We start from the raw sequence: 264854 nt of genomic DNA on the forward strand, positions 1-264854 counted from the left end.
TCTTGGATTTCAATCTGGCTTCTCATCCGTGGATCTCCAGATTTTCTAAGGGAATGTGTAGACTTCGCCCTAGGATCCGGCCGTCGGTCCCTCCTTGGGACCTTAATCTCGTATTGCATCAACTCACCTTGTCTCCATTTGAGCCTCTAGTAGATACCTCTCTTAAGCTGCTCACCTACAAGGTTGTCCTCCTCGTAGCCCTCACTTCCGCTAGGAGGGTGAGCGAACTCCAGGCTCTCTCCAGAGTTGAACCTTTTCTCAGGATTCTGCCGGACTGCATTATCCTTCGTTTGCCTCCAGAGTTTCTCCCTAAAGTGGTCTCCCCTTTCCATGCGGATCAGGAGATCGTCCTACCTACACTCTGTCCGGATCCCAAGAATCCCAAAGAACTGGAACTCCATTCGCTAGACCTGCGGAGATGTATCCTGTCATATCTCTCACGTACGTCGGCCTGGAAGAAATCCGATTCTCTCTTTCTGTCCTTTGCGGGGTCCCGCAAGGGCAGATCAGTATCCAGGGCTTCCGTGAGCCGCTGGCTTAAGGACGCTATCGCTTTCTGTTACGTCTCCGCGGGAAGAGTACCTCCCTCCGGCCTGAAGGCTCACTCGACCAGATCCGTCTCAACTTCCTGGGCCGAACTCTCCGGGGTGTCTCCGTCTCTCATTTGCAAGGCAGCGACCTGGAGGTCGATTCATACGTTCGTAAGGCACTACAGGCTGAACCTTCATCTCTCAGACGAGTCTCAATTTGGTCGTCGTGTCCTTCAGACTGGAATCCTTCCCTCCCTATCTTGCTAATTCTTCTCATGTGCCACCTGGAATGGCAAGGGAAAGAGAGAATTCTTACCTGGGAATTCCTTTTCCTTGTCCATTTCCAGGTGGCACACTTTTTCCCCGCCCATTAAAATTTATTGGTTTTGCTATTATTTGTCTGAGTCTTTCTTTTTAACCACACTGGGGAGGAAGGGGGAGGTGTCCTTTTTTTTATAGTGTTTCCTGCCCTACCTGGTAGGCGGAGCCTTCTTCTCATGTGCCACCTGGAAATGGACAAGGAAAAGGAATTCCCAGGTAAGAATTCTCTCTTTTTTTAGTGTGAAAAAGCAGCGTACACGCGATGCACACGGTACACGCCATACACACGCATGCATTATGGATGATACGCGTTACTCATGATTAGAATCCGTTTTCTCTATAAATAGCTTCTTTTCATTCTTTATATTGGCCCGGTATCATCTGTAAATATTGCGGTTGTCATGGCAACGCCACACTTATGGCGTCCCCAGATATATGCTGTAGGATGAGAAGACGTATTGATCTATACCTGGGGAGAAATAACGCGAAGGTAATGTGATGTATAAATTAACCCCTCGTACGCGGCAGCTCTAGATTGAATCAGTTCCGCGATCACGGTGGTATTGAAGTTGTCATGGCGACCGTGTGTTTATGCTGCCACCTTGTATGCTTTTCACCTTTTTCCTCGCGTTCCGTTCTTTTCTTTCACGTCCCGCTGTTTATCATCAAACACGAGATGTTTTGTTTCCAAACCTCATTAATCACGGAGCTTCGTCGTAAAAAATACTTCATCCCTGAACGACAGGACTGCTTCCCAGAACCGAGACATTTATCTGAGTTAACGGTGGGGGCTGCGATATGGGGGGGTATAATGGGAATGTGGGGCCAGCGCATAATGGTTGGGGCAGTTTTGGCATTTATTTGGAATAAATCTCTGCTCCCCAGGTCCAGACTCTGCATAAAACCCCCGTATCTTCTGCGCATGGTCCCTCCGTAGCGTGAAATGCAGACACGTCACACGTGTGTTGCCCGGCGGCCCCGTGTGATGGTCTGTCAGGGGCGCGTAATGTCGGGTTTAAAGGGACGCTTTTGAGTCCCCGCGAGCCCTTGAGCACATAATGCAGATAAGTACTTAGTAAGTGCTTTCACTTCCCCGAGACTGGGGTAAAAACCCTGAGAATCTGCCCCTTCACCCCGAGACTGGGGTAAAAACCCTGAGAATCTGCCCATTGGCCCCGAGACTGGGGTAAAATCCCTGAGAATCTGCCCATTGGCCCCGAGACTGGGGTAAAACCCTTCTGTAATCTGGGCGGCTGCCCGTTAGGGATTGCGCAGGGAACGTCTCCGGTTCTGGGCACCCACCTGATTCCAGCTTCTTGGCTTTGCCCCATCATACGGTTAATGTGTGACATCATATTGCAGCAGGATGACATAAGCGCTTTTTTCAGGGCCACGTGTAAAATGAAGCAGGGCAGAGACGATTCTTTTCTTTTTTTCCCGTTATTTATGGTTTCTTCTGTATTTTAACCCCCAGAGATCCGATCCTCAGCCGCGACTGGCCCTTCCGACCGGCGCTGTCCGGCGGGGTTTGCTAATGAATTGCACGCGTTTAATCTGTTTTCATTTAAATCTCCCCGATCGGCCAGCGATATTATCATTTAATACCGGTATCCATGGCGATAGTTTGACTCTGTGATTCTAGAACATAATTAACAGGGATTGGGGGGGGGGTGTAGCATGAGCCGTGCCCCTGGGTCCTGTAACAGGTGGCGGGAGATCCTTCAAGCTGCCAGCTCCTAATCACCGCTAATCTATTACGGTGAATAATTAATGGCCGGAGAGCGCCGGGACGCGCCGCGGGATGTCCCCGCGCTCCACACGGAACACTGAATAATACATGAAAGGGTTTGGGGTTTTATAGGCAGATCCGTTTGCTTTTACCGACCCTCCGGGGTGCTGGCATCCAGGCAAACGGACCAGGGTTTTCAGAGTTTGCTGCTTGAGCACAGGTGAGTCAGCCAAGTTTAATCCGTTTGCTTGACCCCCCTGTGCTCTAGAAGGCACATCCAGATATAACCCATCCTAGGTTAAAGGATACATACATGTACCTCCCACCAGTCCTGGTTTTCGCTGGACAGTCCTGATTTTCCTGATGCAGGCAGTGGGGATCATGGGCCGGTTAGGGCGATCCTCAGACCCCCCCCTGACTGGTCCAAGGAGGTGAAAAAGCCACAGAGCCCCGCTGCAGCTCCCACATGGCCACCTGAAGCCGAGTGCCGCCAGGTGGCTCGTCCGGTAACACATGCCACACCCCCTCCCTGCCTCTTGCCACACCCCCAAAACAGGTATCCCGATTCGCACACCCAAAATGTAGTGCGGGGGGGGGGGTTATGCACACGATTAGTGTCATTAATGGGTTCAGTAGTTATATAAAGGGCTGTATGGTGGTTAATGGGTTAAAACATCAATCTATAGTTTATTTAGAAAAAGCCACAAATGCATAAAAATGATCGACCTTCAGACCTGTCCGCTCCGGATGCGATTCCCCCTGGGGGGGGGATCCAAACACGTTTATTTTTCTCAACACGACCGTCAGATAAAAAAAAAAAGTCATCGTTGGCTCAATCCTGCGTTTTCTAACGAATTCTCCTATTCTTCTTCCCGCATCTGCCTATAAATCACTTCCAGCGATACCGGCGACAGCAAAAGAGGAACAATCACGGAAAAAGCGCGAATAAAGCCAACGGGATAAAATGTATAGAAAAAACATGCGCGATAAATAATAAAATAACATTAAAGGAGTTTTTTGGACCTTTTTCTAGGCAAAGTTCCTCATGTTGCTGTTTTAGGCTATTTTCAGTTCCTTGATGATTAAATGGTGTTTTAGGCTATTTTTCCCCAATGATTCGCCTCGTTTTAGGAGATTCCCTGATCTTTTTAATTCTATTTTTTGGTCCATTTAGTATTTTTTCCTGATATCGGGCTCTGAGCGCGTGACCTCAATGGCTTTTTAGCTCGGAATAATAAGCGTTAGGGTTTTGCTGACGGCCGGATCCTTCGCTTTCTCTGACATTCAGCATTAGGACCCGGTTCCTACTTTCCTAATATATTGATCGAAAACTAATGGGTTGTTTCTATGGAAACCGAGTTTTTTAAAAGTTTCTGTGTTTTTAATGGAAGAAATAAAATGATGGATCTGCTTAACAAGAGTACGATTAATGCTCGTCTAAGTGGAACTGCAGCTTCAAATGACATTTTGCAGAATATTTTCCTTTAGGATGGTAAAAACTGATTAAAGTTTGCATATTTTGAATTTTAATGCTAATTTTCCCTCCCCTCTTGTAAGAGCTCTCGGAATCTGCCAAGCTCTGTTAATACATGTGATGTAATCTCTGACATCACAGAAGGGGCGTTACCTCTAAGCTCTTCTAATCACTCTCATCACACCTATCACACAGAACGTCTCGCTCAGTCACTCACCGGCCGCCGCTGTGTAAATGCGGATCTGTAAAGCTTTGCGGTTTCACGGTTTAATGGCGCGCGGGAATGGCTGCTGTGATCTGTGATGTCATACGTAGGGGACGGCTATGGAGGAATGACATGACTGTGTTGCTAGGCAACTGTAGTATTTAAATAAACTTTTAAATACAGTTTTCAAGAGACGTGAGCTTTAAAGAGAGAAGCAGAATGACAGACAGGTTTCTTTTACTTCTCTCTACATTAGCAGAATGTATCTGGGGGTATTTTAAGAGACCCCCAATAGGGAACAGCTCTTTTAACCCCTTAATGACAAAGCCCGTACATGTACGGGCTCAAAATGCATTGTTTTCAATGGGTTTAGGGACCGCCCATTGTCCTTAAGGGGTTAAGTATCATTCGATCCATGCATTTACTTGCTACAATGTATCTGCTGTTCTCTAGAAAGAGTTTTTGGAGATGGGGATGAGTCTCCTGTATGGAGTGGAGGCTGAAATCTTCGAGTGGCCGTCTGTCCTTCCGTTGCGTCTGGGATTTAATCACCAAAGACGGCCCTGAATGTGTAGAAAATATTTTGTGTAAAAAACCCCCAAAATTCTTCAAATAGCAAAATTGTTCAAAATCTTTCCAAACTGTACCATTCTTGAGGGGTGGGCGGCTTCGGCCTCCCCTCTCTTGCCTGGCCTCGCCCTCCTCTCTCGTGCCCGGCCTCTGCCTCCCCTCCTCTCTCCTGCCCGCCCTCCCCTCTCCTGCCTGTTCTTGGCCTCCTCTCTCCTGCCCGGCCTCTGCCTCCCCTCCTCTCTCCTGCCCGTCCTCCCCTCTCCTGCCCGGCCTCCCCTCCTCTCTCCTGCCCGTCCCGGGCCTCCTCTCTCCTGCTTTTATCCGCTAACGATTTCATTCCCCGTGAAGCTGCTCTGCTGTCCTCATCCGGTTAGGAGAAGGATTATCGAGGCGCTGCGGGCAGATCGGGATCCGGGTGATGATCGGACGCCGGCCGGATTGTCAGAAATTATTAGTTATTTATTCCGATTACGGCTTCCGGTTTACAAATCAGCAAAAAGGGCAGATATCAGTGAAAATACCCCTAAAAAATGGCAGGTAATCGGAAAGCTCCCCGCGCTGGGGTATAAAACCCCTCCAGACGGATTTCTATCTCTCAGGGACAGAAGAACGAGAACTTTACTTTTTGAACATTTCCCCCAAAATTCCTCTAGACCATAATTTAGTTTTTTTGCATTGAGCCCTCCATGCCAACCGCGTCTTTAACCCATTTAGATTGTAAGCTTATTGGAGCGAGGCCCTCCTCCTTTTTGTTTCTGTACAGCGCTGCAGAATATGATGGTGCTATACAAATCAAAATGGGAAAGAAATGATAAAAATACATTTTCTTATATTGAGGGAGTGGTAGATAAATGCAACGGCCTCCCAGCAGAAGTGGAATGTAAACACACATATGGCTCCTGAATCTAAGACGAGACCAACGACTGATTAAGGTTTGAGTCTTTACAGCAGGAGAAACGGGTGACTAGACGGGGGCCGGATGGGGCCGATCTGCCGGCGGGTTCTGGGTTGCATCGCCTGCAGTTCTCCGCATGGCCCGGAGGTGGCAGCAGCGAGCAGCGCAGGCCGTCCGCGTTGACGCATTGATTTTGTGTACAGTACTGATTGTAAATTCTGCTTGTGGCACCTTTTGAAGGACGGCTAGAGGTCGGGTCATGTGACCAGCGCTGCAAATCTACCCCGGGCAAGAGGGAGACGCAGCCGCGCAGTCATCCTGCAACATCCACGCGGCCCCCGGGACGTCTCTTCCGATAATAAAGCCCCCGATAGGAAATAGAATTAAAAGACGAGACAGACAGACAGGGACCCCCGGGGGCCCTGAGCTTTCCTTCATGGCCGCCGTTCCTGGCCCCCAGGGTGATGTGAATGTTGCAGCCCGGCATCTCCTGCATCACACGGCGGGCATCACGGGCAAAATCCAACCCAGGAGCGACAGGCGATGCGTGTAGTAACCTGTGTACCCCGGCACATAAAGGGTTAACAAACCCTACGCAGCACTATATGGGGTAATGCTATATCTCTATATACAGTCCTGTCACCCCGGGGACTGCCGGGGAATATCTCCAAGGGATAATATATTTATACGGAGTCAGTTCTGAGCGCCATTTACCGCCAAGGCCCCAAATCTGGTCAGCTCGTTCTGCGCGTGTCCGTCTGTCGCGCGTGTCCGTCTGTCTCGCGTTGTGACTCGGCAGTCTGTCCGTCACGCCACCTCCTTCCCAACGTTTTACAGCAGGGGCAGGAAACGGCACAGAGCGCTTTAATAATTAATCATCTCCCCGACAGAAAGGGAGTCGGAGGAAACGCTTCGCCATTCAACGAGATCCTTAATTAAAACGCGGCTTTTATTTATCACCGGGGGGGGGCACCGGATCGCGCATGGACGGGATCGTCTCTTTGGGGTGGGGACCCGAGGGTTTTCTTAATTACTGGGAAAATTAACCTTTACTGCTTCTACCCCCCAAACAAAGATGGCTGCCAGATAGAAACCCAGAACCCGCCGGCAGATCGGCCCCATCCGGCCCCCGTTTCTCCTGCTGTAAAGACTCAAACCTTAATCAGTCGTTGTTCTCGTCTTAGATTCAGGAGCCGTATGTCTATCCCATGCATGTTTAATACCCTCACTGTATTACCCTCTACCACCTCTGCTGGGAGCCTGTTCCACGTATCTACCACTCTGTCAGTTAAGTAAAGCTTCCTTACATGGCATTTAAGCCTCTGACCCTCTATTTTTACTTGCTGGTCGTTGGTGATCGGCTCCTAAAGTTAAATAAAACGTTCTTCGCTGAAAGCTGCAGCAGTAATACGGAGGTTCGTTTGTTTCTGTCAGTAGATCCAGGCAGCGGGAGCCGCGTAACGTCTCGCAGTGTCTCTGACGCTCTCCCCCCGTCCCTGGCGGTCTCTTCTTTGGTTTGGATGAAGCAGGGTGGTCTCGTGTCTCTATTCATTGCGCTGTCCAGAGGTCTCTATTATGACATCATATAACCAGCGTCTGCCGTCCGCCGAGTTACCCTGACTGTAAACTCACAAGCCGGACCCTCAGAAGCCCCCCAGTGTTGTCAGGGGCTTGGTATGTAAAGTGCCATAAATGTAGATTGTAAGCTCACGGGCCGGGCCCTCAGCTCCCGTTGTATCCGTATGAGTAAATGTATATTTGTCAACGTCCTCCGGTCTCCGGTACGGACTGTAGAGCGGGGGCCGCATTCTGCTGAGGAGTTCAGTAATTTGTGGCCCCTGAGGTTCCTGGTGGTCCGCTGGCTTGTGGGTACCTTTTTTTCGGAGGGGGCGCAGAGACTTGGAAAGGCTGGGTTATAATAACCATAACGACCACCAGAAACAGGACGTGATGAGCCACATCTTCTCTCTCGAGCCCCCCGCGCTCTCCAGCCTCTCTCTTTATTACATAGCGTTGGGTTATTTACCTGCTCGGGGCATTTTTGTGAGGCGGCAGAGAGGCAGCCGGTCGCCGTCCTCGCCCCGCGTCTTCTTATCGGCCGTTTGTGTTATTGTGACGCCGTGGAAGGTCTCAGCACCATGGAGAGCGTCCCCCGGGCGTCTCGTCTGCAAAGAGACCTCCCTGATCTCGGAAGCTGAGCAGAGTCACCTCTGTCGGCACCGCCAGCTCCTTCCGGTAAATATGGCATCCGGTTAACTAACGACGGGAAAGACCCTCCGGTAATACACGAGACCCCTAAACTCCATCCAAGGCGGGGATTTAACCCACGAGACGGGCAGCGAGATGGCAGAGAAGAGGGGATTTTATATAAAAACGTTGTTAATGAATCTATTCCGGTGCCGAGGATGATGGGAATTCCACGCCGGCCCTTTAAATGATTCGTTGCCGATGGGTAAAAAGTAACAGGCTCCTTATCATACTGCCTGTGGGGAACAATAGAATGGCTCAGTCTTATCACCCAGCCAGACTCTCTGACTAATGAAAGCCTATGGGGTTTCTTAGGTACCAATGAGTGCAGATTTCATGCATGCGCGATGATGTTAAGCTGTTTCTATGCATGGAGAGGGGACCCCGCAGCGAGTGCCGTATTTACCCCGGAGGGGGCAGGTCTTTGCCGGGCAGGATGTCCCCTCCATGGCTGCCGCCCTCAGTATGTTCAGGGTGATGAGTGCGTGACGGGCGAGTGGAGATTATGTGGCCCTTAACCAACAAACTGAGGTATTTATTTACCCCGAAACGAGGCTTTAACCCCCGAGGCCATCTGTCCGGGGCGGGAGATGAAAGCCAAATGCACTCCCTGTTATCAAAAGGCAAACAGGTTTAATGTCTCTGGACGACACGCAATGATCTCACGGCAAACATTACACGCAACCACATACTTCCCAACAGGCCCTGTCTTTGTGGTACAGTCCTGATTTCAATGACATCTCTTCCATATCCACTCTCTCTTCTCTCGCTGTCTCTCTCTCATCTCCTCCCTCTATTTTCTCCCCGTCTCTCTCTCTTCTCTCCGAACCTCTCTCCGAACCTCTCTCCCTTGTCTCTCCCATCTCCATTCTCTCCCTGTCTCTCTCTCCCATCCCCACTCTCTTTCTTCTCTCCCCATCTCTCTCTCTCTCTCTAATCCCCTCTCTTTTTTCTCCCCACCTCTCTCCATCTTTCTTCTCTCGTCTGTCTCTCCTCTCTCTCCCCCCTCTCTCTCCCCCACGCTGTACATATGGAGATCCTGTAACAGGCGTGTTGGTGGTTTGCGTGGACTTTGTGTCGTTATATAAATGAAGCTGGCAATTCCATGATTTTAAGTTGAATTAAGACTTTTTTGTCGATATTTATACGTCGCTGAATTATTATTATTATGGCTCTTCCGGGAAACAAATCCATTTAATGGCGGAATAAAAAAGCCTTTTTATTGTTTTAAGGGGAGAACGAAGTTAATTACAACGAAAAGAAAAATATTTCAAATTATATTAAAAATCTGCTGCTTAAAATTAGGAAGAAATGAAAACGTTGTTTATGTTCCAAAATCTGCTGAAAACGCAGATATAGAAAATCGGATGATTAATAGTGAAATAAAACATGGCCGGGGGGCAGATACCTGTCTGGGGGTCTGCATCTAAGGGTTAATAAATTCATTTAACCCCTTTTATTGTATTGTTTTCTTTGCATTACATTATTTTATTTCGTTTTATGTCACCGTTATTTAAAGCTTTTGAACCCCGATGATTATTTTTCTTTTCTTGTTATTTTTTTTCTATTAATTGCATTTTATCCTTATGTGGTTATTATTGGTCTGCCAAGGTTGCAATGGTAAATAAGCCAAGCAGCCTCCCAGCAGAGGTGGTAGAGGGTAATACAGTGAGGGGATTAAACATGCATGGGATAGACATACGGCTCCTGAATCTAAGACGAGACCGACGACTGATTAAGGTTTGAGTCGTTACAGCAGGAGAGACGGGCGACTAGACGGGGGCCGGATGGGGCCGATGCGCCGGCGGGTCCTATGGTTCAGTGACTGTAGGTCCCGGCAGTGAGAGGGTTAAGTGACTTGTTCCTGTGAGAGGAAACAGGTCTGGGGAGGGAGACATCTGCGGACTGTTACTGGAAGGAGATTATTCGCTAAACGGGTTAGAGCGCTTGGCACGCGATGCTTCGCTGCAACGACCACGCAGCCTGATGCGATACAAAGTTACACGCAGGCGACGGGGAGGAATCAGCGACATCTTATTAAAGAACATTAAACGGACAGACTGTCATTACGGGCGGGGGATCCATGTTGGATATTGGAGCGGGGCTGTCCAGCCGGGGGTCTCGGGGGTCCCATTACCTGTCTGTGAACGCTGTTACCCTCACTGTAGGGCATTATTGGGTAGAAGCCGGTCTGGCTGCCCCAGTAGAGCTGTTAATGGTCTATATCCCGTGATTTTGGGGGGGGATGGGGTAAGTAACGGGGGGCTATTAATGCCCCCCGGAATAAGAGATGGCAGGTTGGTGGAGAGAAGGTTTACGAGATTCCGCAGGCAGCGCCGCAGAGCGTTTCCCGGGGAAGGCGGTTATGATGAAGGGACAGCTGGGGTCTCATTGATGCCACTTGGCTGTTTCACGAGCCGCACGCCGCGCTTATCAGGAGGATGGAGGGATCTCAATATGTCCGACTCGGGGGAGAGAAGAGAGACGGGGAGAGAAGAGGGAGAGCGGATGGGAGAGAGAGACGGGGAAAGAAGAGAGAGAGCGGATGGGAGAGAGAGAGAGAGACGGGGAGAGAAGAGAGAGAGCGGATGGGAGAGAGAGAGAGACGGGGAGAGAAGAGAGAGAGCGGATGGGAGAGAGAGAGACGGGGAGAGAAGAGAGAGAGCGGATGGGAGAGAGAGAGACGGGGAGAGAAGAGAGAGCAAGCGGATGGGAGAGAGAGAGAGAGACGGGGAGAGAAGAGAGAGAGCGGATGGGAGAGAGAGAGAGACGGGAAGAGAAGAGAGAGAGCGGATGGGAGAGAGAGAGACGGGGAGAGAAGAGAGAGCAAGCGGATGGGAGAGAGAGAGAGAGACGGGGAGAGAAGAGAGAGAGCGGATGGGAGAGAGAGAGAGAGAGAGAGAGAGAGACGGGGAGAGAAGAGAGGGGAATGGGAGAGAGACATTTAAATACATCAAGAGATTTAATAAAGGACGGGAGGGAATTTATTTCAAAGGAGGAGAAAAGAGAGCGGAATCTAACACTAGAGAGTCAGAGACTGAGATGGAGCGGAAGGAAATTTTACTTTACTGAGAGGGTGGTAGATAAGAGGAGCAGCCTCCCAGCAGAGGTGGTAGAGGGTAATACAGTGAGGGGATTAAACACGCATGGGATAGACATACGGCTCCTGATGATACTGATGACTGATTGGGGGAACTTGGTCGGAATCATGAAGTTTGGAAGATGCTTTGGTTTGATCAGCGGATGGAAAGCGATGGTTCAGTTGCAATAAGCAGATATTTTATTATGAAGCTGCGCAGGTTCGTAACAAACAGCTTGTCGAGGACATGAGTAGGAGGCTCGGAGACGGCGCGGCGCTCTATGCCATTCTTCAAATGTTTTTCCTTAAGTAACAAAAGAGTTTTTGGGTGATTCGGGGGAGCGTTTACTGATCCAGACCTCAGTGCTGCGGGGGACGTGCATCGCAGGGGGTCCGCAAACAGACCCCCCTCTAGATATTTGGCTCAGAGTGCCCACTCCAAACTAAGCCATGGTATAGATTGCGGGTCACGTTATCTCCCGCGTGTGACTTCGCACCTGGTGACATCACACCCACTTCTGTCCAAACCACACCCACTTTGGGCCATTTTTTGTCTGCCCCCCTTCAGGTGTTTCCTGTAAGGTTCTCTCTCCGGAGGGCGCCGTGTTACTAAACCAGACGGTATTCATTCCGGGGCATTTCTGGGGTGAAACGATCAGATGGCAGCCGGCAGCCGAATGACCTGCAGATGGATGGGGGGGGGCATTGGGGGTTATATATAAAGTCTGGGGCAAAACGGGCTCTGGTGTAGGACCCTGTGACGCTAGAGGGGCCCCAAGGGACCCCTAAAGACTTCTTGTTACTAACGACGTCCGCTGCCAGACATCGAGGGGCTTCTTATCATGATGTAAGTGGCCCCGGGGTCTATTATCTCCGTAATATAACTGCAATGACACGATTAGAGGGAGGGCCCTAAAAAGAGCTCGCTGGGGGCCCCGGCATTCTGTGTTATGACTCTGGAATCAATCAGTGGGGGCATTATATTGGTTACTATGGTGATTGCACTGCTTTTACCCCACGTAGCCCGTGCTGATGGTCCTCTGTTTATCACACGGCACTTCACACCACAAACACAGACGAGGGGTCCGACCGGTTCTGGGGAGATCTGCAGAGGTGAAAGGGTTAAAGCCCCCGTTAATCGCGTCGTTTGGCTTTATGCAGATTTTTCTCGTTTGCAGATTTGTTGAATCGAAGCCATCGCTGCCGCCGCGTTCAGCCGATCCCAGATAATTGGATTTGTGAGGCTGGGAAATCTGCCCAGCGTGAGGGGAGCGAGAATCACCGAGTCCCCCGGGCCTGAGAGAGGGCCGGTGCCCGCATGGTACAGCCGGGCACACCTGGCACATGGTACAGCCGGGCACAATATGCACACGGTACAGCCGGGCACACCTGGCACACGGTACAGCCGGGCACACCTGGCACATGGTACAGCCGGGCACAATATGCACATGGTACAGCCGGGCACACTTCACACGCTGAGCAGCCGTTCAGTTTGTTGCCCGTACACTGAGGGATGCGCTCGCCCATCAATCCCCCCAATTTCGTCTCTCCTTCTATCCCTTTAACCCCCGCGTCGCTCCGTTTTGTGCATCAATCCGCCGTTATTCTTTCAGCAGGGAAGTGATGGCGCTCACAGCGCACCCAACAGCTTTATATAGGACTTTCCCGGCAGATCGGCCCCATCCGGCCCCCGTCTAGTCGCCCGTTTCTCCTGCTGTAAAGACTGAAACCTTAATCAGTCGTTGGTCTCGTCTTAGATTCAGGAGCCTTTTTGTCTCTCCTGGTCCCAGCAGCAGCGCTACGGACTCTGCTGGCGCTATATAAATAAGTGTAATGTATTCCGGAAGCAACACATGGCGGGAAAGGAAATTCTCTTCCCGGATCCCATGATTTATGCGCGTTCACCAAGAGACACAAGGAAAGTGATAGGAAGAATCCTCTGTTCCTGCCATGGCCTCGGCGGTCTCCTGCACGGAGTATTTCACCAACATACGACCAGCTGCGAGAGCACTTCCCATGATGCTGATCCAGCCAAAGGCTTAATGACCGGCAGAGACAGTTATTTACGGACGTGAGCAGAGCCGACGCGTCCTTGGAACGCAGAGAGACCAGGAGAAAAATATTATAACAAAGACGCAAATGGAGAAAACGGAGAAAAAAGAAACATTTCATGGAAAACGACATAAAAAAATCAACTGGAAATGTGAGCGGAGTCAAATGGGCTGGGATATTAAACATGCACGGGATAGACATGAATCTAGATAAGTGGAACGGCCTCCCAGCAGAGATGGTAGAGGGTAATAAAGTGAGGGGATTAAACATGCATGGGATAGACATACGGTTCCTGAATCTAAGACGAGACCAACGACTGATTAACGTTTGAGTCGTTACAGCAGGAGAAACGGGCGACTAGACGGGGGCCGGATGGGGCCGATCTGCAGGCGGGTTCTGTATAAAGACTATTGTGAGAGCCGTTGCTACAATGTATCCGGTATAGTCTGTGTAACCTGCTAGCTCCCGGGTTCTGGAATCATTAGACAGCTCCCGGGTTCTGGAATCATTAGACAGCTGCCGGGGTCTGGAATCATTAGACAGCTGCCGGGGTCTGGAATCATTAGACAGCTCCCGGGGTCTGGAATCATTAGACAGGTCCCGGGTTCTGGAATCATTAGACAGCTCCCGGGTTCTGGAATCATTAGACAGCTCCCGGGTTCTGGAATCATTAGACAGCTCCCGGGTTCTGGAATCATTAGACAGCTCCCGGGTTCTGGAATCATTAGACAGCTCCCGGGTTGTGGAATCATTAGACAGCTCCAGGGTTCTGGAGTCATTAGACAGCTCCCGGGTTCTGGAATCATTGGACAGCTCCCGGGTTCTGGAATCATTAGACAGCTCCCGGGGTCTGGAATCATTAGACAGGTCCCGGGTTCTGGAATCATTAGACAGCTCCCGGGTTCTGGAGTCATTAGACAGATCCCGGGTTCTGGAATCATTAGACAGCTCCCGGGGTCTGGAATCATTAGACAGCTCCCGGGTTCTCGAATCATTAGACAGCTCCCGGGTTCTGGAATCATTAGACAGCTCCCGGGTTCTGGAGTCATTAGACAGCTCCCGGGTTCTGGAATCATTAGACAGCTCCCGGGGTTCTGGAATCATTAGACAGCTCCCGGGTTCTGGAATCATTAGACAGCTCCCGGGTTCTGGAATCATTAGACAGCTCCCGGGTTCTGGAGTCATTAGACAGCTCCCGGGTTCTGGAGTCATTAGACAGCTCCCGGGTTCTGGAATCATTAGACAGCTCCCGGGTTCTGGAATCATTAGACAGCTGCCGGGTTCTGGAATCATTAGACAGCTCCCGGGTTCTGGAGTCATTAGACAGCTCCCGGGTTCTGGAATCATTAGACAGCTCCCGGGTTCTGGAGTCATTAGACAGCTCCCGGGTTCTGGAATCATTAGACAGCTCCCGGGGTCTGGAGTCATTAGACAGCTGCCGGGTTCTGGAATCATTAGACAGCTCCCGGGTTCTGGAGTCATTAGACAGCTCCCGGGTTCTGGAATCATTAGACAGCTCCCGGGTTCTGGAATCATTAGACAGCTCCCGGGGTCTGGAGTCATTAGACAGCTCCCGGGTTCTGGAATCATTAGACAGCTCCCGGGTTCTGGAGTCATTAGACAGCTCCCGGGGTCTGGAGTCATTAGACAGCTCCCGGGTTCTGGAGTCATTAGACAGCTCCCGGGGTCTGGAGTCATTAGACAGCTCCCGGCAGTCAGTAATGGGGATCTCAGTGTGGTTTGCAGAGATCTGCTGTGTTATTGATCTGCAGGGTCACCCGGCTCGCCCCGTCGGGCGTACGGCCCGCATACAGCTCTCTTTGCTTTACCTCCTTGCTATAAATAGAGAGACAAATAACGCAGCAGCTGCTCGCAGCACCTGACATACATGTAACAGCTGCCAACATCCCCGTGGTCCGGAGGGAATGAGTGGCGCAGGCTTGTCACCGGTCAGTGACAGCAGCTCAGTCTCTTACCCCGGTGCCCACCGTGATGCCCCAAACGCACTCATTAACCCTCTGATTGCTAGAAGAGAGTGCAACGCCTTCCTAGCCTACACAGCATTGAAGGAGAAATGGGGAGCTCTTCCCAATCGAATGCTGGATACAATGTAACAAAAAAAGTTAGAACCTTCCAGAGGTTACAGCCGGGGGCCACAACGGGCCGTCTAGTCGCCCGTCTTAACCAGTCGTTGGTCTCATCTTAGATTCAGGAGCCGTATATCTATCCTATGCATGTTTAATACCCTCACTGTATTACCCTCTACCACCTCTGCTGGGAGGCTGTTCCACTTATCTTCCACTCTCTCTGGAAAGTAAAACTTCCTTCCATTCCATCTCAGCCTCTGCCCCTCTAGTGTTAGATTCCGGTCTCCTGTGCTTTGTTAAATCTCTTTATGTAGTTAAATGTCTCTCTCCCATCCCCCACTCTCTCTTTTTCCCTCCAAGCCGGACTTATTGAGATCCCTTACTATACATTGAGGTCTCAGTAAAGGGTTAACGTGCTGGCTAATTCCACGCCAAGAGGGGCAGTAAAGCGCGTGTGCGCCAGCGGATTCCACGCCGGCAGCGGCAGTACAGGGTTAATTTGCCGGTGATAAAGGGTTAATGTGCCGGTTAATCCCGTGCCTGCGGGCTGTGCATGCACGCTGACAGGATCATTTTCCATGCCTATCATTTCAAATGCAAAACTCGCGTGAGTCATCCCGCCCTCCCACCGCTACTGACTCACTCCTCTCATCGGCCCACTCACTCGCAGCCCGCACTCACATCCCCGCCACCCCCCGGCCGGTGCCCCGGCGCCCAAAATATGTGCCGAGCAAATTCTCAAACTTTTTTTTGGTGTTGTGCGTTTTTTGATCATTTAATTCCATCGTTTCGTCCTCAGAAAAGTATTTATCGCCGAGAAACGTTCTTTCCGCTGTAATATTCCACGACGACAGAAAAACATCAATATACACATACGGCTCGTAATCGGGCTACTCTGGGCAAGCGGAGTGAGATTAGATGTTTTGCCCCATGCTGAAGCAGACTGGGGGCCGCCCTTAGTATTTTCCGAAGATCGTAAGCTCATGGGCCGAGACGGCTCGTCTTAGTCTGTCGGTTCTAGCTTTGTCAGACCCTTGGGATGTAGGGACTGTAGGAAGCGCTGCGGGAATTGTTGGCGCTATATAAATAAAATAGAATAATAGAAAGCGGGAATTATCCGATTGGTGACTTCCAACTTGCTGAAAATATCTGGAAGCCAATCAGAATTCAGCTTTCATGGCAAAAGTTTCTTGCAGTAATAAAGACACAGTAACTACTCCTATTACCCTTCACTACTGGGGATGCAGATAACTGGCTGTGCCACAGGCTGCCACCGACCTCGGTTTCCCTTTGACAGGTATTTATAGGCATGGCTGAGAGTTATTAACGCAGAGAGTTATGATCTTGTTTATCGAGCTGCCCGTCTCGGCCGCTTCTCAGGGGGTCGCAGAAACAACGCCTTTCACCGCCGACCGTGGCAGCCGCCGGTGATGGAAAGCAGTCCGCCGGCTGCAAACGCAGGTTTGGGGTGTTTTAAAAAAAAGTTTGTTCCTCCGGAGCGAACGCGCCGCAAACCGTTTACTCGCGGAAATCTATAAAAATAAAGGGAGACCGATGGGGTAAGTTAACCCCTTCCGGTCCTTCCTTGTTTATTATACATATTAACAGAAATTACACTTTTTTATTTTATTTCTTATTACCGACCTATACATTTTTTTTACAATTTGGGTAAAAATTGAAAGAAAAGAATACATTACAATCTCGCTTTGTATTCTTCCACGGCATAGAAGCCACTAATAAAACTAAGTTTATAGTAAGCAAGACCTCCAAAACACTCCCTTTTTAAACGTTTTGTTTGTTTTTTCTTTGTTTTTGTAAGTATGGGGTGCAGGGACTTGGGGCTCTTGGATTTTCGGCTTCTCTCCCTGCTCTCCCGCCGTCCATGATGAAGTTTCACACAATTACCAAGACAGACAACCACTGCAGGACCTGACTCCCATAGTGCCGGCTGAGTGTCATGGAGTGGTAGTCCGTAGCAGCGAGCGATCCGGTGATTGCCTGTCCACTCTGAGAAGAGAGTCCTTATTAATAAAGTATTGATTTTATCCAAAAAATCATTTTTGATTGTTTTGTGGCGTATGTTTTTGCCCCATAGTCTTCTTGTCACCAATCTCCCAGCAGTGAACATCCCCGTAGAAATTGCCCCCGATGTATAAGCGGAAGGGCAGACGGAGGGTCCGGGTTCTAGTAAACTTTTTGGAACCCCGAATACTCTTCCTGCGCAGATTCTAGAATCCTGTGCTTCACCTCATCCATCCGGAGAGCGAATAAACTATTATTGTGTATAATCTATATATACCGTATATATACCGTATATATATATATGGGTTAAGCTTTATACTGGGCACGTTGCGGCTGAGAATGCTGAGACTACGTATCTGTCCCTCACAGACCGTAACGATTCAGATGACAGGCGAGGCTGGAAGGATTAGTCGGATCGGCCGGGTCTTCCGCCAATAACTAACGCTGCGTTTATCAAGGCGCCTGAGAATCCGGTGATTGAATGATTTGGGCAACTAAATGCGCTGAAGGATTCTTATCAGCAACGTTAGAGAGAAGAGGAGACGGCTATCGGCCAAGAGCATGGGTAGCCAGTCCACGATTAGCCGGGTCAGAGGGTGACAGGAGGCAGCAGAAGGAATATAAAGAGACAATTCACCTGAAGGCATATTATTAACATCAGTACCTTTAATTTTACACGATGTCCCCCTAACCAATTCATGCAGAATTCTCCCGAATGCCAGGTATACGATGACAGTATGTTTGAGGGGCCGCACAGTCGGTGGGCCCTGCCAGGCACGACACACATCGCCCCGAGAGGTAGAAGCACAGAGAGGACGCAGTGAGGGTGTAACGGCTGCCTGAGGTTCTTGTTATCGCCAGTGGCTATTTGTGCAAGTAAACTACACCAGAAACCCCCACAGCGCCTCGAAATATTACAATAAGAGCAGTCAATGGGGTCATTTCCTGTTATTTCCTCCCACCCCTCGATAACCCTCGAGCTAGGAAATGATATGTGCTAACTGCCCTGGACCGGGAGGCACACACTCACAACTCCATAAACTTACACAAACATCCACAGATTCTACCTCCATCACACTACTAACGCTAGGCTCACCCCTGACATTCTAACGCCATAAGCTGACACACATTCATTCTAACACCATACAATAACATAATATATATATATATATATATATATATATAGGCGCTCATTCTAACACCATACAATAACACTCTAAAGTCATACAGAAATGCACACACTCACACTTACACCATACATGAACACACTCTGCCACCATGAAGAACCAGCACTTGCACAACTTCACAACGTCAGGGACACGGCAATGATCCCTTTAAATGTTTTGTGGTGTCCCTATTAAATAAAGGATTGGGGGGGATTCTGCAGCATCCCCCATCCATGCGCATGTGCCCCTTTCGCCATCTGCAGCAAGTACATTAAAATGCATTCTTTTCCTGGGCTGTCTGGGACATTAAACCATTTAATGGTTTGGGCAGTATGCCAGTATGAGTGACGGCCCAGCCTGATGGGATGCTTCGCTTCAGAACTGCAACTCGCGCAATATCCTATTCTGCGACATCTTCCCCTCGCACTTCCAACACCTCCAAATTTAACTCTAACGACCAAAGCCGTGGCCTCCCCTAAGTCTGCAATGGTGGACACAAAACTACTACTTAAGGCTTGTGAAAACATACATACACACACACACACATATATATATATATATATATTCGGATCCGTATGAAACTAGGCTAGGACCGGGCTGGAGCTGGGCTGGAGCTAGGCTAGGACCGGTCTGGAGCTGGGCTGGAGCTAGGCTAGGACCGGTCTGGAGCTGGCTTAGCTCTGCCTGGTACATCGATGACTTATAAACAGTTCTCTGGTCCTAAACAGCCCCAGCCAGTCTTACAAATAAAATTGAAATCTATAGAATCAAATTAGTTGTGGTAACAGCCGCCAAACGACATTCTAATCCACCAAGGAATGAACATAAAGTGCATTCACTTTCTTTTTAGTTCCATATTCTGTGAAATTAATGCAAAGCAGCCATAAGAAAACATTTTTATTTGACTTTAATCACATTTAAACTGTAAAACTAGCTATATTTACAGTCAATGCCATATTATTGCATTTTTTGGAGATATATCGTTGACTGGTCCCCTGGCAGCTGTAACAAACCTCCGCAACAAGATCGCTTACACAGATATTGATTGGGTTGAATTACTCAGGAATAAAAGACACAGCTATTTATTCCGACATTTTTATAATATTTTGAGGTTGTAAAACACTCACCTTATTCCGGAGACACCTGTGACAGTGCAGATTATGACATAAAGCAGGAATTTGCAGGTTCCCTGTATAAAGTATAGTAAAATCAGTGAGACGGCCATGTATAATGTATAATGTATAGGCAAGGTCCTGTATAATGTATAGTTAAATCAGTAACCCTGCCCTGAATAATTTCTAGTTAAATTGTTAAGCCAGCCTTGTATAATGTATAGTTATATCAGAGAACCGGCCCCTGTATAGTGTATAGTTAAATGAGTGTGTCGGCCCCTTTTATAATGTATAGTTAAATCATTGACTGGCCCCCTGTATAATGTATAGTTAAATCAGTGACTGGCCCCCTGTATAATGTATAGTTAAATTAGTGACATGCCTTGTGTAATGTGTAGTTTAATCAGTGAGCCAGTCCTGTATAATGTATAGTTAAATCAGTGACGTGCCCGGTATAATGTATAGTTAAATCAGCGACGTGCCCGGTACAATGTATAGTTGAATCAGTGACGTGCCCGGTACAATGTATAGTTGAATCAGTGACGTGCCCGGTATAATGTATAGTTGAATCAGTGACGTGCCCGGTATAATGTATAGTTGAATCAGCGACGTGCCCGGTATAATGTATAGTTGAATCAGTGACGTGCCCGGTATAATGTATAGTTGAATCAGTGACGTGCCCGGTATAATGTATAGTTGAATCAGCGACGTGCCCGGTATAATGTATAGTTGAATCAGTGACGTGCCCGGTATAATGTATAGTTGAATCAGCGACGTGCCCGGTATAATGTATAGTTGAATCAGCGACGTGCCCGGTATAATGTATAGTTGAATCAGTGACGTGCCCGGTATAATGTATAGTTGAATCAGTGACGTGCCCGGTATAATGTATAGTTGAATCAGCGACGTGCCCGGTATAATGTATAGTTGAATCAGTGACATGCCCGGTACAATGTATAGTTGAATCGGTGACTGGCCCCCTGTATAATGTATAGTTGAATCAGCGACGTGCCCGGTATAATGTATAGTTGAATCAGTGACATGCCCGGTACAATGTATAGTTGAATCGGTGACTGGCCCCCTGTATAATGTATAGTTGAATCAGCGACGTGCCCGGTATAATGTATAGTTGAATCAGCGACGTGCCCGGTATAATGTGTAGTTGAATCAGTGACGTGCCCGGTATAATGTATAGTTAAATCAGTGACGTGCCCGGTATAATGTATAGTTGAATCAGCGACGTGCCCGGTATAATGTATAGTTGAATCAGTGACGTGCCCGGTATAATGTATAGTTGAATCAGTGACGTGCCCGGTATAATGTATAGTTGAATCAGTGACGTGCCCGGTATAATGTATAGTTGAATCAGTGACGTGCCCGGTATAATGTATAGTTGAATCAGTGACGTGCCCGGTATAATGTATAGTTGAATCAGTGACGTGCCCGGTATAATGTATAGTTGAATCAGCGACGTGCCCGGTATAATGTGTAGTTGAATCAGTGACGTGCCCGGTATAATGTATAGTTAAATCAGTGACGTGCCCGGTATAATGTATAGTTGAATCAGCGACGTGCCCGGTATAATGTATAGTTGAATCAGTGACGTGCCCGGTATAATGTATAGTTGAATCAGTGACGTGCCCGGTATAATGTATAGTTGAATCAGTGACGTGCCCTGTATAATGTATAGTTGAATCAGTGACGTGCCCGGTATAATGTATAGTTGAATCAGTGACGTGCCCGGTATAATGTATAGTTGAATCAGTGACGTGCCCGGTATAATGTATAGTTGAATCAGTGACGTGCCCGGTATAATGTATAGTTGAATCAGCGACGTGCCCGGTATAATGTATAGTTGAATCAGCGACGTGCCCGGTATAATGTATAGTTGAATCAGTGACGTGCCCGGTATAATGTATAGTTGAATCAGTGACGTGCCCGGTATAATGTATAGTTGAATCAGCGACGTGCCCGGTATAATGTATAGTTGAATCAGTGACGTGCCCGGTATAATGTATAGTTGAATCAGTGACGTGCCCGGTATAATGTATAGTTGAATCAGTGACGTGCCCGGTATAATGTATAGTTGAATCAGTGACGTGCCCGGTATAATGTATAGTTGAATCAGCGACGTGCCCGGTATAATGTATAGTTGAATCAGTGACGTGCCCGGTATAATGTGTAGTTGAATCAGTGACGTGCCCGGTATAATGTATAGTTGAATCAGTGACGTGCCCGGTATAATGTATAGTTGAATCAGTGACGTGCCCGGTATAATGTATAGTTGAATCAGTGACGTGCCCGGTATAATGTATAGTTGAATCAGTGACGTGCCCGGTATAATGTATAGTTGAATCGGTGACATGCCTTGTATAATGTGTAGTTGTGGGCACATGGCAGGAGACATTACGGGGTCTCCCTGACCTCCCACCGAGCTGAAATCTACTGACCGTTGCAGACATTGACAGGCGGTTGGATGTATGAAGCAGGCCGATGGTCTCGCGCCCTGTTGCGGGGCATTTCCCGGCTCGTACCCTCCGTGCTTTCTCGCCTCCGTAGAATATCTTCTCTTTTTGCACTTTGCCTCTCTGTCGGCAATAATTCTCAGGTATAAATTCGCAGGGTTAATAGCTGCATAAAGAATAATAATCAAGATGCTTCAGACTGTATAAATTAACAGAGACGTTCAATTTGCAAATTGGCTAATAGTCTGTCTCCTATTCTAAGTCAGAGGGTCAGAAACAAAAGCGTTACAACGTCAGCAATCGCCATATCAGAGAGGATTTCAACTCGAGCCGGTAAAACGAACGCCCGGCTTTCTGCTTCATCCCGGAAAGGTCACTCCGTGAGATATGTTACCCTTAGAGTTACGGGGGGGGGGATATGGAAGTTAAAGGGTTAACAACAACATAGCAGCTAAAAGAGTGAAATCATCAGTTAGTTGGTAGATTCACGAAATGCAAAAGCGAAGCCTTAACGGGTTTATTTGTGCACATTGTTAGAAACGTAGTCTACCCAAACCACATAGAAACAGACTCTGCCGGCCCCCGTCTAGTCACCCCTCTCCCGCTGTAAAGACTCAAACCGTATGTCTATCCCATGCATGTTTAAATCCCCTCACTGTATTACCCTCTACCACTTCTGCTGGGGGCTGTTCCACTTATCTACCACCCTCTCAGTAAAGAAAAACTTCCCTGCGTTCCATCTCAGTCTCTGACCCCCCTCTCAGCAATCTGTCTACCCGGTCCGCAACATGCAGAACCCAAGCGCTCGGGAGACAACACACTGTTTAGGATTGGGGGTCCTGGCGATAGAGAGGGGTCCTGGCGATAGAGAGGGGTCCTGGCGATAGAGAGGGGTCCTGGCGATAGAGAGGGGTCCTGGCGATAGAGAGGGGTCCTGGCCATAGAGAGGGGTCCTGGCCATAGAGAGGGGTCCTCTCTCCCTTCCTTATAATTGAATCTCCTACCACCAGCACCCAGTACCCAGTACACGTCTCGCCGTCCTAGCCTTATATTTCCCCACCATTTATACACAGCGATGATTTCTGGCGTCGTTTGAACTCCCATGATCCTTAGCTGTGGAGCTGGGCTCGGTCCCTGACTGCGATATTCTCCATTTAACACATACGGACATTATTTATAATATTCCACAGAACGCTGCCGTGTGTCTCTCAGGGGGGGGTAATTTGTTCCCTTCTGCTGCTGTGAAAGCCTCGGCAGTTCATTAGATGTTCCACATTAAATGCTTTCATTCATATGAAAGGACTTAATAAACAGGTCACCACAGCAAATGTCCGAGTCAACTGGCAATTAATGAGGTATGATGACATTAGTAATTACCGGTATTAAGTGCTAAGGTGGGCACATGCGCGGTGGAGCCTGTCTGGCGGGAGGCTTCTTTGCCACCATCCCTCCTCACTGCCACTACCCATCCCTCCTCACTGCCACTACCCATCCCTCCTCACTGCCACTACCCATCCCTCCTCCCTGCCATTACCCATCCCTCCTCCCTGCCATTACCCATCCCTCCTCACTGCCATTACCCATCCATCCTCACTGCCACTACCCATCCCTCCTCACTGCCACTACCCATCCCTCCTCACTGCCACTACCCATCCCTCCTCACTGCCACTACCCATCCTTCCTCACTGCCACTACCCATCCCTCCTCACTGCCACTACCCATCCCTCCTCACTGCCATTACCCATCCCTCCTCACTGCCATTACCCACCCCTCCTCACTGCCACTACCCACCCCTCCTCACTGCCACTACCCATCCCTCCTCACTGCCACTACCCATCCCTCCTCACTGCCATTACCCATCCTTCCTCACTGCCACTACCCATCCCTCCTCACTGCCACTACCCATCCCTCCTCACTGCCACTACCCATCCCTCCTCACTGCCATTACCCATCCCTCCTCACTGCCACTACCCATCCTTCCTCACTGCCACTACCCATCCCTCCTCACTGCCACTACCCATCCCTCCTCACTGCCACTACCCATCCTTCCTCACTGCCATTACCCATCCTTCCTCACTGCCATTACCCATCCCTCCTCACTGCCATTACCCATCCCTCCTCACTGCCATTACCCATCCCTCCTCACTGCCACTACCCATCCCTCCTCACTGCCATTACCCATCCCTCCTCACTGCCACTACCCATCCCTCCTCGCTGCCACTACCCATCCCTCCTCACTGCCATTACCCATCCCTCCTCACTGCCATTACCCATCCCTCCTCACTGCCATTACCCATCCCTCCTCGCTGCCACTACCCATCCCTCCTCGCTGCCACTACCCATCCCTCCTCACTGCCATTACCCATCCCTCCTCCCTGCCATTACCCATCCCTCCTCACTGCCATTACCCATCCCTCCTCACTGCCACTACCCATCCCTCCTCACTGCCACTACCCATCCCTCCTCACTGCCACTACCCATCCCTCCTCACTGCCATTACCCATCCCTCCTCACTGCCACTACCCATCCCTCCTCACTGCCACTACCCATCCCTCCTCACTGCCATTACCCATCCCTCCTCCCTGCCATTACCCATCCCTCCTCACTGCCACTACCCATCCCTCCTCGCTGCCACTACCCATCCCTCCTCACTGCCACTACCCATCCCTCCTCACTGCCACTACCCATCCTTCCTCACTGCCACTACCCATCCCTCCTCACTGCCACTACCCATCCTTCCTCACTGCCATTACCCATCCTTCCTCACTGCCATTACCCATCCCTCCTCACTGCCATTACCCATCCTTCCTCACTGCCACTACCCATCCCTCCTCCCTGCCACTACCCATCCCTCCTCACTGCCATTACCCATCCCTCCTCACTGCCACTACCCATCCCTCCTCACTGCCACTACCCATCCCTCCTCACTGCCATTACCCATCCCTCCTCACTGCCATTACCCATCCCTCCTCACTGCCATTACCCATCCCTCCTCGCTGCCACTACCCATCCCTCCTCGCTGCCACTACCCATCCCTCCTCACTGCCATTACCCATCCCTCCTCCCTGCCATTACCCATCCCTCCTCACTGCCATTACCCATCCCTCCTCACTGCCACTACCCATCCCTCCTCCCTGCCATTACCCATCCCTCCTCCCTGCCATTACCCATCCCTCCTCACTGCCACTACCCATCCCTCCTCACTGCCACTACCCATCCCTCCTCACTGCCATTACCCATCCCTCCTCACTGCCACTACCCATCCCTCCTCACTGCCATTACCCATCCCTCCTCACTGCCACTACCCATCCCTCCTCACTGCCACTACCCATCCCTCCTCACTGCCACTACCCATCCCTCCTCACTGCCATTACCCATCCCTCCTCACTGCCATTACCCACCCCTCCTCACTGCCACTACCCACCCCTCCTCACTGCCACTACCCATCCCTCCTCACTGCCACTACCCATCCCTCCTCACTGCCACTACCCATCCTTCCTCACTGCCACTACCCATCCCTCCTCACTGCCACTACCCATCCCTCCTCACTGCCACTACCCATCCCTCCTCACTGCCACTACCCATCCTTCCTCACTGCCACTACCCATCCCTCCTCACTGCCACTACCCATCCCTCCTCACTGCCACTACCCATCCCTCCTCACTGCCATTACCCATCCCTCCTCACTGCCACTACCCATCCCTCCTCCCTGCCATTACCCATCCCTCCTCCCTGCCATTACCCATCCCTCCTCACTGCCACTACCCATCCCTCCTCACTGCCACTACCCATCCCTCCTCACTGCCATTACCCATCCCTCCTCCCTGCCATTACCCATCCCTCCTCACTGCCACTACCCATCCCTCCTCACTGCCAGGGCACACTCTTCCTCCATCTGGCTGCACGTCCATTCCAGTCCGAGACTGCAGGAGATAAATCCAATTTGAGAAATTGATGTGATTTGACTAATGTCTGTGAACTTGCGCAGCCCCAGCCCGAGGAATAAAAGGCCCAATCATGGCGTTTCAGGCCTTTCTACTGTTTGTCCTGATTAAATTCCTGCAATTGCTCTGATTCCGAGAGCTGGACGCACTTCTATTGATGTTTTCATTTCTCCTTTCTTTTTTCTAAATCAATATTCTGTTGGTATCTGCTATATTGTTTGCCGCTTGTCTGTTTATTACGCGTAATATACAGGAGACCCCCTCCATGTTGCGGTGTCCCCCTGAATATTAAGCGGCTCGAAAGATGTTCTTGAAGGCTCTCCGGCTATTTCCTATAATCAGCGCCGGCCCGATCGGTACCTGTTACAAATCCGCAGTAACATGAAAACACTTTAAGATAAAGCCCGGGCTAATCTTCCCACAGGTAATAGAATTCAGAGCCAAGTGCGTTCCGCCGATAATTCCGATTCACACCGAGAATTGCTATCAGCAGTCAGAGGAAGATGGCACCTCGGGGGATCCGGAGTCATCAGTGTCCTTCTCAGCCCAACCATGTACGGTTTTCCCATTTCCTTGTAAAAAAAAAAAAGAGAAAAAATAAATAAAAAATGTCTTATCTGACTTGAAACAATGTAGCCAGACCTCCTGCAGGAATAAGCCCTCGGGCCGCTGCGGCTGTCAGCAAATGATTACGGATTCTCGTGGATTTCACGGAGGCCAGGAGCTGGAGCGTGGATGTTTAAAGTGGCGTTTTAATGAAATTAAATATAATATGCCCCCGGGGGGGATTTTTTTTAACTAAAATGGCAAAATAGTTTCAGGAAAAGTACGCTCCCCGAAGATTCGTTGGTTTGTATACACAGGAGAAAAAAAAAGACAAATATTAAGCATTTTTTTCACGACGCCGGCATGAAAAATGTTGGTCGGTGCGTAAAATTAAAAGCGGTTCGCACGTGATGGGGACGCAGCGTTTATGAACCGATATTATCAGTAAATAGCGGCGGAATGTTGATTGAAGTGCAAATGTCAGTATGCGGGGGTTCTAGACATCGTTCTGCGCATGTTGAGAAGTACATTGTCTTGTGGTTTTCATCTCTTTTTTCTTTGAATGTCTCATCTTGACATTTCTGTTCAAAAAAGCAATTATTTTACCCAACGCCATATTTGATTTACGGTATTAAGGATTTAAAGTATTTATTCATAAGAAAGTAGAGGAGGAATCGTTCACGCCAAGACATCAGCTATGATGTCATATGCTGGCATTTTTAGACAATGAAGCAAGAATAAGGCAGATCTGAAGAGGCAGAAATTTCCAGTTCTGCCATGGAGGATCCATCCCGACAAGGTGAATTCTCAGGAAGGAGGTTAAAGATGGAGGTGAAAGACTGGGGGTGATAGGAATGATAGGGGTTATAATGATAATAGGGGTGAAGAGAGTTATGAAGCCATCACCCAGCACACAAAGCCAAAACTTGATTGCCATGTTTTTCGCAAAGTGTGTCCTCGTGCTAATCGCTGGCATATAATAAGATCAATGGAACATGGAACTGACATTTAGCACGTGTCTTTGCCACAGCAGAAGCTCATTACAGTCAATGTGATGCAGTCATTATTTATGTTGGTTGATGTGCCGTTTTAAGCGTGTATACCTCTGTGTTAAATGAACATATTTGTTTTGTTTTTGAAGTTAATACAACAGATAAAGATTTTATGGGGCTTATTCACTAAGGAGTCGAGTTGAGACTGACCATGCCCTAGCAATCTAACGCTCGTATAACTTTAACATTCATTAACACACGAGTTGTTTGAGAATGCGTGAGAATGTAAATCTTGCGATTTTCAGGTGCAGGCATGGGAGCTGAATGACAACGTGCATGTCCTCGCCTGAAACACGCAAGATAATTACAAGCAAACACCATATCTAGTAAAACACTCAGGGCCCCTTATTCACTAAGAAGGTCATATAATTGTCCCCTTTCTCCCCCCAGCATGGAGGGTAATAAATAATTTCGGGGGGGGGGCAGGGTCCAACCTCACCCCTCTCCTCATCATGTGACCCAAGAGGTCTAATGCCAATTGGATAAAATTTAGCGTAGAAATAACGTAATGGTTTCTTTTTGATGCCGTCACCGTCTTACGGTGTCTTTGCCTCTCTGCGCATGCACTCTTTGGGAATTAGAGATTTGAACTGCAAAGAAAAACAATTAAACAGATGACCGGTAAGCACAATGGCTCCAATGAATGATACGGCGCTGCGGAACATGATGGCGCTATATAAATAAAGTAATAAAAAGGACACTGTCACTTTAAAAATAAACTGACTAAACTAACACTCACCGCTGTGAAGCCTCCGCGCTCCGCCCCGCGCATTTACTTACCTCAGAGACCTGTCAGGCAGGAAATATATATGTATGAGCATAGGGCGTGGCAGCCCGCCCGTCCTCCTATTCGCCTGCTCAGATATCAATCATCTAGCAGACACTATCTGCCGTAGCGCGCGGTATGATGATCATAACCCCCTCCCAGTAAAGTTTTGATTGACATCTTCCCACTCCCGCCCACACCATCAGAGGACACAAAATTGGGAGGCGGCGAAGACCAACGAGAGGAGCGGAGCTGGTGGTAAGAATCCCTTAGTGGGCACGCGTGTGTTTTGATTGGCTACAGGTTTGAGGTGGGCGTGTATCACTTTACACTCTAAAAGATTAGGCGGGAATGAAGAGTTGGAGGATGGGTTTTCTGATCACATGATAGGGCGTGTCCCAAGCATGGGAGGCGGGCTCGCCTGTCACTCTGTGAATTATTTATGGAATTGCAGCGGTACACCCCGCCCACCCCGCGCTCTAGGTTCCGCCCCTTTCTCCTCAGCACCTCGGACAGCAGCTTCGCGCTCGTGCCGATCAGAGCAGGGAGAGGCGCTGACGGCCAAGCCGGGCAGGGAGCGAGGCAGCCGGGCAAGGAGGAAAGAGAGAGCCAGGGGGGCAGCCGGAGCACCTGGAGTGCGACAGCCGGCCGGGACACTGCACCGCATATCACTCACCTCATGTCCCTTGCTGAGGTTGCACACCTGCCGACTTAGTGCTCATCCACATCCCCTCCTGATCCAGGGCTCGTACCGGAGTAGGAGTTCGCTGAGGGGCTTGGAGCGGCCCGCCACGTCCCAAGCTGCTGGCTCAATCCGTGCCACCGGCTTCCTGAGAGGGAGCTGCAGGGCAGGGGGCAGCCAGGCGGCTGGACTGGGGTATACTGGGCTGTACCGGGGCAGGCGCAGGCCCTCAGTGCTGCAACATCAGCCTGGGTGGGAGAGCTGCCTCATAGAGACAGGGCTGGGGTGTGTGGGGGCAGGAGGAAGGGGTATGTTGGGGCTCAGGGTCAAGGACTGCAGCAGGAATTTGATTATTTAGCTGCTGGGGTCTGGGGGTATATCTGGGATAGATAGAGGGGGTCTGCACCGGGGTCTGTCAGGGGGTCTGGGGTATATCTGGGATAGACAGAGGGGGTCTGTACCAGGGTCTGTCAGGGGGTCTGGGGTATATCTGGGATAGATAGAGGGGGTCTGCACCAGGGTCTGTAAGGGGGTCTGGGGTATATCTGGGATAGATAGAGGGGGTCTGCACCAGGGTCTGTCAGGGGGTCTGGGATAGATAGAGGGGGTCTGCACCAGGGTCTGTCAGAGGGTCTGGGGTATATCTGGGATAGATAGAAGGGATCTGCCCCGGGGTCTGTGATTTCAGGCGGAGAGGGGTTATTTGGATAGCTGGAGAGAAGCTGGAATAAGGACTGCATTATGCAGCAGGGATTGGCTCATTTAGGATCTGAAGAAAGGACAGCTGGTATAGAGTCTGTGCACTGAAGAAGGAAGGGGTTTTTATGATATAGAGGTATAGCTGGTATAGGATCTATATGTTGAAGAAGAAGGGGCTTTTATGATATAGAGGTATAGCTGGTATAGGATCTATATGTTGAAGAAGGAAGAGGCTTTTATGATATAGAGGTATAGCTGGTATAGGATCTATATGTTGAAGAAGGAAGAGGCTTTTATGATATAGAGGTATAGCTGGTATAGGATCTATATGTTGAAGAAGGAAGAGGCTTTTATGATATAGAGGTATAGCTGGTATAGGATCTATATGTTGAAGAAGGTAGAGGCTTTTATGATATAGAGGTATAGCTGGTATAGGATCTATATGTTGAAGAAGAAGGGGCTTTTATGATATAGAGGTATAGCTGGTATAGGATCTTTATTGTGCAGCAGTTTAATGTCTATGAGGAGGCAAGAGCTTGTGTAGAGTCTGCACGCTGGACGGCATCGGATTCGGGGCATCTCGTTGCCCCAGCCGGGGTAGATTCTGCAGCTTTACGGCTTCCAGGAGTCTCGCCGCTGGGTTAATGTAAACGCTTTGCTGTCTGCATCCGGAGTCTGGACTGGAAAGTTCTATCAGCGGCGGCTCCTATAGGAGTCAGTATAGATGAGCCGGGATATACGGCGTCGTACGGGGGCCGGTATTGTGTAGGATCTTTATTTTCGCGCCGGAGCTCATGTCGTATCTTAATGTTATTTTCACGGATGGTGGAAACTTCTAGTTGCCGGGGATTTTATCTGGGAAGCCCCCCGGAGTGTCTCCCCTGTAGGGTGTAATTAAGTTGGGGAGAAGTCTTAGGGTTTTGTGTTATATTAAGTCTAGAAGCTCCTCATTTATACCCAAATATTTTTTTTTTACTAAGTTCTACTTTTCTGGAAGTTCTACATTAAAAGGCTCCATTAATGGCGGGTCCCGCTCAAACCTAAGGCGCTCCTTTATTCACTGAATTCCTTAATTTGGTCACTTTTTCCTCCTCTGGGGGATGAACGTTGTGGTCTTGCTCGCCCCCTTGACCTCCTAGTGGGCCATCAAGGATGAAGAAGATCAGCTTCCGTAAAGTCCTGCTGGACGGATTGTCGTCTTTGTCCCCGGTTGGCGGCGGCGGAGGACCTGGAGGAGCCGGGGGAGCCGGGGGTGGCTGCTCGCTTTATCCGTCTGGGCCCTCGGGAGCCGCCGTGTCCCCCCGAGACACCGAAATCCAGGAGAACCTAACCTCGGAACATTTCCACATCTGCAAGGTAACCAGAGGGCCGGGCGGGGGTTGGCGTGTTCCTCGTGTGTTATATATAAAATATATATAATGTATATATAATGTATAGTTATTATTACACAGCGAATCGGCTGAGGAGGTGACGCTCGGCCCCGGGGCCACCGAGGGAAATGATTTTTAACACAATAAGACAGGCTTTTATGATCAGTGTTTGGCACATTAGAGGTTAATGAACCGCATTAAGAAACAGAGTGAAGTAACCCGGCGCACGCGTGAAAAGTGCGGGCACGGCGCCCATTTATACACGTTTTAACTCTTTCCACAGCCGAAAGAAGTGCTACATATCCTGGGACGCGAGGGGTTAAGGTTACCTGGGAGTTATTGAGATGAGCGCAAAGCTGTTGTTATAGCGAGGACGGTGTAACACGCAACACGTATGCACGGAGGGGATGCAATTCATTAGACGTCACGTGTTACAGAGAATTAGTGTTTTATTTATTAACATGACACGGATAATGTGGCAGTGAAAGGGTGGAAGAAGACATACCCCCCCCCCCAGCATGGAAGAAAGGGGAGTAAGTATCCCCCGTGGGCAGGAGAAGGTCACCGGGGTGGGCACCGTGCCGGCCGGGATGTGCCGGGAGTCGCAGTAAATGGAAGTCCTGTCTGCACTTGCACAGTTAACAGGATTTAATGGGCCCTCGTTGGGGGGGGGCGACCTGCGCGACCCAAGCCGATGGAATTAACTGAGCGCCGACTCCCAGCTGTGTAACGACTCGAACCTTAGTAAGTCTTTGGTCACGTCTTAGATTCAGGAGCCGTATGTCTATCCCATGCGTGTTTAATCCCCTCACTGTATTACCCTCTACCGCCTCAGCTGGGAGGCTGTTCCATTTATCTACCACCCTCACAGTAAAGTAAAACTGCCTTCCATTCCATCTCAGTCTCTGACTCTCTAGTGTTGGATTCCGGTCTCTTGTTGTAATTTTTCTCCTCCTTTGAAATAAATTTCGCTCCCCTCCTTTATTAAATCGCTTTATGGATTTATATGTCTCTCCCCCCATCAGTCGCCTCCTCTGACCTCTCTCCATATATAGGTCAGGCTTATACCTTTTATTGTATATGTGTGCAGACAGATACCCTCCGGAACACATTTTGGGGTGATTTTTATAAGGGTGATCGATGTATTAAATGAAAAGTGGGGGGGCGTGTCCGGCCGCCGAGGAAGATGGCTGCTTGACTTGCCTGCTCCGCCGCCGCTCGCACTCTCTTCAGCCTTTATCCCTCCTGCTGCAGCATGGGTCGCTCCAGACGGTCAGCCACGGATCCCTCTACCCCGGGGGAACGTCCGCGCTCCTCTACTAATTCCCTCCGGGAATATTTCCGGACCCCGGCGGACCTGGCCTCCCAGGCCCCTGGAGACCATGAGGCCTGCTCCCCGGCTAGTTCTTCCTCCGTGGAGGAGCCCGCCTTGGCGGCGCACTTACCTTCCACATCTCATCCCCCGGAGGTGCTTCAACTTTTCTCTTCCGCACCGTGGAAATCGGACTTTTCGCTGCTCGTCTCAGAGCTCAAGCAAGTGGTCCGCGATGAGGTTTCTGCGCTTCGCGCGGATCTGTCCACGCTGGAGGCACGTGTCCTGACCCTCGAAGGATCAGCAGCTCAACAGCAGCATACCAACACGCGAGCACAGCTGGTAAGCGATCACCACACCCAATATCTTCGGGAACTCCGTCGCCGGGTGGAGGATCTAGATAATAGGGGCCGCCGGCAGAATATACGTATCCGCGGGATCCCTGAACCTGATGGCCCAGAGGACGTGGTAGCTCTCCTGTCCGGGTTCTTTAATGGCCTCTTGGGTCGCCCTGCGGATTCCCCTGTGCCCATAGATAGGGCGCACCGTGCTCTCCGGCCAAGGGGGAACCCGGGATCTCCCCCTAGAGACATCATTTGTCACCTCACGGACTTTCGGGTCAAAGAGGATATAATGGCCCGGGCGAGAGAGGTTGGCACTTGGCCGCTTAATGGCCACCAGATCTCTCTCTTCCACGACCTATCTGATTTGACTCTGCAAGCTCGGCGTGCCCTGCGGCCTCTCACTGCGGAATTGCAGAGGCTCCGCATTCCCTATCGCTGGGGGCACCCCTTTGCGCTGCACATACGCCATGATAACAGGTTCCTCACACTCAGGCATTTTCACGACGTCCGGGACGTGGTCCACCGTTTGGGTCTCTCCGACATCCACATTGCGGACTGGACCTCCATGGAAGCGATCTCCGGTCCGGGCCGTGGTCCACCGTCCTCTCCTCCTCCTCGGAGACATCGACGCCTTGCCTCTGTGAGGCCTACCTCTCCAGGTCGACAAGCGCTGCCTCCCTCACACATCCTGGCTTCCCGCCGCCTGGGTCCCATCGAAGAATAGGTGGCTGTGAGTACTGCTCCCTGCTGATGTCGCCACCTGCCACCTGCCATCTCATGTTCCTTTCACGCACACTAACATAATCACTATATTTTTTTTTTTTTTTTTTTTTTTTTTTTTTTTTTTTTTTTTTTTTTTCTTCTCTCTCACACTGTGTACGCCACTTACCAGATGTGGCCCTCGATGATGCCCCGGTGCCATGACCTTTAATGTGACCTTTCTGTTGTTTCTTGGCTGCCAGCACTGTGTTTTGTTCATATGTATGCCATGCATTCATTGTGTATATCTCTGTATATCTGTATAGCGGGTTTTTTTTTTTTTTTTTTTTTTTTTTTTTTTTTTTCCTCACACTGTGCGCGCCGCTTACCAGATGTGGCCTTCGATGATGCCCCGGTATCATGACCTTCAATGTGTCCTTTCTGTTGTTTCTTTGCCGCCGGCACTGTGTTTTGTTCATATATCTGCCATGCATTCAATGTGTATATCTCTGTATATATGTATTAGGGAACTCCCTAGGCAATAGGTTTGGAGGCATCTGTACACTATGGGTGCGACTCTGACATATATAGCAGGTTTTTTTTTTTTTTTTTTTTTTTTTTTTTTTTTTTTTTTCTCTCACACTGTGTGCGCCACTTACCAGATGTGGCCCTCGATGATGCCCCGGTACCATGACCTTTAATGTGACCTTTCTGTTGTTTCTTTGCTGCCAGCACTGTGTTTTGTTCATATGTATGCCATGCATTCATTGTGTATATCTCTGTATATATGTATAGCGGGGTTTTTTTTTTTTTTTTTTTTTTTTTTTTTTTTTTTTTTTCTTTTTTTTTTTTTTTTTTTTCCCTCACACTGTGCGCGCCGCTTTCCAGATGTGGCCCTCGATGATGCCCCGGTATCATGACCTTCACTGTGTTTTGTTCATATATCTGCCATGCATTCACTGTGTATATCTCTGTATATATGTATTAGGGAACTCCCTAGGCAATAGGTTTGGAGGCATCTGTACACTATGGGTGCGACTCTGACGTATATAGCAGGGTTTTTTTTTTTTTTTTTTTTTTTTTTTTTTTTTTTCTTTCTTATATATTATTTCGCCTCTTGGTGTATTCCCGTGTCCTTGGATTGCCCGTGCAGGCTGCTTTCTGCTCACATCTGCAGTTTCTACCATGTGTTCTTTATGACATGCTTTACGATTGTATGCCATGTGGTTTTTTCTATGTAACTATGGTCTTCACGACGCATCTTACCTTTCTGACCTGATACGTGTTGTTTCATTGTAGGCACTTTTCGGTGCGTTTTCCTGTTTCAATACATTATGCTGTTTTTCTCATGTTGCACTTTGTGTATCCTTACTGGTTGCGAGCGGCGGCTCGCGTTCGGTTTTGTTACCTGGTTGTTCGACCTTCTCTTCCTCTTTGGTCGGTCCTTCCCTCGCACGGTGCCGCCCTAGTGACACCGGGTTTGCGTTCTCCCGGTGGGCGTGCTTTGTGCCTTTCCTATTGTGTGAGCACTTTGCTCATCTCTCTACCTCCCCTTCTCTTTCTTCCTTTCGTGTGTGTCCCGCCCTCTATCTTCTTCTACCCCCCCCCTCCGATTTATTAATTTATTGGTTTTTAATTTATTTATTTATTTATTTTTTTTTTTTTTTTTTTTTTTTTTTTTTTTTTTTTTTTTTCTTTTCTTCCCTCCCTTCCCTTGCGTGTGTGTGTGTCCGCCATGTCTACGCTCAATTTGCTCTCCATCAACGCTCGCGGTCTAAACACCCCAGAAAAACGCGCGTCTCTGCTCCGTGATCTGAAACGCGGGCGGATCGATGTTGCGTACGTGCAAGAGACGCACTTCACTGGGACCCGCGCCCCTAAATTGTCCAACAGATCCTACCCCACGGGGTTTTTTAGCAATAATGTGGCGGCTAAGTCTAAGGGGGTGGCCTTGCTACTCTCCCGTCGGGTCCCTTTCCAGTTGATTGCTACTCGTACTGACCCAGAGGGTCGGTTCCTCTTGGTGAAGGGGAGGATCCTTCAGCAGCTCTACACCTTCGCGAATGTCTATTTGCCTAATCGGGGACAACATGTCGCCCTGCGCACCATTCTCCAGGAGCTCTCGAGCTTTCAGGAGGGGATTTTAGTACTGGGAGGGGATTTTAATGTGGCCTTGCACCCTGCTCTTGACGCCTCAGTGGGCACTACGTGTACACCCAGACATGTGCTGGGGAAGATCTCTTGCCTCCTCTCTGACCACAAACTGATTGACTGCTGGAGGGCCTTGCATCCCGCCGATAAAGACTTTACCTTTTATTCTGCGCCGCATAACTCCTACTCCCGTATTGATTATTTTTTCCTCCCATGCCGCCATGCCTCCCTTTTGTGCAGCTCTTCTATTGGGGTTACCACCTGGTCGGATCATGCTCCGCTTTCTCTGTCTCTAGCCTCCCCTCTCGCCCGGCCCCCTGAACGCTCCTGGCGTCTTAATGAGTCGATCCTGTCTGAGCCCGAGATCACGGCGGAAGCCTCTGAGCTTCTTAAATGTTATTTTGCTGAAAATTCCCTTTTAGAGACTCCTGGGCTAACTGTATGGGAGGCTCATAAATGTGTGCTCAGGGGCCACTTTATTAGTGTCTGTTCCCGCCGGAAGCGTCAGGAGATGGAGAGGGTTGAGGAGCTTTATTCCCAAATAGCTAGGGCTGAACAGGCTCACAGGGCCTCCATGTCGGGGGGTGACCTGCAGCTCTTACTGACTCTGAGGGGTGATCTCGCTTCTATTCTCAACCGAAAAATGCATAGGTCCTTCCTGCGCACGAGGGCATTGTTTTATGAACATGGCGATAAGACGGGCAAATACTTGGCTAGGGCTCTCCGTGCTACTCGGAAGCCTACATTTATTTCTAGGGTTCGCTCCCCTACTGGGCGTGCCCGGTCCCTCCCCTCAGACGTCTCTGCCTGTTTTAAAAATTACTACGAACAGCTTTATAACCTCAGATCCGGCGGTCCCTGTCCGGCGCCTCCTAGTGAGATTGGAGAGGTCCGGTCTTACTTGGAGCGGACCATTCGCAGGAAAATCACTACAGATGAGGCGGCCTCCCTTGATTCCCCGCTTACCTTGCTGGAATTTATGCAAGCCCTCAAGTCCTCACCACCTGGAAAGTGCCCTGGTCCCGACGGTCTCCCGCTGAAGTACTATTCGGTGTTTCGGGAACTTTTAGGCCCCCACTTTGTGGGCGCTTTTAACTCGATCCTGGACGGTGGCCAGATACATGACCACACTCTGCTGGCCTCCATCTCGCTGATCCCCAAGGAAGGGAAAGATCCCGAGCAGTGCGGTAGCTATCGCCCTATTTCCCTTCTCAATGTTGACCTGAAGCTGTTTGCCAAAATCCTGGCCAACCGCATTAAGCCTCTGATGTCATCCCTGGTCCATCCCGACCAGACGGGGTTTGTCCCCGGCCGTGAGGCTCGGGATAGCACTATCCGGGCTCTGTCTCTGATGCACTACGCGAAAATTTCCCGCACCCCGGCCATTCTGCTGTCTACAGACGCCGAAAAGGCCTTTGACAGAGTAGATTGGACCTTTATGCTGTCCACCCTAGTGCATATGGGCTTTGGCCCGGGTTTACTCACCTGGATCCGCTCTCTGTATTCTGCCCCCATGGCCCGGGTCCGTGTTAATGGCTTTCACTCTGACCCCTTCCACATTCGGAATGGAACGCGCCAGGGCTGTCCGCTGTCCCCCTTGTTGTTTGTGCTCTCCCTGGAGCCACTCCTCCAGGCCGTGCGGATGAACCCGGACATCAGTGGTCTCCAGGTTGGTGGTACTCAGCATAAGGTTTTAGGCTACGCGGACGACCTCTTGTTTGTTGTCACTCGCCCCAGGGTGTCTCTCCCAAACATCCTCAGGGAATTCTCACTCTATGGCGCCCTCACGAACTTCAAAATTAATGCCTCCAAGTCAGAAATTCTCAATGTGACTTTACCTGGTGGCGAGGCTAACTCTCTCAAGTCTTCCTTTTCATTTACCTGGTGCTGTCCTAGACTTAAGTATTTGGGGATCTGGCTCTCCCCCGATTTTTCACAGCTATTCCATTTTAATTTCTTGCCTCTGCTGTCTAAGCTGCGGGCGGACCTATTGTCGTGGCGGAATTTGATGATTTCCTGGGTGGGCAGGATTAATGCCATTAAAATGACGATTATGCCTCGTGTTCTCTACCTCTTTCAGACCCTCCCCATTTCCATTCCTCCCTCTTTCTTCTCGTCTCTGCGGACTATCTTTTCACGCTTCGTATGGGGCTCCCGAGCGCCTCGCATCCGCTTTGCGACGTTGATTCTCCCCAAGGCCAAGGGCGGTTTGGCGCTGCCTTGCCCCCGCTCTTATTATAGGGCATGCCATCTCCTTCGAATCCTGGAATGGGCTCACCGACCTCAACATAAGCTGTGGGTGGGAGTCGAGTCTGCGCTGTTGGGTTTACCTGCGGGGGTTCTGCCCTGGTTGTCGATTCCGACGGCTAGGAGCTTGGCTGCTCCGCATCCTTTTATTCGTGCGACTCTCGCCACCTGGCTGTCAGTTGTTCGGAAGACCCGGCTGTCCACTATACCTTCCCCCTTGACCTCAGTTGGGGACAATCCGGATTTTCCCCCTGGTCTGGGAGCTGCCCCTTTCTCTAACTCCCCCGCGGTCCGTACTGCGTCTATCCGCTCCTATGTCTCCCCAACGGGTCTCCGTTCCTTGGCCCAACTTTCGCCTAACTCTCCCCCCACCCTCTCGGATACCTTCCGGTATGGCCAGTTGCGCAGCTTTTACCGGTCTCTGCCCCAGAAGCACAACCTGTCCCGCGACCTCACGGCGTTTGAGTGCCTTTGCGACGCGCCCTCTCTACCGGCTCATGGCATCTCCCGTCTTTACGGACTTCTCATCGAGGCCCTCAACCCTTCGCCCCCGGGTTTTATGGGGGGGTGGGAGTCCGAGCTGCAGGTCACTTTCACGCAGGGGCAATGGGACAAGATCTGCCTCTTCAATCGTCACTGCTCTCGGAGTGCTAGGGATCAGGAGATGTCCTATAAACTCTTGGCCCGCTGGTACCGCCCCCCCGCAGCCATCTCTGTGTATCGGGCTGATGTGCCTAACAGATGTTGGCGTTGTGGGGCCACCCCGGGTTCTTTGCTCCACTTGTGGTGGCACTGTCCTTCCATCGCCTCTTATTGGAAAGCTATACATTCCCAATTGCACCATTTTACTGATGAGATCCTCCCCTTCACCCCGGAGTTCTTTCTACTCCACCACACATCCCACTCCATCAAGTGGTTTCGGAAATCGGTGCTCCGCCATCTCCTGGTGGCGGCCAAAGCTTTGATCCCCCTGCATTGGGGTGACCCAGCCCCCCCCACTCTTAAGGAATGGATCCTTAGAGTCGAACAGATTCGTGTGCTGGACGAATTATGCCTCTCAGCTGACAAGGGGGAGGAACGGTACTTATCCATGTGGTTCTATTGGCTCTCCTATGTGCATGACCCTCTTGTCCGCCCTCTGCTTGAGTGATTGTTTGTCTTCCCCCCTTGTCTTTGTATGCGTGCGGTTTCCCGAGTTTGCATACCCCCCCTCCCCCTTTTTTTTTTTTTTTTTTTTTTTTTTTTTTCTCCCATCCTCTTTCTCTTCTCTTCCCTTGGTCTCCCCACCCTGTCCGCTCGTGCCGCCCCTCCTTTTCCTCTTTTGCCCTTCCCTCCTTACTGCAGCCTGCGTTTCCGGTACTCCGGTGGGCTCCGCGCCCCAGGTCCTGTGTGGTTCCTGTCGGGCTGTGCTTCCGCAGCACAATATGTATATCTATATAATTTTTTTTTTTTTTTTTTTTTTTTTTGTACCGGACGCTGCTATGTGATTCTCTGTCTCTGTATTATTGTAATTGTTTTGTTCCCCCTCCTTTTCTTTTTCTGTATCCCCCCCTACTTTACAAAACAGAAAACATTAATAAAGTTTGATTTACCCTAAATGAAAAGTGCTGCTTCTCCCGTTCATGCGCAGCAATATACAAAGAGCCCCCGCAGCCTCCATGGTAGAAGGAAGACCAAAGGCTGGTAACTGTAGACTGTAAGCTCTTGGGGCCGGAGCCTCCTTACCTTTTGTTTCTGTCGATTTAGATAAGCAGGGACTGACAAAGCCCCTTGGACCCGGGGGCCGTGGCTCCTCCAGGAGCTGAGGACCCGGCCCGTGAGCTTACAATCTAGCCTCGTGGAACGCTTAGCCGGCTCTCTATAAATGGATACCTCGTAGGGCTTTTCTTGTTCATGTAAGTGCAGCGGGTCGGTGAGCGAGTGGCAGCTTAAGACACCCGGCCCCCGGATGCCGTGGTTGGACAGGGATCGGACACTGGTGCTTCCTGTAGAGCGCAGCCTCGGATTTTTGGTGCAAGACGCTTGTTTATGGAGCTTATGATTATTTTGCGTGTGACCGTCCCCCAATCCTGCTCGAGCACCCCCACCCCGCGGCCGCGGTCCCCCCTTACACCCTCTTACTCCCTGACCTCACATTCACTGCCTTTTTACAACACGACATCACGTATTTTTTCTCTCTCCTGAAAATCAACTGGCCCTTCCTCCACTCGTAGTTTACTGAGAGGGTGGGAGATAAGTGGAACAGCCTCCCAGCAGAAGTGGTAGAGGGTAATACAGTGAGGGTATTAAACATGCGCGGGATAGACATACGGCTCCTGAATCTAAGACGAGACCAACGACTGATTAAGGTTTGAGTCGTTACAGCAGGAGAGACGGGCGACTAGACGGGGGCCGGATGGGGCCGATCTGCCGGCGGGTTCTATTTCCTGTTTGCAGCTCCTCTGATATTCCTTCTGCAATAAATCATTCATTTAATGCACGTTTACTTTTTTCTGACATATAACCCCCCAAAAAACTTTTTTTTAATAATTTTTGTAGCATTTAAAATAGGGATTGTTGTTTTCTGTCTTTGAATGAAGCGTCTTTCGGCTCCGCGGAGATAAAATGTATGTAACTCATCGTGTGAGAATTCCCGCTCTGCGTACCCGCCGGGACACCCCGTCCGTCAGGGGCCGATAATCACCTCGACCCCGACAGGCTGCAGGGATGAGGAATAATTGAGCAGTAGTCATACCGTACACAGATGCTAAGCCCTGCTGGTAGCGGATGCCCCGTCCATCTGATTTGCAGCCAGGTGGGACTGCAGTTTTACCCAGATGCCTCCCAGTGACCCCGCAGAAGGGACCCCATTACCCCCGTAACAGCGAATTGGCTGAAGTCCTGGACTGGGATTTGTCCTTTCAGCTCACGGTGGGCTGCGAAAGACGCAGAAATGTTTGCAAACCAGATCTGTAAGGGTTAAATGCGAAGTGATAAAGGTGACAGATACACAACCTGCGCGGCTCCTAATACCGCAAATCCGCCCCCCTGTCTGATATTATTAGTATTAATGTGCCGCCATCAATACTCTTACATTATTATTATTATTATTTGTAGTATTATTAGTATTATTAGTATTATTATTAGTATTATTAGTATTATTATTAGTATTATTAGTATTATTAATGTGCCGCCATCAATACTCTTACATTATTATTATTATTAGTAGTAGTATTATTAGCATTATTATTATTAGTATTAATGTGCCGCCATCAATACTGTTACATTATTATTATTTTCTCATTCATTCGCTGCCATAGTGTTACTTTATTGGTATTATTTGTATTATTAGCATTTATTTAATTTCCTGCTATAAATATTGTTACATTATTTGTATTATTATTAGTATTATTAGTATTCATTTCCTTTGCCGCCATGCCGGTTGTTACATTATTTGTATTATTATTAGTATTATTAGCATTAATTTGATTCGCTGCCGGGACCGTTGTGATTATCCGTGTCGCTGAATCCGCCGAACAGAATCCAAGCAGCTGGAGAAAGCGGATTTTCCGTTATTTCTTATTAATTGCCGTTTTCTGTAGAATCCACAGAACTCTGTATTCTGTTCTCGTAAACAGCCCCGACTGACTAACTGCCTTCCGGGAGCGCAGCGATCACAAGCGAGTGTGCGGTGAGCTCATACAGCGAGCAGCCAAGCCGCAGGGGAGGAAAAAATACACCCCCCCCAAAAAAAACACTTAACCCCTTCCAACCATAGCATCAGGGTCTCTGCACCTGGGGTATTCTGAAATCCAGATCGGCCCCCATCCGGCCCCCGTCTAGTCGCCCGTTTCTCCTGCTGTAAAGACTCAAACCTTAATCAGTCGTTGGTCTCGTCTTAGATTCAGGAGCCGTATGTCTATCCCGCGCATGTTTAATACCCTCACACTATCAGCCCCTACCGCTTCTGCTGGGAGGCTGTTCCACTTGTCCACCACCCTCTCCGTAAAGTAAAAGTCCCTCCCATTCCAGCTATACCTCTGGACCCCCTGGTTTTAGGCCGTGTACTTCCGTCTGTTGACGACGCACCTCGGGGGGGGGGTATAATGTGGAGCTTCGATATCCTCGGCAGTCTCCTTTTACTACCCTTTGGGAGGTTAAATATTTACTATTTCGCTGGTAACTTTGCAGCGGAATCCTTTTTTTGGCATTTTCTTGCATCATGTGACACGCGGTGACGTATCCGTCACGTTACTCCGGTTGCCGCGCCATTAACTCCGCGAGGCTTATTTGCTTTTCCGCGATTCTTTAAACGAGGGCTGCAGCGATTATTCCGGAAGCCGCCTATTATTATTATTATTTCGATTATTTCGGGGTCCGTCGGGGGTTACACTGTTGTGGTTATTGAGTCATAAGTTATAAAAGATGTCATCACAAGGGAAGTGGGGGGGTAAGAAAAGGGATTCTAAAATTGGTCTTATCACCATAGCGACTACACCATGTTCCTCCGGACCGTTCCACGGCTGATATAAGACCCTTGCCTCTTAGGGTCTGCGATTCATTCCCTCGATCGGCTTTTAAAGACTCCAGGACCGGGAGACAAAGCCCCCCTGACAGCTTTCATGGCGTGGACGGTGGGATATTCACCTTTGGGACCACCCTAGAGCAGAGATCCCAGTCACCTCCGGTACATTAAAAGGAATGGAGCGGCGGGATGTGACGCAGACCCTTTTAAACCGGGACAGGTTTGGGGAGACCTCTCATAAGACACCCCCAATATATATATATACAGTATTTATACGGTATACACAGTATATATATATAGCACAGGGACTATTGAGCTGATTGTAACTTATTGTAATTGGGTAACAGCGTGAGATGATTGCATCCAGCCCTGTATGCTGTTTTGATTATATATTTATATATACAATGAATCGAAAGCTTACTTTACACAGAGGATGGTAGATAAGAGGAACGGCTAACCAGCAGAAGCGGTAGAGGCTAATCCAGTGAGAGAATGTAAGCATGCATGGGATAGGCGAGACGAGAAACGGGCGGCTGGACGGGGGCCGGATGGGCCGATCAGGTTCTGGGTTTATATATATATACAGGTTTAGAAGTGTAACGTTTGTTTGCATGAAGGGTCTTTTTATTGGAATCTCTTTAGTGATCTCGTGGATCTCTCGCTATAGATTTCCCTGCCGCTGAGATCCGGCACGGATTGTTTTGCTCGCTTATTTCTCCCCGTGATGCTTTTATTTGGCGAATGCCTCTCAGCCCCGGTTTGCGTTAAAATCTGTGGGAGTAGAAAGTGAAATTGTTCGTAATTATAGTCTGAAGCCAGAGATTGTTTAGGATTGAAATTGTTGGATGATTTAGAGGTAATTGCAGGGTTTGCTTTGTGAATCGGGGGTGGGGGGGGGGTTACCTGCGTATGAATGTTTGGGATGGAAATTTGAAATGAATTCCAGAAAGTCAGAGGAGGATTGTGTTCCTGATTCTTTTCTTTGAGTCCTGCCGCATTACCTTTTTTGCCCAGGCACCCGTGAGCATATTATTCCGGGAAAGGAACGCCTGTCTACCCGGAGCTGTTTGGATTTCTCAAATATTCAAGTAAATAAATAGTAACAGTAAATATTAAACAAATAGTAAAAACAAAGAGTAAATTAACAGTAAAAATAAATGGTACATAAATAATAAAAATAAATAGTAAAAATAATAAAAAGTAAAAATAAATAATAAACAAATTAACAGTAAAAATAAATGGTACATAAATAATAAAAAATAAGTAATAATAAAAAGTCAATAAATAGTAAAAATAAATAATAAATAGTAAAAGATAAATGGTACATAAATAATAAAAAATAAGTAATAATAAAAAGTAAATAAATAGTAAAAATAAATAATAAATAGTAAAAGATAAATGGTACATAAATAATAAAAATAAGTTGTAAAAATAAATAGTAAAAATAATAAATAGTAAAAAAAAAAATCCATGGTAAAAATAAATGGTACATAAAAAATAAATAGTAAAAATAAAAAGTAAATAATAGTAAAAATAAATAGTAAATTAATAGTAACAATAAATGGTACATGCATAATAAAAATAGTAAAAATGATAAACAGTAAATTAATGGTAACAATAAACAATAAATAGTACATAAGTAGTAAAAAAATAAATAGTACATTAATGGTAAAAATAAATGGTTCATAAATAGTAAAAATAATAAATAGTAATAATAAAAGAAATAGTAAATAAATAGTCACCCCTCCCCCCAGTTATTTTCTTATTGGTTCAAATGAACAGCTGAGAGTAAAGGTGAGAATGATCGCCTATGAGAAGTCTCCGGCACGAACTGATTACTGATAATACTTCAGTCTTTAATGAAAGGATTTCCGCCCAGCAGCTTTTAGCGCAGACATTTAACGCTTCCCAGATCTCCGTTCAAATAAAACAAACCCAGAATCGTTCACAAATTACACAGAAAATCCGAAAACGGGACCGGGAACGACGAGAGATCGCATGGCGCGTGTCTGGAGAGCGTTCAGAGGAGGGACGATTATTTCAAAGGAGGAGAAAAGAGAGCGGAATCTAACACTAGAGCGTCACAGACTGAGATGGAACGGAAGGAAGTTTTACTTTACTGAGAGGGTGGTGGATAAGTGGGACAGTCTCCCAGCAGAGGTGGTAGAGGGTAATACAGTGAGGGGGTTAAACATGCATGGGATAGACATACGGCTCCTGAATCTAAGACGAGACCAACGACTGATTAAGGTTTGAGTCGTTACAGCAGGAGAGACGGCGAGTAGCCGGGGGCCGGATGGGGCTTTTCTCGTTTGTTGGCTGAGGATAACATGGAGGCGAAGCTCGTTTTGATGAAAGAAAACTATAATTTAGAGAAAGCGTGAAGGTTTAGTGAGTTATTAATGCTGTTGATTTAATATCAGGAGATTCTGGCCTCCCGGCCACCTGTGCCGACCGGCCGCTCTCCGTGTGCGTAGCGTGTTAGAGAGAGTCATGGGCTGTCATTGCGCATGCAGAACACTGGCTCTTACTACATATAATTATATTATGGAGCAAAGAAATGCAAAAGGGGCCATTTTTACTCTCCCCAAAAAGCCAGTTCCAGCTTCAAAAGTCCCAACTGTGACCTGGGGGTCCGTAACACGGCAGAGGCTGCGGGGTTTATCGCATGCCCCTCTATTATTCTACGGGGTTTATCTCTATTATTCTGCGGGGTTTATCTCTATTATTCTGCGGGGTTTATCTCTATTATTCTGCGGGGTTTATCTCTATTATTCCGCGGGTTTATCTCTATTATTCTGCGGGTTTATCTCTATTATTCTGCGGGGTTTATCTCTATTATTCTGCGGGGTTTATCTCTATTATTCTGTGGGTTTATCTCTATTATTCTGCGGGGTTTATCTCTATTATTCTGCGGGGTTTATCTCTATTATTCCGCGGGTTTATCTCTATTATTCTGCGGGGTTTATCTCTATTATTCTGCGGGGTTTATCTCTATTATTCTGCGGGGTTTATCTCTATTATTCTGCGGGGTTTATCTCTATTATTCTGCGGGGTTTATCTCTATTATTCTGCGGGGTTTATCTCTATTATTCTGCGGGGTTTATCTCTATTATTCTGCGGGGTTTATCTCTATTATTCTGCGGGGTTTATCTCTATTATTCTGCGGGGTTTATCTCTATTATTCTGCGGGGTTTATCTCTATTATTCTGCGGGGTTTATCTCTATTATTCTGCGGGGTTTATCTCTATTATTCTGCGGGGTTTATCTCTATTATTCTGCGGGGTTTATCTCTATTATTCTGCGGGGTTTATCGCATGCCCCTCTATTATTCTGCGGGGTTTATCTCTATTATTCTGCGGGGTTTATCTCTATTATTCTGCGGGGACACCCTCTCCCCTCTCCCCTCTCTATTCCACAATGGACAAAAGCATTGGGACCCCTGACCATTACATCAGCAGGGACTTTGATGACATCACATCACAGATTTTGGGGAGTTTCTGTGGGAATTTTTGCCCGTTCATCCAGTAGAGCGTCTGTGAGGGCCGGCGATGATCTTGGTCTTTATGGGGCTCGCTTTGTGCTCCGGGGGCCGCAGTCACGCTGGGGTAGAAAAGGGTCTCCCCCCAGACTGGGGCCGCGAAGCTGGAAGCCGAGCGTCGTCCGCTGGCAGTAATGGGGGCGCAAACCCTGATTTCAGTAATTAGGAGGCGTCCCAATACTTTAGTCCATATGGTGTATGTTAACGGCACCCACTATTAAGGGGTTAATAATCTGGTAGAAGGTGATTGGATAGAGATAAAGATTCCGGGAGGATTTGCATTAATCGTAGGAAACGTCTCGTAGCGGCTGGAGCAGCAGCAAGATCCGGCCGTGGTCCGTCGCCACCGCGCGCTGATCACCGAGGCCGGGTGATAGGACCCGGGGCGAGCGCTCAGGGCCCCGCCGGGCGGCCGCGGAGATAAAATGAATATGGATTTTATTTCGATTTGCAGCTCGTGTGAAAAGAGGCCCCGTAGGACCTCATTGTGCAAATAAATAGCCTCGGCGATAACGTGGCCGATAAACGGAGCGGCGGCTGTCAGCGAGGAGGAAAGCGGATTTATTACCGGGAAGAACTGCCGGGGGGCGAAGGGAAGTCGTTACCTCGTCTTTGGCGGAAGAGAAGTCACGTTACGGTTAGGGAGGTCGAGTTGGCACCTGTACTGGATCCATGTGAGGGTTCCCGGGGGAGATCCATTAACAGAGATAATCTTTTATTCTTACAAATAAGTCATGTGATAGACGGGGAGGAGAGGAAGACAGAGTAATAAACGTTACGCGTTTCACGCCATCGGCACCCAATCATACGCACCGTAGCAGCCAGCGGCACGAACCCCCCCCCCCGCGGTAAAGCTCAGAGCCGTCTCCGGCCACACGGAACCTGCCTGCCCACGCTTACTGTCCGCGCTTACTGTCCACGCTTACTCTACATGCTTACTGTCCACGCTTACTCTACATGCTTACTGTCCACGCTTACTGTCCACGCTTACTGTCCCCGCTTACTCTACGCGCTTACTCTACACGCTTACTGTCCGCGCTTACTGTCCGCGCTTACTGTCCGCGCTTAATCTACACGCTTACTGTCCGCGCTTACTGTCCACGCTTACTGTCCGCGCTTACTGTCCGTGCTTACTGTACACGCTTACTGTCCGCGCTTACTGTACACGCTTACTGTCCGCGCTTACTGTACACGCTTACTGTCCGTGCTTACTGTACACGCTTACTGTCCGCGCTTACTGTACACGCTTACTGTCCACGCTTACTCTACACGCTTACTGTCCCCTCTTACTCTACACGCTTACTGTCCGCGCTTACTGTACACGCTTACTGCCCGCGTGATTCCTGACGGGTTGGGGGGGCTCTATTAATGTCTGTTTTTTTATGAAACCGAGTAAATTCACCAAAAACGCCCCGGCCTGACCCGCTGCTTCTATAAATAAAAGTATTTCTGTGCGTTACATTGAGGGCATCGGGGCCGTGACTTCCATGGGGCAAGAGGGGCAGCTTTAGCCACCCAGCAACAATACCCCAGCACCGGGGGGGGGGGCTGCCTCATGTGCCAAGCGGCCTTGTAGTGCTTCTAAAGGGTTAAACCCATACCTGGAGCTCTGTGGGTTTTTGCCCCAATCTCAGGGTGAAGGGGCAGATTCTCCGGGTCACGCAGTCTGACTCCTTCCTACCCCCCCCCCGGCTCTGATCATATAGAAGACTCCCAGTCGGTGCTTTTGCTCCCAGTGTGTAATGGTTGATCTCCCTGCTTGAATGCAGGTGACTCCGTTAAGTGTGTCTTTAAGTAATGACATGTTGAGGTTTCTTTGCATGTGCAGAGGATTGAGACCGCTGACGCTCTGTCGCTGCTTTGTCTTCCAGACCGTCCGGCATGGCTTCCCTTTTCAGCCGACCGCGTTGGCCTTCGATCCTGTTCAGAAAATACTCGCCATCGGCACGAAGACCGGAGCGGTGCGCATGTATCCTTTTCACTGCCGCAGCCATTCCTGCGCTGCCCGGGCCTCGGGAATTCGGGGTAAGAACGTTTACTTTTAGACCCTCTTTGCATGTTGTGGCCCCGGTGGAGGAGAACGCGGACGAGGAAACGGTCCCGACGGCTTTCAGCGCATTTAAAGCTGCAGTTCCATTCATTGCGCTCTCTGTGTTCAGCAGCTAAACCTTAGAGCAGCCAATCAGCAGCTGCCTTTGTGTCACACGGCCAGCGTTATCAGAAAAAAGGCAAACATTATTAAATTATTATTATTACTGAGACGCTTTTGGGGACCGATTTTGTGACATTCAGTGATATATATATATATATACGGTATATAGGGTTTGTGGCATTAGATTAGGATATGGTGTTTCCTCCCCCATGGGATCAGCAGTTCCTACCTCACCGGATCTGATGGGTCTGTTCACTAAATCCTTGGTTGGTTATTTAATGGTGGAAATTAGAGGGTGGAACAGCCTCCCAGCAGAGGTGGTAGAGGGTAATACAGTGAGGGGATTAAACATGCATGGGATAGACATACGGCTCCTGAATCTAAGACGAGACCAACGACTGATTAAGGTTTGAGTCTTTACAGCAGGAGAAACGGCGACTAGACGGGGGCCGGATGGGGCCGATCTGCTGGCAGGTTCTGGGTTTCAGAGAAATCTGGTGTTTGTAGAGGGATCTCTCTGATGAGCATGAAGGTGAGGGGTCCAGCGGAACTCATCACGTCTGGTACCCAACTCTGATTTCTGCTGAGTTCCCCCAAACCGCCTAATGCCGCCTCTGAGGCTCCGTGTTTCCTGAGAACAGGAAGTAAAGATGCGGTCTTAGAGCGGCTGCGTGCGCTTCCAGTACATTCCCGTTCCTGTCAGGGATCGGAGAAGTGAGCCGAGATTCATGCTTTTTGGTGATAATGGAGTTATTGCATGCGCAGTCCCAGCATTACCCTGTCTGATTAGCATAAGTCAGGGGCTTAGCCAGAAAGCGTCGCTGCGCTGTGGTAAAGAGAGCTTTCATGTTGTATTCAATATATATGTTAATTCGTATATTAACCGATCTGCTGCTGGAGAGGACTTGCGAAGTTATAAGATGAGATCGTAGGGCTTTGAATGTATCGTGCAGGAATGAAGCGAACGCCCCGGGACAGTTGGTAGCTTTGTGTAGTTTACAGACGCGCGTCGGACTTACATCGCCCTCCCTAATAATTCCATGTCATTTGGCTGTGGATGGCGTGGAGCGCTGCAGCCCTGCTTCCTTCCTTCCTCTGTCGCCGGCAGCGTTAGTAGTCGCATCACGTGCCGGGTGCGCTGCAGACCGAGCGTTTCTCCTACCTAATCCAGCGATAACCATTCCTTTCCTGTATCCACCTCTCCGCCGCCGCCGCCGCCATCGCCACCGCGCGAACGCAGCGTCCTATTCCACTGATTTATTTCCTGCTCGTTTGACTTGTATGTAGTAACATTTTCACGGGTTAAACGTTCCGTGTAATAGCCGTGTAATAGCCGCCGATGCTCTCATTAAATACCTGCCGTTACTCAAGTGCCCTCTTTATCGTTACTAAAAATGGATTTTTCTGCTCTAAAGAGTTGTCGGTAATAAAACATTTTGAATAAATTTTAAGGTGACCCCCCCATGGTAAGAGCAGGACGGAGGCCTTTAACACCTAATAATAATAATAATAATAATAATACAAATAATAATGAAATAATAATAATAATAATAATAATGAAATAATGAAATAATAATAATACAAATAATAATAATAATAATAATAATGAAATAATAATAATAATGAAATAAAAATAATAATGAAATAATAATAATAATAATAATAATGAAATAATAATAATAATGAAATAATAATAATAATAATGAAATAATACAAATAATAATGAAATAATAATAATAATAATGAAATAATACAAATAATAATGAAATAATAATAATTATAATGAAATAATAATAATAATGAAATAATAATAATAATAATAATAATGAAATAATAATAATAATGAAATAATACAAATAATAATGAAATAATAATAATGAAATAATAATAATAATGAAATAAAAATAATAATGAAATAAAAATAATAATAATAATGAAATAATACAAATAATAATGAAATAATAATAATAATAATAATGAAATAATAATAATAATAATAATAATAATAATGAAATAATAATAATAATAGCCCCGGTTCACTCGTTTTAATGGAGGTTGGAATTCAGCAGAATAAGTGGAACAGCGGCTTTAACACGCGGATATTTGCCCCACGCGGACGCTCTTCCTTTCCTGAAGTTTGTTAAGTCCTGTAATGTATTAAATACTCTTTCTCTGATGCGTCTCCGGTTTAGTAATATCCCCCCGACGGCGTTACCGGCAGACCTGCGCGCGGCGCTCCAGCTGCGGTTACAGACTTTAAAAGGGAATCAATATACGTTGGAGAGCTCTTATAGCAGGTAGCGTTATTTGGCGACGCGCCCACGGCCGGCTGGCATTACCTTAAACTTATTTCGATAAATGGTACTTTGGGCAAATACCTCCCGGGTTCATGCGAGGATTATCTGACATTGATCAGGCCGGGACAACGCCGCGCACGTTCTCTTCATTCTAACTCCGCGATGTCAGACATCGTCAGGCAGCCAGCGCAGAGCAGCGCAGATAAAGACGCCGCGCTGAAAGACTTCCAGCAAGAGACTACAGAAAAAAGGACATTATTAAAAAAACAGTTTATTTAACCCATGTGCAGGGGGAGGACATCATATTAGAAGGGTTTAGGAAAGAACGTCTAGGGGGACAGCACCTTTAACCTGGGAGTTTTAGGCACAGAAATATCAGAAGTGAAATCCGTAAAGCCCTCACTGCTATTCCCGTCAGCCGCTCCTCGCCTTCACGTCGCTGGCTGAGCACCCGGGGGTTTCGTTTGCCGATAAGAGCCATGCGCCCGAGCTCGGCGGATTCAAGGAAACGGCTGAACGAGCTTTCCCCTCACAGGCATCCCAGGGTCCGGATTTCTCCCCCAGAAGGATATAACCCCCCCAGCCGTTACGGTGACAGGAATGGGGTTTCTAACTACACGGCGTTCCGCTTATTTCTCTTTTGTGAGATTTTTCTTTATGTTTTCTCGTTACGAGGATCGTTTTTTTTGTATTTCGTGGACTTTTGCTATTTTTTGTTTTATTTGTAAACAGATCTCTCTCTCTCTCTCTCTCTCTGCGTTCTTAATTATAAATAAAAAATACTTGTAAGCCATAAAAGAGCAAGCGGCGACATGCCCGGCGCATCATTTACATAAAACTATAACGAGCAGCCTGTAATTACTCGCCCGGTCCCTGACCCGCCGCGCTGGTTATTTATACCTCGGTGTCTGACGAAGGATCTCCGCGGGGTTACGAGCTACTCGTGTGTTCTGTGAACCCGGAACTTTCGGGGATAAATAATGCAGATACATTGCGCTCCGAGTAAACATGCGCGCTGCCCGTGCTATTGCGTTTCATTAGGAAACACCACAGAGATGCCTGTTATGTACCGGCCACGGCGCAGAGATCATGAGAAAGACCCAACGCGTTTCTCCCCGTCTCTAGAAGAGATTCTGGAGAGAGTTCAGAGGAGGCGACGGGAATGGGGAATGGCTTACAGGATAAAACATGATCAGGAAAGACTGAGGGGTCTCATAATGTCCGGCTTTAGGGGAAGAGAGAGAGAGGGGATGGGAGAGAGAGGGGGGCATACAGAGACAGTATGGGAGAGAGAGTTATGGGGAAAGAAGAGAGAGAGGGGTAGAGAATACAGAGACGGTAAGGGGAGAGAAGAGAGGGAATGGGAGAGAGAGAGAGAGAGGGGGGGGGAGAGAATACAGAGACTGGATGGGAGAGAGAGAAGGTGGAGAGAAGAGACTGTTACAGATGTACGATTGTTAATAAGATATTCCTCCCAAGTGCCCTTGTTTAGTTTGACCATTCCCTCTCTCAAACATCTGTTCCTTACCTGATGTCCCTCTATTTCTCGTTGATGCCCCTCTCTCCTCCCCTGATGCCCCTCTCTCCTCCCCTGATGCCCCTCTCTCCTCCCCTGATGCCCCTCTTTTCTAGGAGGTCAGAGTGTTTGCTGGGTATGAGGGGATCGCAGGGTTCTACGGCCCTAAAAGCCCCGATAATGTGTATAGAAACAGCAGGAAAAGCAATTAAGGACTGAAGGGAATTTATTTTAAGAAGAGCCCGGAGTCTAACACTAGAGAATCAGAGACTGAGGTGGAACGGAAGGAAGTTTAATTTACGGACAGGCTGGGTGACATCAGAATCTAAAGAGGCCGGGGATGTCGGCTGCGATCGGGATAATCCCGGACAGGATTTTGTGTCGCATTAAATAACACGAAGGACTGACGGCGGTGATAGGAAAGGAGACGCCGCAGTAATTGCTTCCCAGGAGTCCGTGAAACATCACATGAAGCAGGAGCTGCGACGGCTGGCAGTGTGACACGCGAGCGATGACATCATGCTCCAAAGATAGAGCTTCACGGGAAGAGTGTGCCGGATCCAGCCTGCGATCACGCGGCGCACGAAACATTCGTATGCGAGAGCTTCATATAAACGATTTCCAGGAACGTTGTTACAGGACGGGTCACTCCTGTGATATTGTCATTTCATTCGTCTCTCCCGCTATTCCCGGGTATATATTATATACTATACATATAATATATATTATACAGATTGCCGTTATGCACGGCCATACAGGTCAATAGAAAACAGCACAGAAAGTTAGGAGCCAGAGCTAACAATCTAGGAGCCATGGCCGTCGCTATTATTATGGCCGTCGCTATTATTATGTATGGCTGCTGTCCAGCCTGTGGTTGTTATAATTGCCCCAGGGGTTTGCATTAGGTTTATATATATATATATATATATATGGGGCCAGCAGGTTCCATAACTCCGTTACAGTAACAGGAACATAAACACGCTTTAAAGATATACTGATACAGGAGGAGAGGGCCCTGGTCTTATGAGCTTACAATCTATTAGATGGTTGGGGGGGAGGCGAGACGGTAGGGGGGTCTGCTTCGGCAGTAGCGTTTAGCATTAAATTTGTGCGTTAGAACTGCCCGTCGCGCGTGCGTTTTGTTTGTCAGTGGAGTCGTTTTGGAGAGGTTTCATTCATTCGCATTTCAGCGGATTTCTTCACCTCAAGCCTCTGTAAGCCGCCATCTTGCCGCAAGTTCCGCTCTCTTTTATTTAAAGATTCTGTTTTACACCCTGCAGCCGCTTACCCCCCCCTAACTACTGCCTCAGATTTACCTATAGAATTTCTTTTAGATTGTAAGCTCACGAGCAGAGCCCTCACGAGCCCATAAGGAACTTTGTATGAAAGTGCTAGATTGTAAGCTCACGGGCCGGGTCCCAGACTCCTGTAATTACATGTATCTTTGTGGTGTGTTTAACGGCAAGTCCCTTCCTGTGGCCGGGATTACCGGCGGTGTCACCGCACGCCGGAGAGATTTATGGAGGGCAGCTTAGCAGATAAGAATAGCGTCGGCACGGCGACGAAGGCAATTTCTATTCCAGGAATAATGGAGTCAATAATTGAGTTTTATGCAAATTGGAAATGTTATGGAACGGGGATCACTGGAGCTTAGTGTATTATACAGGGCTTTAGATATCAGTCAGCGCTCGTTGGAACACGGCCACACTTACCTTGTGCCGGCGTGCTGCTTGTTTTGTGCTGTTTGTACAGCGCCGCGGTATAGGGTGGAACTATAAATCAATAAAATAATACTAATAACTAAATTACAGGATGAACAGCTCTGCATTGTTACATTAGATTTTAGTGACAGAGCCCCGGCAGCTCGCTTACATATCAGTAAAGGCCCCCGTCGGCCCTTTTATCAGATTCAATGCATTTTACTGCATGCATGTCGCTGCCGGCGTTATTTAGTTATTGGAGTCGGAACGTTATACTTCCTGTGTCCTGTGACTCCTCCCCCTCCTGCCTCTACTGCAGGCAGGAAGCGTTCGTCAGTACACATCCCGCACATGCTCAGTGGCAGGCTAGTAAGCGGGAGCCCGACGGGGCATGTGCAGGGAGAATGCGTAACGGATCGGGTGTTTTATCTTCTCCTCACCTGCTTCTGTGTCACGGAAATCTAGTCTTCCCAACAAAGATCGATGATTTTACAGAATTGCAGCTGATTAAAGGATTGTTTCTGGAAAAGCGTTTGGGGCGTCCTGCAGGATTAGGGAATGATTGCCTTCATTCATTGCCGAAAAAGTAGACTTTTTGATTTGGTAAGCAATTTGGCTCCCGGTGCTAGGATCCAGTATCTGACAATCGCAGCCCGTCGGGCGCTGTTTCCAAACCACCGGTCCGCGTTCCAAAGAAACACAGAATGTGCCGACAGCTAAGAACCATTCGGCCCGTCCGGTCTGCCCAATTTCTGAATGCTTTCCTTAGCCCCTGGCTTTCTATCTAATATAGCCTTATACCTATCCCATGCATGCCTTAACTCCTCCACTGTACTACCATCTACCGCCTCTGCTGGAAGGCTGTTTTATGCATCCACTACCCTCACGGTAATGTAATGTAATGTTTTACTTTTAAACCTTTACCCCTTGCATTTGTTGTCCTCTTGTTGTGGTAGGATTTCTTCTTTGAAATATACTCTTTATCGTGTTAATTCGTTGTTTCTATCCCCCCGTCACATCTTTCTTCCAAGCTTTACACGGTGAGATCATTTTTTATCCTGTAATCCATGAAGCGTTTTAGTCGCCCATCATTTCTATATCCTTCTGGAGAGCCGCTCTCCGGTGCTGCACGCAATACTCCAAGTGAGGCCTCAGCGGTCCTCCGTACAACAGCAAGAGCTCTTCCCTCTCCCTATACAGCCCGGCATTCTGCTTGCATCTCCTGCCGCTCTGTGGCATTGTCTGCCTGCCTTTAAATCCTCAGAAATAACCCCCCCCCCAAATCGATATATTTCTGGACCTGTATAGTAAAAGGTGTCCCATTTTGGAATAAAGGAGAAGAAATCTGACTGTGGAGGGGGCCGTGGATCCGCAGGGACTCCTGATCCGGGGCTGGGGGGGGTTAGCAGGGATTATTTAACATTCTGTAATTATTGATTCTAGATGCAGGTTTTCCTCGGCGGTCGGCAGCCTGCGTTTGGAAACGTAATCCGTTCGAGTGGCTGTGGAATTGTGAAGTAGTGGAACGGCACCTTTAAGACCGGAACGCAGCGGTAATAAAGGGGGGTCTTATCGTAAACGAAGGCTTCCTGCGCGGCTCCGCGAGGCCGTCTGACCTTCAGATGACCTTTAATTCTCTCCTCTCCTGAATAATGTCATGTTTGGTGGAGAGAACGTGGCCGCTGTCTGGCTGCTCTTAATGATCTGCAATCAGATTACGGAACTTGCTGGAAATTCTCCCGGGGATAGGTGTGCGCGTCAGGGATATGTGTAAGACCCCCACGCGGGGGTAAAGCATCCGACCTGCCATGTATCCCGCGCTCAATGCATGTTCCTGACGGCCTCTGTGACTTAGGGGCAATAGAACCACCCCGGGGGGTATCGACCAATTACCGGTCCCTTCTGGAACTAGTATTAAGGGTGGTTTTAAAAAAAAATAAAAAAATTCTTCATTTTTTTCATAAATAATATCTTATTGCCGTTTTTTCTTCGTTCTTAACCCCTTGAAAACGAATGCAATTTGAGCCCGTACATGTACGGGCTTTGTCATTAAGGGGTTAATTTTCGTGGAATCAGATAAAACACACGATCCGTATTTGCGCAGAAGACCATATGCAATCCCCCAAACTGTATCGCATTTTAAAATGATGTCATACGATGATGTCATGCACTGAACGCAGACCGTTTTAATGTATTTTCATTATTATTATGGAAATCGCTTTCAATAAAAGCTTTGAACGTTAACGAGGAAGAATAACGGGGGGGGTGACAGAAGACCCCGGCGCTGACAGTGCGTATGGAAAGCGCCTGTCCGTGTGAGGTTTGGGCCGAATTCGGCACTCGGATGAAGCCCAAGCCTTCTAATTGATGCAAAGAGAGCTGCCTTGGAAATGCTCTGCGGACAGATTGTTTCCGGGAACAGCCATCGAGCCATCTGGAGGAGCCGGCTCCACATCTAACGCAGAAACATGAGTATTCGGCCCCGGCCCGGCCCTCCTCCAGCACAGACTAATTCTAAACATTCATTTTATCAATTTAAAGTAAAAAAAAAGCCAAAAAAACAGCGCGTATCGCAATCCCATTTTTAAGTATTTTATCTGGAAGCCGAACCGTTTTCATTTGCTTATTTTTGGTTTTATTAGTAAAAATTCATGATTTTTTTACAAATACAATGTGTCGGCAGAAGACATTTAGGATCAGATCGTCACTGAATAACGAAATAGTCTTTAAACGCCAACCGATCGTATTTTAACCCTTTACTATCCGGGATATGGAATAGGGTGAGGTTTATCAGGGTGTTCGGGCCGTATAGAATAGACCGTATAGAATGCATAGAGCGACGATTCACAGCGAGAACCCCTTCCAAAGAGAATAGAGATACCCTCGTACCCAGCAAACCCTCAGAGCCCCCAGAAAAGAGGGGCATCGGGGGGGCCAAAGAGGGACTGGACAAACTAAACAGGGAAACATAGGTGGTACTACTGTACATCTCATTGTACTGAGCCGCAGAATGTGATATAAATCAATAAATAATATCATCCTATTATTATTATTATAATTATTATATCTCACTGATTCATCGCGTTATCAGGCTGGACCTGTTTGGTTTCTGCCCCCAAGGCTCTGATATCTCATGAGGGTGAGACGGGGCTCGGGCTGCCGTACGGCGCTCGCTCGCGGGAATCCTTCAAACCGAGTAAAGATGTGGGGGGAGATGAGAAAAGAAGATTTATGTTTCAAATGCACTGGGTAGGATTTGTACTGATTCCAGGGCCGACTGGGAATAAAAACCAGCCCTGGAAATAATTCATTATCAGCCCCGTATTTCATGGCGTCGTTCACGCAGCAATCAGGACAGAATAGGGACCCCTATTAATATAACCCCCAGCGCTATATACAGTAATATAACCCCCCAGCGCTGTATACAGTAATATAACCCCCAGCGCTATATACAGTAATATAACCCCCAGCGCTGTATACAGTAATATAACCCCCAGTGCTGTACACAGTAATATAACCCCCCAGCGCTGTATACAGTAATATAACCCCCAGCGCTGTATACAGTAATATAACCCCCAGCGCTGTATACAATAATATAACCCCCCAGCGCTGTATACAGTAATATAACCCCCAGCGCTGTATACAGTAATATAACCCCCAGCGCTGTATACAGTAATAACCCCCCAGTGCTGTATACAGTAATATAACCCCCAGCGCTATATACAGTAATATAACCCCCCAGCGCTATATACAGTAATATACCCCCCCAGCACTGTATACAGTAATATAACCCCCCAGCGCTGTATACAGTTATATAACCCCCAGTGCTGTATACAGTAATATAACCCCCAGCGCTGTATACAGTAATATAACCCCCCAGCGCTGTATACAGTAATATAACCCCCAGCTCTGTATACAGTAATATAACCCCCCAGCACTGTATACAGTATATAACCCCCAGCGCTGTATACAGTAATATAACCCCCAGCGCTGTATACAGTAATATAACCCCCAGCGCTGTATACAGTAATATAACCCCCCAGCGCTGTATACAGTAATATAACCCCCAGCGCTGTATACAGTAATATAACCCCCAGCGCTGTATACAGTAATATAACCCCCAGCGCTGTATACAGTAATATAACCCCCAGCACTGTATACAGTAATATAACCCCCAGCGCTGTATACAGTAATATAACCCCCCAGCGCTGTATACAGTAATGTAACCCCCAGCGCTGTATACAGTAATATAACCCCCCAGCGCTATATACAGTAATATAACCCCCAGCGCTGTATACAGTAATATAACCCCAGCGCTGTATACAGTAATATAACCCCCAGCGCTGTATACAGTAATATAACCCCCAGCGCTGTATACAGTAATATAACCCCCAGCGCTGTATACAGTAATATAACCCCCCAGCGCTGTATACAGTAATATAACCCCCAGCGCTGTATACAGTAATATAACCCCCCAGCGCTGTATACAGTAATATAACCCCCAGCGCTGTATACAGTAATATAACCCCAGCGCTGTATACAGTAATATAACCCCCAGCGCTGTATACAGTAATATAACCCCCAGCGCTGTATACAGTAATATAACCCCCAGCGCTGTATACAGTAATATAACCCCCCAGCGCTGTATACAGTAATATAACCCCCAGCGCTGTATACAGTAATATAACCCCCAGCGCTGTATACAGTAATATAACCCCCCAGTGCTGTATACAGTAATATAACCCCCAGCGCTGTATACAGTAATATAACCCCCAGCGCTGTATACAGTAATATAACCCCCAGCACTGTATACAGTAATATAACCCCCCAGCGCTGTATACAGTAATATAACCCCCCAGCACTGTATACAATAATATAACCCCCAGCGCTGTATACAGTAATATAACCCCCAGCGCTGTATACAGTAATATCTCATTTTGCCCCTGCAGATCTGGAGCCGCCGTTGCTGTCGGTCATGTGATATTTTGGGTGACTTTCCCGGCTCAAACACCGCACTGAGCTGATGCTTTATGGCGATGCTAATGAAGTCCGTTCCTCCATAGACCTTAATTAGTCAGTAAGTCCAGTTTAGTGATTAAGACTGAGCCATTCTACTGTTCCCCACAGGCAGTATGATAAGGAGTCGGGGGTTTAGTAGATCAGGGATCAGATAACAGAGCGAGAATCATACAAACGGCTGATATGCAGCTGCCTGAAAACTTTATATTATGGGGGCAAAAACAACAACTGGGGTAAAAAAGAAAACAACATGGCGCTCTGGTGGATCCCCCCCCCTTTAACCCGGATGTTATGCCCCCCACAATACTCCTCTGTCTATTGCAGAGTAAAAGTTCCCCCCAACAGGTATCTACTAAATGCAGCTAAAGAGGTAATTCATCTGCATCAGAGGAGGTCCTCGGTGGCTTCACACTGCGGCCGGATTGATATAATTATAGTTATTTTATATATATATATACAGCCGTACATTGTGAACGTTCTATGATTAATAATGCGGAGATTCCAGAATTCCGGGAATGAGATTATTCGCCGCGGGGTGATCCTCTGGAAGAGGTTTGTGGAGGAGGTTATTGCGCAGGTCGTGCTGCGGTTTATTATATAGATATCAAGAAAAACAAGCCATGAAATATATACGTCCTCACCAGGGAGCCGGCGCCAGCCACAATCACTATTTATATACGTTACCAATGCGTTATGCGTCACGTGGTCGCCGTAGGTAAGATTGGGTCATTTATGTATTGTGCCTGATGATGGTTAATAAGAAGCTCCCGTTTCCGTTTCCAGCGCGCATGTTCTGCATCAGAGGAGGCGTTAAAAACATTCTCAGGGTAAAGATGTGCAGGGATCGGGTTACTTTTATAATCTTACCGGTATCGTACCATTATCTTACCGGTATCGTACCGTTATCTTACCGGTATCGTACCGGTATCGTACCGTTATCTTAGCGTTATCTTACCGTTCTGTGGCTTGACAGGTGGCGGGAAGTTTTTGTAATCAGTTTACTGATTTTGCAAAGGAAGGAAAATGTATGAAGGGGGATCCAGCGGTCGGCCATAGTAATTAACGGCATAGCGTTCCTCCATATTTATTAACGGGAATGAAGGGGCATAGCGTTCCTCCATATCTATTAACGGGAATGAAGGGGCATAGCGTTCCTCCATATTTGTTAACGGGAATGAAGGGGCATAGCGTTCCTCCATATTTATTATTGTGAATGAAGGGGCATAGCGTTCCTCCATATTTATTAACGGGAATGAAGAGGCATAGCGTTCCTCCATAATAATTAACGGGAATGAAGAGGCATAGCGTTCCTCCATATTTGTTAACGGGAATGAAGGGGCATAGCGTTCCTCCATAATAATTAACGGGAATGAAGGGGCATAGCGTTCCTCCATATCTATTAACGGGAATGAAGGGGCATAGCGTTCCTCCATATTTGTTAACGGGAATGAAGGGGCATAGCGTTCCTCCATATTTATTATTGTGAATGAAGGGGCATAGCGTTCCTCCATATTTATTAACGGGAATGAAGAGGCATAGCGTTCCTCCATAATAATTAACGGGAATGAAGAGGCATAGCGTTCCTCCATATTTATTAACGAGAATGAAGAGGCATAGCGTTCCTCCATATTTATTAACGGGAATGAAGAGGCATAGCGTTCCTCCATATTTATTAACGGGAATGAAGGGGCATAGCGTTCCTCCATATTGATTAACGAGAATGAAGAAGCATAGCGTTCCTCCATAATAATTAACGGGAATGAAGGGGCATAGCGTTCCTCCATAATAATTAACGGGAATGAAGAGGCATAGCGTTCCTCCATATTTATTAACGAGAATGAAGGGGCATAGCGTTCCTCCATATTTATTAACGGGAATGAAGGGGCATAGCGTTCCTCCATATTTATTAACGAGAATGAAGGGGCATAGCGTTCCTCCATATTTATTAACGGGAATGACGAGGCATAGCGTTCCTCCATATTTATTATCGTGAATGAAGGGGCATAGCGTTCCTCCATATTTATTAACGGGAATGAAGGGGCATAGCGTTCCTCCATATTTATTAACGGGAATGAAGGGGCATAGCGTTCCTCCATATTTATTATCGTGAATGAAGGGGCATAGCGTTCCTCCATATTTATTAACGAGAATGAAGGGGCATAGCGTTCCTCCATATTTATTAGCGGGAATGAAGAGGCATAGCGTTCCTCCATATTTATTAACGAGAATGAAGGGGCATAGCGTTCCTCCATATTTATTAACGGGAATGAAGGGGCATAGCGTTCCTCCATATTTATTAGCGGGAATGAAGAGGCATAGCGTTCCTCCATATTTATTAGCGGGAATGAAGAGGCATAGCGTTCCTCCATATTTATTAACGGGAATGAAGGGGCATAGCGTTCCTCCATATTAATTAACGGGAATGATGGGGGATCCAGCGATCCGTTATAATAATTCAGGAATACAACAACATGAATGCATTATATTTATTATTCTGTAACCTGACATCAGTAGGGGACGGACAGCGGCCATAGGCGGTGGGGGGCTGGGGATTGAAATGGAGGGTTTAAGGACAGGTAGTGGGTGGAGCTATGCAGGATAGGGTGGAGCTACGCAGGAGAGGGTGGGGCTAAGCACCACTTCTTTACCTGGTTTATATACTGTGCGGTCCATCATCCAGCTGTGTCCCCTGCTGCCGGCGTCCCCGGGTTTAACCCGTTGGCTTCTTACAAAACAAACCACGAGCGCAGCGGGGGGAGATTTATAAAAAGAAAACAGAATTTGCATTGGTTTCTATGGTGACAAGGCCACTTTTAACACTTTGCATTGTAATTGTCCTTTACAAATAACCCCCATTGTGTTCTGGCGAGGATAAAGGCAGGGTCACATGATGCTGCGCCTATCTCCCAGAGAGAGAGAGAGAGGGGAGAGAGAAGAGAAAAAGAGACAGGGGGGAGAGAAGAGAGAGAGAGAGAGAGAGAGAGAGAGAGAGAGAGAGAGAGAAGAGAGAAAGGAGAATGAGAGAGAGAGGAGAGAGAGAAGAGAAAAGGGAAAAAGAGACAGGGGAGAGAGAAAGAGACAGGGGAGAGAGAAGAGAGAAAGAGGAGAAAGAGAGAGAGAAGAGAAAAGGGAAGAGACAAAAAGATAAAGGGATGTAACAAAAGACAGGAGGGAATTTAATTCAAAGGAGGAGAAAAGTTACAACAAGAGACCGGAATCTAACACTAGAGGATCAGAGGCTGAGATGGAACGGAAGGATGTTTTACTTTACTGAGAGGGTGGTGGATAAGTGGAACAGCCTCCCAGCAGAAGTGGTAGAGGGTAATACAGTGAGGGTATTAAACATGCGCGGGACAGATATACGGCTCCTGAATCTAAGACGAGACCAACGACTGATTAAGGTTTGAGTCTTTACAGCAGGAGGGACGGGGGCCGGATGGGGCCGATCTGCCGGCGGGTTCTGTGGGGAAGATGAGGGAGCGGTGGAGACGTCTCTGTGTAAAAGGCAGTTTTGAAGAAGATTAATACTGAGAATTCTTGATCCTATATCTTAAAATGGATCAAGGGCTTTGGCATCTCTTATCCTGCGCGGCCGCCTCTGAGCGTCACGGAGAGGATTCCGAGCCGGGGGATTAGAAGACGTTTCTTTCTCTTATCATCGCCTGACGCGTGGCAGTTTTATCTGACTTATTCCGGGAGATATTGTTCGCTGTGGATATAACTTTCGGCTTCCTCTGATCACCGCGGGCGGCTGTCTAATATCTGACAGGAGAAAAAGCCGCCATCTTGGAAACTGCAACATGAACCGGAGACCGCTGGAAACATTAACTCCTATTATATGGAGCCACCCACCTTGGGGTTCTGGGAGGGTGGTTAGATAACATAGATGGAAGAGCCTCCCAGCAGAGGTGGTAGAGGGTAATACAGCGAGGGTATTAAACATGCATGGGATAGACATACGGCTCCTGAATCTAAGACGAGACCAACGACTGATTAAGGTTTGAGTCGTTACAGCAGGACAAGCGGGCGACCAGACGGGGGGCCGGATGGGGCCGATCTGCCGGTGGGTTCTGGGTTTCTGTCTTTCTGGTTGTTAGTTGTGATATTTTTAAATTAATAACATAAAATGAGTTATAATATTAAATAGCTTAATAACATTTTTGTAGAATTGGACATTCCTCGCAGTCCAGCGGACAGACGGCGGCCGCTAGCAGAGAGTTTCTCATACTGATGAGGAAATCGGGAGGCTTCAGCGAGAGTTTGGCCGGCAGATCTGCTCTAGAGGCTCGCAGCTGCCTTCGGGATTATAGACACGGCCCCCCGCAGACGCAGCCGGCGCTCAGAATCACCACATTTATATTTCCAAGATAAAATTAATCATTTCCCAAGAACATGTCCTGAAATGTGATACTTTCAGGGAGACCATTTCTGCCTCATGCTGCAGAGGAGTTTATTGGAACTGGCTGTATACAGTAATACCCCCCAGCGCTGTATACAATAATATTACCCCCCGCGCTGTATACAGTAATATAACCCCCAGCGCTGTATACAGTAATATAACCCCCAGCGCTGTATACAATAATATTACCCCCCGCGCTGTATACAGTAATATAACCCCCAGCGCTGGATACAGTAATATAACCCCCAGCGCTGTATACAGTAATATAACCCCCAGCGCTGTATACAGTAATATAACCCCCCAGCGCTGTATACAGTAATATAACCCCCAGCGCTGTATACAGTAATATAACCCCCAGCTCTGTATACAGTAATATAACCCCCAGCACTGTATACAGTAATATAACCCCCAGCGCTGTATACAGTAATATAACCCCCAGCACTGTATACAGTAATATAACCCCCCAGCGCTGTATACAGTAATATAACCCCCAGCGCTGGATACAGTAATATAACCCCCCAGCGCTGTATACAGTAATACCCCCCAGTGCTGTATACAGTAATATAACCCCCAGCGCTGTATACAGTAATATAACCCCCAGCGCTGTATACAGTAATATAACCCCCAGCACTGTATACAGTAATATATCCCCCAGCGCTGTATACAGTAATATAACCCCCCCAGCGCTGTATACAGTAATATAACCCCCAGCACTGTATACAGTAATATAACCCCCAGCACTGTATACAGTAATATAACCCCCAGCACTGTATACAGTAATATAACCCCCAGCGCTGTATACAGTAATATAACCCCCAGCACTGTATACAGTAATATAACCCCCAGCACTGTATACAGTAATATAACCCCCCAGCGCTGTATACAGTAATATAACCCCCAGCGCTGTATACAGTAATATAACCCCCCCAGCGCTGTATACGGTAATATAACCCCCCAGCGCTGTATACAGTAATATAACCCCCAGCGCTGTATACAGTAATATAACCCCCAGCACTGTATACAGTAATATAACCCCCAGCGCTGTATACAGTAATATAACCCCCCAGCGCTGTATACAGTAATATAACCCCCAGCGCTGTATATAGTAATATACCCCCCAGCGCTGTATACAGTAATATAACCCCCAGCGCTGTATATAGTAATATACCCCCCAGCGCTGTATACAGTAATATAACCCCCAGCGCTGTATACATTAATATAACCCCCCAGCGCTGAATACAGTAATATAACCCCCCAGCACTGTATACAGTAATATAACCCACAGCGCTGTATACAGTAATATAACCCCCCAGCGCTGTATACAGTAATATAACCCCCAGCGCTGTATACAGTAATATAACCCCCAGCGCTGTATACAGTAATATAACCCCCCAGCGCTGTATACAGTAATATAACCCCCCAGCGCTGTATACAGTAATATAACCCCCAGCGCTGTATACAGTAATATAACCCCCAGCGCTGTATACAGTAATATAACCCCCAGCACTGTATACAGTAATATAACCCCCAGCGCTGTATACAGTAATATAACCCCCCAGCGCTGTATACAGTAATATAACCCCAGCGCTGTATACAGTAATATACCCCCCCAGCGCTGTATACAGTAATATAACCCCCCAGCGCTGTATACAGTAATATAACCCCCAGCCCTGTATACAGTAATATACCCCCCCAGCGCTGTATACAGTAATATAACCCCCCAGCACTGTATACAGTAATATAACCCCCAGCGCTGTATACAGTAATATAACCCCCAGCGCTGTATACAGTAATATAACCCCAGCGCTGTATACAGTAATATAACCCCAGCGCTGTATACAGTAATATAACCCCCCAGCGCTGTATACAGTAATATAACCCCCAGCGCTGTATACAGTAATATAACCCCCAGTGCTGTATACAGTAATATAACCCCCAGCGCTGTATACAGTAATATAACCCCAGCCGTTTATCTGTAGACCTGGAGCCGCCATTGTTGTTGATCATGTGATATTTTGGGTGAGTTTCCCGCCTCTCTGTGCTGTTTGGGGATTCTGTTCTCTTCAGTCTTTTGCTTCAAGAATTTATTGTTAAACACCAATGAGAAATGGCTGTGTTTTTCCGCGAGGAGGAGGGATAAATGGGATCGATGTTTCTGTGTCTCGGCCGTGCGTTTCTCTGACATTTATTCAGGAATAACCTCCAGGGGAATAAAGGAACTTCCACGCTAATTATCTGTCATAGCGCGGGGTATCTGCTGCGACGTACGGGGGGCACGGGCCCTGGGGGTGGTATTTAGGTAATGGTCGTGGTGACCTCAGGCATCCCCGGCACCGAGATAAACGCGCATGTACCGTAGCTGGTGTCACCGCTTATGTCATCGGGTAATTGCTTAATAATTGTTTTCTCGTTAAATCCTTGACTATCGATAACAGATTAGGCCGGCCGGGGGTCGATTGCCACTGCCAGCATGACAGCGGAGCGGCGGTCCATCATCTCCAGTTCCTAATCAACGAGGTGAGCGTCCCCCTGAATAACGCCCCCCGCTCCCGGGGCAGCCAGTCCTGCGTTACAAAACGAGAAGCCCCGGGGGCCAAGCGGTTACCCCCTGTGTGCTGCATCTCCATTATTGGCATGTGAACCTTGACGGCCCTTTGCTCAGCCAATGGGTTATTACCCCAATATGGCGGCTCTGCTTGACCCCTTTGTGCTTTTGCCAATGATACCCCCAGCTGGGGCATCCGCCAGGTTTGCACCTATATTAAGAGAGCAGTTTGATTTTGAGTTATTGGGGCTCCTGCGTTGTTCTTTGTAAAGATAATAAATGGCAGGTAATTCTCTTAGGTTTCCTTCTGTTCTGGAAATCAGTAAGAATCTAAGCGTCTCCAGCGTTCCGAGAGGTTAAACGCGCCGGGGTCATAGGGCCGGCGTGTCACGTGATTCTTCTCTTCCTATCGCGAAGAGACATATAGAGCAGCCGTGTGCTCGATGTGCACACGGAGAACGGCAGAGGAAAAGACTGTAAGCTCCTCGGTATACACCTCGCCGTCAGCCATGAAGAGATCTCATACCGGAAAAGGAGAGCACCATCCCAGTATCAGTGATAGAATCCCAGTATCAGTGATAGAATCCCAGTATCAGTGATAGAATCCCAGTATCAGTGATAGAATCCCAGTATCAGTGATAGAATCCCAGTATCATAGTAATCGGTTCCCATACCAGAACCACCCCAGCCGGTTCCTGTACCATAACCACGCCATACAGAACCCATACCAGAATCCTGCCATACAGAACCCATACCAGAACCACGCCATACAGAACCCATACCAGAACCACGCCATACAGAACCCATACCAGAATCACGCCATACAGAACCCATACCATAACCACGCCATACAGAACCCATACCAGAACCACGCCATACAGAACCCATACCAGAATCCTGCCATACAGAACCCATACCAGAACCACGCCATACAGAACCCATACCAGAACCACGCCATACAGAACCCATACCAGAATCACGCCATACAGAACCCATACCAGAACCACGCCATACAGAACCCATACCAGAACCACGCCATACAGAACCCATACCAGAATCACGCCATACAGAACCCATACCAGAATCACGCCATACAGAACCCATACCAGAACCACGCCATACAGAACCCATACCAGAATCACGCCATACAGAACTCATCCCAGAACCACCCCACAGAGTACCCATACCAGAACCACCCCAATGGGTTCCTGTAACAGATTCCCCTCAGTGGGTTCCCATACCAGAAGCCCCAGTTGGTTCCTATATGAGAATCGCCCCAGCAGGTTCCCGTACCACAATCGCCCCAAAGGGTTGCTATACCAGAAACGCCCCATGAAGGTTCCGTACCAGAATCTCCTCAGTGGGTTCCTGATCCCCAATCAGCCCAATGAATTCCCCTTCCAGAATCATCCAATGGGGCTCCTGTACCCCAATTACCCCAATGGGTTAATGCGCCAGCCCTTCAGTAACTGTTGTCTTGCATTGTATGGAATGGGTTTAATGCTTTTGTTTCATATGTTCCTGTGATTCCGCTTGTTCAGGGGGGATTAGTTACTGCATGCGCAGATGGGACTCTTCATCTATGGAACCTGAGACAGAAAAGACCGGCTCTGCTGCACTCCCTGAAATTCCACAAAGAACGGTACGAAAACGCTTCATATTTACATGAAAAATGAACTACAAAAGATGATGCATCTCATCATTTATTTAAATTCACAATTAACCAATGAATGGGCAGAAATATACATTTATAGAAAATGTCAGATCGGCCCAAAATAACTTATTTTTAAAGATGTTTGTGTTAAAATAAACAGCTAAAAATCCCCCGTCCTACAGTGCCCAGCAGAGAGTTTCAAAGAGTTAATGTGTGCGTTCGTGAGTGCGTGCGCATGTGTGCGTGTGCATGAGTGCGTGTGCATGAGTGTGTGGTGCATGTGTGTGTGTGGTGCACATGTGTGTGTGTGGTGCGTGTGAGTGCATATGCATAAGTGTGTGGTGCGTGTGTGCATGAGTGTGTGTGTGCCTGCATGAGTGTGTGTGTGTGAGTGTGTGTATGTGTGTACATGAGTGTGTGTGCATGAGTGTGTGGTGAGTATGTGAGTGTGTGTGGGGGGCGTGTGTGTGAGAGCATGTGTGCATGAGTGTGTGTGTGAGTGCGTGTGCATGAGTGCGTGTGCATGAGTGTGTGGTGCATGTGTGTGTGTGAGTGCACATGTATGTGTGGTGCGTGTGAGTGCATGTGCATAAGTGTGTGGTGCGTGTGTGCATGAGTGTGTGTGTGCCTGCATGAGTGTGTGTGAGTGTGTGTATGTATGTACATGAGTGTGTGTGGTGAGTATGTAAGTGTGTGTGTGGTGCGTGTGTGAGAGCATGTGTGCATGAGTGCATGTGCATAAGTGTGTGTGGTGCATGTGTGCATGAGTGTGTGTGTGTGTATGAGTGTGTGTGTGAGTGTGAGTGTGAGTGTGTGTGTGTTTGTGAGTGTGTGTGTGAGTGTGTGTATGAGTGTGTGAGTGAGTGTGTGTGCACACGACAGGTGAAAGTTACCCCCTACAGAGTGACACTAGTTAACTTTGCAATATTGTAACAGGTTGAGCAATAAAATACTTTTCACCAACAAATGACAGGATTTGATTAATAACCCTTCGAACGCTGGCACCTATTTCATTTAATCTGTCGGGAAATTGTTAAATGTCAGTGTTAAAGTGTGTTCAGCCTCCTGTGCGCATGCGCTGAGCATTAAGTGAGTGTGTTAAGTGAGTTAATGCATGCCATGGTTGTTGATCCTCATCAAAAAAAAAAATATATATTAATTGCAGATGGTTTTAGAGGCTGAATTGCAGCAGTTTAAGGAGTGAAGGTTTAGAGCGGTCATTTTAAATGTTTATTTATAGAGTAATCACGATGACCTCATAAATATCGCATTCAATAAAGAATGAAAATATATCCCGCCAGAGAACGCTGATGAATATTCACCCGGCTTTTACCTGTAATTTTACCGTCCGCGGGAGGCGGCTTGAGCGGGGTTAATTACCCGGTCATGTTATGATTGCGTGTTCCTCAGGGAAGGCCGGGCAGCACACGTTACAAAAATATATCAAAAGCGGCTTTTCACGGGAGGAACGGCGGCTCCGGAGCTGTCAGACATCGGCTTATCCAACCCGCAGAGCCAAAAACCGATTCCCGTAACGCTACCGAGAACGGGCAACAACACACATCAGAGCGGGGGCCACTTCTATCAGCCGGCAGGAGACCCCCGGGGCCCGCCGTGTCCGGGGCAGCTGGGAGGGGGCAGATTGATGAGCTTAGTCCCTCGGTAAGGAAGGGTCAGTCCAAGACCCACTCACTCTGACAGCGTACACTAACACCCACTCACACTAACAGCATACACTAACACCCACTCACACTAACAGCATACACTAACACCCACTCACTCTAACAGCATACACTAACACCCACTCACTCTAACAGCGTACACTAACACCCACTCACTCTAACAGCATACACTAACACCCACTCACTCTAACAGCGTACACTAACACTCACTCGCTCTAACAGCATACACTAACACCCACTCACTCTAACAGCGTACACTAACACCCACTCACACTAACAGCATACACTAACACCCACTCACTCTAACAGCGTACACTAACACCCACTCACTCTAACAGCATACACTAACACCCACTCACACTAACAGCGTACACTAACACCCACTCACTCTGACAGCGTACACTAACACTCACTCGCTCTAACATCTCCATTTCCCCCTTCCTCTTACCCCTGGCAGAGCCCGGTCTCCTGCGCAGCTCACACTCTTTGTACTACCGGTTTTGTGACCCCGCTGGGCTCCTCTGTTACCCCGGCAGGGGCAGCCCGAAGACTTCAGTCCCCATTTGGGCTGCTGGGATTCACCCCTCGGGATGCCCGCCGCGCACAGCACCGTTTACCGGGGGTAATAATATAGCACAGGGTGTTTTGGATTTGCTGGAGGGTTTTGTGATTAATCAGTTAATGCGCTGGAGACGACAAAGGAAAGGATTCTGTACAGTGAGGGCAATAAAGGTACAGAATCCACTGCAGAGAGGGGGGGGTCTATCCGATGCACCGGGCGCCTCCAACAAGAGCAAAAGCAGCACCTGCAGGGTATAAATAATTGTAAAAACAGCAATATTTAGGAACTTTTTCATCCAAGGAGAAATCCGATCACCTTTCGGAGTCAAGAAGGAAAAATAGCTTAATTGGTGGTTTTCTGCTGTCTTTTGGATCAAAAACTGGAAGGATCAGTAGCTGCCACAATAGATTTTTTTTCTTTTTGAGGCTAATAATTTAAGAAAAGAAAAAGTGTCGGTGCGCTAAGCTAGTCTCAGGCTTTCTTGTAATAATTTAAGAATCCTCTAAAGAATTAAAAAAAATGAATAATACCGTATTACTAAAATGATTTTTTTAAATAATTGGAATGACGAAAGGTGAGCATTTTGTAAGAAGCAGCTCATTTTTTTCCCTAAGTGTCTTCTGGGAAGATCTAAAGGGAAAGCGATGATATCAGCTGGCTGCGCACAGGTTAACCGGTCCAGGAAATCACAGATCTGTCAGGGACGACCTTGTGAAAAATGGCCGCATCGGGGAAGGACGTTTTAGGCGGCTGAGAGTTTCCGTCTCTCACGATCGCCGAGAATGAAGCCCTTGAAATAGACATCACCGTCTGCCTTCAAAGCTTACACAACTACTGAGTCCAAGACAACACGTTCAATTATCCTTACCACCTATAGAAGTGCTAGATAAGTGGAGCAGCCTCCCAGCAGATGTGGTAGAGGGTAATACAGTGAGGGTATTAAACATGCATGGGATAGGCATACGGCTCCTGAATCTAAGACGAGACCGACGACTGATTAAGGTTTGAGTCGTTACAGCGGGAGAGACGGCGAGTAGCCGGGGGCCGGACGGGTCTCCCCTGAACGTATATATATATGTATGTTTCTAATACAGCCGGTTTTTGCAGTTTCCGCCTTTTCTCAATCCTTCTGCTTTAGTTTGTTTTTTGTTTTTTGCAGAATTACGTGCTGCCACCTGCCTTTCCAGAGTAAGTGGCTGTACGTCGGGACGGAGCGAGGGAATACGCACGTCGTGAATATCGAGTCCTTTGTCCTCTCCGGATACGTGGTTATGTGGAACAAGGCGATTGAGCTGTAAGTTTCCCTGTCGCGTTCCGTCCCGTTCCGTCGCGTGTTCCGGTGAGCTGTTAGTGTTTGTAGACGGTGGCTGATGCCGCGCAGGGAGCGTCAGAATATCTTATATATTATGTGTTTTCTGATGGTCTATGGATAAAAATCCACGGTGAGAAAGAACTAATAATAAGAATGTTCTCTGTGTTTCTAAGGGTCTGTAGTGGTCTTTTTCGGTGATTCGGCTTGAAAGAAGTGCAGGCATCTGAACCGGCAGGCACACAAATGGCGTTTATAGAATGAATTAAGACGCTGAGCTGTTAGCTGGGTTGAGGGTTTGCTCAGTTCATTAATCAGCATGTTTATTGTGACTTTACATTTTGCGCGTTACAGGTGAGGGCATGTGAATTCAATGTGAACTCGCGTGTCCTCACCTGAAACACGCAAAAACTACATCCAGCTACAACATACAATAACAAATAAAAAAAAAACAAGGTGAGGGTCCCAGGACCACCTATTAACCAAGGTGAAGGGGGCTTCTCTCCCCCAACTCTGCGGGCAGTGGTGGTGAAGGGTAATGAAAGAACTCTGGGGGTATATTACCATATATACCATAAATTACCCATATACCCTGTCCATATACCCTGCCCATATACCCTGCCCATATACCCCGTCCATATACCCTGCCCATATACCCTGCCCATATACCCTGTCCATATACCTGTCCATATACCCTGTCCATATACCTGTCCATATACCCTGCCCATATACCCTGTCCATATACCTGTCCATATACCCTGTCCATATACCTGTCCATATACCCTGTCCATATACCCTGTCCATATACCCTGTCCATATACCTGTCCATATACCCTGTCCATATACCTGTCCATATACCCTGTCCATATACCCTGCCCATATACCTGTCCATATACCCTGTCCATATACCCTGTCCATATACCCTGTCCATACACCCTGTCCATACACCCTGTCCATACACCCTGTCCATATACCTGTCCATATACCCTGTCCATATACCCTGTCCATATACCCTGTCCATATACCCTGTCCATATACCCTGTCCATACACCCTGTCCATATACCTGTCCATATACCCTGTCCATATACCCTGTCCATACACCCTGTCCATATACCCTGTCCATATACCCTGTCCATATACCCTGTCCATATACCCTGTCCATATACCCTGTCCATACACCCTGTCCATATACCCTGTCCATATACCTGTCCAAATACCCTGTCCATATACCCTGTCCATACACCCTGTCCATACACCCTGTCCATATACCCTGTCCATATACCCTGTCCATACACCCTGTCCATATACCCTGTCCATATACCCTGTCCATATACCCTGTCCATATACCCTGTCCATATACCCTGCCCATATACCTGTCCATATACCCTGTCCATATACCCTGTCCATATACCCTGTCCATATACCCTGTCCATATACCTGTCCATATACCCTGTCTATATACCTGTCTATATACCCTGTCCATATACCCTGTCCATATACCCTGTCCATATACCCTGCCCATATACCTGTCCATATACCCTGTCCATATACCCTGTCCATATACCCTGTCCATATACCCTGTCCACGTGGATCTCTGTTTTTTGTTTATGTTATTTTCATGTAGCCAGGAGTGGGGAGGACCAGCAAGTCATCTCTCAATCCTTTTAACCCCTTCTTTCTCTCTCCCCTTTGCATCCACCCCTCCTCTATATATTTTTTCTCCTCTATGTCTTATTTTTATCTTCCACACATATCACATATTCATCTATTTTAACTCTTTAGAGACTGATAGCAATGTATGCGATCTCAGTAGTTGTGGAACTGGACTTAGCTCCTTCTCCCTGATTGGATACACGCTCTCACCCCCTCGCCCTGATTGGATACACACTTTTACATCCTCTCCCTAATTCCATGCACAATCACTCCCCTCCCCCCGATTACATGCGCGCTCACCCCATCTCTCTGATTGGATACACACTCATTCTCCTTACCTTGATTAAATACATACTCTCCCTGATTGAATCCACACTCACCCCTCTCCTTGATTGGATGCACACTTTTCCCCCACTCCCTGATTGGATGCACACTCACCCCTCTCCCTGATTGGATGCACATTTCCCCCCGCTCCCTGATTGGATGCACACTCACCCCTTCTCCCTGATTGGATGGAGTAATCCGCTGTTAATGCTGCTCTGGAGACGGTGAAGATGAAACGCGTTTGCCGAGATGTTTTATTCTCTGGCATTTAGAAAATGAAAGCCCTGGTCCCCGGCTCGCGGTTATCCGAGTCGTTTATCGCCTCTCGCTGTGGGTTTTATTCGACATAAATCAAAGTTTGCACTAAAAACCGTTATCTTCCTAATAACACGATATGTAAAGCGCTTCTAACTGCTTGTCTTAACGACCTTAATTGATCGGATCTAGTTAACCAAATATAAAAAACATTTATTTATGATTTTCACCTTTATCAAGAAAATATCCTAAATTTATATAGAAGGGGAGACATTTCAGATTCTGCTCGGATCGTTATATTCCGGGTGAAGCAATAAGAATGATTCAGAGAACGCTTCCTAAATATTATAAAAAAATTAGACATTCTTCCCAAGTGTCCGTGTTTAGTTTGGGCATTCCCTCTCCCAAATCCCTGATGCCCCTCTCTCCTCCCCTGATCCCCCCTCTCTCCTCCCCTGATCCCCCTCTTTCCTCCTCTGATGCCCCTCTCTCTTCCCCTGATGTCCCTCTCTCCCCCCCTGATGCCCCTCTCTCCTCCCCTGATGCCCCTCTCTCCTCCCCTGATGCCCCTCTCTCCTCCCCCCGATGCCCCTCTCTCCTCCCCTGATTCCCCTCTCTCCTCCCCTGATGCCCCTCTCTCCTCCCTGCGCGCCCCTCTCTCCTCCCCTGATGCCCCTCTTTTCTAGGAGGTCAGAATGTTTGCTGGGTATGAGGGGATCGCAGGGTTCTACGGCCCTAAAAGCCCCGATAATGTGTATAGAAACAGCAGGAAAGGCAATTAATAAGGACAGGAGGGAATTTATTTCAAAGGAGGTTATCTCCAGAAACCAGAATGTAACACTAGAGGGTCAGAGACCGAGATGGAATGGAATGAAGTTCTACTTTACTGAGCAGGTGGTAGGTAAGCGGAATAGCCTCCCAGTAGAAGTGGTAGAGGCTAATTATTTCCTTCATTCCATCCTTCTTTCCCTCCTCTCTTTATCCCTTCCTTCCTTCTGTTTCTTCCAATTTCTCTCTTTCCTCCGTCCCTTACTTTCTTCGTTCCCTCTCTTCCTTCGTCCACCCATCGCTGTCTTTTACAGACATAGAGTTACAAAGTAAAACGCGTAAAGCACGAGTGAAACGGCAGCATTGGAAGTGCAGCGCCGTATACATTGTACAGCTTAGTGCGTTGTGATTGGCTGTCTCCGCCTGTTACTGACGCGCTCAGCGGGCCTTTTTTCCTTTCTTTTTTTGCAGATCTACAAAGGCTCACCCCGGCCCCGTCGTGCACCTGAGTGACACCCCTAGGGATGAAGGGAAGGTAAGGGGGCCAAGTGTTTACACTTAAGATTCACAGAGGAAACTGCAGGGGTTAATCAGTACAGACATGAGTTATAGGGGTAAACGAGTGAAACCGGGTGCAGTCACCATGGCAACTAACAGAAAGTTCCTGCTGACTGCTTTAACCCTTAACCATTTAACCCAAATCCAGAGGGAACTGTATGGGTTAACCAGCGCCGCATTATGTCCCGGTACGGGGGAGGGGGCTTGTAATGGTCCGGTTCCCCCGTAGAAGGTCCCGGAATAAACCATTCGCTGCCGGGGAATGTTCCTCTGTCTCGCCTGCTGTTGAAAGCTTTGCCGCCGCCGAGCTCTGACCTCGTTTCCGGATTCCGTCTGATTGGTAAATTGGATTTCTCTCGCACTCCGGCTGATTGCTTTTCTCTTCAAATTACTCCTCGTACAGCGCTGAGTACCCAGAGGCAGCAGCCTGCGCTCCGTGCAGTCCGACTCACGCCGTCTCGGTTACCCCGTGAGTGCCCAGGTATCGCGGTATAGAGAGGGTTAATCCAGACATGGGCATCTCGGGATTAACCCTTCCTATACTGTTCTTCCTGGGCACCCAGAGGGTATTGCAGCGGATGAAGCCTCTCTATATCAGGATAATAACAGCCCCCACATCCCGCGTCAGCCCGTCAGGAACGGAAGGTGAAGAACGCGGGGTATTAACCCCTAACGGCACGGATTCCGCACATAATATTCCAGGATTTACTACGCATTTATAATGAGTATTAAAGGGTCATCCTCACTACCTGCATCGGTCAACCTGTCCGTTCCTTTAACCCACGTCTGTCCGGGTCTGTCTGCCCCCCTGTCTGTACAGCAGGATGACTTTTGCCAATTTAACCCATTACACGTCGGCCAAACCTGACTTTTTTGGTTTTGTTTTAATTGGGTTAAATCTCAAGGGCCCCCTGTGCTCCCGATCCACCCCTTCCACCCCACCGCTTTTGTACGGTGACAATAAGAGTGTAGAAGTTCCAATTTACCCCTGCTCCAGGTTGGTGGTTACAGAGAGGCCACTGAACCAAGCAACCCAGAACCCGCCGGCAGATTGGCCCCATCCGGCCCCCGTCTAGTCGCCCGTTTCTCCTGCTGTAAAGACTCAAACCTTAATCAGTCGTTGGTCTACCACCTCTGCTGGGAGGCTGTTCCACTTACCTAGATCCAGGAGCCATATACCTACTCTGTGCATGTTTAAATTCCCTCACTATATTAGCCTCTACCACTTCTGCTGGGAGGCTGTTCCGCTTACCTCGATCCGGGAGCCATATACCTACTCCGTGCATGTTTAAATTCCCTCACTATATTAGCCTCTACCACTTCTCCTGGGAGGCTGTGACCTCCATCTATCCACGGCCTCCGCCAGTTTTTATTTGTCTTGAAAGTAGAAACGAGCACCAGTTATTTTCGCACGGAGCGTTTTTTTTGGAAAGTGTTAAATAAAAGATGCTTGGAGTTTTTAGATTATTTAAGAAGCAGTAAATGCACCGCGTGTGCGCACGTTTATTCCGGGCCCGCACATAATGTGCTAAAAGGATCGGCGACATTAATGGTGACCGCATTCCCGTCCGTCCTGCGAAGAGCAAAGTATAGATTGTTTCCCCTTCAATTTGTCGCCGTCTTTAACCCATTAATTAAAATAAAACTCTTACCGCGGAATTTATTTCTCACTCTATGATCAGCCGATCAGTGGCAGGAGAGTGCTAACATTGAAGCCGACGGGAAGAGTGCATACACGAGTCCCGCGCGCATGTATAAAGTTTTTGGACAGCGATGATCGTTTCCTGCCGTGGATGAATTTCCGAGGGCTTTTCGCCATTCGGAACCTAAATTTGTTCTCATTCACCCTCAGTAACTCTTTCATCATGCTCTCACTTCACTCTCCCTCACGCTCTCTCACACTATCATTCACTCTCCCTCACGCTATCTCACACTATCATTCGCTCTCCCTCACACTATCTTACACTATCATTCACTCTCCCTCACACTATCATTCACTCTCCCTCACACTATCTCACACTATCATTCACTCTCCCTCACACTATCTTACACTATCATTCACTCTCCCTCACACTATCTCACACTATCATTCACTCTCCCTCACACTATCTTACACTATCATTCACTCTCCCTCACACTATCTTACACTATCATTCACTCTCCCTCACGCTATTTTACACTATCATTCACTCTCCCTCACGCTATTTTACACTATCATTCACTCTCCCTCACGCTATTTTACACTATCATTCACTCTCCCTCACACTATCTTACACTATCATTCACTCTCCCTCACACTTTCTTACACTATCATTCACTCTCCCTCACGCTATTTTACACTATCATTCACTCTCCCTCACGCTATTTTACACTATCATTCACTCTCCCTCACGCTATTTTACACTATCATTCACTCTCCCTCACACTATCTTACACTATCATTCACTCTCCCTCACACTTTCTTACACTATCATTCACTCTCCCACAGAAGTAGAAGCGTTCCGTGACTTTCATTCAAACTCTGAAAATGATTCTTTTTAGTTTTTTGTTACTTTGTTGGTTTTTACACCCAGATTTGCGCGTTGAGAGACTGTTATGTGTATTCGCTGCTTGTGTATAAATGCTATAAATATCCCGAACCATTTCCCTGTAGATTGGTACAAAGCACGACGTCAGGTCGGGCAGAGCCTCTCGGGTATTCGGGTAAATGCCGTGTTTATAGCCGTTACCCTGTAACTAGCATAACAGCAGAACGTGCACTTCATGCCTTCCACCCGTCTGCTTTATCTCTGCGCTCCAACCGACATGTTTTATCGGGTTAAAAAATAAAAGTAACCAAAGTAACTGTTTTTATTTGCAGCTTCTGATAGGATATGAAACGGGAACGATAGTCCTTTGGGATTTAAGATGTAAGCGGGCCGACATGAGATTTTATTACGACGAGGTAAGACCTTCCCAAATATGCGATCGGCACATTCTGCATGCACCTCAATCCTAAACCACACCCCATATCTAAACCCCTCCCAATCCTAAACCGCACCCCAATCCTAAACCGCACCCCAATCCTAAACCGCATCCCAATCCTAAACCACTCCCCAATCCTAAACCGCACCCCAATCCTTAACCACTCCCCAATCCTAAACCGCACCCCAATCCTAAACCGCACCCCAATCCTTAACCACTCCCCAATCCTAAACCGCACCCCAATCCTAAACCGCATCCCAATCCTAAACCACTCCCCAATCCTAAACCGCACCCCAATCCTTAACCACTCCCCAATCCTAAACCGCACCCCAATCCTAAACCGCACCCCAATCCTTAACCACTCCCCAATCCTAAACCGCACCCCAATCCTAAACCACAACCCGATCCTAAACCACACCCCAATCCTAAACCGCACCCCAATCCTAAACCACTCCCCAATCCTTAACCGCACCCCAATCCTAATCCACGCCCCAATCCTAAACCATGGTGCTTTTCACATAGAGTATAATAGAAGGACTGTCGCTATATGTGTGCTGCATACAGGAGCCGCTGTCTCGCTGCCCCGCCATGTTTTAACTTGTTGAGTACAAACCAAGCCCAAGAGTGTTGGGGTTTATTTGCTAATGAAGGAGTTTGCAGGAGGGCTGCAGTTTCATCTGATTTATCTATACATTATACAGGGGCCGGCTCGCTGATTTATCTATGCATTATACAGGGGCCGGCTCGCTGATTTAAATATACATTATACAGGGGCTGGGTCACTGATTTAAATATACAGGGGGCCGGTCGCTGATTTATCTATACATTATACAGGGGCCGGTAACTGATTTATCTATACATTATACAGGGGCCGGTCACTGATTTATCTATACATTATACAGGGGCCGGCTCGCTGATTTATCTATACATTATACAGGGGCCGGTCACTGATTTATCTATAGATTATACAGGGGCCGGTCACTGATTTATCTATACATTATACAGGGGGCCAGTCACTGATTTATCTATACATTATACGGGGCCGGCTCGCTGATTTATCTATACATTATACAGGGGCCGGTCACTGATTTAACTATACATTATACAGGGGGCCGGTCACTGATTTATCTATACATTATACAGGGGTGGGGGTGCCTCGCTGATTTATCTATACATTATACAGGGGCATTATGCTCAGCCCTTCCTGCGATAGAAGCCCCCTGGGGTCAGCCGTGCATAATGCGCAGTGAAGTCGGTGAAATTAAATGCAAGCGTAAGTAAATTGAGGGCTTGCTGAGAATGGCGAGGAAGCCGGTAGGAGTGACGAGGATCAGGAGACAGGGAAGTGACATCCGCGCAGGTGAGGAGTAAGGGACTCGCTGATTGATTAATAGATTCTGCCGTCGGCTTAGAAATAACCAAAGCCTGTTACGGGGCCGGCAGCTGCTTGCCGGCGGAAGGCGTTGATGCGACAGAATGAACTAAATGGATTATTCCTAGAGGTTCTTGCGATTCCCTCATCTCAGGAAACAGCAGCCAGACGGAGCGATCACCCCCAGCTCGTGGGAGCAGAGAAGCCGCGCCCGCCGCATACGCTTTAATATTATTATTATCTTTTATTTGGATAGCGCCAATCATTCCCCAGCTGCTCGCAGCGCGATCGAGGCGGATAAAGGCGCTTGCGATGTAATAACTTCCAGCCTTTAATCAAACGGACCGCTTAGAATGCGGAGGTTAATTTAGTCTGAAAAAGCCAATTATTTATCCAGGTTTTATTGCGGGATTTGGTTCCTCTTCGGACCCAGTCTTTGGTGGCCGTGCCGTAACGCACCTTTGTGCTTTATAAGTTATTATTCATTTGTTATTATGTGTTTAAATTCTTTGCGTGTTCAGCTGTCCCTGCAGGAGACAAGCACTGATGATGACATTAGATGTATCCAGGGTGAGCCTAGGGTTAGTGGCACCAGGGTACAGCATTTCCACTCACTCACTCACTCACCCTAACACCATACTCTCACACACTCTCACTCCCACTTTCCCTCGCACCTCTAACACCTTTCCATTATAGGCTCACACACACGCTAACACCATTCACTGACACACACACACACGCTAACACCATTCACTGACATACACGCACGCTAACACCATTAACTCACACGTGCTAACACCATACACTGACACACGCACTAACACCATACACTGACACACACGCTAACACCATACACTGACACACACGCACGCTAACACCATACACACACGCACGCTAACACCATGCACTGACACACACGCACGCTAACACCATACACTGACACACACTTACACTCCCTATCCCAACATCAGTGCAACTGCAAGCTCTCCCTCCCCATCTCCTTTTCCCTCTTAGCTTGCATAGAGTCCTGTGGGAGCCGCCATCCTACTATCATGGGGGCAAATAACGCGTTTTCCCGGCGCCTCGGTTACCAGCTGCCGCGGCCCCCGCTTTGTCTTTTGCGTCACGGGGATGACTAGAATGTTCTGCTTCTGTTGGTACAGCTGCAGAGTTATTCTTATGAAATATATTTTCAGTGATTATTTGTATTATTTAGGTGATCAGAGTCTGTCTGCCGTATCGTGGGGGCTGTAATACCGCCCCCCCCAAGGTTTGCGCATGGACTCGGCGCGGATAATTCCTATCTGACCCCGTTTGTTCCAGAATAACCTTTTGTGGCGGTTCTGTGACGCACGGCGAGGAGATGAATGATTTATATCATAATTGTACGCATTTATTGTCATTTCACTTAAAAGCCTCGCAGTGATTCGCGCGTTAAATTATTTACCGGAAAATGAAGATTAAAAAACAAAAAAAGTAACGAGTTCCGCTAAATTCCGCTTTCCAGCCGGTCCAGCCGGTCCGTAACGGGTTATTTGGGTAGCGATGCGTTCGATGTCCGGGTATTTATATTGTTACATAGTTACCCGGTTGGGAAAAAGACATTAACATGCTTCGGGTTTAACCCTTCCACGATCCCAGAGGAAAGAAAAAAACGAATGAGATTCATATTCAATATCGGTGAGCAAATTCCTCCCGACCCCGAAGGCAGTCCGATTTCCCCCGGGGCCGGCGTTACTTCTGATTACGTTAAATTATTAGACCTGCCTGTAGGCATCAGGCTTATTTTGATAGTATGGACTAAATCTGACAAGACCACCTCAACTGGCAGCGCATTCCACGTCTCCACTTCCCTGACTGTAAAAAAACTTGACTTTAACTTCTCCAGAAACACAGGAGATTTTATTGGAGCTTTATAACGATTTAGTAGATGAACGAGTAAAACGCAGCACAAATCCGCGATGCCCCTCTTGTATCCCCTGATTACCTCCTTTCCTCCCCTGATGCCCCTCTCTATTCCCCAGTGCCCCTCTCTCCTCCCCCGATGCCCCTCTTTCCTCCCTGATTCCCCTCTCTCCTCCCCCCGATGCCCCTCTCTCCTCCCCTGATGTCCCTCTTTTCTAGGAGGTCAGAATGTTTGCTGGGTATGAGGGGATCGCAGGGTTCTACGGCCCTAAAAGCCCTGATATGTGCTGTGTATAGAAACAGCAGGAAATAGTTTATAAATTAAACTCAGTTTACACAAATAGCCCCGCCCCAGCCACGCCTCCAACCACACCCACTAAGACAGAAGTGCCCCCTTTTCTTCCTGGAAATGGGGTGTTTAGAAGGACGGATGGGCTTTTGGCACATGGGCTACTCTTCAGAAAACACTAAAATGAGATAAACCCTGTTTGTCGCCCCCCCCCGAGGGACCTTCTATGTCCTGGATACCGGCGGCCTGCCCCGTGGATGGGGCCCAGTCCCTACTTACCGTCTCCACTTCAATAAAGGGGATCATACACCCGCCCTGCGCCTGCCGTGCCGAGCTCTGTGACCCTTATGATATATACAGACAGCAGGTACCGGGGCCCGTCACCGGACCATTTATTAATAGATTTCTGTGTTGTTCCTTAACCTTATTTTGTATTTTTTAATAAAATCTCGTTTCCGAGCTGTAATTAGAAGCGATGCACTTTTTATTCTTTAATCCCCCGGCGGCTGATACTCACAACGTCTCTCCTCACTCGGATTTAATATTTTCTCCTTTGAGTGAATTTTTTAAAATCAATTTAACTTTTACGATTCTGTGCCTTCCGATAATAACACCGAGCAGCACAGGTTCTTAACGGCAGAAAATCAGAACGCTAAGTCAGCCATCGGCGACCCAACCCCTCTATCCGCTCTGTTATGTATCGCGAGTCATGAACTTGTTACAATTTAACATAGAAACCTAGATCGGCCCCATCCGGCCCCCGTCTAGTCACCCGCTTCTCCTGCTGTAACGACTCAAACCTTAATCAGTCGTTGGTCTCGTCTTAGATTCAGGAGCCGTATGTCTATCCCATGCATGTTTAATACCCTCGCTGTATTACCCTCTACCACCTCTGCTGGGAGGCTGTTCCACTTATCTACCACCCTCTCAGTAACGTATGACTTCCTTAAGTTACATCTAAGCCTCGCATTGTGACTCAAACATTGTTAACTCAAACGTGGTGAGTCTGCAGTGTTCTGCTTGCTCGTGAGATACACGTATGTGTTCATGTGACAGGTATCTCACCGTGTTCTGATGTATAAGTGACAGAGCCACTTCTCACTCCCTGTTTGCTTCCTCAATTACATACTGTCAGCACTCTGAGAGTTGAGTGCACTCACCCGCGCCTTTGGGATATCGGTCAGAAACAAACCATTCTACCAAAGCTTTGCCTTGATGTCTTTTAACCCTCTGATGGCTCGCACTCGGCTGAGATTGCGTGCTTACTCACCACTTCTCCGTTTTGCAGGCTATTCACTCCATCGGCTGGCACCACGAGGGGAGGCAGTTCATGTGCAGTCACTCAGATGGCAGTCTGACCGTGTGGAACGTAAAGAACCCCAGCCGGCCGTTCCAGGTCACTATTCCCCATGGTAAGGACATCATCAGTCGATCCGCTGTGGATTGGACAACTAAATCATTTTTAGGTCTATTCACTAAGTCGAGTGATGAGTCAGGCCCTGATTTGACCTCAGTCATACCTGCGCATGCTAACCCCAGCAAACCAACTTCCAGATTCAATAATTTGTGAGTTGTTGGCGAGGGTATCCGAGTGGCTGTAACTTAAATTTTCCCAAGTTATAGGCGAGGGCATGCAAGTTTAATGTGAACACTCATGCCCTCACCTGTAACCTGAAAAATCTGCCCCCAATTAATTAAAGAAATACATTATTTAAAAAAATAAATGGGGAGTCGTCAGGATCCCCCAGGAACCAAGGAGGGACCCGCGATCCCCCACCCCATGCGCATGAATGTTAATGAACCCCCTCCCCCATCCCCTGCTAATCGGAAGGTAGGGGTATCTTAAAACCCTAGCAAGAACTCGCACTCTGGTGAATAGACCCCTTTGGCTTCTGTAAGAGATGGGAACTTAACTCTTTAAGTTGCTGATGGTTGCTGATTGGTTAAGGCAGCTTTTGTAAGGGTGGAGGGAGGAGAAGACGAGAGAGCCACAGGACAGGGAGTTGATCGGATAATGCTGGTTCTGCCACAGGCTGCCACCGATCTCAGAAAGCTTAACTTTAAAACCAAATATCTCCGAATCGATTCAGCAAACGCCGCAGGCGGTTTTAATAAACAGATTTAGTTATGGAGAGAGCCGTGATGGTGACGGATCCCCGCGAAGTCCGGCCGAACGCTCCCGCTGACACTGACGGATCGTCAAACAGGCTTCCCGGCCGTGTATTTCTCTTGTAATTCTGAGACGTTATCGCTGGATGATCGAGCAGCACTCGCTGCAGCCACCTCATCAATCGTACGAGGAGCTTCATCCATCTCCCGTTACATCTCCGTCTCCCGTTACATCTCCGTCTCCCGTTACATCTCCGTCTCCCGTTACATCTCTCTCTCAGGGTCTCTTTGGTCTCCGCCAACGCGTTTCGCCGTAATGTCATCTCATGACAAGGACAGCTTTCCCTTCTGACGTTTATTTTTCTTGCTTCGGAGAATTTGGTTTCTCGCCGGAGAGTTTATCATCCGTCTCACGGAGTAGAAACAGAACGCCGTTGTCTCTCCTCTTTCTTCACAAAGTGGAGGGATCTGTTCTCTCTGACTCCCGATCTTTCTGTTCCTTTCCTTCAGTGTCCGATCCTCCTTCCCTCTGGTTTTACTCCATATTATATGAGTACAGCCCCTGTGTCACAATGTAAGGGTAAGCAGGTAGTGGTAGAACTACCCTCTGCTCTATGGGTCTATTCACTAAGAAGGGCCTGCAATATTACATTGTGTGAGTTACAGGCGAGGGCAGGCAAACCCAATGTGATCTCTCATATCCTCCCCCGTTTCTCCTGCTGTAACGACTCAAACCTTAATCAGTCGTTGGTCTCGTCTTAGATTCAGGAGCTGTATGTCTATCCCGCGCATGTTTATTACCCTCACTGCACTAAACTGTACCACTTCTGCTGGGAGGCTGTTCCACTTACCCACCACCCTCTCAGTAAAGTAAAACTCCCTTCCGTTCCATCTCAGTCTCTGACTCTCTAGTGTTAGATTCCGCTCTCTTGTTGTAACTTTTCTCCTCCTTTGAAATAAATTCCCCCTTTTCTTTATTAAACCTCTTTATGTATTTATATTTCTCTCCCACCCCCCATCTCTCTTCTCTCCCCCAAGCCGGACGCGCTGAGATCTCTCAGTTTTTCCTGATAATGTTTCGCGGCTTTGTTTTTGCCGCAGTAAATCACATCCAGTGGCTGCTCTTTGCTGTCTATTCTCTTATATGAATATGGTTCGGTTGGATGGTGTCGGCAGCCATGTTGTGCGTTCATCCCTCGCGGGCTCGCCCGGTGATAACGGATTCCACCTTTCATGGCGTTTCATTAACTTAAAACATATTTATATTTCTTTCAGGGAAAAGTCAGAGAGACGGGAGGAAGCCGGAGCCGTGCAAACCCATCCTAAAAGTAGAATACAGAACGTGTAAAAACAGGTGAGTCTCCGCTCGTAATTTACCCCCTTTAGCCCACGTTAGGCATGAATTTGCTGCACTTTCTATATTATATGGGCGGTATTAATAGTTGATACACAGCATTAATACTTCGTCATTTGCCCCACAGCTCATGTTTGGGGTATTAGTGGGAATTTGCCGCAGACAGGGCATGAGGAATGTTCTCAGATTGCAGGGGTATTTATCTATGAGGTGCTGCGCGGGCGTTGAAGGGTTAATTATTCCTCTGTGAGCGCTGAGTACCTACAGGCACATCGAGTGGATTAACCCCCTCTTTGCCATCAAGCAAGGCATCGAACGATCTCCTATTGTAAGAGGGGCGAAGGCTATAGGTACCGCCGGCACTGATATGCGGCCCCCATCGCTGACTCTATGTGCCAGCAATAAGAGCCAAGCGTGGCATCAGGGCCAGCGGGCATCCTCTATACGAGAAAACACGTCTGTGCATGCGTACACGTATATCCTGAGCATGGACTCCCCGAGATATTCCGGAGAATGAGTGCTCGGATGTCTCGACCCGCTGACGCCGTTATCAGAGAAGCCATCACTCATCACGCATTATTTCTCATTTCACTCGGATTTCCCCCCGATTTCCGACGTCCCTTTAAATGAATGCAGACGGCAGCTACGAGCCGGACCCGCGGCAGAATGTGGGGGGGTTTTTTTAGTTGTGGATTTTTATTAATATGAAGTAGGAAGAGGCAGCGAGTGATTTATGCGGAGCTCTCCAGAAACAACCAGATGACCTCTTCTTGGAGAAATCAAAAGGATCGGGAGCCGCTTCCCCGCGTCATTCACACAGAAGGCTTTGTTCTCAGGAGACGCCTCTCTCCCTCTCGCTCTCTTCCTCTCCCTCTCTCCCTCTCTCTCCCCCTCTCTCTCTCGCTCTCTATCTATTAGAGCTCTTGTATAGGAGAGTGACGTCAGACCTCTCGCACCTCTCATCATTGAAAAGAGACGCGTCTCTAAGTGAAAGCTCCGCTCCAGGTGCGAGGAGCTCGATCGATCAGAATGCGTTTGTTCCACTTCATGTGTTTCGAAAAACAAGCCGGCCCTGAAGGTTTGGCCCCATCTTCCGTTATACACGTCTAGAAATATATAATATATATAATAAATATATATATACGGGTCCCAAGAAACGGAATGAATAACGCGAGGAACGCAGCGCGCTGGCGGATAATTTATCACCGGATGAACGCCTCGCTCGCCCCGTCTGATAGCGGCCTGGCGGCGGATCGTAAAATGTTTCCCCCGGAGATACGATGTCTTGTGCTGACTTGTTAAAGATATAAATAACGTATCGCGGCCCAAAGAGCATTTTAAAACATGGCTATGATCTTCGCCCCGTTAGGCAGCGGGCGGGTGAATGTCACCAGATGACACAGGCAATTGGGGCAGGAACCCCTGATACAAACAGCGTGTAAGCGAATCACACGTGTCCCTAAATACAAGATCTCCGTGCTTAGGGTGTAAACATAAACATTCAAGCATAAGCTGATAGAAGCCCCATCCGGCCCCCGTCTAGTCTATGTCTATCCCGTGCATGTTTAATCCCCTCACTGTATTACCCTCTACCACCACTGCTCGGAGGCTGTTCCACTTATCTACCACTCTCTCAGTAAAGTAATACTTCCTTCCCCTCCATGTAAGCCTCTGACCCTCTAGTAGGGGATACAGGATAAAATTCTTTAATGTCCCAAGGTTCAAATAGATCATATTAATAAACCATTTATCCCAGACAGGGCATGTAGGGTAAAAGCCTGTATTGCTAAGTGGGGTTCTAAACAAGCCCCTAAATCGGGGATCCCCCTGGACCGGGGCAATACGGCGCGGTGATAGTGATGAGTCCAGCGCGGGTGCCGCTTTATCCCGAGCGGGGGATCGTCGCAGTAATTCTCACTCAAACTACCAATTTGCGAGATGAATGAGTGGCTTCTCTTCTTTGTTCCTTCTGTGCGTTGAAATCACACAATGCGTAGGAATGAATAACCCGTCCTCAGTCACGTCATGTAACCTCTAACGTGTGAAAAGAATCCTAAACACGTAACAGCGCCCATATATCCAACCGGTTAGCGGTATATCTCCGTGTTATTAACCGGACCACCGGGGTCAGTCTGTCGCTTCCACTTCCGTCAGACCCTCTACGTGTAAGGAATGTAAGAAGCGCTGCGGAAATTGTATATGAATGAAAGATAATAATAGTGACATCATAGAAATTTACAATGACTTGTTAAAGCTGGAGGTGATGTCAGACATTAACTAGAATGCAATTTTGGGGACAGGCGGATCACACCCTAACACACGCATTTACACATACACACCCTAACACACACATTTACACATACACACTCTAACACACGCATTTACACATACACACCCTAACACACGCATTTACACATACACACCCTAACACACACATTTACACATACACACTCTAACACACGCATTTACACATACACACCCTAACACACGCATTTACACATACACACCCTAACACACGCATTTACACATACACACCCTAACACACACATTTACACATACACAGCCTAACACACGCATTTACACATACACACCCTAACACACACATTTACACATACACACTCTAACACACATACACACCCTAACACACACATTTACACATACACACCCTAACACACACATTTACACATACACACTCTAACACACGCATTTACACATACACATTCTAACACACGCATTTACACATACACACCCTAACACACGCATTTACACATACACACCCTAACACACACATTTACACATACACAGCCTAACACACGCATTTACACATACACACCCTAACACACACATTTACACATACACACTCTAACACACATACACACCCTAACACACACATTTACACATACATACTCTAACACACACATTTACACATACACACCCTAACACACACATTTACACATACACATTCTAACACACGCATTTACACATACACACCCTAACACACACATTTACACATACATACTCTAACACACACATTTACACATACACACCCTAACACACACATTTACACATACACACCCTAACACACACATTTACACATACACATTCTAACACACGCATTTACACATACACACTCTAACACACACATTTACACATACACACTCTAACACACGCATTTACACATACACACCCTAACACACGCATTTACACATACATACCCTAACACACACATTTACACACGCTAGCACACATACACACTCTAACACGCATTTACACATACACACCCTAACATCACACCCTAACACACGCATTTACACATACACACCCTAACACACACATTTACACATACACACCCTAACACACACATTTACACATACATACTCTAACACACACATTTACACATACACAACCTAACACACACATTTACACATACACACTCTAACACACGCATTTACACATACACACTCTAACACACGCATTTACACATACACACCCTAACACACACATTTACACATACACACCCTAACACACACATTTACACATACACACTCTAACACACGCATTTACACATACACACCCTAACACACACATTTACACATACACACCCACACACGCATTTACACACGCTAGCACACATACACACTCTAACACGCATTTACACATACACACCCTAACATCACACCCTAACACACACATTTACACATACACACCCTAACACACGCATTTACACATACACACCCTAACACACACATTTACACATACACACCCTAACACACGCATTTACACATACACACCCTAACACACGCATTTACACATACACACCCTAACACACACATTTACACATACACACTCTAACACACGCATTTACACATACACACCCTAACACACACATTTGCACATACACACCCTAACACACACATTTACACACGCCAGCACACATACACACTCTAATACACATACACACCCTAACACACGCATTTACACATACACACTCTAACACACATACACACTCTAAAACGTACACATTTACACACACACACGCATTCTAACACACACGCATTCTAACACACACTAACACTTAACAGTTCCTGCTTTTGCAATTGCCTGAAGAATTTCGGCCCCGGGGGCTTTTTGCCTGCCCCTGGTGTGTGATCTGCTCGTTGAATGGATTGTATATCTGTTTTATGACGTACCTTTTGATGCATATGTTTCGTTTTAACAATATTTATAAAGGCGCCTAAAATAGCAGCGCTAAAAAGAGAGTCAATGAAACAAAAGGTCAGGAGACACGAGAATAAAACTCAAAACCCAAAGCAACAGCAGCCGGGGATTAAAACAGAAAAAGGGCACCGACTGGGGGCAGCTACAAAACTATCCTATCCAGGAACCGACAGATACGTTCTGGGGGCTTTTAGACATACAATAATATATACATGTATTTATTATATTAGTCATATTATGTTTTGTGGGTTTTTTCTCTGTGTTACATTTGTTATTTCTTCTTTTAACTCTTGACGGCTTACAAGAAAGGGGTCATACTCTGATCATACTCACACTCACATCGACCCCATGCAGACTCCAAATACTAACGCACACATACATTAACACACTAACACACTGTGCAGCACCACACGCTAACAAACCCCAGATACACAGCTTAGTTTTACGAGTAACAATGTTGCAGACCATATCTCTCCCTGTATCCTGCAGCATATTGGTTTGGCCCAGACCATTTATTCATATAAGTTATGGGAGGGACTCCTTCCACGCGCCAAAGTTTTGTTAAATGATGACATCATTGTTAGATATTTTCTATATCAATCGTTCTGCGTAATTGGCTGGAGTTCTAAGAACCCCGAGCTGGCCCTGTTGTCCTGTCCGTTAGCCCAAGCGTTCTATTTAAGGTTTAAATGAATTCCTTTAGTAATAAAGGTGTTTGCTGCGTCTGTCATACGTCTGTCTGTCCAGGCACAAGTAACTTAGTCCATGTCTCGTGTGTTCCTCCAGCGAACCCTTCGTTATCTTCTCTGGCGGCCTGTCGTATGATAAAGCCTGCAGGAGGCCAAGTCTGACCATCATGCACGGCAAAGCCATCACTGTGCTGGAGATGGACCATCCCATCGTGGACTTCATAACGCTCTGCGAAACCCCGTACCCCAACGGTAAGTGCTGAAAGAATAAAAGCGTCCTACCTGACCCTGGCCAGGCTCGATCCTGTTTGCTCGCAGGGTCGTTGAAACCGCTGAGGCCTACAAGGAGGGCAAGCAGGCAAGCAGAGCAGCATGAAGCCAGTAGGGGGCGCAGTCTCCGTCCTTCTGTCCCAATTTACTGGTTTGGGGGATACAGACCCCCGCTACCCGTATCTCCAGTGTTAATTATGATCATTATCTCATATTGGGCCTCTTTAGTTTCATCAGAGAAATGGAAGTGAATGACGGTAAGAGGCGGCGGGGGGGGGGGGCGAGTGATTGGCACGGGGGATGTGAAATTATCAGTGACGGCCTGAATGAGCGAGTCCGTATCACCCGTTAGCCGCCATTCACGCTCACTAACGCCACGTCCAGGGATTCGGGAAACACGTCTCCACCGGATCATTGCTTTCTCCTTTTTAGTTATAAATCCACGCATTTTAGCCCCACTTTTGGGAGCCGGTTTGGAAGATGGTGGCCTCGGCCCCACTGCTGATTTCACCGAAAGCCTAAGAATTGCGTTCCTTGTTTTTTGCTTTCAGAATTCCAGGAACCGTACGCCGTGGCGGTGCTTCTGGAGAAGGACCTCATCGTGGTCGACCTGACACAAAGCAAGTAAGACACTCGAGTGGCCGAGCGCCCGGCGCCGTTTGACTTTACCGATCGCATGTAAGCACTGCGTTATCGTCCGGGGGGATTCATTGTATCGGTGTAAATGGCCAGAAATAGGCGTTAGGGCATCAGGAGGTTGTTAGGAAGCGGGAAGATTCCATGTCCTGCGTCCTGATTAATTTCTCCCTTTTTGCCGCGGTGCCGGGTGGGTTGCTGCACCCCCTGGGAATCCCTGGATGCGAGCGGACGGAGATAGCGGACGGAGATAGCGGAGACACCTCCAGCACACGGTGTACGCCGTGATCATACCCAGCTGGGGCTGTTTTAAAGGGACAGTAACATCCGGAAGTTTCTTTTGACATAGCTCAGGGGTGTCCAACCTGCGGCCCTCCAGCTGCTGCAGGACTACATCTCCCATAATCCTCAGCCAGCTCCTTAGCATTATGGGAGATGTAGTCCTGCAGCAGCTGGAGGGCCGCAGGTTGGACACCCCTGACACAGCTATTCGGTTTAATGTTACATTGAAGCTCCTGGGTATAACCCAGTCAGCGCCTGGCCAACATAGTAACGGACAGTGGAGAAAGCACTGGGTGTGTGTGATCATGCGCGGCTACGTGCCTGTGCTTGTTTAGTGGTCAGACAAGGATCACAGTTTGCTTCACTGAACAATTGGGGTTTTTTAGCATTAGCTGAGAAAGCGGTGCTACCTGGAACTACGCGCTGTCGGCATGACGGGGCAAACGACGAACAGTGCTGCTCCACAGCAGGGACACGGAGACCATGCCCCCAAAATACCCGCCTATAGCACTCCGGCGAGCGGGACTGGAGCGGCGTATACCCAGGGGCAGGTGTGACGTCTGTGACTGTTATAAGTTACAGGAAAGGGCATGCGAGGCTCTGGGACTTCGGGGTCATCACCTGGTTATTTATTTTTTGCTTTTTCAATGTTAGTTTATTTAACCCCCTTCATCCCACAGTTGTGCTGAATGAGATGTATGGGGGGAGAATAATAAAAGCATGCGCAGGACCTTAGTGAATTCAGATAAAATGCAGTGAAGGGGCGTTACTCAAATCAACAATTCCCTTTAAAGAAGCCTGCGGAGAGCGGATTATACCCCGGGGGTCCGAGGCATCGCAGCACATCGCGGCCTGCTGATCAGCCTGTTCTGTGGATTCATACAGATCTGCAGCACATAAATCCCTAAATCCTGACATCTGCCCTGTGACATGTATACTGTGTCATGGGACCCCAGAAACATGCGCATCCACCACTTCTAATGACTATGAAAAACAGAGGGTCAGAGGCTGAGATGGAATGGAAGGAAGTTTCACTTTACTGAGAGGGTAGTAGATAAGTGGAACAGCCTCCCAGCAGAAGTGGTAGAGGGTAATACAGTGAGGGGGTTAAACATGCATGGGATAGACATACGGCTCCTGAATCTAAGACGAGACCAACGACTGATTAAGGTTAGAGGAGAAACGGGCGACTAGACGGGGGCCGGATGGGGCCGATCTGCCGGTGGACGGATCAGAGCTGAGTGTCCTGTGTCTGGCAGATCGGGTAGTTGAGTGTTCTGCGGGTTTCATTGGGGTGGATGATTGTTACTAACGGTAACCGAACTTTCCTCTGCAGCTTCCCCATCTTTGAAAACCCGTATTCTATGGACATCCACGAGTCGCCCGTCACTTGCACCGAGTATTTCGCCGACTGCCCCCCGGAGCTGATCCCGGTGCTTTATTCTGTGGGAGCCAAGCACAAAAAGCAAGGCTACAGTAACAAGGTACCGATTCCCGCCTGCACTGGGCGGCCATGCCGGGCCTATCCACCGGGGGTCCGCCATCATCGCTGAACATACATCATCGCCAGCATTCTGGGCTCAGATAGACGTGGCTGCCCGCCGGGGGGGGTAAATACCCCGGAGCGAGATCATGCCACAAAATGCCTCGCTTATAACATAGAATATTATGTTGTGGAGGCGCCATTTTGGATGTGGCGGTTAAACGTATTAGGCGTGAAACAGGGTACTTTATTAGGCTTGTTTGGGCGATTTTGGTTCATTCTGGGACGCGAATGATCTTAGTATCGTCTTCCATCTCGATGCCCTGTATAGACTACTTCACACAGCATGCGGATCTATGACCCTGTGGCCGCGGGTTGGCGAGCTGCGTGATTAATGAGACGCGGAGCTCGTTAGTAATGATTATTATCACAGCTGCAAAGACGGCGGCGGAAGGGAAACCGGATTCCGCTTCTCTGCTTATTTAAATCTCACGCGCCGGGAACCCAGCAGCCGGGAGAGATCTCAGAGCGATCGGGACGGAGCCCGCAGAGGCTTCTGGGATTACTCAGGAAGCAGAATGACAACCAAACCCCTCCGCACGGCTACTGAACGATCACCAAACCCCCGGCACGGCTACCGACCGATAACCAAACCCCCGGCACGGCTACCGACCGATAACCAAACCCCCCGCACGGCTACCGACCGATAACCAAACCCCCCGCACGGCTACCGACCGATAACCAAACCCCCCGGCACGGCTACCGACCGATAACCAAACCCCCCGCACGGCTACCGACCGATAACCAACCCCCCCGCACGGCTACCGACCGATAACCAAACCCCCCGCACGGCTACCGACCGATAACCAACCCCCCCGCACGGCTACCGACCGATAACCAACCCCCCCGCACGGCTACCGACCGGTAACCAACCCCCCCGCACGGCTACCGACCGATAACCAACCCCTTCGCACGGCTACCGACCGATAACCAAACCCCCGCACGGCTACCGACCGATAACCAACCCCCCCGCACGGCTACCGACCGATAACCAAACCCCCCGCACGGCTACCGACCGATAACCAACCCCCCCGCACGGCTACCGACCGATAACCAACCCCCCCGCACGGCTACCGACCGATAACCAACCCCCCCGCACGGCTACCGACCGGTAACCAACCCCCCCGCACGGCTACCGACCGATAACCAAACCCCCCGCACGGCTACCGACCGATAACCAACCCCCCCGCACGGCTACCGACCGATAACCAAACCCCCCGCACGGCTACCGACCGATAACCAACCCCCCCGCACGGCTACCGACCGATAACCAACCCCCCCGCACGGCTACCGACCGATAACCAAACCCCCGGCACGGCTACCGACCGATAACCAAACCCCCGGCACGGCTACCGACCGATAACCCCTAATCCTTTCAGCGGCTCTGGTAAACGAGTCCGGTCTCAGTATAGATCCAGGAGGACTCGGCGAGCTGTCTGTGAATGTCCACGGCCCCCGGGACACTTCCAGCCCGGCTGTCACGGCCACTCACACTCAGGTTTCGTCACGGCCGGACTGTCATACATGTCACCCTTTGTATGAGGTCATGGCTGTCATTCATACCAAAGGTGCGAGTGACGGCAGCCAATCACGTCAGAGAAACATGGCTCGCCGCCATTAACCGGCATCAGCGGCGTCGGCAAATAACTCAACGGAGCAGAACATACGCATGTCTGTAATCCCGCGTAATAACTCCCAGCATTCTCTGACCTCACGACTCTTTCACTCCACGCAGGAATGGCCCCTAACAGGAGGAGCGTGGAACATCGGGACGCAAACCTACCCCGAAATTATCGTGACCGGGTAAGAACGTAAATATACATACGCAGCATATACACACTATATATATATATACACAGTATATACACAGTATATAGATACACACACAGTATATACACAGTATATATATACACATACACAGTATATACCCAGTATATATATATACATACACAGTATATACACAGTATATATATATACATACGCAGTATATACACAGTATATATATATATATACACACTATATATATATACATACAGTACATGCACAGTATATACACACTATATATATATACACACACAGTATATACACAGTATATATATACACATACACAGTATATACCCAGTATATATATATATATACACAGTATATACACAGTATATATATATATACACACACAGTATATACACAGTATATATATATATACACACTATATATATATACACACACACAGTATATACACAGTATATATATATACACACACAGTATATACCCAGTATATATATATACACACAGTATATACACAGTATATATATATATACACACACAGTATATACACAGTATATATATATATACACACACAGTATATACACAGTATATATATATATACACACTATATATATATATATATACATACAGTACATGCACAGTATATACACACTATATATATATACACACACACAGTATATACACAGTATATATATATACACACACAGTATATACCCAGTATATATATATACACACAGTATATACACAGTATATATATATATACACACACAGTATATACACAGTATATATATATATACACACTATATATATATATACATACAGTACATGCACAGTATATACACACTATATATATATACACACACACAGTATATACACAGTATATATATACACATACACAGTATATACCCAGTATATATATATACACACAGTATATACACAGTATATATATATATACACACACAGTATATACACAGTATATATATATATACACACACAGTATATACACAGTATATATATATACATACGCAGTATATATATACACACACAGTATATACACAGTATATATATACACATACACAGTATATACCCAGTATATATATACACACACAGTATATACACAGTATATATATATATACACACACAGTATATACACGGTATATATATATATACACACTATATATATACATACAGTACATGCACAGTATATACACACTATATATATATACACACACACAGTATATACACAGTATATATATACACATACACAGTATATACCCAGTATATATATATACATACACAGTATATACACAGTATATATATATATACACACTATATATATATATACATACAGTACATGCACAGTATATATATATACATACACACAGTATATACACAGTATATATATATACATACACAGTATATATATACACACACAGTACATACACAGTATATATATATACACACGCAGTACACACACAGTATATACATGTTTCTGAGCCGCGCGCTCCATCACTAACCCGTGCATTCTGCTTTCAGACACGCCGACGGCTCCATCAAGTTCTGGGACGCATCTGCCAGTAAGTCTCACTGTTTGTGACGAGCGAGCGGCGCATGTTGTGTTGGGGGCAGCATCGCTGCTTCTTAGGTGGGCCTTACGCTACCACTAACACGGGGTTAACCTGCTATACGTTAGGGGTGCTTTCTGTGTCTCTGTCGCTGATAAATAGTAAGAGTGAATATGGAGCGCTGGCCGTGTCTCCGCGAATCCCCCCCCCTGTAGGCTGTTAAATGTCGTATTATTATTATTTATCGATTTATATAGCGCCATCATATTCCACAGCGCTGTATAAATAAACAGGACATAAAAAGAAGGTAAGCAGGCCCTGCTCAGAGGAGCTTACAATCTAGGAGTGATAGACTAGCTTATACCGCTGTATGGACCCAGAAAGCCGTCACCAAATATCCGCTTTATAAATGAAATCGGTGCCCTGCTCCGCTGTAACGGCTCAGGGGCGATGCTCAGGGGCGATGCTCAGGGGCGATGCTCGAGTGCGATGCTCGGGGTGATGCTCAGGCGCGATGCTCAGGGGCGATGCTCGGGTGCGATGCTCAGGGGCGATGCTCAGGCGCGATGCTCGGGCGCGATGCTCAGGCGCGATGCTCGGGCGCGATGCTCGGGCGCGGTGCTCAGGTGCGATGCTCGGGCGCGGTGCTCAGGTGCGATGCTCGGGCGCGATGCTCAGGTGCGATGCTCGGGCGCGATGCTCAGGTGCGATGCTCGGGCGCGGTGCTCAGGTGCGATGCTCGGGCGCGATGCTCAGGTGCGATGCTCGGGCGCGGTGCTCAGGTGCGAGGCAGCCGCGCCGGCACCGTTCATTTGGCAATTAAAGCCCATCTGTGGCGTTTTATGGAGTCAGGAATCCCTTCCGCACAATGAAGCCGCCGCTGATCCGGAAACTTCCCGGCCAGACGTGACGGCCGCCAGCGAATGCTTAACTCTCCCCTTCCCACGCCGGAATGAAACGCAGCGCATCGCACGGCGCCCGTAGGGTTAAAAACCTGGCAATTACATAAATCTCTTTGTCATCCCCGGGGTGGTTTTTAATTCGTGGCGCGTCCCGGGGTGCGATTCCAACACACGGATAGGCGGAGAAGGCTGATGGGGTTTTAGGGCTGTAGCTATTAACGGTCGGTCCCTGGGGCGCAGCGCGGGAAGCTGCAGCTTCTGTTGCTGCCTGAATGCAATTACCAGCCCGACCCCGAGCTCTGTCCCGTGTCACGAGCCCTCCGTGTACCCGGCAACGGACGCGTAATCACGCCGCCTCCGACAAATCTCTACCTATCAACGGGACCGAAATACCACATTATACATGCCAACACCAAATACTAACACACACGCTAACTGCATACAATAACACATATACTAACACACGCTAACACACATGCAAACTGCATACAATAACACATATACTAACACACACGCTAACTGCATACAATAGCACATATACTAACACCCACGCTAACTGCATACAATAACACATATACTAACACACACGCTAACTGCATACAATAACACATATACTAACACCAAATACTAACACACACGCTAACTGCATACAATAACACATATACTAACACCAAATACTAACACACACGCTAACTGCATACAATAACATATATACTAACACCAAATACTAACACACACTCACGCTAATACTAACATACACTCTCTAACTGCATACAGTAACACACACACATGCTAACACCATAAGCTCTCACACTCACGCTAATACCGTTCACTCACACCAGGGGAGGGCTGACACCTTCAGGTAAAGGAAAGGTAAAGCCAAGTTGCCACCATCCCCTTTGCCCCCCCCGGTAGCTAACGTAAAAGATCCTCACTCCCATCACACATCACACCTCACACCATCACACCCGTCACACATCACACCTATCACACATCACTTCCATCACACCCTTCACACATCACACCTATCACACCTATCACACCATCACACCCGTCACACATCACACCTATCACACCCATCGCACATCACACTTATCACACCATCACACCCGTCACACATCACACACATCACACCTATCACACCCGTCACACATCACACCTATCACACCCATCACACATCACACCTATCACACCCGTCACACATCACACCTATCACACCCATCGCACATCACACTTATCACACCATCACACCCGTCACACATCACACACATCACACCTATCACACCCGTCACACATCACACCTATCACACCCATCACACATCACACCTATCACACCCGTCACACATCACACCTATCACACCCATCGCACATCACACCCGTGATGCCAGCTGTGGCATCGCAGTGAGAGACGCTCAGAGATCATTGGGTTCAGAATGTGTGGCCCTGAGACACTCTCGCCCTAAGATCCTGAAGGTAGAGTACCCGCTCTTCATGCTCCTCGCCCGTTCTGTCCTTCCAGGCACCCTCCAGATGTTATACAAACTAAAAACCTCCAAGGCTTTTGAGAAGGCGAAGGTCGGGGACGGGAGGCAGACGGCGGAGATCGTGGAGGAGGATCCCTTCGCCGTGCAGATGATGGCGTGGTGCCCGGAGAGCCGGGTGTTCTGCGTGGCCGGCGTCTCCGCTTATGTCATAGTCTATAGATTCAGCCGGCACGAGGCCGTCGCCGAGATAGCGGTAAGTGTCTGGGGGGTCATGGCTGGGGGGTCAGGCTTACCGGTTCCAAGCCGCAGAGACCCGTGGGCCGAGATCGTGTTCATCAAATCAGCAGCCATGACCAGTGATACTGAGTATCCTAACTGCAGATCCCTGGGGCGAGAAACGCCGGGCGTAACACCACACAATGATCATACCGGAAATGGGGGGCTCGTTAATGTAGGGGTCCTGACAGTCATTATAAATACCTGAAACCAAGCCTGAAGGGTCTTTGCGGACGCGCCAATGCAGATGGGGGCCGCATTTATGCCATTAAGCGGCCATGGCCTTAAAGTGCCAGCCCCCCCCCCCACCGGTGCGGCCCCGAGGGGAAGTCGTTTATTTCATTAACATCCTCGCCTTATCACATGGAGATCCGGCAGCAGCCGCCATAATGCAGCGAGAGACGAGATCCTGGGTAATCAGCAAAACAGGACGGGCGACGGGAAGAGCCGGGGGTCCCGCGGTGTCCGATAATCAATCAATCAATTAATCCAATAGAAGTAATACGTCGGAATCGGTAAATATTATTTCTCTGTATATTTATAGATTTATTACGCGTTGCACGGCAGCACACGGGTTTAGGGAATATTTATTGATATTCATTGATTTCTGGGTATGAGGAACGGCTCTTCCTGACTTATTTATTTCTTATTGATTGATTGATTAATATAAAGCAGGACCCCCCCCCTTCCACAAACTAATGGGGGATATTTCTAATCATTATGATAGTTATGGAAGAAGTAAAACCGGACCGGGGGGGTTCAGTTACGGACCCCGGCGGGGGCAGGCGGGTCTCCATGCGCGGTGGCGGCCGGCGGCTTGTTGCAATACGATGATTCCGCTTGTTTTGTTTCCTGCAAGTCTTTAGAAGTTCGCCTGAAGTATGAGGTCGATGACATCATCACTCCGGACCCCGACGCCGTCCCGCCGTTCCCCGAACCCGGCTCTCAGCCTCTGACCCTGAAGAGCAGGAACCTTTCGGGGAGCGCCAACATCGTGACGTGCGAGGGGCCCCTGAAAGACAGCATACCCTGCTTAACGTAAGACGGAGGGGAGAGCCGGCACCCATCGCCCACCAACGACATCGCCCTAAAAACAGATCAGCCCCATCCGGCCCCCGTCTAGTCGCCCGTTTCTCAAACCTTCAGTCGTTGGTCTTGTCTTATGCCTATCCCATGCGTGTTTAAATACCCTCACTGTATTACCCTCTACCCCTTCTGCTGGGAGGCTGTTCTTGGTAATGTAAGAATAGTTCTGCTGGGTATGAGGAGATCGCAGGGTTCTACGGCCCTAAAAGCCCCGATAATGTGTATAGAAACAGCAGGGAACGGCTTTATAAATTAAACGGTTAAATAAACCCCATTATTCTTCTTCTAAATGCCCCACTCTGGTATATAAACATGCAGTAATAGTGCATGAAGCCACGCCTCTAACCACACCCCCTTAAGTGCCCCTTTCGGGCCATTTAAATTGCTCGCGGCGTGGCATGCGTTGGAAAGTATTGGGTTAATTGTTGTAGATGAGATCGTTGAGTCCTTCGCCCGGCATTGAGTGCTGTTTATTCGGTGTTTAGAGCGAATTACCCCCCCGCCGCGTCAGATTATAGTGATTATCCGCCGAGGGCCGGCCAGCGAGTCCTCCGACCTCAGAGCCGCCGAACGCCGGGGTTTCGCTGTAATTACTCGATTATCCCGGCCTTTGTTTGCGGAACGCGGCGGATTCGTAATCGTCGGGGCGCCGGCGCTTCGCGCTTTGTTGTGGAAACAGCTCGTTTTCTATAATTTGAGGTTAGAGTTGATGTCTTGTTTTCCGGCGTTGGCTGTGCCTGCGCGGCGGTTACTGCATCCGAGCACTTGAGCGATAATGTGACGGCGCATTAAGGGGGCTTCAGCCCGAGGGGGGGGATAATGGGGAGGAATTAAATCCATAAAGGGGTTAATAAAGGACAGGAGGGAATTTATTTCAAAGGAGGAGAAAAATGACAACAAGAGAGCGGAATCTAACACTAGAGAGTCAGAGACTGAGATGGAACGGAAGGAAGTTTTACTTTACTGAGAGGGTGGTAGAGGAGTGGAACAGCCTCCCAGCAGAGGTGGTAGAGGGTAATACAGTGAGGGTATTAAACATGCGCGGGATAGACTTACGGCTCCTGAATCTAAGACGAGACCAACGACTGATTCATGTCCTGTAACATCGCTGAGATTAGGACCCCAGACAATAATTTCTCCCCGATTTGGCGGAGATGTAAAATAAGTCATTTTCTGTCTGATTTCTCTCGCCCCGTTTAGTGTGAAGAGTCGCCCGGTGAGGATGCCCCCAGGGTACCAAGCGGAGCTTGTCATTCAGCTGGTGTGGGTGGACGGGGAGCCCCCTCAGCAGATTACCAGCCTGGCCGTGAGCTCTGCCTATGGGCTGTAAGTACCGTCTGCGCATGGCTCGCTCCTCCCGCGCTCTGAAGCCGCAAGTAACACAGAACTAATATTAAACCTGACGTGGAAAGGACACACACCCTACCGATCAAAAGTTTGGGGTCACCTGAAAACCTCGTTTGTGAAAGAAAATCTCATTTTGTCCATTAAAATAACATGAAGTGGATGAGAAATCCAGCGCAGACGGGGTTAATGCTGTAAATGACTATTGTAGCTGGAAATGATTGATTTTTAGTGGAATCTCTTCATAGACGCACAGAGGCCTTTATCACTCCCATCACTCCTGTGTTCCAATGGCCCTTTATCACTCCCATCACTCCTGTGTCCCAATGGCCCTTTATCACTCCCATCACTCCTGCGTTCCAATGGCCCTTTATCACTCCCATCACTCCTGTGTCCCAATGGCCCTTTATCACTCCCATCACTCCTGCGTTCCAATGGCCCTTTATCACTCCCATCACTCCTGTGTTCCAATGGCCCTTTATCACTCCCATCACTCCTGTGTTCCAGTGGCCCTTTATCACTCCCATCACTCCTGTGTCCCAATGGCCCTTTATCACTCCCATCACTCCTGTGTTCCAATGGCCCTTTATCACTCCCATCACTCCTGTGTTCCAATGGCCCTTTATCACTCCCATCACTCCTGTGTTCCAATGGCCCTTTATCACTCCCATCACTCCTGTGTCCCAATGGCCCTTTATCACTCCCATCACTCCTGTGTTCCAATGGCCCTTTATCACTCCCATCACTCCTGTGTCCCAATGGCCCTTTATCACTCCCATCACTCCTGTGTCCCAATGGCCCTTTATCACTCCCATCACTCCTGTGCTCCAATGGCCCTTTATCACTCCCATCACTCCTGTGTCCCAATGGCCCTTTATCACTCCCATCACTCCTGTGTTCCAGTGGCCCTTTATCACTCCCATCACTCCTGGGCTCCAATGGTCCTTTATCACTCCCATCACTTTTTTCTTGAGTGTCAGCTCTTGTGGTTGCGCATGGACCGGTGTGACTATTTGTCTTGTAGCGTGGCCTTCGGGAACTGTCACGGGCTGTCCGTGGTGGATTACATCCAGAAGAGCGTTTTGCTCAGCATGGGAACGATGGATCTGTACGGCTCGAGTGACCCGTATCAGCGGCAGCCGAGGTCTCCGCGCAAGAACAAGCAGCTGGCGTCAGGTACGCGGCGTCTCCGTGACTTTATCCTGCACGCATGTCAGCCGTTAGCGTGTGCTCACCCTTCATGTGCATACACGTGCATGATCCATGGGACACCCTGTAGCGGTCACCCAAGAGAATATAAAGACACAGATCATATCTTTAACCCCCGCAGACCCGGGTCTCTCTCTGAAATCACAACAATAGCTTCTTTTATAGATAATGAAAAGCCTGAATATGACGCAGCGGCCCCATCCGGCCCCCGTCTAGTCGCCCGTTTCTCCCGCTGTAAAGACTCAAACCTTAATCAGTCGTTGGTCTCGTCTTAGATTCAGGAGCCGTATGTCTATCCCATGCATGTTTAATCCCCTCACTGTATTACCCTCTACCACCTCTGCTGGGAGGCTGTTTATTTATCCGCCACTCCCTCAGTTAGATTTTGGCCTCTTGTAACATTTATCCCTCCTGTCTACCTACGAAGCCTCCCATCCAGTATCCCGGAGCCCCCGGGTAACCTTTGGGACCGGAGCGGTGCCAGGACATGCAGGGAAGGATCCGGAATCGCGTGCCCCGGAACCAGCTTCTGCCTCAACGCCTCAAAACAGACGACCCGTTTATAAACCCAGCCCGTTAACTCATTCAGAGCCCTGGACAGCCCCTCATACACTAAGGGTTAAAGTAGCGATGCTTCTATCCCGTGCCCTCGTTTACAGTCACAGTAATGCGCAGGGACCACAACTCCCAGGATCCTCAGCTGTCCTGTATAATGCCACGTGTAAGCAGGGAGTCTTGGGAGTTGTAGTTCCCGGGCATCTTGGGACCAAGGAATGAAATATTAATAGGAACGGTCGGAAAGGGAGGGGAGATGAAAGAGAGAAGAAAGAGAGGGAGAGAGAAGAGGGAGACGAAGAAAGGGGAGAGAACGAAGAAAGGAGGGAAATAGAAAGAGGTAGAAAGATATGAAAGAAGGGATAGAGAGATAATTAGGTGGGAGGAGAGAAAGAGGAGAACGGCTTCTCCGCTCTCCCCACAAACTCAGAGTAAACACTCGCTCCCGCAGGCTCTGAGGGGCCGTTCCTTGGGTGACCGCGGCCAGGACACGAATACATATACCGAGCGGCGCATGTTCAGCGCTGACCCCGCACAGGAGGGAATACACTGCAGGGGGCAGCACTTCACGCGTGCTCCTCAGTAACACGGGAAATGCATACGTGTCCTGGAAAAACTGGGATTCCAGCCCTCGCTACATGTCTGTGCGTCACACGCTTGTCTGCCTCTGTATTTACTGCATCTGTAATAGGGCTGTCCATTGGAGCCCTCCATGGGCCGAGCCACAGTCACACGCTCACACACGTGTGTCTCTTATCAGGTGACTGGAGGGTCTGCAAGGGCTTACGTGGACATCCCTGTGCCATGTGTACCGTGTGTCGTGTGTGCCGTGTCCTCCGTGTGCTCGGTTCGGGTCACTCTGTGCCTGCGCCACCTGTGTTGCTGTTCAACTTTCTGCTTTGGTGAAATGTTTATGGATTTTAGCAGCGAAAGAAACGCAACGATTATTATCACACGCATGACACGGACTCATCAAACACGCAGGGGCCCCGCAAACCCTCCCAGACCCACCCGCAAAGGCCAGCAAGTACTATACATTATACAGGGTCCGGTCACTGATTTATCTATACATTATACAGGGGCCGGTCACTGATTTATCTATACATTATACAGGGGCCAGTCACTGATTTATCTATACATTATACAGGGTCCGGCTCGCTGATTTATCTATACATTATACAGGGGGCCGGTCACTGATTTATCTATACATTATACAGGGGGCCGGTCACTGATTTATCTATACATTATACAGGGGGCGGCTCGCTGATTTATCTATACATTATACGGGGGGCCGTCACTGATTTCTCTATACATTATACAGGGGGCCGGCTCACTGATTTATCTATACATTATACAGGGGCCGGTCACTGATTTATGTATACATTATACAGGGGCCAGTCACTGATTTATCTATACATTATACAGGGGGGCCGGTCACTGATTTATCTATACATTATACAGGGGGCCGGCTCACTGATTTATCTATACATTATACAGGGGCCGGCTCACTGATTTATATATACATTATACAGGGGCCAGTCACTGATTTATGTATACATTATACAGGGGCCAGTCACTGATTTATCTATACATTATACAGGGGGGCCGGTCACTGATTTATCTATACATTATACAGGGGGCCGGCTCACTGATTTATCTATACATTATACAGGGGCCGGCTCACTGATTTATATATACATTATACAGGGGCCAGTCACTGATTTATCTATACATTATACAGGGGGCCGGTCACTGATTTATCTATACATTATACAGGGGCCGGTCACTGATTTATCTATACATTATACAGGGGCCGGTCACTGATTTATCTATACATTATACAGGGGCCGGTCACTGATTTATCTATACATTATACAGGGGCCGGTCACTGATTTATCTATACATTATACAGGGCCGGTCACTGATTTATCTATACATTATACAGGGCCGGTCACTGATTTATCTATACATTATACAGGGGGCCGGTCATTGATTTATCTATACATTATACAGGGGCCGTTCACTGATTTATCTATACATTATACAGGGGCCGTTCACTGATTTATCTATACATTATACAGGGGCCGGTCGCTGATTTATCTATACATTATACAGGGGCCGGTCACTGATTTATCTATACATTATACAGGGGCCGGTCACTGATTTATCTATACATTATACAGGGGCCGGTCACTGATTTATCTATACATTATACAGGGGGCCGGTCACTGATTTATCTATACATTATACAGGGGGCCGGTCACTGATTTATCTATACATTATACAGGGGGCCGGGTCACTGATTTATCTATACATTATACAGGGAGCCGGCTCACTGATTTATCTATACATTATACAGGGGGCCGGTCACTGATTTATCTATACATTATACAGGGGCCGGTCACTGATTTATCTATACATTATACAGGGGCCGGTCACTGATTTATCTATACATTATACAGGGGGCCGGTCACTGATTTATCTATACATTATACAGGAGGCCAGTCACTGATTTATCTATACATTATACAGGGGCCGGTCACTGATTTATCTATACATTATACAGGGGCCGGTCACTGATTTATCTATACATTATACAGGGGTCCAGCTCACTGATTTATCTATACATTATACAGGGGTCCAGCTCACTGATTTATCTATACATTATACAGGGGCCGGTCACTGATTTATCTATACATTATACAGGGTAAATGGTGTATTTTAACCCTCCGATGCAGATCCACACACTTTTCTCCCGGTGGATACCAATGTGCCGGTACCGGGGCCGGTGGGGGGCGCGTTGGCTGGCCGGGGGTGTCGCGTTCTTTCACTGCAGTCTGTTTTTCTTTCTTTCCTCCGCGTTCTGCCGCCGCTGCCGCTGCTGCTGATGTTCTGGCATGTTCCACAGACAACTTTTGCATGCGTGGCCTGTCTAATTTTTACCCCGATTTAACGAAACGGATCCGTACGTCGTATCAGAGTAAGTTGGCCGCGCCGCCTCCCGTCACGGGAGCAATGTGCCTGCGCGATGTCTGTGCAGCTTAACGGAAAGCTCTGAACGCCCTGGATATTGGGACAGTATATAATATATATAATATATAATGTTATAATATAAATATAATATATACTCAGACAGTTCATATCCCTAAATCAGAAAGCCGTGCGGCCTCAACCCAAAAAGCACAAGAGAAAGAAAAAGACAGCGAGTTCCGAAATCAGTCCAGAGAACCAAGTACTGGCGTAAAAAATGCAAAAATCAATAGTAATATCAATAATATTATTATCAATAATAATAATAATATAAAAAAAAGAAATAGTAATAATAATATCAAAAATAATAATAATAATAATATCGAAAATAGCAATAATAATAATAATGATATTATTTTTACCTCACTGCAATAATTGATAGAAGGGTAGATCGTACCGTTTTAGCCGCAGTAAGAATGATACCTTTATTGGAAACTGCTGATAAAAGATTGCAAGCTTCTGAAGCCACCTCGGTCTCTTCTACAGCACTTTCCCAAATTGGCTCTTTATCTTCTATTATTAGGCAGAAACGTAATATTAAAAAATAATGCATTTCAACGTTTGTAGAGCTTTTTATCCCAGACCTCCCTGTTTTGCGCACGGAGTGAGTAGCCGTCCTTGCGCATGTTCTAAGCATCGCGTTCCGCATTTGTCACCCAAATCGCAGTTTTTAGCAAACAGGCGATATAATTAATGTAATCTCTCCGCTGCACCTGAAATGTTTGCTGCGCACGTCGCGGCCGCTCGAGACCTTATCGGAACAGGCTCTGGAACGCCAAACCTCGAGAGGAATGCTGATGAGTTCCGCTCTGTGTCCCCCACGGCTACCCGCTGCCCCCCCGACATTGATTTGCATTTTTAACAACATTTGGAAAGCAAAAAGTGATTTTCTGCATTTGTGAGAACAATAAATGTAAGAGATGGATTCTGAGAAGCTTTTCCGGGGAAGGCTTAGAACGCGCGGAACGTGCGCGGGTTCCGGTTCTCGATGTTCCTTCTCACGTTTCTTTCTGTTATCTGTAGGTCTCACGGAGCTCACAGACAGCCCGGTGTCTCTGGAACTGGAGCGCTGCAAGTCCCCCACCTCAGGTAAAGGGGAAAGTACGATGCCCTCCTCTCTCTAACCAGTCCGTGCCGCGCTCTGCGCCCCCCCACGGCTCCAGAGCCCGGGGAGTAGAAAGTCCCCCATAACGCGGGTCCCCAAAATGCTTCATACTTTGCCATCAAAACCACGATAACCGTGATGTTCCTGTGCGATCCGACACAAAAGCTTTACTTATATCCGTTACAAAGGAACCGGCATGGACTGTAATGCCTGGCCCTGCCGCTATAACCCCTGGCGCTGCCGCTATAATGCCTGACGCCGCTGTTATAATGCTTGGTGCCACCGTTATAACCCCTGGCCCTGCCGCTATAATGCCTGGCGCCGCTGTTATAATGCTTGGTGCCACCGTTATAACCCCCGGCCCTGCCGCTATAATGCCTGGCGCCGCTGTAATAATGCTTGGTGCCACCGTTATAACCCCTGGCCCTGCCGCTATAATGCCTGGCGCCGCTGTTATAATGCTTGGTGCTGCCGCTATAACCCCTGGCGCTGCCGTTATAAGGCCTGGCCCTGCCGCTATAACCCCTGGCCCTGCCGCTATAATGCCTGGCGCCGCTGTTATAATGCTTGGTGCTGCCGCTATAACCCCTGGCGCTGCCGTTATAACCCCTGGCCCTGCCGTTATAACGCCTGGCCCTGCCGCCATAACCCCTGGCCCTGCCGTTATAACGCTTGGTGCTGCCGCTATAACCCCTGGCCCTGCCGCTATAACCCCTGGCGCTGCTGTTATAACGCCTGGCCCTGCCGCTATAACCCCTGGCCCTGCCGCTATAACCCCTGGCCCTGCCGCTATAACCCCTGGCCCTGCCGCTATAACCCCTGGCCCTGCCGCTATAACGCCTGGCGCTGCCGTTATAACCCCTGGCCCTGCCGTTATAAAGCTTGGTGCTGCCGTTATAACGCTTGGCGCTGCCGCTATAACCCCTGGCGCTGCCGCTATAACCCCTGGCGCTGCCGCTATAATGCTTGGCGGCGCTGCGTCATCCTGTCCTTCGGCTGCTTCCAGCGTCCGTTCGGCGGATCCTCGTATATCTTTGTAGTTGTGCCTCCGCCGTGTGTTATCCCGCCATCTCCCTGCGTTCATTCATTTGAGTGGCGCGTACCGATTTGTACGCATTAACATTACGTTTCGGTTCTAGAGCGCCAGCAGGTTCTAGAGCGTCCTTTAAAAAAAAAAGGAGACGGTGAAAATGAATAATGACAATTTAACACGAAGATTCACAGAGGGGGGGGAAGAGCTTACAGTCTATTTATAATAATAATAACATATTACATATTATTCACCAACCTTTCTACTGCGCGCTTTGGGGCAAACGTCGCACTATTGGGTCGCACGCAGACGGTGCATGAACACAGGTGGTTATGAAGGATTCGTATAAGGTGGTTACGTGTAAGTTGGATGCAGTATAAGGATGCAGCGTGGAGGCTGCAGACTGACCCTGCGGTGTTAGCATAGGTGTGTGTCAACATATGGTGTTAAGAGTGTCAGCTTAGTGTCAGTCAGACAGTGAGAGAGAGGAGGGGAATATTGTGTGTTTATGTAAGTGTTCCGAGGGTATTCCTTAGGGAAAAAATGCCTGCATGATTCAAGCTGTGGTAGATCCAAAGCAGTGGTAGATAAGTGGAACAGCCTCCCAGCAGAGGTGGTAGAGGGTAATACAGCGAGGGTATTAAACATGCATGGGATAGACATACGGCTCCTGAATCTAAGACGAAGAGAGACTTCATGGGCCGAATGGGTCTGAACCCGCCACACATGTAGGTATTATTCGCTAGTTATTACACTGGGCTGTAGGTGGCGTCGCTCCGGTGATAACGCGGACCCTTGTCATAGCATATTGGACACTTTTACTGTCAAGACAATCATGAAACTTGTTGTTTGCCGTCACCACGCGTGGAATTATTTATCACCGGGAAACCTCCTATAGAAACAGATACGCTTGTAATTGATTAGGAATGCAGGTCGGGGGCTGGGTGAGAGTATCTAATTATATACGTTTGGCTCTATAAGTCTATTAGTCTATAGGTCTCTATAAGTCTATTAGTCTATAAGTCTCTATTAGTCTATTAGTTCGTGAGCTGCCTGCAAGTTTATATTTTAGGAGTTAGAGGCGAGGGCTGGCGAGTTCTAGGTGACCTCGCATGTCCTCGTCTGTAACTCGCAAAATGAATTCCAAGCAACAGGGCTTTGGGGGCCATAACTGGAAAGGTTCCTAAAAGGTAAGTGACCATTGTAAGTGATAGATGGTGTCCTCTGGGTAACCATGGCAACCTAGTTGACTTAAACCCCTCCATTCCTGTCCTGTGGGCACGCAATGTTTTTTTTGGTCTATTTTAACCCCCTTTTTCAGTTTGTGAATGGGATAGGGGGGATATGGCTGGTGGCCGATGCCCCCTTATGGTTTTCTATATATGTTTTTTTAACCCCCCAATCCCCTGTTGCACTCGCTCTATTTGACGGGCTGTGTTGTGTACAGGGAACGACGGTGACTGTAGTGTGTTTGGTGTCGTTGCGTTTATTTATTGTGTTATTATTTATTACAGTTGTGTTTATAATCAGGGTATTGCCGCTCCATCGGCTCTGTTCTGGGCTCCTTCGTAGATTTATGTGTTAAAATTCCTCCGTTACACGAACGTCCTGCAGCCCAGCGGCCGAACGGCTTTATATCTGATTTCATGTTTTATTTCCGTGCCTGCGGCCGCGCAGGTAATCTGCGTCTCGGCTCCGTGCCGCCGGGTCATGTCTTGTACCTGCATGGTGTAGCGCAGGGGTAGACAACTTTCCGCACTCCAGATGTTGTGAACTACATTTCCCTTGATGCTTTGCCAGCATTATGACTGTAAGAGCATTATGGGAGATGTAGTCCACAACATCAGGAGTGCCGAAGGTTGCCGACCCGTGTTGTAGCGGATCGGGGCCTGCGATGTGTGCCCAGAGACGCGTTTATTATTTGTAGCTCTGTTAGATGCACGTTTGGCAGTGCACGGGTTAATATAATCCATATTTACATACGGCTTATTTACAACCCGCCTGGGCGCTCTCTGGGGTTGACCCGGAGTCTCTGGGTCAGTTACTTCTTTCTCTGGGTAGCGGCCATGCCCACTTCCCGCCCACTCCCTGCCCCCATGCATGGCTAGTCCTGCCCCTTCACTAAGCCACACCCCTAGAGGGTAGGAAGTTCCCAGGTATGCTTATGTTGTCAATAGCATAGGAACAGCCATATTAACTTCCTGTCCCCATGTTCTGCGTGATTATTCCTCCCCAGTAGTCGATTTGGTTCGGTGTTTCCACACAACGTAACATATATATACACAGGTGGTGTGCTGCAGTGTTGGTGTGCACAGGAAGCCATCAGGATCTACTCTCGATGTTAGTGGAAGAGCCATCCGTATATTTAGGTCTCTGGTCTGGCGGTTCATGCTGTTCATGGCAGCGCTGGCGGTGAATCCCAACGCTCTAAATGTGACAGTATTTATGGGATCGCCCCCCCTCTGTGTCTGGAGAGAATATCCGGTGTATTCACTAATCTGAGCTCTCCTTGCGCATGATGAAGGGATGACCCCTGGAGAAGCTGTCAGCCTCGAGCCTCTCTCCATCGTTTCGATTTAGAGAGCTCATGAATGAGACCGCTCGGCCGCAGTCATACGTGTTCAACAAAGTCCAGATAAAGGGGTGAGAGAGCGTCACGTGTTCCCCCCACATCGCTTTCTCCAAACGCTCCACCTGCTGATGCGTGTTGTCAGGGAGACCTTCGGTTGGAAGCTGTCAATGCAGCCGCACATGTCACACGCGTGTCACACGCACAATGCGATGGAACGCCTTCCAACAGAAACATATTAACTTAATAAAATAAATTGCCGAGTGCCCCCCTGGCGTGTGTCTCTGGGCCAATCAGGAAGTCTGCCCGATGCGTTGCCGTCCTCCCTGGCGACCCGGTTCTTAGAACCTTTCGTATGGTTTATTCGCTTTCTGTAAATATTATATCCGATGATCTCTCCGGGACTTGATACCCTCCACTTCCCATCCATTTCCCCTTTAAATGGGGGCGTTTCCTACCATGTCAGCAGGACCGCCCACCAACATCACTGGGCAGTCCTGGCCACACCCCGCAAGGGTAGGCTCCGGGTAGCCAGGCCCACAAGTTCCCAGGTATGCTCCAAATCCCCGATGCCCCTCTCTCCTCCCCCGATACCCCTCTCTCCTCCCCCGATACCCCTCTCTCCTCCTCAGATGCCCCTCTCTCCTCCTCTGATCCCCCTCTCTCCTCCCCCGATACCCCTCTCTCCTCCCCCGATACCCCTCTCTCCTCCTCTGATCCCCCTCTCTCCTCCCCTGATGCCCCTCTCTCCTCCCCTGATACCCCTCACGTATTTAGATGAATAGATTAAATAAAAGTCATTCACAGCTATCAAAAGATTCTAAAGTTACATTAAATTGTCTTGTCGAAGCCCCACCCTCAGCCACGCCTTTAGCCACGCCCCATGCAGAATAATCCCATCGGTTACTTATTATTATTATTATTTTTATTATTATTATTGTGATTCCTGTATTCTGCTGCTTTTGTTGATTGGATTATTTCGCTGTAAACTTTGAAACTTTCTTTTAAGTGTAAAACAACCCTTACGAAAAATTACTGCAGTTTTTTGGACATGAAAAAAACTGCAATACTGCACTTTTACTGCACTTATACTGCATTACATTGCAAACCTACAGTTGTAATTCAATGTACTGCAGCTTTATTGCATTTGTACTTCTGTACAAAAATAACTGCAGTAAAACTGCCGTACAGTGAAGTACAAATGCAGTAAAAGTGCAGTATTTTCAGTTTTTTATGTCCAAAAAACTGCAGTAATTTTTCGTAAGGGAAGTAAAAAAATTCATGGAATGTCCCGGTCTGATAATTCTCTCCGCGTGACGGAGCGTAAGCTTCTCCTCCAGACCTCACTCTGCTTTCAGGAACGTTTTTATGTTATAATGTAACTCGCTCGGGGGCTGCTTCACCGGAATGTTCTTTCTGTAACCTTTTGGGGGGGGGGGGTTAAAAAGAAAAGCTGTAAATGCATACGTTTCCAAGAAAAGGCTTAGGCGGCGATCGCCTGCTGACTCCAGATCCATCTGTGATCCAGATCCAGCAGCACAGAGGGGCAACTGATCCACGGCAGCCATTGGCGCCCCTCGGTGGTCCTTGAGTCACCTAAACTGCCCCCCATACGACCCCCTGCCTCGGTGGCCCCTCTGGCGTGCTCTGCAGGATCTTTCCGTTCTCATGATGTCATTTCTGCTCTTTAATAACTGCCCCCATACGACCCCCTGCCTCGGTGGCCCCTCTCGCGTTCTCATGATGTCATTTCTGCTCTTTAATAACCGCCTTTCTCCTTTTTCTGTTGTTTCAGTTAAAGGATCGAGAAAGTTAAGTCTGCCAACAGATCTTAAGACTGATCTTGGTACGGTAGGCGAAAGCCTTTAAGCTTCCTCACCTTCATGCCAGCCATTAATACCCGGGGGTCTCCCCCCCCCCCCGAGGCTTCTCCAACCGACTCATTCAGTACTGTTGGCAGCATTCAACATTTCTTTATTTATTTGCTTCTTTAACCCTTCATTTCCCGCGGCGGCATTTTATCAACCATTTCCGGGCAGTCACGCATCAAGCAGGAGAACATACATGATAAAAATGTTTTATTATTCTTCTTATTATTATTTTTGTTATTATGTATCATTGTTATTATTATTATTATTACTATTGGTATTATTTATTATTTTATTATTATTATTATTATTATTTTTATTACTTATTATTTTATTTGTATTATTATTATTATTTTTATTACTTATTATTTTATTTGTATTATTATTATTATTTTTATTACTTATTATTTTATTTGTATTATTATTATTATTTTTATTACTATTATTATTATTCGTATTATTATTGTTATTTTTACTTTTATTATTTTCATTATTATTATTACTACTATTGCTATTATTATTTATTTTATCATTTTTATTATTTTCATTATTATTGTTATTATTATTACTATTATTTTTATTTGTATTATTTTCATTATTATTATTATTATTACTATTGTTATTATTATTTATTTTATAATTTTTATTATTTTCATTATTATTGTTATTATTATTACTATTATTTTTATTTGTATTATTTTCATTATTATAGTTATTATTATTATTACTATTGTTATTATTATTTTTTTTAAAAGCATGTTTTCTCAAGCTGTAGGTCAGCATTTTGGGGTCATCAGTAAATCCTCTCCATCGACTCAGCAACCAGCCCAAAAAACATTCAAAGAACTAAAAAAAAAAAGGCATTTTTTGATTTCCTCATTCGCGCTTTTTTGGAATGACGCATCGCGCTGACATCCGTTTTGCTTCCCTCTCGAAATCGATATTTATCTCCAGACTGTAACATGAAAAGGTTTATGTGTCGCTTGAATCCACGGGGGCCGGACACGTCCTTCATTCATAAATATATAGCGTAGGAGGTGGGGGGTAAATGATGGATTTTAGGGGCAAAAAAGCGGGGTACGTTGGGCTGTGTCTGGGGATAAACCCAGAATTAGAATTCGAATCAACGAGAGTCTTAGAACGTTGGGAACCATCTTTGGGTGAAAAGCCGGAAAATGGACATTTTGGGTGGAAACCCCATGGAGGGGCAGTTTTAGAGGACTTGGGGGGTCATGGAGACGCGGTAATGAGAGAGGGCCGAGTTCCCGCATTACACGGTGTACACTGCGTATGGGAACAATCCCCGGGGGGCAGTCCTGGATGCTAGGCATGGCAGTCCTGCATGGCGGGGGGCGAGGAACCGGCGGGCAGAACGCATCATTACGTGGATTCCGGATACTTTGGGTTTTGTGTATAAATGCGGATAATTAATAATTAGCAGCGGCGTCGGCAACTGTCAGAGACGAGAGACGCCGCGCCGTGTAACCGCCGGCCCCCGCCGGCCCCCGCGCTCGCTAAAGGCTCTTACAGTCCATCGAGCCCCCGTCGAGCAGCCGGCACCTTCAATAAGGAACGGGTGAACTCCATATAGAGCTCCTTCCATACCAGGGGCTTTAAACGGGGCGGACTGGAGACCCCTTAAAAATATTAACCTTTCGATAGCCGGAGGCGATGATTCTGCGATGATCGCCGTAACCAAATGGTTAATTCTTGGGATAAAGCTAAAATCGAGAAAGATTTATATTTATGCGACAATACCCCCCCTCTCCTCTCCTGAGCGTCAGCCAATCAGAAGCCTGCGTGTGAGCTTTTTATAGGTTGTTGCTGTTTTTTTAGGTGTAAGTAGAAAAAGGGTAGGGGGGTCATAATGAGAAGAAGACCCCCAGCGATGCCGTCCAGCAATAGAAAATATAATTTTCTCGTCACGCCGCGGGCTGTTTGCGTAGATCCCCCTGTTGGCATCATTCGGGGGGGGGGGCTTTATGGCTTAGATTAAGATAAAGCCCTCGGTGTGAATGGATCTCGTTTTGCCCCAATGCAGGCGACTCAGAGGTCATAGAGAGGGATTCGGGTATGGTGTTTGGTGGATAAATAGAGGGGTATTTATGCAGGTGGGGTATTTACAGGGGTGTATGTATACAGTCATATATATAGCTATATATACAGGGATATATATACAGCAACATACACAGGGATATATACAACGACATAAACAGTGATATATATACAGGGATGTATACACCAATTTATATACAGCGATATATATAGGGCTATAGATACAATCATATATACAGGCACATATCAGCCATATGCTAAACATTACCTGTCCGGCGGGGGCCGTGCCGGGGATGTGCCCGTCTGACAGTATTCTCTGCCCTTCGGCACGCGTGACGATGTCTCCAGGTTTACGTGTTCTCTGTGTTACAGATCATGTTAACGGACACTGCACGAGCCCCACGTCCCAGACCGGCGGCTCAGGGAAACGCATCTCCAACACGGAGGGGTCCAAAGCCAACAGGAGGGGGCCGGGGAGACCACCGTTTAGGAAAGCACAGTCTGCGGCATGCATGGAGATCTCGCTGCCGGTCACGTCAGAAGGTGAGCCTTACCGTGTTACCAGCAATGAGTATACTGCCGGCCCGGGTCTTCTGTATTACAGACAGTAGCAGAGTATACTGCCGGCCCGGGTCTTCTGTATTACAGATAATAGCAGAGTATACTGCCGGCCCGGGTCTTCTGTATTACAGACAGTAGCAGAGTATACTGCCGGCCCGGGTCTTCTGTATTACAGACAGTAGCAGAGTATACTGCCGGCCCGGGACTTCTGTATTACAGACAGTAGCAGAGTATACTGCCGGCCCGGGACTTCTGTATTACAGATAATAGCAGAGTATACTGCCGGTCCGGGTCTTCTGTATTACAGATAATAGCAGAGTATACTGCCGGCCCGGGTCTTCTGTATTACAGACAGTAGCAGAGTATACTGCCGGCCCGGGACTTCTGTATTACAGATAATAGTTATTTATAATGTTAATTCCATTAATCCTCCTCGTGTCCGAATCTTACCCCGCGTGTAGGTGCCGTGTATCTGCGTGTAGGTGCCGTGTATCTGCGTGTAGGTGCCGTGTATCTGCGTGTAGGCGCCGTGTATCTGCGTGTAGACGCCGTGTATCTGCGTGTAAGTGCCGTGTATCCGCCTGACCCCCCCTCCCATTCATATTGTTTGTTTTGTGCGCCCCCCCAAATGGCCAATGAAGGGCAGTTTTATTTTAGGGGGTCTTATTAGTAACCCTTTGCTGGGGTATGGCGCCCACCCCGGCCCCCCGTTCCCCATCCTTTATGTTGTGGGACCGGAGGTTAAACGATAGAATTAAGGTTCTGGGGGGGGGGGTCGCCCACCCGTTCCCTGCGCATGGGGTGGGGGTTAAAATAAATAAAATACATAATGCACCCCCCTTAGTTTATCACCACTCAGTATCTCACAGTAAGGAGGGAAAGGGGTCCATCCGGCACCCACCGTGGCAGTGTCGGGGGGGCAGTCGCAGGGCCACAGCAGGCTCCCGCTCACCGGGCGAGTTCCGGATATCGATGGATTTTATAATCTAGAAAAAAAGGGAATTCCTCTCACTGTAAATCTCCTTCTATGACATCATCCGACCCCCCCCGCTACAGACATCGCACCAAAGCCCCCGTATGTCTCCCCATTTGCTGAAGCATTGCCCCCCGTGGCCTTGTGACAACGTTCACGTCTCTCTCTCCCCGAGTCCCGTCTGTCTCTCTCTCCCCCGAGTCCCGTCTGTCTCTCTCTCCCCGAGTCCCGTCTGTCTGTCTCTCTCTCCCCGAGTCTCGTCTGTCTCTGTCTCCCCCGAGTCCAGTCTGTCTCTCTCTCCCCGAGTCCCGTCTGTCTCTGTCTCCCCCGAGTCCCGTCTGTCTCTCTCTCCCCGAGTCCCGTCTGTCTCTGTCTCCCCCGAGTCCCGTCTGTCTCTCTCTCCCCGAGTCCCGTCTGTCTCTCTCTCCCCGAGTCCCGTCTGTCTCTCTCTCCCCCGAGTCCCGTCTGTCTCTCTCTCCCCGAGTCCCGTGTGTCTCTGTCTCCCCCGAGTCCCGTCTGTCTCTCTCTCCCCGAGTCCCGTCTGTCTCTCTCTCCCCGAGTCCCGTCTGTCTGTCTCTCTCTCCCCGAGTCTCGTCTGTCTCTGTCTCCCCCGAGTCCCGTCTGTCTCTCTCTCCCCGAGTCCCGTCTGTCTCTGTCTCCCCCGAGTCCCGTCTGTCTCTCTCTCCCCGAGTCCCGTCTGTCTCCCCCGAGTCCCGTCTGTCTGTCTCTCCCCGAGTCCCGTCTGTCTCTCTCTCCCCGAGTCCCGTCTGTCTCTCTCCCCGAGTCCCGTCTGTCTGTCTCTCTCTCCCCGAGTCCCGTCTGTCTCTCTCCCCGAGTCCCGTCTGTCTGTCTCTCTCTCCCCGAGTCTCGTCTGTCTCTCTCTCCCAGTCCGCATGATTGTGAGACACCAAACGGGACTGCCTGAATGACAGCGGGAGAGCAGCTCCTTTTGGAAGCCTTAGTTCTGAGACGTCTCGATGTATGATCCCCGTCGGCCCCACGCGGCATCCTCAGAGCCCATAGTCCTTGCCGGTCCCCGGCCGCTGCACGACGTGATCTTAAGCCGCGCTCGCTGGAATCTCGTATGATGAGCGGATCGCGTTTAGTTGATACTTTTTATGGAGCCAACAAAGAAAACTTTTTGGGACTTCCTCTGAAGAAGAGACCTCCGAGGTCCAATACAAAGTATCCCCTCCGCCCGAAGGCTGCGTTTTCTCTTTGGGGTAATTCGGCTCTGTCCAGTTTTCCAGTGCATGCATAGGGGCCCCTGGCAGCGTTCCCGGTTCGGGGGCCGGGGGTCTCGCTGGCTGTCGGGATGTGAGAAATGTTTTTTTATCGCTGTCCAAGTAATTGTTGCTTCCGTTGTCCCTTCGGCCCCCGTGGCTCCTGTAGCAATGAGCCACATTTCCAGACGGGCAATGCTTCAGCAATTACACGGAGTCAGTACTTTCTCTAACGACGAGGGCCACTATTCCAGCCCGTGGGCCGAGAAAGGTAAGAGCCGCCGCGGCCGTCTGTCTGTCCTCGTAGCCGTGCGTCTTGTGTTTTATTAGTAGTCCCGTAGAAATTGGTGTCAAAATAGCGTTTAGAGTTTAATCCAATTTAATCCAGAATCGAGACCCTCTGAAGACCCCCCGGCAGCGCAGATCTCACACCGCGGGTGGTCCCGGCAAAAAAAAAGGTCAGGCCTGCCTTCCTTCACGCGAGGAGATCATGAAATCCTGGATTAAATTTCAATTCGCTGCAATCGATGTGACGCAATCTGTATTAATACCCACAGAGTATGGATTAACCCCTTAATGACATCAATGTATCCAGTAATACCCCCGCGCTGTATACAGTAATATAACCCCCCGCACTGTATACAGTAATATAACCCCCCCACGCTGTATACAGTAATATAACCCCCCCACGCTGTATACAGTAATATAACCCCCAGCACTGTATACAGTAATATAACCCCCACGCTGTATACAGTAATATAACCCCCAGCGCTGTATACAGTAATATAACCCCCAGCGCTGTATACAGTAATATAACCCCCCAGCACTGTATACAGTAATATAACCCCCAGCACTGTATACAGTAATATAACCCCCAGCACTGTATACAGTAATATAACCCCCCAGCGCTGTATACAGTAATATAACCCCCCCAGCGCTGTATACAGTAACATAACCCCCCCAGCGCTGTATACAGTAATATAACCCCCAGTGCTGTATACAGTAATATAACCCCCAGCGCTGTATACAGTAATAACCCCTCAGCACTGTATACAGTAATATAACCCCCCCACGCTGTATACAGTAATAACCCCCCGCACTGTATACAGTAATATAACCCCCCACGCTGTATACAGTAATAACCCCCCAGCGCTGTATACAGTAATATAACCCCCAGCGCTGTATACAGTAATATAACCCCCCGCGCTGTATACAGTAATATACCCCCCAGCACTGTATACAGTAATATAACCCCCAGCGCTGTATACAGTAATATATCCCCCAGCGCTGTATACAGTAATATAACCCCCAGCACTGTATACAGTAATATAACCCCCAGCGCTGTATACAGTAATATAACCCCCAGCGCTGTATACAGTAATATAACCCCCAGCACTGTATACAGTAATATAACCCCCAGCGCTGTATACAGTAATATAACCCCAGCGCTGTATACAGTAATATAACCCCCAGCGCTGTATACAGTAATATAACCCCCAGCACTGTATACAGTAATATAACCCCCAGCGCTGTATACAGTAATATAACCCCCAGCGCTGTATACAGTAATAATATACCCCCCCGCGCTATATACAGTAATATAACCCCCAGCGCTGTATACAGTAATATAACCCCCCAGCGCTGTATACAGTAATATAACCCCCAGCGCTGTATACAGTAATATAACCCCCAGCGCTGTATACAGTAATAATATACCCCCCCGCGCTATATACAGTAATATAACCCCCAGCGCTGTATACAGTAATAACCCCTGGAGCTGCCGTTGCTGTCAGTCATGTGATATTTTGGGTGAATTTCCCGGCTCAAACACCACACTGAGCTGATGCTTTATGGCGATGCTAATGAAGTCCGTTCCTCCATAGACTTTTATTAGTGAGAGAGTCTGCTGGGGTGATTAAGACTGAGGCATTCTATTGTTCCCCACAGGCAGTATGATAAGGAGTCGGGGTGTTTAGTAGATCGGGGGTCAGATAACAGAGCGAGAATCATACAAACGGCTGATATGCAGCTGCCTGAAAATTTTATATTATGGGGCAAAAACTACAACTGGGGTAAAAAGGAAACAGCAGAATATTTATGGAACTGATAAAAGTGATAAAAAATGGCGGGAGATCCCTGTAAATGGATCAGATAGAAACATAAAGCTTCCCCTCGCGTGGAATATTTCCTCCCCACTGTAATAATACGCAGAATGCGTGGGCTGCTAGAACGACGGTGGCGGCGGGGCGGCGGCGTAAGCCCGATCATTTCTCATTAACAATTTATCGATAAGGTTAAGAAACCGGACAGAATAGGGGGCTCCACGCGGTGAGTATTTGTAGACCTTCCATAACATTAAATGGTTAATAATTGGCGGGTTACAGACTCTCCATGTAACGTGTAAACGTTTAGGCGACATCACCTAATGATGTCACGGCCGATCTGAAAGGAGGCCGCACTGTGACATCACCACGATGACATCAGAGGCAGTGTGGGGGGGTGACCGCAGAGAGCTGATGATTATTACCCATCCCCCCCTGTGTGTTTCCAGAGAGCAGGGAAAGCTCGTTCAGCCGCTCGCGCAGCTCCAGCGTGTCCAGCATTGACAAGGAGTCCAAGGAGGCCATCACCGCCCTGTACTTCATGGAGTCGTTCGCCCGGAGGAACGAGCAGACGCCCGCGCCGTGTCTCTGGGTCGGCACCAGCCTGGGGATGGTCCTGCTGGTAACGCTTAACATGCCGCCGACCGACGAGCAGAGGCTGACCGAGCCGGTCATGGCGTCTCCTAGTGGTGAGCAGCGAGCGCCGCGTCCTGAAATCCCACCAAACGTACAAAAAAACCGAATCCCCCCCCCCTTCATTTTCCAGAACCTTCCATATATCGTTATTAAAAGAAATCGGCATCTTAGGAATACGTTAATAATAAAAAACACATAAAGGGGGCGGTTTTCTGGGACATACGTTCCCTGCCCCCCCCCATTTTGGGCATCACATGACATTGCGCCGGCTGCTCTTCCCAGCATGCACCAGGATATCCCATAGGCGCCAATGTCTGATAACGAGGAGCGCAGCTCACCTAATGCCCCCCACTGAATTAAAATGAAACACACATGCGCGATGCTCAGGCTCCGATGTTCACTTTGCAGGAACGATGTTAATCCTGAAGGGGGCGATCCTCACCTTTTCCTGCCTGGACTGCACGGGGACTTTCATGCGCCCCCCGTACGAGGTCTGGAGGGACCCCAACAGCTCGGAGGATAACGACAAAACGCGGAAGAGGAAACTGGTGGCGTTCTCGCCTTCGTCCTCGCAGGAGATGGGAGATCACCAGTTCGCCGTCATCTGCTCGGAGAAACAGGCCAAGGTGTTCTCGCTGCCGTCCCAGACGTGTCTCTACGTCCACAACATCACGGAGACGTCGTTCCTGCTGCGGGCGGACGTGGTCACAATGTGCAGCAATGTCTTACTGGCGTGCTTCTGCGCCAACGGACATATCATGACCATAAGGTACGTCGCCAACTGGCACCAAACCGGCACATGTGCCATCCGTGTGACCGGGATCCACTATATGGTATATAATATATATAATATAATATAGTATATAATATATGGTAAGTAATATATACAGTATAAAATATGGTATATAATATATGATATGTGTAATATATGGTATATGATATATATATAATATATGATATGTATAATATATGGCATATAATATATATATAATATATGATATATATAAAATATGGTATATAATATATAATATGTATTATATAATTTATGGTATATAATATATATAATATATTATATGTATAATATATGGTATATGATATATATATAATATATGATATATATAATATATGGTATATAATATATATATATATGGTAAGTAATATATACAGTATAAAATATGGTATATAATATATATAATATATGATATGTATAATATATGGTATATGATATATATATAATATATGATATGTATAATATATGGCATATAATATATATATAATATATGATATAAATAAAATATGGTATATAATATATAATATGTATTATATAATTTATGGTATATAATATATATATAATATATGATATGTATAATATATGGTATATGATATATATATAATATATGACATATATAATATATGGTATATAATATATATATATATATATATGGTAAGTAATATATACAGTATAAAATTTGGTATATAATATATATAATATATGATATGTATAATATATGGTATATGATATATATATAATATACGATATGTATAATATATGGCATATAATATATATATAATATATGATATATATAAAATATGGTATATAATATATAATATGTATTATATAATTTATGGTATATAATATATATAATATATGATATGTATAATATAGGGTATATGATATATAAATTATAGAATATATGGTATATAATATAAATTATGGAATATAAATAATATGTGATTGGATGTTTCAGCCTCCCGAGCTTGCGGCCTCTGCTGGATGTAAACTACCTGCCTCTGACGGATATGAGAATCGCGCGGACGTTCTGCTTCACCAACGGCGGGCAAGCGCTCTACCTGACGTCGCCCACCGAGATCCAGCGGATAACGTACAGCCAGGAGATGTGCGACAGTCTGCAGGTGAGAGCCGGGAATATTAGAAATGAGACGTTGTATTCGCCGGTCTCTGATATATTTGGCCGTCTCTCTCTCTCTCTCTCCCTCTCTCTCTCCCCCCCTCTCTCTCTCTCCCTCTCTCTCTCTCTCCCTCTCTCTCTCTCCCTCTCTGTCCCTCTCTCTCTCTCTCTCTCTTCCTCTCTCTCTCTCCCCCTCTCTCTCTCTCCCTCTCTCTCTCCCTCTCTCTCTCTCTCTCTCTCTGGGCTCCCGGAGCGCCGTACGTTCTGGGTGCGATACGGACGCTTCTCTGTGCGTTCGGAGATCCTTGGTTACTTGCACAGCACAGAGTATGATGTTCTGTGATATAGGGATCGGAGCTGGTGATGCGTGTGAGGGATGTCCGTCCGCCCAGCGGTCTCGCAGTGGTGGAGCAGGTGTCTCTTCGCATGAAAAGATGTAATCGATGCCATTTTACACGGCTGCGCGGACCGGAAAATACATGTCATGGACGCCGAGGATTGATGATGTGTTTTGTGCTGCGCATGGGAGGCTTCGGGATCTGCTGCAGATTTATAAAAAAATTGATTTTTGGAGAAATCACTGCGTTTAAAACGTGTATTTTATGATTGATGTCAGTAAAGTACGCGTTAATACGAGGTTCCAATGTGTAATATGCCTGGAGACCGTCACAAAAGCTTGCACTCTAATTCAGTTGTTTAGCTGACGTTATCTTCGCTTGTTAAGCGCGCGCCGTAGATCCGCGGATCTCAGACACTGAAGGGATCTCTTCTCTCGCAGGATGTGCTGGGAGATCTCTTCTGTCCGGTGGAAACTCCGGAAGCACAGAATAGAGGCTTCCTGAAAGGGCTGTTCGGGGGAAGCGGACAAACCTTCGACAGAGAAGAACTCTGTAAGTTCCTCCAACGTATTAATGATCCAGGGAAAGAGTGGAGATGATGACATCACAGCTCGAGAGTGTGGTGTCATACATACCTGCCAATCAATGTGCTGAATGAGCACCTGACAGGCCTGGGAACTAGTCTGTGGGCTGAGAGCTCGGCAGTCTCTTCAGTCTGTGGGATGATAGCTCGGCAGTCTCTACAGTCTGTGGGCTGAGAGCTCGGCAGTCATCTTCAGTCTGTGGGACGAGAGCTCGGCAGTCTCTTCAGTCTGTGGGCTGAGAGCTCGGCAGTCATCTTCAGTCTGTGGGATGAGAGCTCGGCAGTCTCTTCAGTCTGTGGGCTGAGAGCTCGGCAGTCTCTTCAGTCTGTGGGCTGAGAGCTCGGCAGTCTCTTCAGTCTGTGGGCTGAGAGCTCGGCAGTCTCTTCAGTCTGTGGGCTGAGAGCTCGGCAGTCTCTTCAGTCTGTGGGCTGAGAGCTCGGCAGTCTCTTCAGTCTGTGGGCTGAGAGCTCGGCAGTCTCTTCAGTCTGTGGGATGAGAGCTCGGCAGTTTCTTCAGTCTGTGGGATGAGAGCTCGGCAGTCTCTTCAGTCTGTGGGCTGAGAGCTCGGCAGTCTCTTCAGTCTGTGGGCTGAGAGCTCGGCAGTCTCTTTGGTCTGTGGGGATTAATCCTTTTAGTTAGGGTGTGGGGATCAGCGTGGAAATGTGTGTCTGCTCTGGGAGTCCGCGCACGGTACAGACACATCTCACCGTTACCCTCAGAATGAATCTTTGTTCTGTTACCAGTTGGTGAAGCTGCCGCCGGCAAAGCGTCGAGGAGCCTCGCGCAGCATATCCCAGGACAGGGAGGACTCGAGGGGGTGAAAGGAGCAGCGACCGGGGTGACCGCGGATCTCTACCGAGCCCGCGTCGCTCTGGATGAGAGAGGTCAGCGGCTGGGAGAGCTGGAGGAGAGGACGGCGGGGATGATGTCCAGCGCCGAGGCTTTCTCTAAACATGCGCACGAGGTCAGCCGCTCATCCCACCCTCACACGGAAATAAAGAGAATGGTCGGGGGGCAGGGGTGGGGGATGGGAGGCAGTGATGGGGTATTAGAATTCTTTGTCTCATTATCTCTCCCGCAGCTGATGCTGAAATACAAGGATAAGAAGTGGTACCAGTTTTAGGGTCCGGCACCCGTCGCGTTTTCTGCCAATCAGGGACTTTGTGCTCTCGGCACACGTCTGATCTCCAGCGTCAAACACGTCACGAGGGGTCCGCGAGAGACGATACTCACCCCGGAAAACGAGGCCCGGCCTTCGCTCCCGAGAACCATTTCTGAACACGCAGGACTGTCTGGCCGGGCCGCTCCGGGGGGCCGCGGCAACCTTTTCTTTTTTTTTTAGAGTGTTTTCTGAATACAAACTGTTTATGTACAAAACAGACCGTTTATCGCACTTACAAAACCAACGGAAATACGAAAAATTCTTTGCATGATAAATCGAAATCCGAGCGGAGACGAGACGCATGCTGCGGAGGGCGAAGCGCGTCGGGCGCAGGGAGGGCGTCCGCGGGAAGCGCAGGGTTTCGATTTGTGCGGCTGCTCCTCGCTGTTTAATGTAGAGCTTCGTTCTGTCTGCACTCCGGCCCCCGACGCAATCTTTATTAGGAAAAGTCGCTGTTTTGCGGAACGCGGCTCCCTTCTCGAGGATCTGTACAGATGTATAGAGAGAGTGCCGGGGGGGCAGCGAGATATCGGATACCCCGCGGCGGCTGCTGCTGTCTCCATGACGGACGGGCGAATAAATTATTAATTAAAAACGAATCGGTCAGAAGAGCTTACGCTTTAGGAACGTGCTGCCGGAGATTTACGCCGCGCAGGTCCGACGCGCCCCGTTCTTTCGATAGATTAGTTATAAATACTTAATACCGATTGTACGTGTTTGACATTAAAGTGTAACGTGATTTCCCGAGAAGAGACGTGTCGGCGTGTTATTTGGGGGCACGAAGGAGCCGTCCGTGTCTGGGTTTATAAAAAACATTCGCTAACAAAAACCCAAAATGATCAAAAAGTAAAAGGGAAGGAATTGTGTCGTTTTGGCAGCTTCGTCACGGCGGTGAGAACATATCGTGGCTCAGAGATCATGCATGTGATTGGCTGTTGCTGCTCTAATTAAGTGGAAGCTCAGAGCCCATTCGCTAGAAGGGAGTTCTACTGAGCATGTGCGAGACGTGTACCGACACATGCTTCCTGTTATCAGTAGGGCCGGCTGGGGGAGGAGTCACAGGACAGGAAGTCTCATTTTCTGACTCTAATAACCGGCTGCACCATGCAGTAAACGCGCCGGCATCCGTGCGGAACGCCCCCGGATCCCCGTTACGGTGGGAAGCGGAGAGTTTCCTCTCTGGGCCGTTCTCACTGAAATTCATTCAGGATTTTAAAAGCTGGCAGGAAGCCGAGGGACGTTTTAGGAATTTGGGGTTCTAATCATCCTTTTTTAACATATTTTATAATAGATTTTTCTTTGCTGTATTTCTTCCCGACGGTTGGTTATTAGGGGCTTATTGTCCCGCCCACCATGGTGAGCCGACCAATGAGAGCAACGCACCCGTATCCAATGAACAAACGTGGCCCTACGAACAGGTCGCATCTTCAGCCCGTCCAAAACTAAACGTGATTTAATGAATATATCGAGACGCTCAGTACCAGACATGGGGGGGGGATAGGGTCGCCAACAGGGGCCACATTTCACTTGATCCCCCGGGGAAAGTTTTGCTCCATGCAGGACGCAAGATCAGACACCAGCGGCAAAATCACTGTGGCCCCGGGACCCCAGCGCGGGGTTAACGCGTTTGGGGGCAGCTGGGAGTAAGAGCAGGGGGGTGCTATCTGTGTCTGCAAATATTTTGCGGTATTTTGTGACACCCATCCGGTTTAATCACAAAGGAAATCTCTCTGCATGAAGCTCCGGACCCCCGAGGAACGCCAAACTCTCTGCGCCTCGCCCCCTCGCCGAGATGCCACATCATGTTAGCAAACCCTCCGCGCGTCATTCTGCCCATCGCTGGGGCCGGCAGGTCCCGGCAGAGATCCTGGATTATCAGACGATGGCCCCCCGGCCCCTGAGTGACACAGAGCAGGGAGGTTTTGGGGTCTCTTTACAAGCCAAGTCTACATCAGTCAGGATGTCAGGCGTCACAAATCCACAACGGCGACACACCCCCCAAAAAAAACATGCTTTTTACCCAACAATTTTTTTTAAACAAATTCAATTTACATATTGAATCATATCTGTAAAAAAATCAAAGAAAAAGGGGCGCATGTACAAAGGGCATAATCCAGGGGTGTCCAAGTTTTTTCTGCAGTGGGCCACTTCATCAGAATTGTATACGTGCGCGGGCCGCACTCATTTTTCACTGTGACAAAAAATATGGCCTTTAATAAAATATGCAGATTAAAATAAAGTAAAATGACAAAAAACCTTTACTCTTCCTCTCACTGATTTCTGGGCCTAGAAAGTTTTGCGACTACAAATTCAGGATTCCCTAGATTTATTCTAGGGATGAACTAAAATGAAAATTCTGGACCAAAACATTCAGGGTTCACTTAGCCAAAACCGAAAATGACCCCCACCTTTAAAATTAATAATAAAAACTCACATTTTTAATAAAAGTAGGTAACACACAATTGGACAAAATTAGCAATATGACTTGGCATGATAGGAGTGTGATTGCTAACAGCAATCACACTCCTATCATACCCAGGCAAGCAGTAAATGCTGGTACCTAGGCATGATGGGACTGTGCTCGCTGTTAGCAATCACACTCCTATCATGCCAAGTCAGCCAGTACATGCTGGTACAGGGTGGCTGTAAGTGATGTGCAGACCCCATACTGCTGGCAGCATCACTACACAAGGGGGGCAGCTAGCTAGGTTTCAGCATGTACTGGCTGACTTGGCATGATAGGAGTGTGATTGCTAACAGTAGTCACAGTCCCATCATGCCTAGGTTCCAGCACTTACACATCCATCCAGTAAATGCTGGAACCTAGGCATGATGGGACTGTGATTGCTGTTAGCAATCACACTCCTATCATGCCAAGTCAGCCAATACACGCTGGTACAGGGTGGCTGTAAGTGATGTGGAGACCCCATACTGCTGGCAGCCTCAATACACAAGGGGGGCAGCTAGCCAGGTTTCAGCATGTACTGGCTGACTTCGCATGATAGGAGTGTGATTGCTAACAGCAATCACAGTCCCATCATGCCTAGGTTCCAGCACTTACACATCCATTTTATCACACACACACTCATTTATTCATATAATCATTCATTCACAGATTCATTCCCTCAATCACAGACTTCAGCAGGGGGCGCGGCGTCCCTCTGCCTTCTCTGCTAAACACAGAGGAAGTAGGATGTCACGTGAACTCCGCTTCCTCTGTGCAGTCCAGAAGACCCTCCCACAAGTAAGTAGCAGGGCTTAAGGTGTGGCTCGCGTAAGATCGGTTGCCCTGGCTGCCGATTTTACGCGGGCCGCACCTCGAGGTCTGGCGGGCCGCATGTTGGACGCCCCTGCCCGATTTCGGGCGGCCACTTGGCTTGGGCCCCCCGCCGCCGGGGCCCGGTCGCAGTCGCGACCCCTGTGACACCGGTAGTTCCGCCACTGAATGTAACACACACGCACACGCTTACATGTACATTATATAATTATATACACATGCTTACATAAATACATTACATAATTAGCATATTCCGACTAGGTAAAGTCGGAATATGATGAGTCAGAAGGCGGGGAGGAATAATTCATGAATTGATGCTTTAATTTAAGAAAATATTAATATTTAAATTCATTTATCGCACGTATCGCCTGCTATACAAAAAGGATCAGATATTAAAATATCATCGGAATATTCAAACCGCGCCGGGGAATAAATTAAAAGGGGCCGTTAAAAAGAAATGGCGCCGACTTTCCAACGCGCAGGAGAGGATTCTTCCCGTCTTCTCCGTACAGCCGGGGTTTGCGGGGCCCCTCTCACAGGTCGAAGTCCTGCAGGGACCCCCAGCTGGGGCCGATTTTCACTTTTGCTTTTAGTTTCACCGATAGTTTGATGGCGTTTTCCATCTCGCGCTTTATGATCTGAGCCACCTGCGGAGAGAAAGAACGGCGCAGGGTTGGATCAAACCATTTTCCCGTGGGGGACACAGACAGCGGGGCGGGAGGGGGGACACAGACAGTGGGGCGGGGGGGTATACACTGTCTGTCTGTCTGTCTGCACATAAGATGGTAACAGAAGTCCTCTTCAGTCTGGTTGTTATTAATGGTTTTAAGCATCTTAAAGATAAACGAGAGTCTCTCTAACATCCCGAGGGGCTTGTGGCGCAACCCCGATGTCGGACTATAATCCGAGCGATGCGGTGGACAAACAGAAGGGCGGCTCGGCGTCACGGGCTCCAGGTGCATGTCGCGGGTTCACGTGTAACACAAATGCTGAACACGCAATAAAAGCTTCATGTGAACGGGAGCCACCTGCGCCCGGCGTCCGCCCAGCTCCCCATAACATCTGCCCCAGGATTCCCAAGATACGCCGCCCCCCCTCCCCTGGGTGTCACGGGGGGGGTATAAAGTAAATACCGCTTGCTACTTGTATCTCAGTGTTAAGTTTGGCCGGGCCCTCTTTGGGCATCAAGCCCATTTGTCCCTCTTCTACCCTCTGATGCCCCTCTCTCCTCCCCTGATGCCCCTCTTTTCTAGGAGGTCAGAATGTTTGCTGGGTATGAGGGGATCGCAGGGTTCTACGGCCCTAAAAGCCCCGATAATGTGTATAGAAACAGCAGGAAACGGCTTTATAAATTAAACGGGGTAAATAAACCCCATTCTTCTTCTAAATAATAATGTATGAATAAAGCGCGGACCTCCGGGGGGCGGACGGCGAGTCTGCCGGGGGGAGGGGGGGGTTCTGCGGGTCTCACCTGGATGGCGTTATCCTCCGCAGCCTCGTACAGCAGCTCGTCGTGGAGCTGGAGGATGAAGAAAGCGCCGCGCTCCGGCGGGAGGTTATTTTTACGCCTCTCAGACTTTCCTGAAAATACAGAAGAGTCAGCGGGGGCGGGGGACAAGGCTTTACATGCGGCGCTCACACTCACGCAGCGCTCACACTCACGCAGCGCTCACACTCACGCAGCGCTCACACTCACGCAGCGCTCACACTCACGCAGCGCTCACACTCACGCAGCGCTCACACTCACGCAGCGCTCACACTCACGCAGCGCTCACACTCACGCAGCGCTCAGCCCTTCCGGCCCCTTCTGTCCGTTAATCTTATTGTTAATCTGTAAATGGTCTTTACTGAATATTTTCACTCTCCTCTATAGTAACAGCGCTACGGAATCTGCAGGCGCTATATAAACAAAATAATAAAGTATTTCCCAGAACAACCGCTGCTCATTATTTTTTTTAAAATAAAAATTCCTCTCCGGCCAAACCTGTAAATATCGTCACCGGATTTACACAATTATACGCTCAGCGGCCCCTCCGCAATTAACAAAAGCACGCGTCCCCCCGCATCATCACCCCGCATTACGGCAAAAAGCTTTTGGGTTCCCTTCATTCTGGCGTTAAAGTCATGAACGCTCGGGCATGAAGGTGTTAATGGGGGGCAGACTGGCACCGTGAAGGGGTTACTGGCCAGAAAAGTGTCAGAATGATTTTGCTAGGAGCGACGATTAACAGCATGCGCGCCCGGGGGATTAACCGATTACACGCTGCCAGAGCAGGCGCTCAACCGTGGGGCGATCTAATAACCCCGGGCTATAAACTGCACCTGCTCCTCGAGCCTCAGCATGCGCGGGAGGGGCGCAGGTAGAATAATGAATCGCGGGGAAAGAGTGAATAGTAATAGAGAAGACAGAAATCCCACCTGCGGTGCGCGGCGCATGCTCCCGGTGAGCGTGGGAAAGCGGCACCGACGGGAAGCTCTCCTCCAGCCGCCTCTGGATATTGAAGGTGGCCGTTTTCACGATGTCCGCCGCGGAGCCCTGAACCGTCGTGTTCACCGCCTGCCGCTCGGCCTGAACGCCGGCAAATACAAAAACAAAATTAGGATTCGATCTCGCCTGCTGGAGAGTGCTGGGAGTTGTAGTCTTTTTTTTTTGCGTTAATACAAAAAAATACCCTTTTTAAAAAAATTATTATTATTCGACATTCCCAGGAGACGAGTCCAGGTGGGACTGGTGCAGGACTCTGTACAAAGTAGAACAGCAAACAGGGGCAGATTCTAATAATTTATTATAATATTACGCCCCGCCTGTTATTAACCCCCCAGAAGGGCTGTTTCAGGTTTTCACTGTTTTAGGTAACAGAGCCTTTAAGCGTTAGAACGTCGTCCGGCCCGGGGTCCCTCTCTTCTCTCCCAAACCCACCGGGACGGGGGGCAGCGCACTCACGTGGGCTCTGGCGTGGGGGTTCGAATCCTTAATAGCCGGGAGGTAGCGGCGCCTGCCGAGGATGGTTCGCACGAAGCCGTCCCGGGCGCAGCTCTTCACCGTATCGCGCAGAAACTTATTAATACCTAACAGAGGACGGAAAAAAACGGTAACGGAAGAGAAAGCAGCGGCCGTACCGACAAACCTCTGGGGTAAACGACCAGCAAACAACCCCGTACACGAGGACACACCGCATACGCCCCCACTATATATACCACTTATACCGCCACGGCTCCTACCGGTATATCTGGCCTTGAAGGACTCGATGTAACAGGCGGCATCCTCTGTCTCGATCCCCATCTGATCCCCCAGAGATTTGGGGCCGATCCCATAGATGATTCCGTAGCAGATCTGGAACAGAACGTGCGGCGATGTAATAACCGCAACAATAACACGCGATGATGCGTATAAAACACACGGCATCGGGTGGGACCGGCCCCCGTGGGCCGCACCGGGGGACAGGAACTCACCTTACGTCATGCTTTAACGTATAGAAACACGCCCCGGACCCCTGGATTTAGATACCGTATGTATGCTATAGCGCAACCTCTTGCCCTCTGACACCAGATGAATGTAAATATATAATTAACCCCGAGAACGCCAGCCCTTCGCACACAGGAGGGGACTTTGCAAACCAGCAAACCCTCTGATTAAAGTCATCCGCGCGTAGAACGCATTTGGTTTACGCCGAGGTGGGGCCGACCTGCTTTGCTTGCTGTCGGATTTCGTCTGTGACCGCTTCGGGGTCGATCATCTTCCACTCGGCCGCGATGCTCTTGAAGACGTCTTCTCCGGTGTTCAGGACCTGGATGAGCCGGCGGTCTTTGGATAAATGAGCCAAGATGCGCAGTTCTAGCTGAGCGTAATCAGCGGCCAAGACGAGCCCCCCTATATATAAAAAATACCAAATAAATAAATGATCGGCAGAGTACAGCACCAAGCACACCCACGGCTGCATCTTCATTAAAACGGAAGGATGTGCAGTACGGGGCCCCCGGGCGTCACGCTTCATTTCTGTAAATATGTAAGAAATATGGATTTAAATCTCACAAAATGCGTTACTGAAACCAGATTTATTTTTTTAAAAAAAATTATTTTTTACATTTTACAAGACAATTTGGACCCGTTTCTTAAGTCGTCAGCGTCTGTGATTGGCTGCTGCTATGCCCCCTGATTTCAATAGGAGTTCAGCTCCCATTGAGTAGAATGTTGGTTCTACTGAGCATGTGCAAGAAGCATTCCCCAGTATGCTCCCTGCTTTCAGTAGAGGCAGCTGGGGGAGGAGCTAAACAACAAGTCCATGCAAAATGCGCATGAAAATGTATTTTTTTTGGGGGGGCGGCATTTTTCCGGCGGGTTACCTGGAAACGGGATGAAGGCGTGTCTCATACTGACAAAAAACGACATTCCCTTCTCAGCCGGAATTTGTTCGGTGGGCAGTTTGGGTCTGAGAGCTCGGATTGGGTTCTTCTTCCCCCTGGAGAGAAAAAAAAAGCAAAAAATGAAGCTTTAAGAGGGATTCTGTGAAGTCCCTGGCAGATAGGGGGTTAATAAGGGCGATTTTGTTAGGTTTGGGTCACAGAGCCGTCTCTCGCTGTCTGTATGGAAGCGATGGTGAGACTCCCACGTCAGAGTCCTCTTGATCTCTTGGACAATCCCCTTGGTTTTTACCCCACTGAACGCACACACGGGGGCCACATAGGTCACCTCCAAACGCGAATCCACCAGAGACCCCTCGTTAAGACGACGAGTCACAGTTTAGTGAATCCCCCCCACCATGGAGCAAAACATGAGCCGAGGCTGTCTCTCCCGAGCTGTAAAAGCCCCTTATGATAAAATAAACCAGCAGAACCTCTGCGGCCTCCTTCCATTGCCAAACCGAGGGCCACACTGGGACAACATTCTCCTAGGGGCCCTGAGCTGGCGCCAGCATGTTATAGAAACAGAAGTGCGCGACCTCATCCGAAGAGCCTACAAACCAAAACCATATATATATATATAATGTCTCTATGTTTATCGCATCCCTCCGGCCCCAACGTACCGGCCCCTGGAAAGGACGGACGGCGCCGGATCCTGCGACGGGGGGCTTTCCCCAACCAGACGCGGCATTTCAATCTCAAAGTCTTTGGGGACGTTCTGGATATTGGGCTCCGTGAAACTCACACGACCTGAAATTCAAAAAGGAAAAAACTGTTTCCATTCCCTCGTTCTGTATTCAGTAATTACCCCTCCCCCGGCGGTATATACACGAATATAACCCCTCCCCCGGCGCTATATACACGAATATAACCCCTCCCCCGGCGTTATATACACGAATATAACCCCTCCAACGGCGCTATATACATGAATATAACCCCTCCCCCAGCGTTATATTCACGAATATAACCCCTCCCCCGGCGCTATATACACGAATATAACCCCTCCCCCGGCGCTATAGACCCTAATATAACCCCTCCCCCGGCTCTATATATACACATATCCGCTCACCGGTAGCCGTGTGCGTCTGAGACACGGGGTAGATCCGCTCCATCCCCAGACAGGCGCTCGGACGCTTCTCCCTCTGCAGCGGGAACACCACCTTGGTCATGGCGTTCGTGATCCGCTTCCACTCCAGGATGAGGCCGGGAAGCGGATGGAGCGGCTTTAACTTCTCCAACACGTCCTGCCGGCCGAGACCAACCAGAGAGGAACAGAAATGCAGAAAAAAGTTAAGAAAAGTTCGTTTGGTGAAAAAAACAAACATTATATAAAAAAACAAAACAAAACAAAAAACGAGGAATAGAAAGCGATCCTGGGGTAAATACCGGAAAAGCGGACTTATCACCATAGCAACCAACAGAATGTTTTCTGCAGGTTAAAATATCGTAATGGTTGTTATGGTGATGAGACCACGGTTTAAATTTTGCCCCAGAGCTGTTCTTAGTAAATACCCCCCTCCCCCGGTGTTTCCCGGGATTTCTCCCCCTACCTTGGTGGTACTGAACTGCCTGCCCAGCCTGACCCGGCCCCCGCTGACCGCCGGCCTTCTGGTGTAACCCAGAGTCCTTTTGCCCCCCGGTCCTTTGACGTCTCCGTTGGGGGGGAGCTTAAGTTCAATAAAGAGAACCTGAGAAAGAAACAAAGTTACGGTAAAGTTACGGCCCCCGGCGATCATCCGCAGGCCGGGGGTCCTCGGGGGCAAATAATTACTCATTGAGCTCCGTACCTGCGCGATGTCATCGGGGCTGGTGAGGGAGAAGCTGTGGCCGGCCAGCTGGTAGACCTGGGCTTCTATCTCGCTGAGCTTGGCCTCCATGATGTGCTTCTGCGTCTCGCACTCCTCGGCACTGAACCCGATGCCGTTCAGCTCCAGCAGCGCCAGACAGTACTGGGTGGGCATCTCCACGGCGTGGAACGCGTCTGGGGGCAGGAGCGAGACCCACGGGGTTAACCACCATACAAAGCAGAACATGCGCACTCGCGCACAAACACACTCGCAGAATGTAAGTATCATTAAAAAGCAACGTTTTTCTCTCATCCTCCCTTCTCTCTATTCCCAGTTTCTTTCTTCTCTCTCCCTCCTCTCCCCTCCACCTCCCCTCCACACCAGAGCTTTGTTACTGGGGATTGTCGCTCCGCTCCCCGCTCTCGCTCCGCTCCCCGCGTTTACCTTCCAGCTTCTCCTTCTCCAGTAAGCGGCTGAGCTTGTCCATGGCGCTGAGCACGAGGACGGACTCGATGGCGGCTCGCAGGCGCCCCGACTGGTCACAGCCGGTACTGAGTCCCAGGCTCTGCACTCCCTGCCCGGTGCCCACCCCGTCCAGCAGGGGCAGCTCATGGGGCATGAAGTTTGTCACCATGTTGTGAAGCGTTCGCTCCTTTGACCCGGGGTCCAACAACCAGCAGGCCACCTGCCAGGGAAACACATGATCTCAGGGGTGGTTCATACAGGACAGCGACTGGACGGGGGCCGGACGGGGGCCGGACGGGGCCGATCTGCCGCCAGACTCTACGTTTCTATATTAAGGGGTTAAACTGAAAGGGGCAAATTTAAACAGCGCATTTATCCCAACAAATAAGTCCCACAGGAGCCCAAGAACTCCATCGTCTGCCATTAACCAGCGACAAACGTCTCTAAAACGTGAATAAATCATAGACGGGGTGACGATCGAGGCTGCCTGCTGAAAGCTATTAAGACGTTCCCGCATTAATAATGGATGCCGCTACATTTAGACATTTAATTTTTAAACGGGTTACGGAACCTTTGGGTCCTCGAAGCGGCCTGCCAGGGAGACGCCGCACGCCAGGACCAGGGCTTTGAACTGCTCGATGAAGTTGTACGCGACGATGGAGCCCGGGCTCTCGCGGCTGCGCTGGACGGCGGCCCGGAGGTGCCACAAACGGTCGGCCACCGAGAGGTTCTGGTCCAGCGGAGGGGGCGCCAAGCTGGAGCTGACATCTGGAAAGGGAACAGAGATACTGAGATCCGCTGAGGCGCTAGACGGAAGAATGAATGAGCTGCCTCCGTGGCAGCAGCACGCGAGACCCTGCTTCGGTGTCACGTGACCATTAGGCATTCCATGAAAAAGGGCAATTTTAAAGCCGACCCATATACGGATCATGGTAAGGAGACGGGTTGGGGTAAAGCAGGGTGCATGAAGATCAGGAGGAGCCCTCTGAGCCCTCTTTATGACACCGGTGCAACTGCAGACGACTATCACAACAGGTTGGGTGTTAATGATGTTCCTGCCTGCACACAGGTGAACCTGATGTGGTCGCTGCGGGTTTCCCACGAGGGGACACACAACGAACGACTCCGGCTGCTGCAGACTAGAAGCCCCAGAGGCTGGCTGGGTGTGATGGGGTGCTTAGAGTATGGGTCCACACACCTGCCCCGTCCTGTTCTTTCTGCAGGGAGAGGTAATAGGCGTCCTTCCCGCCCCAGCACACCGCCAGCCCGACCAGCAGGAGGTCCTCGCGGCCCGCGACAACGAGTCCATCTTCTTTAGCGGGGACCCGGGACGGCGTTCTCACTACAAAGAGAGAGGAACAATTTAGGAGACATGGGAATAGCATCGCCCCACCCCCCATAGCATCCCGCCCTTTCTGCCATCACACGGACATACAACACGCTAGCCTGCCAGCCCAACATGGATGTTAGAAAAATGCTTGTGTTATCGTAAATATTAATGCTGACAAAGACATAAGGAAGCAGGGAATGTCTAGTCTATGATATATGCACGAGTTCCCGCCAACATATCTACTCTATGTTATTCTATATATATATATATACGTGCAAAGGGTCGAGTCTAGGCCATTCTTAATTATGCAGCTTAAAGAGGTGTAACCTGCTTGAAAAGTAACCAATCAGAATATATATATATTAGAAGTAGATAAGATGCTATATAAACCATGTAATCAAAGTATGTAATCAGACAACGCTTCGACTTTTGTGTGTTGTGTGCCTTGTCTCGATTCTGCGCATGATCTAAATAAAGGAAACTCTTTCTGAGGAGAATTCCACCATTAATTCAACCAACAATGGATTTAATTATTATTATTATTACTCTTCCATTTTGTACACCGGCATTTGTGACAGGAGGCATCTGGATACAAGGGAGGCCGAGACCAAGAGAGAGAGACCGAGAGAGAGACCGAGACCCGTGCCAATTACTTGTAATATAAAAAGTCCAAACAAGGAGACCGGGCCAAAGAACACTAAACCTCCCCCCAAAAAACACCAAAGTAAAACGGCCTCAAACAAAACTAAAGCTTCTTGGACACAAAACTGATGTCTAATACGCAGACTGATAAGGGGAAGTTAAACCAATAGGAAGCCTCGATACTGTCACCTCCCCGGCGGACAGGATTATTCACCAACCACGACGACGCTTGTTTCTGGAACATGTAGGCAAACTGGCCACCGGCCTCTTTTTGGGCTGAAATGTCCCAAAAAGAACTAGAAATAGAGGCTAGGAACATACTTTCTATTTCCACGCGAACCCCAAGGTGCGGTTACCCGCGTTCCTGTTCATTTGTGACACGCAACACGTATGCTGAAGGACACCCCGTCGAAGCTCCTGATGGACTGACCTTGCTGGAACCTTCCTCCGATACAAGCGCCGGGGGGTAAGACTCTCGTCCTCCGCTCGCAGGCCACGGCTACAGAAAACCTCGGCTTGGTTCTCCATTCCTTCAGAAAGGTCTGGAAGAGCGCCTGGTCGCTGGCCACGTCGATGATGCTGAACCCTTCGGAGCTGGAACTGGGGCTGGCGAAAGGAGAGGTCTCCTGAGACAACTGCAAGGAAAAGCCCTCGTCGATGACATAGCTTTCCCCGTTGGACTCTAGATGGTTCCCTGTCCTGGGGTCAAAGCCTTCATTGGGCGTCCCGGGAACTTCATCATCATCATCATCACCATCGTCGTCTTCCTCCTCCTCCTCCTCCTCCTCCTCCATATCCAGCGAGAGAATTGGTGGTCTTTCCAGAACTCCATTCAGCGGGGTCCTCGTACCAGACTTAACGCAGGACATCCCACCCATTCTTCCAGTGGCGTAATCAGGCGGCGTCGGGGGGACGAGCTCGTTCCTGCTGCTGGGGCGGGAGTCGGACCTCCTTTTGGTTTCTGCCGAAGCAACCGGGTTTGAATTGCGCTCGGCGGATATTATATCATAACGGTGGCTGCCGTTTGGAGCAGGCGGGACGGTTTCAGGCTCAAGCTCAGAAGGATAAGCTCGTAATTGGTGACAAATCGCCCCGGAGGAGCCATCTTTGCTTCCATCGTTGGCAATAAGTAAAGGTTCTTTGGGGCGCGACACGACGGGGCTGCCGTTCGAATCGAGATGCCCCGTGAGACTGGGCCACCGGTCCAAAGCATCCTGCATCCCCGGACTCAAACCAAACGACGCGTCGGACCACAACGTCTGACCTTTCAGGATTTCCTCCGTTTTGGGCGTCTTTGATTTTGGATTTTTTGGGGCGTCTGTGAAGGCTTCTGACGCTCCTGGACTCCTCGGAGCGGTTCTGCTGAACAGCAATGGAGGATTCTCCGCGTCATCTAGAACTTCCATTATCTGGAAGGAATCAAGCTGAGAAAAAGTCAATGATCCGTCCCCGCAATGCGTGGATAGATTTTGCCCTTCGTTTTGTATATCGGAGCGCGCGGATTCATCACGTGACCCGCCGTTGGCGTTAACCGGCTGCGTGGCGGCTTGCGGAGGGGGATCGGGCGACTGCGGTTTGGGATCAACAAGTATTTCCTCATTAAAGCTGTCAAACAGAAAACTATCGCTCATATTCAGGCTGGTCTCAGCCACCTGATTGCAATCCTGTTCTCCTTGAAGAGACGTGGATTCGGTCACCTGATTGCAGCCTGGTTTGCCTGCCTCGGAGACCGGCCCCACAGCCCCCATTAAACGAAGGGGTGACGCGGTCTCCTCTTTGCAGGTCTGCGACGGGTAGGCTTGGAAAAAGCTTTGGAGTTGGGTATCGGTCAGAGAAATATCGTTCCCCTCGAGAAGAGAGACGTTTTCTGGTCTTTGTAACCGAAGAGGCGTTTCTGGACTCCCCGCCGCCGCGCTCTCTACGCCCGGGAAGCTCTCGCCTCGGTCTCGAGGTTTTAAAAGGCTCATCATCTCTCTCCGCGTCGGGCTTTGCTCGGCATGAACTTCTACATCAACCTCCGTCTGCCAAGCAGCAGAAAAGCTTGGCTTCGGGGAGATTTTCAGCTCTGACTTGGCCTGCAGCCCTGTATCTCCTACTCCCGGCTGTCTAAACCATTCAGGGGCCACCTGCTGCTCTATCAGCTTCTCGGTCTGGGTATCCAACTGGAAACTGTCCTCAAACACCCGCGATGCCATGCGCAGACCCGGAGACGAGCGGATTTCGGAAGCAGCGGGAACCGAAACATCAGGTTCTCTTTCGACTTTCGGGGTCTCGGACAAGCGCTCACACCTCACCCCAAACCCGTCCCTCTCGCCCCGCGCCGTCCGGAGATTTCCGGGAATAAGGTCAGTCCTCGTTGAATGGGGACGAGATGTCGTCCTAGTGTCGGGATACGCGGCCGTTCCCACCGACCTGGAAGCGCCAGGCGTCTCTGTGATTTGGGAAGCGGTCCGACCGCTGCCCACTGAAGCGCGCGCGCTCTCTGCTGTTCCGCCGTCTGTCTCTTTTGTACAGAGGAGGGTTTTTTGCTCTGTGACAGGAGCGGCTTCTGGAATTCCTGGCTGTTCATTAGCATCCGTTCTCGTTCTCGAGTCGTGCAGCGTCTCTGGATTTACCGGGTTAGCGGCGGGCGCCGTAATAAATGGCCTGGATTCAGGGATGTCCTCCTCGGGACCGGCAGGCGTCTTGCCCAGAGCTACCAAGCTCTCAGTTTTTTCCCGGTCGTTGTTGAATACGGTTTGCGACGCGTGTGCATCAAGCACGGAATTACCCCGCATCTTCATATGATCAAGGGGTTTCTCCTGGCCTCCTGGACATGAACCGTTGGCCATTTCCACCCGTCCGCTGCTCGTTTTATTCCTGGAATCCCCCCTCGTGTCTTCATCACCAGGCGGTCCTTCAAGTTTGAACTCTACTGGATTCTGCGCACGTTCAGGGTTTGTAGTGCTTTTGGGGTCCTTTCTAGATCCCTCTCGAGCCTCGGGGACGGGTTCGTGGCTTGTGCTGAAAGAAGAGTCTAAATCTGGATTCCAATGGATTCCCATCACGGCCAGATCTTCCTTCAGGAGCCTCCTGGCTTCCGCCACGATAAGCTCAGCCGCCTCGCGCTCCGTCAGCCCCTTCTTACCCGATATCCAAATGCACCGAGCCGCTCGCCGCTCTTGAGCTGCCTCCTCGTCTTCGTCGACTGCCCTCCGCACGCTGAAAGAGTTAAAAAAAAAAAAAAAAAATTAAAACGGGAAGAATTTTTGGTGATTCGTGAACTTGAGGTCTGGGAAGAAAAAGAAAAAAAACGAGACAAACCAGCGAGATAAAAGGACAAAAGTAGAAAAACGTGAAATGAGATAATAGTCACATGGTCTGTTTTTTATTATTCGAGGTTTATATCCGGGGTGATGTGGAGGAGATTTGGTTAAATCCCTCTGGTTTTAGGGCTTATTAATTAACTTAAGGCTTTCGGGACGCCATCGAAGACCGTTTTCCAGATCCAAGCCGACAAGATCCTACAAAGCCCGGCTAAACTATTCAGCTCTCGCCGGGGTCCCAGCTGCTGAGGGGGCCGGCCGAGTCCGAGGGGCCAAATTCACTTAGAAAGTGTTTTTAAAACCATCTTAATGACTTCACCTTCACCCCAGGAAGGGGCAGGCGGGTCGTGAACCTGCTGCGTGCATTAGGTGTACTTGGAGCAGTTCTGCGGATTTTAATAAAAAATAATGTTTTTCAGGATAGGAATCTGTTTGTAACATTAATTTCGGGTTTTTCTGCGTTTTGCTGTGCGAGTCTCGATTAATTATATAGGAAGCGTTTGGCTGGAGACACAGAATGGATATAAATATATTAAAGACGGTCGTCTTTTAACACGGACTCATTCATTCCAACTGCCACTAACAGGAGTTCGTGAAACTTTAATCACTTCTCTCATAGCTGATGTATCTTAATTATACATGATGAGTACGTTGCCGTGGCGTCGGCCGGCTCGGTAATTAGTGGTTGAAGTGACGGTGCTTAGTGCCAGGCCGGTGAACCGGCAGGAGGGGGTCAGGGCAGGAGGGCTGCGTGTATCTGAGAAAGATATCCCATTTTTTTTTTCTTTATTTAAAAGCAATTTTAGGACTAAATCAGCCTAACAGCATAGAAAAAAAAAGAAAAAAGAAAAAGCAAAGAAGGAACTAGAAGGAAAGCAAAGGAAGAAGAGGAAAGCAAAGAAAGAGGAAGAAAGAATATGAAAGCAAATAAAGAAAGAAGAGGAAAGCAAAGAAAGAAAGAAAAACAAATAACGCAAAGAGGATAAACAAAGGAGAAGAGGAAAGAAGAGGAAAAGACAGAGAGGAAAGCAAAGGAAAAGAAAGAAAGAAATAGGATAAACAAAGAAAGCAAAGGGGATAAACAAAGGAGGAAAGAAGAGGAAATCAAAGAAAGATAGAGGAGGAAAGCAAAGAAAAGAAGGAAAAGAAAGCAAAGAGGATAAACAGAGGAAAGAGAACTGACCACAGGTTTAGATAAATGCTGTTCAGAATATTTTATTATGCGCTATACTATATAAGACAGTTCACATAATCATATGCGGGTAATATCAGGGCAGCGCTCACCTCTTGAAGGGCACGGCGTTCTTTAAGGCAGTCTCCACGTCGGTGATGTTCCCTCTCGCCAGCTCAGAGACGTTGATGAAGCCCGCGTTATAAAGCGCTCGGGCCCTCTGCGCGTTCAGCAGGTCCACGCGGACCAGGTCACACAGCTCTCTCTGAACACCGAAGGTGAGGCGGTTCTGGAACTGCGACAGGAGAAGCTCCATGTTGTGCCAGCCCAGGCGATTACTGAACACGGTCACCATGCCTGGAAGCCACAGAGATCCCCGCAGATTAATGGCGGGTCCCAGGATGTAAGAAAACACCCACCGAGCGTCTACAGCCTCCAAAAAACATCAAATACAGAGCTGAGCAAAAAACTGAATAATACGGCTTTAAATATCTTTCCTGGCTCAATCACCACACAGAGCTGATGCTTTATGGCGATGCTAATGAAGTCCGTTCCTCCATAGACTTTCATTAGTCAGAGAGTCCGACTGGGTGATTAAGACTGAGCCGTTCTATTGTTCCCTACAGGCAGTATGATAAGGAGTCAGGGGGTTTAGTAGATCGGGGGTCAGATAACAGAGCGAGAATCATACAAACGGCTGATATGCAGCTGCCTAAAAAAATATATTAAATTAAGTTCCTCCTTAAGCAAAACTTGCAGATATAGAAACTTTCATAGAAATTCATTAACAAACAAGAGAAAAAAAATCAATGAAAATTATTTTGCCTAGAAATTCTTGCGCGGATTAGTAATAATAATACAGACTGATAGCCCCTAAAAAAAGGTGCTGGTCCAATTACGCAAAATGTTTCCATTGCCACGCAGGGCCGCATTCAGTATCCTGGCAGGACCCCGGAGCGCCTGTACCTCCGTTGGGCTGATCACGTGACCAGGAAACCCACCTGCGTAGGTGGCAGCCGACTGCTGCAGGGACTGAAGCTGCCCGCGGCTACAGCCGTATTTCCTCGTCAGGTCTTTTAAAGGAACCTCGCTGATTAAATCCAGGAGCACGAGGCTGGTGTAAAACCTGCCAAAAAATAAGCATTCAGCAAAAAAACGTGCAAACACGTGATTTCCAATCATACGGCGCATGCAGGCTGATGAAGAAGCCCCCGTGATCCCAGGTCAGTGTTAGAGGGTCTTATATGTGACCTCCCGACATGTTTATGCTATACAGTGAATATACATTAGCCCCTGGCTGGGATTACTGGGGAGTAATAAACAGTCAGGTTCATTCTAGCAGATTTAAAGGGACAGCCCAGCTGTGGCTTTAATGCACGTGACAGCTGAGGGGTCCCTTTCATTTCTCATGGCGTCCCCCCTTTGCGAATGCCTGGAGGGGTTACTTACTAATTTACATGCATTCTTTTTTTGTGAGGCTGCCTGTGACGTTAAACTGTCCCTTTAAATCATTTTTATGTCAGATCGGCTTTCGCTCGGTTGATCTGAGAGAATGAGAAATAAATGGCAAACTGCGGCTGGTTTACAGAAACCTAAAATACTTTAACGATAGACAGACAGATAGATAGACAGATAGATAGAAAGAAAGAACAGCCTAATGTAAACGCACTTGTTCTATCAAAACTACACAAATGTAATAATTACAAAAGGGTTTCCAACGATTAATTAACCTTTTAAACTTAAACTTGGATCAGCGAACAAAACGTGCCATTGGAACACAGGAGTGATGGGAGTGATAAAGGGCCATTGGAACACAGGAGTGATGGGAGTGATAAAGGGCCATTGGAACACAGGAGTGATGGGAGTGATAAAGGGCCATTGGAACACAGGAGTGATGGGAGTGATAAAGGGTCATTGGAACACAGGAGTGATGGGAGTGATAAAGGGCCATTGGGACACAGGAGTGATGGGAGTGATAAAGGGCCATTGGAACACAGGAGTGATGGGAGTGATAAAGGCCTCTGTGCGTCTATGAAGAGATTCCATTAAAAATCAGCCGTTTCCAGCTACAATAGTCATTTACAGCATTAACCCCGTCTGCGCTGGATTTCTCATCCACTTCATGTTATTTTAATGGGGGGGGGGGAATCAGCTTTTCTTTAAAAAACTAGGAACTTTAAGTCACCCCAAACTTCTCTTTAAAGAGATTAAGGAACTGACAGAACCCTCCTGCGCATGCACTACAATCACTGAGAGGTCGAGGCAAACGAGTTATGATCGGGCGCTGCTACCTCTTGTGGATGGCGATCTGCCGGTGCTGCCGGTCATTTTTGGCAGTTATTTTGCCGTTTACTGAACGCGCCAGGAAACCTTCCTCGATTCCCACGAGTTCTGCCACGCGCTTCATGGAGACGGGCAGCTTCTCCCAGAGGCAGAAGAACTGGTACCAGTCGATAGTGGTCCATTCCTCGTACACAGGGGTGACCTGCAGAGAAGACAGAAATCCTTCAGCATCATGAACATTCTACGCAAAACACAAATATAACGCATTATCCAGCCAACCAGATTAGGAATATGACTACAAAAGACCAGTATTACTTTACTGAGAAAGTGGTAGATACGTAGAACGGCCTCCCAGCAGAAGTGGTAGAGGGTAATACAGCGAGGGTATTAAACATGCATGGGATAGACATACGGCTCCTGAATCTAAGACGAGACCAACGACTGATTAAGGTTTGAGTCATTACAGCAGGAGAAACAGGCGACGAGACGGGGGCCGGATGGGGCCGATCTGCTGGTGGGTTCTGGACCTCTGGAGTGGTGGTGTTTGCCGATTGGTGTCTTACCAGATAAAGAATGTGGAGGTCGTTCTCCAGAACAAAGCCTTTCATCGCCCTCTGGAGATCGGCGAATATTCCCAGCGCCTCCGACGGGGAGAGAGAGGAGGAGAGAGTCGCCGAGCCGAGCTTCGTGGGCCGATAAACTTCAACTACAACGAGAAAATAATCAGCGAGCACACGGTCAGTCTTATCTAGATGAGACCCTTAATCAGCGGTTGGTCTCATCCTAGATTCAGGAGCCGTATGTCTATCCCATGCATGTTTAATACCCTCACTGTATTACCCTCTACCACCTCAGCTGAGAGGCTGTTCCACTATAAAAAGATAGAGCAAGTGTTTTCAGACATCTATAATCCAGCCGCGAGTATCACCGTACGATACGTCAGGGAGAGAAAACTAATCTGGTTTCTTCTCTCGAACTGGATGAGGGGGCAGGCAGAGCTCGATAAATAATCGCCGGTATTGGCGGGTAAACGGGGCAGTTTGGATGACATTTAACGAGCCGGTGACCGGCCCGGACGGGTAAAGCGGGCGGCCCCCGAGGGCTCCTCGCCGTCACTCACCTTTACCGCCATCTCTGTCTTCCTCCAGGATCTGTACGAACTCGTTCTTCAGCAGCCACTCCACGCAGGCCTCGATCGCCCCTCCTTCCTCGCTCTCCTCCCGGGGCTCCTCGCTCTCCTCCCGGCGCTCCTCGCTCTCCTGGAGGCTGGCAGCCAGCAAGGTGCAAGAGGCATACATCCGCACGTCGTCAGGGGTGTCTGCCACTCCGCCAACAATTATCTGGGGGAAATGAGGGGGGCAAATAAACCTCGATGCAGGAAAATCAAAACAGCCCCCAGAAGATACCAAACCGCAGCAAAACCCCCGCGTGACGGCCACATGACACCATATTATCGGAAGTAATTATCCGCTCCGAGAGGGTGGCGATTGCCTTGGAACAGCCTCCCAGCAGAGGTGGTAGACATACGGCTCCTGAATCTAGAAGCGGGGAGATTAAATGGCACCGGCGGCTCTTATCGGTCTTCAGGGGTTTTGCATAAAAGGCGATTCTGGTGTAAAGTTTGAACCGACGTGAATGGCCTCGTTCATTGGATAAGAACTGTTTAATAGATAACTCCCTAAAAAAAGGGAAACCCATGAAACAGCCCCAATATTTACTCCTCTTAACTTGTGTTACCGAGCGACCCGTACCTTTCCGGCACCAAGCCAGTTTAAAGGGTTAAAATGAGACCCCTCCATGGAGCCGCTCACCTCCAGTATAGCGCGGATCATGCTGCCGGTGACGCCGAGGCCCCCCCGTCTCATTAGACAGCTCTGCACCGGCTTCAGCGACCCCTGCAGCAAACTGACGCCTTTGGATCTCTCGGAGTTTTTGCAGACGAGGATACTTTCACCTAGAAGCAGAAAACGCAGATAGAATCTCAGAACCGGCCGGCAGATCGGCCCCATCCGGCCCCCGTCTAGTGGCCCGTTCCTCCTGCTGTAACGACTCAAACCTTAATCAGTCGTTGGTCTCGTCTTAGATTCAGGAGCCGTATGTCTATCCCACTGGATTAGCCTTACTTCCATTACAGTAATATTACACCCCCGCCCCCCCAGCACTGTATACACTAATATAATGCCCCCCCCAGCGCTGTATACAGTAATATACCCCCAGCGCTGTATATAGTAATATAACCCCCCCAGCGCTGTATACAGTAATATAACCCCCCAGCGCTGTATACAGTAATATACCCCCCAGCGCTGTATATAGTAATATAACCCCCAGCGCTGTATACAGTAATATACCCCCCAGCGCTGTATATAGTAATATAACCCCCAGCGCTGTATACAGTAATATAACCCCCCCAGCGCTGTATACAGTAATATAACCCCCAGCACTGTATATAGTAATATAACCCCCTGGTTTTATCTCATTTTGTCCCAATAAACCCCCTTTATCTGCAGATCTGGAGCCGCCGTTGCGGTCAGTCATGTGATGCTTTATGGCGATGCTAATGCAGCTGCCTGAAAACATTATATTATGGGGCAAAAACTACAACTGGGGTAAAAAAGGAAACTGAGGAATATTTGTATAAAAGTATTTGTTAATCTGATACGAGGAATAATAAAATGGTGGGAAATCCCGTTTAAACGTAATCCGCACCTCTGCCAGTCCAAACCCATCGTGTCAGAAGGGGTGAGACGTTCTACCACCACCGGGACTGGATTCACCCCGACCCCCTGCCCTCACCCGCCGTGTCCACTCCTTTCCTCCCCGCTCTGCCGGCCATCTGCTTGTATGTGAGAATATCCAGGAGGCGGCCATTAAACAGGGGAGAGCGGACGATGACCCGGCGCGCAGGCAGGTTAACGCCGGACGACAGCGTGGAGGTGGCCGCCAGCACTCGGACGTGTCCCTGGCGGAAAGCTCCTTCTATGATGTCTCTCTCGTCAAACGTCAGCCCTGGGAACAAGAAAACAAAGAATGAAACACGCCGACGGCCCCCAACCGATCACACGCAACGTATTAAACCCGACGGGATTTACCGATTTATTATAAATGCGGCCAATTCATACCCTCCCCGCGCGAACCAAAGCCTCAGGGGGCTCCGACTGGACGAAAAGTCTGCGCTTTCAATGGTGAAGCATCCACCGTATAACACTCCGCGCTGAGTTTGGTTTTTAGTTTTTTTGTTTTTTTAATATAAAACATCCAAACTTTGGGCAAAATTGCTTTAAATGAATGAAAGTCTAGCCATTAGCAAATATTTATAATTATATCTTAGATTGTAAGCTCTTGAGCCCACCAGGAAGAGCCGTCAGACTGGATGGCAAGCTCATGGGCCGCTTCCTTAACTCTTGCATCTTTGTTGCGTCTATAATTAACCCCTGCTTGGTATTATATGGAAGACTCGGTACCGGCGTGATGGAACGCCACTCCCCACGGGACCGTCCGGGCCAGAACCGCGTCTAACCCCGCCGGAGACCGCTTCAGCTGGCCCACCACGTCCCGAATGCCGTCCTTATCCAGTGCCACGGGGTCTGGCCTCCCAGGGTCTAGAAGAGAAACAGGGGAGGAAAAAAAAATAAGCAACATTTAAGCCCGTGATAGGAGGGTGACAAACGCTGCATTCATTGGATGTAGAGCATTCTGGTTCTGAACTCTGACCTATAGATACAAACTTCATTTATAGATTTTAAGAAGCATTTGTCTACAATTTTCACGTTGTTCCATCGTTCTAGATATAGCTGGATAGCGCATGGCGGAGAATCCCCGTGACCAGGAACCCGAAGCTGCTGCCGTGTATTCCGTGCACCCAGCTCACGATCCGGACCGCCCCCCCCCCCCGGACTCGGCTCCGACGCAGAAATGGCTATAGATAAACCTTCCAGATTTGCCCCATTCTGGGAGTTTCCGTTAGTGTTTGCCTGGAGCTCGCAGCCAAATACACCCCCTGCATGGGTAATAGCTGGCGAGGGGCAAATGCACATTGGGGGGTTCTGAGATGCCTTTTAGCCAGAAAAGCCCAAAAAGCGTGAACACACAATCTTTACGCAGTTTTAGACATAAACTCGTATTGCGTCATTAAGTTGAGCGCACCCAACGCATTGCAGAGCGCTGATCGCGCACGCGATAGAACCAGACTCTATTATCTCACTGTCACGAACGCACTCTACTCCAAGCGTGCGCGTGACTTGGTTCTGGTGGTACAAGGGTTAAAATTCACTATCTGTCTGCACTAGACCGGAAATAGTGATAAAAATACAAAATATCCACCCTTAATACCACCCGCAATTAACTATAATGATATAGAAAATATCAAAATAACGCTGCCACCACCAAGACAATTTAGAAATGGGGTGCCTTGGTACCCCAAACGAATCAGACTATAAAAACCCACACAGTATATTTTAACACAATAATTATGTGATTTAAAATTACCAATAAAACGGTCTCTTCAGGTAACGTGAGTCTTTACCAGACAAAGGCAGAACTTAATAAACGAATATTTATTATGAACAAAAAAAATCACAGTGCATACAAAAAAGATGATAAACAAATTTACACCAACAGATAAAAATAAAAAGGAGAAAATTACAGAAAACCTAACTACTCACTGAATGGTCAAGTAACAGTTTTTCTGTCCGTAGGGCTCCGGCAAGGAAAGATGGCGACTTACTCAAAATTAGATCTTGGCCCCTAGTAAGCACACTGACCCATCTTCTCTTGTTAATTTTATACTCTTTCCCAGTTCATCTCGAGTTTCCAAGCCGGCCCAGAGGTGGTATAAGCGGAGGGAAGGTGTACCATAAGTGACCTCCCCCTTGAGTAGTGGAAACATATCAGTCAAAATAACTTATATTCATTTTATCGTCCCTCCTGTGCTCGCCACAGCCATAATTCATACATTTATGAATTTCCTGTAAATTGTGAAGTCCATAGATATGTCACACTAGCTACTTATGACTAAACATCATAGACTTCACAATTCCGTCCAAACTGGTTAAGTGGTGCCGCCATGTTTGTACTCTTTTTGTAGGGTGCGCTTTCCCCGTTCTAGGTATGCACACAAGGAGGTATGATAATGAATATATAAGTTATTATTGATATGTGTTTGATATGACCTGGATATGAAATGGTTTTCCTGACTGCTAGTGGTCACTTAGCATATCAAAGAATCCATTATATATGAGGGGATACAGGCATATGGTGAAGGACTCTGCTAGCAGACTTAAAGGCACTGCCTCCCTGTGAAATTTCACACCTTGCAGAGGGCCTTGGTTGGAGTCCCAGCTTCAAAAGACCAATTTATCTAAAAAGACCTTTTGGCGCCACATGCCTATACAATCGAATTAACCCCTCACATACTGAAATTGGCTGTGCCTTCTCTACCGGGTAGCCAGTCCGTGTACGTACTACACCGGTTGGTGTGACACCTCCCCCAAATAAGAGACGCAGTGGGAGGAGGCTCACATGCCTCTACCTTGCGTATTAGGTGGGATCCTCCCCTTGGCGTGACAGACCATCGGCGTTACCATGTGTACTCCCCTTTTTGTGCTGTATTGTAAACTCATATTGCTGGAGAACTAGACTCCATCTGAGAAGTTTCCCATTTGTCCCAGCCACCCTGTGTAACCAGTGTAGGGGGTTATGATCAGTAATCACAGTAAACTGGCGTCCATATAGGTATGGCTGTAGTTTTTGCAAGGCCCAAACGATAGCAAGACACTCCTTCTCTACGGTGGCATAGGCCACTTCCCTTGGCAGCAGCTTCCTACTGAGATATACCACAGGGTGCTCATCCCCCTTCTCATCCACCTGACTCAACACAGCTCCCAGCCCATAATTAGAGGCATCGGTCTGTACTAGGAACCGTCTGTGAAAATTAGGGGCCTGTAGTACAGGGGAGTCGGTAAGGACCTGTTTTAAGGCATTGAAGGCCCCTTCACACTCTGGGGTCCACTTAATCACTCGAGGAAGTGCCTTCTTAGTGAGATCGGTTAGGGGTTTGGCCAGGGTACTATAATGTGGTACGAATTTCCTGTAATATCCTGCAGTACCCAGGAATGACATCACCTGCTTTTTTGTCTGTGGTACAGGCCAGGCCATTATAGCCTCTATTTTACTGGGCTCTGGGCGTAGGGACCCTCCTCCTACTCTGTGCCCCAGGTACTGAACTTCTGCCATGCCCAGCTGGCACTTATCTGGTTTTATAGTGAGCCCAGCCACTGCTATGCGGTCTAGAACCTTTGTTAAATGAATCAAATGTTCCTCCCAAGTATCACTGAACACCGCAATATCATCCAGATATGCTACCGCATGCCCCTCCTGCCCCTCTAGCAGGTGATTAACGAGCCGCTGAAAGGTGGCAGGGGCATTTTTCATCCCGAAGGGCATCACTTGGAACTCATATAACCCAAAAGGGGTGATAAAGGCAGACCTCTCTTTGGCTTCAGGGGTCAGCGGGATCTGCCAGTACCCGCGGCTGAGATCCATAATACTCAGGAATTTGGCCCCAGCTAGTTGGTCTAATAACGCATCAATGCGAGGCATAGGATAAGCATCAAATGCAGTTACCAGATTCAACCGCCGGTAGTCCACACAGAATCTTGTGGTCTTATCCTTCTTGGGGACTAATACTACTGGGGAGGCCCAGGGGCTGTGAGACTTCCGAATTACACCCAGCTCCAGCATTTCCTCGATCTCCCTCCTAATGTCAGCCTTCACCTCCAAGGATACTCTGTAGGCAGCCTGTCTGAGGGGGTGGTGATCCCCGGTGTCAACATGATGTGTCACTAGGTGTGTCCTGCCAGGCTTCCCCGTGAAGACCTTATGGTAAGGTCTAAGTGCCTCATGTAGCTGACCTCTCTGAGTCTCTGTTAAGTGGGTATTAACCTGGGCTATCTCAATGCCCTCTAAATCCCTGGTTGAAGCCAACAAATCCACAAGGGGGTCAGGTTCTTGCTCATCCGCAGGCAAACTACATACAGTCAACACAGTAGGCTCCCGGTCATAATATGCTTTCATCATGTTTATGTGGTATACCTTTTTCCTTTTCCCCCTCTCATCCAAAGACACCACATAGTTTACATCATTGACCCGCTGTAGCACAGTAAACGGACCTTCCCATGCCGCCTGTAACTTGTTCTGCCTCGTGGGTATCAGCACAAGCACCTTTTGCCCCACTTCATACACTCTTTCTCTGGCATTACGATCATACCAGTGCTTCTGCTTGGATTGGGCAACCCTCAGATTCTCACACACCTCCCCCATTAAGGTCTGCATTTTTTCCCTAAACCGCATTACGTAGTCCACAACAGATGTCGTTGGGGCCCCCAAGTCTCCTTCCCATCCCTCGCGAATCAGAGCTAGGGGACCGCGCACTCTACGTCCATAGAGGAGCTCAAATGGGGAAAAGCCTGTGGATTCCTGCGGCACCTCCCTATAAGCAAATAGGAGATGCGGCAGGTATCGCTCCCAATCCCTCCCCTGTGACTCTACAAATGTCCTCAGCATCTGTTTTAGGGTCCCATTAAACCTTTCACACAGGCCATTCGTCTGGGGGTGGTAGGGGCTGGTCATTAAATGCTCTACTTGCACCCTCTTACAGAGAGACTGCATCAGATCAGAGGTGAACTGGGGGCCCTGATCGGTCAGCATTTCTCTGGGAAATCCCACACGGGAGAATATGCCTAACAGAGCATCGGCCACCTTGTCAGCCCTGATAGACGACAGCGCTACAGCCTCGGGGTAGCGAGTGGCATAATCTACTACGGTTAGAATATACTGCTTGCCTGAACTACTGGGAATAGCAAGGGGTCCCACAATATCAACAGCTATCCTCTCAAAGGGTTCCCCAACTATGGGAAGAGGAATTAAGGGAGCCTTACCCACCTCCCCAGGCTTTCCTACCCTCTGACACTCAGGGCAGGAGCGGCAGTAATTTGCCACATCCGTGCCCATACCAGGCCAATAAAAATGATGAGACAAGCGGGACTTAGTCCGCAGCACACCCAGGTGCCCAGCCATGGGGATGGCATGAGCCACCTTCAGCAGCTGGTCCCTATACCTCTGGGGCACCACCAGCTGTCTTTCTGTTTCCAAGGGCTCTTGCCCTTCTGCGGGAATAGTTTCCCTATATAACCTCCCTTTATCCCAGTACACCCGCTCCTTTTCAAGGTCTGTGGGCGGCTGCATAGCACGGTCCCTCAGTTTCTCTAATGTGGGATCTGTCTGCTGGGAATAGCAAGGGGTCCCACAATATCAACAGCTATCCTCTCAAAGGGTTCCCCAACTATGGGAAGAGGAATTAAGGGAGCCTTACCCACCTCCCCAGGCTTTCCTACCCTCTGACACTCAGGGCAGGAGCGGCAGTAATTTGCCACATCCGTGCCCATACCAGGCCAATAAAAATGATGAGACAAGCGGGACTTAGTCCGCAGCACACCCAGGTGCCCAGCCATGGGGATGGCATGAGCCACCTTCAGCAGCTGGTCCCTATACCTCTGGGGCACCACCAGCTGTCTTTCTGTTTCCAAGGGCTCTTGCCCTTCTGCGGGAATAGTTTCCCTATATAACCTCCCTTTATCCCAGTACACCCGCTCCTTTTCAAGGTCTGTGGGCGGCTGCATAGCACGGTCCCTCAGTTTCTCTAATGTGGGATCTGTCTGCTGGGCCTGCTGGAATTCCAGGGTCTGTCCCTCAGAGCCAATAATGGGCTCCGATTCAGACTCCGGCTCCAGAGCTACTAGGGAGGAGTGTAAAGAGGGGTGAGGCGCCCCTGCGGACATCCCTTCTGGTTCCGCAGGCTGAGTCAGCTCCTCTCCTTTATTTTGGGCAGACTGTTGACGGGTTACCACGGCTACAGTTACTCCATCTGTCACACTCCCACTCTTTGCCCACCAACATGCTGGATTCTGGGACCTGGTTTCTGACACAGACAGACATTCACTCGCTCTCTGCCCTTCTTCACTGCCAGGTGGCCCTCTCACATTTTCACACAGCACCTCAGACATTCCGGGTTCTAGCACAGACGGACACGCACAACCCTTCTGCCCACTCTCCCCATGAGGTTGCCCTGCTACACTGTTACACACTGCCCTTTCTCTGGTAGGGCTCCTAGAAGATCTGGATAAATCACAAGTATCATCCTCCGGCATATATTTTGACAACAGCCTACCCAAATCAGTACCCAGTAACACATTAGTAGGAATGTTATCTGATACCCCCACATCCCTTACACCCTTCCCTGCTCCCCAATCCAAAAATACTCGTGCCATTGGCACCGCAGGACGTACTCCCCCAATTCCACGCACTGTTAAGGTCTTGCCAGGAATAAAGTCCTCGGAGCTCACTAGCTCTGGACGCACAAGAGTCACCTCTGCCCCCGTGTCTCTGAGCCCCACAGTTACCTTGTTTCCCACAGTGACAGGTTGCAGATTCACATTGGAGATGTTCTCAGTGCTGGAGACGAACAACACCGAAGGTGGTGACCCCGAGGGGCGACTCCTTCCAGATGGGGGCGCAGGCTTCCTCTTATCAGGACACGTATTACTAAGGTGCCCCACTTTGTTACAAATGAAACATCTGCGGATATCCCCACGCGTAGAAGTGACATTAGCTCCCCCTCTCCCTGAGGTAGAAGCCGGCGCAGAAGAGGGTATTGTAGACTGGGTGGTGGGAAGCCGTGGTGTAGTGGTCTTCCAGCTGGATGCTCCCGTAGTAAAACCTCTGCTCCGTTCCGATTGTGCTCGGTTGGCGGTGTGGAAATCAGCCAGCTCACCCGCTTCCAATGCTGTTTTGGGCTCCCGGTCCAGCAGCCATTCTTGTACATTGGCTGGGCACAGCTGCAAAAACTGTTCCTTGATGATCAGATCTTCCAAGCTTTCTAAGGTTGTAATCTCCAGCCCTCTAGTCCACTGCCGGAATGCCGTCGTCAGGTGTCCCACAACTGCAGTGTAGTTCTCTGTGGAACGCTTTTGCAAAGTCCGGAATTTCTTTCGGTACACCTCAGGGGTAAGGTTGTACCGTCTCTGCAGTGCAGCCTTAATTGCCTCATAGTCCTGGTCAGATTCGGCTGGTAGCTCTGCAAATGCTTCCAGTGCAGGACCTCTGAGACCAGGGGTACTTTGCCCACTGGTCCTTTGGCAATTGGTACTGCCTGCAAACCTTTTCAAAACTGCGCAGAAAAACATCCAGATCCCCATCTTTGTCCAAAGTGGGAAAATTCTCTGCACGTGGTTTGGGTGCAGAAGAGTCTTTTGAAACCACACTGATAGGTGAGGCACTTAACCTCTCCAACTCTGCCAGTTTTAGTTCATGCTCTCTTGCCGCCTGGCGCTCTGCAGCTTCCCTCTCTCTCTCGGCCAGGCGCTCTGCAGTCTCTCTCTCAGCCTGGCGCTCTGCAGTCTCTCTCTCAGCCTGGCGCTCTGCAGCTTCCCTCTCTCTCTCAGCCTGGCACTCTGCAGCTTCCCTCTCTCTCTCAGCCTGGCGCTCTGCAGCTTCCCTCTCTTGATATTTAAGGATAAGCTGCAGCCTGAGGTTTGCATCTGTTGAGTCCACGTAGATAAGAGTCCAAGGGATCTCCAGATCTTGGCACGTCACCGACATCAGCTGCAGGTATCTCCCGCGTGACCATGCCTCCCTCAGAAGTGTTTGCAGCATCACTTTGCGCTGCTTGTTGCATATCATAGTCCACAAGCGCTTGAATAAGTTCATCCTTTGATTTTCCCCGGATGGGAATACATTGTTCACGGCAATGTTGCTCCAGAGCACTCTTGGACTGTGTTTGGTATTCCATTTATCACACCGGCCCAAACAAATGATAGCAAAAGAAAAGAAAACAAAGGGGGGGGGGCTGTTGAGGTGTAAATATACTAAGTATGCACTGAGTTCAGCCTTTGGAAATTGAGAGACAATTTCTTTTTAGTGTCTGGATTAACTAGCAAATCCAGCAACACTGAAATCTGGTACAAAAAAATATGGAAAATCTTTTTAACTATCCCACCGCTATGCCACCAATTTGTCACGAACGCACTCTACTCCAAACGTGCGCGTGACTTGGTTCTGGTGGTACAAGGGTTAAAATTCACTATCTGTCTGCACTAGACCGGAAATAGTGATAAAAATACAAAATATCCACCCTTAATACCACCCGCAATTAACTATAATGATATAGAAAATATCAAAATAACGCTGCCACCACCAAGACAATTTAGAAATGGGGTGCCTTGGTACCCCAAACGAATCAGACTATAAAAACCCACACAGTATATTTTAACACAATAATTATGTGATTTAAAATTACCAATAAAACGGTCTCTTCAGGTAACGTGAGTCTTTACCAGACAAAGGCAGAACTTAATAAACGAATATTTATTATGAACAAAAAAAATCACAGTGCATACAAAAAAGATGATAAACAAATTTACACCAACAGATAAAAATAAAAAGGAGAAAATTACAGAAAACCTAACTACTCACTGAATGGTCAAGTAACAGTTTTTCTGTCCGTAGGGCTCCGGCAAGGAAAGATGGCGACTTACTCAAAATTAGATCTTGGCCCCTAGTAAGCACACTGACCCATCTTCTCTTGTTAATTTTATACTCTTTCCCAGTTCATCTCGAGTTTCCAAGCCGGCCCAGAGGTGGTATAAGCGGAGGGAAGGTGTACCATAAGTGACCTCCCCCTTGAGTAGTGGAAACATATCAGTCAAAATAACTTATATTCATTTTATCGTCCCTCCTGTGCTCGCCACAGCCATAATTCATACATTTATGAATTTCCTGTAAATTGTGAAGTCCATAGATATGTCACACTAGCTACTTATGACTAAACATCATAGACTTCACAATTCCGTCCAAACTGGTTAAGTGGCGCCGCCATGTTTGTACTCTTTTTGTAGGGTGCGCTTTCCCCGTTCTAGGTATGCACACAAGGAGGTATGATAATGAATATATAAGTTATTATTGATATGTGTTTGATATGACCTGGATATGAAATGGTTTTCCTGACTGCTAGTGGTCACTTAGCATATCAAAGAATCCATTATATATGAGGGGATACAGGCATATGGTGAAGGACTCTGCTAGCAGACTTAAAGGCACTGCCTCCCTGTGAAATTTCACACCTTGCAGAGGGCCTTGGTTGGAGTCCCAGCTTCAAAAGACCAATTTATCTAAAAAGACCTTTTGGCGCCACATGCCTATACAATCGAATTAACCCCTCACATACTGAAATTGGCTGTGCCTTCTCTACCGGGTAGCCAGTCCGTGTACGTACTACACCGGTTGGTGTGACACTCACTGCTTCTGTTATTTAAGTCTTGGTATTCTCCAGGGGTCACGGCTCTCACCTGTAACACAACCGGACCCCTAACCCCCCGGTCATTCTGTTATAAACTAGCGAATCCCACCATAAACTCTGACAGCCTCGCGTAGTGCGGGAAACAAAAGCACCGGAGGGGCTTTATCTGCCAAATGCAGAAGTATGAGAAAAGGAACAGATAAAACAACACAAATCTATCCAACGAGGAAAGTTAAATACCCGCTCTGACCACTCTTTATCCAGGAGCTACTCTGGACTCAGATGCCACTCACCTTCCGGCTGCTGAAGGGCCCGATGGTACAGGTTGTAGAACTCGCGGGCAATGGTATCGGCCAGCTTCTCGCACCAGTTCTTCGAAGGACAGAAGATCAGGATCGAGTGACCTCCTTGAACAGTCTCGTAACAGAGGCCAACGATGTGATCCTCATCTCCCTGCAGAAAAATAGCGATAGATATCGTACTCAGCGGAGATCTTTCTCATCTGTAATAATCTGATTGTACATGCGCGGGAGCCTGGACGCTACAGCACAATATTACATGGACTCGGTCCCCATTTCTCCCCCATGTTTTTCGTGCGCTGCCACTTTCTCCTAAAGTTCTGTGTCCCAGCAGCAGGATTCAGGCTGAACCCAATGGCGCCCCCTCTCAGTGCCCCTGTCAGTGACGTATGTATAGGGGACGGGCACATCCCTCATCAGGGAGGGCAACCTCCATACCTTCGCTTGTATTAACGGTTCAAATTCCCGCAACGCTGTCATAGACGAGTCGTACAAAGTCTTGCCGATCTTCACCACCTCGATAAGCGGCACGGGCCGGTAATTGGTGTGGTAGAGCTCAGCACCGAGCCAAGAAGCCAGCAGGTCCAGGTTAGGAAGGGTGGCGCTCATACCCACGATCTGCACCACGTCCCGGGAGCCATCGCCGGTCCTGCAACGAGAGGCAGAGCTGGGTGGGCGCAGCTCAACAACCACGAGGTCTACAGAAACCTCCGATGGGTTCACATAAAAATAAACGACTCGGGTCCAAAATAAACGGTGCTTAGAATGCCAAACCGTAATGTTTTAGGAACACTGAGCATCAGAGGACATTATAGGAAGCTCCACGTAAGCCTCAGGGTCACCTACTTCTTGGCTCGTTTCTGGGTGACGTATTGGACCTTGGTGAGGAGCAGTTCCAGCAGATATCCTCGGTGAGAATCCCCCAGCATGTGCAGCTCATCCACTACCATCATCCCTGAGAAACACAAGCGCATTGCGTGGTGATAACCGCAACCCAATAATCATAGACAGAGAGCGCAGCAGCAGTATGACATCACATATCATCACGTAGAGACTTGGCACATAATCGTATAGTGCGGAGGACTCACCCAGCTGATCGATCCGGTCTTCCTCTATCAGCCGGTTGACCAGGCCGTTGGCTTTTTCAATGGTACAAACGGCGACGTCCAGAGAGGAAAACCCCCGGGCAGGGGCCGAACTTCCCATGTACCCCTCAACCTTCACCCCGACCTCCTCAAACAGGTTCTGGAACGAGAGAAGATTGAGTAAAAGGACGTGCGCCGATTACCGGCTCATAAAGCAGCTCTGCAGGAATCAGACGCCGGCTGTGTATTAAAGTAATGTTTCTCACGTTTACTCCCCCGTACCGCGTTTACCCGGCTTTATCACATGCACCCCTAGTTTAAGTGCTTTTTAGGTATTTGTCACATTTTAATATTTTTTCATTATTCTGTTCATTCAGTTCCTTCTTCTACCACAGGAGGGCGCTGAAAGTTTTTTATTTTTTATTTTTTTAACAGATAAAACTACCTTCCATGTTTCCTTGATTCTATGGCTTTTTTTCTGAAAAACATCATTTTATAAATGAGGCCATCTTTAATTCAGATCTCCAACTATGCCGTATCTCAGCCTCTTCCTGTTCCGTCTTCCTTCTGCGTCCGCTTCTCCCTGTCAGCTCCTTTCGTGGAGAAAGAGAAGCGTTTCTGCAGCGTTCTAGGCTCGTGGGCTATTTCCGCCAAACAGCGGAGCCTCCGCGCACACCCTCTCTCCTGATTGGAGGAATGATGGCGAGGCTGTCCCCACGATGCCCGCCGAGGCTCCGCTGTTTGGCAGAAATAGCCCAAGAGCCTAGAACGCTGCAGAAACGCTTCTCTTTCTCCATGAATCCGTCAGCAAATTCCGGGCTCTTGGAGGATGAAAGGGGCGGAGCCACGGCGCGCATCACCGGGACAGCCTCTCTCTCCTGCTCCTCCAATTGTATATGGAGGCTGGAAGCCCCGCCCTTTAGCAGAAGTACCTGGATAATAGAGCTGACACTGGGGAGAAAGTAGCGAGACGAGAGAGACAGCGAGAGAGCAATGACAGCTCTTACATGGGTTTTGATTTAATTTTTTTTTTTTTTTACCAACAGGGCATCATATTCAGGCCGTTTCTTTCTTAAAAATCCACATTTTGGGGGTCCTCTTGTAATCGACAAATTCCGAGAGCAATAATTCGTGTTTAAAAATATCTGACGAAATGGCGAGTAAAAAAACGGCGGCCGGCCGGACGCTGCGTGCAGGGAGGCAAATTACCTGCAAATAGTAGGTTTTCTCTTTAGCTACGGAGACAAACGGAAGGATAAATAACGCTTTCCTCCTGGTTTCCAGAACCCGCTTCAGAATCAGCAGCTCGGCGACCAGAGTTTTCCCTGCGCTGGTGGGGGCTGCGGCGGGGAGGAAAAAACATTTAACGTTAACAATACAGAAAATCGCGTCATTTGAAACACGAAGCGGGACTCGTTACTCCTCTGGGCTAACCGGCCAGCCTGCAAAAACCAGTCCTTGGGTCTCATCTTAGATTCAGGAGCCGTATCCCTATCCTGCGCACGTTTAACTCCCCTCACTGTATTACCCCCTATCACTTCTGCTGGGAGGCTGTTCCACTTATCTACCACCCGCTCCGTAAAGTAAAACTTCCTTCCATTCCCTCTCAGCCTCTGATCCTCTAGTGTTAGATTCGGGTCTCTTGTTGTAACTTTTTCTCCTCCTTTGGAATAAATTCCCTCCCGTCCTTTATTAATCCCTTTATGTATTTAAATGTCTCTCCCGTCCGGTCTCTCTCTCTCTTCTCCCCCCCCCGAACTGGACATTTTGAGACCCTCAGTCTTTCCTGATCATTTTTTATCCTGTTAACCATTCCCCATTTTAGTCGCTTCCTCTCTCTAGAATGTAAATATCCTTCTGCGGATGGGATCTCCAGTACTGTACCCACTACCCTAGACGGGGGCTGACCAGAGATCCGTAATATTTTTGTTGTCTTTTTAATGAATGACAGAGAGGGATTCTCACCCGAATACACGAGGTTCTTCCCCTCCAGCACCTGGCCAAGCATCAGACACTCCGCCTGCCACTCAAACATCCGAGTCACCCCGACACGGCCGTATTTCTCCAGGACAGCTTTGGGGAGCCCCCAGCTCGCCAGCAGCAGCTTGTCAGCCAGCTCGTCGGGGGCCGCCATGTGGAGTCCTACAGGGGAAAAAAAAAATGGCAATAAGCGTCGTTGGACAAGCGACACTGACCCCAACGGCCCCCTTATACCCCTTACACTCATGGACGCCAGCCCCCCGCACACGGCTTACCGGACGCAGAAACGCTGTCGCTGAGTTTGCTGCTTTCCAGGAGCGTCCGGTCGAGACCGGCCGGCGGGGTGAGAACCGACACGGAGAGAGCGGCGCTCGCGTCCAGCCGCTTGCGCTTCTCCAGAACGGACGCCTGGTGAGACGGGCTGAACAGGATGTAATCGTTCTGCGCCCCGCGAGCCGTTAAGCTCGCCGGCTCCTCTTTCCTCCGTCCAGGGTCCGGGGTTCTGGGTTTCGGGGAGGGTTTTGCGCGGCGAGGCCTGGAGGCGCCGTAGACATGTCTGCTCAGCGCCGGCTTCTTGGAAGAAGAGGGACTGGCGGAGTCTTCGGATCCGGGGCTCGAGAGCGATGGCGGCCGGGTGCGCTTCCGTCCATTGTGAGGTCCCAGAATGCCCTTCACCGGGCCGGACGCCAAGCCGCCGAACAATATCTTGGAAAGGCTGGAGCCCGGCTCCCGCAACGAGCCCATGGCCTGTTTTTTATTGGGGTCCTGCATGGCGCACAGGTGGTGGTCTGGTGATGAGACGCCCCGACCACCCACAGCCCCCTTTAAATTATAGTCCTCGCCGTGTCACCGCTCAGGCGCCGGTACTACGTGTCTGCGGCGGCGCGTCCCTTCATTACATCCCGTGACACAACTGGATGTGAGATGCGTTTCCATGACGAAGTGACAAACTGGACCAAAAAGAGACATTTCGTTTCCGGCGAAGACATTATCAATTCATAACGCGAGATTCTGCAAAAAATAAACAAATTAAACAAACAGAATAAAATATTGGCTTTATATTATATAGGACTATAATACAGTGAGGGTATTAAACATGAATGGGATAGGCATTTGGCTCCTGAATCTAGATGAGTGGAACAGCCTCCCAGCAGAGGCGGTAGAGGGTAATACAGTGAGGGTATTAAACATGCATGGGATAGACATACGGCTCCTGAATCTAAGACGAGAACAACGACTGATTAAGGTTTGAGTCCCTCAAAAAATCCTCACCCAAAAACTCAAACATAAACCACAGAGGGTCCGGTGTTTGGAAGCAGATACAGCGCACCAGGGGTTAAAACATCTGCACCGTATAGTTATGAGTACACCGGGTATTTATTAATACCTCCATTCTCCTGCCCCTCAATACGCATTTATATATACTGGTATATACCCCACAGCCCCACAGGGGGTAACACCACGTAACTCCAGATCACCCCAGCCATCCCCCTGCCCCACAGTAAGTAATGGAAGCTATTATTACCCCCAGGGGTTAATGCCCCTATCACCCCATCTCATTCTGTCCCACAGCGGGTTACTGCAAATACCCCTCTAATAATAACTGCCTCACCTCACGCGACCCCCGGGGCGCTTCACCCGGAACGGATGGTCCCCTCACACAGACACACACACCCGGGACGAGGTTCAAACCGCGCGCGTCATTCCACTGCGTCACGTGACGTAGCTTTCCGCCACGGGCGCCATGTTTGTTGTGGGCAGAGGCTACAGGCCTAGTAGGTGGTGTAGGTGCCTGGCTGTCGGGGTAACTGCAGTCCGGGGGGGCAATAAAAGCTCAATGTCATCCACAATAATACAGCAACAATCACCCCACAAGAAAATAATACCCCCCCCCCGGGGCATTAACAGGCAGCTGCTGACTCTAATGAATTATCCCAGGAGTATTTCATGACTTTTATTTCTATTATTAGTGTTTTATTATTATTATTTATTATTATTTTTACATTATATCCCGTAATACATGGAAAGAAGCGCTGAAGTGTGCGGCGTCACCCATTCAAATCAATGTATTTCATGCCGGGACCCCTGGAGCTGAATTTATAAGGGGCCACAGAGCACCGCGCAGGTTCAGGCCTCACCCTGAGGAGCTCTGATGAAGACCCTTGCCAGGCCATCCCCGAAGGGGTCCAGATTATTCATAACCTGGCGTCACCGACTGTAATTATGTCATGGGAATGTTTTATGGGGTAACTAAAATACCCCCCATCATCATAACACGGATTAGGATTAGAAATGGCCGTCCCCTGATACACCAAGTATCTTGCGCTCAGTGATAAAAAAGAGAAATGCGGAGGGGAGGTCGTGAAAAAAAGGAATTCCGGGCTTTATCGTTATAACGACTGACCGAAAATAGTGATACACAGAAAACAAAAACAACAATTTCCAGCATCCCTTAAGGGCTGTAAGAAAGTGCCGGCCTAAAAAGGGTTAAGCATTGTGGGGATTTTCAGTGCAAATCTAGTTTAAAAAAGCAAGGGAGGAAGGCATTGATAGGGTTAAGAGCATGTGATCAAGGGCTTTTAATTAAAGGGTTAAACACCAAACGGGTGTGATGGGAGCCGGAGCCGCACATGAGTTTAAAAGGGAATCGGTGTTAACCCGGCAGCTGATGCCTTCCCTATTCTCACAGGTGAGTGCGGTCTACGGCAGGTGAGTGCGGTCAGCCATGTGGGATTATTATTATTATTATTGTTGTTGTTGTTGTTGTTGTTGTTATTATTGTTATTGTTATTATTATTATTTTTTATCTGTGATATATGCCGGCCCCATCTGGCCCCTGTGGTGAGGGTAACTCACACCCTGCTGTTTGATTGCAGAGTGAAGAAATCATGGAGCAGAAGCTGCGAAGCGCCGACCCGCCGGGTCACTTCAGGTACGAGCCTAAAGCCTGGGACCCGGTGCGAGAAAAGCCACCGGCGGCAGCGTCCCCGTCCGTTAACTCTTCGTTGAGTTGACGTGTGAGGGGGTTCTGAGTGTTATTGGTGCGAGAACAGAGTAAATGAATGCATAAGTAATACACATAAAAAAATCATCAAATACATGTGTTGGTAAAATAGATGATGTCATAATTATTACTCGGTGACGATAAGGGGAATCTCTTCTCCCCCGTCGGCGCTGATCCACGCAAGCATACGGTGTTCTGTTAAACAAAATATATATATTTCTCGTATGACTTGCAACACTTTTTTTTTTTTCTGTAGTCTATTTCTGATTTTTTTATTTTTTTATTTTATTTAATATATATATTCATGAAAAAAATACAGACTTGCTATTTTGTATCTGTCCAGCTCACAAAGTAACCGTAAGGAAGTGGAACGTGCATCCTGGCATCCCATGATGCATTGTGCCTGCCGATGAGCTCAACGATGTTCCTTGATCTTTACATCTTGCTGGTGTTTTGGCCATTAATTAATAATAATAATGAATATTTTGCCTGTGTTAATAATGCGGGTATCCAGTAATTCTTAAGCCAGCGTGTGGCTGAGGGTTGTGGGAATCTGCTTGCTGGTTGTCACCGGCATGTGTCGTCTCCCAGAGGGCCCCAAATGGCCCCCAGGAGCCGGACGTGGTGTTTCGGTGCCGAGCGAGGTTCCTGATCCGCGTGGCTTTAGACCAAGCGGCTCTCCTGCTTCTAGCGCCCTCGTGGGGGTTGCACTAATGCCCTCCGCTGGGGTGAAATAATTCTGCGTCTGCCTGCTAGAGAATTGTACTTTTTTTTTTTTTTTGTTTTGTAGGCAAAATAATTTACAGCTCAGAAAACTCTGTGGAAGGAAGTGTAAGAAAAGCGGCCCCCCCCAGGAGATCCTTCCCGTCCAGGAGCGTCTGCAGCTTTTCCAGGAGGTACGGAGGCCGTGACCAGAGACCCCTCGCTAATATTTTGGGGGGGGGGCGCTCTGCGTGAAGTTCTAGACCCCTATCAGACTAGCACCCCGAGACTACAAGTCCCATGCTGCCTAGCACCCCGAGACTACAAGTCCCATGCTGCCTAGCACCCCGAGACTACAAGTCCCATGCTGCCTAGCACCTCTGGACTTCATGATTAAGACTCGTGGGATAAGTTGGCCTCACTTTAAGGTTTAGGTTAGACGCTACAAAGTAGGCATAGACTGTAAGCTCTTTGGGGCAGGGACTGCCTTTCCCAGTATATAGTAGCTGTACCCATTGGCGTGCTCTGGCCGAGGGCGTCCGTTTTCGGGTGGCAGCCCTTCTGCTGTATAAGGGTGGGCGATCGGCTCCTCCGCGTTCAGCTGCTCCATTGGCTGGCGGGGGACATCGGGGATCCCTTGTAACCGGCTTGTGTACTTCGTGCAGTTCTGTGCCCAGCTGGCGCGGCTGCCGTGGCGGACCTTCTCCTTGCATGCAGTGTGCTGGGTTATGATGTCATACCCTGACGCTCCGCATATATGATGGTCGGTGCCCAGGGTCAGGACAGCCAAGCTACCCCACCATACCCCAATAAAATGTCTCTAGACCGCTGCGCATAAACTGACTGCATTTACCGTTCCTCGCCGGTGTCAAGCTGCAGTATTTCTGCGTCCAGCTTCTGTTTCTTCCCCGCAGTGTCTGTTGGAATACAGCTTCCCTGCGAATGATCGTAGAACCTGCGCAGCCCCCCCAGCAGACCTCCGCTCCGTCCACTCCGTCATCTGCCTTCTTTTGTGTTCTCAACAAGCGTCCAACGCCAAAGCCTTCGCGGAGGAGATTCGCCGCGTCTGCAGACGTTACGGGTACGTTTTTTACGCCCGGATTAATTTAGTGACCCGTTCTACTTTACTGAGCCGGTAGGCGAGAAGCCTAAGAGGCTAATACAGTGAGGGCATTAAACATGCGCGGGATAGACACACGGCTCCTGAATCTAAGACGAGACCAACGACTGATTAAGGTTTGAGTCGTTACAGCAGGAGAGACGGGTGATTTATTGTATGTATGTGATAGATATATAGAATTATTATATTTATCGACATTCTCTGCAGATACTCCTCCGTGCAGCACTCGCTTCTCCTGGTGGAATTCGTCCGCTCCAAGCCGTTGTTGGGGTCAGTGATGGCGTTACTGGCGGATATTTTAAAGGTCTGTGGCCGGGGGGGGGGTTATTATGCATAGCGGGGGGGGTCCCTGTAGTTATGGCGTCGCTGCGTTTGCTTCTTTAATCTCCTTGCTGTGTTTAGATGTCTGACGGCCCGTGTTTGGGTCGCAGGGATTGTACGCCTGGAAGTGGAGTGACCCTCGGCAAGAGCGACCCGAACGTGACGATGCTTGGTGAGTCGGAGATGTGTAAGGACCCCAGAACATAGATCTACAGGGCGACACGTGAACATACGTGTGACCCCAGCGGATCATCTGGTTCAGTGATCCATGAACTGTGCATTGTTTGTTTGAGTGCCCGGGGATGCCCCCTGCTTGGGTTTTGGGCCGTTCCATGTATCGCGAGGAATGTTTAGGAAATACAGAGTCCCGCTGCAGAGAGTTTATCCGGCTTTTCTGCCCCACAGACTCTCTCTACTCGCTGACCCCCGAGTCCGGGCCGGAAGGAGACTTACAAAGCGATTGTGACCAAGAGCAGGTCAGTGATGGTTCCAGGGGGACCTGTCTGTCTGTCTGCCTGCCTGTCTGCCTGCCGAGGGGGACGCGTCTGTCTGTCTGCCGGGGTGATAATAGCATTGGGTTTTTATATAGCGCCATCGTATTCTGTAGCGTTGTTTTAAATACGACTCTCAATGTATTAGGGCTGCAACTAACGATTATTTTAATAATCGATTAGTTGGCCGATTATTTTTTCGATTAATCGGATAAAAAAAATGAATGTAAATTTTTCATTTATTTAAAATAATTTACTAAACAAATGATGTTAAATACAAACAGCAGAATAAAAAAACTTTGATAATACATTTCTTGTCTTTCTTATTAACCCTAAACACACCATTAACCACAACTGCCTCAAATTAACCCCAAACACCCCATTAACCACAGCTGCTCCTATATTAACCCTAAACACCCTATTAACATAACTGCCCCTAAATTAACCCTAAACACCCAATTAACCATAACTGCCCCTAAATTAACCCTAAACACCCCACTAACCATAACTGCCCCTAAATTAACCCCCACCTCCCCTAACTTTCAGTAGCCCAAATATATATATATATCTCTTACAGTTAGATGAGTGTCACAGCCATGTGGTTCTGGCCTGGAGAAGGAAGGGGCGGGGCCAGTTGTCACAGTGATTACAGGGAGGGGGAGTAAGTAGGAGCTGCTGCTGTGAGACGGTGAGTCAGACTAAACGGATTATATAATGAGGGGGATTTTTCAGAGCGTTTGCTCTGAAAAAACCCTCATTTTATAATCGATAATAATCGATTCAACTAATCGATAATGAAATTCGTTGCCAACGAATTTCATTATCGATTTTATCGATTAGTTGTTGCAGCCCTACAATGTATGGATCGAATGAAAAGGTATTCCTGCCGTAAAGGGTGTGAAATAACCGCTGTAACTGTCTCTTTAATATCTTTTCCACCCCGAAATGTATTTCGATTCTGTTTCTGTGCTGATTCTCACTTTTTGAGAAGGCTCGTAATGCAAACGTTACGGTTTCCACTTTTTTTCCTCCCCATCTCCTCCTGTCTCACTGCCGTTTTCTATTTAAAGGTAAACTTAGTCTCTATCAAAAGACTAAAAAATTCTGTTAAGACCGACCTGAAGAGGCACAAGATTTACTTACGAGGCTTTGAATGTCGCCTGAGAGGCCTCGAGCACCGAGCGGAAACCGTCTCCAGAGACCTGGAGAGAGCCAGTAAGTGCCGCGGGTATTTATTTATTCAGGGGTAAGGGCGGCATGCAGGACCAAAAGAGTGTGGGGGGGTTGTTTTTATATATTTCCCCCCCCCCCCCCCCGATTGGCGTGAATAGTAAATAACGTCTATTCCTGCAAAGACAATCAGTGTCATCAGAGAGTCCGTCTGGGTGATTAAGACTGAGCCATTCTATTCCCCCCCCACAGGCAGTATGATAAGGAGTCGGGGGGTTTAGTAGATCGGGGGTCAGATAACAGAGCGGGAAATACAAATGGCTGATATGCAGCTGCCTGAAAACTTTATATTATGGGGTAAAAAGAAGCACCCCCCCTGGAGTTGGCTTTGATCCACGCTACCGCCGGAGGCTTCGGATTTGGGGAAGGGTCTCCACTTAACTCTTTTCTTCTGTTTCAGACCTGGCTCTGGAAGCTCTTAAGCAGGGGGGTGACTGTTCTGGAAAGGACCTGGTGGACCCGGCACCGTGGAGTCCTAGCGGCTCCGGCCACGAGGCTTTCCACCGACTCGACTCCTGGCTGGCTGCGGACGACCTCGAAGAAGATCTGCGGAGAAGCCTCGTACGGTGCGACCGGCTCCTGGATCCAAACGTGGGTTTAACTCTCCGAGCGGAACCGGTAACTCCTGATCGCGCTGCGTCTGCCCGGAGCTCGGCGGCAATAACCCCGGCGGGACGGACCGTGGGCTCCTCATAGGAAACATTTTAACATTATTTTATTACCGGATATTATATCTATCGCCCTATCAATGGTGTTTCAGGGGGGCCACAATCCAAAGGGCCAATAACAAAGCGTCCTGATCTCTGCGTTGTCGCTGAGGGGAGTTTAATATCTACGTGTGTATAATATTTATATATATTATATAGTGTATGAAATCTGCTCTCCCGCAGTGTGACTCCCCCATAACAAAACCTCGCCAGCAAGACGGCGGACCAGGAAAGGACCCTCCATCCACAAGAACGGGGAGCGTCGCGCAGGCTGGGGTGTTCCGGTGCCGGGCTCAGATTGATGTAAGCATGAGATGCCCGAAAAACCCTCTGCATGCAGGAGTATTTTGAATTTTTGTGTTTTTGTTTTTTTCCTTTCCCATCTAGTGTGGGTTGTTTAAATTCTCTTACTGTGTTGGCCGCTACCACTTCTGCTGGGAGGCTGTTCCATTTCGAGAAGATTTGCATTTCTTAACGTTTTTTAAACCTTTTTCTGGTTTTGTTCCAAGGGTCTCATGGAAATGGTGAATCGGCAAATTAATCAGATGGAAATTGAGATTATTTCACGCAGCAGAACAATGACGCGGCTGAGGCGAGTCCGGAGAAGTGAGAGGAATAACACGGTGATTGTCTGACCCGGTGAGTCAGAGGACTTGTCCCCCACATCCACCACCTAGTTAGACACAGGGGCATTTCACAGCAATAACACACCTACCAGGTTTTGTCTGCTTCTTGCAGTGCATGTATTGCTGGAAGGAAGCTTCACTTAGAGGGTGGTAGATAAGTGGAGCAGTCTCCCAGCAGAAGTGGTAGAGAGTAATACAGTGAGGGTATTAAACATGCATGGGATAGACATACGGCTCCTTAATCTAAGACGAGACCAACAACTGATTAAGGTTTGACCCTTTGGTCGTCCGTTTCTCCTGCTGTAGTCGGGGGCCGGATGGGGCCGATCTGCTGGCAAATTCTGTTTCTGTTACCCCAGGTCCTGTCTTCACGCACAGAAATCGGCTGCTCCTGGATCTCAGAACATGGAGGCACTTCCACCAAAGTGCTTAAAGACCTCCTTTACCGGGAGCGGCCGCTGTTATTCCGCCCCGTACACATCCGGTTCCCTGACGCCTCCTGGACGAGCCGGTCCGGCCCACTGGGGGTGCAGCGACTTCTGCAGCGGGACTTTGTGAGGCTCTGCGGGGGCCGGATGTGACTTTTAGACACCTGGAAAGGGGGTTGCAGCGGCAGATCTGTGCCTCGGCCGCTGTATTTATATCGTCATTAAATATTCTCTTTTGCACTTGGTGTCCGGTTTTGATGTTGGGAATGTCGGGGTGTCTCGCGGGGGGCTGGGTAACGGCTGAGGGTGCTGGGTGGGAGCGGACTGCAGGAATCACTCTTTCGGTCTGTGTTGGGTAATCCTGCCCTCCGGTGATCTCAACCCAGGGCTTTGCAGCGTGGAGAGGGGCAGAACGTTCCGCTAATACCCCCGCTGGGCAGAAATGGGTTTAAGTCGCCTGCTTCGGCTTTATTCTAACAGGGAAAGCTTAGGAGAGATCAGGCGATGGTGCGGCCGAGACTCCCGGAACTGCCTGATAAGATAAGCGGGATGAAGGGCTGCTGAGATAAGGGGGGTCCCTGAATCCAACTGCCCCGAGACAGACCCTGCGCTCCCCACTCTCCGCATTATAATGCCGGGGGGTATAACTGGAGTATAAAGGCTACAGATAGCAAAAAATTGAATGGAAGTGTATAGGGCCAAATGTAACCGGGGTCCGCTCAGCCCCGAGGCTTTCTCCCACCCCACTCCTTAGCAGTTAAAGCCCCTGATCGAGAATCAGAACACTTCATTGGACCAAAAAGCAAAACCCTTTTATTGTCATAATTCTATAAGTTTTTTTTTTTTTTTTTTTTTTTTTGGTGCTCCGGGTAAGAATGCTTCACTGTCAGTAATACCACAGTCACATTCTATCAATTTTGAGAGTCGTTTGCCTCGTTTGCCCCGGACTCTCAGGGTAAATAGGGTAAATTATTCTATGCCACACAGTCTGACACCTTTAATATTCTCCTTGGATTTAATATCGGCGCATATTTAACAGCTGGAACCCCTGCTTAAACACAGGTGACTTCATTCAGAATACCTTTTACCCCCTGACAAGCCATGGATTCCATAAGGACGTTATTAGCGAGTCGCTGCGATTGGATCTTTGGAAAAATAATTTAAAAGCCTAACGCTGGAAGCATCTTAAAGACTTCAAAAGTCCCTCGGCGTTTACCCCGTTCTACCCGTATCCATAATTATTATTTCTTTAACCCTTTCACGCCACGTTTTACGGTCATAGCTTCTTTCGGAGGGAGAGTAAAGTTTCCTTGTTCTCCTTCTGCGTCTCGAATACGCTGGGAAGCTGGAATTTCTGTTTTTTAAGTTCCTTGGCGTTGAACGGACAAATCTTAAGGTGCTCGGACATAGAGGGGATGTCATCGAACTGCCAGCGATGGACGGGGGAGAATAAGCTGCTGAAACTCCACACCTGGAAATCAAACCAAAATATGGTCAATTCACACAATTTTATACCCCATGTGACCAAATAAAATCCGGGGATTAGAGCGGTATATCACTAACTATCCATTATATATCACTAACTATCCATCATATATCACTAACTATCCATTATATATCACTAACTCTCCATCATACATCACTAACTATCCATCATACATCACTATCCATCATACATCACTAACTATCCATTATATATCACTAACTATCCATTATATATCACTAACTATCCATCATATATCACTAACTATCCATTATATATCACTAACTCTCCATCATACATCACTAACTATCCATCATACATCACTAACTATCCATCATACATCACTAACTATCCATCATACATCACTAACTATCCATTATACATCACTAACTATCCATTATACATCACTAACTATCCATTATACATCACTAACTATCCATCATATATCACTAACTATCCATCATATATCACTAACTATCCATTATATCACTAACTATCCATTATATCACTAACTATCCATCATACATCACTAACTATCCATTATATATCACTAACTATCCATTATACATCACTAACTATCCATTATATATCACTAACTATCCATCATATATCACTAACTATCCATCATATATCACTAACTATCCATTATATATCACTAACTATCCATTATACATCACTAACTATCCATCATACATCACTAACTATCCATTATACATCACTAACTATCCATCATACATCACTAACTATCCATTATATATCACTAACTATCCATCATATATCACTAACTATCCATCATACATCACTAACTATCCATCATATATCACTAACTATCCATTATACATCACTAACTATCCATCATATATCACTAACTATCCATCATATATCACTAACTATCCATTATATCACTAACTATCCATTATATATCACTAACTATCCATTATATATCACTAACTATCCATCATACATCACTAACTATCCATTATATATCACTAACTATCCATTATACATCACTAACTATCCATTATATATCACTAACTATCCATCATATATCACTAACTATCCATCATATATCACTAACTATCCATTATATATCACTAACTATCCATTATATCACTAACTATCCATCATACATCACTAACTATCCATCATATATCACTAACTATCCATTATATATCACTAACTATCCATCATACATCACTAACTATCCATTATACATCACTAACTATCCATCATATATCACTAACTATCCATCATACATCACTAACTATCCATTATATCACTAACTATCCATCATACATCACTAACTATCCATTATATATCACTAACTATCCATTATACATCACTAACTATCCATTATATATCACTAACTATCCATCATATATCACTAACTATCCATCATACATCACTAACTATCCATCATACATCACTAACTATCCATTATATATCACTAACTATCCATTATATCACTAACTATCCATCATACATCACTAACTATCCATTATATATCACTAACTATCCATTATACATCACTAACTATCCATTATATATCACTAACTATCCATCATATATCACTAACTATCCATCATATATCACTAACTATCCATCATACATCACTAACTATCCATTATATATCACTAACTATCCATCATACATCACTAACTATCCATTATATATCACTAACTATCCATTATACATCACTAACTATCCATTATATCACTAACTATCCATCATATATCACTAACTATCCATCATATATCACTAACTATCCATCATACATCACTAACTATCCATTATATCACTAACTATCCATCATATATCACTAACTATCCATCATATATCACTAACTATCCATCATACATCACTAACTATCCATTATATCACTAACTATCCATCATATATCACTAACTATCCATCATACATCACTAACTATCCATCATATATCACTAACTATCCATCATACATCACTAACTATCCATCATATATCACTAACTATCCAGCATATATCACTAACTATCCATTATATATCACTAACTATCCATCATACATCACTAACTATCCATCATATATCACTAACTATCCATTATACATCACTAACTATCCATCATACATCACTAACTATCCATTATATATCACTAACTATCCATCATATATCACTAACTATCCATTATATCACTAACTATCCATTATATATCACTAACTATCCATTATATCACTAACCATCCATCATATATCACTAACTATCCATTATATATCACTAACTATCCATCATATATCACTAACTATCCATTATATATCACTAACTATCCATCATACATCACTAACTATCCATCATACATCACTAACTATCCATCATACATCACTATCCATCATACATCACTAACTATCCATTATACATCACTAACTATCCATCATACATCACTAACTATCCATCATACATCACTAACTATCCATTATACATCACTAACTATCCATTATACATCACTAACTATCCATTATATATCACTAACTATCCATTATACATCACTAACTATCCATTATATATCACTAACTATCCATCATATATCACTAACTATCCATCATATATCACTAACTATCCATTATATATCACTAACTATCCATTATACATCACTAACTATCCATTATATATCACTAACTATCCATCATATATCACTAACTATCCATTATATCACTAACTATCCATTATATATCACTAACTATCCATTATATCACTAACTATCCATCATACATCACTAACTATCCATTATATATCACTAACTATCCATTATACATCACTAACTATCCATTATACATCACTAACTATCCATTATATATCACTAACTATCCATCATATATCACTAACTATCCATCATATATCACTAACTATCCATTATATATCACTAACTATCCATTATATCACTAACTATCCATCATACATCACTAACTATCCATCATATATCACTAACTATCCATTATATATCACTAACTATCCATCATACATCACTAACTATCCATTATACATCACTAACTATCCATCATATATCACTAACTATCCATCATATATCACTAACTATCCATTATATATCACTAACTATCCATCATACATCACTAACTATCCATCATATATCACTAACTATCCATTATACATCACTAACTATCCATCATATATCACTAACTATCCATCATACATCACTAACTATCCATTATATATCACTAACTATCCATCATATATCACTAACTATCCATTATATCACTAACTATCCATTATATATCACTAACTATCCATTATATCACTAACCATCCATCATATATCACTAACTATCCATTATATATCACTAACTATCCATCATATATCACTAACTATCCATTATATATCACTAACTATCCATCATACATCACTAACTATCCATCATACATCACTAACTATCCATCATACATCACTATCCATCATACATCACTAACTATCCATTATACATCACTAACTATCCATCATACATCACTAACTATCCATCATACATCACTAACTATCCATTATACATCACTAACTATCCATTATACATCACTAACTATCCATCATACATCACTAACTATCCATCATATATCACTAACTATCCATCATATATCACTAACTATCCATTATATCACTAACTATCCATTATATCACTAACTATCCATCATACATCACTAACTATCCATTATATATCACTAACTATCCATTATACATCACTAACTATCCATTATATATCACTAACTATCCATCATATATCACTAACTATCCATCATATATCACTAACTATCCATTATATATCACTAACTATCCATTATACATCACTAACTATCCATCATACATCACTAACTATCCATTATACATCACTAACTATCCATCATACATCACTAACTATCCATTATATATCACTAACTATCCATCATATATCACTAACTATCCATCATACATCACTAACTATCCATCATATATCACTAACTATCCATTATACATCACTAACTATCCATCATATATCACTAACTATCCATCATATATCACTAACTATCCATTATATCACTAACTATCCATTATATATCACTAACTATCCATTATATATCACTAACTATCCATCATACATCACTAACTATCCATTATATATCACTAACTATCCATTATACATCACTAACTATCCATTATATATCACTAACTATCCATCATATATCACTAACTATCCATCATATATCACTAACTATCCATTATATATCACTAACTATCCATTATATCACTAACTATCCATCATACATCACTAACTATCCATCATATATCACTAACTATCCATTATATATCACTAACTATCCATCATACATCACTAACTATCCATTATACATCACTAACTATCCATCATATATCACTAACTATCCATCATACATCACTAACTATCCATTATATCACTAACTATCCATCATACATCACTAACTATCCATTATATATCACTAACTATCCATTATACATCACTAACTATCCATTATATATCACTAACTATCCATCATATATCACTAACTATCCATCATATATCACTAACTATCCATTATATATCACTAACTATCCATTATACATCACTAACTATCCATTATATATCACTAACTATCCATCATATATCACTAACTATCCATTATATCACTAACTATCCATTATATATCACTAACTATCCATTATATCACTAACTATCCATCATACATCACTAACTATCCATTATATATCACTAACTATCCATTATACATCACTAACTATCCATTATATATCACTAACTATCCATCATATATCACTAACTATCCATCATATATCACTAACTATCCATCATACATCACTAACTATCCATCATACATCACTAACTATCCATTATATATCACTAACTATCCATTATATCACTAACTATCCATCATACATCACTAACTATCCATTAGATATCACTAACTATCCATTATACATCACTAACTATCCATTATATATCACTAACTATCCATTATATATCACTAACTATCCATCATATATCACTAACTATCCATCATACATCACTAACTATCCATCATACATCACTAACTATCCATCATACATCACTAACTATCCATTATACATCACTAACTATCCATTATACATCACTAACTATCCATCATATCACTAACTATCCATCATACATCACTAACTATCCATTATATATCACTAACTATCCATTATACATCACTAACTATCCATTAGATATCACTAACTATCCATCATATATCACTAACTATCCATCATATATCACTAACTATCCATCATATCACTAACTATCCATCATACATCACTAACTATCCATTATATATCACTAACTATCCATTATACATCACTAACTATCCATTATATATCACTAACTATCCATCATATATCACTAACTATCCATCATATATCACTAACTATCCATCATACATCACTAACTATCCATTATATCACTAACTATCCATCATATATCACTAACTATCCATCATATATCACTAACTATCCATCATACATCACTAACTATCCATCATACATCACTATCCATCATACATCACTAACTATCCATCATATATCACTAACTATCCATCATACATCACTAACTATCCATCATACATCACTAACTATCCATCATACATCACTAACTATCCATTATACATCACTAACTATCCATCATACATCACTAACTATCCATCATACATCACTAACTATCCATTATACATCACTAACTATCCATTATACATCACTAACTATCCATTATACATCACTAACTATCCATCATACATCACTAACTATCCATCATATATCACTAACTATCCATCATATATCACTAACTATCAATTATATCACTAACTATCCATTATATCACTAACTATCCATCATACATCACTAACTATCCATTATATATCACTAACTATCCATTATACATCACTAACTATCCATTATATATCACTAACTATCCATTATACATCACTAACTATCCATCATACATCACTAACTATCCATTATACATCACTAACTATCCATCATACATCACTAACTATCCATTATATATCACTAACTATCCATCATATATCACTAACTATCCATCATACATCACTAACTATCCATCATATATCACTAACTATCCATTATACATCACTAACTATCCATCATATATCACTAACTATCCATCATATATCACTAACTATCCATTATATCACTAACTATCCATTATATATCACTAACTATCCATTATATATCACTAACTATCCATCATACATCACTAACTATCCATTATATATCACTAACTATCCATTATACATCACTAACTATCCATTATATATCACTAACTATCCATCATATATCACTAACTATCCATCATATATCACTAACTATCCATTATATATCACTAACTATCCATTATATCACTAACTATCCATCATACATCACTAACTATCCATCATATATCACTAACTATCCATTATATATCACTAACTATCCATCATACATCACTAACTATCCATTATACATCACTAACTATCCATCATATATCACTAACTATCCATCATACATCACTAACTATCCATTATATCACTAACTATCCATCATACATCACTAACTATCCATTATATATCACTAACTATCCATTATACATCACTAACTATCCATTATATATCACTAACTATCCATCATATATCACTAACTATCCATCATACATCACTAACTATCCATCATACATCACTAACTATCCATTATATATCACTAACTATCCATTATATCACTAACTATCCATCATACATCACTAACTATCCATTAGATATCACTAACTATCCATTATACATCACTAACTATCCATTATATATCACTAACTATCCATTATATATCACTAACTATCCATCATATATCACTAACTATCCATCATACATCACTAACTATCCATCATACATCACTAACTATCCATCATACATCACTAACTATCCATTATACATCACTAACTATCCATTATACATCACTAACTATCCATCATATCACTAACTATCCATCATACATCACTAACTATCCATTATATATCACTAACTATCCATTATACATCACTAACTATCCATTATATATCACTAACTATCCATCATATATCACTAACTATCCATTATACATCACTAACTATCCATCATACATCACTAACTATCCATCATACATCACTAACTATCCATTATACATCACTAACTATCCATTATACATCACTAACTATCCATCATATCACTAACTATCCATCATACATCACTAACTATCCATTATATATCACTAACTATCCATTATACATCACTAACTATCCATTATATATCACTAACTATCCATCATATATCACTAACTATCCATTATACATCACTAACTATCCATCATACATCACTAACTATCCATCATACATCACTAACTATCCATTATACATCACTAACTATCCATTATACATCACTAACTATCCATCATATCACTAACTATCCATCATACATCACTAACTATCCATTATATATCACTAACTATCCATCATACATCACTAACTATCCATTATACATCACTAACTATCCATTATATATCACTAACTATCCATCATATATCACTAACTATCCATCATACATCACTAACTATCCATTATATCACTAACTATCCATCATATATCACTAACTATCCATCATATATCACTAACTATCCATCATACATCACTAACTATCCATCATACATCACTATCCATCATACATCACTAACTATCCATCATATATCACTAACTATCCATCATACATCACTAACTATCCATCATATATCACTAACTATCCATCATATATCACTAACTATCCATTATACATCACTAACTATCCATCATATCACTAACTATCCATCATACATCACTAACTATCCATTATATATCACTAACTATCCATCATATATCACTAACTATCCATTATACATCACTAACTATCCATCATACATCACTAACTATCCATTATATATCACTAACTATCCATCATATATCACTAACTATCCATTATATCACTAACTATCCATTATATATCACTAACTATCCATTATATCACTAACCATCCATCATATATCACTAACTATCCATTATATATCACTAACTATCCATCATATATCACTAACTATCCATTATATATCACTAACTATCCATCATACATCACTAACTATCCATCATACATCACTAACTATCCATCATACATCACTATCCATCATACATCACTAACTATCCATTATACATCACTAACTATCCATCATACATCACTAACTATCCATCATACATCACTATCCATCATACATCACTAACTATCCATTATACATCACTAACTATCCATCATACATCACTAACTATCCATCATACATCACTATCCATCATACATCACTAACTATCCATCATATATCACTAACTATCCATCATATATCACTAACTATCCATTATATCACTAACTATCCATTATATATCACCAACTATCCATCATATATCACTAACTATCCATCATACATCACTAACTATCCATCATACATCACTAATTATCCATTATATCACTAACTATCCATCATATATCACTAACTATCCATCATATATCACTAACTATCCATTATACATCACTAACTATCCATCATACATCACTAACTATCCATTATACATCACTAACTATCCATCATACATCACTAACTATCCATCATACATCACTAACTATCCATCATACATCACTAACTATCCATCATATATCACTAACTATCCATCATACATCACTCACTATCCATTATATATCACTAACTATCCATTATATATCACTAACTATCCATTATATATCACTAACTATCCATCATATATCACTAACTATCCATCATATATCACTAACTATCCATTATACATCACTAACTATCCATCATACATCACTAACTATCCATTATATATCACTAACTATCCATCATACATCACTAATTATCCATTATATATTACTAACTATCCATCATACATCACTAACTATCCATCATATATCACTAACTATCCATTATATATCACTAACTATCCATCATATATCACTAACTATCCATTATATCACTAACTATCCATTATATATCACTAACTATCCATTATATCACTAATTATCCATCATATATCACTAACTATCCATTATATATCACTAACTATCCATTATACATCACTAACTATCCATCATACATCACTAACTATCCATTATATATCACTAACTATCCATTATATATCACTAACTATCCATTATACATCACTAACTATCCATTATACATCACTAACTATCCATCATACATCACTATCCATCATACATCACTAACTATCCATTATATATCACTAACTATCCATTATATCACTAACTATCCATTATATATCACTAACTATCCATTATACATCACTAACTATCCATTATACATCACTAACTATCCATCATATCACTAACTATCCATTATATATCACTAACTATCCATCATATATCACTAACTATCCATCATACATCACTAACTATCCATTATATATCACTAACTATCCATTATATCACTAACTATCCATTATATATCACTAACTATCCATTATATATCACTAACTATCCATCATACATCACTAACTATCCATCATATATCACTAACTATCCATTAGATATCACTAACTATCCATTATATCACTAACTATCCATCATACATCACTAACTATCCATTATATATCACTAACTATCCATTATATCACTAACTATCCATCATACATCACTAACTATCCATTAGATATCACTAACTATCCATTATATCACTAACTATCCATCATATATCACTAACTATCCATCATACATCACTAACTATCCATTATATATCACTAACTATCCATTATATCACTAACTATCCATCATACATCACTAACTATCCATTAGATATCACTAACTATCCATTATATCACTAACTATCCATTATACATCACTAACTATCCATTATATCACTAACTATCCATCATACATCACTAACTATCCATTATATATCACTAACTATCCATCATACATCACTATCCATCATACATCACTAACTATCCATCATATATCACTAACTATCCATCATATATCACTAACTATCCATCATACATCACTAACTATCCATCATATATCACTAACTATCCATTATATCACTAACTATCCATCATACATCACTAACTATCCATTATACATCACTAACTATCCATTATACATCACTAACTATCCATTATATCACTAACTATCCATTATATATCACTAACTATCCATTATATCACTAACCATCCATCATATATCACTAACTATCCATCATACATCACTAACTATCCATTATATATCACTAACTATCCATCATACATCACTAACTATCCATCATACATCACTAACTATCCATTATACATCACTAACTATCCATCATACATCACTAACTATCCATCATACATCACTAACTATCCATCATATATCACTAACTATCCATTATACATCACTAACTATCCATTATATATCACTAACTATCCATTACATATTATGTATCACTAACTCAGACTTTCTCCGCTTTCATTGACTTAAAGGTTCCAGAAATTAATTATTTAAACTTATTATTCAAACCCTCCCCCAAAAAACTATTTTTTGGTAAATGTATTTTTTTGCTCTTTGAAATGCCCCCCTGATCCCCCACTTAAGCCTAAAAGGCAAGTATATAGAAAAACTGTTTCCTTTACCGACTGATTGTGCTCCAAATGACCTAAAATACCATTTATTTCATAAAATTCATTATGAATTCCTATATTTTTTTTTTATTTAGTTGAAAATCACCCTTTAATAGTAAACTGAATGCAAGAAAAGTTACAAATGAAATTTACATGAAGCACAAAACTATCCGTTGATTTAAATTTTAAATTTCCGACCCTTTCAGGCTTGAATAAAATAAGGAAGGCGTTCTATCTACTGGAATGCGTTTAATGTCAAGACTGGGTCCACGAATGACTTGGCTTGCCTTGGTCTACAAGGTCGGCGAGGGTCTCGCTTGTATTAGATGACTTTGATGCCCCCCCAAAAAGTTCTTAAATTGTAGGGGAGAGGTTTCCTTTAATGAAGGGCATCGGGTAAGTAAGGGGGGGGTTCCTAATTTGATAATAAAGTGACTTTATGTCCTATGTAGGAGGATCCAGTCAGGGAGGCAGAGATAAACCTTGGAGACCCCAAAACATTGGTAACCATAAACATGAAATGGAATGAGGGCAATCTGGATGAGATCTGGATCGAGATGAGGTGTGGATTGCATTGATTGGCAGCTTTTGAGTTCCCACCAGATCTGAATTGATTGACTTGGGAAAAGGGAGGTCTTCCTATGGAGGCCATCGGAGGTCGAGGCTGCCCAACTAAGTCCGTCCATATTCCTTACGAACGTTCGAAATGTCTTCAAATGCCTGGGGTTCATAGACGCGTAGAACTGGACAACTCTCCCGTACTCTACAATAAACATGGCTGGTACACGGTGATGACAAGGGTTGGAGAATGGGAATGTTCCCCCCCCGTTTAAGTCACCCACTCACCTTTCTCCTAGCTCTCCACGATGTCCCACCATGCGAATAGGTCTTCTTTTCCCAGTATAAATGAACCATCCCCCTCTCCTGTAGTAACGTGGCACAGATGTCTCTCAACAAGACAGATACTTGGGAGAGCTGATACAGACTGAAACTGTCCAGGAATCCCGCAATGTGTTGAAGGACCTCCAGTGGAAGAGCTGTCAAGGAATCCTTGCTCTTCCCCCGATGACTTCTCGAAAGGTTTGGCCTCACGCCTTCATATAACGAACTGGCCACTTGTGGCTTCAGGGCAAAGGTCTTAAGGTCTTTGCTGTAGATAACTTGAGACTTTTGCATTTCGGGTTGGAACCTGTTTTGTACAAAAGTGCAACCCAAGTAAGCAAGTGGGCAACGCTGTTGGAACCAGCCATCGAGGCACGACTGGATGTCCGCGTGGGCATTCTTAAAATGGAATGGAAACTCATCCCGTCTGAAGAAAAGGTTGCAGGAGAATGTGAAGCTGGAGTTGTTCTTGTTGTGTCTTCTGGTTACACACTCGCTCTCTATGTCCAGGTGAAGTCCTAACGTTCCTTCACCAAGAACATCGGCTAAAACCGTCTTGTTTGAGAAGGCGTCCATGCCAAAATCATAAGTCTGTGTCCCAACGTCAATAAGGAGCCCATCGAGAGCCTTGGTCTCAGAGATGCTATGTCCCCTCAGCTCTTTCTCCAGGGCACCAAGCAAGGTGGTGTAGACCGTATCTGACAGAGGCAAGTCTTTCTGATCTACTCCTAGGTCAGAGGTATCTACTAATTTCTGGGCCTTCTCTACTTTACTGCGGTCATCCCCGAGCTTGGCTCTTCTACCGCAGTAGCTCACCGGCACTTTGAAGGTGTGCACCGTCTTCACCACCTGCGCCTCCAACTTGCCGTAAACAAAGTCCTTCTCTCTGGGCGTGCAGGCTGCCATCTGGCCGAATCGGATCAGCATGCTGCCATGATGGACCAGGTACATATTGTAGCTTCCGCAATCCACTTCCGATTTCAGCCTTTCCAGCACTCCCTCCTGCCACGGGGCAAAACCAGTTTTCTCCAAATCTAGAACACTCTGCTTTTGGTCTTGCGATTTATTTTTCACGTCGTCGGGGGTCGCGTCTTTGCTCGCGTTTTGGTTTTTTGGATCGTTTTGACCAGCGTTGGACTCCAAATACTTGGCTGTTGACTTTTCCTTACTAAACATGCGTTCCCAGTCGGAGAATTTGGACGTGTCCACGTCGGCTTTGCTTCTTGCCAAAGCCTCGCGTTCGTATTGACTGAGCCCAGCTTTTTCACTCACCATACCGTGGGGGTCGTTCAGATCCGTTCCCCCCACAGCGCCAACTTCTTCCATGTCTTCATCAGCTTGTCGAAGGCTTATGGTATTTCTGGGGTCTTCTGAAAGCTCTGGGAAAAGTTCCGCCATTTTGAGCGATCCGAAGAGGGCGCTCTGATCCCTGAGGGCGAGGGCCACGTCCAGACTCTCCTCCTCCTTCCTGTCCTTCATCAGGTTTTCAAAAAGCTTCCCTTCCCTGTCGATAACCGGCCAGCGATTCCAGTCCATGGAGCAGCAGACCACGCTAGCCGGGCAGACCTTCAGGTGCTTCGCCAGCTTGAAGCGACTCATAGAGAAGGGGCATCCGAAAACCGAGTTGAGGCAGGGAACCCACTCGAGGGGGCACAATAGACGGTGCTCTTCCTCTTTGCACATGTGGAAGGTGGCGTCGCAGTGCAACCGGCACGTAGTCATCGGGCAGGAGATGCCGGTGTTTACAGGCGCTTGGCAGCGTTTGTTGAAGCATTTCTCGCAGTGTCTGTGCTCTCCTGCCGGGGGTCTCTGCGTCCGTCCCTGAATAAAATATCATGAAAAAAATAATAAAAAAAAATATATATGTCTATATTTTTTTTAACCAAAACAACGAAAATATTGCATTTATGTTAAAGCTGGTGATATAACCGGCAACTGTCACCATCACTACTTTTTGCATCGCTAAATTTGTGCGTGTAAAAATAGCTGCCAACTGTCCTGAGGTTCCAGGGATATCCAGATGGGAGGAGGAGGCTGGACTTTGTCACAGAAGATATATTAAAACAAACATGGTGAGCCCGTGGCCCAAAGTACGTCCCATGTTATGTATTGGGATATGAAGTCTACTCTTTACCCCTGCGTGTGAAAGTAGAGTCGCGTGTTGCGCCGGTTAAATGATTTCCATTCATGGCTTAAATGTTAGAAGTTTTATAAAAAAAAATCCGGTCTCACCATGACCGTGATGGCGGGTTATCCCCGAGACGACGTTCCAGAGACAGGGAAACGGCCGGGGGGATTACTTTGCCTGGTCAGGGATAAAGAGGAAAAAATGTTTTAGAATTTTTTGATAGTCTTGGCACAAATAAACTTTTCTATTAGAGCTAAAAATATAAGAAAGAGGGAAAGAGACGGAAAGAGGGATGGAGCGGCAGAGAGAGAGAGAGAGAAAAAAAGGGAACGGAGGAGAGAAGAATAAAGAGGGAGGGAGGGAAAGGAAGAGAGAATGATAGGGGGAAGAGAGGGGAAAGGAGGAGAGAAGAATAGTAAGGGAGAGAGAGAGAGAAAGGAGGAGAGAATGATAAAGGAGGAGAGAATGATAAAGGAGGAGAGAATGATAGAGGGGAAGAGAGGGACAGAAGGAGAGAAGAATAGAAGAGAGAAGAATAGAGGAGGAAAGAGGGAAAGCAGGAGAGAAGGATAGAGAGGGAAATGTTTCTGCAAGGGGGATATCACAAAAGGGTCTAAAGGTTCTATTATAGACATTAGATTCTTCTCTCCTTCTTCTTTCCTTCTTCTCTCCTTCTTTCCCCTCTATCATTTTCTTACATGACCAAATTCCTAAATATAAGGCGGTGGGTCGGCCACTTACAGATCTCTGGTCAGACGTCACCTAGAGTAGTGGGTACAGTTCTGGGGAACCCATCTGCAGAAGGATATTGACAGTCTGGAGACAGTTTGAAGGAGGCGACTAAAATTGGGAATGTTTCAATATGTCCGACTTGGGGGAGAGAAGAGAGATGAGGGAGACACTTACATCCATAAAGGGGTTAATAAAGGACGGGAGGGAATTTATTCCAAAGGAGGAGAAAAATTACAACAAGAGGCCGGAATCCAACACTAGAGAGTCAGAGACTGAGATGGGACGGAAGGGAGTTTTACTTTACTGAGAGTGTGGTAGATAAGCAGAACAGCCTCCCAGCAGAAGTGGTAAGGTCTGTTACAGTGAGGGTATTAAACATGCATGGGATAGACATACGGCTCCTGAATCTAAGACGAGACCAACGACTGATTAAGGTTTGAGTCGTTACAGCAGGAGAAACGGGTGACTAGACGGGGGCCGGATGGGGCCGATCTGCCGGCGGGTTCTGGGTTCTTATTGGCTGGATATTATCTGCTCCGTTTAACCTCCAGGTCTCTCCAAACCTCACAAGGTCGCAGTCAGTTTCTGGGATCACCTTTCATCTCTGAAGGGCGCAGACAGAGGCAGGAAGTAACTCCAGACTAAGCCGATAATATATATATTTATATTTTACATAAATATCCCTTTCTACATAAAAGCTGAGGCCGGCACGGATTCCGGGGTTTCTGTCCCTTTAACCAACTTCTCTATTTTTTGCGACACGACAAACGTCGATCAGAAGAGCGGATCCTCCGCGTTTATTTCAGCCGGGGCTTTTATTTTCACTCTGCAGGTCACATGATCGCCTTGCATTTAGTTCAATTCAATTTAGTTTAATTCAACAACAAAAAACCCCCATACAGATCATTTATTTCATCTTTTTGCCCAATTTCCCATTTTCACGCTCAGTATCGCACAGATCCAGTACTTGGGTGTGAGCGATAGCGCATGTATGGATCAAACAGTGCGCTGTCACTTTAATTCAAGTTCGTTTAATTCAAGTTACTAATTGGCTGGAATTTTCTTACCTTTACTAACGAATTTTGTATAGATCAAACAATTTGTTAGTAAAATAGATTTTTTTCATGAAATTTTATATAATTTGATATTTTTATATATTAAAGGCTGATGTTTAGCAAAAGAGGGAGATTGACGTGGAATTTATGGAATTTAAACTATTTAAAGCAAAATACCCGGGTAACCTTTAACCCTTAGGGGAGTCCAGCAGATATTTCTAGGAACAAATCGTAACCGGTGATTGACAGCTCAGTCTGTACCTTTAAATTGGAGAAACTCTGAGGATGATAGAAATATTGGAGCAAGAGAGCGGAATCTGACACCAGAGCGTCAGAGACTGAGATGGAATGGAAGGAAGTTTTACTTTACTGAGAGGGTGGTAGATAATTGGAGCAGCCTCCCAGCAGAGATGGTAGAGGGTAAAAAAGTGAGGGTATTAAACATGCATGGGACAGACATACGGCTCCTGAATCTAAGACGAGACCAACAACTGATTAAGGTTTGAGAGAAACGGGGGGCCGGATGGGGCCGATCTGCCAGGGGTTCTGAGTTTCTGTGATACATTTGGGGTGATTAATTTAAATTTAATGAAATATTTGCTCACTGGCAAAATTAAAGTGTATTATTTTAGCGATTGCGTCTGTTTTACCGCATTCAAAAAAAAAGAAATAGAAAAAAACATACAAATTTTAATTTATCAGAATTTGATTACGGTTATTATTCCAAATCCTCAAAATCCAAAGGGAGTAAAATAAGACAAATTTTATTAAAAATAATTAACTGGCAAAATAGGGACGATTATTATTTAAACACAAAAAAAACCCCATAAGGCCTTAAAAATTCCATTTAAATGACCCGGAATTCTTTATCTTATTTGAATTTGTCTGTGAAAAAGGACGATTCACCCCCAAAGATATAAAAGTATCAATCCAAAGTTACATTTTTATGTCAAATAATTGCAGAAATTAACCCTTTTCATTAATCCATTAATGCCAATTTCTACTTTACTCTATAAAAAGTAAATTAACCCTTTCAATTATTATAATTGAGCAGTAAAGGAATTGTCGCTGATTTATTATATTCAAATAAGATTTATGTAAATTCTAAAACATAAATGCGTTCTTCCGTTATATATTACATCGTGATGCATTGTATCATTGAGATGATATAAAAATTGCTTTTTTAATAATAATGTTACATAAAAAACATCTGGGGAAAAAAGTAAACGTATCATTTTTCCTGTACGTTTTTGAATTTTAGATTTTGAATTTATTTGAATTTTTATATTTTATTTCAAATCCCCTGGAAATCAGTATTTTGGGAATCAGCGGCTACGGGGAACCTGGAGAAGTTACTGCTCTTTTTTGTTTGCGCGGATCGGTAACGTGACGCCCCCCCCGGTAACCCCCTTTTTGTTGCGGCATAAAGCACTCTCGGGGTTACGAACTCCTTACCTTAAATCCCGTAAACCGTAACTTCATCCCGGAATTGGGAGCCCCGGTCTGCGGCCCGTGAGCCGTGCGATACCTCGGAGGGTCTAGGACACGGGAGGGGAGTCACGCGGCGTGTTTGCAGGGTTAAAAATAACTCTCTGGGCACGGTGTCAAACTTAGCTCGTTTTACACGTGTGCGGCAGGCTCGGATTAATCAGCAAAAACGGGCCGGACTGATCCAGTCTGTCACTTTAGAACAGCGAACAGCCTCCCGGCAGAGGTGGTAGAGGCTCATAAAGCGAGGGGATTTATTTCAGAAATTTTTTTTTAGCAGCGGCGGCACCGAAAAGGATCTTAAACAATGCGGGACCGGCCCGGAGCCTCCAACGGCCGCTATATTCCAATCCTAATTATACCGGGTGTTCCGCGTGGATCGGCCGGAGAATACCCAGCTAAAAAAATAAATACATTTTTTGTCACTATTTGGGGGAATTAAACGAACGCCATGGAGACTGCGACCCCCGTCAGCCCTGGCCCCTGTCTCCTCGTACAGATTCAGAATAGTTTAGAAACGGCCCTTCCGGACGGCACCGCGCCGTTAGGGCCCTTTCTAAAGTATTTTGAAGAGGAACGTCTCGGGGTCGCGTTACAACACACAACCCCGCGGCGAAACCGAGGCTGCCGGAGGGGTGAGAGGTAAGCAGGGGCAGGAGAGAGGAGGTAGGTAGGTGTGTGTATGAATGTATGCATGTTTGTACACGAGCATGTATTTGTAAGTGAGGCGAGATGGAGTGCATTAGTGAGTATGTGTAAGTGTGTGTGTTTACATATGTGTGCTAGAGTGTATGTTGGAAAGGGTGGGGGGCAAAGAAAGCAAACACGTTTTTGGGGACAGGGATGGCACAGACAAGCTGTTTGGGACAAAGATGGCACCGATAAGCTGTTTGGGGCAAAGATGGCACACGCTGCTTGGTGAAGATGGGGGCCCCTGGGGCAATTTGTGCATCATGACCCTGTGGTTTCTAGTTGCACCCCTGTGTGTATTATATAGTAGACATATACTATTTATATATATACTTACTTCACAGTGAGGTTATAATCACCCGGGGGCTGCTTCCTTAGCGTGGTGAATCTTCAATTTGTGGCAGAAAACAGACTTAAAGAGAGGAAAGTTTGTGGCGTAATAACTCAATCACCAGAAACTATAATATGAAAAGAAAACATGGACTCTTGCCGTAGGAAGGAGCAGTCCGGCGCGCTGCTCCTATATCACGCAGCATTATTTAGTAGTTGATTAACGAAGATGACTAAGTGTGAGAGAAAAGCGAGAGGCGGAGGGGTAAAAAAAGTTTAATAACAAATATAAAAATTCAGCGCCATCCTCTTACACTCAGACCGGAAAGGTTTAGGACTTGCTGCGATGTTTTGTGTTTAGTGGAACAGCAGCTGGAAATCTGTTTTTTTTTTACACAGGAACAGATTATTTGCTTTTAGATTTATATACGAAGCTCATCTGATACACAATGAGAAATCCCCTCAAATGGGTACAAAACAGAGGGGAACGGGCCGCACTCGGCCCCGAACCGGCCATAGGGCAAACACTCTGCGGGGGGGGGGGGTCATGGGGTAGATGAGAGCCACACATTTACCATCAGTGGCAGCCATTAGTATACACAACACACAGTGACACACATCAATATACACGACACACATTAATACAGTGACACACACTGCTGTACACACCACCAGAAACACAAACGCACGGTAACACACAAGAAACCCATGGTGACACCACCAGAAAAGCATTTTGACACATACACTGCTGCACAAAGAATACTACACACACACCAACCACCAGAGACACACACTCAGTGACAGCGGCTGATACACACCGCAGAGCCACAAACAGCGACACCGAATGCTATACACACACACCGCACAGAGCCAACAGTGACACACCACAGGAAATGCCCACTGACAGACACACACACACACACACCAGTCCAAACACCACAACAAAGAGTGAAAAACACCACAACACACTCCCCCCCCCCCGAGCCGCACAGGCAGAAGCCGACAAGCCTGTGATTTGGGATTGAAAGAGGGGCAGGAGGGGTTAATTTATGACGTGGTTTATTTTAGATCGGTGGCGCAAGCTTTAAGGGTCGGAACTTTTCTTTCGGGATCGCGACATTAACTGTAACACGACGGCATCCAAAGACGTGTAACAGTAACCAGCTAGAGCGCGGATCAGCAAGGATCGGGTTAAAGGGGCCGCTCATCGTATACGACAGCTGCGGCCCCTCTACATGTACAACGTGTCCCTTTTGGAAATGCATTTCCCCCAAAAAGATAGTCTGTAGAGGAGCCGGCTAGCAATAAAAAAAGATGGCCTTTTGTCTTCCCGCGGCAGATCGCTGGCGGGGCCGCAGAGGAGACAGGAGAGTCTCATCCCTCCCCATGCGCGGCTCCTTGTGACTGGCGGAAGATTTCAGAGGCCGCAGACAGTTCTACGTATAAAGGGAGGACGGCTGCCGGCTGCGGCTAATCTCCCGACTCCTTCAGGACCTGGACCTTCTTCTTGTATCTGGAGAGAAGCTCTCGCAGGTCGGCCACTAAGTCCTCCTTGCGGAACTCCTCGAACTCCCGCTCCACCTTCAGCCGCCGCTCCTCCAGGTGTTTCTGGAGGGGATTCGGGAATAAAATTGTTACAAAAGAATTCCGTACAGAGAAATTATTAAAGCTTAAATCCCCTTCTGCTGGAACGGCCCACCAATTCCTGCGCATTCCCTGCTGTGCGGCCAGCCCCAGAGCGACAAATTATTAATTAACGTCTAAATTATATTTCCTATTTTTAAATAAATGAAGCACATCAGGCCACAGAAACACATTACAATAACATCTGTGTGTGACTAAAACTAGAGGGCCAGAGGCTTAACTGTAATGTAAGGAAGTTTTACTTTACTGAGAGGGTGGTAGATAAGTAGAACAGCCTCCCAGCAGAAGTGGTAAGGTCTGTTACAGTGAGGGTATTAAACATGCATGGGATAGACATACGGCTCCTGAATCTAAGACGAGCCCAGGTTTGAGTCTTTACAGAAGAAGAACTGAGCAATTAGACAGGGGCCGGATGGGGCCGATCTGCCTGTAACTTTGGTCAAAATGGACTCACCTCTATCACCGCCACGTGATTAGCCACGGCGTTCACCACGCGCACCAGCTTACTTCCCACCTGCCTCATCTCTTCTTCCGTTTGATGCTCGACCAGCTGTAGTCTACGGGCGGAATAATAATCAGACTATAAATATATTATACATGCATATACACACACACACAAAAATAATAAATATACATATACACACACAAAAAATATATAGATGCACACACACAAGCGGATAGATTTTTTATGATCTGTTTGAAGCTGGGTCTTGGAGGATCCCGCGTGAGGTGAATCCCTCATATTACGGACACCACGTGGACTATACGTGGTAAGCCTGGGTTCGGGGTTTCCGTGATACTCACTCCTGCTGGACCTTTTGGAGCTCCTTCACCGCCTCGTCCATGCTTTTGTTGACCCCGGACTCGAGCAGCTGCCGGTGTTTCTCCAGCGACTCGATCTCGGAGGTCCATTTCTTCTCATCCTCGTCAGCTTCCTGAGAACAGACAGAGAACAGAGCAACGATGATCGTGACCAGAGCAACGATAATCGAGACCAGAGCAACGATAATCGAGACCAGAGCAACGATAATCGAGACCAGAGCAACGATAATCGAGACCAGAGCAACGATAATCGAGACCAGAGCAACGATAATCGATATAGCTCTATAGTGTTACTACCAGGATTATATTATATGTATCGTATACTATATAATCGTTATAGCTCCATCAGCCGTCGTGTCCACTGACGGACGGAAACAGCCGTCGCCGGTCGTACGCTGCCACGTCGGACCCGACATCTGCTTTCCACGTCCCTTGTCCTCGCATGGGATTTGCCACCAACACTTACCCTCTACCCAGCACCCCTAGCTTATTACCCCCGGCCCCCAGTCTCACCTCCACTCTCTGCTGGTAATACTCATCCAGTTTCTGGGCCTCGTCCTTCTGCACCTTCACGTCATTTCTCTTTTCTGCTATGAGGGTATTGAGCTGAAGAAAGATGGGGTTACGAAGCGGAGACGGCTTAGGAAATCATTTCAGATGAAAGAATACGTTATGCAAGAAGCATAACATTCCTACCAAGTGCCCCTGTTTAGTCTGACCAGTCCCTCTTCCAGCCTCAAATCCCTGTGTGTTTTTCCTCCCCAATGACCCTGGCTTCTCAGAATGTTTGCTGGGTATGAGGGTATCACGGGATGCAGCAGCCCTGAAATCCCTAATAATGTGTATAGAAACAGCAAGAAATGGCTTTCGGTGTCTATTATTCTACTTCCTGCTCAGTTACACAAATAGCCAGGAATAAGGCACAAAGCCCCAATAATGCCCAGACCCCGGCGCTGACCCCTATGCCAAGCCGCAGATCACAGGATGATTCCCCAGACCAACCTGCTCGATCATGTCCTCCACTCCCATCTTCTTATTCGCAGCGCTGGTTATCTGTCCTTCAGACTGAGACAAAATTTCTACGAGAGGAACCTTTAACATAAATAAAGGGTTAAACATCAGTGAAAACGCATGGATTTCAACACGGAACGTGACGCAGCGAGACGATCCCAACAAATTAACTGTTCTTACTAAAAGCTATTAACGTGTTCCAGAACATTGCCCCGCGAGAGGGCAAATACATGAGAGGGCAGTGTAGGACTGGCAGAAATGTGTGCCTCTTATACCCCAGACTGCCCCCCTCCCACACATTGATTCTGCCCCAGCAGTGGCCCACGGCCCCCTCCTCACATTGATTTTGGCCCTCCGGCGGCCCCCTCCTCACATTGATTTTGGCCCCCCAGCGGCCCCCTCCTCACATTGATTTTGGCCCTCCAGCGGCCCCCTCCTTACATTGATTTTGCCCCTGCACTGGGCCAAACCCCCCCTCACATTGATTTTGGCCCTCCAGCAGCCCCCTCCTTACATTGATTTTGCCCCTGCACTGGGCCAAACCCCCCCTCACATTGATTTTGGCCCTCCAGCGGCCCCCTCCTCACATTGATTTTGTTCCGGCACTGGGCCAGGCTGCCCTGCTCGCTGTCCAGGTTACAGTGGATCTGAAAGTCGTGCCCGTTGGCGTTCTCCGCGGTGGACGGGATCAGCCGCACCTTCCGGGCCAGCTTGTGAAACTCCGTCAGCTGCGTCTCCACCTTTACAGCAAAATAAATAGCGATTTAACTCAAAAAACGTTCCATAACTGCTAACTTTCTTCCCAGCCTCCCTCTGTATAAAAACATTTAATTACACAACTCGTGCTTTTGCTTCGTTTGCCAGTTAGTGTAATCGTTAGTATTTTACCCAACAGAAACCAGTAAGAGTGGCAGCCTGTGGCAAAGCCAGCTTTATCTAATCAACTTCCCTCCTCCGTCCTTACAAAGGCTGCCCGAGACGTACTTAGATTCGAATGCAGTCAAAGGGGCCAACTGGTTGCCACGGTGACTGCACCAGCATTGCTCTTTATAAAAGACGCGGAGCCGTCGCCAGCGGCGACCGTGTCGGGGACTTACGGACTCGCGGATCTTGGCGTATTTCAGCTCCTCGCTCCACAGGTGCTGCTTGTCCTCGTCCAGATCCTTGGTCAGTTTGCTTATCGTCTGCTGCAGCTCGTTCTCCTCGTACTTTATTCTCTCGATGTCGGCCACCGAGTACTTCTGGTTGTCCAGGATGTTCTTCAGACGAAGGTTCTCCTGCTTTATCGCTTCGCACTCCAGCTCTAGAGATTTCCAAAAAAAAAAAAAGAAATTCCCCAACACGGTAAGCGAGGATATTAACCCTTTTGTTCTCGAGCGCTGCTCATCTTGAGTAAAAGCTTTATGAAGGTTTATAGCACACGGCTCTCCTGTCGTTAAGATAAGGCCGTCGGGTGGCCCCAGTAGCCCGTGTTTAGATCCCGCGCCGCGGCATGGACTTTTTGGGGGAAGTCTTTGCCGTCGGGTCACCCACCTGCTGCCTCGAGCTCCTCGGAGATGCTGGCGACGCGCTGGGACAGCAGCGTGGAATGCGACTCGATCTCCGTCAGATAATTCTGGTATTTCTGGATGTCCGCCTGCAGCGAGGCTTTCAGCTTCCTCATTGAAGCCAAACGATCCTAAAAAACAAAGCGGTGCCATATTTACTGATTTGCCCCCCGATGAAGCTTTTTCATGTTACCCCCTTTAGCAGCAGGAAGAAGTCTTCATCCCCTCTCGGGAAGACGGCGGAAACCATATTTAAAACTGGCAAATAAACCCTGCAAAGCCCCAGCACACAAACGGTTAAAACTATTTAACGCGGGGTGAATATTCCTTAAAATGACTCCCCGATGGGATGAGCTGTAACGAACTCCTCAATACCAACCGGCTCGTTCTCCTTCTCTTTCTCCAGCCGCTCGATCTCCTCCATCAGTCTCCTGGACTCGGCCTGCATGGACTCCAGCTGGGACTCCTCCACGCTGTACGCGTCCTCTGCGGAGAGGGAGAGACGCGCAGGGTGAGGGACAGGATCGTGGATTTTAAAGGCACATATAATATAAATGACAGATCCGAATCCGCCTTCCATCCGAGCTGTAAAGCCGCCAGAGGTCTCTGATAAGGCGGCTGCTTCCAATGAATCTGAGGACTTGCCTTTGCAAGGATTTGGCTGAACTGAGGCTCCGGCCATCAATTTGGCTCACTTTGTGCGCATGGCGCTCGTGGAGGTGGGGTGCTAGAGCCGGCGCGGCAAGTTTACGAACATTATATCAGCGTTGATATAAAGTGATACCGGTGTGTACACAAATATATACGCTAAACAGGCGAGATAACAGGCCAGTTATTACACACTCAATAAGGCGTTATCTAGAGACGCCAGGCTAATATAGTATTTACTGCACATCACGCTGGTAAATTAGTAGCGGAAGTTGTCCATCTGCAAGCGCCTGGTGTGAAACTTCTCTCTCCCGTTCACATCCGATGTCTCCGAAACTAAATGAGAGCCCGGGAAACATTAAAGCGCATGCAGAGCTTAACACGTCGGGTGAGTGGAACGCAGCACATTAAGAGTTAAATAGGTCCGTCTACCACTCGCTTTATTCTCCTCTGATCAGACGTAACGTTTACTTACTGAGCCTGGAGCAGACGTCGCTGTCGATCTCGTCGAAGGTGTCCCGACCCTCCATAAACTGGTCATAGCAGCGCGTGGTGTACTCCAAGAACACCTGCAACCACACGGCAGCGATTCAGAACCGGAGCGCCAACCCAGGGGCAAAATTCACGGCAACGGATCCACGTTCAGTCTACACAGCACTTGACGGCATACGTGGTGGATCTGCTCAGCTAGGGACTGGCGACTACAGCTACAGGATCCGGGCTGTAACTGTTCGACCGGAAATCAGCCTCCCAGCAGAAGTGGTAGAGGGTAATACAGTGAGGGGATTAAACACGCATGGGATAGACATACGGCTCCTGAATCTAAGACGAGACCAACGACTGATTAAGGTTTGAGTCTTTACAGCAGGAGAAACGGCTGACTAGACGGGGGCCGGATGGGGCCGATCTGTAAGGAAATTCTATGTTTCTAGTTATGTCAGTAGCCTGCCGCGCATTTTCATTTTATTAAACCTTACGAGAATAGATGGAGACGACAGAGCTGATAAGTTTTATCTGTATAACATAATAGAGGGAACAGATCATGCTTTGTGTGAGTGGAACAGCACCTTTAAATGTTTCACAAAAATACTAAACAGAAAACCCCCCCCGAAAAAAACACTGAAACGTCCCTTACTCTACAAGGCAGCCATATAAACTGCTTGCATATAGCATGACTGGGTATGTGTGTGTAATATAATAATTTATATATATATATATATATATATAGTGTCAGAAGATCTGTACCTGGTTAAAGTCGACGCCGTTCTCGCTCTGCTCTCCCGCTGGCTCCTCAAACACGTTGTCGTCTACGTGCAGCACGCAGCTTAGCTGACATGGACAGGAGGAGAAGGCAGTTAGCGATTCAAACGTTCCCGCGGATCATAAATCCGAAGCAGTGGAGCGGAGGAACGCAAACTCCTACCTTCACACAGTCTATGAGCCAGATTAAAGCGGCCACGATCTGGGGCCAAGTGTGAGGAGCCCCAACCGTGTACATGGAGCTCTTGGACAGGGCAAAGGGGTACCTGGGTAACGATAAAAACGAGATTCAGAACAGTCACCGCCTCCGCGCAGAATACCACTATGGAGAAAACCGCAAAAAAATATATAAAATACCCCAAAGCGGCGCCAGTAAAGTAAAGAGCGCCGTTCTCTACTTGATCTGCAGCTGCAGCTGGCTGCTTTAGATCCACTCACCCGAGTTCCTTAAAGAGCCGTGGAATCTCCTCCTCAAACTTGGAGTCGGGGATCTCATAATTTGGGCAAATGAAGCTGTATATAAAGGCAAAGATCTTCAAGAAGTCCTTGGTCGACGGACCCTGCAGAGACTTCACAGTAATCGTCTGCGAGTAGCCGTTTTCATTCAGAAACTACAAAGGAAACGAGGGGGGGAATTAGGGATTTTCAACGGTTCGGGAAATTAATTTACGGTTAAACGAGTATTTCGGGCGCCGCTCCCCGCTGCCGGGTTTATTGAATGACAATATTTGAATGAACGTCGCATCAGCGGAAGCTGACGGCTAATTAGAAGGAATTTCCCGATGAAGCTTTTTCCCGTCACCCCTTTAGCGGCAGGAAGAAGTCTTTCCTCCGACACCCGGCTAAACCGCATGATTTAAAGCTGCTGTCCCACCGGCTCTGCTAAAACTTTGTACCGATGAGAATTATAATCCTACCGAGCGGCCAACTCCTTCACAGAAACAGCTTCAGACATGTAAACGTTGGACTCGTTTGCAATTGTTGCCAGGAACACTCAATTGTCACGTGGCGCAAAAGCTGGTTCCCGATAGGCTGTTGGCTTCTTAAAGCATCTTTATTTAATGCGATAATCACACCGTGGAAAGGTTGTAATAAATGAGGGATGCAGTTGAGTCTACGTGGAGCGATATACACTAAAGACAAACTCTGTGTTTTCATAGGACATGCATGAAATCATATTCAAACGTGTGGATCGTTGTCATGCAATAAGGGCCACTGAACTCTGCTTAGCCGTGCTTGAGATGGGGGTCTCACCTCACACAGCTGACGTATACATTGTTGGATGAAGGATTTGTCGTGCAGCGGTCTGGGGTCCTTGATTTTGTCGTTTCCTCCAAAAGCCCCGTACTGACTGGTGCGCCCCGTCCCCGCGCTGGCCCTGCGGAAAAGGCAGACGTCTGCGGTATTAAAACCACTTCCCTTCTCTACCAAAATCGCAGAAATACATACGGCATTCTTTGGGCTGGTGAAAAATACAACTACCTGTTCGGTAAACGTTTGGAGAGGATCTCTCACCGCTGCAGTTACAGCAAAAAGCAGCAAAGGGCCAACAAGAGAACAAAAACGTACCTTTTCCCAAAAAAGCTGGTCTTCCGCTCAGACGCCCCGGAATGTGGCTTCGTCATGGACAGTTTGCCAAACCCGTGTCTGTCTTTGCTAGGAGCGCAAACATAAAACATGAGAGATACAGCGATCGTCAACGCACGAGTATACAAGTAACGCAACCAGAGCGCGAAGCCCCCCACACTGACAGGCACATAAACGCAACAAAATAGGAACCTACTTCTGGGGGGTGGTGAGCCCCATCCTGTTGCTGTCTTGCACCCGCAGGGGCAGGAGGGACTGGCGGTTACTGACCGAGCTTCTGCGCATGGTGCCTGAAAAGCAGAGAGGAAAGCAGATGATCAGCGGCGAGGAGAAAACGCTCAGACACGAGGCGCTCTCATGTTTTCCTCTCGATCCCGGTTCTCCGACTCCTCTCCGGCTTTTCCTTCCCTCCCTCGGTATATATTTTTTAATCAATGATTCTCCGATTGAGCCAAACTCAAGGTTTTTTTCTTGGTTTTATTTTTTTTTTTTATAATGCTTTTATGGTTTTATACACCAAGAATTAAAACTTTTCAGGTTACGCGGGGTCACTTTAAACGCCATCTCAGGAGCAGGTGATACACATGACATCCTTACTGTGATTACACGCGTATCACAACACGGCTTATTGTTTTACAATAAGGAGAAGGACAAAAGAATATGTGCTTTTAAATAAAAAGGAAAAAAAAATGTGTACCTTAAACAAGAACAATAAACGTGTGTGTGTGTGTGTGTGTGTGTGTGTGTGTGTGTGTGTGTGTGTGTGTGTGTATATATATATATCATATAATACAATGAATTAGAATGTCAGCTCTAGTGACTAGTAGCGCACACCTATTAAAAGACAGCGCCTTCTCTCTGGCGCACACAGGGTTAAGGGCACATTCTTCGGCCCATGGGCGACCTACCCACTGACTCCCCGCCACCGGGACCCCCAGCCGGGACCTACCGCCGCTTGTCCGCCCTCGGCCCGTCACTCCGGCTCCACAAGAAATTTCAAATTCAGCGCCTAACGGTTGCAGCTCCCAGGACTAACAACGACACCATCTGCGTCATCACACTGCGCCGCGGAAAGGTCTTCCAGCAGTGCCCCTCTAGCGCTGGTTGGCGGAAGTACTACGCGCTTGGTTGGCAGAGGAGACTGACTTGTGTCAGCTGGTGTTTGGATAATTGAAATATAGATATAGAAATGACACGCGGTTCTTTTATCCTGGGAGCTTGTATAAGATCTCCCTGCAGCCTTACCGTGTAACCGCACAGCAATATGCATTTTAATAAGTTATCAAAGAATACACGCATTTTCTTTGGTGATTTCGCACGCAGGGCTTGCAGGGGTTAATTTTGCTCCATCGAGATCTAAGTGCCGCCAGTTATTTCTCAGTAGAGTAGACCACTTGGCCTCCAATAAAATGGCCGGGATCGTGAATCTGTCTGCACGCAGGAACAGTTGTGGTTTTGGTGTTTAGAACTCTTGCGAGAGTTAAGGAAAGCGCGTAATGTGATTGGCGCCAATGCCATATTAGTTCACCCGGAAGTATTACTTAAAGGCGGAAGTAACTGCTCTGATCGGTTTGTTGTGTACAAGTTGAGGAGAATGGCCGATGAGGATGAAGATCAGACCGTAAGCAGCTACGTTTAATTTATACAGGTCATTGGGAACGGGCTTTGGTGGGGAGTCCGCGGGGGGCCGTGGGTGCAGGTCACGCGTGGTGGTCACTGCTTATTGTATGAGTTTGGCTACCTGTAAAGAGTCCGTTTCTACTTATACTTTATATAGCGTATACACAGGCTAAGAGCAGCCATTTAAGTCTGGGCACCTACATGTATTGCAAGCGTAATAGGCAAACTCCCTGCTTTTGTATAGCGCCCGCAGATTCCGTAGCGCTGTTACAATCAGTGAAATAACTTAAAATCACACAATAACTAGTACAAAAGGAGAAGAGGCCCTGATCCCAGGAGCTTGCAGTCTAGTCGGTGGTTGAGCGGAGGTGAGATGTAGGCGAGGATGGGTGGGTTGGGTCCGGATGATCTGTAGAGGTTGTTGGTCGTTCAAATGGCTTCATTAGGATGCTGGCTGAGAGTGATGGGAGGGAACGCTGTATGCTACTAGACAGGTGTTTTTTTTTTTTTTTTTTTGTTTGTTTGTTTTTTGAAAGTTGCGCACGGGGGAGGGAATTCTGCAGATGGGGTGCAGTGTGGGGCAAATCCTGAATATGGGGTTTGGAAGAGGTGATGACATCACTAAGGAAATGCCTGCAGCGCTCTGAGCCGTGTGAGAAAGTAACCGGCCCCTTAGAGACTAAACCCGGTAATGCCACATCCAGCAGCAATAGCTGCAAACACTCCTGTAGTATTGACCAGTCTCCATCTGCACTGGGGAGGAATTCTGAAAATTGGTTTAGCCTGGGGGGGGGATTTTTTTACAATCCAAACTTTTAACTTCTTGTTGGCCGGTAGTCCTTCTGTTGCATTGTGATTGGTGAACAGAGTGTGAAGGTGGCGTGTGGAATTCTCCGATACAGAGCGGAATTTGTGGTGACCGGAATAAACTTTTACGGTCGTAGTGCAGCAAAGCCCCAATTCCCCCCCGCATTGCTTGTTGGCCGTGAGCCCAGGTTTTTCTGATATCAATTAACCCTTTACCTGCGTTGAGGTGATAGAGCCCTGCGGGTCCATGGATCTTGCGTCCTTTGTGGCTTCCTTGATGATTTTATCTGTTTGGGATGGCGGGCGCTCTTGTGAGGACCCGGTACTGTCTCGGTCCCTCCGTTGGACGGTATGGACAGCGGTTTAGCACTTCAGACAGCTCTGTAACCCTTTCCAGACTTGTATCCATCAGCATAACTTCATCCTGATCACAAGGGGTTAATAGGTTTATATTGGACCTGAGCGTTTGCCGAGGGTCTAATAAAGCCTTTCATTCAGTTGATTTTACCCGGGTGGCAATAACACTTTTGCACCATTATTATTAGTTTATTATTTTATTATTATTCTCGATCCATGGCATGATTTATCTGAAATGATTGTGAATGAAGCTCGCGTGTGCTTGTTCCTCGTCTGCACGTCGCCGTGTAACACGTCTTTAACTCCTTGTTTCTTGCGTAGTTTGAGGAAGAGAATGATGACGCAGCAGGCGGTGCGGAAGGAGGACCCGGACGACGGAAGAGGCTTTTCTCCAAAGAGCGTACGTTTCTGACCTGCTTGGGTATAACGGGAGATTTAAACGATTAAACGTTAAACCATTCGCTCTGCTGCCTCTTTAATAGTAATGGATATAAATAATGCTCCCCGTTATTCTTAATTCACACGTTGGGGCCCCGGATCACATACACCATACATAGTCCTGGACTCTGCCGCAAAGTCACCGCTGAAGTCTGAACTACGGGCAGACCGCATGGACCCAATGTCTTATCTGTCGTCTGATTTTATTTTTCAAATCTATTTTTTTTTTTTGCCAACTTTATCAACAAGAAAGATCACCTGTCTTTAAAAATATATATCTATATATATATACAAATAACTGTTAATATTGTCTTCCCCGTACGCTGTTTGTAAGGTTATTTCTGTCCTGCATATATGTTGATGGTTAGTCGCCTTAGAACATATTCCCCAGTGAGGAACGTGGCTTCTCTTTCCCCTAATGCCTCCAGATAGGTGGATATCTGTGCATTAACCCCTTCTGTGCTGTTCCCCAGTGAGATGCATGATGTACGGCTTTGGAGATGACCAGAATCCATACACCGAGTCGGTAGACATCCTGGAAGATCTAGTTATAGAGTTCATTACAGAGATGGTGAGTGACCTCGGCTCGTATTCGTTCTGACGTTTAGTGCGCCGCGTCTCTAACCCGCAGAGATTCGATAATTAGATGCTGTGATCGGGCCATCGGTGTGCGCTCCGGCTGTACCTGACATAAGCGTACGTGTGTGTATTTCATTACATTCATTGATCCCCATTTATTGAATGTGAAGAACGCTCCTTGTGACTCTAACGCATTGATTAACTATCCAGTCTGTACAATGCGTGTTCTTCACTGGCCGCACTTCTTATTGATTGTGAGTTTGCCGGTCCCTACGCTAAATGTCATCTGTGCTTAAGTCTATAGCTGTAAATTGAGGGAGAGATTCACTAAACAGTGAGTGATATTCTGCTAAGGCGTTATTTCATGGTGATTCTACTTGGCAGGAAGAAACCAAATAAAAGTATTCAAATAAAAAAAAAAGAATTCCTAAATAACTTAACTGAAGGCTGCTAAATAGAGACGCCTCCCTATAAACGGATGAATCCACACCTGTGACATCACTGTAATAAGAGGGAATACCTGTATCTGGCAGCCTTACCTCATACAGAAATTTGACAAGTTGGAAAGTAATGTCTCACGCTAACGGTTAACTCGTTCGCTCCACTCCGGACGTAGTATTAAGTCATCTGTGTCTGGAAACCCATTAGGATGTAACTGTAGGTCCTGAGTTTGTTGGCTCTCTGGACTCTCCTCTGTCGGGAGAATCCGGCATCATTGGCTTCCTAGGGACTGATCATTATACAGCGATCGGTGTGAGCGCCGGTACACGGTTATACAAGGAATACCAGATCAAGCGATTGGCCGTCCCCTTCAGGTACATGTCATTGCTGACACCCGCCAGAGGGTCACTGGAGGACAGGAGAGACTGAGCAGCATCTTTCTAGACCCTGCTGGAATTGGATTTCTCCCCTGCTGGCTGATCACGTGTATTGCAATCAGGATTCCGGAATTTGGAACCCTGCTTGCTGATCAGTGTGATTAGCACAGACAGATCAAATGAAATAAAATGTATGGGGAGCCCGGAGATGTCTCCGGCATCCAAAACGTATCCCCAAAAGGATCTCAATCCACACTGCAGTGGGAACGGTGCAAATAATAAATACAATGAACAATATCCCCCAATATGCCTTAGCCCCACAAGTAAATATATAAATGTATAAAAAATCATTGCCTCCGAGCTTCCTTAAGCCGGTCGTATTAATAAATTGATAATTTAGGCTGTAAAGTATAGATGTGACCCGCTTGCATCGTTCCAGCAGTACTTGTATAAAATGTTTTAACCCCTTAAGGACAATGGGCAGTCCCTTAACCCTTGAAAACAATGCATTTTGAGCCCGTACATGTACGGGCTTTGCCATTAAGGGGTTAAGTACATGTTGGTACAGTGATCTGTTCATTGTTATTGTACGTGACCAGATAAATAAAGGATAACATCAATTAACCTCTAACCGAATAATAACCCCAAAAGTACCTAAAAATACCTGAAATAGTAGTCAATCTATACTATACATAAAGAGATATTTGTGTTTGGTAAAATCTGGATAGTTAAAATCCTTAACACGCCTGACCTTGCAGATTTGTTATCTGCCCCCCCCCCATGATGCCCTTTCCATGGTGATTTATTTTAGATAGTTTGGGAGTTAAAATAAAAAGTTTATGTAATTTGTAATGGAAGCCCCTCCGAGGTGCGGATTTAGTGTAATCGATAAGGATATGTCCTGAATTTTTTTTTTCTCCACGTAGACCCACAAGGCCATGTCTATTGGACGCCAGGGCAGGGTGCAGGTAGAAGACATCGTCTTCCTCATACGGAAAGATCCTCGGAAATTCGCGAGAGTAAAGGACCTGCTGACTATGAACGAGGAGCTGAAGAGGGCAAGGAAAGCCTTCGACGAGGCCAACTATGGCTCCTGAGGACTACCTGATGTCATACAACCCCACACTGACTCGCCTGGGAGCAATAAACACACACGGCGGGGGTTAACGGCCCCCAGCAAACCAGGTTCTTCAATCATTTTGGGAGCAGAGAAATCCTGCAGGTTTTTGATTTGATTTCTGACTCCTTTCTGCACGAACGGCTCAGGAATTGGGGGGTTTTGGCTTGGACCCCTAGGACGGCGTATGAGGCGCTCTCCCAGTTACTGACTCGTTCTCATGCATTCATGTTGTATTTTATTTTTTTTGTTCTTGTAAAATGTATTAAAAAAACAAAACGTTTGAAATGTGTTTTGCGTGTTATCTTTGGTAGAATGTTGGAGTTCAGTTATTTAACCTAAAAAAGAGCATGATAGGCAAGGTATGGTAAAAACGTCTAGCGGGTTTTAAGAGCTGACGCTTATTTTTGGGTGGGATCCGGCCCCCATACGCATCAGAATTCTGTCAGAGCTGAGCCTAGGATTACTGGCGTCTGGATGCAAGACTCCGCTGATGTGCTCACACGCCACGCGCTAACGTGCACACGCTCACATTACATGTAGCTGGTGTTAGGAGCCGCTCACTACTTACTACCAGGGGTCCTATAAAGCAGCTGAGTCCCTCGGTCACGGGGTGACTGGGTGTTATGGGGGCCGTTTCACAGATCTTTTCCTTTACGGCAGGGGGGCAAATTAAGCCAAATGTATCTCCCGCTAAACTCTCCGGTGGCCATATGAGTGTTTGCAGGTGGCCTTGAAGTAAATCCACCGCTGTTCATGCAGCTCATATACAGAAACACATCACGGAATGTAATGTTTTTATTTCCAGATCGTTTTGGGGTGACATCCGCTGAACGCAGAGACACTGCTCTCTACCCGTAATTGTTTCATGTATTGATCTATTTGAGTCCGTTATACAAATAAGACACGTTAGGTTTAATAAAGGGGTCACTCATAGGCCTAACGAGCCCAAGTCCCAGCAAGAAGGGAGTACCATCATGGCGGCTGGCATCTTCTTTCCCCGCCTGGGAGCAGAAAGATGGCGGCGGGTACGGAAGCCGAAGTGGGCAGCGCGCGCGCGTCATGCTGCGAGGGACTAGCCCTTACCAGAAGGCTCCATCGCACTCTGCGCATGTGCACTGCCTTCACACGCAGGACGGAATACCGGCGGCTGCGGCAGAACGGGCCCGAGACCGGCTAGAACGGCGGAGAGTGGGCACAGTGCGGGAAAAAGCACGGGGCACAAGCGGACATTGACACTTTTGGATAGTACACAGGCCGGGGAGCGAGCCAGGTAAGCGGCAGCCGCCACTGCGTCAGACCGGGGACCGGCAGCGGCCTGGGTGGCATGGCAGGAAGGGAGGGGTTAACTGCGGGGTGGCAAGGGTTAATCCGACATACTCTTTCAGAGCCTATATGTGTGTATACCGCCCGGGCTGTAATACTGCGTGACCTTTACTGTACAGCGCCGAATAGTCTGGGGGCTACTGCGGGCAATACTGGGCAGCATAAATGTGTCTGGGGCAAGAGGGTATCTCACCGGAGTCATCATCATCATTAGACATTGCATTGAACCTTATGGGCATCTTCTCTATATACACCTGCTCTGTAATAATGTATATTGTCAGTCATCTGTCACTGCACAGCACCGGGTATACAGCGGGCGCAGGGTTATCATACATAGGGTTTAATATCTATATGTACCGTTAGTATATTATTATTATTATTATTATTAATAATGGTCATTTTAGTAGAAGGAGGGGGTAAGTACTTGGATGTCACATTATGTTTGGTGTTTGCTTCATGTGTGCACAGCGCTGTATAGCACCGTGTATGCTGTGGGTACAGAATTATGTCCATATGTAATATGTCTTAATATTTTTATTGTTGATAATGACAGAATTATTAATTGAAGGTAAATCTTTGGTATTTGGTGTTATGTACGGTATATTGCGAGCTCTGTGTCAGTGTATACAGCACTGCGTAGCACCATGTATATTGGTTTTAGTAGCTATATGGGGGGTATGTGTGATTATTATTATGAATAAAGGTAAATGAAGGTAAATATCTGGTACAGAATTATTAGACTATATTTAGATTGTAAGCTCCTGTGCGCAGGGCCCCTCCTCACCTGTTGTTTCTGTAATTCGTATTGTTGTCCTGTCTACACATTGTACAGCGCTACGGAGTATGATGGCGATATATAAATAATAATACATATTGTACAGCGCTGCGGAGTATGACGGCGATATATAAATAATAATACATATTGTACAGCGCTGCGGAGTATGACGGCGATATATAAATAATAATAACACATTGTACAGCGCTGCGGAGTATGACGGCGATATATAAATAATAATAATAACACACATTGTACAGCACTGCGGACTATGACGGCGATATATAAATAATAATAACACACATTGTACAGCGCTGCGGAGTATGACGGTGATATATAAATAATAATAACACATTGTACAGCGCTGCGGAGTATGACGGCGATATATAAATAATAATAACACACATTGTACAGCGCTGCAGAGTATGACGGCGATATATAAATAATAATAACACACATTGTACAGCGCTGCGGAGTATGACGGCGATATATAAATAATAATAACACATTGTACAGCGCTGCGGAGTATGATGGCGATATATAAATAATAATAACACACATTGTACAGCGCTGCGGAGTATGACGGCGATATATAAATAATAATAACACACATTGTACAGCGCTGCGGAGTATGACGGCGATATATAAATAATAATAACACACATTGTACAGCGCTGCGGAGTATGACGGCGATATATAAATAATAATAATTATAACACATTTTACAGCGCTACGGAATATGCTGGCGCTAAATAAAACAATAATAATACACATTGTACAGCGCTGCGGTCTTACGGAACATGACAGCGTTATATAAAACAATAATGCTAATACATTGTACAGCGCTACGGAATATGATAGTGCTATATATAACAATAGTAGACATAGGATTTAATATCTGTATGAGATAATATTTCTACTGTTAATAACGATAGATTTATTAGAGGAAGGTAAATATTTGGGCAGCACCGTTATATACACCTGCTCTGTATTATGTATAGTGTGAGCTGTCACTATACACAGCACTGTAGAGCACCTTGTATACTTTAGGAATAGGCGCATGTACATAGTGGGGATTATGTTTATTCTATAATTATTATTATTAGTGCTGCAGTTATTAGTAGCGGGAGGTAAATATGTGGACATGACCTTTCCAGACACCTGCTCTGTTATTTATGTATAGTGTGAGCTGTATGTCACTGTACAGCACAGCGTATAGTATGGGTATATGATTATTATACACAGCTTTTTAGAGTTATATGCAGGATATGAGTGTTATTTTTATAATAAAGCTAGAATTGTTAGAAGTGAAGGGAATGTAAGTATTTGGGCATTAACGTACATTTTACACCTGCCCTGCGTCTAATCTATACTGCGTTACTATACAGCACAGCGTATTAAACCGTTACAGGAACATATATAATACAAAGGGTTTAATATTAAACTGTTATAGGAACATATATAATACAAAGGGTTCAATATTAAACTGTTACAGGAACATATATAATACAAAGGGTTTAATATTAAACTGTTACAGGAACATATATAATACGAAGGGTTTAATATTAAACTGTTATAGGATCAGATATAATACAAAGGGTTTAATATTAAACTGTTACAGGAACATATATAATACAAAGGGTTTAATATTAATCTGTTACAGGAACATATATAATACAAAGGGTTTAATATTAAACTGTTACAGGAACATATATAATACAAAGGGTTTAATATTAAACTGTTACAGGAACATATATAATACGAAGGGTTTAATATTAAACTATTATAGGAACATATATAATACAAAGGGTTTAATATTAAACTGTTATAGGAACATATATAATACAAAGGGTTTAATATTAAACTGTTACAGGAACATATATAATACAAAGGGTTTAATATTAAACTGTTACAGGAACATATATAATACAAAGGGTTTAATATTAATCTGTTATAGGAACATATATAATACAAAGGGTTTAATATTAAACTGTTACAGGAACATATATAATACAAAGGGTTTAATATTAAACTGTTACAGGAACATATATAATACAAAGGGTTTAATATTAATCTGTTATAGGAACATATATAATACAAAGGGTTTAATATTAAACCGTTACAGGAACATATATAATACAAAGGGTTTAATATTAATCTGTTACAGGAACATATATATAATACAAAGGGTTTAATATTAAACTGTTACAGGAACATATATAATACAAAGGGTTTAATATTAATCTGTTATAGGAACATATATAATACGAAGGGTTTCATATTAAACTGTTATAGGAACATATATAATACAAAGGGTTTAATATTAAACCGTTACAGGAACATATATAATACAAAGGGTTTAATATTAAACTGTTATAGGAACATATATAATACGAAGGGTTTAATATTAAACTGTTATAGGAACATATATAATACAAAGGGTTTAATATTAAACCGTTACAGGAACATATATAATACAAAGGGTTTAATATTAAACTGTTATAGGAACATATATATAATACAAAGGGTTTAATATTAAACTGTTACAGGAACATATATAATACAAAGGGTTTAATATTAAACTGTTACAGGAACATATATAATACAAAGGGTTTAATATTAATCTGTTACAGGAACATATATAATACAAAGGGTTTAATATTAAACTGTTACAGGAACATATATAATACAAAGGGTTTAATATTAAACTGTTACAGGAACATATATAATACAAAGGGTTTAATATTAAACTGTTACAGGAACATATATAATACAAAGGGTTTAATATTAATCTGTTACAGGAACATATATAATACAAAGGGTTTAATATTAAACTGTTACAGGAACATATATAATACAAAGGGTTTAATATTAAACTGTTACAGGAACATATATAATACAAAGGGTTTAATATTAATCTGTTACAGGAACATATATAATACAAAGGGTTTAATATTAAACTGTTACAGGAACATATATAATACAAAGGGTTTAATATTAAACTGTTACAGGAACATATATAATACAAAGGGTTTAATATTAAACTGTTACAGGAACATATATAATACAAAGGGTTTAATATTAATCCGTTACAGGAACATATATAATACAAAGGGTTTAATATTAATCTGTTATAGGAACATATATAATACAAAGGGTTTAATATTAATCCGTTACAGGAACGTATATAATACAAAGGGTTTAATATGTGGGGTTTGTGTTGGTTATAGTATGAGATCGTAATGTAAAGTATTTAAATCTCCCCTCTCTATATGCTTGGCCCGTATGAAAGCGCTTCAGCCCCCCGTATCCGCTTAGTATCCGGGTGCCTTCTGACAATTGCATTATTATTATTGTTATTATTATTGTTGTTGTTGTTGTTGTTATTTTGCACGCATGTATGGAGGGATTTCCACCCCAAATCCTTTCCCTTGCAGCCCTGACCCTCTCCCCCCATGCACGTTTGGTGCTGCCGGTGTAAGGCACAGCACTGTACATATACATAGGTTAGAATAGGCATGTGTGCCGTATGTGTATGGTTATTATAGCAGAGGGTATCAGGAGTAGTGTATACAGGGCAGGGCTGGTAGGATTCAGTCTAGGTGGCAGGTCTAGGCATGTGGTACACGTGCCATGTGCACAAAATCAGTCCTGTCCCGAACACACCTAAAGAAAGGAAATGCATAGCAAACCAATACAAGGAGCATAGAAAGGACCCAGACAAGCTGCCTGCAGACCTTGTCACTAAAGCTTTAAATCAGAGCTGTCAACCCAGAATATGATGTTTTGTGCGGACGTGTAGGATGTATATCACGGGGGGTCAGGGTGTACGGAGTAAGGATGCGTCACTATATAGGGAACATTATGCTCAAGCCCCGTGTAATACAGAGATGTCTAAAAGCGGTTCTGTTCTGCATTCCCGACGCTCTTTAAAGGGACGCTCTGACATCATCAAAGTGTGAAAGGGGCAGTTTACTGAGCCTAGCAGCCCCACCATAGAATAATGCACATTAACCCTCTGTGGGGACTTCAAAAATAAATAAAAGCACGTACTTGAGCTAGAAGCTGCAGCTGCCCTCCTCCTCCATGGGGCAACAATCCTAGCCGCTGATTGGCTGCTTAAGGCAGGAAAGCACTGAAATCAGTAGGGATTCTTTCTGCCCCTGCTGATGGGGGTCTAATAGCCCCCTGCCCGCAGCCTTCACCGAGCCTGCGCCGGGGGAGACTGGAATGAGTTTATCGCTTGTTGGGAGACCCTTCGGCTGAAGGCATCTCCTGCGTGGAAAATACCCGGGGATCGGGCGGAAGGGGCAAATGCCTTAACAGGGGAAGCAAGAACGTTTAAAGGGACCCGGCAGCTGTCATGTGCTGCCGGGAGTGCCCCCTAAGGTGTTAAACACGTTATGTTATATACAGTGCGGTATTATATATATATATATTATACCCGTGACCAGCGGAATAACTCGCTCCGGCCATTGGTTTGTTTTCTGTCTCGTGGATAAATATTTGCGGTCTCGGGGCTCTCAGACTGGGGGGAGGTTCAGCCAAACGGACTTTATTTTCTGTCTTCACGCTCAAAGCCTTCCACGCCCCCCCCCCCGTATTATTTTCAGCACTTTATGTCTGTTTATGCTTCAGCACTTTATGTCATTTTATTTTAATGCACAGCTATTCCCATAAACGCTAAGAATGTTAAAAGCAATGCAGCCGCCCCCCCCCTCGACAACACTGAGTGCGTATTAACCTGCTGAAGACAAGGAGCTGCCGGGGGCCGGCGGTGGGAATCCGCGCATAAGCGGCAAATCTGATACAATAGAGCTACTTTGTATTGATGCTAAATGTAACCGCTGGTCCTTGGCAATATTTATGTGAAAAAGGAAGATAACAGCAAAAACCCAAACGCCGTTCATTTCAAAACTCCGCTTTACGCTGTTATAGGGGCAGCGCGCCCCCCAGTCAGCGAGAGAGCGCCGCCGACAGCATCTGAGTGCCGCCGACAGCATCTGAGTGCCATCGCTTTGCAGCGTCCGAGAGGAATTTAAAGGGAGTCATGGGGGGGGGTTGATCGTTTCTTGAGCCGAGGGCAGCCTCGCAGCTTAAACGTTACCGGAGAGAGTGCTTCAGCTGATGCTGCAGCTGCCAAAAGGTCCCCAGAAGAACTGAAGAAAATAGTTACAGAAGGAGGCTGTTTAACCGGCGAGAGCGCAGGAGAGAAGCATGGAGGGACCGGTTTACCCCGACGCTCCCATTCAGGGAATCCGAGGCGCTCGCAGGCGTTGGTAAAAGAAGTTACCTGTCGCTCACATCCAAGCGGTTGGAAAACCCGAGTGGAGACGTTCGTCCTTTTAGGAAATAACCTCGGCGGTTGGTGTGTCGTGGTTGGCGATAACGGTGCTGCTCGTCCGCCGGGCATTACCGGGGTATGGCGGTAACATCCGCGTTGCGTTAAGGATTACCAGGTCATAATATGATGCGTTTTGTTCTGCCATTGACAGAGGGGGCAACTTTCAAGGCTCTTTGCCCGGGTTCTTGGAAGACCACAACATATAATTGGCAGCTGGTCACCTTGAAGATGCTCTTGGCTTTGGTTGAGGAGGCTGGGTTTGGTGGAAGTTGATGAAGATGATGTTGAGGGGGTTTCGTCCCCCCCCCCATGACCAAGAATACGAATCAAAACCGAACGCAAAGGCGAGCGACCCAAAAGTGAAGTCGCCCTCGGGAACCGAACGCGAAGGGCTTGGGTGAGAATTTAGCTACGGTTGACGCAGTCAATGCCACAAAAGTACGTAGGATGTTTTGAGCGCCTGCGTAACGCGTCGGGCTGAGCTGTCAGACATGCTGCCGCGTTTCAAGCCTCCACATCAGCCGCAGCCGACGATGAACCTCGACCTTCGACACCGAGACGGGGCAGACATAGAAGGTACAGCCGCTAGTGACCTGCCTGCCCTGATGGGTGTTAAAAAGTGACCCTCTTCCCCTCTCTCCTACCCCCCCGACCTCCAACGACTCGGCCCAACACCCCGCCACCTGTCCGGTGTGCTCGCCGTCTTCCCCATGTATTTATCATATCATTCCTGCTTTTAGCATATGCTTGTGTTATTTTAGGGTTAATTGTTACGATTTTTTGGCTAAACAATGTTTTCCCGTATAAATGAACGGTATTTGCTCCCTCGCTTTCAGCCTACGAAGGGTTTCATAGGTTTTGGATAGCGGGGATATCTCTGTGTGGTTTTAAAGCTGCTGTTCCTCCAGAACGTTAAACCACGAAACCTCCGCAGATCACAGAAAAAAACCCACCAAGCTTTAGAAAGCTTTATTTTATTATTTTCTCCAGTTTCTACAGCAGCAACCTATCAAAAGCCTGCTTTTGTGTCACCTGATAATTGGGGATTTATGAATGAGGCAAAATGTAAATGTTTAAAGGACTATTTGTGAGACAGGTTCGGGCGTTCAGCGGGACCAGGAATGAGGATTCCGCTTTTACATTTTAAGTGGAACGGCCCCTTTAATATTAGGGAAGCAGAAAGGGGAGCAAACTGCTGCCTGCGCGATATGAGAGGCATTGTTTGTGCGAGTAACGCAAGCGGCCCCGGCACTGGCATGAAACCAGCTCATATTATCTGCGCCATGCGGACCCGGGCAGAGTACCAGCGAGGCACCGAGCGAGCTTTCATTTACTGCCTGCCGCTTGCCTGAATGTACAGTAGAAAACCTCTTAACTTTTTTTTTTTGCTTGCCTGCTTTACAAGCAATTCTTTTCCATGAGCCTCGACAAACCAGTTCGCGTAGGCCGGGGTTTTGTTATCGTGAATCCGGGACCTGACCCTTTCATGCAGGGACGTGGTGAAGCGGGTGCTGTGAGGCTCCCAGTGGGGTCACTTAATGCACGGGGCCCACGGGGCCCAGCTGGGTGCCTCACGGCGCTCGCCTCACCGGAACCCGGCAGAAAAAGCATAGGGTGCCGGATTACTGATGGCATAGTAAATGGATAGTGCCGGAGTCAGTGTGTGTATGGATAGTGCCGGAGTCAGTGTGTGTATGGATAGTGCCGGAGTCAGTGTGTGTATGGATAGTGCCGGAGTCAGTGTGTGTATGGATAGTGCCGGAGTCAGTGTGTGTGTGTATAGTGCTAGAGTCAGTGTGTGTGTGTGTGTATAGTGCCAGAGTCAGTGTGTGTGTGTATAGTGCTAGAGTCAGTGTGTGTGTGTATAGTGCTAGAGTCAGTGTGTGTGTGTGTGTATAGTGCCAGAGTCAGTGTGTGTGTGTATAGTGCCAGAGTCAGTGTGTGTGTGTGTGTATAGTGCCGGAGTCAGTGTGTGTGTGTATAGTGCCGGAGTCAGTGTGTGTGTGTGTATAGTGCTAGAGTCAGTGTGTGTATAGTGCCGGAGTCAGTGTGTGTATGGATAGTGCCGCGTCAGTATGTCTGCTGTATTGTAGAGCCAGTTTCATTGTGTATGTGTGTACATGAGAGTAGGATGTTAGTGCGCGTGTGTTACTGTATGGTGTTAGCGTGTGTAAATGCGTGTTAGTGTATGGTGTTAGTGTATGGTGTTAGTGTATGGTGTTAGTGTATGGTGTTAGTGTATGGTGTTAGTGTATGGTGTTAGTGTATGGTGTTACTGTGGTGTTAGCGTGTGTAAATGCGTGTTAGTGTATGGTGTTAGTGTATGGTGTTAGTGTATGGTGTTACTGTATGGTGTTAGTGTATGGTGTTAGCGTGTGTAAATGCATGTTAGTGTATGGCATGCCTCGGCGACCCCAGCTGCCAGGAACAGAAACGTGATTGGGAAAGAAAAAAAAAGGTCTGGCTCCAAACCTCACAGGCAGAATCGCCGTCTTTTCTCTGTAATTTCTGGCTGTTTTGGAAGCGGCTTTGAACAGATTGTCTGTTTTTTCTCTGGTCCATCGTTGGGTTCCTTTGCAGAATGCGACTCGCGGGTCTCTTCCTGGCAGAGCCGATGGGACCAGCTGTCACACGGAGGACTTTAGCGGATTTACTCATCATGTGGTCGCCGGCGTTTTTTTAATTGTATCTGACGGTGAATCCCAGCCACGGTGCTCGGCGTTCCAAGGGGGCAGATTTTAGCCTCACGGTTTTTCCCGTAGCTCTTTTGGGCTCCCGGCGAGTAAACGTTAACCGGGTCCGCGTCTGGATCGAGTGCGCCGCCGGCTTTAACCCCTTCGCGACCTTTGCCGGTTCAGGACCGTCATGACATGAAGGTCGCTAAATGACCTTTGACGGTCCTGAACCGTCATAAAATAAAATAAGCTTAGAAAGTGATCAGCGATCACTTTCTTCGCTTAAACGGCGTTACTGTAATGCCTCGATGTCGAGGCATTCAGTAACGCCGAGATCGGCATCGGGGGCCATGTCTGGCCCCTCCCCGGAGCGTCAACAGCCGCCATACATTGTATGGCGGCGGACGCCCGTTTTAAAAGCGTTTAGGATGGGCTGTGACCGCTCCGGAGAGCGGTCACAGCCGCAGCTGCCGGTGATCTTCGCCATCAAGAAAGATGGCGGCGGCCCGGGAAAATAAACAATAAAGATGAGAGAGTTAGCTAGACGGTCTCCAGACCCTCTAGAGAACTCTGGCTCCACTTGCAGGTTGAATACAGGTACTGCATTCAACCATGCAAGTCAATGGAGCCCAGCTTTCTAATCACTATGTGATTAGTAAAATATTCAAAAAAAAAATAAAAAATGGAAAAAAAAAAAAAAAAAGTGCTAACATTTAAAAATAATTATGCAGTGATGTCACTAGATGAACCATCCAGTACATTGCAAAATGTGTAAAAAAAAAATATAAAAAAGTATTAAAAAAATTAAATAAAATAAAAAAATAAAGTTTATTATTTTGAGCAAGTGCTAAAATTTCTCAAAAATCTCAACAAAGAGTTAAAATAAAAGCACTTCAAATACCCAAGGGGTGTCTAATATATATAAAAAATGGCTGATGGGGTAAATTGGAGTGGCCTAGCTCACAGATAGGGCATAGGTACAGACTGACCAAAATGGAGAAAAAAAGCGCACTTCCCAAATGTGGCATTTTAAATCTCAAACAACCCGACAAACCCATGCATGTCGGGTATCACTGCACTCAGGAGATGTTCCTGAACACATATTGGGGGGTTGTTTGACAGTGGCATATACCAGAACCTGAATATCTATAACTAAAGTACAATTTGTGTGAAAAAAATTACTATTACAAAGTTTGACAAAGTGTAGTTCTATAATTGGTGCATGGAAAGGGTTAAAATAACAGCATTTGGAATACCCTGGGGTGTCTAGTTTTCAAAAATATATGGTTTGAATGGGTTAAATTGAGTTAACCGGCTTCAAAGATCTTCCAAAGAGGAGATGGAGGCAGACTGACCAGATTTGTTAAAAAAGGTTTGGAAATCATAAAACGCTACTTGTACTTATTGCCCTATAACTTACAAAAAACAGCAAAAAAACATAAAAACATTGGGTATTTCTAAACTCAGGACAAGTAGTAGAATCTATTTAGCTCGTTTTTTTACTTGCTTTTTTAGGTGAGTAAAAGATTTTTCAAATAAAAGTCATAAAATGTGTTTTTTTTCAATTTTTCACCATGTTTTTTTTATAGTAAATAAGATGATACGATCAAAATAATGGTATCCGAAGAAAGCCCATCTTGTCCTGAAAAAAACAATATATAACTTATGTGGGTACACTAAATGGGTGAGGAGAAAATTACAGCTGAACACAAGCACCACAAAAGTGTCAAAACAGCTGCGGTCCCACAGGGTACAAAACGAAAAATGAGCCCGGTCCTTAAGGGGTTAAACAAACCGCTTAACTGCGTTAGTAAATGTGACGTGGAATCTGTTCTTGGATAATGTGGGTCTTCATTAACCATTTATAAGGTGATGGAATCTCATAGGCGTACAGTGGTCCTTTATCACTCCCATCACTCCTGTGCTCCAATGGCCCTTTATCACTCCCATCACTCCTGTGTTCCAATGGCCCTTTATCACTCCCATCACTCCTGTGTTCCAATGGCCCTTTATCACTCCCATCACTCCTGGGTTCCAATGGCCCTTTATCACTCCCATCACTCCTGTGTCCCAGTGGCCCTTTATCACTCCCATCACTCCTGTGCTCCAATGGCCCTTTATCACTCCCATCACTCCTGTGTTCCATTAAGGGGTTAAAGACTTTTAACTGTCCCTTATTACAACATTCAATATTATTATTATTATTTATTCATTTATATAGCGCCTTCATATACCACAGAGCTATATAATCGGTAACCCGGACATAACACTCGCACTCTCTGGTCCATTTCATGTTATAAGAATGGGGGGGAAGTCACCCCAAATATTGGAAGATGTATATTACTATATCCGCGTACGGATAGCGTTGTTGTTGTTGTTGTTGTTGTTGTTGTGTTACAGATCTTTTAACGTTAACCTGTCGTTTGCTTTTGCAGAAATCATGACTAGCTCAGGAAAAGAAAACTCTCGGCTGAAGAGCTACAAGAACAAGTCCTTGAACCCCGACGAGATGCGCCGGAGGAGAGAGGAAGAGGGGCTGCAGCTGCGCAAGCAGAAACGGGAGGAGCAGGTGAGCGCTCGCTCAAAGTCTTGGAGCGTCACAAGAATATATATGTATAAAAATGCTTCCCCCTTTTGCCCCCCTCATTTCACACATCATGGAGGGGGTGACCCTATATTGCCGTCATGTATGAGACCTGGTTGGCCCCCTGAGTCTACTTTGCAGCCACATATGGTGTGGGTGGTTGGCACTGAAAGGGTTAATCTAAACATGCTGCGATCCTCTTTGATTTTGGGGTGTAATGGTGGCGTCGGCTCGGTTACCGTGAAGGAGAATCGCGGTCCCTTGATTCGTTGGAATAGATGTTAAGAAACGTTTTGTGTTTCTTCTGCCAGCTCTTCAAGCGTCGGAACGTGGCGACAGCGGAGGAAGCCGCCGAGGAGGAGGGCATGACCGACGGCAACTTCCACGAGACACAGATCAACAACATGGAGATGGCTTCGGTGAGCGCAGGGCTTCGGGGCTCGCTGCGTGCGCCGCGCCGGACACCAGGGACGCGCCGGGGGCACTTGGCTATCGGGGCCGATACATTTACTGTTATTTGAGAGCCAGGGGCCAGCAGAAGATCCAGCGCCTGCACTTTGTTTGTTTATTCCGGCCCCCAGAGGTGTCCACCATCTTCTGCAGGTTTTCTGGCTTTTTCACGTGAAGCCGGCCTTGCTTCATCTAGCGTGACGTGCGTGTGGCCAGCGTGGCATCGCGTGTTTTGATACACGGTACACGCAATTACATGCAGCCTGCTCACCAGGCTTCTGTTTACACCGAATGTTTGCCTTTGAATACATTTTAAGAAAATCGACGCTCTCCTCGAAGGCAGGATAATAAAATCCAGCAGTTTCTAGCAAAACGGGAACGTCATTTTATACACAAAACGTAGCGGCCCTCCGTGTAAAGCTGCGGCCCTCCGTGTAAAGCTGCGGCCCTCCGTGTAAAGCTGCGGCCCTCTGTGTAAAGCTGAGTGTGCTGTGATAGCCGCACCGAGTAACCCAGACACCTCGGTATTCACGTCGGACGGACTGTATTCGGGGTTCACCTGCCCCCCCGACCCCGCAGGATGGAAACACTGGGTGATTAGGTTCACATACATGCAGACGCTCTACGTTATACATGTATGTTATATGTGTGCACCGGCCCTCGTTAATGTTAATGGAGTTTAGGAGTCATTGAGAGACATCGGTCAGCATTTCTTGTTAAGTTGCTGTTTGCATCGTGTCATTATTTCTCTCTTTCTCTTCTCTTCCTCTCTCTCCTCTCTCTCTCTCTCTCTCCCTCCCTCTCTCTCTCGCAGAGCGGGGTGATCACGGCTGACATGATAGACATGATTTTCTCCAATAACCCAGAACAGCAGCTCGCAGCGACGCAGAAGTTCAGAAAGCTTCTCTCAAAAGGTAACCTGCGCGGAGACGGGCGAGTAATTAGATCTGTGACACCCGGCGTTGGTACCGGTTAATTCTATTTTGGGCAAACCATTGTGGCTTCAGCTCCCCGAGTATAGTATAAAGTGATAAAACAGAATCACGCTGATTTTAAATATGCTTTGTACAGGGCCGTCCAAGCTATTCTTGCAGCAGATGCTGGGTGGTGTCGGCCACTCATAATGTTACTTCACTTAGTGAATAAACCCCTTTGTTTTAACATGCTGCTTGGATGCATCCTATGTTTGGGTCACAATATAGCGAATGGGGGCTCCTTCTTTTAGTCCTGGTGCTCTTTTGTCCATTAACTCTCCGTCTGTGGCACAGCGGTCCCTTCCCCGCATGTGATGGATAAACGCCTCGTCAGCGATACTGTGGAGCGGTTACAAGCCGTAAAACATATGAACGATCCAATGCTTCAGAAACAGGGTGGAGAAAAGCGCCCCCCAGTGACATCCTTAAGTTTTTTGTTAAAACAGACATGAGAATAAAAGCTCCATCTGGTTAATAGAAAACCAGAACCTGCTGGCAGGTCGGCCCCCAGTGGCCCCCATCTAGCCATCCGTTTCTCCTGCTGTAAAGACTCAATCCTTAATCAGTCGTTGGTCTCGTCTTAGATTCAGGAGCCGTATGTCTATCCCATGCATGTTTAATCCCCTCACTGTATTACCCTCTACCACCTCTGCTGGGACACTGCTCCATTTATCTAGATTCAGGAGCAGTGTGCCAATCCCTTGCGTGTTTAAATCCCCTCGCTATGTTGTGTAGCTAGAGACTGTGTGTTCATTTTGAGAGACGAGCCGTGTGCCAGCGGTTGGCGTGTATCCCGTGTTTTCCTGCCGTGTGATATCCTTGTGCTCACCGAACGCCCAAAATCCGCTCGTTATCCGTCTGCCGTTATCCCCGCTGCCTGGAGTGTTTGGAAAGAGATGAGGGACGTTCGGAGTGAATAGAACGGGGCGTTCCGGGTCCTGACCCCTCGGTGTTATTACTGCGCCGGGGGGGTTGATTTAAATCATGTGATTTAAAAACAATCATTGATTCTCATCAGTTAACGAAACTATGATGTAATAAGCTGATACAGCAAATAAACTAAACAGACTAATAAATAGAATAGTATATATATATATATATATACATCTACGTCCCCTAGACCCAGGGACCTGTACCCTACAAATAAAAAGTTTCTCAAGCTAATTATTTGTTGCCTCAGTTGTGATAAATCTTACAACACAAGTTTTTTGTGGATGTGCAATTCAGAGCAAATTAAATTTGTTGGGGGAAAAAAAATCTGATTTAAATAAAAATAAATACATCATCATTTTAGATTTTTATGGGTTTATATATATATATATTTATAGATGTGTGTGTGTATATATATATCTCATCTATATAACATCTAATTATGTTTCTAAGTAATCCCGATATTGTTTGTTTCATTGGCTGGGGCTTTTAATTTCTTTCTCGTTTATTTGACCCCAAACCCCAAAGTCAACTGCCCTCTTATGTCTTTCCAGAACCTAATCCCCCCATCGATGAGGTCATCGGGACCCCTGGAGTAGTCGCCAGGTTTGTGGAGTTTTTGAAGAGGAAAGAAAACTGTACACTACAGGTAAAAAAAAAATAAGTACATTTGGGAGTAAATAAAAAAAATGGCCGATTTTACTATTTCTAATGCAAAGCGGGGGGGATGTTTAAAGGGACAGCGATGCCAGCCCTCCATTTAAATGGACGCGGGCAACGGTTCTGCACGGATCAGGCGTGTTTTACAGGAAATCGGAGCTTATGCTCTTTCTCTTTTGAAACTAGAAGAAGGGGAAGCCATGTCCTTGCTACCCGTTGTACAGCGCTACAGAATACGACGGTGCTTTATAAGACAATAATAATCACTGTAGGTTGGGGTATTTTCACGACGTGAAGGGTCCTGGCTCTTCTCTCCTGAACGTGACCGGCCCCCGTGGATTTACAGATACCGCACGGATAAATGTCTTTAATAAAATGTCTCTTTCCCAGTTCGAGGCCGCGTGGGTTTTAACAAACATCGCGTCGGGGAACTCGCTGCAGACGCGCATCGTGATCCAGGCCGGCGCCGTCCCCATCTTCATAGAACTGCTGAGCTCGGAGTTTGAGGACGTGCAGGAACAGGTAACCGGGGCCCGCCATATCCGCCCCGAACCCTGAAACCAGGGTAACGTAACCGGGAGCTTGTGAACGTGGCTCCTCGCACGCTCGCTCGCACGCCTGACATAACGAAGCACCAGTGAGTGAGCGACGGCTCGTTTAATACAAACCCAAGTGTTTCTGCCCCATCGGTTTTACTTACACAAGATGCCGGTCCGGGTAGTTTCACAATTCTGGTTGTTAGGAATAACCCTGCCGGCCGCACGCCGTCACAAACCGCTGTCATCCCCCCTGCGTGTCGCCGGTAACACGTTTCACGTGTGTCCTTCCTCCCCGCAGGCCGTCTGGGCTCTGGGTAACATCGCCGGAGACAGCACCGTGTGCCGGGACTATGTGCTGGACTGTAACATCGTGCCTTCCCTGTTACAGTGAGTACCGAGCGTCACGCTTCTTATTACTTAAAGATAGGCCTGGCGTATGGGAAGCTTATCGTGGAGTCGCGCATGCGCTGCGTGTGGAGAACCCGCTGCAGAGGGGCTCATTAATGCGAAAATCCACTCAATTGTCACTTTTTGTTTTTAAGCAGATACATTTTGTTTTTAAGCGGATATATTTTGTTTTGTTTGCGCCGGGGGTTACAATGTTATTCTGGACTTTATGACTATTAAACGCTTGACATTTAACCTTTTCAGTCCCAGTTTATTTTATAATTAATTGCCGCTCTCCGGGGCAGAAAGGGTTATTGCAGTGGTGTTACACAGGGGGTCCCAGGCTTTACGGATGCCCCTAACGATCCTTGGGGGAGAAGCGAGCCGTTTGGAACGGGCTGAACATCTTGTGAGCGAGCGCATGGCGTGTAACGCACCTCGGGCTCCGTAGCTTCTTCCGGGACGTTTAGATCGGGAACGGGGGTCCAGGGAGAGCCCCCCGCCGCAGCCTGCGCGGGAAGCAGGATTTTGTTTATTGGCGTTCACGTTCTCTTCTGTCAGACCTGCGTTTGTCTTCTCGCTTCCGTTTAACCCCCGGGTCTCTGTCTTTGTCGCTTTTCAGATTACTTTCCAAGCAGAATCGTCTCACCATGACCCGAAACGCGGTGTGGGCCTTGTCTAACCTGTGCCGTGGGAAGAACCCCCCGCCGGAGTTCTCCAAGGTGAGTTCTGTGACCGAGACAACACTTCCACCCGCCATCGGGTTACAACTCCCACAATGCCGAGCCAGCCTGGAGTCACTAGAGACGCAGGCCAGCCACACCGGGAAAGCTGCCGTCCATAACCGATGCGAGGAGAGAAATGACCCGGATCGCAAATGTTTTTCTATGTTCTGCTTGTTTCGAATATATCCGGCAGTTACGTTTAGTGTTTGCGGGATGCGTTGCCGTGCCGGCAGTCCCGGCTGCGCCGCTGCGTGTTTTCTCTTGTTATTAGCGTGATGTGCAGGTTTCATGCGTTTTTCCGCCCCGCAGGTCTCCCCGTGCCTGAATGTCCTGTCCTGGCTTCTCTTCGTGATGGACACGGACGTGCTGGCGGACGCCTGCTGGGCTCTCTCGTACCTGTCGGACGGACCCAACGATAAGATCCAGGCTGTGATCGATGCCGGCGTGTGCAGACGATTGGTGGAAATGTTAATGTAAGACCCCCGCGATGACGTGTACTCCTTTTTATATTGATTAGCAGCCCCCGCGTCATTAAACGCATACCGGGGGGGGTGAATATTATCACGTGTAGTAGATGTTTCCGTGATGTATTCCAGTCCTGTAACGCGTTATTCGTTATCGCTGGCTGATTGCTGTTTCTGGTTCCGCAGGCACAACGATTATAAGGTGGTCTCTCCGGCACTCAGGGCTGTCGGAAACATCGTCACCGGGGATGATATCCAGACACAGGTTAGCTGCGTCAATCTCTGTGTTCCATGTGTTACACACGTGTTCCTGTCCGAGGTACATATATGTTAACTGTTAATACGGCCCCTGATATAGTAGAGTGTAATACAGTGAGGGAATTAAACATGCGCGGGATAGACATACGGCTCCTGAATCTAAGACGAGACCGACGACTGATTAAGGTTGGAGTCTTTACAGCAGACTAGACGGGGGCCGGATGGGGCCGATCTGCTGTCACATTCTATGTTTTTGGAGTCTGTATAACGATCATTATGTTCGCGCCGTTGCCTGAGGATCTGCCTGTCCGTCCGCAGGTCATCCTGAACTGCTCAGCCCTGCAGAGCCTACTGCACCTTCTCAGCAGCCCCAAAGAGTCCATCAAGAAGGAGGCCTGCTGGACAATATCCAACATCACAGCGGGGAACAGGGTCCAGATCCAGGTAAGCGACCCGTGCCGGGGATATATGGGCTTTATATATATATGGGCGTTAAAGCATGGGCGAGCTTTCATAAAGAATCTGGCTAACCGGCCGTATTCATGGTTAAAAGTAAATTGTGGCTTTTGGTTGGCAGGGCTCCGCCGCAGGCTGAGGGCTGCGGTTGGGGGCAGCGATGGCTGTAGGGACGTTCTCTCGGTATAGGGGAGGCGATACGGCTCGCCCGTAGAATAATATATATTTTTTTCTTTCCCCCCTTTTAACGCAGACGGTAATAGACGCGAATATCTTCCCGGCTCTCATAAACATCCTGCAGACAGCGGAGTTCAGGACACGGAAGGAGGCCGCCTGGGCGATCACCAACGCCACGTCCGGGGGCTCTGCCGAACAGATCAAGTACGACATCCGGCGTGTTAACCCCTCCTGGCGCTGTCATGTGTGTCTGCGGCGGTGTAAATGGCCACGGATCAGGGCTGAATGGCTACTCAGGTTGCCTGGGGCCACAACTGATGTATTTAGGAAATGTATTACCGGGAAGAACGCATTTCTCGAGTATTTTCCTGGAGATTGGGGGGCTGCGTCCCCCGATGCAGCGTGGTATTACTCGCCCGCTACGCATGTCCTGTTAGACCGTTAACGCTCCTTTAAACGCTCCGGCTGTCATCCTCTTAGATGGGCCGGTGAGAAACGACCGTCGTGCAGGGAACGGGGCTGCTGTACGATGTTTGGTTGTGCCGTCTGTCCTGACGCGTCCGTCACCCTTTCTGTTCCGTCCCGCAGGTATCTCGTAGACTTGGGCTGCATTAAACCTCTCTGCGACCTCCTGACGGTCATGGACTCCAAGATCGTACAGGTGGCTCTCAATGGCTTGGAGAACATCTTGCGGTTGGGCGAGCAGGAGGCCAAGCGGAACGGTACCGGCATTAACCCTTACTGCGCCCTCATTGAAGAAGCCTACGGTAAGTGCAGGGCTGTCCACGGGGGCCGGTCCTTCGCCTCTGCCACCCGCCCTGCTCCGTACGACACGCGGCGTATCCCCGGTAGGTGACCTTTTGCGTTTTTTTGCGCTTGACTTTCAGGCCTTGACAAAATCGAGTTCCTGCAGAGTCACGAGAACCAGGAGATTTACCAGAAGGCGTTTGACCTGATTGAGCATTATTTCGGCACGGAGGACGAAGACAGCAGCATCGCCCCCCAGGTGGACGTCAGCCAGCAGCAGTACATCTTCGAGCAGCGAGAGGCGCCGATGGAAGGCTTCCAGCTCTGAGCGCCACCCCGGCCCAGCATGCGACGGAGCTTAGTCCTTTCATGTCCTCTCACCTGTTTGCTGTGTGCGCGGTACCCCCTCTCTCTCTCTCCCGCTCTCCTCCTTCATGCTTGTCTTCTCTTTATTTTCCCGTTCTCTCTGCACATTAGTTTATCTCTTCTTTATTTTATTTAACCCCCTCCTACGGGCGAGCAGGGCCGGCAGTGGAAGAAGTTGTCGGTTCCTGCGCCACCCGGAGGACTTCTTCGGCTTCTCCACCCGCTTCCCTTCTTCCTCCTTTGCTTTTATTTTTGGACATACGCCATTCTCGGCTATCTGCCGTCGCCCGAAGCGGGACCTCCCGTCCCGGTCGTCAGAAGAGGACGGCGCCGATGACGAGCCTCGTCCCGCACCACTACAGTTTGGCGTTACTGATGTGCTTTTTACATATCTCCATCTCCCAATGGACTCGAATATATACTTAAAAGGACGCCGAAACCCCCCCTTTGCACAAGCGAAGCATCTTCAGCGAACACAGAGACAAAGAACCGAACGGACTTACCGCACACGAGACGATACTGACGGGTGCCATCGCGGTCCCCGGGGGCCGCTACAATTCAAAGGAGACTCGCTTTGGGACGCATACTGGTCATTTCAAACGCACTGCTGTAAAAAAAAAAAAAAGACCCCCCCCATCTGCGAAGCCCCCACCAGCTTTGGCCTCCAGAACGATCGGAGCGGGAGAAGCGTGTACTCGCTCCTTGCTGTGAACGTGCGAGGCATCCGGCACTAATATTCAGCAAAAAAAATTGTGAAATCAAGAAAAAAAACATGAAAAAATATGTTAATAAGCTAACTTCTGCACCCAAAGCCTTCAGTGGGGGGAAAAAAACTTTTGGCAAAATTTTGACCATCTCCATTCATGAAAAGAAGGATTAACCACCAAGATGGTCTGCGGACTGCCTTTTTTTTAATTTCAAGATTTTATTTTTTTTTAATTGTTTTTTTTTTTTTTTTGTGTCTCTCTGCCCGTCGACCCCATAAGACTGTGGACCGCTGCTGTTCAATTGTTACCCCCACCCCCGGAGACACGTGACGGACATTGGATTACTGATGAGGACTTTTCTAGTGACTATTTAAATGTAAAAAAAAAGAAATAAAAACACCAAAAAAAAACAAGAAAAACACAACACTCCCCCCCCGTCCCTTCCCCCACCCCAAGGCTACCTCCCTAAAATGTGATCAGACTTCATCTTGCTTTGTGGGGACCCCGGCGGTCCCTCCGGCTCTGATACGGCCCCCACCGACAAAGTCTTCTCCATCCATCTGGTTTACAAACGAAGCCCAGCCTAGCTTAGATTATATAGAAATATATATATTTTTGGGTTTAAAAATGATCGCTTTAGTTCTTAATGTAGACATTCTGTGTGTCCTTATTCCCAGGTTTTGGGTGATAAAGAGCGGTGGCCCCAGCTGTGTCCGGCGTGGCCCTTCTACCGGATCATGTGCTGTTAGCCACGCTAACAAAAAAAACACTGATTTTACCCGTATGTATATTTTACGTCCATTTAGGTTTTCCCGCCAATGCCGTTTATTGATAACGGTCCTCTTTAAATCTGTAACGACCTTCGTCGGCAACGTAGAAGCCGACGTTCCCTGGCGAGACCCCCATCCTACGTACCCAGGGGCTCCTCTCCTCGTATAATGATAAGGAACTCGCCCCTATGAGAGACAAAATTATAACCCAACCATGTGGTTCCTTCATTCTGTTCCGGAACGTTGTGCTTCCGTCAGACATATAATCTCCCCTGTAGTTGGCGACGGTGATCCATAGCGGGCCGTAAGGGCCACGAATGCTAAACGCATAGCTCAAGCCCCGCGCAGGTTGTGGTCGGGTATACAGTGGCCCCCGGCACGGCTCCAGGAACGGCTACCCCATGAAGGGTTGGACCCGCCTGGCGTACCTCGTGTTATACGCAGTAGCCGTCCCAACCGACACAATTGCCCTTTTGGTTATTTAAATACCCGCCAGATACCCCAGCCCTGGGTTAAGCCAAGCAAGCGAACCAGATGATAAAAAATGTACATTAACCCCCCCCCTCCCCCGTCCCAGACCCCGATCCGCAGCTTTAAAACTCAACCTTTTCCCCTTTTTTTCCTTTTATTTTTGTGTTATAGCAATAAAGCACTATGTGCAGGCCATACATTAACCCCGCTGTGACCATAAAAGATTGTGAGGTTTTTTTTTTTCCAGATCGTGTTTAATTCAGAATTTCCCAAACCCTGCCAAGGAATTGTTATTTTTCATTTATTTTTTGTGGTGCCACAGACGTCGCCGGTGCCCCGGAGGCGTGACGTTAATCCTTCCGCGCCATTGGCTGTTATTTTTTTTATTTTTTTTTCCTGCTACACTTGAGAATCAGACGGTATCAGGAGCCAAAAAAACACGTAAAATACTAAAAAAAAAATAAAAAAAAATGCCAAGAGCATTAGGACGGGCCGCGGAAACCCTACAGATCCAGCTTCTCCTGAGCCCTGAACGCTGCACTACGGGGAGGACTAAGGAATACTCTTTTCTTTGACTGCACTTTTTAGCTCTTTCGGACTGCGCCCGCTCCCTGCCAGCGGGGACGTCGATGATTTAGGTTTGTTTTTACGTATGGGACAGATGTTCTTTTTTCGGACATAAAAACCTTCCAAAGTTACTGCTAAAACCTGTAATCTGTGGTACATACCTCTTGCACAAATGCATAAAGCAGATGCTAAAAACCCGGAAATTACTTTATTTTAGTGACTTTAACCCTCGGTCTGCCAGCCATACAGGTAACGAGCGTACAAACTGGGGGAGGGGGGGGCCAAGGTCCTGACTAATCCCATCAGGCTTATTGGAATCTTTTAAGGTAAAAAATAATAATATACAGAATGTGTTTATAAGGGTGTTTTTGTTTTAGTTGTTGACCCTTTGGTTGCTGGTTTTGGCCCCAGGAGCAATGGTAAATTGGGCCACCGACTGTAGAGCAACGGCAGACAACCTTAAACTGCCCTGCTGTCTTTCCCATAATCCTCTGCAGCCGGCTTGCTGAGGGTCATCGGAGTTTTACATCGGGGAGAGGGGCAGCCAGTATTTGGTACTTGGGTTTGGAGCCACGGACAGAGTCCTTTAACCCCGCGAGAGAGAAAGCATCTGCGGTGAATGCGAGACGACGTGTGGGGGGGGCGTAGAGGCTCTCGCTTCACGCAGTGTTTAAAGAGTTAATGTAACAGAATAATTGTCGTGTTAAAGAATGTTGTGGATCACGGAGTTCTTTAAGGAATCTTAAGGCAAGAAAACTAACTGCGTCTGAATCCCACCGGTTTTAACTCCATCGATGTTTTCCGCTTCGAGTAAAAAGCTGTCAAGTCTGGTAGATGAATGTATGTAGAGAATGCGTGTGTTAGTGTATGGAGTTGGTGTGTGTTACTGTGTGTTGTCACAGTGTGTATGGAGTTGGTGTGTGTTACTGTGTGTTGTCACAGTGTGTATGGAGTTGGTGTGTGTTTCTGTGTGCTGTCACAGTGTGTATGGAGTTGGTGTGTGTTACTGTGTGTTGTCACAGTGTGTATGGAGTTAGTGTGTGTTACTGTGTGTTGTCACAGTGTGTATGGAGTTAGTGTGTGTTGTCACAGTGTGTATGGAGTTGGTGTGTGTTGTCACAGTGTGTATGGAGTTAGTGTGTGTTGCTGTGTGTTGTCACAGTGTGTATGGAGTTAGTGTGTGCTGTCACAGTGTGTATGGAGTTAGTGTGTGTTGCTGTGTGTTGTCACAGTGTGTGTGGAGTTAGTGTGTGTTGTCATAGTGTGTATGGAGTTAGTGTGTGTTACTGTGTGTTGTCATAGAGTGTATGGTGTTAGCATGAGTGTTACTATTTGGTGTCAGTATATGTGTGTACTGTTAGTGTGTTGTTGAATTGAGTGAGTGTTACTGTACGGTGTCAGAATACACGTAACACACACTCCAGCCAACACCATACACTAACATACATACAATTCACACACTGACACACGCTATCACCAAATTCCAACAAACTCACTTGTGCTAATGCCATACATGAACACATGCACACGCTGACACCACACACGCTAACCCTTCCTGCACATACTATCTCCCGCTTACTCCAACGCATCCACGGGGCCCTCACCGCAGCGCCATCGCTCCTAAAACCACGCGATACGAACCGGCTCGGAGGGGTAGCGACGGACGTAAAGTGCGGCTCCTCTATCCTCTCCGTACATTCAAAGAGAAACGACAGATTTCACCCCAAAAAAATATATATATACGTAATGTGTGTCGGTAAAAATACATACGCAGGGAGGGGAATTATGGGTAAACAACACTGCAGGTACTTTTGGTCATGAGAGAGTTAAGCAGTTGCCTTTCTCTACAGAGCGGAGGACATGTATGTGAAGAACACGGAATGCATGCGTGTCCCTGGAGAAACGGCCGCTTTAAGAAAGCTTTGATGACCTCTGGATTGCCCGTTGCTGGTGGCTTCGATCCGGAGCACTTAGTTTGATCTCCCTTGGAGTGTTAAATCTACACGCTCACACGCGTGGCGATGCTTCCACACTCTGACCCCTATTGCCTGCTCCTGCCTGATGGGAGTTGAGGTCCTACCCCGATCCCAAACACTGAGTTTGTTTTTTTTCTGAGTTGACAGCTTCGGTGCGTCGGGAAGCCGCCGGTGCCGGATCATTAATACCATCTGGAACAAATTACTAAATGAGCCTCCATCATGCGAACGTGACGTATTCCCGGGTTCTAGAGCGGCGCGTGGATCGTTCTTACATGGAGTCTTAAAAGTAATTTTTTCTAAAACACAGAATATTTCCATGTTTGGGACGAGGCTCAGCAAGGAGTCCAGAATCGGGTTTTCTGCCTAATTCCAGCGAATAAAAATCGGTTACATTGAAGTTTCTCTGATTATTCCGACGTCCGGCCGCGAGCACAGAGCGGGAGCGCGGGGACTTCCTACCCGCTTACATGTGGAATGGGATGTTTTACGGGGAGGGGATATTTAATGTACAAAACATACAAGAAGGGAAGCATAAAAATACAGATTTTGGGGCCCTGTTGACAAACATATTTACAGCAAAGGAGACGGCGCACGCCGCGTAGATACAGACAGCCGATAGTATTTAAAAGCATCGGAACGATAAATACCGGGGATCCCGTCGCACTCTATGTTATATATTGGTTAGACGGCCACTATAGGAAAGTAGCCCAACCTTGGAGAGTCGTATCCAACAGACAGACAGACAGTCAGACAGACAGACAGACAGTGGGCCTCCTACAAGTTCCTTCAGCTTTCCTCCTTCTCTGCACAAAACACAATCCAGCTGACCAAGTGACCCCTGCCTGCGCACAACACGATCCGGAAGCCTCTCCCTCGCTCCCTGCACACAGCACGATCAGCCAGCACCCCTCTCCTCCACTACACACAACACACACACACCGTAACCCAGAAGCCCCTTCCTCGCTCCCTGCACACAACACAATCAAACAGCCTTACACACACAACACAAAATCCAGCACAGCATTGGTGGAAATACCGTCATGCAGGGTGGGGCGTACAGCAAAGATCCAATCATAACGCACTTTGTTTTAAGCCCCACCCAGCATGAACAACATTTCCCACGGATACATTGCTTGTTTATGTTTCGAAGTTCTCTTTTCTTGTGATCATTGAGCTGCCGTTCCGCTTACTTTGCCGATTTAAGTTTTAAAACTGAATGCAGCATCGGGAACCTCATCCCTACGCCTGCCAAACGTCCAAAACCCTCCCCGAAATAATTCCTTCACTACGTAAAATTTGCCTGGATTCAGAACTTCTGCATCGAATGCTTAGTTGTCATGTGACACAAACGCAGGCATTGATAGGCTGTTGGCTTAGAGAAACATTTTCATCTTTTGATTAAAAGTTAAGAGGAAAGAATAAAATAACCGGTCTGCTTAACATACCGACGAGAACTATTAACGAATTTAAACTATTGAGGATTCTGAAGAGTCCTCGGTGACCGGGCCTTTTGTGTCACATGACAACGTAAGCATTCCTTGGAAAGAGCGAGAGCAGGGCCAGTAATGAAGTTTCTATTGCTAGATTTTGTTACACCTGTTAAATCTAGCGGAGTAGATGGAACAGCACCTTTAACATAGGTGTCAGCGGTGATACCTACCCGAAGGGAACACCCGATCGCGTGATCAGGCATTCTGTGAATGATATTGTACCGGGGCTCGAGGCAAGCGCCTTTACACACTGTTTATAGCCAGCCTGATCTCCCGTGTAGCAGCAGGGAGACGTCGTAACGGGCTTCTGGCCAGATGTTTTAAGGACGTACAGGTACATGCTACGGGGACTGAATGGGTTAAGGATGCTCATGAGGTACAAACTTGTTCTCTTTTCGCAAGCCGTGCCATTCATTTTCCAGGACACATTCATGCTGTTTAATCAAGAAAAGCCCCAACGAAAGAGTAGGAGGCAGCAGGGCTTTTAGAGAGCCCGACGCTTTTATTACACTTAAATAGTAACTTGTACCCTTTACAGATAAAATTTAACCCTTATCAGCCTCAACGAAAGGTTATTCTATAGCCACATGGGCTCACGCTGTCCACCAGGAGGCAAGATCTAAATTAAAGCCCCTCGGAGGGGGAAAGTGTAGTTGAGAAGAAGCCGCTTTGACTGTGAGGCCGGTGTAATATATAACAAATCCAAAATGCTACAGTTTGGGGGGCGGTTGCGGTGGGGGAGGCACTCGTGTGGGTTTTCTGCCTCATTCTTTTTTAGAAGTTTCTTCCTTTAGAGCCTCATCTCTGATCCTGGCTTTCTTCTCCAAGTTGAAATTGGCGAGGGATTCGTGCCTTCCAGCCGCCTGGGAGAGAGGGGGGAAAACCCCCAAAACATTAAAAAAAATTAAAATAAAACAAACACACAACACACGTAGCGGGACTCTATTTATTTCACAAGCATCCAAGACACAACGGCAAAGACACAACAAGGACATTTATATCCACGGCAGCGTAAAGGAATTCCCCCCTTAATTTACAAAATTAAAAGCCGTTCCCTGCTGTTTCTATACACATTATCGGGGCTTTTAGGGCCGTAGAACCCTGCGATCCCCTCATACCCAGCAAACATTCTGACCTCCTAGAAAAGAGGGGCATCAGGGTCTTGGCAGCTTAAGAGGGACTGGCCACACTTAAAAAGGACACTTGGGAGGTATGCGTGTGACCCTAATCAGTCATTGGCCTATTTTTTTGTTGTTGTTGCTTTTAAGTCGTATGAGAAATCCCCAGATACAGGAAACGAACAACTCCTTAAATACGCTTCATATAACTACCGGAGCGAGTAACGCGAGGATTACCCTCCTCGGCACGTAAAGAGTTAACGCTTGTCCAAAACGCTAAGAAGAAAATATGTAAGAAACGGTATTAATGAGCCCCCTGCGGAGCGGGGTCAGAAGGGGTCACTTCCTGGAGAGCACGGCCAAACACGCAGAGCTAAAAATACCCCGGGGTGACCTTGGATGCCCTCCAAGTACCCAGCTTATACTTACCATCTGAGCGGGGGAGGGGAGATGTTGGGGTTCAGTGTTACAGAGCAGTTAGCGGGGGAGAGATGGGGTGTCGGGGGTGCCGGGGCGACGCTGGGGTGCCGGGGCGACGCTGGGGTGCCGGGGCGCGCCGAGGGGCGACGTTGGGGTATTTGGATTTGTGTAAAACACTCACCGCCTTTCCGGAGACGACCATCATGATGCAGCCGAATATCGTCATCGCCATCATGAGAACAGCGAACTTCACCCGCACCCGGCTCTTCGCTGCGTCCACCATATCATAACTACAAACAAACAACACGTTAAATACACGGGGCAAACAGAACAGCCGGAGTCTTCAGTCCCCGGGGAGACCGCGCAGGAGACTCACGAGGTTTGTTTAGAGCTCGAGCCCCCGGTACCCGTTACTCACGAAATGAGATCCGGAATATCCTCCACTTTCTTGAAGCGGCCCCCCCACACCAAGATCTTCTTCTCAAAGCCGGTGGGTTTGTGTCCGGGGATCTTAAAGGACGCGCCTAAAGCGGGTGAGAGACACAGCGGCTTCAGAGGGGCGAGAAAAGATCCTCTATCCAGTCAGGTAGCGAACCCCCCAATCATATACCCCCCCCTCCCAGCACTGTACACTGTTATATAACCCCCCCCAGCACTGTATACAGTAGTATAACCCCCCCCAGCGCTGTATACAGTAATATAGCCCCCCACTCCCAGCACTGTATACAGTAGTATAACCCCCCCGCTCTGTATACAGTAGTATAACCGCCCCAGCTCTGTATACAGTAGTATAACCCCCCACTCCCAGCTCTGTATACAGTAGTATAACCCCCCACTCCCAGCGCTGTATACAGTAATATAACCCCCCCCAGTGTTGTATACAGTAATATAACCCCCAGCGCTGTATACAGTAGTATAACCCCCCCCAGTGTTGTATACAGTAGTATAACCCCCCAGCTCTGTATACAGTAGTATACAGTAGTATAACCCCCCCCCAGCACTGTTTACAGTAATTACTGGGAGATGAAAGCGCGGCTGTCCATGAAGATGTATCTGCCCCCCTGGTCCCAGGCAGCTCCTGTGGTAGTTACCCCGATGCCCCACTCACCGGCCTCCTTTGGCTTGGGCTCCTCGGGATTGTTGCTCAGCCATCGCCTGGCGCTCAGCGGCTTCGGGAAGGAAGCGTCTCCCAGCGGAACCGATCTCTCTGCAAAGAGAACAGAATCCGTTAAAAGCACTATTTAGGCGCTCGGCACTCCAAGCTGGCGGCTGAGGATGATTGGAGTCCTGCGATAGCCGGCAGTGCGCTGGGGGTGCGATTAAACGTTACTTTCACTGGAATCCCACGCGTTTCGTTACAGAGTAACCCGACAGCCACCTCCAGTTACAGCTCAAATATTTCACAACGAATTTAAAGTGACAGCGATATTAATTATACAGGTTAAGACAGGCCCTGCGCCTGGGAGCTTACAATCTACCTCAGCTGGGGTACTGGTTGCCCCACCCCCCATGGCCGGTACTCTAGGCCATGATGGGTAAGATTGCAAGCTCTTGGGACTATCCTAGCACTGAGTGCGGCTCTACACCCTACGTCACGGGCCCCTGGCCATCCTGACGCTGCCGCTCCTCTAGTCACGTGTCCACCTACCAGCCAATAATCGCAGCCCGCTCCTCCTCAGCACCGCAGCCCACATCCTCAGCCGGCGATGCGAGCTCAATGTCACCGCGCACGCCTGACGTCAGCAAGAGAGTACCTCGGCTCCAGGACAGGCAGCCAATGGGAACGTGCGTGCGCGGGTCACGTAGTTACAGCCAATAAAGTAGCTTGCATGCGTGATTTGGGTCCCGAGCACGAGGCGTGGCACGCAGGTTGCGTTCCACTGGTAGCTGAACGAACAAATAACAGGGAACATTTTGCAGGGCTGTCCTCCGCAGTGCCTGATTGGCTGAATGGTGTCTCATTCTACGTCACGATTTCGGGTGCTTTTATTCATATTACGTCCTGCTTTGTAAACCTGACGTAATAGTGACATATATGCCTCTATTCCCACGGCGTGTATCACTGAATATGGCAAAAAGTAAAATCCTTCACTCCCTACCCAGGAAGTAAATTAACTGCTGCGCAGCGTCAGCATCTTCTGAGGGAACCCCTCAGCAAGGGCTCTTGGTTTCCATGGTGATTGCTCCATAGTTAGCACTTTGCTTTCGACCGTTTCTTTAAAAATATGACCCATAGTACTTCCGTGGAGACAGGCCTGCGGGCATCAGCTGAAAATGTCCTGGAGGGACGGCCGCCTAATCGGGGTACATTACAGAATACAGAGCGGCGACCCCTGCTGCTTCCCTGTCAGGCAATCGCCTGGACACCTCAGTTGGAGGATCAGCTGCTGGGAGCGCGGGGTCCTCCGGCTTTCCCAATATGGCGGCGCCCAGCGAAGTCGTGAGCTGCGTGGATTTTGCGGAGTTTCAGGTTGGAGAGGGGTGATTCTGCCTGTAATGCCTGCCAGGGAGTGGGCGCTGGGCGGGATGGCAGCCTGGCCCGCGGGTTCTGGGTGCTGAGGGGGTTAAGGCCGCTGCAAAGCTGGGTAAAGCCGAGCGGTCATTGGGACGACCCTTGGTGGCAGCTCAGTGACCCGGAGTTCATGGCGCGCTCCTGCCTGTCACGCTGCACCTTCTCCGGTAACCAATAAATAGCATCCCCCGGCGGTATCCGATCGCTTTTATAATAATACTTTTAACATGTATATATATATCAGGCTTAGTGTGACTCGCCTCTCATTGCCACTGTTGCCTCAGAGCTTTTAACCTCCTCGCGTTCACTCTGAGTGCTGAAATGGTTAATATGTGTATTAATTGTAAGATGCTGTACTCTGTACACTTTCTGTGTTTAGGTCATCAGCCCCTAATAAACTGAGGTACTGCTTTAATTGTGTTGGCTTAATTACTTGTCCTTTTAATGGGATCTCCCCAGCCACAACGCATCGCCGTAGAGTTAATAAGGTGCCCTATCCTATAACGGGCTAATATAAGTAATTAAAAGAATACTTCGCCCCTCGAGGTGGCTGCCCCGGCCCGGGCCATTGCTTTCAGCGTGTCTGATTAATGTTTCTGAAAACAGTTAATAAAGGATAAAATGTGTCCCAAGAAAAATATACATTATATCCATGCGGGGTGTCAGTAAATGCGCCGCGCGCTGCACCTTCTGCTAATATTGCGATATACAAATTTTTGTGACCTTCGAAGCTTCTTTAGAACAATGGTTCTAACATATGGGGGGGGCGGTAGTAGAAATAAGAACGGTTCTTCAGTTTCCTTTTTTTCTGTTTCATCTGTTATGTAATTTGACATAACATAGTTGTTGTGATTATTACTTTATTTTCCAAATAAACACACAAAATGCAAGTTATAACTATAACCCGGAGTGGGAGGTATATAACATAATATACCGTATATATACATTCTATTTCGCAAATGCCTGGCCCGGTGAGCAGATGGCCCCTGTGCGTACCGGGGGTGCTTATAAAACGTGGCAGAAATGGTTCTTAAGTCCCTGTGTTCGCATCTCCAGTAAGCTTCCTGAGGGCAATAATGTGACTATACCCCTAATACCCCCTCTTTGGGTTAGTAATTTAGATTTTTCCATATCTGCAAAACGAAGTTAGTTTTTGTAATTTTTTTTTTTACCAATCTCCTTGGTTACCGTTTAGGAAATACTCCGAGTAATGAGGACCATCGACGACCGGATTGTACATGAGCTGAACACGACTCTTCCCACCGTCTCCTTCGCAGGCAAAATCGACGCGGGCCAAACATGCAAGCAGCTGTATGAATCTGTAAGTGCCAAGCGCCTGATTGGGGCGTCGGGTCAGAACTGCCAGGCTTTGGGTTTTGCTGTCTCACCAGGAGGCTTCCAGGGTTTATTGAATGAATGGAAACCTTTGTGTGAATAGTATGGCCGCAGCTATAGGTAGGATGCTTTTTGGGTTGAATGTGATTAAAATGTGACTTTTGGGTTTCGTTTGTGGCTGTTCTGCTAGAAATTGCATTGTATGTTCTGTATCCCAAATGCCAAGAGTAACCTGGATCTTTTTTACGTGTGCAGCTGCAGAATGCTCACCTCAGCCGGGACAAGGCCATCAAAAGCTGCATAGCTCAGACCTCCGTCACTGTGAATAAGCTCCAGGGGGACCGAAAAAAAGACTCCGATAATCTAGCAATAGTTAAACAGCTCAGGAAAGAGCAGTCGAAGGTGAGACAGCCGTTTGTACGGGAAACGTGACCTATAGGATAACATGCGAGACCCCAAATATTATAACAAGAGGCCAGGATCTAACGCTAGAGGGTCAGAGGCTGCGTGGAAGCGACTGTTATATCCCATGTTTAACACACTTGCCTCCATGTGCTGCATGTCCCACTGTGACTGTTTTTTTTAGTGGTAGAATTGCTTTTTAGAATAGATCTGAAAACCCCCAACAAGAGAATCTGTAAGGGTAAATTAAGAGATTGAGGCACCCATGGGCAGGCCCTGTTCCTTGCAACGTTGGGGGGTCTGCAGAGTTTTGGGGTGATCCAATCTTTGTTGCTCTTATTCTCTCTTTCAGGGTAAAATGTTTGGGGTTTTTTTGTTCTGAAGCACTTAAAATAAGAACTCGTGTTAAGAAAAATGGATTTTAAATAATAGCACGTTTTAGAAATAAGTAATCGCGGTAAATCGTGGTAAACCTGAAATGAAAAGTTTTTAGCTGCCCCGACTCACTTTGTCCTTTCTATCCTAGTTAAAATTCTTGCAGTCCGAGCTGAACGTGGAAGAGGTTGTGAACGACAGAAGCTGGAAGGTAAAAACATTCTTATTGCGAATATTCTTGTTCATTATTGAGAAACCATTATTTTTCCCTCTTTCTGCTAATTCTTCTTCCGAGATCCGTACACAGCGGTGGTTGGTCTCGATCCGAGACGTAGCTTGTTTACCGGTGCTTGGGAGTTGTAGGCCGTCCTGTTTTGCAACACATGTGGAAAATGGGGAGGAAAATGTTCCTAACATAAATGTAAATTTTTTTTTTCTTCAGAAAAATGCTTTTATATAGACTATTTGTGTGAAAAAATAAAAATAAAATTAAAAACACATTATATTGAAAAAGTAAAAATGCTTTAAGGCGATTGGTCTGTTTAAAGCCACAGTACGAGCTTTTATTGTGCGTAATAATATAATGCATTAAGGCTGGTCCTTTTTTTCCGTCTTTCCTAGGTATTTAACGAGCGTTGCCGGCTGCACTATAAACCCCCGAAGAGCCTATAATCCAAGGCAATAGATAATTACAGGGTTGACGGACAATTCAGCCAGGAGGCCGCGCAGGTTCTGGAGTTCCAGCCGGATGTCAAAGTCCAGATTTTCACTGATCGGGGGCAGCCGAAAAACAGCAGATCCAACAAACTGATATGAAACGTGTCTGATTTGCGAAACCAACTTGCCGTTTTTGTATGAAATCCTGGAACGTGTTTTATAACCATTAAATATCATTTTCAGAGGTCGGCTTTTACTTCATGATCACCACAGAAAATGACAATTTGCCCCCAAAACTGAAAAACTAGAATTAATAAAGTTTAGAATAATAGAAAAAAAAAAACCTTTTTGGGGGGGCATTGCCCCAGTTCATCATCCTTCACTCATGGATCAGTCCCCAGAGCAAAGAGCAAAAGAACGAATATTAATGTTTTGTAGAAGATTATGAGGTTTGGAATATTTAAAAAAAAAAAAAAAACATACAAAAATACATCACATGACCTCATAGGAAACGAATCGCATGTATCTTGTTTACGATAGAGGTTGTTCTATGTAGATCTCGCTCTGTCTGTATATTCCGCCTTCATTTACTGCATGGCTTTAAAAAAAAAATTATATATATATTTTTAACAGTTTCTTAATTCCTAAACAGTTTCTCACAAGCACTGCTTTGTTTTACAAGCTGTGGAATTTGTGTACAAAACATCGTTTCTATCCCGCGGCCACCCTCACACAGCATAAGGGTACCTGGGAACGTTTGGGCTCGTGGGCCGCAGTCACTGGGCATTCCTGCTGACCTAGTCTAACCCCCCCCCATTTAAGGGGGAGACGAGTGGGTCGTGTCAGATCCCCGGTCCAGCGACCAGGAGGATTCGGGGTCGGACCCAGAGAAGCGGCTCTTCTCCCGGAGTCTCCGGGCAAAGCCCGTGGTTCCCAGGCACGGCTATAAGGCAGGGGTTGCCAAACCGCGGCTCGTGGCTCAATGCATTGCGCGGAGCAACATCTCTTTATGCCGGATCACTCAGACCTCCTGTGAGTGCGGCTGTGCACTCACACTCACCCACTCAGTGTCTCTCTACCTTCTCTTTCAACCGCTTTAATGTCTGTCTCCTCTCCCGCAGCTCCGCTTCTTCTCTTGCCTCTCATTGTTCTTTAGCCTTCGTCCACTTCCCTGTCCTTCTGGAGCGCTTCCTCAAAAGGGCGGAGCCTCTGTGCACACCCTCTCCCACGATTGGAGGATTGAGGGAGTAACTGCCCGTGCGGTGCACGCCATGGCTCCACCCTAATTGGCGGGAAATACTCGCAAGAAGCCAGAATATTGCGTATGGATTGTGTGAATGAGTGAAAAAAAGCAACAAAATGCAAACAAGAACTCAGTGCTCCCTGATTCGTTTTTTTTTTGGGGGGGGGTTTCTCCTTGTTTTCCGAACTCCGAACTCCGTACAAAATAACGAAATTGGCAACTTTTGTCAAAATTCGTACGAATCTGAATGGGCAAGTCTAACTAAAAAACGTGCGCCGGTAACAATATTCTTCTGTAAAAGACCTCAAATACCAGTAAACAGCCCCAGAAAATATTTGGCAGCTATTTGTGTCCTTTGTGATTATTGGAACTAATAAAAATTAATAGTTTGTATTATTTATTCATATACGTGGTTCATAAACTCTATAAACTGCGTAGAAATGAAATCATGTGCGGGTATTTCTAAAACGTGCGAGTCTCGCAGCTCTTAAACACCCGAAGTCTGTCGTCAAGCAAGTCTGGCCGCCCCTGCTGCAGGGTAAAGGAGTTAAATAAATAGGCGAGGAACGCCCCGGGGCTGTTTTGTTTGTAGCTCGGGATCACGTTACGCACCGTAGACAGCAGCGTCAGCAAATATGGCGAGACAGACGTCATTCTTCTACTGGCGCCATCCTGGCCAAGCATCCCCATAACCCCCGGTATCCAGCGCTCTGCACAACTGAGTGCCTTGGTCTCATTGACCAGGTCCTGAAACCCTCCAATTATTTATTGGAGCCAAATGTAAAGCCCACTCACCTTACTCTAACGCTTTTTGTTCATACTTTTTACTATTGCAACACGATTTAAGGTAATTAGCAAGGATTTCGACACAAAGCACACAAATTATAACCGACAAGCAGAAACAGGCATAATGACGGAGAAAATGCCAATAACATATCTGCTTTTAGAAAATTCTAAAACACCCCCCCCAATCCCAATAGGCTTCTGCGCCCCCCCAACGGTATTTCCCTACCAAACACCTCGAGTCCCACGTTCCGCCATGTCTTTTATAGACTAAAGGGGAAGTCACATGGAAAAGAATGGAGTGTAGCCCATATATACAGTATTACCCCCCAGCACTGTATACAGTATTACCCCCCCAGCACTGTGTACAGTAATAACCCCCCAGCACTGTGTACAGTAATAACCCCCCAGCACTGTGTACAGTAATAACCCCCAGCACTGTGTACAGTAATATAACCCCCAGCACTGTATACAGTAATATAACCCCCAGCGCTGTATACAGTAATATAACCCCCAGCGCTGTATACAGTAATATAACCCCCAGCGCTGTATACAGTAATATAACCCCCCCAGCGCTGTATACAGTAATAACCCCCCAGCGCTGTATACAGTAATATAACCCCCCAGTGCTGTATACAGTAATATAACCCCCAGCACTGTATACAGTAATATAACCCCCAGCACTGTATACAGTAATATAACCCCCAGCACTGTATACAGTAATATAACCCCCAGCGCTGTATACAGTAATATAACCCCCAGCGCTGTATACAGTAATATAACCCCCAGCACTGTATACAGTAATATAACCCCCAGCGCTGTATACAGTAATATAACCCCCAGCACTGTATACAGTAATATAACCCCCAGCGCTGTATACAGTAATATAACCCCCCGCGCTGTATACAGTAATATAACCCCAGCACTGTATACAGTAATATAACCCCCCAGCGCTGTATACAGTAATAACCCCCAGCGCTGTATACAGTAATATAACCCCAGCGCTGTATACAGTAATATAACCCCCCCAGCACTGTATACAGTAATATAACACCCCCGCGCTGTATACAGTAATATAACCCCCCCAGCGCTGTATACAGTAATAACCCCCCAGCGCTGTATACAGTAATATAACCCTCCCAGTGCTGTATACAGTAATATAACCCCCAGCACTGTATACAGTAATATAACCCCCAGCACTGTATACAGTAATATAACCCCCCAGCGCTGTATACAGTAATATAACCCCAGCACTGTATACAGTAATATAACCCCCCAGCGCTGTATACAGTAATAACCCCCAGCGCTGTATACAGTAATATAACCCCCAGCGCTGTATACAGTAATATAACCCCCCAGCGCTGTATACAGTAATATAACCCCCCCAGCACTGTATACAGTAATATAACCCCCAGCACTGTATACAGTAATATAACCCCCCAGTGCTGTATACAGTAATATAACCCCAGCACTGTATACAGTAATATAACCTCCAGTGCTGTATACAGTAATATAACCCCCCAGCGCTGTATACAGTAATATAACCCCCAGCGCTGTATACAGTAATATAACCCCTAGCGCCGTATACAGTAATATAACCCCCCAGCGCTGTATACAGTAATATAACCCCCAGCACTGTATACAGTAATATAACCCCCTAGCGCTGTATACAGTAATATAACCCCCCAGCGCTGTATACAGTAATAACCCCCAGCGCTGTATACAGTAATATAACCCCCAGCGCTGTATACAGTAATATAACCCCCCAGCGCTGTATACAGTAATATAACCCCCCCAGCACTGTATACAGTAATATAACCCCCCAGTGCTGTATACAGTAATATAACCCCAGCACTGTATACAGTAATATAACCTCCAGTGCTGTATACAGTAATATAACCCCCCAGCGCTGTATACAGTAATATAACCCCTAGCGCCGTATACAGTAATATAACCCCCCAGCGCTGTATACAGTAATATAACCCCCAGCACTGTATACAGTAATATAACCCCCTAGCGCTGTATACAGTAATATAACCCCCAGCGCTGTATACAGTAATATAACCCCAATGAACCCTGTTCTGTAGACTTCCATTAATCAATGCTGGGCGATTAAGACTGAGCCACTCTATTGTCCCCCCCACAGGCAGTATGATAAGGAGTCGGGGGGTTTAGTAGATCGGGGATCAGATAACAGAGCGAGAATCATACAAACGGTTAATACACGGCTTCCTGGGCACAGCGATACTCCCTTTAACACCCACTAGATAGCGGGTTCTGGTTGAACGGTTTCCTTCTTTTTCCAGGAGTTAATGACTCCTCCTGTAAATATGAAATTTAAATGAACACCATTTTGTATTAATATACACGTTGTTGTTGTTGTAGACACTTTTGCCAACGTAGACGAGTCTTGTTAATGATTTCTCTCATCCTTAAGTAATGGGATAACATTTGTTTACCTGTCTGTATACTAGGAAGATATTTACTCTGTGTAAATAAGAACTTTTTACCTTAGTCTGTGTTTGATGTGGATTAGTTCTACCCGCTATATGCTGAGTGTTACATTTCTCTTTGTGAATGGTTTTGTAGCAATCCCCCTGTAATAGTATTTAAACCGCTCGCAGCAATGAATAAATTGAGAAGTGACTGAGAACGAACACCTTGTGCGTCTGAATGATTTACTTCTCCCAGATATCTGCGCTGCCGCTCTGAAGGTTCTGCAGATTTACTCAAGAGCTCCCGGGAGGCTTTCGGCTCAAGAGAGGCGTCCCCCATAAGAGGAGCGAAACATTTTCACCTCCACCACCAAATCTGCGGCAGGATTTGTTAAAAATGTAAACGTACGATAAACTCCCAATAAATCTCGGCTTTGCCTTTGCCTTTATTCACCTCGGATCCACTCGCCTCGCCTGCAGAGTATGGCAGATACGTTCTTCTTTTTCTCTCGAGTGTGTATATAAACTGGCGACCGTCAATCTGTAAGATCATGAATTGCTGGAAACACTCTATTTTCTGCCAGTTTGGATTCTTTCCAGGTTTAGCAAACCGACCCACCCTTCTACAAGTCCGGACGGCCCCCAGGAGCCCCGGAGCAAATGTACACCCAAAATATAGCATGATTACGATGCTTAACCCTTGAAAGCCTCAGCTCTGGACAAACTGGTAATTCAAACCAAGAGTCACCGAGACCTGTTCGTTAAAATTAACAGCACCCACATTAACAACTGAATCTGGTACCCGACGGGATAGTTGATCTTGTGAGCGATGGAAAAACATGGTTTCCTCCTGCATCAAACAATTGTAAGCGCACAAGATCAGGGCCCACATCTCCTGCTTCATGACTTGGATTCTTCCCTGTTGTAATAACGCCACAGTATCTGTTGCTCAATAAAAGGGTTAAATATGGCACACGGGACACGTTTGGGGTCTCATGATTTAATTAAACCATTTTCATTGCAGTTGAATATAAAAAAAGCTAGTATTTCTAGGTTTAAAGCAGAGGTAAGACTTCAGTACGGCATAAAAACTGAACAGGCTACAGGTTAAAGGAGGGATTTTGCCGCGACGAGCTCAGAAATGGACAATCTCTTCCTCCCTGGATTTGTCGAGCTGACAGGAATGGACGGTCGGCCCCTGCTGTGCATGAGGAAGGGCTTGATAGATGCGCACGTGTGCATATTTATCACCACCAATGAAGACCTGCGCAAATTAGAAAAAAAAAAACTCTAAATATTTTTAGGTTATTAAGTAAATACCCAGAGTGTTACTAGTGACCCTTTAGGGTGGTCAGGATAGGGTTAATGACCCCTTCCAAAGTTGCAGATGCCCCAGTCACTATTTTTCCACTAGGGATGATCCCTTCGTCTCCACAATAACCGCACCACTTATTACTCTGCACCATAGCTGCTATTTATTAACCCTTCAGAGCATCAACGAGGAAGAAAAAGCAAAGCCTCGTTAAACATTTGGGGGACACAGCAGTAAACATTTGGGGGCCACGGCTCTGTGGTTTCGAGGCATGCACAGCTACCTTAACAAAGTAATTTGTTCCAGCAACAACTTGGGTCTTGTATTCGACGGCTTCGAAGGTGCTGAAGTTCGCTCCACATTTCGCCTCCGCTTGCACTTTTACCTGGAACACAGAAGAGATTGTCAGCATCGCTGCGTACAGCCAACGGACCCTCCAAAGTTACCCTAATAACATCAGGACACGCACCCCAAAAACAAAGTAACCACGAGGTTATTACCCCCTCTCTGCCACAAAGCAGGCAGGAGGGCAGAACCCGCACATCAGCCCAGATGTGGCTACAGAAAGTCGATGTCCCCCCAAACCCGGCGGAAGACCCCCAAAGCTCACTGGGCACAGTGCGGGGAATTAGAGAAGAGTAACCCAAGTTTGGTTACGGGATCATCTCTCGCCCAGCTCGCCGGTCACCCCCAGGAGATCGTCTGCCTTGAGCTTAGTCTTTCATTTTAAACGGAGGCTTCCGGGTTTATTCTGTGATGTGGTTTTGTCTCCCAGATGCGTCGGGGCACGAGATGCGTTGGAGCAAACCCAGTGTGAGTAACGACTCACAGGAGGTGACTCACTCCCCATGTGACACCAGCCTGGGAACCAGCTTACTAAAATAATAAAGTAAAGGTGCGGTTCCACTAGAATGCTGAATCTAACCCTCGAGACGCAGCATTCCTGAATACAAACCCACCCAAGACACAATTCACTTCACCCGTTAATTTCAGGAGGACGCTTAGCTGTCATGTGACACTGGGACAGCCACCGATAGGTTGTTGCAATATAATAAAACAAACAAAAAAAAAAAACTTATTGAAGTGATTTAATTCTAAAGGAAAGAATAAAATGACGGCTCTGCTAAAGTTTATCCGCTTCATGCAGAGTTAGATTTTCAGAATGGAAAGGGGGTCAGGCAGCCCCGGGTAATACCCCCTTAACCCTCCAGATCAGAGCCCGGGGTATTTATTACAGGGTGGTTCGGTCCTGGGTCCTGCAGAGGGTTATTTTCAACTAGACCGAGAAGTCAGGAGTCTCCCCGGAGCTTTAGACTACCGCGGGCTAGTGCTGAAGTCGCCCCAGCTTGTCACCAGTATTAATGCCCCAGCAGTAATGCTGACTCCCCCCACTCACCGAGTCACAGAGCTCCTGGATCTCAGGTGTGGCGGGCTTGGCAGCCCCGAGTCCTCCGACCATAGGCATCTCGTCGACAACTCTTCAAAAACAGCACCCAGCGGACTGTCAGGTGATTGCACGCCACGGCCATAAATAAACATGGAACATACCATCCCACAACGGCGGGAGGGGAGCATGAGCTCGAAAACAACCAATAGCAACGGAAGGGAAAACAATACCCTGCCCAGCACCCGAAGGAAACTAATTCAGTGCGTTCAATATAAAGCCATGCGGGGTTATAAGCCACACGGGGTGCTGCGTAATGATGTAGACGGGATACACTCCCCTTACATTGGGTTGAGCGGGTTTCGGAAGATGCTAGTCACGGGAAGCACCGCAGAGCTTGTTGCCATAGCAGCGGTGGAACGCGGAAGAGAGGACAGCCGTGCCGCTTCTCTATAATGGGAAAGAGCAGCCGGACAGTGATAGGTTTATTACCCCAGTCTTATGAGTGAATGGGCAGATTCTGGGGGATTTTACCTCAGTCTTATAGGGGTCTCAGGATGAATGGTGAGATTTTACCTCAATTTTGGGATCTGCAGACAGATTTTCACAGTTTTTACCTCACTTTTGTGGTTTGTGGACAGATGTTCACTGTTTTTACCTCAGTTTTGCAAACTCCTCCATTCTGCTCTGATATAAAGTGTACCTTTTTCCTCTTAAAATGATTAAGCAAACCTTACATATATAAAAATAAAATTAAGTTTGTAAGTCATTCCCTGAAGAGTCAAGGTTTTTTCAGAGCAAATGCGCTGGAAAATATCCCTCGTCTTATATTCGAGGTCATCTTTTAATCGGACCTCAAAGCGTCAGGGTGGGGGTTAAGAGTGGCATATTGGTTTTCTGGGGGGCAGAGTGGCAAATAAAAGGAAATAAAATCAAAAATTTCAATCATAGTTTTTATTATAATAGTTTTACAAGTGATTGAATATTTACTAGTAAAACTTTTTTCCTATAGGGTCATCTTATATTCAGGCTTTTTCTTTTTTTCTTAAATTAATATTCAAATTTGGGGGGGGGTGTCGTCTTATTATCGAGCAGATACTATAATCCTTGACCGTGATCCCAGGTTTGTGATTTGCTGAATGAAGCACTTTGCCACGCGTCGGAGACCGGCTACCGACAGCCAAGCTGCAGCTAGCCAGAGCGAGGTCTCCGTACCGGCGGTGCTCAGCCGATGGCCGCCTCCTGCACCGTCCCGTCGGTTCTCTGGCTGTACTGCCGGAGTTTCTGTGAAGTGGGGGGTCAGGCAGCATGGCACTAGATTTAAAAACCTTACAGTTTTAGTGGTCTTTGGATTGCTTCCTGGTGATTTTTTTATCCTGAAGCTGCGCATGACTCCTGCCCTGTTATTTTAATACTTTGCTGTCCTGCTCTGCGTGCCGTACCTGGCTGCCCTTACTACCTGCTACGTGTGCCAACCTTGGCTACATCTGACGACCCACTTAGTGTCCCGCACCTGGCATCAATTGACTACCTGTTCTATGTACCTGACATGGCATCCTGGGCCTACCTGTCCTGAACATGCACCTGTGGCATCACCTATAAACAGGTATCCTCCGGCAAGTGCTTGGCTGCCTACCCTCAGTTCCTGTAGTGTTTGCCTCTACCCGAGCCTCCACACTATTGGGATCATCAAAGTCCCTGGTCCCTTAGGTAGGTTAATTAGGGTGAATGACTCCTGCGGTCACTTCCTTAAGAGTCATAAAAATTTGATGAATCCCACCGGAAATGTTTTGAGATACCAAGTGTACCGAGACATTTTGGACGATGCTCGGCTTCTGCTTTGTGGGACCAGTTTAGGGAAGACCCTTTCTCTATTCCAGCATGACTGAGCCCCGGAGCACAAAGCAAGCTCCATAAAGACATGGTTGCATGAGTTTGGGGTGGAAGAACTTGACCGGCCGCACAGAGCCCCAACCTCAACACCATCGAACACCTTTGGAGTGAACCGGAACGGGGATTGCGAGCCGGGCGTCTCGTCCGACATCAGCGTCTGACCTCACAAACTCTCTACTGGATAAACGGGCAAAAATTCCCACAGAAACTCCCCAAAATCCTGTGGAAATCCTTCCCAGAAGAGCGGAAGCCGTTAAAGCGGTAAACGGGGGGGGACTGACTTCATATTAATGTCTATGTATTTAGAATGTGATGTCATCAAAGCCCCTATTGGTGTAATGGTCAGGTGTCCCAATACTTTTGGCTATATAGTGTATCTTTGCAGACGGCAATAAAAAAAAAAAAATGTACAAAAAAAAAACAACAAAAGCAAGTCTCTCACCACGCAAACACACATTTTATTATTCTGTTTTTCTTTTAGAAATAATATTTAAAATAATTCAGTTTCATGTTTTCTTTATCCTTATAAGCATTGTCGTTGTGGAGAGGTAGCCGGTACCATACGTTGGCAGTCACAGAAAATCCAGCTTGAAGTTCTGTCCCTTCGTTCCTCTCCCGATATATATGGAAAAATTCAGTAATTATTCTGCAGCGGGGTCCTCATGAGCTCCAGGACGTCTCAGGCTTGATAATGATTGAATGATAAAACTGGAACATTCCAAGCCAATATTTGAAGGGAAAGTCTTGCGGAGGAAGAATATCTGGCTTTGGGTATTAAAAGGTAACGCACAGAAGTGTTCTGCAATATATGTTTTATTTTCTACATATAATATATTTATCTGTAATATTATCAGCAACCAACGTTCTAAAACCAGTTGAAAAACCACTGACAATGTAACCCACCAGGGGCTTTTATGATATAACTAGCGTTTTATATGTAACGAGTAATTAGCATGCAGGGAAAAACAAAATTCAATGCTAGTGGATGAGGCACAACTGCTTTACAGACAAAGTAACTCTTACACAGCGAGGGGATTTAAACATGCATGGGATAGGCATATGGCTCCTAGATATAGAGAGGGTGATGGATTAGTGGAACAACCTCCCAGCAGAAGTGGTAGAGGCTAACACAGTGAGGGAATGTAAACATGCATGAATCTAAGATGAGACCGACGACTGGTTAAGGCTTGAGTGGTTTAGTGATATTGTTTCAATGGGTAAGTAAAGTCTGTTACAGTCTGTGGCAGAACCAGCATGGTCTGAATTCCTGTCCTCAAGTCAGTGCTGGATGAAGACCCTTAGGGCTTGACCCTTGCACACTCTCTATCCCACTTGTAATGTGAGGTCACATATCATGACCCCTGTGATATTTCGCCTCCCAGCTCCAGTAGCATGCACTGGCGGGTTATCCATTAGCGCACCAGAGCCCCTTCACCATGCCTGGTGAACCTAAAAGATAACCGCCATCCCCTGACGTTTCTCCCTTACCCTCACCCTTATAAAGACTGCCCGGACCAATCAACAACAACCAGCAACATAGCCGTAGATAAGCAATAACTTAACGGAGAGAAATAATCATGTAGACTCTGAGAACCCGAGGTTCAGATGGCTGCTCCCATGGTCTTACCTGGGAACTCTCCGGATTTGGCCCGGAGAACTCTGGGAGAAGCAGAATCCCCCGGGTCTTGTTAGTGGGGTCTTGACAGGCTCCGCTCCCCCTTTAAATGGGGGTGTTTCCTGCGATGTCAGCGGGAACGCCTCCTGATATTGGCAGGAATGCCCCCGTGGGCATTCCTGGTCGCGTCCCGTAAGGGTAGGCTCTGGGTGGTCGGAGCCCAGGAGTTCCCAGGTATGTCCTGGGTATAATGGGTATATATATTACTTATTTTAATCTGTTAACGCCGTTACATGAGTTCATTTAGTTTAAAGAACAGTAAAACGATCCAAATTATATCATTTAGGAAAATAACCACCGAGATCCAAAGTTCTGGTCTGGTTAGTTGTGAACTCTGTAATAAGATACAAACATATTTAAATATAACTTTTAATCGTAGGAGCCTTAAAAAAAAAAGAAACCAAAACAACAAGAAATTCAGGCAGTCCTCACACTTACATCGGGTAAAGTTTCCAGGAAATTGCAAAGTAAGTTTAAATGAGTCTAATTTTTATGTAGAAATAAGTGACATATATTTGCTTACGTTCCTGACCTTTTTTCCTTTTAGAAATGCCCCTGCAGACAACGGTTAATTAGCTGTATTATAACAGTGTATGCGGTCCATTAAACGGTACAGTATACATTTAAGTGTCTAGCTTAACATAAGACAGTTAGACATGGTAGAATGGAATAGATTACACATAACATCCAAAATATTTGTATTTGGCCCCAAACCATAATGATGAGAAAACGATATCATGTAAATCGGAGTCTACCATGATGTAACTTGAGATCAGATCTTAAATGGAGGGGTGACAAATTGGGCAATTGGGGGTTAATATTTTATTATTACGCTAACGTGATGTGTTTTATTAACGTACCTTGTTTGGTTATACTGGGAGCCATAGGCCATATAATGGTTTCATTTCCCCAAAGCCTGTGTTATAATATTTAGGATCTCTGGAGACATCAGTTTGGGGGGGCAGGGGGGGCACCGACTCAAAATACAAAACTTTCAGTTACAAGAAGCAAACAGTTACCAAGGGCACAAGTAAACGGTTAATAATATTATAGTATATAATATAGTATTATTATGAAATGGTTTTATTTAATAATCACCGACTAGAGTAATAATTATACACAACTTACACTGGCAGACAACATGATAGGCACGATCACCCCCCTTAAATGTTTGGCAAAATAATCTGCCTTCTCTATTTGCCCCAATGCCCCGAGACCACCCCCCCCCCCAAAAAAAGGGTCTCGTTCAGGTTACCGGTACAATCTCAGATTTGTTATAGATAACATTCTGAGTACAATCTGTAGATCATTAAAGCAGCATTTACAAAGTCAGCAGAATGTATTTTACGGCTGCTACGAATAGATGGAAAGTTGAAGGAAGTCACAAAAACAACAACACATTTTTCACCGTTTAAGAACAAAAAGACTAAAAAAAAAACAACCACAAGTGGGAATACTGGCCGTCTTAAGGAAAGATCCACAAAGTATCCACCAGGGAAGAGAAACAGAAGAACGATGTTTTTCACCATTTTGGAACAAAGAAAGTATCAGTAATCCAACACATTCCATATGCATTTTAAAAATGAATTCATTTAATTGGCCAACGTTTGTCATTTTTATTTTCTGTGTTGTACCTTTTATATTCTAGAACTTAGCATAAATCAAATATCTACTCTTTGTTTTTAAGTGAATCAGCTCCAAGAACTTCCAGGACCGTCGCAGAGAGTCATTTGGACGTTTTATCTGCCTCCATGTATCTCCGCCATGCTGGGAAATGGTTAGCATGGTACATAGACATGTAATAATTATGAGTTGACCATATTTTCTGTAATAACTCCATCCACTGCGTTTTTGACGTTCTCCGCCTGCTTTGGCGCCCGCGACTCCATGCTTTGGTTATCGAGTCGATCGTTGACCGACTCCTGCGATCCCGATTCATCTACGTTTGAGGCCGTTCTGAAGCTCGACTCGCTCCCGACGTCGCTGTTCTGCAGCGGGAGCAAAGCTTTTTGCCTCATCAGGCTGTCGTCGCTGTTCTTGCCTTCCAAAGAATTTTTGGGCTTTGTGACTTTATTGGAGACGGCATTCCTTTGAGGGTCATCGAAACTCAGAGACAATGTGACCGTTCCACTTCCAAAGCTGACTTTCTGTTTGCAACCCCTAGCTCGTTCCCCGGTTGAAAAGTGTTCCTCGTGGTTGCTTTTGCTGCTTATTGAAGATGACGGCGTGGAACCCGCAGAGCCTCCGAGGCTGTTGGACTTCTTGTGAGACACGTTGCTTCTTCGCAACGTCGCCCTAGCGGCCACCTTAAAAGCATGAGCAACGGTGCTGCATCGGACCTCCTCGATAGTGTTTCTGGAGGGTTTGAATAGGATGATGTAGACCTTGTTGAAAAAGATACAAGCCAACAACCCGAAGCTCGAAGCCAAGATAGCGATGACCTCCACGGCAGACACGAACTTTCCGTAAGTGCTTGCGTACGCCGGGATGAAGGATATCCAGACGATGAAAAATATGAGCATGCTAAACGTGATAAACTTGGCTTCGTTGAAGTTCTCCGGCAGTTTCCTGGCTTTGAAAGCAAAGAAAAAACATATAGCAGCCAAAAGGCAGGTGTAGCCAATCAGAAAGCCCAAAGCCATCAAAGAACCTTCGTTACATGTGATGAATATGATCTCGTCGTCTATGAACTGGTTCTTGTAGCTCTCTGGCGGTGCCGTGTACAGCCATATGATGCACGTCACGATTTGCACGAAGGTGCACAAGAAAACCAAGAGGAACTGGAGGTTCAGTCCCCACCATTTGCGGTGAAAACTCGTAGGAATCTTTGCCTCGAACACGAGGAGGATGCGGTTGGTCTTCACGAGGATGCACGAGATGCACAAGACAAAGCTGATGCCAAAAGCCGGTTGTCTTAACCGGCACGTCCAGTTCTGAGGCTCTCCTATAAAAAACAGAGAGCTGGAGAAGCAGCAAAGCAAGGAGAAAAGCAGGAGGTAAGAGAGCTCTCGGTTCGTGGCCTTCACGATGGGCGTGTTGCCGAATTTTATAAAGACGCCAAGAACGAAGGACGTTAGGCAGATCCCCAGGACAGCAAACATGGTGAGGGCGATTCCGAATGGTTCTGTCCAGGAAAGGAACTCGATTTGCTTTGCGATGCAAATTGTGTGGTTCTTACTGGACCAGTAATCCGGGGGGCACTTTTCACATGCGCTGGCGTCTGCAAAATAAAAGAATGATGTTAGACATTCCTAACATTTCCGCTAGGAAGCTGTTCCACTTATCTACCACCCTCTCGGTAACGTAAAAACTTCTTTCTGCTCCCTCTAACCCTCTAGGTTTAGGTTATGGCATCTTGTCCTAACGTTTCTCCTCCTTTTGAAATAAACCTCCATCTTGTATTAAATCCCTTTTAGGTATTTAAATATTTCATATTCCCTCTCATCCTGTAGCAATACCAACATATCTGAATAGAAAATATATAAAGTGTTGCGCAAAAAAAAACAAAAAAACCCACTTTATATATTTTCTATTCTGTTACTTTGGTATAGGGGGTTATACCTTTAGTGTTTGCAGCATTTTTTTGGAGCACTTTTCATGATATAATTTTTATTTTAGCGCCTGACCACTATCCAGACAAATACTAACATATCTAATTATTATTCTGAAATATGTCCTCTATGCAAAAAAGGCCAATCTCCTCTTAACGTTGGTCAAATTTTGTATAAAATAATAATTTTGTATAATATAATAATATTTTCTCTCTATAAATAACGTATCCTCTAGCGAATTAGTTATTAGATCAGGTGTAATCCTCCACATCTACCAGTAGAGGGGGCCCTCTCCTTAGAAATGAATTGTGCGGGCACTAAACAAATGAAAAGGGAGTGGGGGGGTAACTGGAGTCCGACTCAGAAATAAGCTGGTGTTGGAAGACACTGCGCACGTTTTTTTAAAATCCTATTTAAATTGCACTTATGTGAAGGAAAATGCAGGTACGGCACTTTAAGACCAGTGGCCTCTAAATGGCATACGTGTGCCCACTGGCCGAACACACACACGATGCACACCCCTCAGGCGTCCGACAAGGTCCACCACGTGCATAACATGACCCTGTTTGCACATTGAAATCTACATTGAAAACAGGTTCTTATGAGGGGAGGGGGAGCTGACAAATTGTACCGATGAGAGGGAGTGCGTGCGTGTTTGTGTAAGCGTATAGTGTTAGAGTGAGAGTGTGCATTGTGTTAGCACGTGTGTGAGTTACTGTACGGTGGTAGAGAGGGCATGTGTTTATGTGCATGTTACTATATAAGAATACACGTGTGTTAGTGATTGGTGTTAGCATGTGTGTGCGTCAGCATATGCTGTATGTTAGCATGTGATGTCAGCATGTATGTGGAGGTTAGCATAAGTGTGTGTCAGGGGTGACCCTTGGGTTAGTAGTATCACATGATGTGTGTGTGTGTAAGTGTGAGAGTTGGTGTTAGAGTGAGTTTGCATGTTAGTATGAGTGCGTGTGTTTTAATTAGGGAGGGGGGTCCCAAAGAAATAGTGCACCCAGACGCTACTTACACAAGGCTCTCCCCTGACCTGAAGTGTGGGGGGCTATGTGTTACATATATGTAACTTAGCTTAGGTTCCTCGCTTTCTCACTGATGGCTCATGGACTAATGTTTGATGCATGCTGGGGAGCACACGGAGAGGCACTGATGTCCTTCAACTGCTTATCTGCTATAAGCACCATTTATCCATTGTAGCTTAAAAATACTATAAAACCATTGAGCACATTATTATTATTATTATTATCATTATTATTATTATCATTATTATTATCATTATTATTATTATCATTATTATTATTATTATTATTATCATTATTATTATTATTATTATTATCATTATTATTATTATCATTATTATTATCATTATTATTATTATCATTATTATTATTATCATTATTATTATTATTATTATCATTATTATTATTATCATTATTATTATCATTATTATTATTATCATTATTATTATTATTATTATTATTATTATTATTATTATTATCATTATTATTATTATTATTATTATCATTATTATTATTATCATTATCATCATTATTATTATTATTATCATTATTATTATTATCATTATTATTATTATTATTATTATTATTATCATTATTATTATCATTATTATTATTATTATTATCATTATTATCATTATTATTGTTTTATATAGCCATGAAATCCCGTAGCGCTAGCATGTTGATGGTGCTGGTGGATGGGGTACCTGTCTCATCGGTGTATTCGCCATCAGGACAGTCCACACATTCAAAGCAGCAGGTGGGCTCCCCTTCGATGATCCCCTTCCTCGTCCCTTCCTGGCAGATTCGGCTGCAGTTGGAAAACGGAACCTGCGAACAGCGGGGGAAATCACTTAACGGGGGTCATTCGGAGGTATATTGGGATTTTTGTTTTCTTTTTACCAAAAAAAGTTTCAAATTCTTAGCTTGACTAATTGTTCCTTTATATATTTTTTCTTTTTCTATTTTACCTCCTTCAGAAACATTACAAAAAAATGGTTTTTGGCCAAAGAAGTGTTTTAACCCCCAGGTTTTCTTGAGGATTCACAATAAAACTCTTGTTTTCTTTATGGAATACTCTAAATATCCATAGATTTAACCCAAATGGAGGTTACCCTTTCCAAGAATTCCTACCTACCCGGCAGCCACTCACCTCCCTGGAGAATCCACTCCATAGGACTTTGCTTTCGTTGATGAAGAGGCGCTCGCCATTCTTGGAGTACACGTTGTAATGGCCAATGTCTTCAAACACCACGGAGCCGTCCTCGTCCGACAAGTGCCAGTTCACGATGGTGTAATTTCCGATGAGGTCTCCGAATTCGTTGAAGTCCACCTGCTCCCCTATGTTATTGGTGAAATTGAGGTGCCGCAGATGTTTCAACACCTAGAGCGATAAAGGTACGTTAATTCTGCTACAAAGACACGTACTTACTATAAATATTATTTATTGCTTTATATATTACCTCACTATTCTACGCATCTCATTCTCATCAAGCGTGTTTAATACCGGTAATTACATTTTCCAAAAAACAACAACAAAGTGGAAGTCACTGCATACAATAATAACCCCCCCCAGCGCGGTATACAGCAACAACCCCCCAGCGCTGTATACCGTAATAACCCCCCCAGTGCTGTATACAGTAATAACCCCCCCAGCGCTGTATACAGTAATATAACCCCCAGCGCTGTATATAGTAATATAACCCCCAGCGCTGTATACAGTAATATAACCCCCAGCGCTGTATACAGTAATATAACCCCCAGCACTGTATACAGTAATATAACCCCCAGCGCTGTATACAGTAATATAACCCCCAGCACTGTATACAGTAATATAACCCCCAGCGCTGTATACAGTAATATAACCCCCAGCGCTGTATACAGTAATATAACCCCCCAGCGCTGTATACAGTAATATAACCCCCCAGCGCTGTATACAGTAATAACCCCCAGCGCTGTATACAGTAATATAACCCCCAGTGCTGTATTCAGTAATATAACCCCCAGCGCTGTATACAGTAATATAACCCCCAGCGCTGTATACAGTAATATAACCCCCCCAGCGCTGTATACAGTAATATAACCCCCCCAGCGCTATATACAGTAATATAACCCCCAGCGTTGTATACAGTAATATACCCCCCAGCGCTGTATACAGTAATATAATCCCCCAGCGCTGTATACAGTAATATACCCCCCAGCGCTGTATACAGTAATATAATCCCCCAGCGCTGTATACAGTAATATAATCCCCCAGCGCTGTATACAGTAATATAACCCCCAGCGCTGTATACAGTAATATAACCCCCAGCGCTGTGTACAGTAATATAACCCCCCAGCGCTGTATACAGTAATAACCCCCCCAGTGCTGTATACAGTAATATAACCCCCAGCGCTGTATACAGTAATATAACCCCCAGCGCTGTATACAGTAATATAACCCCCCAGCGCTGTATACAGTAATATAACCCCAGCGCTGTATACAGTTATATAACCCCCAGCGCTGTATACAGTAATATAACCCCCAGCGCTGTATACAGTAATATAACCCCCAGCGCTGTATACAGTAATATACCCCCCAGCGCTGTATACAGTAATATAATCCCCCAGCGCTGTATACAGTAATATAATCCCCCAGCGCTGTATACAGTAATATAACCCCCAGCGCTGTATACAGTAATATAACCCCCAGCGCTGTGTACAGTAATATAACCCCCCAGCGCTGTATACAGTAATAAACCCCCCAGTGCTGTATACAGTAATATAACCCCCAGCGCTGTATACAGTAATATAACCCCCAGCGCTGTATACAGTAATATAACCCCCAGCGCTGTATACAGTAATATAACCCCCAGCGCTGTATACAGTAAAATAACCCCCAGCGCTGTATACAGTAATATAACCCCCCAGCGCTGTATACAGTAATATAACCCCCAGCGCTGTATACCGTAATATAACCCCCAGCGCTGTATACAGTAAGATAACCCCCAGCGCTGTATACAGTAATATAACCCCCAGCGCTGTATACAGTAATATAACCCCCCAGCGCTGTATACAGTAATATAACCCCAGCGCTGTATACAGTAATATAACCCCCAGCGCTGTATACAGTAATATAACCCTCAGCGCTGTATACAGTAATATAACCCCCAGCACTGTATACAGTAATATAACCCCCAGCGCTGTATACAGTAATATAACCCCCCAGCACTGTATACAGTAATATAACCCCCAGCGCTGTATACAGTAAGATAACCCCCAGCGCTGTATACAGTAATATAACCCCCAGCACTGTATACAGTAATATAACCCTCAGCGCTGTCGGTTGGTGACAAAAATCTGGTTTTATCTCATTTTGTGCCAATAAACTCTCTTTATCTGCAGATCTGGAGCCGCCGTTGCTGTCAACGAGCTGATGCTTTATGGCGATGCTAATGCAGCTGCCTGAAAACATTATATAGTGGGGCAAAAACTACAACTTGTTTAAAGGGCAATATAATGTATTTTTAATCTGATCATAGGAATAAACAAATGTGGGGGGATCCACTTTAAATAATCTACTGTTAAGGGAATTATTTATTATTTTTTTCTGTTCCTACGGTTCAAATATTCAGAGAACCCTACGTTACCACTACTACTTTTGCGTGCAACACTTACTATTTAAGAAAGGAAAATAACATACACAGCGCTCTACCCTCCCACCAGCTGCAATGCGAACCTCTGCAGCCCCTTATTACAGCATAAGAATAAACAAACAAAAAGTGGTTCATGCGACAACAAAGTATAGAAAATGATAAATAAAAAAAAACTGTCAGTGTATCTGACTTTTCAGTCTGAAATAGACCCCAAAAGTAATAAATGTAAAAAAATAAAAAAAAAATAAAAATAAAATAATAATAATAATAAAAAAAATATACATATATATATTGTGGTATTTTTGATATACTTTTAGTTGTTATCGATTGCACTCACAAGTAAGTAACCAAGGTTAGCAGGCACTTCAAAGGATCTTATATATGTCTTGACTATATAATGAAGATCTTAGAGGCTTCCAGCAAATGCTCACGAATTCATATATATATATATATATAGTGTAGTATTCTATAGAAGGCTTGAGTGGTATTATGCATCAGCTGCACTCACGTGTAATCAAGGAATCAGCAGGCACTTCAGTGGATCTGATATATACTTGCTCAAAGGAGCTTACAATCTAGAGTCCGCCACAGAAGGTCAGAAGGCATATGAACAGTTAACCATGACCCCTTGGTGTCCCCTGTACTGTGTTTCGGCCCCTAGCATACCCCGGCTGTATGAATAATATACATTTTATTGCGTGTTCAGACATCCTGTCACCTTGGAGTGTGACAAGAAACCTTTAATGCACTTTTATTGGGTCGCGCAGTAGCCCCGAGGCTACGGTCATGTTGTTTCTATGTTTAGGTAAAGCCTATTTCCTCCCCATGGGCCCCTATACTCTGTAACTTGACTGCGTACAGTAATTAGCACAATACATCGCTTTACATTATTAAAAGATTAAAGCTCTGCCCGGAACAGCTTTTTTTATGAGAAGAGCGTAGAGAGGCTTTCTGTTAGTTTCATTTTTTTAAAGATATCACAATTCAGAAATGTGATCTTCCACGTGAAGGAGAACGGTTCCCAGGATAAAAATAATCTGGAAAAACAGGGATTTCTATATGTCCCGTTCAGGAGAAGAGAGGGAGGGGGTGGGGGAGAAGAGAGGGAGGGGTGGGAGAGAAAGGCGGGGCAGAGAGAAGGAATGAGAGAAAGATGAGATGGGAGAGAGAGAAGGGGAGGGGAGAGAGAGATGGGGAGGGGGGAGAGAGAGATGGGGAGGGGGGAGAGAGAGATGGGGAGGGGGGAGAGAGAGAGATGGGGAGGGGGGGAGAGAGAGATGGGGAGGGGGAGAGAGAGATGGGGAGGGGGTGGGGGAGAAGAGAGGGAGGGGTGGGAGAGAAAGGCGGGGCAGAGAGAAGGAATGAGAGAAAGATGAGATGGGAGAGAGAGAAGGGGAGGGGAGAGAGAGATGGGGAGGGGGGAGAGAGAGATGGGGAGGGGGGAGAGAGAGATGGGGAGGGGGGAGAGAGAGAGATGGGGAGGGGGGAGAGAGAGATGGGGAGGGGGAGAGAGAGATGGGGAGGGGGAGAGAGAGATGGGGAGGGGGGAGAGAGAGATGGGGAGGGGGGGAGAGAGAGATGGGGAGGGGGGAGAGAGAGATGGGGGGGAGAGAGAGATGGGGAGGGGGGGAGAGAGAGATGGGGAGGGGGGGAGAGAGAGATGGGGAGGGGGGGGAGAGAGATGGGGAGGGGAGAGAGAGATGGGGAGGGGGAGAGAGAGATGGGGAGGGGGGGAGAGAGAGATGGGGAGGGGGGAGAGAGAGATGGGGAGGGGGGGAGAGAGAGATGGGGAGGGGGGGAGAGAGAGATGGGGAGGGGGGGAGAGAGAGATGGGGAGGGGGGGAGAGAGAGATGGGGAGGGGGGGAGAGAGATGGGGAGGGGAGAGAGAGAGATGGGGAGGGGGGAGAGAGATGGGGAGGGGGAGAGAGAGATGGGGAGAGGGCAGGGAGAGAGAAGGGAGAGAGGGGAGGGAGAGGAGAAAGGTTGAAGGGGAGAGCGATATGGAGAGAAAAGAGAGACGGGAATGGGAGAGGGGGAGAGAGGGGTGGGAGGGAGAGAAGAGGGGATGGAAGAGAGAAAGGAGAGAGGGGGATGGGAGGGGATGGAAGAAGAGTGGGAGAGGAGGGATGGAAGACAGAAGGGAGAGAGATGAAAGAGGAGAGAGAGATGGGGAGAGAAGGGAGAGGGAATGGGTGACAGAAAGAAGAGGGAATGGGAGAGAGACTGGAAATAGAAGAGAGGGAGGATGGGAGAGAAGAAGGAGAAGTGATGGGAAAGAGAGATGAGGGGGAGAGAAGAGAGGGGGCTGGTAGCGAGAAGAGACAGACAGGGGATGGGAGAGAGAGAGACTGCTGTAATACTGTATTTTGGGACAATTTATAGAAAACGCATACCTCCAAATATCTTATATTTTTAGTTTAATGCCACTGTCCCAGCAGACTGGTTTCATTAATTCTCCCATCGCACCGCAAGAAAACCCGCTTTATTATATAATTTATTTTAAAAAATGTTTGCAGTGTACAGCGCTGCGGAATATGATGGCGCTACATAAATGTCTAATTAATAATAATGATAACAATAACAATGTAGTGTTATTTTGAAGAAATACATGATGTATGTACACTGCTCAGATATCTATTTTGGGTAATAAATATCTATCCCATTGTACAGCGCTACGGAATATGATGGAGCTGTAAAAAACAATAACTAATAATTTTTTTAAAATGTTATTTTAGGGAAATCCTAATGGGAGCTCGGTAACTCTTTGGTTACTTCATTAGCATCGCCATAAAGCATCAGCTCAGTGCGGTGTTTGAGCCGGGAAAGTCACCCAAAATATCACATGACTGACAGCAACGGCGGCTCCAGGTCTGCAGATAAAGGGGGGTTATTGGGGCAAAATGAGATAAAACCAGATTTGTGATATATAGTGCTGGGGTTATATTACTGTATACAGCACTGGGGGTTATATTACTGTATACAGCGCTGGGGGGTTATATTACTGTATACAGCGCTGGGGGGTTATATTACTGTATACAGCGCTGGGGGTTATATTACTGTATACAGCGCTGGGGGTTATATTACTGTATACAGCGCTGGGGGTTATATTACTGTATACAGTGCTGGGGTTATATTACTGTATACAGCGCTGGGGGTATATTACTGTATACAGCGCTGGGGGGTTATATTACTGTATACAGCGCTGGGGGTTATATTACTGTATACAGCGCTGGGGGGTTATATTACTGTATACAGCGCTGGGGGGGTTATATTACTGTATACAGTGCTGGGGTTATATTACTGTATACAGCGCTGGGGGTTATATTACTGTATACAGCGCTGGGGGTTATATTACTGTATACAGCGCTGGGGGTTATATTACTGTATACAGCGCTGGGGGTTATATTACTGTATACAGCGCTGGGGGGTTATATTACTGTATACAGTGCTGGAGGTTATATTACTGTATACAGCGCTGGGGGTTATTTTACTGTATACAGCGCTGGGGGTTATATTACTGTATACAGCGCTGGGGGGTTATATTACTGTATACAGCGCTGGGGGTTATATTACTGTATACAACGCTGGGGGTTATATTACTGTATACAGTGCTGGGGGTTATATTACTGTATACAGCGCTGGGGGGTTATATTACTGTATACAGCGCTGGGGGTTATATTACTGTATACAGTGCTGGGGGTTATATTACTGTATACAGCGCGGGGGGGGTTATATTACTGTATACAGCGCTGGGGGTTATTGCTATAGAGCAGGGGTGTCCAAGTTTTTTCTGCAGTGGGCCACTTCATCAGAATTGTATACGTGCGCGGGCCGCACTCATTTTGCACTGTGACAAAAAATATGGCCTTTAATAAAATATGCAGATTAAAATAAAGTAAAATGACACAAAACCTTTACTTTTCCTCTCACTGATTTCTGGGCCTAGAAAGTTTTGCGACTACAAATTCAGGATTCCCTAGATTTATTCTAGGGATGAACTAAAATGAAAATTCTGGACCAAAACATTCAGGGTTCACTTAGCCAAAACCGAAAATGACCCCCACCTTTAAAAATAATAATAAAAACTCACATTTTTAATAAAAGTAGGTAACACACAATTGGACAAAATTAGCAATATGACTTGGCAACCAGTAAATGCTGGCAACCCAGGCAACCAGTAAATGCTGGTACCTAGGCATTATGGGACTGTGCTCGCTGTGATTGCTGTTGGCAATCACACTCCTATCATGCCAAGTCAGCCAATACATGCTGGTACAGGGTGGCTGTAAGTGATGTGCAGACCCCATACTGCTGGCAGCATCACTACACAAGGGGGGCAGCTAGCTAGGTTTCAGCATGTACTGGCTGACTTGGCATGATAGGAGTGTGATTGCTAACAGTAGTCACAGTCCCATCATGCCTAGGTTCCAGCACTTACACATCCATCCAGTAAATACTGGAACCTAGGCATTATGGGACTGTGATTGCTGTTAGCAATCACACTCCTATCATGCCAAGTCAGCCAGTACATGCTGGTACAGGGTGGCTGTAAGTGCAGACCCCATACTGCTGGCAGCATCAATACACAAGGGGGGCAGCTGGCCAGGTTTCAGCATGTACTGGCTGACTTGGCATGATAGGAGTGTGATTGCTAACAGCAATCACAGTCCCATCATGCCTAGGTTCCAGCACTTACACATCCATCCAGTAAATACTGGAACCTAGGCATTATGGGACTGTGATTGCTGTTAGCAATCACACTCCTATCATGCCAAGTCAGCCAGTACATGCTGGTACAGGGTGGCTGTAAGTGCAGACCCCATACTGCTGGCAGCATCAATACACAAGGGGGGCAGCTGGCCAGGTTTCAGCATGTACTGGCTGACTTGGCATGATAGGAGTGTGATTGCTAACAGCAATCACAGTCCCATCATGCCTAGGTTCCAGCACTTACACATCCATGATATCACACACACACACACACACACTCATTTATTCATATAATCATTCATTCACAGATTCATTCCCTCAATCACACACACTCATTCAAACACCCTCCCCACCTCCTTACCTGCAAGGCAGCTCCTCGATGCCGCTTACAGACTTCAGCAGGGGGCGCGGCCTCCCTCTGCCTTCTCTGCTAAAGCACAGAGGAAGTAGGATGTCACGTGAACTCCGCTTCCTCTGTGTGCAGTCCAGAAGTCCCTCCCACAAGTAAGTAGCAGGGCTTGAGGTGCGGCTCGCGTGAGATCGGTTGCCCTGGCTGCCGATCTTACGCGGGCCGCACCTCGAGGTCTCGCGGGCCGCATGTTGGACGCCCCTGCTATAGAGATTTCTATACACATGATGGGGCTTTTAGGGCGGTAGAACCATGCGATACCCTCACTGTGTGTCATAGCCCCGTCTGAATACCCCCGTGATGTGTTTGTGCCGTTTAATTAACGGGCCTTTCTGCTACCGCCGGACGATATTCGGGATACGGAAGAACTCGGAGGATTAATAACACTCAGGCTTCATAAACACAGGAAGAAGCCAATCTATTAATGCTTCATTTACTTGGAAATTAATTATTTCTTAAAAGCAAGGATTTACATGAAATGGATGTGATATAAAATCTAATCACAGTTTATCGGACCTGACAACTACCCCTGTTTTGCTTACCCAGTCCCTCTCCCTAACCCCAGGCTCCCTTTTCATCCCCTGATGCCCCTCTTTTCTAGAAGCTCAGAAATTAGGCAATGAGTGTTTTTGTTAAATTTCCTTCGCTGGCCATTTCAAAGATCAGATATGAATAAGAATAGAGCAGTCGTTCCGCCGGAAACTACAACTCCCACTAAGCTCAGTCGGCCTAGCTTACTGAGAATGCCTTAACTCTGGTCAGTTGTGATCCACAAATGCCACAGCAATAACAAAGGATAACTGATGTAATTAATAACAGGAATTAGTGTATCATTAATATTAATCATTTAATGTCATTGTTACGGTGTTAGAACGCTGAATTAATTACAAACGGATTAAACCAATGGGAAATGCACCTCGAGACGGGGGGATTCCATGTGCCGAGTGATAACTACAAGCACCAGAGGTTAAATGCTAAATATTGGAGACCAGTACAGACCCCCATCAGCCCGCCCCCGTCCATCCCATTGCTCCACCCATATCCCACCCTTTCTCCGCCTTATGAACCTCCTATATGCACACCTTATGCTTCTGTTGCTCCTGCCTTAGATAGGGTTTTCAGCCAATTAGGGGCCTGTGAAAGCAGGGTGAGCGTAGGTTTAGTGGCGCATGGGTGCAGTACTTCTACGCTGCCCTCCATAACTAATACACATACACACACACTCACACTCACGCTAACACCGTACACTTACATCCACACACATATTCTTTCTCCTGCTCCTCTATCTCTTTGGTGCCACCAACCCTAGGCTCACCTCTGACACTCCACCACCATACACTGACACTCACACACATTCTAACACCAAATACTAACACACAAACACTTATACTAACACCATACACTAACTTACACAGTAACAGACACACACGTGCTAACATCATATGCTCACAAACACCTTACAGTAACACACACCTTATCTTACAGTAACACACACACTACTACCATGTTCTCATGCACATGCATGCTAACACCATACACTACGACACACACTCTAGCGCTATTTGCTAACATACACACTCTCGCTAACTCCATAACACACTCAACACAGTACGCTCATACACCCCCCTGACACCCATACTATAGAGATACAACGCCCAATTCTACAATAACACCGTATGCTCACGCGCAGGCATGCGAACGCCACACAATTTCTTTTATTTTTGCGTATTTGTCACACTTAAATGTTTCAGATCACCAACTCATTTTCTTATAAACGGGTATAACCCGAGTAACACAAAATGCAGTTTGTAATTAATGATTTTACATACAGAAGGAAAAAAAGCCATCCAACCCTACTTAACCCTACATAAAAAAGTAATTGCCCCCTTAGTTACTAAATTAACCAAGTTTAATTGATAATTGGGTTCTAGTTCCAGGGTGATTACTGCCGGCTCTGCTGAGTCTAATCATCAATTTAATAGAACCCCTCTCACAAAATGAAGTCGGCTAAAAAGGTCTCAAAAAGCAGCAAATGATCTACAGAACAGACGAGAAACAGTCGTTGACATCTACCAGTCTGGAAAGGGTTACAAAGACATTTCTAAGGACTCCAGCGAGCCCCGGCGAGAGCCATTAACCACGAATGGAGAAGACTTGGAACAGCGGAGAACCTGCCCAGCAGCCACCTCCGGCCAAAATTCCTCCAAGAGGGCATCGGCGGCTCACCCGGGAGGTCAGAAAAGAACCCAGATTAACGCGTAAAGAACTGCCGGCCTCTCGTGCCTCGGTTAAGGTTGGGTTTCACGATTGCACCATAAGAGACTGCGCAAAAATGGCGTCCGTGGGCGAGAAGGGAGGCGAAAACCACCGCTGACCAAAAAGAACGCAGAGACTCGTCTCACATTTGACAAAATCTTGACCGAGGGATAATATTCTGTGGACCGATGAGTCACAAGGGGAGCTTTTTGGGAGACATGGATCCAGTTCCATCCGGCGTAAAGCATGCCACAATCAGAACATCATACCAACTGTCAAGCAGGGTGCTGGTCGTCTGATGGTCTGAGGCTGCTTTGGTGTTTTAGGATCCAGGAATTCTACCTGAAAATCCTGAAGGAGATCGTCCGGCCGTCATTTAACGACCTAAAGCTCCAGCGCGGGTTCTGCAGCAGGACGATGATCAGAAGCACACAAGCAAGTCTGCCACGCAAGCGAGTCTGCCTCTCAACCGCTCAAAACCAGCAAAAAAAACGTCAAAGCCCTGACCTGAACCCAAATTTCCTCCCCAGCGATTAAAACACTCAATGTCGGTTATGGCAAACGTTTGAAGTCGTTGCCGTCAAAGGTGGCACAAGAAGCTATTAGGTTTATGGGGGGGCAATTACTTTTTGTCCTGGGTGATTGTAATTAAAGGCTGCCTTTTGTGTTACTCGGGTTATCTTTTTCGTATACTAAAATCAGTTGGATGATCCGAAAATTTTAAATGCGACAAATAAGCAAAAATAGAAGAAATCAGTAAAGGCGCAATTACTTTTTCCCCAGCACATAATGCATTTTATGGTGGCCCCATCCGGCCCGTCTAGTCTGCCTGTTTTTCCTGCTGTAAAGACTCAATAGCGGCTTTTAATATTTCTGAGGCAACAGTGAGACGGATAAATGTATTTTCTGTACATTAACTGCCCCATACGTGTAGTGCGGCTGCGGGATGTCGTAGCCACCCTGCTAAATATACACAACATGGCCAACATAGTCTGTCTAGCCCGAGAGGAAGGATGAGACTTTCCTCCCTATTTAAAGCCAATCTGGAATTATATTATTAATCTGTACAGGACTTCGGCTGCTTTCTATGTTGATTTTTTGCAAAAGAGAAATACAATTTTATTTATGTTTGCAAAACACCCATAAATGTAAATGTCAATATTTTTACCTTGTGTGTGCTATCACAGTTATTTTAATGGTTAACTCCCACCTATATTTTTTGTTTCTAATATTGGATAAAAAATAAGTTTTCTTTTATATAATGTTTTCAGGCAGCTGCACATTAGCTGTTTGTATCTGTTATCTACTAGACCTACCCCCGACTCCTTATCATACCGCCTGTGGGAAACAATAGAATGGCTCAGTCTTAATCACCCAGCTGGACTCTCTGACTAATGAACGTCTATGGAGGAACGGACTTCATTAGCATCGCCATAAAGCATCAGCTCAGTGCGGTGTTTGATCAGGGAAAGTCACCCAAAATATCACATGACTGACAGCAACGGCGGCCTCCAGGTCTGCGGATGAATATTTTCTGGATCAAAACCTCCTTTTTATACATATATATCTTAGACTTTAGCATTAGATAATCACCTACCTGCCACGCTTCTACTTTTTTAATGTCAGCGCAGGAGCCGTTAGTAAAAAGTCCTTTTCCCGGAGTGCACGTGTAAATTTCTTGCAGAGCGTGTGCGATGGAGTAGACGGCTAGATACACATTGTAGGATATCCGTAAATGAGTAAAATCCAGATAAGGGGTCTCGACGCTCGTAATGTTTTCTTGGCCGGTACAAGGCAGTCGAAAGGCTGAGCCGTTGCCCACTCTGGCGGCATCATCATGGTTGCTCATGAACGGGGATGAAAATGAGGGGTTTTTAGAGGTTCCAGGCAGGTAACAATTAAAAGTCTCTTCCCAAAACTCTTTAAGGAAGCCATTTGTGTTGGCCATCTTCGGGTGCACGTTTTGGAGGAATTCTCTGAATCCCGGGATTTGTCCGGCCCTCAGAGCAAAACCAATGGTCCCCCCAATAACGTGGAAATACTCCGGGATAGCTATCAACGACGAGCTCGCCCAAGCTTCGCTCGCCAGCCAAATCCTGCCCGTGATGTTCCGCCGGACTATCTCCTTAATGAGCGGCTCCAGGTCGGGCCCGCTGGAGAAGACAACGATGACTTTGGCGGTTGAGTTTTGTATGACCTCCACCACTTTCTCGATTTCCTCCTTTTCTGTGTACTGAGAGATAAGTTCGCTGAAATCGATGCAGATGTCCCTCTCCTCGGCTTCTTCCCGGAACTTCTCGATTCCCGGCCGGCCGTAATCATCGTCCGCGGCTATGGTTCCCACCCAGTTCCAGCGGAAGTACTCGATGATGTCGGCCATGGCCGTAGCTTGGTGTTCGTCGTTGGGCATGGTGCGAAGGAACGACTTATACTGGTTCTTGTTGCTTAGAAGACGACTCGACGAGGCATAACTGACCTACGCAACATGGAGGGAAACGACGCATTAGCCATGTATCCGAAAAATGCTCAAAAAGTACTCAAAACGATCTGCCACTCGACGAAACAAAATCATTACTTCACAGAGCACGTAAACAATAAACTAAGTCTGATCCTAAACTGACCTAAGCCCAGTACGTTTGACTTCATTCAGACCCCATTCTAGAATGGAACAGGTAAGATGCTTCCTAGAGCTCTAGAGTTCCTTCTGTCTGTTTTAAACTCTAAAATTAAAAGGTTTTGTGGTCTGTTAAAAAAAAAAGCAAATCATTTTTAAGGGATGACTTCCTTAAAATTCAGGACACAAAGAACCTCCGTAAATTCAAGATATCAAATAAATTATCTCATAAATTATTATCTAATAAATAATCAAATAAATTATTATCTAATAAATTATCAAATAAATTATTATAAAGTTATTTACACCTTCCAGTGCCAGTGTATTCATAGAATAAATTATAAAGTCGCAGAAAGGGTTAAAAAGGACTATAAAGTCTCAAAAAGAACTCAGAGGTCCCATCTCATCATGTAATCAAAGTTCAGAAAGCTCTGTCTCCTTTAAGACTGATACAAAATATCAGTTTTTGCACCCAAGAACTTAAGGTTTTGATCCTATTTGAGTTCACATTTTTAAAGTTTGTTATTTCCTGTTTTGGCATAATTCATTTTTGGTGAGATGTTGGCTTAGATTTATTTATCCCTTTTCTTACAAAATGAATCGATTCCATTTAAATATGAAACTACCTTCCCTCATTACCCGTAATGTCCTCCCTTAATCAGTGACAGACAATTCCTGTTTTGTTTAGTTATTGATTTCTGATTTATATCAGGTTATTTATATCTGTTCTGTTTTTAACAAAATGAAGGAAATTTAATATTACTCATGTTACCTAATTCATGACAAATACTTGAGATAAGATCCATGGACATTCCTTTATCTACAAATCATTACTTTATTGGAACAATATATCTGGTTGAAAATTATAAAAACTATAATATAATTATTATTATTTAATCGAGCGTACTGTTAAAATTTAATAATATTCATATACTAGGTGTCCGGGTGGGGAAGATTTGAGAATGTTTGTGTGTTTCCATTACAATGTTAGTAGCTTGATATTTCTCCGTGTTGTTGACGGTGATTTTGGTATAATTACTCGGTTCACCTTTTCGGTAATTTGTATAGTTCTTCATTTACAATCCCCTATCAGTGTCGGCTTTCTAATATATATTGATAGCCATGTAACCATGGGAACTGTCAGTCATACGGGGCAGGGTTTATCTGAGTGTACATGTAGAAAGAGAGAGAAAGTGAGAAAAGAAAGAGATGGAAAAAAAAGGAAGAGAGAGAAAGAAGAGGGACAAAGAATGAGGGTAGAGAGACACCGGGGGTGGGAGAGACAGGAGAAACAGGGATAGTGACAGAAATAAATGAGGGAGAGATATAAGAAAGATGGAGAGCAAGAGGAAAGAAGGTAGAGAGAAAGAAGTGGATGTCGTTTTAATGAAGAGCATGTCCACTAGTTCAGTGTAGGGCCAGGTGAATATTCCTTACCTGGGGTATATGAAACAGACCAAGCAAATTGGCGACTGCGGTAGATATTCCAGACCCCGTGGCTCCAACCACGGCGATCGTGGATGGCATATGTTCCGAGCAATTACAGAAATCGTCCAAGTTCAGCGAGTCAATCTTATTCTGAGCCACGAAGCTGAGCGTGGCTTCCAGGGCCTTGGATACTGTGTTACACGTGTCGAATATCCTGTACCCCAGGGTAATATTAGGCAGGAGGGCGGAAGAGTTGTTTATTTCTTCTATAGCAAAGATCATGGCCTGTAACCAGCGGAAGCCACGGAAATTGTACCTAAAGCCAAGAGAAACCTTTTGTTATTAGGCGTGTGGATACATTCATTCACAAACCACGCTCTTTCAAGTACATTTCTGTTTTGGAAACAAGAAATCATACGTTTTTGCACCCAAGGACACCGATATAATAAGCGTTACTCCCTCTCCACCCTTCTAACCACAGCCCAAGGTGAAAGGAACAAAGTATTGTATTCAGCTGCGAAGGAAATTCTACAAGAACAGGAATTCTTAGACATTTCCTTCCTATATTTATACGTTTATCATTTAATTTATGGCTTCTAAAATTAGAAGAAAAAAAAAGGAAATAATAGGACGGATAATAAATGCCTGCAAAGCTTGGAATCAACTGCTAATTACACGCAAAGGTCAAACGCATGCGGAACTCCCAGCTCAACTATGAATAATTCATTCACACCGGCGCCCCAGATTGTGAGGTCTTTTTCTCCCGGCTATAAACCGCTCCTGTCTCTTATTTAAAAAATGAAGTTGTCAGTTAAGGGTTAACTCGAGTCATGTGACTGAACCCTGCAAAGCAATTTGTATATAATGTACGAGTGACTTGCAAATTGACGCGAGGACATGCGACTCCACATTTTGCTAGTTCATGCGCGTTTACTTGGAACTCACGCATCGTGAGCTGCAACTTGAAACATTTAAATAAACAAACAGCTAAAAATACCCCTTCCCCCAAACTTGATATTATAAGTCATTTTAACAGATTTTTAGCCCACCTCATCCAACATATGGGTGGGAGAAGAAGGGGGCACTTCCCTCCGTTTTGGTTGGCGGTGGAATACTAGCTTGACAACACCAGGTCTGATAGAATTTGGCAAATTTGGTGAAACCAGAGCTTAATGTATCAACCACCATACAGTCCTTCATCATGTGACTCAGGAACACGTTTGAGGTGTAAATATCTCATGGCCAACACTACAGATGGAAATACTGCCCCTCTAATGCCTTTAATTAGATGTCTTATGGGGTGTACTGTGTCTGTTAATTTCAGCTCAGGGTTTTGACCAACTTTTTGGGAGGTTCCATAGTCTACTCTGCTCAGTCATGAAAAAGACTTGATCCAAGTTGAGTTCCCAATGAATTGAAGTTGACTGAACTCATAAGCTGGACTCGATATAAAAGAGGTCGGCCGCTGAAAAGTTGGGCTGCGTGCACCAGGTGACGATTTTATTTCTTTTTAATAAATATAACTAATTTGATTATATAATTAATAATTTGATTAATCATAACTTCTCAGGTGCACCTTGTCCAAACTGACCCTAAGTTAAGAATCCAACGGAATCTTACAGGAGTCTCGGACCTTTCCTACACAGGACTCCTCGGCTTGGTTTCCATGGTCATTAGTGCTGTGGAGTTTAGGTGCCATTAGTGGCATTCTCCACGTGCTTTCACCCTCATCATTGCTCCCACCAGAGCTTCAGCAGAAACAGACGAGAAGATCTGGATTCCACCCCAACTCCTGGAGCATTCCCGAAGCCAGCTCTTTATCCCGTAGACCCTGGGTTACTGAGTACCCTCTATGAGCGTCCTCTTTGAAGGCATCTAAGGTCATGTCGGTAG

The 264854-nt window shown here is 46.7% G+C and overlaps 10 protein-coding genes and 1 long non-coding RNA gene across 16 annotated transcripts in view; 5 read left to right on the forward strand and 6 right to left on the reverse strand.

The window, feature by feature from the left end:
• Window positions 1-30324: 30324 nt before the first annotated feature.
• On the forward strand, window positions 30325-123494 carry STXBP5L (syntaxin binding protein 5L). 6 transcript variants are annotated; one of them, XM_053457011.1, is made up of 29 exons: window positions 30325-30999; window positions 47683-47780; window positions 65330-65411; window positions 66981-67081; window positions 70497-70631; window positions 74119-74182; window positions 77066-77149; window positions 82024-82147; window positions 84120-84198; window positions 89203-89357; window positions 89927-89999; window positions 91630-91777; window positions 93572-93639; window positions 95158-95198; window positions 97608-97825; window positions 98708-98886; window positions 100135-100260; window positions 101303-101454; window positions 104951-105022; window positions 106096-106161; window positions 111572-111622; window positions 114072-114242; window positions 116626-116727; window positions 119008-119247; window positions 119603-119963; window positions 120943-121108; window positions 121883-121994; window positions 122770-122990; window positions 123108-123494. In XM_053457011.1, exons 1-29 carry the CDS (start codon window positions 30796-30798, stop codon window positions 123147-123149), a joined length of 3735 nt encoding a protein of 1244 aa, XP_053312986.1. In that variant the 5' UTR covers window positions 30325-30795; the 3' UTR covers window positions 123150-123494. The 6 variants fall into 6 exon arrangements, with proteins under 6 accessions (XP_053312986.1, XP_053312982.1, XP_053312984.1 ...); XM_053457007.1 differs by lacking the exon at window positions 111572-111622; XM_053457009.1 differs by lacking the exons at window positions 111572-111622; window positions 116626-116727.
• A 3182-nt stretch (window positions 123495-126676) lies between these two features.
• POLQ (DNA polymerase theta) lies at window positions 126677-159225 on the reverse strand. The gene is made up of 31 exons (XM_053457082.1): window positions 159175-159225; window positions 157838-158573; window positions 157548-157724; window positions 156792-156922; window positions 155586-155742; window positions 155344-155452; window positions 154936-155146; window positions 154492-154651; window positions 145311-145448; window positions 144643-144855; window positions 143661-143803; window positions 142970-143189; window positions 142413-142555; window positions 141858-142051; window positions 140568-140692; window positions 139680-139923; window positions 138218-138291; window positions 134317-134460; window positions 133690-133886; window positions 133098-133338; window positions 132654-132847; window positions 132417-132554; window positions 131936-132110; window positions 131490-131616; window positions 130810-130925; window positions 130152-130336; window positions 129688-129799; window positions 129410-129534; window positions 128884-129034; window positions 127937-128046; window positions 126677-127112 (listed from the first exon to the last, which is right to left on the reverse strand). The coding sequence occupies exons 2-31, from the start codon at window positions 158331-158333 to the stop codon at window positions 126999-127001; spliced, it is 5064 nt and encodes a 1687-aa protein (XP_053313057.1). The 5' UTR covers window positions 158334-158573; window positions 159175-159225; the 3' UTR covers window positions 126677-126998.
• A 7958-nt stretch (window positions 159226-167183) lies between these two features.
• FBXO40 (F-box protein 40) lies at window positions 167184-184744 on the reverse strand. Its single transcript, XM_053456819.1, has 4 exons — window positions 184657-184744; window positions 181519-181591; window positions 179251-181107; window positions 167184-167662 (listed from the first exon to the last, which is right to left on the reverse strand). The coding sequence occupies exons 2-4, from the start codon at window positions 181519-181521 to the stop codon at window positions 167468-167470; spliced, it is 2055 nt and encodes a 684-aa protein (XP_053312794.1). The 5' UTR covers window positions 181522-181591; window positions 184657-184744; the 3' UTR covers window positions 167184-167467.
• A 2007-nt stretch (window positions 184745-186751) lies between these two features.
• Window positions 186752-195282, reverse strand: NDC80 (NDC80 kinetochore complex component). Its single transcript, XM_053455827.1, has 17 exons — window positions 195178-195282; window positions 194425-194518; window positions 194211-194297; window positions 193896-194019; window positions 193080-193252; window positions 192805-192907; window positions 192627-192710; window positions 191857-191950; window positions 191113-191219; window positions 190720-190864; window positions 190284-190489; window positions 189774-189926; window positions 189178-189267; window positions 188689-188781; window positions 188158-188288; window positions 187808-187910; window positions 186752-187317 (listed from the first exon to the last, which is right to left on the reverse strand). The coding sequence occupies exons 2-17, from the start codon at window positions 194511-194513 to the stop codon at window positions 187180-187182; spliced, it is 1920 nt and encodes a 639-aa protein (XP_053311802.1). The 5' UTR covers window positions 194514-194518; window positions 195178-195282; the 3' UTR covers window positions 186752-187179.
• A 480-nt stretch (window positions 195283-195762) lies between these two features.
• On the forward strand, window positions 195763-200252 carry TAF13 (TATA-box binding protein associated factor 13). Its single transcript, XM_053455704.1, has 4 exons — window positions 195763-195849; window positions 197334-197412; window positions 197924-198021; window positions 199774-200252. The coding sequence occupies exons 1-4, from the start codon at window positions 195823-195825 to the stop codon at window positions 199942-199944; spliced, it is 375 nt and encodes a 124-aa protein (XP_053311679.1). The 5' UTR covers window positions 195763-195822; the 3' UTR covers window positions 199945-200252.
• Window positions 200253-201077: 825 nt separating this feature from the next.
• Window positions 201078-219856, forward strand: KPNA1 (karyopherin subunit alpha 1). Its single transcript, XM_053455435.1, has 14 exons — window positions 201078-201237; window positions 212520-212653; window positions 212980-213087; window positions 213933-214032; window positions 215577-215671; window positions 216073-216204; window positions 216520-216608; window positions 217231-217330; window positions 217643-217806; window positions 217984-218062; window positions 218374-218499; window positions 218765-218892; window positions 219277-219455; window positions 219576-219856. Exons 2-14 carry the CDS (start codon window positions 212525-212527, stop codon window positions 219761-219763), a joined length of 1617 nt encoding a protein of 538 aa, XP_053311410.1. The 5' UTR covers window positions 201078-201237; window positions 212520-212524; the 3' UTR covers window positions 219764-219856.
• Window positions 219857-224365: 4509 nt separating this feature from the next.
• Window positions 224366-224692, forward strand: LOC128472744 (uncharacterized). The gene is made up of 2 exons (XR_008346208.1): window positions 224366-224414; window positions 224458-224692. It is a non-coding gene; the product is annotated as an uncharacterized LOC128472744 (long non-coding RNA).
• Window positions 224693-226245: 1553 nt separating this feature from the next.
• Window positions 226246-229130, reverse strand: LOC128474446 (protein FAM162A-like). The gene is made up of 5 exons (XM_053456785.1): window positions 228972-229130; window positions 228432-228530; window positions 227742-227847; window positions 227505-227613; window positions 226246-226648 (listed from the first exon to the last, which is right to left on the reverse strand). Exons 1-5 carry the CDS (start codon window positions 229015-229017, stop codon window positions 226550-226552), a joined length of 459 nt encoding a protein of 152 aa, XP_053312760.1. The 5' UTR covers window positions 229018-229130; the 3' UTR covers window positions 226246-226549.
• A 530-nt stretch (window positions 229131-229660) lies between these two features.
• On the forward strand, window positions 229661-232849 carry MIX23 (mitochondrial matrix import factor 23). Its single transcript, XM_053455283.1, has 5 exons — window positions 229661-229793; window positions 231031-231156; window positions 231426-231572; window positions 232099-232158; window positions 232569-232849. Exons 1-5 carry the CDS (start codon window positions 229743-229745, stop codon window positions 232617-232619), a joined length of 435 nt encoding a protein of 144 aa, XP_053311258.1. The 5' UTR covers window positions 229661-229742; the 3' UTR covers window positions 232620-232849.
• A 5200-nt stretch (window positions 232850-238049) lies between these two features.
• On the reverse strand, window positions 238050-239915 carry CSTA (cystatin A). Its single transcript, XM_053455284.1, has 3 exons — window positions 239774-239915; window positions 238661-238762; window positions 238050-238329 (listed from the first exon to the last, which is right to left on the reverse strand). The coding sequence occupies exons 1-3, from the start codon at window positions 239840-239842 to the stop codon at window positions 238201-238203; spliced, it is 300 nt and encodes a 99-aa protein (XP_053311259.1). The 5' UTR covers window positions 239843-239915; the 3' UTR covers window positions 238050-238200.
• A 4966-nt stretch (window positions 239916-244881) lies between these two features.
• Window positions 244882-264854, reverse strand: part of CASR (calcium sensing receptor) — a 23369-nt gene continuing 3396 nt past the window's right edge. Inside the window, exons 2-6 of the mRNA XM_053455285.1 lie at window positions 262971-263277; window positions 260517-261395; window positions 249062-249292; window positions 248616-248739; window positions 244882-246549 (exon numbers count right to left, since the gene is read on the reverse strand). Of these exons, the coding sequence (XP_053311260.1) occupies window positions 245135-246549; window positions 248616-248739; window positions 249062-249292; window positions 260517-261395; window positions 262971-263277 (2956 nt within the window). The 3' untranslated portion in view covers window positions 244882-245134. The remainder of the gene's footprint in view (window positions 246550-248615; window positions 248740-249061; window positions 249293-260516; window positions 261396-262970; window positions 263278-264854) is intronic.

This window comes from Spea bombifrons, chromosome 2, assembly GCF_027358695.1.
Source record: "Spea bombifrons isolate aSpeBom1 chromosome 2, aSpeBom1.2.pri, whole genome shotgun sequence".
NCBI classification, from domain to species: domain Eukaryota; kingdom Metazoa; phylum Chordata; class Amphibia; order Anura; family Pelobatidae; genus Spea; species Spea bombifrons.

What these genes read in the sequence shown, in the direction of transcription:
- STXBP5L (XM_053457011.1), top strand. Translation starts at nt 30,796, where the DNA reads ATGAAGAAGATCAGCTTCCGTAAAGTCCTGCTGGACGGATTGTCGTCT. An exon ending in CGAAACCCCGTACCCCAACG is followed by an intron (nt 89,358 to 89,926) that starts GTAAGTGCTGAA and finishes TTTTGCTTTCAG; the next exon opens with AATTCCAGGAACCGTACGCC. An exon ending in GGACATATCATGACCATAAG is followed by an intron (nt 119,964 to 120,942) that starts GTACGTCGCCAA and finishes TGGATGTTTCAG; the next exon opens with CCTCCCGAGCTTGCGGCCTC.
- MIX23 (XM_053455283.1), top strand. Translation starts at nt 229,743, where the DNA reads ATGGCGGCGCCCAGCGAAGTCGTGAGCTGCGTGGATTTTGCGGAGTTT. An exon ending in TGGATTTTGCGGAGTTTCAG is followed by an intron (nt 229,794 to 231,030) that starts GTTGGAGAGGGG and finishes GTTACCGTTTAG; the next exon opens with GAAATACTCCGAGTAATGAG. An exon ending in TGAACGACAGAAGCTGGAAG is followed by an intron (nt 232,159 to 232,568) that starts GTAAAAACATTC and finishes CGTCTTTCCTAG; the next exon opens with GTATTTAACGAGCGTTGCCG.
- NDC80 (XM_053455827.1), bottom strand. Translation starts at nt 194,513, where the DNA reads ATGCGCAGAAGCTCGGTCAGTAACCGCCAGTCCCTCCTGCCCCTGCGG. An exon ending in GGCTCATAGACTGTGTGAAG is followed by an intron (nt 192,711 to 192,804) that starts GTAGGAGTTTGC and finishes TGTCCATGTCAG; the next exon opens with CTAAGCTGCGTGCTGCACGT. An exon ending in ATCACGTGGCGGTGATAGAG is followed by an intron (nt 187,318 to 187,807) that starts GTGAGTCCATTT and finishes AATCCCCTCCAG; the next exon opens with AAACACCTGGAGGAGCGGCG.
- LOC128474446 (XM_053456785.1), bottom strand. Translation starts at nt 229,017, where the DNA reads ATGTGGGCTGCGGTGCTGAGGAGGAGCGGGCTGCGATTATTGGCTG. An exon ending in GCCCAAGCCAAAGGAGGCCG is followed by an intron (nt 227,848 to 228,431) that starts GTGAGTGGGGCA and finishes CACCCGCTTTAG; the next exon opens with GCGCGTCCTTTAAGATCCCC. An exon ending in GATATTCCGGATCTCATTTC is followed by an intron (nt 227,614 to 227,741) that starts GTGAGTAACGGG and finishes GTTTGTTTGTAG; the next exon opens with TTATGATATGGTGGACGCAG.
- POLQ (XM_053457082.1), bottom strand. Translation starts at nt 158,333, where the DNA reads ATGCAGGACCCCAATAAAAAACAGGCCATGGGCTCGTTGCGGGAGCCG. An exon ending in GCCGCTTCGAGGACCCAAAG is followed by an intron (nt 133,339 to 133,689) that starts GTTCCGTAACCC and finishes TTTCCCTGGCAG; the next exon opens with GTGGCCTGCTGGTTGTTGGA. An exon ending in GCCCCGATGACATCGCGCAG is followed by an intron (nt 132,555 to 132,653) that starts GTACGGAGCTCA and finishes TTTCTTTCTCAG; the next exon opens with GTTCTCTTTATTGAACTTAA.
- CSTA (XM_053455284.1), bottom strand. Translation starts at nt 239,842, where the DNA reads ATGCCTATGGTCGGAGGACTCGGGGCTGCCAAGCCCGCCACACCTGAG. An exon ending in TCCAGGAGCTCTGTGACTCG is followed by an intron (nt 238,763 to 239,773) that starts GTGAGTGGGGGG and finishes TCTGTGTTCCAG; the next exon opens with GTAAAAGTGCAAGCGGAGGC. An exon ending in GAACAAATTACTTTGTTAAG is followed by an intron (nt 238,330 to 238,660) that starts GTAGCTGTGCAT and finishes TAATTTGCGCAG; the next exon opens with GTCTTCATTGGTGGTGATAA.
- KPNA1 (XM_053455435.1), top strand. Translation starts at nt 212,525, where the DNA reads ATGACTAGCTCAGGAAAAGAAAACTCTCGGCTGAAGAGCTACAAGAAC. An exon ending in ATCGTGCCTTCCCTGTTACA is followed by an intron (nt 216,609 to 217,230) that starts GTGAGTACCGAG and finishes GTCGCTTTTCAG; the next exon opens with ATTACTTTCCAAGCAGAATC. An exon ending in CCTCATTGAAGAAGCCTACG is followed by an intron (nt 219,456 to 219,575) that starts GTAAGTGCAGGG and finishes CTTGACTTTCAG; the next exon opens with GCCTTGACAAAATCGAGTTC.
- TAF13 (XM_053455704.1), top strand. Translation starts at nt 195,823, where the DNA reads ATGGCCGATGAGGATGAAGATCAGACC. An exon ending in ATGAGGATGAAGATCAGACC is followed by an intron (nt 195,850 to 197,333) that starts GTAAGCAGCTAC and finishes TTTCTTGCGTAG; the next exon opens with TTTGAGGAAGAGAATGATGA. An exon ending in GAGGCTTTTCTCCAAAGAGC is followed by an intron (nt 197,413 to 197,923) that starts GTACGTTTCTGA and finishes GCTGTTCCCCAG; the next exon opens with TGAGATGCATGATGTACGGC.
- FBXO40 (XM_053456819.1), bottom strand. An exon ending in CGTGGAGAGCTAGGAGAAAG is followed by an intron (nt 167,663 to 179,250) that starts GTGAGTGGGTGA and finishes TTTGATTTCCAG; the next exon opens with GTGTGGAGTTTCAGCAGCTT.